The sequence below is a fragment of the Equus quagga genome, chromosome 17, assembly GCF_021613505.1.
Source record: "Equus quagga isolate Etosha38 chromosome 17, UCLA_HA_Equagga_1.0, whole genome shotgun sequence".
Classification (NCBI taxonomy): Eukaryota; Metazoa; Chordata; class Mammalia; order Perissodactyla; family Equidae; genus Equus; species Equus quagga.
In genome coordinates this window covers 24,028,871-24,317,228 of record NC_060283.1, presented here as the reverse complement: position 1 = coordinate 24,317,228, position 288,358 = coordinate 24,028,871, and the positions used below count along the sequence as shown (strand labels likewise).

General features: G+C 42.4%; 2 protein-coding genes across 3 annotated transcripts; both read right to left on the bottom strand.

The window, feature by feature from the left end:
- Nucleotides 1-105,376: 105,376 nt before the first annotated feature.
- On the bottom strand, nt 105,377-213,731 carry TTC17 (tetratricopeptide repeat domain 17). Its single transcript, XM_046643753.1, has 25 exons — nt 213,568-213,731; nt 193,418-193,507; nt 185,221-185,390; nt 184,457-184,568; nt 184,098-184,229; nt 179,778-179,887; nt 179,073-179,217; nt 178,485-178,624; nt 176,300-176,460; nt 174,766-174,878; nt 173,797-173,943; nt 172,829-172,944; nt 172,507-172,672; nt 171,273-171,350; nt 170,912-171,136; nt 168,315-168,501; nt 146,962-147,132; nt 137,487-137,746; nt 136,880-137,033; nt 131,954-132,074; nt 129,558-129,717; nt 128,564-128,647; nt 110,124-110,243; nt 108,316-108,459; nt 105,377-106,514 (listed from the first exon to the last, which is right to left on the bottom strand). Exons 1-25 carry the CDS (start codon nt 213,724-213,726, stop codon nt 106,383-106,385), a joined length of 3,597 nt encoding a protein of 1,198 aa, XP_046499709.1. The 5' UTR covers nt 213,727-213,731; the 3' UTR covers nt 105,377-106,382.
- Nucleotides 213,732-220,817: 7,086 nt separating this feature from the next.
- API5 (apoptosis inhibitor 5) lies at nt 220,818-245,908 on the bottom strand. Of its 2 annotated transcripts, none has more exons than XM_046643577.1 (14): nt 245,710-245,908; nt 239,197-239,358; nt 238,001-238,094; nt 237,438-237,503; nt 236,778-236,929; nt 235,337-235,543; nt 234,515-234,619; nt 233,273-233,362; nt 232,064-232,245; nt 230,511-230,604; nt 229,624-229,680; nt 228,232-228,308; nt 227,331-227,467; nt 220,818-222,942 (listed from the first exon to the last, which is right to left on the bottom strand). In XM_046643577.1, exons 1-14 carry the CDS (start codon nt 245,776-245,778, stop codon nt 222,860-222,862), a joined length of 1,575 nt encoding a protein of 524 aa, XP_046499533.1. In that variant the 5' UTR covers nt 245,779-245,908; the 3' UTR covers nt 220,818-222,859. The 2 variants fall into 2 exon arrangements, with proteins under 2 accessions (XP_046499533.1, XP_046499534.1); XM_046643578.1 differs by having other exon boundaries at nt 220,818-222,937.
- Nucleotides 245,909-288,358: the final 42,450 nt, after the last annotated feature.

Here is a 288,358-nt window from a genome sequence, read left to right as displayed (position 1 = left end):
AATACTAAATTCTTACAGAAGAAGGAAGAAAAAAGAAGCAAAGACTGATGAGACAAATCACAAACAAATAAGATGGTGGACTTAACTCCAAGTCCAGTAAAAATTACGTTAAATGTAAATTGATTAAACACTCAAATTAAAAGACAGTTATTGTCAGGCTGGATAAGAAAGCAAGCCTTAACTATATGCTAAAGAGTTGTACTTTGAACATAACCAAACAGATTAGTCAAAAGAAAAAAGAGTGGGAAAAGATATAATGTATAGACACTAATCATGAAGAAGCTGGAGTGTGATATTTTTTAATACTAATAATATTAACATCAGATTATATTAACAGAGATAAAAAATTTCATAATGATAAGCCACCTCATCAAGAAGAAATAATCCTAAATGAGAATGCACCAAGCAACAGTGCTTCAAAATACAATAAGCACAAACAAACAGAACCAAAGGGAGAAATAGAAAAATCCAAAATTATTGCTTGATTTGAACTCTCCTGTCACAGTAATTGATAGAACAAGTAAACAAAAAATTAGTGAGAATATAAGATTTGAACAATACTATCAAATAACTTTAATCTAATTAACACTTGTGAACGCTATACCCAACTTCTGCAGAATCCAATTTTTTCAAGCGCACAGGGAACGGTCACTAACATAGAACATATATGGGGCCATAAAATAAGTGTCAATAAATTTCAAAGGATTAAATCATATGTGGTATGTTATCTGACAACAAAAATATTAAATTATAAATCATCAGCAAAAAGAGATCTATAATATCCTCAAATTGAATTTGAAATGCATAATAATTTTTAAAATCACATATGAAAAGTTGTGGGACGCAGCCAAGGCCATGCTTAGAGGGAAATTTAGAACTCCATGTACTTATTTTAGAAAAGAGGAAAGATCTAAAATAAACAATGTAAGAAGCTAGACAAAGAAGAGGAAATTAAAGCCAAAATATGTAGGAATAAAAAATAATAATAAAGATAAGAAAAGAAATCAATAAAATAGAAAACATAAAATCAAGAAAATCAAATATTGGTTCTTTGAGAAAGATCAGTAAAGTTAATATATTCCTAGGTAGACTGATCAAGAAAAAAAGAGAGAGAAAGTATGAATTAACAATATAAAGAACGAAAGAGGGGCATCACTGTGGAACTTTCAAACATTTAAAGGATAATAAAAGATTATTATGAAAAACTTTATGCCAATAAATTTGAGAATTCAGTTGAAATAGAATTTGTGTCCTAGACACTGATACAAGAAGAAACAGAAAATCCAAATAACCCTATATTCTTTACTTTAGGAGGAGAAATTAAAAACTTTCCACACAGAAAACTCCAGGCTGGGATGGTTTCACTGATAAATTCTACCCAATATTTAAAACAGAAATAACACCAATCTTATATTAATTCTTTCAGAAAATAGAGGAGGAAGGAATATTTCCCAATTTACTTTTTGAGGCTAGCATAACTCTGATAATAGCCAAGAACATTATATAAAAAAAGAAAATTACAACTAATATCTCTCATGAACAGAGACGAAATTATTTAACAAAATATTAGCAAATCAAATCCAACAATATATAAAAGTGATAATATATCATGACCAAGTGGAGCTTATTGCGGGAGTGCAATATTGGTTTAATATTTGAAAATCAATGTATTCATCACATTTACAAAATCAAGAACTGTCACATGATCATTTCAATATATTCAGAAAAAATACTTAAAGTGTAACAACCATTCATGAAAATAAAAAAGTTTCAGTAAACCAGGGACGAAGAGAACTTCTTTAACCCGATAAAGGACATTTATAAACAACCTGCAACTAACTTCCCCCACCCTACTAAATTCAAGAACAAGGCAAGAATGTGTTTTTTCACCATTTCTCAACACTGTACTGATTGTCCCAGTCAGGGCAATAAAGAAAAAACAAACAAACAAAAAAGGAAACATAGCCATAAAGTTTAGGGAAAAAAAGCAGCAGCAGCAAAACTGTTTTTATTCGTGGATGACATCCGTCCTAGAAACAAGAATCAGGCCCAGTCAGATTATTGACCATGTCACCAGTCACCAAACTGCATAACCATGTAGACAACCTCCAGGAAATCCCCCTAATATTCAGGGCCCACCCTTTCAGGATTTAGGCCAAAACAAGGACAAAAAACTGCTATGGGCGAACTGTGTTCTGCAGTGGAAAGAGCCCTGGGCTAGAAGTGCCTTAATGCTAGATTTGCCAGTAAAAACTAGGTGACTTTGATCTGTTACTTCACCTCATCTTTGCCTCTATATCTTCATCTATAAAATGGAAAAGTTAATCATTTCCAACCTTAAGATTCCAATTTTGGTCCCAAATAGGCAAATATTTGTTCATTAAGCTTCTAGCCCTAGACAAAATTCAAGTAGCAGGAACAATGCTCCATCACTGCCAGGATCCTGAGAGCACAGAGAACCTCGACTCCATGAGCTGTATCTCAAACATACACCAAAGATACATCCACTTCTCACCACCTCCCACTGGCATCTCTCACCTCCGACAGCTTTCAGTGGGTCTCCCTGTTTACATTTTCGCTTTTCTTCAATCCGTCCTCCACCAGCAGCCAAAGAGATATTTTTAAGAACAAGTCAGAGCATATCATTCTCCTGCTTAAAATCCTGCAATGGTTTTCTCATCGATCTTGGAATTAAACCCCAATTCCTGACTGGGGCTAATAAGGCCCATATGACGTGGCTCCTGACTGCTCTTCTGACCTCATCTTTAGCCCTTGTCTCATCTTGCTCTCCACACTCCAGCGACACTGGCCTGACTGCCCCTCAAGTACGCCAGTCCTGTTTCTGCTTCATGGTTTGATGTTTCCTGGGACACTCTCTTCCCAGATCTGGACATGGCTGACTCCTTCTCTTCATCCAGGTCTCAGAGAGGACTCTCTTGGCCATCCTATCTAAAGTAGCCGCAGACTCTGGCCTGCTTCTTAACTTTCCTTCGTTGTGGCCATTATCATTTTCTCCATTCCCCAGTGCAGTTGGTAATTTTCCTACTGACACAGTATCTTCCCTCCTTGCTAGACTTTATTTCTCTTGTTCACAGCTGTTTCCCTTTATCTGGAGCAGTGTCTGGCATATTAGATGCTCAATACACCTCCTTGAATGAATGAATGAGCTCCACTCTATCAGACTATATATCTTGCTGGAGTTGCCACTGAAGCAGCCTTTTGGGTCAGACCGAACTCAGGCTTTTCCCTGTCTCACTGTCAAAGCAAGTCAATGCAATTGTATTATGCACAATATATTTATTAAGCATCACCGAAGTACTCGCTCTGTGGATGCAAAGAATAAGACAAGGTTCCCACCCAGCAGGACTCACATTCTAATGATGAAGATAGGCCAATAATAATAATTCTAATCATAACATAATTCTAATTATTAATAGTACTCTAAATTATTCTAATAATTACTAGAATATAATATTCTAACAATTATTCTAATATTATCAAAAGCTCATAATTATTAGAATAATAATTATAATAGTTAAAATTTCATAAATACTTTCCAGTTTTCAACATACTTTCCTATGAATTATATCATTCACTACAGGGAGTGATGATTTTTCCTGTCATTATTTTCAACCAGAATGGAGGCAGACAAAGGAAAGATGATAGAAGAACTCTGATATAGTGGAAAGAACATAGGATTTGGAATTCTCTAGAAGACCTACTCTCATCACTTTAAAAAATAATATTAATGATAATAATAGTAACCACTATTTACTAAGAACCTATTATGAGCCCAAGGAAGACTAAGTTATGCCATACAATCAGTATATAACGGGTGACCTTGGGAAAGTAACCTAACGTCTTTAAATCTTAGTTTCTCGGCCCTAAAATGGTGAAAATTTACATGATTGTTGTCAGAATTTGAAATAATATGCAATGGGTAGTTGGCACATGGGAGGAACTGAAAATATTAACCACTATTTTTAATATTATCCCAAATCAGAGACTTTAGAGGAGTTTGTTGGCAGCAAAGTGGTAGCCACAGCCCAGCTGTCAGCTGCTCCTGCCCAGAGCTATTCTGACTCCTGGGGAGATTTGTATCCTGGACAGGCCAGAATCGGTGGGCTCCGTACCCAAGCTGGGAGTCTGCAGAACTGAAGGATTAAAATAAAACCACTAACAACTCTGTTAAACATAAATTTTATACAGTGAATTCTTACTTCTAGTACCTATTTACTTATTAAACAAATTAATGTCGCTGAGCTGCCACAAAACTGGCCCGAAGCAAGAACTCATGGATCAGTCTGGAATTGGGGGAGGGGAGGGCCTCATCAAAGAAGTACGATCTGAGCTAGAACTGGAAGGATGGGTAAAATTTGCCTATGGGATGAGTAATTCGAAAGTATAGGATAAAACCAAAATATTTGGATCCCACCTACATAGTTTTAAAATAAGTTTACCTTTCTGGCACTATTTTCTTCTTTGTTGTTTCTCTTTAAAAAAAAAATGATATTAACATAATTTGCGTTCCCTGAGAAATCAATTAAAGATATCGACGGTTTTTTTGCAGTTATTGTAGGTGTCAGGAAGAAGACGAAGACAGGCTCGATTCATTGTCTGGCATACTAGAGATCAAATAGGCAATCAGCAGGCAGGTCACAGAAAATCAGATATACTGGGTTTCAGGAAGGGCCAAATTTCAAACTCTTGGAACACTGGACTTCCCTAATGGGTTTGCAAGAAAATGTGCTCACTGTCTGCCAAGTGGCAATCTCTAAACCGGTAAAAGTATGCCCACAGGAGGAAAAACACCACGTCCCTCTTGAAAACCTTTTCTATTCTCCAGGTATCATTTATCGATGAGAGACTGAAGAGCGGGTGCACATGTCAGCGTATTCATGAAGGTCCATGTACATGTTCCACTGACGGACATAGCAAACTTTTTATCGGCACTAGTTTAAAGATGCCCAAGAACAAAATTTTCCAATGACCTCCCTTACTGCTCATGGTCCCCCAAAAGTATCTAGTGACATCTTTCCTGAAGAGGAGCTCCTCCGTTATAAGACCCTACCATATTCTAGTACTATATATATAACAATGATGATGAGGTAGGCACTATTAGCTCCACTTTACATATGAGGAAACTGAGGTTCTGGCCACTCAGCTAGTGTCAGAGCCATAATTTCAACCCATACCTTCTGTCTCCATTAGGCTTCCTCCTAAGTACCTTGTACCTTCGAAGTACTTCCCAAGACTCTTACTGAGCTAGTTGTCTGAAACCAAGAATTAAGAAGAAATCAGACACCTTCTATTCTGTCTGGACCCCTGTCTGTTTACCACCCTGCCTTTAATAACAACAGTCATTAATCACCAGTTATGTGCCAAACACTGTGTCAGATGCTGGGGATATGTAGATGCATAAGACATCACTGGTCTCAAAGATCTTCTTAAGTAGGAAGGAACTCAGTTTTATGCTGGGTCTCTGTGACACCAAATTTTTTTTTAAATCCCTTTCTATCTAAATCAACCTAGTCAAACAATAATGGAACAATCCAAGTGGCTAAAAGAGAAAAATAAATTGGGAAGGAATTCTTTAGGGAAAAGCAGTAGGAAACCATATTCCAAATTTTTCCTTCTAGTAACAATTAGCAAACATGACGCTCATTTTATCTGTTGTTACCAGCCTTGCAGAGAGGAGCTGATGAAAATATGAACTATGCAACCATAGGTAATGGAAATAAGCTTCCTGGTTCTTGTTTCCTTATGGGACTAGCAATTCCTGTTCTATCCGAGTTGCTAATAAAGATCATATCAAAATCTTGATGAAAGGGGCCAGCCCCGTGGTGTAGTGGTTAAGTTCTCAGGATCCACTTTGGCAGCCCAGGGCTCGCTAGTTTGGATCCTGAGTGCTGACATACACACCACTCACCAAGCCATGCTGTGGCGGCATCCCACGTAGAAGATCTAGAAGGACTTACAACTAGGATATAAAACTATGTACTGGGGCTTTGAGGAGAAAAAAAGAGGAAGATTGGCAATAGATGTTAGCTCAGGGCCAATCTTCCTCACCAAAAAAAGCACAAAAAAAAGTTTCAATATTAAAAAAAAATCTTGATGATGGAAGCCATGTGGGACAACCCCTTGATTTTGCAAATCGGGAAACAGTTCCAGTGGGAGAAAGTGACTTGTTAAACTGTCAGAGCTGGTTGGTAGCAGATCTGGGATTAGAACCCGTGCCTCCTTGCCAGGTTGGGGGTTGTCTTCCTTGACCAGGGGTGCAGGGTCTGCAGGAGATTAACGATATACTGAAATATATTTATCATAGCTTACATGTGTAACAGCTTTCACTGTTCTAAAAAGGATTGCATATATGTTGTCTCTACTTTGAGATTCTAAACCTCAGGGGGCCCCTGTGAGGCAGTAAGAGGGGGTACAATTATTCCCATTTTACTGATGAGGAAAGTGAGACTCAGAGGAGTCATAGAGTTTTCCCAATAGCACACAGCATGCAGCAGAGACGGAACACCAATCCAGGTTTTCAACTCTAATCCACGACTCTCGTAACTCCTACACATCGAGCTTGGGGCAGGCAGAGAAAGGGCACAACACGCACAACCCTGCCCTTTGAGACCTTAGAGGATTGGCAGGCCCTTAGGTATCTGGCTTCATTTGGAAACGAGATGTGCTCAGTAGAGGAGCTTTCCCAGTTAACTGAAGCAGATCTTTGACGCGTTCCCAGCCCCCCACCACCTTGCTTTTCGTTGTAAGGCCTTCCAAAATGCTTCACTATTTGGAACAATTTTTCTAAAAAGCAATTTAGCAACAATTTAGCCTAAGAAACAATCAGGGATGCTCATGAAGATTTAGCTACAAAGATTTTCATTGCTGCATTACCTACAGTAGCCAAAAAAAATTTTTTAGGTTGAAAATCTTCCAACAAAATTAAGTACATCATGACACATGCATGCATTGGAGTTCCACTCAGTTGTTTAAAATTATGTTGTAGTGAATAGATATTACATGAAAAACTGCTCTCAATGTGGTAAGTGAAAGATGCGTATATGGGCCTGTTTTTGTAAAACAAACAAGCAAAACTATACTCAGATGCACACGCTAAGGTCCTACCTCTGAGTGGTAGGATTATGGGTTTTTTTTCTTCTTTTCAATTAAGTGTACTTTCTAATTTTTTTCCAGAGAAAGTGCGTTGCTCTTTAAATTAACAAGACGTTATTTTTACTTTTTAAAGATACATACATTGTGCAATTCAATAGCAAAACCCAAACAATCTGATTAAAAAACGAGCAGAGGATCTGAATAGACATTTTCCAAAGAAGACAGACAGATGGCCAACAGGTATATGAAAAGATGCTCAACATCACTAATCACAGGGAAATGTAAATCAAAACCACTATGAGATATCACCTCACACCTGTTAGAATGGCTATTATCAAAAAGACAAGAGATGGGGCCAGCCCCATGGCCAAGTGGTTGAGTTTGTGCGCTCCGCTTGGGTGGCCCAGGGTTTTGATCCTGGGCACAGACATGGCCCCTCTCATCAAGCCATGCTGAGGTGGCGTCCCACATAGCACAACCAGAGGCACTCGCAACTAGAATATACAACTATGTACTTGGGTGCTTTGGGGAGAAGAAGAAGAAGGAAAGAAAAAAAAAAAAGATTGGCAACAGATGTCAGCTCAGGTGCCAATCTTTAAAAAAAAAAAGAAAGATAAGAGAGAACATGTTGGCGAGGACGTGGAGAAAAGGGAGCCCTTGTGCACCGTTGCTGGGAATGCAAATTGGCGCAGCCACTATGGAAAACAGGATGGAGTTTCCTCAAAAAAATTAAAATAGAGCTACCATATGATCCAGCCATCCTACTTCTGGGTATTTCTCTGAAGGAAATGAAAACACTAACACTACAAAAAGCTACATGCGCCCCGTGTTCACTGCAGCATTATTTACAATAGCCAAGACATGGAAACATCCTAAGTGTCCACTGATGGACGAACGGATAAAGAAAATGTGGAATGTACACACACAATGGAATATTATTCAGGCATGAAAAAGAAGTAAATCTTGCCGTTTGTGACAACATGGATGGACCTTGACGGCATTATGCTAAGTGAAATAAGTCAGACAAAGAAAGGTAAATATTATATGATCTCACTTATTTGTCGAATCTAAAAAAAACCAACCCAACTCATCAATACAGAGGTGAGAGGTGGGTGAAATGGGCAAAATGCTTAATAGGTACAAACTTCCAGTTATAAAATAAGTCCTAGAGATGTAATGTACAGCCTGGTGACTATAGTAAATAATACTGTATTGTATATTCGAAAGTTGCTGAGAGTAGATTTTAAAAGTTCTGATCACAAGAAAAAAAATTGTAGTTACATGTAGTGATGGATATTAGCTAAACTTGTGCTGATCATTTTGCAAAATATACATCTATTGAATCATATTGTACACCTGAAATTAATATAATGTTATATGTCAATTATATCTCAGTTTAAAAAAAGCATTTGACAAGCTAAAAAAAAATGTGTATGTTCCTCTCATCTTCAGAGGAGCATCACTTCATCTTCCCGACAGCCCAGTCATCAGCATGAACCTGTTATTGCTCAGACGGGGGCTATGCACTCAGGATGTACTGAAATGTATAGGGTTTGTTTCCACCGCATTAAACAGTCTTGGATCAGTGGACTTTTGAGTTCTCACGACTGCATTTTATAGTCTTCCTATTATCTCAAAGTCAGTTCTTCCATCCTGTCACCATCGATGTCACCTCCCCCCCCAACTCCAACTTCTAGCCCACAACTTCTCATCCGAAGTGGGCTGGGAAATTAGACCTTCAAAATTTAGAATCATTTATAAAAGAAACGCCTGTGAAAGTCATTGAGAAAGTATGGAGCGCTACGCAAATATCTAAGCGCCAATTATTTTATGCTTCTTACGTGATCTTACATATGCATTTATATTGTACTATTCCACCTCAGTTTCCTCATCTGTGAAGTGTGTATATTAACTTACGTACCTCGTACGGTGATTGTGACAGTCAAATGAGTTATTCTTTGTAAGGCACTTATACCAGTATCTGGCACACATTAAATAGTGAATAAGTGCTCATTAAAGAAAAAAATAAAATATTAGAGTAGAATAAAACCACAGGGGCTCTGAATGAGCACTTCACATGAGTGAAGTGCTTGAGCTTTATGGAACGGTCTCTGACATCTATCTCTTCTTGGAAACTTCTCTGGTTTACTTTGCGGTTCTTGGACTTATTATACCACGGGGTGCTACACACACACACGCACACACAGGGCGTACGTGCCAGCTCACCCATTTCCCCTTCCTCTTTTCTCTCTTCTGTGCTCCCCTATGCTCTCATAACCAAAAGTTCACAAAAGGAAGCAGTGTGATTTAGGATGTGATATTACACCCAGGACATTTCTATACTGAAGGAAAATATCTCAACACCAAAATAACGAAGACAATAATATATCCTATGCATTGAACACACACACTCCTCTCTGAGCTAAGCACTTGACATATACTAAGCCATTTAACGCCACAGCAATCATCTGAAGTAGGGACTACTGTGATTCTCTTTCTACAGATACAGAAAACAAGGCCTGGGGAAGCTAAACAACTTGCCCAAGGTCACACAGCACTATTCACACTGAACCCCAGTGCAATGCTTGGAAGGCATGTCTTTTCAAGTTACTCCTTTGTTAGGTGGCTGCGTGCAATTCCCACAAGGGACTAATCCTTAGAATAGTGAGTATTAACTGCTTGGCCTCAAATTAAAAGTCTCTGGTGCCCCCAGTTGTATTTCCGCTCCCTTTTACATAGAGCACGGGCTATCTTAATTTGTTGAGGAATCTCTGGGAATACGAGAAGCTTCTCAAGGGAACCCTACCTAGAGCTCCACACTTGGGGGCAAAAGTGCTGTGCCTGAGTCCTGTCTTCGGCTCTTTTATTGCTGGGTGAGCACAGTGATTTGATTTAAACTCTTCAAGCATCAGGTTCCTTATATTCAAAGTGGAGCCAGTGATAGTGGAGTTTGTTGTGAGGGCCAAAGGCACTAATGTTTGAGAAAGTGTCTTATAAACCCTAATGAACCATACAGACAGGAGGTAGTCATTGTTTATTGAGAAAGAAGTCTGCCAGATGATCCTCAGCTATAATCGCACAGCGATGGCTGACTCCATTTCCACAAATGGCAGCCTTAGTCATCCATGCCACTCAGAGAACATCTGAGTTGGGTCATTTTGGGGGTGATGTGCCCAGAGTCAGATTCCATGAGGATGCAGATAAATGGTCCTCTATATCTTCAAAGCACCCATTCTGCATAAACGTGCTTGAACTGTAGCAATAATAGGTACAGTCAGACATCAGGAAGAACTTCAGTGAGTAGATGCAGTGAATTAAATAGAGACTCTGCAAACCCCCTTGGTTATTTAAAAATAGAATAGGTCCTTCTACCTTGAATGTTTCAGGAACTGACCTGACCAGAAGCAGAGGCTTGGACGAAATGACCTCCCAGGGTCCTTTCCACCTCTGCCCTGCCATGATGTTCCAGCATTAGAGTCCTTGCTCAGTGTTTGTCAATCAGCCCATTTAGATGCACTGGACTCCTTGTCCATTAGATCAGCTGCATTCACACCAAAGACAACTCGTTAAGACTGTCTAATTTCTTTGGTGTATTTTCAAGCACGCGTAGTCTGCAAAGAACATGTCCACCTTTATATACCTCAGAATGCAATGGGCTGTGGCACTTGAATTGCCCAGAAAAGGCTGTAATTATTACTTATGATGCTAATAAATACCTTATATTTAGATAATGCTTTATACCCTCCTGTATACTCTATTTATTAGATTTCAGAGCCACTCTTGCAATATGGATAGGCAATTATTATGCTCCCTATTTTACAAGAGATAAAATGGAGACAAGGAGGTTTGGCAAGCTGACTGAGACGACACAGCCAGTCGGTAACTGAGCTGACTCCCGGATCCAGAGCATTTTCCACCATCCACAGAAAAAAACCCATCTTCTTTCTGGGGACCACCTAAGACAGAAATGGGAGAAGAAGGGACAAAGAAGTCCAGGCCAGTGTTCACATGGCTATTTATCCTTCTGGTCCCCAGAAATTCCACGTAATTCTCTCTAAGCCAGACCTGATTTCCTGTAACAAGACATTCTGCCCGTTCTGACCACAGAAAACCTGGCAAAGCATTACTTTTGCCCTCCCTTGGAATCTCCCATACACGGCAGCTCCCCACAGAAAATCCTGGAATCTTCTTGCCAAGATCACCCCCAGATGGGGGACCTCACTTTAGGAGGCTCAAGTTTCTATCTGCCTTAACACTCACAGAACTAACAGCCTCCTAAGGTTGCAGAAAGGCGGTTGCAACTTGACTTGTAATAGATAGAAAATACAAAATCACATCACTGTGGAGTGCATCATCACTTCGAAGATGTTATTGAAAAGTTCTCAACTTTAAGCAATTTTCGAATCACATGTAAGAGGCAGAAGGAAGATCGCATAACTACATTCAACATAGGAAGTGGAAATTCTCCCTGCAGTGTGAGCTGGGACAAATCTCAGACCCAGGGGGCTTGTGGAATTCTGAAAAGAAACTAACTCATTAGAAGAATCCTGTAGTTGGTGTGGTTAGTGGGTGATGATGGAAATCTTAGCTTTAACTATTTTTCCCATTTTGTGTGTCAATTTCTTGACACCATCATTTTATTACCAACAGTAGCTGCCTTCAAATGACTTTTGTGGCCCTTAAAAAAGAAAAGCATATTAAAAGTCACAAAAACAAGCTAAAGTCCACAGTTTTCAGATAGGACTACATTGCCAAAACAGCATAATTCCAACAATAGTAACTCCAAATAAAATGGACCTTTATCCATTTAAAGCCATTAATGCTATTTTAACATTACCCTTCTTTACAGAATAAGGGATATCTAGTTTAATTGAAGATGATTTGCCAGAAAATCTTGAGCATCACAAAATTCAAACTGTCTAGGCCAAAATAAATATCTACTTGTATATTATAAATTCTCAATAATTTGAAAGAAGAGGAATAAGAAATTATTCAATTTTGGAATTATGGTTTATTTAAAATAATACATATTTATTTTTTCATGTACAGTGCATATTATATGGTAAGAAAAATCTGGGAATCAATAAGAAGAATAAAACATGTAGTTGCAATATTACAGTTTGAAATAAGCCTATGTTACATAATAATGAGATTTAAACACAAAAGCTCCACGTTATTTCATTTATTTCAAATATTTCTCAAAGAGCATCACAATTTTTAAATGTCGGCCACAAAATTATCAGGTTAGTTCATCAGTCGTACGTCTTACGCTGTATTAACAGATTATGGCTACATTTTCAGAGGCAAATTTGGATTAAATTCTTATATAACTTTACCACTGAGCTAAGAATAAATATGGAAAAATATTGGTCTGATGCTTTGAAAGATTTTTTTAATTAGAAATAACATATTAGAATAAAGTTCTATGCAAACTTACTATGGCATAATCGGGGCATAGATTTTATGTGATTCAAAAACCAAAAACTCAAATCACCAAAAACTGGAAACAAGTTTTTATTTTTTTTAAGATTGAGCCATGGAGTTTCAAAATATAAACAGTAATCATCCCAAATTCATTTCTATAACCACCACTTAGAATATCGTTCTTCAAGGTGGCCAACAAGCATGTGCTTTAGGAACCCCAGCAAATTTATACATCTCCTCCTGTATCCGTTCTTCTATATGGAATGATTTCCCAAGTTAAGATAATTCCTTTATGTTTTTTAAAAGAGAACAAAAGACATGGCATCCTAATAGGAGAAGATGCTTGGAAACAACACACACACAAAAATTAGATTACAAACCTAAGTTTTTTTCAGAGGAAGGTTAATAAAAATAAAATCACATTTTATGGCATTTTTCACTCCAAAAGATTTCAAAGTTCACCAAATTAAGATTTGCTTCACTCATTACTGACGTGTGCTCAGTCCTGCAGAGGAAATATGGAATCTGATTAACCGCAAAAGTATACTTCCAATATTTCTGTCCTTCTGGACCAAGAAAGGAAAAAAAGAATCCTCAACAGAAAATATTAAGTGGAGTCAAAGGCAGCTGCACCTCCTTAAATTGCCCAAAGTAGGATTCTGCCAGGGTTCTTCTTCTTCTTCTTCTTTTTTTTTTTTTTGAAGACTAGCCCTGAGCTAACATCTGCTGCCAATCCTCCTCTTTTTGCTGAGGGAGGCTGGCCCTGAGCTAACATCCGTGCCCATCTTCCTCTACTTTATACGTGGGACGCCTACCACAGCATTGCGTGCCAAGCGATGCCATGTCCGCACCCGGGATCTGGGCCGGCGAACCCCGGGCCGCCGAGAAGAGGAACGTGCGAACTTAACCCCTGCGCCACCGGGCCGGCCCCCGATTCTGCCAGTCTTGATGCATGGAACTTCTCTGCGTCAGTTTTCCAGTAGTGGAGCTGGGTGGGCACAAAGCCTTCCACAGTCTCACACCCAGCCTCTGTCTGTCTGCAAAAAACCCCTTGGAGGCTCTAAGGATGAGAGTCTTGTCTTTGAAAGGAAACAACCTGTGTAGGGTCGTACCTGGAATCCTGATCCTCCCCAAGAGTATCAGAATACAAAGAACCTAAAGGGCAGGCCAGAGAGGAAATAACCCCGTCTGCTTGACGGAGAAAAACCAGACCTAGACTCATCTCTCTTCCTAAATCCACGTCCCAGTGCTTCTTCCCATCCATGTCTCGGTGCACAAACCCACAATGACAACAATCAAGATGCTACAGCTGGATTACATCCATTAACTCAGCCTAGAGCTATCATATTTTCCAGTCCTCACCTACTGCCTTCAAATGGGGTTGTGGGCTGAATATTTGTGTTTTCTCCAAATTCATATGTTGAAGTCTTGACCCTTCATGTGATGGCATTAGGAGGTGGGGCCTTTGGTTGGTGATTAGGTTTACCTAATCATGAGAGTGGAGCCCTATAATGGGGTTAGTGTCCTTATAAGAAGAGGAAGAGAGATGAGAGCTAGCTCTCTCCTCGCACACGCACCAAAGAAAAGCCAGGGGAGCACTCAGGGAGAAAGTGACTGTCTATCAGCCAGACGCTGGCTTTCACCAGGAACTGAATCTGCCAGGACCTTGATTTTGGACTTCTAGCCTCCGGAACTGTGAGAAATAATTGTCTGCTACTTAAGTCACCCAGTCTGTGGCACTTTGTTATAGCAGCCCGAGATAAGGCAAACAGTATAAATGCCTTTCAAAATAAAAACAACTGAAGCCTGTTATTCATTCATTTGCTTATTTATTGAACAAAAGTGTACTGAGTGCCAGGCACCACTAAGGGCACTGTGGGTACAGCAGTGTGTGTTGGAGGAGGGAGGGGGAGCCCAAATCCTCGCTCTCATGGAACTTACATTTTCCCCCAAGTCATTGTCTCCCAAAACCACACTGGAAACATATCACCAAATTAACTAGTTGTACAAAAGGACGAAATTTGTATGTGCACCTTATTAGTACAATGGATTCACACTGTACCTTGATTCTAAAGGGTTCTTGTGTTTTTAAAGACATTACCTCCCACACCCAAGCTGTTATCTCACAGAAATGGAAATGGGGCACTTGCTGGGAGGAAAATATGAACTTTGTATTTATACATCCTTGTATTATTTAACTGGCTACAATGAACACGTATTCATTTTTTTAACTAAATATAATTCCATAAAAGTTGTTTTAATTATACAATCAGCCCCTCATTATTCCTGAGAGAGTGAAAAAAGATAGAGGACTGAAGGAGGTCCAGAGAAAGCCCCTGAGTCAAGAGGAAAGAAGAGAAGTGTCTTGCAGAAATGCCTTCCCCAATACCTAATGAAATAACCACAAAGTTCTCCAGGAGTGACTCTCAGGGAAAAGGGCTCCGCCAATACCAGAAGGATGGCTCGAAAAGTGCCAGCTACAAAAAGAAATCAATTCTGGGGTGGAGATCGCAGCAGAACGGCAAGGCCCCTAACTGCATCCTGACTTCCCAAAAGCGCTGGCGACAGTCAAGCCAATCGTGAAAATTCTCACTTAAAATTCCACACCTGGTGAGAAGCAAACTGAGGACGTCCTAGTGCTTTTCTTCTTCACTGGGAAGTAGTGGAAACAGCTGCAAACAGCTGCTTGAGAGAAACAGAGGATGTGGACAAGGAGGCAGCCTCTGGCAGAAGTGGAGAACCCAGGGCTGCATCTGAATGGGGCCCGGATCTGAAGCCAGAGGTTATCTATCCGTCAAAAGAAGATCCACACCCACCCTAACCAGATGGGGTGAACTCAGGTACAGGACAACTAATCAAACCTCCAAAAGGAGAGCAGAGCCCAAGCTGTCAACAAAGGCCGCCTCAGGTGAACCTCTCTGCTCCCTTGATCTTAGGCTATAGCAAAAACTGGCTAGCTCTCAAAGTGCAGACCTGACGGAAAAAACAAATGATACTGTGAGATGACAGTCAAGACATTGCTAACACTAGACGAGTAAACAGAGAGAAAATATAATATAGATAGAATTGCCAAAGCATGATCAAGATTAAAAGAAACGGAATGGTACCAATGTGATTACATGCAAGGCACAAGCACACACACACACACACACACGCACAAACACAGCATGCAAAAGACACACAAATAACCAGCCTAGAAAATGTAACTTAAGAAAGAGGAGAAAAATTCTTCACATGTGCATTTAACTAAAGGATAACCTAATAAGAACGTGAGTTCATAAGATAATAAAACAACAGAATAAGATGAAAAAAGAAATAGCAGATCTAAGGAAACAAATGGATGCCAAAGCAATACCGTTAAAAAATTAATAGATAAATAAAAATGCCAAAGGACAACATAGACACAGCTGGAAATAAATGACAGCTATAGAATAAAGGACTGAAATAATCATGCTATATGCATATGAAAAAGACAAATTAAAGCAAATCGAGGAGAAGCTAATAGACACAGAGGATGAAGATGATCAATAATAATAATAATAATAATAATTGGTATCTTTAAAGCAGCAAACTCAGCTAATAAAGTAAAAAAAAGTATTAAAAGACCTAACATAAGAAAATTCACCTAAAAATATAGTAGCCTTGGAAATAGTGCATATGATGTGCCAGTCACTGTTCTATGCACTTTACACAAATGGACTTGAATCACCCCAGTAGTTCTACGAGGTAGAAATTAGAATTATTTACACTTTACCGATAAAGAAACTGAGAACATTAAAGAGATTAGGCAACTTGCTAAGGTCTTACAGCAAATAACGTTAAGCCAGGTAGAACTGAATCTGTCTATTGGAAAGTACACGCTGCGTTCTAGAAATACTGAACGTAAAGCTCACAACGCCAAAATACAACATCAAGGACAAAGAAAAAACTTTTCAGACATTCAGTCATAAAATGTAAATTACCTACAATGGGAAATAATCAAGCTGACAGCCTTCTCCACAATATATTCAGTGCCAGAAAGATAACGGAGAAGTAACTACATCGTTCTTTAGAAATAAAGCGTGATGCAAGAATAGTAGGCTTATTCAAATAAAAAAGCAACATATATCAAATAACTCAATGAAACAGTACCAAGGAGTTATTTTAGAAAAAAAAAATGTTTACAATGAAATCCAGCCAACTAAACAATAATTCCAAATAAAGAATTCAAGGATGGAGAAGCTGTGGTAAAAAATAGATATATGTAATAAAAAGAAAACATACTAAGCAATAGCTATGAATTATGGGTATAGAAGTGATACAAAACTTGATAATATATAAATAATAACAATATAACTAAATAACAATACAATAATGTCAGTGACATAATAAAAATCAAAATGAGGGAGAAGAAGGTGGGAGGAAGAGAAAGAGTGCTCTTGCATGGCAAGGAATAAATGAATACTGCCTAAAATGCAATCATTTAGGGTAAAAAACAATGACTGCAATCTGTCAAGGTACTTCATAATCTCTTCTTGACACTAGAAGGGATATTTTAAGAAATGATTTCTCTGCGATAAAGAAATGCTTATTTGAAGTTTAGTAATTCCTTCAATTTCTTTTTCTTCTTTCAATCTAAGTAAAATTAAATGTAATAATTTTGTTTAAAAATAGCAGTATGATCTCATTTTGTACATGAGTAAGAATTTCTTGCATATCTATCTCCATCCATCCATTCACCCATCTGTCCATCCATCCGTCCATCCATCCATCCACTGTTCTATTTATACGTGCTTAGGAAATCTTTAAAATCACAAACTATTTTTTAAAAGCATAAACTACCTTTAAAAGTAAGAACAGTAAAGTGATTTTTATATAAAGAAATAAAGTTATAATCACAGATTTGGGGAGCTGAATGGGATTTTTAAAATCTCCTGTGTTATACGGCAAAAACAACAACAACAACAAACCAGCAAAAGATTAAGTACTAAGGGACACACAGGCTGTTGTGATCTGAGCCAACGTTCATTCCACTCTGCGATCCTGATTTCCTACTAGGAATTTAAGGAGTGCAGAAAAGCATCAAAAAGAAAGTTAAAAAAATCAAAAACAACCAAGTCCTACTATCCAGAAATAACCATCACTGCCATTAAATGAACATTATTGCAGAGAATTTTTATCCAGATACCCAGATATTAGAATTAGTGGATAGACGGGTAGTTGAGCAGACAGAAATAATATTATAAAAACAGAATGAGATTACACGTGCTATTTATTAACAAAAAGATTCCATTTCAGTTCCTAAACCATGATGTTGTCCAAAGTGATGTAAGAAATCAGAACCAAATTTTTAAACATCCAGTTGAGGGTTTACACCCTGAAGGTACTTGTTTCTCTACATCCATCTACTGTCGTGTAGTTCTGTACATGTGACATCCCAGTCCCACGTCGGCACACATACAGACGGCCTTCTCGTCTGGGGATCCTACATCCTCCTGAGGTCTGGCTGAGTCTTGTCTGCACCAGCAGAAGGAATTTCCCTTGCCTGACTCGTCATGGTCCACTCTGACAGGGAAGGCACATCCAGGGACACCAGAGAAGAGATGTGAGATGCATGTATGAGAAAAGTTTCACGAGGAAGGGCAGTTGAAGCCAAGAGGACTGAGAGAGGAAGAGGGCTTTGGGACAGTGATGTCAGTACTAAGGAGCAGAAGGGGAAAACAGGCAGGCACAGACTGCAAGAAAATGGAGGAAGAAGGGAAGAGAGCTGCAGGGTGGCATGAAGTTAAAGAAGGCTCTAGTTTCCACTCTGAGGCCCACAGAAAGACACTCTTCCTACTGGCATGGACCAGCATGAACAGAAATGAGGATGCAGGAGGAGCGAATCTACTTCACTTGAGATAAGCTATGGAGGGAAAAAAGACCCCAGCTCAAGAAACAGATGCACAAGGAAACAGAGGGTCAAAAGCAAGATTAAAAAGCAGCCTTTGTCAGAGAGATGGACATCCAATACACCTGGAACAAGATGGCGCATGGACACCTGACAGGTTCGGGTGGCTGAACGTAGTGAATCCCTCCCCTGGCCGAAGCTGAAGCTTCCTCACCCTGAGGGAGGAGGCTCTATCTCACTTGGGGATGCAGTTCAAAAGGAACGTGAATAACCCAGGAGACCAGACACACAAGACACAGAACATCACTCTGGGTGAAGACATTGGCTATTCGGAGGCCATTCTTTCACCCAAGCCTTGAGCCTCTTCCACCCCAGGAGGGACACTTCATAACACACCCAAAAGCAGGATGCCCAATAACTTGGCTGCTTTTTGGAAGGCACTGGTAGCATGGATACCCCAAGTTTTACAGGGAAGCCTCACTAAAGCCACGTTGCCCCACAGACCACCAGGCTCCGTGATGACGTGAATGGTGTCACCCGACACGAGTTTCTATCAAACACCGTCACTCTATCTTGACTTTTCTTGAAGCGATACCAAAAAAGCAGGAGGTCTTTCCTAATGACCAGAACTAATTTGAGCCACCTGGAGGCTCCCTGTTTCCATTTTCTTCCTCTTCCAAACCACTCTCTACTATTATCACCAGAGATCAACTCCCTAGTCTAAAGCCTTCAGCGGCTCTGTAATTCCTTCAAAAATTAGTACAAAGCCCCTGCTCAACATTCACTTTCCTCTAAAATCTGGCCCCTATCTATCTATTTAATTTCCTTATCCTCCTTCTTATTGCAATCACCTCGTGCTCCGATCACAATATAGAACCCAGTATTTCCAGAATTCACCATGCACCCACCGCTCCAGACCTTTATTGTGGAGTTCCCTGGCCAGGCAGGACTCTATTCATTATCTGTCTATTCACATCCTTCTCATCTTACAAGGCACAGTGCATATGCATCCCCCACCCCATGAACTCCCATCAGAATTAAGCATCCCTTCCTTTCAGTGCCACGGCAATTTCTTTTGACCTGTAGTTAGACTTAATTCATTTTGCTTTGTATTAGTTGCTGTTTAAATCTGTCTTGATTTAAATCTGTCCTTATAGGTAGCAAGCGAATGAACATTAATTGAACAACTACTGTGGGTGCCAGGCACTGTCACAGACATCATCTAATCTATCCTCCTGTCACTGATATGTAGCAGGGTGCGCACACATTTCAGGTGTTCATAAATATTTGTCCTATTACTCTAGAAAGAGAAGGGGAACTGTTGGATTTCTGAGCTTCAGCAAGGAGGTCACTAAAATATGTCTCCTTTGGGGGACTTAATGAAAGAAATGAGAAAAAAAGGTAGACTGATCAACTCGGAGGGCATAGAAAAAGGGTGATAAAAATAGAGTCTTTGCTAAGTCTATCTTCAAAAATGCCCTAGCCAGAAAACAACACCATCTTTTTTCTGCTTGTTTTCCTTTGCCCCACCCAGAAACTCAGCACCCCATCTCTGTTCTGCTCAGAGACAGACCTGGGGGTATAGCCTAGACGGCTATAACCCCAGACCAGTCAATAATTCTGTGTGGGTTTTACGCAAGATGGTGCCCCTCATTCTTCCTCAGTTTTCCCTTGTGTAAAATGGGGAGTTTGGGCTGGATAACCACAAGGGTCCCAACCAGCTCTATAAAATTCTAAGATTCTGTGTTGAATGAGTATGCACAAGATGACTTGAGAATTGGCTCATTCTTCAGGCCAATCTGCAAAACAAAAACATGGAAGATTAGGTAAACGGGGCAATAGATTTCTCTGTCTGTCTCTTTCCGTGTTTGCATGTATGTGTGTGCTCTGTGAATGTTTTCTCTGTGTGTGCACTGGGGGAAGAGGTGGAACGCTGTCAATCCATGAAAGTATATTTTCAAGAATTTTCAAATTTATTCAAATGAATACCTAAATAGTAAAAACATTGCTTGGTTACTCCCCACCTGGGGTTACAATTTTTGTTAATAGGAAACTAAGGAAGGTTTATTTTAAATACATTCATTTTACAGTTGAAGATCACTTTAAAAATCCACACACCTATAGAACTCAATGATTAACATTATCAAGTAAGTTCTCTGTGTTTGCATCTAACATCCGACTAATTATCCAGGAGGATCTTCTGTTGAATAAATGAATGAACAAATCAACAGTGTGGCATCAACTTCTGCAGAGGGAAGAGGGAGCATGTAACAATTGATTTTAGTCAGATAATCAATGAAAGCTTATCATTCTCTGCTTAATAACTGGTTGATATGAATTCAACTATTGTTTTCAAACCCATCAATTCGACAGGACTAAACCTCCTCCTCGGACAGGTTTGGGTGAAAAGACGCAGCTCATACACCAAGCATGTGCATGTACACATAGCAATAGAAACCAGAGAACCTCCAGGCTGATGTGGGTGGAGACCACCACGGATCCCCGAGGACACGCGGAGTCCTTGGCCCCCCTCTGCTGTCACAGAAAACCGGGAATAGACAGGGGTTTCAGCCCTGCTGGGTCAGGGTCAGATTCACACCTCTGTTTATGTCGGATGTTGACTTTGTGCACTTCTGATATTTCACCAAGACTGTTTTACCCAAAACCATGTAATAATGGGTCCCGAATGTAGAAATACCACAGGGGTCCTAATAAAAAGGCTCTGACTATATTAGGACTATTAGTTTGCTATAAGTAAAAGTATTTGCTCTGTAGGAAAAAAAATCGTAAAAAAATAGGAAAAAAAAGGGAGACAAAAACATTTTTTTTGATAGGTACTTTTTTTTGGTGCGGGTAGGGACAGAGTGATGTGAAATTCTGAAGAAAAAGAAAATATGTAAAAAGAAAAGGGGAAAAAACCCACCACTGACTAAGGTACTCCACAGGGTAAAATATATTTTTAATGAAAACATAGGAAGAACAGAAGGCTTTTCTAGAGCAAGGACATTCCAGGTAAACAGTCAGTTTACCAGCTCTGATAACGCCAAACTCAGCCAATTGACAAGGAGGGGCACAGTTTTGAGATCAGTGTTGTTAAATCAACACAATTTTTAAAAAAGAAAAGAAAAAAGAAAAACAAATCAGTTAATAAAATTTTAAGCAAAAAATTCAACAGAATATTTTTAAGATTCAACTTCCTTCTACATTTTAGTATCTTTTAGGAGTATTCTTTTCACTATATTTGAATGCCTTCCTAAAATCAAATATGTATTTTATTTACTGATTGACCCCGAAAGAACATTTCCCTCCAAATCTATATTTTCAATGTATTAGTAAAACAGGTTCAACCTTTTTGTTTATTTTTATAGAAATTACTAGCATTTTTTTTCCTGAAAGAACCTTCTCTAAAGTCGTATTTTTTTATTAAACATATTTAAAAGTGATTACTACTTGTTCAAGGATTGTGTCATTATGGAGTAATTAAGATTTTTACAAGTTAAACATTTTTATGACTCAGAAAGCCCTTAATCCAGAAGCAGAGTGAGGGATGAACTGACCTTTTCCCCTTTCAATCCTGTTTCTAGTTTGGAGAAAAGAAATCTCTTTCAGAAAATACTGATTTCTATATTTACCAAAATATGATGGCAAATTTAACAGCAGTCAAGTTTTAAATAAGCTTGATATATCAATTAAAAAAAACCTTCCCATGTATAAATTTTGGGTTTATGGAAAAAGAGAGGGGCACAGAGAAGCATTTCATCTGATATTTATCCTATGTGTTTAAATCTACCTCCAATACTCCTCCAAGTTTAATTTCCTATGGTCAGATTTTTTCTTTCCTTTTTCTTTTTATAGTTTACCTTTTCTTCCTCTAATTATCCTGCTATATATGTTATTTTCTTTTTTGCTTATTAGCAGTATTTTTAATAATAAAACCATCAGTAAACAGTGATGGTTACAGCAATGTTGAAGGTTATAATTATATTACCTATTGCTTTCCTGCTAAGGATCTCAGACTAGTTTACAGAGAGAAAATAAAATCAGTGCTGTTTCTCTTTTCACAAGATTTAGAAATTTGACAATTGTAATTTTTTTTACATGATCCTGATGCTAAACCATTCTAGATAGTGCCTTTCCTATATCAGTGCTGGGATTTCCCCATATTCAAGGTTGGAGATTAAAATTTTATTTATTTAAAGATGTTCTGATTTCGCCTTGTCAGACACTGACAACTGCACAGTTCCATAATCAGTCTTTTTAAAGAGGCAAAAAGGGTTCTAAGGCTTAATTCAGAGTGGAGGGTAATCTACTTTTAAAGAAAAGGCTATCCTATGTTAAAAATAATGTTAATATTTAGTTCATTTATGTGGTAGACTCCACTTTAATTTTAAATGGAATTTAAAGGAGTTCCTATCTCCTAGTATACTGGTTGGCCTAAGCCAGCATGAGACTCTGTTATAACATCAGAGCACCTTCAGATACAAACGGTTAAGTTCTACCTTCCGGGGGAGAAAGATGGGTTGGCGTTTTTGCCTGTAATAGTAGATATAAATGTGCGCACACGCATGTACAAACAAAAATGCCACAATGAAATTAACAACATGTGGATGGATGTCGAGCATACAGTTTCAGGGTTTTGATGATATCACTGAACTCAGATGTTGGAATAAGTTCCCTATACTTCTTTTCATCCCCTCCAAGTCACTTCCTAGCTGGTGACATAATCTTAGCCTCTAAGAGTGCGTGACATCAAAAATATAATTCTGACCCCCTTGAAGAGAAAGAATTAACAGGTATCAACTTCTCTTCCTGACTACCATAAACCATCCATTTAAAAAAAACCCAGCTCTATCAGCCATATTTTTTCCCATAAGGGTGCATATTAACAGGCAATAGGGAGAATGGAAAAAGACTTGTGTATACGGAAAGATTGTCCCAATGTTGTCCCTGTCTGCCTGGAAAATGGCCGTGGGAAGGAGGTGAGCAATTGCTCGAGGAATTGCATCATTGTAATTATCCCACATCTCATCTTCTCTTTTCTATGGCAGACACAGTACACTTAAATGCAACAGGTTGGTGATCACGATGCAGGGTATGAGAAACAATTAAAGATTTGTGAAATTTTTGAAAAAAATTTAACCTGGAGCAATTCTGTGTCCTGGGTTTTTATACTTTTTTTTTGATATATGATTTTAAAAATTATAATCATTTCTGGAAATATCCATAAACTTTATTTAATTCTATAATTTGACTCCTCAAGCAACTGTCAGAATCTACTACTTTAACTTATTATAAGGCTCTCTTACATTAAAAAAAACACAATAAAAATATTCTTGCCAAAAAGCAAAACAGTAAATAAATAACAGTCCTCACTTAGTGTCACGTATAATCCTTTTATAAGTATAAATATTATAAATAAAACAACCTATTTTGATGTGTTATATTAAGATCTATAAATTTTAGAATCTTTGAGTGTATCCAGAAAGGAATAATAGAGATGAAAGCGACCTCATGCTAAAACATAAACTCTTAAAATTTATGTTGGTAAAAAAAAAGGCTCTCAGTTTAAAATTGTATCTGGAAAAGTATTTTGACTAAAAATTATATTTCTAACTTAAAAAAGATTAACTCAAAAAGAAGTCTTATTTTCAAATTAAGGAATGAATTTATAAGTAGAAGAAAGTGGCACACCTCCCCAAAATAAGCATATTAATGAATTATCACATATCTCTCTGTGGAAAGTTATATTTCTTTTGTGCCACATGAAAAATTAATGTTCTATATTCATAAATAAAATATCTTCTTAGATATTTGAGCTGTGGTTAAATAATGATCTTTACTGGGATAAATTGTCTTTAGTGTTGTATGAGTTGACAATACAGAAAACAAACAAAAGAAACACAAAATTTCACGTTAAATCTCAGATAAGCTGAGAGGTAGCTGACTAAGAAACAAGATTTTCAATCACAAGATGAAAAAAAAATGGATAGTTTATTTTTAAAAGGTTTCCCTTCCTTTTTCTGAGAGAAAAAGATTTTTCTTTTCTCTCAGAATTCTAAAGCAGCATTAAAAAACAAATTCAAAAGCTAACAGCTAATCCCCCAAAAAGCAATAAGCTCATATTTGTATTTTTAAAATATCATTTGTTTGTTATTTGAAGAGATAGCAACTGTTTTTATGACCGCTTCATATTTAAATGCAAATATGTCTTGTGTAAAACTATCTGAAAGAGTTTTTCTCTGGACAAACTTCCTAAAGGGTAACTCCAAGAGGGAAATGTCTATGAATCGGAGGATTTTATAAGCCTGAAAATATATGAAAAGACTAAATTAGTGTTACAGCCTAAAATGTTTTCTTTACATTCTAATTTTAATTCTTTAACATTTTAATGAGCAAATTTTAATTCAGGAAACTGTCTATCAATAAAAACTCTTTTTCCTTTTAAAATTTTATTATAAATGACAGCTTCTGTGCTCCGTTACCTATATATATTTTAAAATTAAAAAAGAAAGTCAGGCATAAGGAGATTCACGAAGGAGGAAATTATATTCCTCTTTTATTTAAATACTATTTCATTAAACGTGAGGTTAAGGTTCAGAGGTGGTGGAGGTCTAAACGATAAAGTTTGGAGGGCTATCTGTAACTCACTCTTTCTTTTCATTAAGTTGAAGGCTGCAGATTTACGTCCTGCCCTTTAGTCAGCTGAGAATCATGGAATTTTCCAGACAGTTTCAGTCTGGCTCATGGAACCCCTCTAGCAAGTAAGTTTTCTGCCCTTTTTCTTATCCCTGACCCCAAGCTCTTGCAACAAACTCAGAGTGAAGGCGACCCCTTAATTAAAAATAATAATAATAATAATAATAATTCACTTCCCCTTGAAATCAATAGTGAAACTATTTCTTTATTTGATTTTTTTTCTACTAACCTAAGATCAGGGGCTTAAAGATGAGTTGACCCTGGGGATCATGACTCCCTTACAGGGTTAATCGAGGTAACGTGCATGTTGAGGTAGGACAGGCCAGCATGGTGTAAGGCGTTGCAGCTTGAACGACCAGCTCTCCATAGAGGCCGGGAGGCCCTGAGACGTTCCCTCATGCTGTCCCCATTTGTTCAGCTCCAGACCCCTTCCCAGCCCATTCACAACGTCTGGAAAATCTTGGTAAGACCCGGACGCTCCCTGACTTCAGCCTCATCTCCCACCTCACGACTCCTGGTGTCTATACCTTCCCGTTTTCTTCTCCTATTTCACCTCTTCCCACTAGTCTAGGACAATATTTAGTCCTGGGTCTGCAGGGACCTGTCTTAACAATAACAGTTAAGATCAGTTGCGTACATACCACCTGCCTGAAGTATGTACTGTGTGTTTCCTGACATTTCATTTCAGCTTCCCAACATCCTTATGAAATAGGTACTTGAGTATCCCCATTTCGCAGAGGAGGAAACTGACTCGAAGAAAGAACTTGCTCAAGTGCATGCAGAACTGGGGAGTAACTCTAGGTGCCACTGGCCTCAAAGCCCACGGCTCTTGACCATTAGGCTTTACTGCTTCCTCCAGCTACGCTGCCTTTATCCTCCCCGTAAAAGGCTTCAAAGAAGAGACAGCAAGGACCACTGTGTTGACGGCGTCTGACGTGTCCCTTGAACTTTTTGTTATAATTTTTTAAAAAAAGAAAGAGGAAAAAATCACGGAGTAGAAGCAATGGGTAGGCTCTGGGTTAAAATGTAGAAAGGTCTGTGGAGAAAGCTCCAGTTTCTATGAAAATTAAATAAAATAACTAAAAACCAAAAACATCCTGTCCTTTCTCTTTGGAATGGCCTCAGAAGTGCTTGACAGGTTCGGGGGTACAAATGGTGGCCCTGGCCCTCTTTTGCTGGTGTTATCGAGAAATTTAGAGACCACACCAGATTGTTCCCAGAGTCACCCCTGCAGTTTTCAGCCAAGACTTAAAAGAAGTGCCTGATAGGTTAAGTTAAGTGGATTAAAGGGAGGAGAGCAAAGATCGTTTTTCAGAGGGGGGGTGGTCAGAAGAGACAAAAAGATTTATAAGACAGTGAAAAGTGAAGCTAGAAGAAAGAATGAACAAAGATAAAATATGGATGAAAAGGAAAGAGAAAACATCACTTATGACAGCAAACAGTATTATCTATTCTTGTCCTCTTTTTCCTTTACTCCTTTCCTTTGTGGGAATCTCTTAAACTGAAAATTTAGGACTAGATATGAGCTGAAAGTAACAGGTGAATGGCAAGTATCCTGGGTGAATTGCTTTTTCTCCCTGATCAAAAAGTTAAAAAAAAAAGTATAAAGAGAGTTATTTGCAAAAACAATTGTGATTAAATTCAATAGATTTTAAAAAGAACTTGAAAGGAAGGAATTAAAGAGAAATTAAACTACAGAGAGATAATCTTCGTGTAGGGACGCATAAAGGAGAGAAAAAGATTTTCCTATCCGCCCTTCTGATTTGCTCCTAACGGAATAATCCTGGGCACTGGCAGGCTATAGGGCAAATGGACAGATGCTTCCAGAAAAGATTATCTTTTATCTGTCACTCGGGAAACAGCTCAGGTCCTATGACTGCTGACTCTATGATCTAAGCCTTGTATGCCATTGCTATATGTGTCAGGCAGGAAAAAAACTATAATATTAATAATAAGAAGAGAAACTAACAATTACTGAGCACTGACCAGGTATGAAGCACTTTACATACATAATCTCACTTAATTCTCTCCAGAACTTTATGGCTGTGATTATCCCCATTTTACAGATGAGGAAATTGAGACAATGAAAAGGACCAGTTGGTAATTAGATGGATTTTTCTGTACTTAACCTCAGCAGCAGCGAGCTTCGGCTTTCTTGCTTAAGTAGAAATTCACACACTTCACCCTCTCTTCCCACAGTCTAACACAAGGTCCTTACAAGTCAAGATCCTAATGCAGACCTTTCACTTCCGGGGTCATCTTCCAGCAGCGACTTCCACTGGCTGATCCCCCTGCTAGTGTTGCATAATACCATCTAGCCCTTCCCGAAAGTCAAGTTTGCATCAGTATCTGAGCAGTACTAAAGTCAGTAAAAGCCCTTTGGCCTAAGTGACAAAGCTCAGCCTTCCTCATTGCAAGGAGTTCTGAGGGCGCTGAGGGAAGGCAGGAAGGAGGCTCTGAGACACTTGGAACAAGGACGAAACCTTCGCACACTGACCTCTCCGTGTCCACTCTGGGCCTTTAAGACTCCCAACTTCTCCCTCACTGAAGACCTCAGCAGAATTGCCAGCCATAAAGCCCCTTGCTGTGCTATGAAGAAGCAGTCTATAAACCCAACAGAGCCCCCCAACCTTGGCCCGTCTACCAACCTATTAATCCAATAAATGGACTGTTTCTTTCATTCTCAAGGAATCCTTGTCCTGTCTAGCTCTGATTTCCCTGGTGGTCAAAAGCACCAGAGGAAATCCATCTTTGCTACTAGTCCTCACACTGGGATCTTAGACTGTCCAGCTCCAGTGCCAACCTCGCCTCCCTCCACCAAATCACCAGACTTTGCCAAGAGCACTTAGCCTAAAAGATGGGTTGTCACTTTGAAATCCTGCAGGACTGGGCTAGGTGTGGTCATTAAAACTTCCCATTGGCTTCTGACCCGCAGCCCCATGCCTGCTTTGTCTTTCAATTACTGATTTTCTGGTCAGCATTTATTTTAGGCATTTGCAGTATGAGCTAAGTTCCAAATATTCTTTCTCCAAAAAAAGGGGACCAAAAATCATGATAAAAATGCAAGCGAGGGCTACTAGGAAAAAAAAAAAATGGGGAGCAGCTAAAAATCAAGATTTAACGATGCAACCTAAACTGCAAACCTTAATATTGTAAAACTGTAATTAGTTAAAGACACTAGATGAAATACATTTTAATTTGGGGTCCATGGAGCCTAGGGGGGGTCAGGAACTCCCTGAAATTGTATGTAAAATATCGGTGTTTTTCTTTTATTTTTCCCTTTTTTTTTTGCTTGTTTTGTTTTTCTGGGAAGAAAGTCCATAGCTTCATTAGGTTATCAAAGAGAGAAAAATTTATTTATATCTCCAATGCCTAGAAGAAGGGCTGATACATAGAAGGACATCAATAAACATTTGCTGAACAAACATCCAACGTTTGTTGAATAAATGAATGAATGAAGGGGGTCTGAGTTCTAAAGCGCTGGATTCTACAGACGGAGAAATGGAGGCCTCGAAAGGTCATAAACCTAAGTGGTCAGGATCTCATAGAATTAGCTCTTTTAATTCTCTCCACAGCTAGTCAGTCTTCTTGTTTTCCTCTTTAACCTAATTGTGTCTTTCACTCCATTTCACTTTTCTCCCTCCCAATCCCTTTCTTTTCAAGCAGAGAATTGCATCTTGTTTCCTAGGTAAAAAGTTGCCTCTAAGAGCATGTCCTGAAGATGAGGTGGGGGAGCAGACAGTGGGGAGAGTCGATGAAAAAGGCCGCCAGGATAATTCATTTGTGATGGCACACACATACCATCCCTGTGTGCTGAGGACGTAATTAATACGGCATCGAAATGGCTGCCGTTGATGGAAATATGTAAAGCTGAAATTGTGGCATTAGATGGAGGGGTAGCAGAAAATCTTAAACTAACCAGGCCAAGCAGCTGTCTGATGAGCAGGTGACCTGCAGCATTCCAAGAGACATCTGGGGCCAGAATCAAATGGACCCCTGCTTGGTTTGAAAGCTCCTCTTGAGGGTCTTCCTTGCTTGTAAAGTAACGAGGAGATCCTGGGAGAATTCAGACTGGGCTTTATTATCCTCCTAACAGTTCACAATCAAGACCAGCAGGCAAGGTGGAAGAGACTCAAACTGCCACCCAGAGGAGAGAAATAAGGGAGAGGGGCCTAGGTCTCATGGAGCCGCTTCAGCTAGGAGATTGGGAGAGAGACCAATACTCGGATTCTATGACACAGCAGATTTCTTGTGCTGACGACTTCCTCAGCAGACAGAGACCAACGTGGAGGCTCTGAGGTCTCGGCCACGTAAGAGGAGAGAAGAGAGCCCTGCCCAAACTAGGGATGCCCCTGGAATGCTAATCACCAGCAGAAGAAACTTTCGGTAAACTCTCCTTTGAACCTTGGCATCCTAAATGCAAGTCATTTTGGAAAGGAATCTGTTACAACGTCCTGGATTGTAGTTATCGATTATCTGTATTATTTGTAGTGCTAGGAAATATTTACTGAAAAAGAAAGATCCCGGAGTAGACAATAAACAACCTGGGTTTGAGTCCCAGCTGTGTGACTTTGGTAAAATCACTTAACCTATCGGAACCTCTGTTTCTTGACATAAAAAATTGGTCTCTATATCATCTACAGCTCTTTCCAGCTTTTGCAGGCTACATATTATATCTAAGTTTGAGGTTTAACCCATCAACAGATTTTTCAAACGTGATTAGAAGAGGTTACCCTACAGGCAAGAAAACCCCACTGCTCATATTATTTTCTTAGATTTCTCTACAACACAACTGAAATATCAATTAAAGGGGAGGGGAGGGGGAGATATTAACCTCTTGGAATGAACAACAATGTTATTGCTCTAAGACAGATGCTGCAAACTTCAGATGCTTATATTCAAAAGGAGAATTTAAAAGAAGTTACGTCCAGTCAATGGTTTGAAGACCTCGCCCTTGCTTTCCATGGTGGGATGATAGAGGATTCCAGTTAATTTATTTATTATCTGAGCTCCACTTTCAAAATGTAAACATTTCACCAAACCTATGTCACAGTCATTTAATTAATATACCAGATGGGTCCGCTTGTAAGGATCTGCAGGTCTTCCACATAACGTGCTTCTGTTCTGCCACGAGCCTCAAGTCTCCCTCTAAGACTTCTGGCAGCTTCCTACGTTTTGCTCACATGCATCCAAGGATTAGCCAGGTAGCTCGGTTGCTCCCTTCGTCACAAAGCTCACAGCCCTGGGCTTTCAAAATTCTCTGCCAAGCTCTGAACTGACTTCCCCAATAAGAATCACAGTATCACTCTGAGGCTCAGAAAGCAGCTAAACAAATCTCTGTAGCCAAGGAGTTTGCTGGTGAATAGGAAAAGTAAATGTATTTAGAGTTTAATGCCTGATCCTTCAAAAGAAAAATCAATAACCTCAAACTCTTCCTACCTAGCCTATGTTGAACTCCAGTTAAGGAGACGTAACTCAACGTTTTGGTTTCCTCAGAGAAACCAAGCACACCAAACGACCTCTCGAGGCTCCACCACCTCTGGGCCCAGAGAGGCCTGAAACAGCCCCGGAAGCAGGGGTGCAGAGGGAACTGTGGGCCCAATGAGTGAGGCCTGTGCCCTCAGTACTAGGGGTTCAGAAGTCCCCAAACTTCCAGGCCAAAGTCCTGCTAGGGGTTAAGACAGGAAGGGAGGGTCTGCCTCGTGGAGCACTGTGCCCTCCCTTATGACCTCTATCACGGGTGCCTTTCTTTGCCAAAAGCTCAGCCATCAAGGACAGTCCCCAAGCACTGGATCCCTGGCTTCCCTGTGTCTCATTACCAAGTGAGGAGAGAGTACGGAGGCCCCTTGCGTCTGCCCAGGCCAAGGGGCCGGGGGCTGAGGCATCTCTGCACTTACCTGGGACTCCAGGGCTCACCGGTAAAGACTCTTCAGCTCCTGTGGTCTCTGAGACCCCCTCCTGCAGTGGCCACCCTCATGCAGAGCTCCAGCTGTTAAGACAGGTTTGACCACCTGAAAGGGCAAAAAGATGGGGAAGGTTACTCTGCTGGCTCGGGAGAAGAATGGGAGAGGTTGGGGGCTGGGACATTTCATAGGTCATTTCAAGGAGTGGGGAGGCTGAAGGGAAGGAAAAGGGCAGAGGAGCCAAAAGCCACAAGGCAGAGGTGCTGATGCAAGAGGAGAGCTTTTCAGAGATGCCAACAGTTTGAGAAGTCTCGGGACAGAGAAGGTCTCGGTCTGAGATTGCAGCAAATGTGCCCAGTACCTTTGACTCAATCCCTTCTTTTGTCTCCAGCCTAAGACAGGTAAGGCAGAGGGACTCAAAGCAACCACAGGTCTTGGAAAGAGGACAGAAGGGGCCAAAGACCCAGACACACGGAGGGAATCTGGCTCTAGCCTCGGGTAGGGGAGTAGAGGCAGAGGGGAGCAGTGCAGATGCAGAGCAGCCAGACGTGGGCCTGAGAGTGAGAGCATGCAGAACCCCCTAGCCGGGTCCAGCCACTAGGGGGCAGGTAGCGGGGAGGGGGCTCCGTGGCGCCTTCGCCCCTTCCTTAGCTCCAGAGCCGACCCCTGGTCTCAATTTTCTAACACAAGCAAAAGTTAAGCTAGTTGACTGGGCTCGAGGGACCAAGTTTCCCCAGCGGCTTCCTGGACACTTCCCCCTCCCCAGGGAGAAGCAGACTGGGTGAGAAAGGGTCTTGAGCTGCTGCCCCCTTCCCGACAGGGGCTCCAGAGGTTGGCATCAGATCCAAGTGCCTGGAAGTTTCCATCAGGCCCCTGGCTTACTAGATGACGTGGCTTTTTTCAAGAGAGGTGTGCATTAGCAGTTTGAGGGTTCAAAGAGATCCACCCCTCCCCCCACCCCCGCCGCCCTCCCTCCTCAGCAAAGGCAAGGTGGGGAGAAAGGGGGAGATCAGCTCGCACTGGCCTCAGGCTGACGCAACCTCCCTAAGGAGGAAAGGAAACACGCACCCAAAGCCACAGATTTTCACTTATTGTGAAGGGAAAGGGGAGGGGGTCCTTTTCTCTGATCCCATCCGGAATGAGACACCCTCTCCGCAAGCCCCCCGGCCCAGATCAAAAGTGAGAGGCCAGCCCCGGGCATGCGGCCGCCCCAGCAGCTGGGCTGCAGCAGGAGTAGCTCCAAGGCAGCAACAGTTGTCTGGCTGAGGCGAGGCGAGGCGAGGACTCGCTCTGGAGCGCACGACGCCGGCTTCGGCCGGGCGCTCCCGGGCTCTGAAGTCTCAGCCCCAAACCTAGCCTCTGTGGGAGAAGTGAGGGGACTAGGGACGCAGGAACCCCGAGCCGCCTGCGCTCCGGTGGCTCAACCCTTTCTGTGCAAATTCACTTCTCTCAGGTCACCTCCCTCCCCAATGTGGTGGAGGCTAAGGCTTTTGGAGAGAGGAGAGCTTTCTGGCTGGGGAGAGGAGGGGGATGTAAGAAGCAAAAGACAAAAGAGGAGCTGAAGGGACACAGGGTGAAGCTATTTTTAATCTAATGTGGCTCGTCTGCGTCTCACTCCGCGAAGCAATCGCTCCACAGACGGCCCCAGGTGAGAGGCAGGGAGGAACCCCCCCAGGGCTTTTGCTTTTGCTCCATTCTCCTTTGCAGATCTTAGGGACCCTTTTACTCTTTCAGCAAAAGCAATCAGGGAGGGGAAATCTCCTTTATCTGGGGAGAAGGACTCTGATTTATCCCCAGAACGTGGAGTCCTCGCCTTCGGTGCCTTCTCGCAGGCTGCGTTAGAACAGATTGACTCTGTCCAGCATTCTCGGACTCCGTAGCCCTTTCCTTATTCCGGAGAGGGTCGAGGCTGGGCGTTCAGCTAACCGAGACTGGAATGATGGTGGGCGTTTAGCTTGCTGGAAGAACGGTGTTTGGGGTGCGGGGGTAATTCAGGCCCTCCCCGAAAATGGGAAGCTTCGTAGCCCTCGGGTCTTGGACTGTCGGATCCCTAGACTCATCCTCTATCCGTGTTCATCCCTCTGGGCACCCGTGTGTGTCTGTGTGTCCTTCTGGTCTAGTCCCTAAGGGCGTCTAGCAGTGTTTCTAGCTAGCGAAGGGCACGGGGCGCAGAGCGTGGTGAAGGCCTGATTTGTGCACTTGTAACTGAAGTGATCACTACTGCAAGGAGTGCAAGGGGAGTACAGGGACCCACAGACAATCCCCAATCCTGCAGCTCTGCCTGCCTGCCCAGGACGGGGCGCCTGGAGAGGCCAGGACCGGGCTGCCTGCTGCTTCTGCCTAGCTGCTGAGTCGGGCGCAATTGCCTTTCTCCAGAGCTCCTTCTCTGCGGGGGTTTCCCCAGTTTTCGCCAGTTTTATCCCCTTCCGAGGTACTTAGTTTTGAAAAAGACGAGATAGGGGAGACCCGAGGCTGCAAAACGCCCCAAATTAGGTTGGAAGCAGGTGCGGGGGGAAGAAGAGACTCCGGGGAGCGGGCGGTGCCTGGGTGTTTTCCCTCTTTTTCGGGGCTACCCAATTCACGGCGGCTCGCCTCCCCTCCGGGTCCCCCGCGCTAGGACAGAGGATGCTGAGGCCTCCTGCCCCTCCCTCAAGGGCTTCCCCACCCCCATATTGCAGACTTGGAGCATTAGGGTCAAGAATGACCAGAAAATGTCCTAAACTGATTTATATTCCAGGTACTGATTTGGCCCTAAGACCAGATCCTTTTTTTTTTTGCAGCGTGTGAATGGGCTTATTGGGGGTGTGGGCGGGGGCTGGGGGGGAAGACACAACTTCTGTAAACTTTTATTGTATTTTAGCTTCTTCCCAGTTCTCCGAAAACACTCGCACACCGCCTGTTCCAATTCCCCCTGTGATACAAAGTCGATTTAAAAGTTGGGGGCGGGGGACTCGAGCAGAGGACAGGCAGGGGACCAAAGCCTCAGGGAGCGCGGGAAGGACGGGAGGGAAAGGACTGATGCTTCCGTGGAAAACGGGGAAAGGGCTGGGAAAGGCTCGGCTCGAGCCTCTTCGGGAAGGCGCGGGCTTCGGCGATCGCTCGTGGCTGCCGTCTTCTCGACGAGCGCGCCCTCCGCGAATGCTTTTTGGGGTAAGGGCTTCCGGCTATTGAGTTATGTACAGCAAGCCCAGACCGCAAAAAGATTCGCGAAGGGCAGAGTCTGTCGGCTTCTTCAGTCCGCTGCAGCCGCCGCCTTCAGCCCAGGATGTCTCCGAACCCCGGAGCCGAGCCGGCTGGGTCTCCCCAGCGCGCTCCAACGCGGCTCAGCCTTCCCACCTCGCGCGCCGCCCGCCCCTCCCCGCGCCCCCCAACCCATGCCTCCATTTCTCTACACCGTCCGCGATCCCCCAACTCAGCCCGCACAGCCGCAAGCGAGGTGTGTGAAGGGCGAGAAGAGGGGCGCAGAGGGGGACTAGGGATCACGGCGCCCAGCCTCCACCCCTCTCCCGTAGCCCCAGCACCCTGAGCCTCCCCGCCTATCTGTCCTGTCACCCCCATTCCCTTCTGGCAGGGTTCCGCCAGCCCTGGCTGCAAGGTCGCAGATCTCCGAACAGGTACAGTTCGGACTCCCCCTGAACCCCCTCTTGTCCCTTCTAGTCCCCCAGCAGAGGTTCCAGCCGTGACTACAGGCGCTGCGTAAAGAGAAAAACTCCCCCAGAGCACTAAATAAATACAGACGAGGCCGCCAGCTCATTGGTGCGGACTAAAATCGTCACCCACCAATCAGGAGAGAGCTCACATTTCCCTTTTTTTTTTTCAGAAGGGGGAGGGAGGAAAAAAAATATTTCCATTTCTAATTATTCACCAAAACCCAGACTGGAACACGTTAAAATATTGTTGTTGCAAAAAAGCTGGCCAGGACGCCTACCCCCATTCCCGCCCAGGTGAGCGGAGGGGCGCGAGATACTGAGAAAAGGGGGTCAAGACAGCGACCTCTCTCAACGAGACTGAAGCCAGGAGATTCAGACAGAAAATGACAGGCAAAGATGAACATGAAATAAACCCGAACTCCACACTAGTCAGCCTATTTCTAGAAAAATGAGAATGTCTCAACCCACCCCCCGTCCCCGCCCCCAAAAGTTCTGAATGCTCAATAGGAAGGGTGCAGCTCCTCCCTCCGCACCCTCCCCCAAACCGGTCTAGATATTGGGTGTCTAATGGCCCACTCGCCTTAGGTGCCCTTTGATTGCTGCAGCCGCCCCCCGACCCCCACCCCGCGCCCGGTCTCTACTACCCATTCTGCAGAATGTTGAGCGGAACAACAAGGGGCGAGCCCCTCATTGATCGCCGCCTCCAAAAACGACGGGAGTTTCCAGCATCTTCAGGAGGAAGGAGACCGGAGGGGAAGGGAGACTAGGGTGGAAGGAGGAGGGAGGAGATCTCTTTCCTTCGTTCTCCCTCCTTCCCTCTTCTCTCTGTCTAGGCTCCCTCCACCATCCCATCCATCCAAACTTTGAGGGGTTGCTCTCCTTTCCAGTGCAGCGCCACCCTTCACGTGTCCTCTCTTGCCACCCCCATCAGTGTCCAAGATGGGTGTGGGCAAAAGAACGTTCCGACCGTCTCCCTCCCCAGTGGTAGTCCCCCAGTGAGGAAAAACTCAGCCAGGGTGGGATGTTGCAAACATTGCAAGAAAGTTGACATATTTGTTCTTTGCCACCTGGAATCGACGTGCGGGCGGCCACGGGCGCGCACACAGACTCTTGCTCAGCATGCTCGGAGAAAACGTATCTAGACGAAGTAGTTACTGTCTCGAAGTCCCTGTCGACCCACCCCCTCCGCCCATCCATCACCCTCCTGCTGCTCTGCGACCCACCCACCCTCCCACAGCATCCGCTCGGCTCGGCGACCAACAGACGCACGCACACACCCTCCGAGCGTCGGCGCGCCCGCCGCGCCAGAGGGGGCTCCACAGTCCGCGCCCTCCGCAGCGGCTGCGCCCGGCAACTGGAAAAAAAGTTCTGCTCAGCAGACCAGTGAGCATACCGACCACCAGCCGACCAGTGCATCAACCCTCTTCTCCTTACCTCGGGCAGGAGGCTTCGGGAGCGCGCTGGTCCGGTCCGCACTGCAGCCAGCTTGAAGGAGTCCGTCTCCAACCGGCCCGCTCCCTCCTGCCCCTCCCTGCCCCCCACGAGTGTTTGCCCAGCTGCACAGGAGGCTCATCCAGGTAAGTATATAAGTTATTGTACTGTGTGGGAGGGTCACGATCTTGGTAATTGAGGCTTTCCGAGCTTAACCCCTGCGTTCCGGCCTTCCTCCAACTTGTTGAGGACTCGTCGGGTAGCGGGGAGAGAGCGAACGAGCGAGCGAGCGAGCGCCCCGGAGAGCGCGCCGGCCCGGAGGGGTGAGAGTGCACCGGGCAGATTGGGGAGAGCGAGACAGCGAGCGGCGGAGTTCAAATGCCCCCCTGGCAGCGGTTTTCATTGGATAAGTCTTTCCCCCCCCCCCCCGTCCCCCCCTGACTTGGTCCCCCCTACCCCCCCGTCTCCCATGTAGGGGACGTCTCCAGGCGAAGTCACGATTCCTTCTCAGTTCGGAATGAACTGTGACTAGAGCCATGACGCAGCCAGCGCGCATTACTCACTTTTTGCAGTCACGACTTGGGAATCCGTGCTGGTTCCAACCAAAATTACACCGCTACCATTGAATTATTTAATAGGATCCAGTTTGGGGGTAAACTTATGCATTGTGCCAAGCGATGAAGGAGGGGGTACGGGGGAAATTGAGGACGTGGGGCGTTCTCCCCTCCCCCTTCATGACTCTAGGATCCCCCTCCCCAACCTCTCCACGTGTTGCAAGTGCTTTATTGCGATACCACCCCTCTCGGCCGCTCCCCCCGCCCCCAGCTATTTCTTTTGTAAATATGGCAGAATTTGTAAACACAGCCACGCAATTTGCGGGGCAGACAGGGGCGAGGCTTGGGAAAGGGAACAAGCAGGTCTGGGTAAGTGACGAGGAGGCCGAGGGGTGGGCCGAGAGGCTGCGAGCAGCTTTGGTTTGAGCTGAATTGTCAAGGCAAAGTGTAGGTTGCAGCGTTACTTGTGTTATTCTCTACAACATCAGTAACAGTCCTTGTTACTATTATGAGTTGACGAATACTCAGTCTCAGCCAGGGAGTCTTCCCAAAGAAGGACTACTTCTGAGCTAAAAATAGCTCGACCCACCCTCTTTTTCTTCCCCCGCCCCCCCAGTGCTGCGCTTCGGATGTCCTGCGTGGGGGTCAGGTTTCTAAAGCCAGAGGCTGTTGCTGAATTAGGATGGGGAAGAGGGAGCAGAGAGTGCCTGGGCTCTCCTTTTCTCTCTCCTGAAGGCTAGCGCCCTCAGATACTTACCTCACTGTCCGGAGTTTATTTATTTTTTAATTATATAGGAAATACCCTTGCATGCACACAAGCTTACTGCAGATCTGCAAGATTGCTTCATTTCCTCCTCCGTCTACAGCCCACCCTCGTGGGCCGGTCTGAGGATGCATTTTTATTATTCCTCTCTGAGGAGTTAATCAGTATGAATGTCTTTGTGTGCGCGTGATATTCATCCCCCCTCTGGCCTCTGATAACCTTCCTCCCTCCTCACCTGTCTGGCTACAGGTTTGGCCAGAGTGTCTGGAGCTGACTGCAGAGAGTCTCACTCTGGGTCAAGCCCATAACCCCAGGGAGGTGATGGTCTCCCCAGTAACACTTGGCAACTTGGAGAAGAACCCCCTCTCCCCAGTTTCCCATGGAGCCGGTTTTCAGAAACCCTTCTGGCTTTTGGCTTTAAGACACCGCGCGATGTTCTCAAGCCTGGATTCTCTGTGCATCACACCAGCAAATCCTGTGCTTTGGCTTCTAAATCATTCATTCCACCAACTCATTTGGGGCTCCTATGACTAGGACGTGAAGGAAGGGGGAATAGTAAGAAACATGCCATAATGCACCGACACATCCTTACACACTTCATGGGAATTGCAGAATGGGGGGACGTGGGGGCATCAAGTAGGAGGGGACGAGGGTCCGAATAAAGCAACCTATAGCCTCTTATTTTGAGAGTCACCATCACCGGAGAGAAGTCTTTCAAACCCACTGGCGGGAAGGTGCGGGCGCCTGGGAATGGAGACCCAGATAGTGCCTGGCCTCTGCGGAGAAAGCCCGTGAGCCACCGGCTTTCGGTTCCTGGAGCGCTGGGCCTTGGCTCATCCTCGAATCTAACACTTTGCTCCCCCTCCTTTAAATTTTTTTTTCTTTTTTTCTTTTCCTTGCCACTCAACCCTCCTTTCCCCCAAAGCTTTCACCGAAGTCACGACTATCCCCTTTGAACATCCTTAACCCCCTCCTCTCCGTATCCCTCTTCTGCATCCAGGGCAGGGCTACCCGCAGCTGGCGCCAATCCTGCCCCCTGGCGCTCAGAGCTGAACTCGCTGAGGACCAAGGAATTTTCAGCACCTGCCTTCTGTGGACAGCTACCGCGCCCTGGGCCAGCCGGCACCAGGGTCGCGGTCTTCGGGCTCCCGGACCGGAGCGAGCAGGGAAGTTCGTCAAAGGAATAAGGATTGTCCCCTCTCTTTACCTCCCAGCCCCATCCATGCAATTTTAATCCATATCGCATCGTCTCCATTAATCTCTCAGAGAGATGGCCCATTAAGTCGTATCTGGGCACCCTTTAAGACAGAGAGAGTGGGGAGGGGAGGGGGCAGTCGAAAGAACCGGGCTCCACAGCGCCGACCCATAAAGAGAGAGCGAGTTGCAGCAGCTATTGATTCAGAGATTCGTCAGGGTGATTCCCGGTTCTGCAAGAATTCCCCCTTTCAGTTCCTTTGCATGCAGCCCAAAATTCATTATGCACACGCGCAGCTATGTCCCTCACCCCCTACTCAGTCCCACCCTCCTCTTTAGAGAGAGTTAAAGAGAGCCAAAAAAGAACCCCAGAGCATGCACAAAGTAAGCCTTAGCTCATAGTCACAGTCTGCGGCATGCACATGACATAATATTACTTACCCAAACGGGAACTCCTTAAGAGAGAGAAAGAGAAACATAGGGGGAGGGAAGAGAAAGTGGAGAGAGAGAGGGAGACAGGAGAGGAAAAATCCAACAATTAATTTCCAGACATAGTTGGGGGGCGGGGGGAATGCGGTGATGTCCAGGTTTTCTTCCACCCGCGCCGGCTTTTTATCCCAGTGCAGCCCTCGGTCTATTTCTGGAACACGATCAAACCCTGATGCTATTTTTAGCAAGTACTGAAAAAACCTCCACACACAAAGGCATTTCGCTAGAACGTTACGTCCAAATCATTAAATGTGCATTAAGCGCCCCCTCCCCACTTTTTCCTGCACCACCAGACTCACTTGCGTTACAGCAGATGATGTTTTTCAAAGCAGAAACATACCCAAATATTTCTTATATTCTCCCTCCCTCCCATTAACTCCCGTCTGCCTCTGCCTGTTGCAAGCTCCTCGCAGTCTCCCCGAGCAGAAGGCTGTGGAGTGGTTGTATTCTTTTAGAGCTGCATGTCTCCATTGACCAGATTCCTTACATGCTGGGGAAAAGCAGAGTGCTTAGGCCCCTTCCCCAGAGGAGCTTCTCAGGAAAGCTCTAGAGTCTAATGCCATCCACGGTGGAGATTCTCAAATGAGGGGAAAAAAAAAGTCTTCTGTACCCTTCCCACGTTTCCCACCCATGCTTTGCAAAATCGCGCTGTGTTTGCAACACATCGCCTTTGGAAATGTATATTTTGAAAGCTGCATATGTGTGTATTTTTCGTTCTAGTAATTCACTACGACGGGGTTGGAGAAAATAGACTCATGAAGGCAGCGCGGAGCAGCCGCCTTGAGTCTCCTTTGCCAGCCTGCGTCAGTCATCAGCTACTGACGTCACGTGCAGATTCTCCTCTTTGGTGGGTCTGGTTCAGCCGAGAAGAGGCTTCTGCTCAGAGACAGCGCTTTGTGTTCGGCGCAGCCACTGAGCAGGCGAGGCGACCAAGGCGGGCGCCACCCCAGGCTTGGGCTGGGCAGCTGCAGAGGAGGCTGCAGCCTCGTCTGCACCGGGCGTGCGGGGCCCCGAGGGCGTGTCCAGCAGGGCAGCCCCCTCCCCAGACGCCTTCTGCCGCCCAGTGCCAACTCGGCTCCGCACAGACTGGGGCGAACGTCCTTTCCCCGCCCTTTCGCGACTGGCCACTGTAGCAGAGACAGCTATGGCTATAACTCGGATTAATTCTGTGTGTTTGTCGGGCAGATAGCCCCGGCTCCTCAAGTGACGCAAATAACAGATTCTACGGCTCCCGCTCTCTCCTCTGCTCTCTTTCTTCTCCCTCCCCCCCGCTTCTTTTCCCTTTTCTGTTTCCTGAGCCCACGCATCCTGCTTGGTCTCCCACGGAATCAGGCAGCTACAGCTTCCCAGAGAGCAATAATCCGAGTTGCAGACAGACAGACTCACAGGGTGAGAAGAAATAAACCTGCAATTAAACAGACACACATATGCACAGCCCTTTGCAAACGGCCAGCAGCGTTTAGGGGCTCCCCTGCGTGGGGGGAGGGGCAGCGATTCACAAATCCTCAGGCCTCCGAGTTAGTGCTGGGAGGAGGGACGGGGACAGAGAGGCTAGGGACGGGGCTTGCTGCCGCAGCTCCCCCAACACCCGAAAAGGAACGCCCCCCTCCCCCCCATAAATACCCAGATGGCAGGGTATTAGCGAATAAGCAACTTTAGTTGACTGGAAGGAGGAGAGATTTCGACAGACTGCACATGCTTCATATCCAGCGACATTATCAGGACTTTTTAAGACTAGGTGACGGTTTACCCTTTCTCCCTCTCAAAGACCAGGGGATCTTATTTTTCTTTTTCTTAAAATAACGTCCCTGAAAAATGAGCTCAATGGATTGGTGCTATTTTTAAACCAATCTGAATAGAGCTTGTTTCGTGAGGGTGACAAAGTGTGTGTGTACATGTGTGCATGTCTGTGTGCGTTGTATTGGAATCTGAGGTTTCCAGCAGAAGACATGCCACACCTCAGCACGGCAAAGGGTTTATGGATTGCTGGAGTGATGGAGGTGGGAGGAATTCTTGCAGGTTGGAAGATCTGAACAAAATCACACACACATATCACTCTCCCCAAATCTACACGGCGTTCCAGATCCACTTCGCATCACCTCTGCCCTGAGTGGGGGGAAAGCCGGAAAGCTGAGAGCTAGTTACAGTTGTGGCTTGATGCATGGTTCGTGTCCTTTATTAACCCTAATGATCAGCTTTCCCTGACAATGGTTTTCCTTGATGCCAATAAACAATTTTTCAGAGGTTACCACTAGGATTTGGGGCACAAGGCCTGGGAGAGAGTGATCACAGGGCTGATCTTTAATCAGCATGATCTTTAATATCCTCTCATCTTCCTCTTCATGTCCTCCTTGCTGTTGTAACTTGCTTTAGAGATTTTGGTTTAAGCTTAAGCCCATCTTGTACCCTCAATTCCTGCCTGTGGCTTAAGCCTTGCCTACTAAAGGGAAACGGGGAGATGGCTGCTCAGCACGGAGGACACCCTCTGGCAGCCGATCAGCAGCTGTTTATTTTTAGCTCCAGGAATGCATGTATGTATGCATGTGAGAATGCTGCTGCAGTGGGGAGGCGTCCAGTCAGGAGAAATATCAATGGGAGGGAGGTGGCCCTGGTTTTGCACCGTAGGTGGCTTATCCCCTGGGATCATCAGAGGTGGCCGAGGGATGGGATAACTTCCCCATCCTGTGTTGGCAACGCTTCAATGAAGTTTTCTTGGATTAATGCAAATGTGTTTTTAAAGGCACAGAGTATGTTTTTAGAGATATGAGACTAGATATATGTAAGCATAAATTCTTGTAGGTGGGGACGTTCACAGAAATCATATAGTTCTTATATAGGCTACATAAAGTATAGAGAGAAGAGGTCATTTAGAATAACATAACCTGCTTTCTGTGGTGGTTGGGTGCTATTATGTCTGATGTTGAGACCAAGGCAGGTTCATTTAAGATCACTTTGAGGGCCCCTTAAGGGTCAGCTTTCAGCAAACCCTGAACCCAGCCCTAACAAATAAGGTAGAGTTGGAAATAGAAGAAATGTGCTCAGACTCTGCATGTCAAAAGTTTGAGAGCAGCAGCCAAAATACTAATCTAACCCTGGCCACCTGGTGGACCCAGCGTCTCTGCTTGGCGTCCAGAGGAGGGCGCCCCTCTGCCTTGTCCCTGTCTGCAACTGTCCTCAAGCTAACTAGTTAGACTCCGGGGAGGCTGCCTGGGAAGCTCATTTGCAGCAAGTTAGTCCTCCGGCGCCAGCATCTCCATTTTCCAATACACCGGTCAGGTCTTTTGGTACATGCCTGGACTGCAGCTGGTGACTTTGGCTTTCCGAGCTGTCCCTCCATTCTTTGCTAAAAGTTGTGGTGCCCAATTCCTGTCTGAGCAGTCAAGCTAAGGACCTGGGGAATTAATAGACTGATGTGGAATCTGTCCAAGATGAAAACCGCCTTCTGCACTGCCAGTCCATCCCTGGGCATCCCAAGCATGAAGAGGACTCGTGTTCCCTAACGCTCCCCAGAGGGCCTGTGAGAGTAGGCTGCTGTCACAAAGCCCTTGAAAAGAACTGAGTCTCCTCTCTTTCAGGGTCAGTGAAGCCCAGAAATGTCCTGCCTCTGTCTCTTGTCTCCTCTCCAAGCACCAAGAAAAATGCCAGGAGGTAAAGACCTGGATTTAGAGGAGGAAAAAAACCCAGCTCCCAGGAAATCAACCAAGGGGAGTCTATCAGGGAAAGTCCGGGAAAGAGATTCCTCTTTGCCTGATGGTGTCTCCATCAGGGAACAGAACTGTTTGGGTAAGTAAGAGACAGGGTAGGGGGAGAAGAAACCAACAGTCTTTGAGGACCTACTATGTGCCAGACACTGTGCTGGGTGCTTTTACATAAATAATCTTATATAATACTTAAGGCCATTCTACGGGGGTTATTATAATAATGTTACCTACCCCGGTGGGTTGTTAAGCACAGAAATCACTCCAAAAATACTAGTTATGATTTTTCCCACTTTCAAGTTAAGGAAACGGAGACCAGATAGTTTCAGTGATTTGTCCCAGAGTCTTAGGGCTTGAAGTTGTATAACTAGGGGTCCGATCACATTCGTGCCTGGGGGGTTCCAGCCCTCATGCCTCTACCACTCCACCATGTTGCCTCTATTGCAGTGTCTCCTCTTTTACCTTCCGGTTCTAGGCCCCATCATTTGGAAGTGGAGATGTCTGGGACTTTCTCAGAAGTGATCTGAATAATAAAATGGACTTATTCCTCCTAAGGAGCATCTTAGCCAGTAGAACCCACGCACTCCCCTGCAAAGCTACCTGCCTGTGAGAAGAGCTCCCTCCATCCTGTACCAAGGAAGCTCCAGCTGGTTCAGCCTCGTCTGAAACTCAAGGGATTTGTCCGAAGCCAGCCTGCGTGGAGTGGAGGTGCAGGGGACTTCACTGCGACACCCAACCATGTTTCCACCTCCACTGAGGAAGCCCCTTGCATGGCACTGGGAAGGAGTTAGGAACTCCCCAGTTCAGTCTTCTAAGAAAGCTGTCTTAAGGTGAGAACAGCAGCAACTCTGCGTTTGGGCTGGCTAGGCATCCGAGTCCTCCTTCACCCCTTTAGAAACCGGCATGGTTGTTTTGCTGATTCTGAAAACTTTAGAGGCTAAGCCATTAGCGCAGTGGGGGAGATGAGCCACCGCATGCGTAATACAAGCTATTCTGGGATCCCCTTCCCCTGTTAAACACACATTTTCATCACTTACCCTGATCAAGAGGTACATTCGGTCTTGGGAAACACTTCTCAGAAGCCAGCATATTTGGAGGTTGAAGGTGATATTTTTAAAGACCACTTGCATGCTGGAGGAAAGTGACTAGAATTCCATCTCCCCCCCTCCCCCCGCCCCTTTTTGTTGCCATTAGCGCTCAAAAGTCTCAACTCTCTATCCACCTGGAAGCAATCACAGTGTTCAACTTCAGAACAGTTAACTTTGCACATCTCCATCATCAAGGCGCAAGCTCTTTCAAATGCCCCCCTCCCCTCCCTACACCACTCTAACTGCTGGACACCTTGGAGAACCAGATGATCGGTTTTCCCATGCCTTGCAGGTGATAGGCACATTTGGGAGAATGGGGACCCAGAGGGTCACCCAGGAATATCTAGAGTGGTTTTCATGGTGAGGATCTAAGCAAAGACAAGGAAGCCAGAGCAAGCATGACAGGGGACTGCGGGGGTAGGGCTCAGGATGCCAGCGTGCTTTAGTTTAGCAGAGGCTAAAAGGAAAAGGACCAGAGCTTGAAAAGCATGGACCACGGGGGGAAAAGGAACAATCTGAGGGGTGTTTCAAGATTCCTGCTTGACTTTGGCCTTAATCTTGTGGTTGGTGGACTTGTCTGTCCCACCTGAACTCAGGGGGCAGGGAACTCAATCACAAATTCATGGGAGGTCTGGGGGTCTGAATTAGCTGAACTTTTTATCCTTTCACTATTAAAGCAGCCTTGAAATTAGCTGCTGGCCTACTGGGCTTGGATTGCTATGTCTGATAGGCCAATAGTAAAAAGTAGGCATTGCATTTCTGTAATTCCTAGTCAAATAAATATAGGGTGTGGAACAGAGGAAGAATGGAGTAACATATCTGCCAGATTGGCCAGTGTTTTGTACTTATTGGCAAGGCTATGAGTTAAATAACGAATTGGGTCTAAACCTCGTCCTAAGAAGAGAGACCTTCAGCTCACATATGAAAACCTGGCATCTTCCAGCAGTTCTAGCTTACCCCTAGAGGTGCAATCAATGGGGGGGTGGGGGAGGTGGAGAAAATGCACTTTCTAGGTATAGTGGGTTTTCTGAGAACCATACTTTCTGTACTGATTGTCTTTGAGAAAAAGAGCACTCGGACCTCAACAAATTTTGATTTGGTTAATCCTGGGGGTCTGTTCTGTCTTGTAGAGGTCTAGAGTAACATCATGAGGTGAGACAAACATCTGTGGCTGGGCAGGGGGTCCCCAGGGGCATTCGGGTCAATAGGAACCAATAGAGGACGAGTCTTACAGCCTAACAGGGTGGATCTGACACATCAGCACTGAGTTTCTGGGATCGCTACAAATCACCCAAGACAGTGCTTGCAAATGTCACTTACCTCACCATCCGGGAATCTGTGGCTCAGACCCCATGAAGAAAAGCCTTGGGTCTCAAATGAAAATGTCTAGAGTGAAGCCATTGCAATGTGGTAGAATGAGATGCAAATTTAATTGGAGAAAAAAAAAATCTAGATGATTCCATCCTGTATTCAGGGACAATGCAATTCTGAGGATCTTTCTCTTTCTCTCCTCCTTACCCCCACACTCTCAATCGGTCCAAATAGTCATGAGTAAGCTCTTTCACTACACCTGACTGGGATTAAGGGAATTCCATCTGGTTTCAGTTACATCACACTCAGATACCTTGGGTACCATCACTGAGTGTGACTGCTCTGGAAGAGAGTCTTGCAACTCCATTTTGGAAGAGGTAGGATTTGCTGTGGTTTTCCTGACCTGGGGGCTGAACGCTGGGCTGAGTCTGGCATGAGGCAGGGGTAGGAGAGAGGGAAACTAATGTTAGCCATCTGGACACCACTCAGAGGGGAACTTGCCAAACAGAGAGCAAAGCCACTGCCCCTAAGAGAGGCCCCTCGGAGAAAGAGCTGAGTGGGTAGTGGATGGAGGAAGGATGGTGATCAGGTAATTATGACAAGGGTTAACAGGAAGATGAAGTGAGCAGCAACATTGCAGAAAGCATGAGGCAAAGGATGAGGTGTGTCCTGGGTGTTTGAGGACTGCTTTGAAAACTCATCTGGTCTCCTCTTGGTCGCTGGCGGTCCTACAACAAGCAAGAATGAAAGGGATATGGTGTCAGCAATCTGCGTTCCATGCCTCACAGTTCCCTGTGAGCATTCAGTTCCAGGCTCTCCCCTCCCCTCCTTCGGTGGTATCATTTTGGCTTCCCTGGCGGGGAGGGGGTAGGGACATGAGGGGCAGATGCTGAAGGCTACAGTTGGGTAAAAGGATGCCCAGCCTTACCAGCAAGTGGCCAAATATGAGTTCACTCCAAATTGGCAGGTCTGGACCAACTATTCATCAAGAAGTCACATTTCTGGTAGAGACTGTAGTAATAACAGGTCAAACGAGAGAGGGCTGCTTCCTCTGGTAGCTGAGGGCCAGGTGATTACATCACAGACAAATATTTTTAACCCAAACACTCTGTTTAGGACAGTGACAGCCCAATTGCTCTGGAGGCACTGCAGAAAGTCTGCTCATGTATCTGCTGTGTTATCAGCAGGTACCATTCTGATCCCAATATGACATCACTCTGCCTATAGGGGAAGGGGGAAGGAGGTGTTGAGTCAGGGACGGGGGGAGCCAGGTAATATCTGGTGTGGCTGCCGTCCCATTGTGTAGATTCAGAGGCACAGCAGTGAAATTGGAGACCAGCACCCAATCCAAAGAGAAATGGGAATCCTGTGACTTACCCATGTCTCAAATCCCTAGGAAGAACCAATGTGGAAATGCTTTGAGGTTCTCCTTCGCGAAGTGAAAAGTTTTATATCTTTGTATGGTACAGGAGAGCTGGAATAATATTTGGAATTCTCCCAGGGACCTAGATACCTTTAAAATATGGCCTGGTGAGAGACAAACCTTAAAAACATAAGTGGCTTGTGTAATTCCTAATTCACAAATGACTCAGTATCAAGACTGCTCAGTTATGAACCAACTCGAAACAGGGAAAGCAGTGACTCAGGACAGAATCCGTAGGTAAGTCAAGGAGGTGGTTTCACAGTCTTACTTCTCTGCAGTTACAAAGCCCAATCTAGACCTCACTTTCAACTGACGCCAACCAGAAAGTCAGAACTTAAGCTGAGAGCGAAGATTCTGGTCTTGACTCTGCCGTTTGCTCTTAATCAAAATCTGGAACACGTCACTCAGTATCTTAAATGCCAAACTTACAAAATGTGTGTACTGCTGCCTGCCCCACCTACCTCACAGGATTTTATTTGTAAAAGCATGAGTGTGAACATGTTCCACAAATTCAAAAAGGCCTCACTTCTGTGACACAAATTCTTCTCAGTCACTGTGCTAGGTACTCCGCTGTCTTCAGTCTGGGCATCATAGGGAGAGCACAGATTGGACGAGGATTGCTGTGTAATTAACTGCCCCGTGGGCCAAATTTTTTACAAAGTAAGGGTGAAATGCTCTAGGATCCAGGAAGCCTATGGGGCAACTCCAGAGCCAGGTACAACTTGTTCATGTGAAATGATGAGAACAAGTTTCACTTCCAGTTTCATGGGGTCCCTTGGTTCTTGCTTCTCTTGAGTTCTCAGGAGAATTCTACGAACAATGAGGGCCACTGCGGGGATCTGCTAGTCTCTGGCAATGCCAGGAACTAACTTAATCACTCCAGGTCTTGGCTGCCTCATTTGTAAAACCCTGACATATGGGTTGCAGTGAGTATTAAGTGAGATCCTGTGAGTAAAATGCTTAGCACCCAATAGATGTTAGATGAAATTACGAAGGAGAGAGGAGAAACCAGTCTCCGGAGTTTCGTCTTCTTTGGTGCCTCGGGTTCAAGGCACCAAGATCCTCAGATGCCTCAAGCTGTTACCCACAGGGCTGGGCAGAACACTGCTGTGGAATTTCCACCAAAGGACCAGTAGAGGGAGCCCCCGAGTAAAACTGCTCTTCTCTGGTCTACATTTCCTTCGTTTCTCTATAAAACAAATCTCTGCTCAGTGGCCACGGACTTTTTCTCTACCAGAAACTTTTCACTTAGAGAAAAGTGGAACCCTCAGCAAAAGACCTGGACCCAGTCTTGCTTTCAGAGAACGCGGGGGTTCCTGAAATTGGGAGACAGCTGGAGTCCCAGGCCAAGGTTCCGCTCTTGAGCTCTAGCTGCAATGGGGCATAGAAAGGGTAGTTCCTATTGGGGCTGGTCCCAGGAGATCTGGGACTGAGATTTTGAAGCTAACACTTCTCCAGCTTTTGGAATTTTGAATATGCTCTAGCTTTCTAGTCCTCCTCTCTCCACAAATATCTAGATTCCTAGTCCCTAAAGGACCTTATTAGAAACTTTTTATAAGGCAGTCCTGGAGCCTGGACACTGTCAAGCAGCAAGTGAACGAAATAGTTCTTACCTGCCCTTAGGAGTCTGCTCTTTAAAGGCAAGCCTCTGAGAAACTACACCACGGCCATGGCATCCCTCTCAGAGAAAAGACCTAAAATGGCTGCCAAAAGGTGTCAAGATGGACTCCACTGAGACTCTGAGCAGAGCTTTTCCACAGTTCCTTCTCTGCTCAGATTCCTCAGGTCAACCAGATGGCTCGTCTGTCAGGGCACAAACCTTTTTTCCTCGCACTTATTTTCTGGCTCACAGTTAATCAGTGCAATAGTAGGAGCCCCAAGAGATGGTGGGAGATCTTTCCAGTCTTTCTTACAGTTAACATTTGCTCACAGTCTGATTTTGATTAGCAGTGACCTCGTTTCTTTTAGGGTACCCGAGGGGCTCTGTGCCTCCTCACCTACTTAGAGGATGAAACATAGCTCAGGAGGAACCCAGATAAAGCAAAGACTTGCCATCTGAGAAGGTTAAAAACACAGGAGAGCTCCTTTCCCTCCTTCTGCTGGCATGCTATCAAGGGTAACAATGGCTGATATTTATTGAGTATTTATTAATCTCAGGTACTGTGTTAAGAGGTATGTATACATTATCCTGTTCGCTGCCTCAACAACTCAATAAAACAGTTCCTATTACAATTTCCATTCTAAAGTTGAAAAGCCAGAGCTTAGAGAGGTTAAATAACCTGCTCTAAGCCAAAGAGCTATTAAGCGTAGTAGCTGGTATTTTGAAATACAGAGCAGCCCCTCTTCAGGCCCTAGCTGGGTTCTCCAAACAGACAATAATTTTGGTTCACTTCAGCATTAGGAGACGTTTTCACAGGTATGGGGAACCTGGGCAGCGAGATACACCTTGTTGTGTCCCAACCAGGACCGATGGAACCATCTGATGTTCCTTCTCGTTCCACTGTCTCATTTCCACAGGGCAAGTGCAACCTGTCTCAGGAGGAAAAAATTACCACCAGGATGAAGCAGTTTACCTCCTTTTCCCTCTCTAAGATAATCCCTCAAACACCTGGCCAAACCACAGAGAAGAAAAGGGACTCATTACATCATCGGAAAATGCCTTGGGCTTTTATAATTGTGGGATAAGCTGGAAGACTGACAGCTGGGGACATAGCTCAAGAGTAGACTTCTTTAGGTCCCATGTCTGAATGGAAATGACTCTTTGGGAAGTGCTGTTGAGAATAATCTGGGGGAGGGTAGGTAATGGATTTTATGAGCAGCTATCAAGCCATTACTCCATCCCCCTGATTTGTAACTTTGCTGGGCTCTATTCCCCCACCTCTGGTTAAGGGTCCGTGTTGGCTCCTTTGACATAGGCTTTGGACCAGGTAGAGAAAGCAGAGGCTGTGCAACTGACATCACAGGAGGCACTTCTCCTTAACTGCAGATGACAGGGCCCCTACGTTCAGTCACCCCATGAGCTTAGCTGTTCCTTTTCAGCCCTTGCTTCCTGAAGTCACCAGAGGGAAGCTGACCAGTGAGAAGGTGGGCTTCTGATGACAAGGAGGAGAAAAAATGAAGGAGCTATTACCTTGAAGAGCCTGAGAGCCACTGGCAACAGGAAGAAGAGCGGACTCAGACCCAGGCCTGCCCTGCCCTGTCTTCTCATTCCCTCATCTCTAGGGCTGACACCAAATGTTTTCACTCATGGAATAACTTGCTGCTCTGGGCAGTATAAGCAAATATATAGGTTTCCATTGGTTTGAAATGATATGTTTGGTTACCAATCAACACACAACTTTGGTCTGGATCGTAACTCAGGAAAACTACTAATGTTTTGATTGGTGCTGGGGTTCATGCATATGAGGGGTCCATTCTGATTAGGGATTTATGTTCCAGTTTACTTCCGGGCCCTGACTGGGAATGCCCCGAGCCCTTAGCAGAGACTGGCCTTCATCATGCTGTAACTTGCTTCATCTGCATCCTGCTTAGAGCCCTCCAGAGCCAAACTAGTTACAGAGTATTTACGTTTTCCTTGAAATCCCCTTTAAATGCATGGCAGTCTCCCAAGAGGGATCCAAAGGGGTGAGGTATTAAGGACAGAGATGCCTTAAGAATGGGGGAAACAGTAAAATAATAGCAAGCCTTCACTGAGCACTGGTTATACGCTGGGCAGTGTCCTAAGCACTTCATATGTATTCATTTACTTCTCATCATAACCCTAGGAGGTGGGTACTGTTATTATTCCCATCTTATAGAGGAGGAAACAGTGAGGTTACAGAACTTGTCTGAGGTCTCAGAGCTATTAAGGAGGCAAGATGTTCATCTAGGCTGTCTGGCTCATACTCTGAGCTCTACACTAGATTCTTACTTCTCAATGGGATGATCTCCAAGGTGCTGTCAGGGGGCTGGGCATATATAGGTCCCAAATGAACAGGGACCCATGCTCAGTCTGGTGTTATATTTGCTATGGATAGTCTGTAGAATGCCAGACATCCTGGGGATGAAAGGGCACAGAGAAACCTGTTGTCTGAGGCCTGAGCAACCACTGACCACTCCACCCAGGGCCATAAAAAAAGACTTATAACAGTACCTTCAACTCATGTGTGTCTACTCTTCCAAACACCTTAGAAGCTCCTTAAGGACAAGAATTGTTCAACTTGCTCTGTGCTGCAGGCATGAGATTACAAAAATTATAGGGCTAGTTGACTCTGATCCCCTTGTTTTAGAGATGAGGTCGAGAGAGGCCAGTAAATCACCTAAGTTCACTAGGTTAAGGCAGCACACTCTGGACTAGAACCCTGGGTCTGACTCCTGGTTCAGTCAACCTATCTGAGCACAGGGTCTCTGAGGACTGGGGGACAGATAAGAGAATATAATGGTTGCTGATGAGGAAGGCTACTGAAGACCCTACGTTCTAGAAGAAGAAAGGGAGGTGTTCCTCTAATCTGTTGAGGGGAACTGAAGCCTGGAGGGAGAGTCAGCGTGCCCCAGGTCACAGATCGAGTTGGGGAATGAGTTTATTGATTTCTGTTCCCAAGTAGCCAGCTCACCAGATTCCCTGAAGACGACATAGGTGGTTAAGCTTTTAAAAATCTGAGTCAGTAGGTCAATGTAGATTAGGAAAAATCCTCTTGCTTTAGTGGATGTGACTAATGAAGGGTTTTCAGGGAGGGACAGTGGCTATTTTGCTCTTCCCTTTTCTCTTTTATCACCTCCTTGAATAATTTCTGTTTTCTAAATCTGTGTGAATTTGATGTGGAAAAGGAAATAGCAGCAAATATCCCTTGTAGTGAATTGGGATCCTAACTCCTGCCCAAGACTGAGGCTAGGTTGAGGCCACTCCCTGCAAAGCAGGTCTTCTCAGGCTCTATAGTTCTTAATACCAAGATGTGGTGGTCAAGGTAGGTTGTATGATCTGGGACCCATGAACCCTAACAAAATTGGCCCATGGGCTTCCAAAAGGATGAACTGCCACAAAAGCCTGGCTCACCAAGAGTCTCTGGATCTTAATTGTTCTTCTTTCCCAATTGGTACATCCACTCCAATTAACATGCTCATATAAACTTATGGATGAAAGGATTCCTGATAGAATGGGACACAGGACAGGTAAGTTTGGAACAGGGAAAGGAAGCCTATGATGGCTTATTGATCAGGCAAGGGCTTTATAAGTTTGTAAGAACCCAGGGTTGGTATGGGTCTTACAAAAAGAGGAATGTGGGCTGCTAAGGCCTCCTTCACCTTCTGGACTATGAGTGCCATGGTGGCAAGCAGGATCTGTGTCTTAGTCATGTCTGAATCTCCAGAGCCTAGTGTATGGCCTGATAGCTAGTGAACTCTTCATGAATCTTTGTTGAGTTCCCAATTTTGATGAGGCAATGGAGACCAGGTAAGGGATTACTTTCTTCTGTTCTTCACTAGGGAATGAGGTCATTGAAAATCAAGACCTTGATGAGGAGTAGATAGTCATACTTGCCTCCAAGGAATCACTGAGGGACCCTCACAATGTCCAAGAGGACTTGGAACATTTGCCCCAGTGGAGAGAAGGAGACTTGAGTCTTGCCTCTAGACTCCAGTGAGTCAAATGCAGATGATCTTCTTACACTCACACTCTTGAGATCCAGAACTGTGCTAAGCGTGGACTGGCACCTTTCTCTTTACCTGGAAGCCTCCTCTTTCAAGACTTGGGGCTGCCAGGGGAAAAGGATTTATGGGCTCTGAGCTGAAGAGAAAGGTCCAGGGAAGTTTCCCAGGCTTGTCCCTTGCTTGGCAGGGTCAATGGAGTACAGTTCCTTTGGCTTTCAGTAGGGTAAGGTGGAGGAAGATAGATTTTACCCAGCATTTCCCAAGAGGAGTCCCTGTGTACATGGAAAGGTCTAAGAATGAGTTTGCTGGCTTCAGAAATGGAAGAATCTCCCCAGAAAAGAAGGGCATATGGTCGGAATGCCACCCCACAACATGCTATGAGAAGATGCTCCCAAGTCACTTTTCTGATGCTTCCTTGGGCTCATCAATGACCAGAGATATAATAATAAAAATAACAATAAAAAGTAATAGTAACATATCAGACATTTGGTATGTATCAGGCTCTGTGCCAAGTCCTTTGCAAATAACTTAATGAGTCATCATCATAACTCTTTGAGATAGATACTATTACTACTCAATTTAAGCATCAGGAAACCAAGGCTTTGAGGGGCCGGCCCGGTGGTGCAGCGGTTAAGTTCTTATGTTCCGCTTTGGTGGCCCGGGGTTCACCAGTTCAGATCCCAGGTGCGGACACAGCACCGCTTGGCATGCCATGCTGTGGTAGGCGTCCCACATATAAAGTAGAGGAAGATGGGTATGGATGTTAGCTGAGGGCCAGTCTTCCTCAGCAAAAAGAGGAGGATTGGCAGCAGTTAGCTCAGGGCTAATCTTCCTCAAAAAAAAAAAAAAAAAAGAAACTGAGGCTTCGAGAGTTTAAATAACTTGTCAAAAGTCACATAACCAACCAAATACAGGAGCCAAGATTTGAACCCAGGTCTGTTTGGCTGCAAAGCCTGAACTGTTTGCCATTATACTTTACTGAGGGCACTGTGAGACTCCAGCCTATCAGAGATCTATGTCTACCTGTATTGCTGAATGAGTTGGGAAAAAGAGGAAAGCGGGACTTAAAAAAATGTTAACATCTGCCTCTGCGCACACACATACGCACAAAAACATGTATCATGTGTAGAGCACTCTAGTGTGCATTTTGGATAAGTCACCTCACTTCTCATTTCATTCTCAATGGGGTAGGTATTATAATGTGAATACTCCCATTGTTCAGGTGAGGCAAGCGGGTCACAAAGAAGCTAAATAATTTGCTCAAGATCATATGTCCCCTTGGTTGCTTGAATCTATGTGGTCTGATGCCAAATCCATGGCTTTCACTATAACATAGGCCGCAATAATGAGACATAGAGACAGCTAGCATTTATTAAACACCCACCATGGATCAAGCACTGTGCTAGGCTCATTCACAAACAGTAAATACTTATTCAGTGATTGGTCTTCCAGTCCACTAACTGGGCTGTCACTGTAGCAGCCTCCAAGACTAGGAAAAGTTATATAAAATAATAAAAGTAATTCCTTTTCCTCTTTTCTCTAGGCATTCTGAGTGGCTTAGTCCAAGCTAAATATCTCAGAAAAGGGTGTTGCTGTCACTTAATGGACCAAGCAAGCAAGAAAAACTAGATTAAGCCTGAAAAACACAACTCGCAAAGTCCTTGAACCAAGGATGGAGAGCCAACAGAACGGAGGGTCTTCTTTCTCTAGGTTGGATGCATTTTAATGCCGTCTTATTTCCACTCCACTCCACCTCACATTTCTAAGGCGCCCTCTAGCTTTCCTCCTTAGAGAGTAAGGAGTAGGGAAGAACTGATGAAGGAAGGAAAAAATCCCCTTTCTACTGGGGTCGATCAGGAATATAGAGCCTCTTGACCCTTTAAGCCTCAAGTCTTTTTCCATATCAACATCGATTGAATTTACTGCCAAATTCATTTCTGAGAGCCTGCCATCCTGGACCAAGAGATCCCTGGGCCGACTTCAGAGCAGTGGTGAGATAAGTAATAGCTAACAATAATAAGTACTAAATAATTAGCACAATTATTCATGAAGCAAGCTAAGTATTCTTTTTTTCATTTGTAGATGGTGAAATCTAAGCACATATCAGGCTTGATGGAGCCAAGCTTGAAAGCGGCGGGTAGGCACTGGATGGATAGTTCAGTTCCAAGGCCTGGGCTCTAACTCAAGGCTTCAGCAGACTCAGCAGAGATCGGCAGATGAATTCTCTCTTCAAAGCTGTGACACCATCACCAGGAAGTGGTGGACTTTTCACAGAGTAGGACTTGGTTAGAGGAGAAAACCCCAATGGATCAAAAATGGAAGCTGCTGAAGTTCTTTTGCTGCAGATGGATTATTCACTTGATGAGGGAAGATGAGCAACAGCCTTCTCAGTCTGGGATCTGGGTTACCTCTCACCTCCTCCTGCCCAGGCTGGCTTCATGGGGGTGCAACTTGTGTAGTCACACATGGCCCTGTGCTCAGAAAGGTCTTGTGCTTGGTTTAATACTCTGCCGTCACTGTCTTGAGATTCTTAATAACTTTACCTTTGAACCGTGTTTCGTAAGTAAAGTCTGTGGGACAATGGAGAATGCGTGAGTAGAGAAGATTCGCACAATTTGCATGTTCACCACTCCTTGCTGCCCCAGAGTGTTGGCAGTACCCCGAGAGCACAGAATTCCAGTGGGAGCTCAGTGAGACTCTAAGTAAGTAAAAGGTAAGTTTACGAGCAAGCGGGGCATTGACAGGAGCACGAGGTCATGCTGTTTGAACCACAACTTGCTTCATAGGCAGAAAGAAGGAATTGGGGTTCTACAAAATACTGTGACCAAGGAACCCCATCATATCATTTCTTACTCGTGTTCCTTCCCTGTATTTGCCAACCACCCCATGCTAAAGATGATGACATAGAAGGAAAGGGAAGGGTAGAGCAATCTATATAGTCCCTTTTCCTTTCAGTCTTTTCTGACTCATCAGCAAGCTGATGTCGGAGAGTACTGGTGGAACGTTCGTGAATAAGGAGTGAAATAGAAGCAGTTCAGTTCACTTTGTTCCACGTTTCCATCGTTCTGATAAGAATGAAATACACATGCTTGTATGACCTATGAAATACGAATTGTGTAATTTCAATAATTCTGCAAATGAATTAAATGCCTTTACAACTAACATTGCACAATATAAACATGGAGGGTAAAATTTATGCTAATAATTAAAAATTTTAATTTTTTTATCACGATATTAAACAGCAAATAAAAAACATCATGACAACTTGAGAGACTGTGGAAGAAATGAAAAAAACTTTATATTTTAGTCTTAATGGCACTTTTTTCTGCTTTTTGAACAAGGGGCCCTACGTTTTCATTTTCTATTGGGCCCCACAAATGATGCAGCTGGCCCTGCTCCTGCCTTTATTTTTGAGAAACAGAGGCGAAGCACCACGGCCCATCCAAGGTGATGAAGGGAAAAGGTGGACATCATTCTTCTCCTAAATGGGTAGACTCTGCTTGCAGGAATGTTCTCCAACGGTGAGTGAAGGGGGAACTGACACTCCTGAATGAATATGAGGAAACCCAAGGCAAATTCAGGTTCACCACATACACTCAGGGACGTCAGATCCACCCCTAAACCGGATGCGGCATTTCTCCACTGGCATCTTCTTGACAGAAGACTTGACAGAAGATGAAGATGGTCCACTCTTTTGTGTGTTGCTTGTGAGCTCACGTGTGGAGAGAAATCTGCACCCACACGCACACGTGTATTTTTGTGGTCTTGGCACACATATGGGCATGAGTACTACGCATATGTGTTTACATGTGAGGTGTGCTTGGGCACCTGGTATAACCTGAGAGAGGTGGTCTTTGCATGGGTCTCAGAGGGCTGGCTGATGGACATGAAACACCGTTAAGGCTAGTGCAAAAAAGGTATCAAGGAGTATATGTATACATCTGCCTGGTGTCCTTCTGGAACTTGGGTCTCAGGAGACCACAGCTAAGAGCAGAAAGCGATACTGATGGGCTTGGGGGACTTTGGAGGACACATGGCTATACAGGCATACCTCATTTTATTGCACTTTGCAGATATTGCATTTTCTGCAAATTGAAGGTTTGTGGCAACCCTGTGTCGAGCAAGTCTATCGGTGTCATTTTTCCAACAGTAGTTGCTCACTTTATCTCTATGTTCACATTTGGTAACTATCACAACATTTTAAACTTTTTCAGCATTATTATATTTGTCATGGTGATCTGTGATCGGTGATCTCTGACGTTACTACTGTAATTACTTTGGAGCATCCTTATTAGATGACGAACTCAGTCAATAAATGTTATGCATGTTCTCACTGCTCCACCCCCTGGCCATTTCTCTCCCTCTCCCTGGGACTCCCAGTTCCCTGAAACACAACAATATTGAAACCAGGCCAATTAATAATCCTAGGATGGTCTCTAAGTGTTCAAGTGAAGTGTTCAAGTGTTCTTGGTTCAGGCCAATTAATAATCCTAGGATGGTCTCTAAGTGTTCAAGTGAAAGGAAGAGTCGCATGTCTCTCACTTTCTAGAAGAAATCATGCTAGAACCGATGAAGTTTAGTGAGAAAGGCGTGTTGACAAGGCATGTCGAAAGCTGAGATAGGCTGAAAGTCAGGCCTCACGTACCAAACAGTCAGTCAAGTTGCAAATGCAAAGGAAAAGTTCTTGAAGGAAGTGAAAAGTGCTACTCCAGTGAACACACAAATGACAAGAAAGTGAAACGCCTTATCGCTGAGACTGAGAAGGTTTTAGTGTTCTGAATGGAAGATCGCACCAGCCACAACATTCCCTTAAGCCAAAGCCTAATCCAGAGAAAGGCCCTCACTCTCTTCAATTCTATGAAGGCTGAGAGAGGCGAGAAGGCTGCAGAAGAAAAGTCTGAGTTCCTGAGGTTTTAAGGAAAGAAGCCATCTCCATAACTTAAAAGAGCAAGGTGAGGCAGCAAGTGCTGAGGGAGAAGCTGCAGCAAGTTAGTCAGAAGATCTAGCTGAGATCATTAATGAGGGTGGCTACACCAGACAACAGATTTTCAGTGTAGACGAAACAGCCTTCTATTTGGAGGAGAGGCCATCAAGGACTTTCATAGCTAGAGAGGAGAAGTCCGTGCCTGGCTTCAAAGCTTCAGAGGACAGGCTGACTCTCTTGTTAGGGGCTGATGCAGCTGGTGACTTTAAGTTGAAGCCGATGCTTATTTACCATCCTGAAAATCCTAAAGCCCTAAGAATTGTCTAAATCTACTCTGCCTGTGCTCTATAAACGGAACAACAAAGCCTGGATGACAGCACATCTCTTGACAACATGCTTTGCTGAATATTTTAAGCCCACCATTGAGATGTACCCCTGAGAAGAAAAGACTCCTTTCAAAATATTGCTGCTCATTGACAATGCACCTGGTCACCCAAGAGCTCTGATGGAGCTGTGCTGAGATGAATGTTGTTTTCATGCCTGCTGACACAACACCCTTTCTGCAGCCCATGGATCAAGGAGTCATTTCGACTTTCAAGTCTTATTATTTAAGAAATACATTTTGTAAGGCTACAGCTGCCATAGGTAGTGATCCTGCTCTTGAGTCTGGGCAAAGAAAATTGAAAACCTTCTGGAAAGGATTCACCATTCTAGATGCCATTAGAAACATTCATGATTCGTGGGAAGAGGTCAAAATATCAATATTAACGGGAGTTTGGAGGAAGTTGATTCCAGCCCTCATGGATGACTCTGAGGGGTTCAAGACTTCAGTGGAGGAAGTAACTGCAGATGTGGCGGAAACAGCAAAGGAACAAGAATTAGAAGAGCAGCCTGAAGATGTGACTGAATTGCTGCAGCCTCATGACAACTTTTAATGGATGAGCAAAGAGAGCGGTTTCTTGAGATGGAACCTACTCCTGGTGAAGATGCTGTGAAGATTACTGAAGTGACAACAAAGGATTTAGAATATGACATACACTTAGTTGATAAAACAGAAACAGGGTTTGAGAAGATTGACTCCAATTTTCGAGGAAGTTCTCCTACTATGGGTAAAATGCTATCAAACAGCATCACATGCTAGAGAAATCGCTCATGAGAGGAAGAGTCCATCAGTGCAGCAAACTTCATTGTTGTCTTATTTGAAGAAATTGCCATGGCTACTCCAACCTTCAGCAACCACCACCCTGATCAGTCAGCAGCCAACTACATCCAGGCAAGACCCTCCACCAGCAAAAAGATGACAGCTCACTGAAGGCTCAGATGACGGTTAGCATATTTTAGCAATAAAATATTTTTAAAGTATATAGTAAAGTATTTTTACGATATAATGCTATTGCACACTCAATAGACTACAGTATAGTGTAAACATAACTTTTATATGCACTGGGAAACCAAAGAATTTGTGTGACTCGCTTTATTGTGATGTTTGCTTCATTCTGGTGGTCTAGAAGCAAACCTGCAATATCTCCAAGGTATGCCTGTATTTCCAGGGTCTTTCTTGTAACCACTCTCCTCTCCCTTTACATCAAAAGGAGACAAACACTTGTTGAATTAGGTAAAGAGCAGAAACAATTTCCTTCTGAGAAGAGGCACATAAGTGACCCTACTGCATCCTAGGCTGTGAAAGACTATCCCCCCTTTCACCACTGGACCAAAAATGAGGGGGCAGCTCTGAACTAGGCACGTAAGTGATGTGGACAGCGGCTCTCAGGCATGCTGGCTTGGTTTTACTCCATAGCAGCAGATCCACAAGGATGGTGCAGATACCCACTGCTTTCTTCAGCCCCACAACGCTTCATCCTAATAGCAGGCTTCGTCCTAGTCTGTGCCCCATCTCACCTCCAATCCCATTTCTAGGTCTGGAATAACCCTTGTTTTTGGGTTATTCTAGCTCTGGGGCTGTGACAAGGGCATACTGATTCGAACTTTCAAGCACCCTCCCCAAATCTCCCACCCCCTGCTGAAAGAGATTCACTTCTCACGTTAATTTGCTAACCCGACAGCGCCCCCAAGAGGAAAAAGCCACTCACTCCTTCAGAATCACATTCCCATCCCCGCGGTCTTCGCTTCCACCAGCCTAGTCCAAGGGACCACTGCCTTTTTCCCTTCCCCATATTTCCAAGCGCATTTAAGCAGATATTCAAATAGTGCCCCCACATCTATATTTAATGACCACGGGAGGGGGTATTCCCTCCTCCAAAGACACTTGTGTTCCACCTCCCAGAAGCGGCTGCTCTTCAGGGTGGAGGTGATTCAGCTTTCCTAGAAGATCATTTGCAGGGGAAAAACACAGTACTAGAGCTGAGAGTGCAGCCTGCTTGCCTAGATTGAAAAAAAAAAAAAATCCTGCTCTCAGACACATGGAATTCCCATTGACGAGGTCTGGCCAACACCAGGCGCTGAATTTTTCTCATTAAACATAAAGCTCAGGATGAAAGATGCGGGGGCGGGAGAAGGGGCTAACATACCTTTTCAGCCTTTTCAACCCTCTGGAGGATTTGAACTCTGGCCCCCAAGGTCAAATGACTGATGTTCAAAAGTCCCCTCTCTCCATCCCGCCGCCTCTCTTCCCCAAGCTCCTTCCCAACAAAGAATGACTCTCTTTGCTACACACAATAAAGCCCTGGTGGATTTACCCAGATTAGAGAACCCCTTGAAGTCTCTGTCAAAACTAATCTTCTCAGGAGAAACACTTGTTGATAACCACCTTGCTTTGTGCGGCAGCAGAGAAACCAGGGCCCGGCTGGAAAAACTGGCCTCTGACCTCCCCTTCGCCACAAGACACCAGGCACCATACAACCCTTGACCTCAGAGAACACCGTCCCGTCCCCCCACCCCCACCCCCCCATACCCTGCAAGCCCCCGCCCCCAGTTAGCTTCTCCACTTCAAGCTGGGCCCATCTTCGCACCAGCCTCTCAAAGCAAGGCCGCCAACCCTGCAGCTCCCCAGACTGCGAGTCCCTGGCCGGGCGCCAGCCTTTCCCTCCTTCGCCGCCGCCCCCGCGATTTAACCCTCCTCCGCCCTGCGGAGTTCAGCCTCTCTTGTCTTCATGCTGCAAAGTTTGCCAGGCTCCTTTTCAGGCGGTTTTCTCTACACAACCGGCCCTAAGAAATCATGCATAAAGATTTCCCTCTACAGGTGGTTGTGAGCTGTAGCAGTTTCTGCTCTTGCAATGGAAACGTGTTTTTTTCTTTTTTTTTAATTTCACTTTACTCACTAATAGGGGTTTAGAAAAATTATTTTGCTTGCACGCTCTAAAGACTTCGCATTTTCTCCAAATAGTGGGAAGAGAGAAGATTAAATGCTCTAGGCAAGAAATGCTATCAGTACCATCACCGCCACCATGCCCTGGCTCTCTTATCTCCTCTCATTCCCCTACTTCGCTCCGACTTCATGAAGCCTTTCTGGAACTGCATTTTCACGTGCAAAATCATGACCAGAATGAAGACACTTAGTGAATGAGAATCAATCCAAAATATGACAAAGTGGAAGAAGCACTTGCCCACTGCAGAATTCCCCTCCCCCCTCCCACCCCCCTACCACAAGACATTAGGATGGGGAGAGACAAGACAGCATCCTCTCCCCAGTTTGCCACCAAAGGATTGTCTCCCAACTGACGTGCCTCCTGCAAAAACCACACACACACACACACAACCCCAGGAAAGCCTGCTCAAGAAGTCTAGGCAATTTGTACAAAGGTAATTGTTCAATGAAAAAGACAGTAATCATGGCCAGTCATATAGATCTACTCCTCCAAACATTCACCAACTGACATCATAAACTTTGCAAAAGCCAAACACAAGACAGTGCATGGTAGCACCTACCTTGGCGAGCTCCTTCACTTTTTGTGCAAATGTTTTCCCCTCGGCACGCTTTACACAGATTTCTAGGGAAATTTGGAAGGACTGGTGAGGGGGTGGGAGAGGTGAGGGAAGGAGGGTAATATAAATAAGGAAGCATTTTAAATGCACCACGCAAAAAGCTCGGGATTTCACGTTATGTGTCTGCACTCTTCCCGGAGCAAAGCAAAACAGTTCGCGATCAGTGCCAGACTTGGAGGGAGAGGGAAGAGAGAGGGAGGGGGGCAGAGGGAGGGGGAGAGAAGAGAGGGAGGGGGAGAGAAAGACAGAGGGGGGAGGAGGCTGAAGGAGAGAGGGAGAAGAGAGAGAAAGAGAGGAAATGAGAGAGGAATAGCGGGAGAAGAGAGGGGAGGTGAGCGGAGAGGGAGACAGAGAAAGAGAAGAAAGGAGGAGAGAGAGGAGGCAGCCCCCCTCCCACGCTCCCACCCCCACACATTCAGGCACCTCCTGAGTAACTGATCAGAGCAAAGAACTCATCACCCACGTTCGAAAACCCCGTTTGGGGACTCAGTCCCGATGCACACACTCCCGGGGTCTATTTATAGACAGACCCTAATGATATGCATTGCATTCTGAACGTAAGTGTGCGTGGATTACATACGGTTGCTTTGACAGGTATGTTTCTTTCTTTCTTTCTTTTTTTTTGCACTGCAGTGCGTCTGATTATATCTGTTTGGATTTTCTTCTTTCTTTTTTTGCATCAGGAAAACATGCATCAATTTTGAAGGTGTTCCAGAAAAATGGTGGGGGTCTCAATGCTTACAAAAACCTGGCTTTTTTCCCCTGCAAAGCTGGGATACTTGCAGAGTTGGGGCTGTTTGAAAAGGCTCCAGCTCTGGCTTGGTGTAGCACGCCCAGTTCCAGCAGTGTGTGCTATTGACCTGCATTGACGTCAGTGCGTCATTAGGTCTCCCTTAGAAACACTGACTTTCAAAAATAGTATCAAATTAATTCAGTTGGAGCCTGGTGAAGAAAGGCTACTAGCTGGAATCAGCCATAAAACTCCAGAATTTTCAGCCCTAGATGTCTTCTTCTTTTTCTAGGAGCCAAATAAAATCAGATTGTATGGAAAATGTCATTGATGGGATTTTTTTTTCCTTAAGAAAAGGGACCAAATTAGATTGCAAAACCCAGAACTGCTGCTTTTTTCTTTCTTTCTCCTCTTTTTTTCTGATCTAAAAATAACCTTGCTGGAGCTGACTGCGGTATCTTTTGTGTTGCGGCTCTGTTTTTAGCAGTGTGGTCCCAGCGAAGGGTGGAACACAAGTACAGATATTGATCTATTGATATTTGCAAAGCCAAGAATTAATTTTAATAAAACAGGTGTGCCTTATTGTGGTGGTGGGTAATAAAAAAGATGGGGCACCATGGGAGAGATTTATGCCATTCACGCTTTTCCGTTTCATTTTATCCAATTCATCTTTTTAAGGTATAATTCCCACCCCATGTGTCTCACGTGGCCTCTGACCAGCACATGCAACCCCCATTCATACAAACACAGCACACGAGCACATTCACACTTAGCAGAGACAGTACATTCATAAGCAAAGGCTCTGGGATGCTCCTTCCTCTCATGGCTGCTTGGCAGAAAAGGCATAGCAGCCCACCAAAATAGGATTACGTTTAATCTGGGGGATTTAAATCTGCAATCTGATAATTAGATTGTATTATTAAAATCTGCATTTATTAAAAATCTGCTTTTTGATGGGGAGGGACCGCTCCCTTCACATAGCTAACAATACAGTTTGAATGGGTCTGTGTTACCACCATACATTCTGATGTATACGTATGAATGATATATGTGAATACAGAGAGAGCCTCCCTGCTGGAAGCCAGGCGGGTGACAGACACCACTCTCAAAGTTTTTTGGCAGGGGGCGGTATTAGATTTTTCTATTTCCAGAAGGGGCAGTGTTCAAGAGTTTTGTACAACCTTCATTTCCCACATTTCTTGCTTCCCACCCCTCTCTCCCTGACCCACTCTCCTCAAATGTGCAGTTCTTGTGCCTCTCGTGATAAAAGGATTCGGTTTCTCTGACCCATTCAGTCTCTGGCCTCTGCTGAGACTGTTAATGAGGGGACTAATTAAGGCTGTTGTGTACAGGGCCCCTCTCAGGAGTCCACTTGGATGACAAAGGAGGTGGGGGGCCTTGGGTGGACGAGCAGGAGAGCCTTAATTTAAGTGGGCCTTAATTTTTTTTCTTTTTGATACACCCATGAGGTCAGGGTTCCAGTTCATTTCTGCTTATCACTATTTCCTACAAGAACGAGGCCCTTCTTTTCCAGCCCTGAAATCTAGTTGAGAGAGAGGAGCGGGTGAGATCCTGCCAACCTCAACACTTTCAGACAAGGGCAGAATATGCATATTTCTACCAGGCCAGGCCAGCCCGGCAGGGGAGTGCAGGGCGGAGAAAATCGTATCCCAGCTACGACTCATCTGCCCCTTGCTCAGCCCCCCAGGAGGAGCACTGAGGGTGAGGCAAGAGGCTGTGGGGCTGGAGTTTATCTAAGGACAGTTTCTGGTGTTTGTAGGAAACTTCAGCTGGTGACAGACCGACCACGTGGTTTCCCTTGTCTTTCCCCCACTTTCTTCTCTGAGGGTTCAGGAAGGACGAGGTAATTGCCAATGGTTCTTGCTGCCACAGCAGTAGCAGGAAAAAAGAGGTGCTATGAGACAGCTGAGCATTCCCCTCTTCCCCTAAACCAGCTCTTACAGACTTTGGTACAGACACGGATCAGCGGATGCTTCCAGCCAGCCAGGCACCTGCAAACCACTACCCCAGCTTGCAAGGGCTCCCATACACCCTTCACCACGAATGCATTCATTCATAGAAACTTGCAGTCATTCACGCACCTGCACACAACCACATTCATTCATATTTTAGCCGCAACTGCAGCCACGCATTCACCTGCAAAGGCTGCGCACAACTGGAATATACCTTTAGAAGGCTGCATTCTAACCACCCCCCACCCCCACCCCATTTGCCCTGCTTCCTTCCCCCAGGGGCTTTCAGCTCTAAAGTGTGCAAAATCCTGGGAGGAATAAATTTCTGCCATGCAGATGGTCGAATCCTCAGCCTGTACAGAGACCCACTGACCTCGTCCGTGATTAGATCATGGACGAGATGCCCAAGTGCTGGCTGAGCTGCAAATGCCAAGGTGGATGAGGGGGGCCAGCTCCTTTCCTGGCCTGGTTTTCCTCACTTGGCAGCCCTGTGAATAAAGAGGGCCAAGGGAGGGGCTTGCAGTGTGGCCCAAGACTGCACAATGCCCGACTTGGCCCGTTCCGATCTTGTCCCTTGGAGAGAGGTGAGAATTGTGGAGAGCTGTCAAGGACTACAGGAGCCAAGACTTGGCATTCCAAGGCCTCGGTAATTCTTGTTGGTCTGCACACCAAGGATGGGGAGCTCAGGGTTCTCCATCTGCCCCCTCCAGATCCACTCGGTACGCTCTTCACTCTGTTCAGTACCCCAAAAGGTTGACCTCTGTGGACTGCATTAACAGACTCTCTTTATCTCTGATTGAGCCAATGGGGACCCTGGCGGGTAAACTGAGGTCAGGAGGAGAGCATCACCTCCCTCCCTGCCAAGCTATGGGTTGTCTGTGGCTGTGTCCTTTTACCAAAAGGCACGGTTGCTGTCAGGTGGCCCTCTGGAACAGCTACAGTTACAGCCCTAAGTTCTGACTGTGTATCAGAGCATCTAGACCAGCAATTCTCAAACCCTTGAGGTGTGTGGAATTCTTCTGCAGGGCAAAAGTCCCTGAATCTACATTCTTCATCGGCTCCTGCAGGCTACCTAAAAATAATCTCCCATCAGAACGCAGCGTAAGTAGTGTTTGTCTTATAGGCTTAAAACGAGGTGAGATTTTTCAGTTAAGTACATAAAATTAAATAGATGCTGCTGGAGATATTGTAGAGTAGTGGTTAAGGAGAGCTCTCAAAGTGGACCATCAGCTTGGCTGTTTCCCAGCTTTGTGATTATGGGCAAGTTAATTTCTCTAAGCCTCAGTTTTCTCTTCTGCAAAATGGGAATAATCATGAGAACAGCACCCTGCTCTTAGAACTGGTATAAGGACTGTATGAGATAATGTATGTGAAAGCGTGTGATAGAGTGCCTGGCACATAGTTAACCCACAATAAATGTTATCGATTTATTAAGAGTATAAACACGCATTCTACCGATGATTATCTAGGGGGCATCTGGAACTTTCAAAGTTTTTGAACCATGGCCAACAGTAAGATATTCATTTTATATCATGACCCGAAGATACACACACACACACACAAAACTGAAATACAGTAATACTTAGCCTTACAACTTACAGTGCACTTTATTTCATTTGTTGTGTTCCATAAAAAAAAAAACTGGGTCACAACCGATTAATGGAGAAACAGTTGGAGAAACAATGATCTGGTGGACCTTCCAGGGATCAATGTGACGAGGACATCCCTGAAGGTGACAGAAAAGGTCAGGGCCATTTCTTGATGTCTTCTAAATAGATGTAGTCACATTAATGGAGGAAAAAAATCAGTTGGGGGTATTCTCTGCAGGATCTGAAATTCCTTCAGTGAGCATTTAGGTGGACTTCCGTGTAAGAAACTAGGAGTGGGGGAGGGGACCCAAACGGAGAAAACATGGCGCTTGTCCTCACAGAGCTTACAGTTGAATAACAGAGTTAAGAGTCATTCACTCATTTATCCATTTAACAAACTGAGCACCTACAGTATGTGTGAGGACGCACCGGTCTACGTCAGTGAACAAGGCAGAAGTTCCTGACCTCACGAAGCTGCCCTTCTCATGGTAGTGACAATCAATCAATTGATCAATCACCCTATAAACAGAATATGGTTCAGACAGTGGTAACGGTTCTTAAGAAAAAGTAAGAAAATGGAGAGTGGCTGGTAGGAAGGCCTATTCTAGATAAGGTCGTCAAGGGAACTCTTCCCTAAGGAGAAGGTATTTGAGCAGAGACATGAAGTGAGGGAGTGAGCCGTGTAGACTAAGAGAAACGTGCTTCATTAAGAGAGGCCAACAAGGGCAAAGGCCCTGTGGCAGAAATGAACTTGGGATATCCCAGAAACAGGAAGAAAGCCAGGGTGGCTAGAGCTTAGTGAGCGTGTGAGAGGCAGCTGGGCCAGATGACCAAGGGTGCTAACATCAGGGCAAATGTTGAATTACATCTGAATGTGATGGGAAACTACTGCAGGGTTTGGAGCAGGAGAGTGACATGATCTGATTGGTGTTTTAAAAGGATCACGCCTGCTTCTGTGTGGAGAACGGACTGAAGAGGGCGATGGGACCGGTCAGGAGGCTATCACAGCAGTCCAGACAAGAGAACAGGGTGGCCTGGACTAGGCTGACCGGGATGGAGGTGGCGAGAAGTGGTGAATTAATGGTACCTACTTTGATAGTTGATGCCTCTCCATACCCATAATACAACGTAAAACGTGAGGTGCCAAGAGAGAGTACCCGATGTTGTGGGAACTCAGATGAAAATTACATCTGGCTGTGGGATGAGCTGGCACTTGAGCTGTGTCTTCAAGGATGAGTGGGCAGAAATGGTGAGGGAGGGAGAGGACATTCCAAAGAAAGAGAAAAGCATACAGTGAAGGCACAAAAGAGGGAAAGCAGAAGGCGTGTCTGGGACCCACGGGTGATCCTGTGGATTATGGTGGGCCTGAAAGGGTGGAAGAGGAGGTAAGGCTGAACAGGTAGGTTTGGGATCCATCATAAAGGGCCTGGAGTGCCAGGACAGAGTTTGGGCAGTGGAGAGCCACAGCACGTTCCTAAGGAAGGTTTTACGTGATAAGAGGTGAGCTCCAGAGAGTATTGGACAGCTAGTGACTGCAGGGGACCCCAGAAGCTCCTGCCATAGCCGGCCTCAATAGATTCGTTCTTAAGGAGATCCTTGACCTTCCTTGAGCCTGAATCTTTTGTTCCAGCCAAACTAGCCTTCTCCCTGACCAGAGGGCTGGTCACAATCACCCCTTTCTCGCTGCCTGTGTTCATGTCATTCTCAGCACCTAGGATGCCTTCCCCAGCTGCTGTTCATTCATTCAAGTCCTGCCCATTCTCTAGGTCCTTGGCCTCCACTGCTCTCTCCCTTCTATCAAAGCATCAAAGCACTTGTCTACACCACTCATGTTGGCTCTTGACCTCATATACCTACTCACATTTCCTTGAGTATGTATTTCAAGAATGTAGACTTCCCCGATGAAATATAAATTCCTTCCCGTCAAGAACCTTCTCTGGCACCTCCTTTGTTTTCTTCAGTCTGGCACGCAATAGCCATTCAGTTATACTGACCATCCCCATACCTAATAAAATGAGTGTTGAGAGTCAAGTGGCCTCCTGAAGAGTCAAGGGTAGAAAGTTTTCCAGATACCCCGACATCTAGACACACAGCCCAAGGGGACCCATCTCCCTGCCTTATCCATGTTCCCGTTCCCTGGCCATCCCAGAAAGGAACACACTAAGATCCAGACACACTCAGGTTTTGCCTTCCATAAAAGAGCTGTCCTGGAGAATCACCTTTCCTCTAGGGAATATAAGACCCTGTCAAGAGAACGCACCAAGCCCATGATTTCCCACAGGGTGGCAAGGAAGTGGGCCCGGGTCAGATTCAGTGTCGTCCCCTCTCCACCTCACACCCCTGCCCCTCCTCCCGTGCTTGGTATTTAGACAGGTGGCGTCCCTCGCTCCTGCTCCCAGGCTCTGTGCCACAGCGTATACCACTTTTCATGGAGACATTTTACTTACGTTAGGGGCTTCCACTCTGAAGAGCTTTCCTCGGGCAGTCCCCTCCTCATCTCACCAGCTATTGGAGAAAGCAACCAGTGAGACACAAGCTTCAAGACAACAACAGGGCTGTGAGGACTCTCTCAGCACCTGACACCTTGCAGGAACATGGGTCACTTAAGGACACATTGCAAAGGCACAATGATGGGTTTGCTTCTCTGTTGCTGTGGACACTCAATTTGGTGCTTGGCCCGTCCTTGCCCTCCAATGCTCACTGGTTCTTTCCAGATGCTCCATCTACCGTTTCCAGGACGGGGGGTTGGGGGGCCGGGGAACTCAGTGAGGTCACCGACCCAGGAAGGATGAAGATGTCAGAGTCTTGCTCATGTGTTGAGCTCGGTGCTGGGCCCAGGTTCCATGTGTTGAGCTCGGTGCTGGGCCCAGGTTCAATAAGACACGGCACCTAACCCAACCGAACTGAGTCTGACGGTGGAGACCAACAAACGCAGGGATGCCACGCACCATCGGCGCAGTAATGGACGCTGAAGGGTGCTGTGGGGACCACCCCTCTCATTTCAAAAGCTCTTCTCCCCACCTCTCTCCCAAGCCAAGCTTAGGTTTAACTCTAGAAGCGTCTCTTCACCTGTGGAAGAGTTCCCTGCCTCTGCTTCCATCCCTGAAATGCAGGGGCGGCTGGGGGGAAGGCAAGGGAGACTTCCTTTCATCAAGTTCTAGCCCCCGCCCCCAAATCCGAGCTAGCATCCAGCTCAGCAACCCCCGCCCCCAACTCCCGGCCAGAGCGGGCGGGGGCTCCCAAGCCCGGGGCAGGGGTCGCGGCTGCAGAAGGCACACTTTCCCGCAGCCTGCACCGGCCGGCCCGCCCCCGCCGCTGCAGCCTCCCTCCCACGCGTGGAAGCCGCTCGGCGGCCGCCGGGCGGGGCCTGCCAGTCACACGGGCGGCACGCGGCCCTGCGCCGCGGGCACGTGAGGGGGCGGAGCCTGCGCCCAGGATCCCCTCTCGTGGCTGCTTGCGTAGGAGCGCGGCGCCCGCTGCCTCCCCTCCCCGCGCCGCCCCCGCCCCCGCGCCGCTGCGCGCGCCGCCTCCGCCCCGAGAGCTCCGCGCGGGGGCGGGCGCCGAGCCGGGGGAGCGGGAGGGGGGCGAGGAGAAAGAACCAGGGAGGAGGGGCGGCCGCCCGGGGCCCGCGACGCCCTCCGCCCCGGGAAACCGCTCCCCAGTCCCTCCAAAGGCTCTCCTGGACATTCCAGTTTTTTCCTGCATTTGGGGCGAGGAGATGAAGCAGGGATGCAGGCCGGAGCTGCGGGCTGTTGGAGGGGTGCAGTCGGATCGAGGACTCCCCTCCCCCCCTCCACCCACGCGCGCGTGCTCTCGGGCGTTGATGATGTCCTGCCCGCTCCGCTGCTCTGGCTCGTGACTCTGCTTCGTGCTGGCAGAATTCCGCAGCGTGCACTTGGGGGTGGGGGCGGGGGTGGGGGCTTGACTCCTAGCGTTGCCCCTTGAGCATGTCTACTCTCTGGCTTGTCAAACTGCCAGGCACCGCACTTACCTGCCTCCACCCCCAATGACCGTGGCCTCCCACCCCAGGTCATTCCCAGGCCCAGCCCCTGTGACCAAGTCCACTATACAGGAACTGTCTTGTGTCCCCATCCTGCACCTGGTTGCTCCCAAAGCATTGAAATCACCCATCTCTTCTTATGGGTCCCCACAACCCCCTCTCCGGAGTCCACTTGGCTGCTGGCAGCAGAAAGCAGAGGGGCAACACACAGATGGTCCACATGGCCCCTTGGGTGTCCACCCTTTTGGAACAGGGCAGTGGAAAAACAAACGAACTCCGTAGGAGGAGATGGAGCTGAAATACCAGCTCGTTTCCACCCTCCCCATGTTGATCACCCACTACGTGTGTCGGCCCCTGGGGTAAATATTATGGTTTGGTTCCGTTCAGCATCCAGAAGACGCACGGGCTGCTCCTGGTAACTGGGCAGCCAAGTCCTGGGCCTGGGGCTCTCTCTTGTGGGATGCAGTGCTTCTGACGCAGGGTCCGAGATAAGGCGGTGTGTGCAGGAGGCACAGAGAGGGGTAGGGTGAGAAAATAAATATTATGAAAAGCAAGAGATACTGAGAAATCAAACCCGGTGCCCTACCGGTTGGTAACACCCTGGACTAGAGAGTGTGGGCTCACTCCTCCGAGGGAGGGGCTGTGTGAGAGCTGTTTTGCTCCTCCTCTAGCCAGAGGTTGATTCAAGATGCCGCCCTGAGAGACAAACTTGGGGTCCTCTCTTCCAAGTGGCCTGCGCTGAATTTCTCCCACAGAGGCAACAGGGCTGGGCTTCTGAGCTGGGGTGTTAAGAATTCTAGGTTCCAGCGATAGCTGCTATCTAAGAGCCTGACCTGGATAGGCTCTTTAAAACTGCCTTGCAAACAAGCCCTGTCAGGCCCAAAAGAGAGGTCTGAGCAGATGGCTCAGTTTCCCCTGGTCTCCCCATGCTGCAGTCTTCCGGATGTGTGGAATCTGGTTGCCTTTAACATTAGGAACTTGAGGACATCCTTCAGAAAGCCTGCTACCCTTCGGGCCATGCTCCTCAGAATTCCTGTAACTCAGGATAGCAATTTCATACAGTTTGGCAGCTGCTCATCCTTTGATCTGAGTTAATTTTGTCACCTGATATCACCTTGAAGACAGGGATTTCTGTCCAGATGTGCAAAGGGTCTCAAGAGAGAGCTGTACTCCTTGGGGAGGAAAGGACAGTGTAGAGTTTTAGGATCCTTTGACCATTTATTTATTCATGGATGTCTTTTGAGGGCTTACTATGTTCCATGTCTTGTGCAAGGCACTGGGGAAACCTAATTAAAATGACATGCTGTTGGGGAGTTTTGGGTCCACTGAGAAGACCATAAATGACTATTTCTCAGTGAGATAATTGGTATAACTGGGCTGCTCATGAGCTGCAATAAGGGAAGAAGCTGCTGAAGTCTGCCCTGAGGAGTGCATCAGTCAGCTCAGGCTACATTATGCTGCATAACAAATGACTCCAACATCTCAAGTAACTAAAAACAATCAAGGTTTTATTTTTCTCACATTTGTGTCATTCATTCAGAGGTCTCCTGTGGTTCTGCTTCATGCTTTCTCTTCATTTTGAAACCAAAGGTAAAGATGCACTCCCAGCATGGGACTGGCTGGTGTCACTGGCAGAGGGAAGATAGAGATGGTGGAGCCATGTAATGGCTTCTCCTCCAAAGTGGTGTATGTCACTCCCATTCATGCTGCATTGGCCAAAGCAAGTCATGTGATTAAGTTGGCCATAAATGGAGCAGGAAGTATAATTTTTCCACAGGGTCAGGCCAGTGAGGAGGGGTGGTGAATATCTTAACCCATAATACAACCTAACAGCTTCCCAGAGGAGATGATGCTTAGGTTGATTGTAAATGCAAGTTAAAACAGGGGCAGGTGGGCAGACAAGGCTGGGGAGGACATTCCTGCAGAGAGAACCTCGTTGGCCGCAGTCATGGAGGCATAAAACTGTCTGGTGCGTTCAAGACAAGCCAGTCACCTCCCATTCGACAACCTTTCTCCCTAAGTCTACGTTGTGTAGGGCAGCGTTCTTCATCCACCCTCTCCTCCCATGTGGGAATCGCTTTTTAGGGGCTGGCTCCAGGCCCTGTTTCAAGGGCTTGTCACTGGGGGAAGGATGCTGAATGGTTGTTGTATGTCTTCCCAGACAAAATGGACCCAAGTTACCCCAAAAGAGTTTTGACCTCCATAAATGCTGGAAAACAGACCAAAAGAAAAAAAATCACCAGATTGCGATGAGATTATTGACCCTTAGAGACTGGGTAGTGGTGGATCTGGATGGCTATGCATGAGTGCTGGAGGCTACCAGTGTGACCACTCCGGACATCAAGACTTCTAAGATTTCAGCCTGTGTTCATGGAGTAGTTTCAGGGGATGTCTCTAGCCAGTTCTGATGGCCACCTGGGTTTCAGCAACCCAGCTGCTCTCGCCTGGTAAGCCTGGTCCCTATATGCCTCATTCCCGCCCTCTTCTTTCACTTTCTATCCTGATTTAAGTGTTAAAAGGGGCACCTGTTGACCAAGATGCCTAGGTGGCAAACACCCTCTCGAATGCTGCTAGGCAAGAACAAAGACGTGTTATTGATTCCATTCCAGAACTATTAGTTAAACGTTTTGTGCTGGTTTGGTTTTTCCTTCATGATGTTGTTAGGACCCAGAGGACAGTGCTCATGGCGTGTTCTCTTCCCCTTTCTGCATCCCTAGAGCAGTGTTTCCGTGGGTACCACAGTCACACCAGGAAGATTGGTGTCTGGGTTGGTTATAGGAAGGCAACCCTTCTGAAGGAGAGTCAGGAGCCTTTCAGTTGCAAGTGACTGGAAATCCAGCCTAACTGGCTTAAGTTAAAGTGGGTTTTTAAATTAGTTCTCACAACTCGAAAGTCCATAGAGCAGAGTCGCCTTCAGGCAGGCTTCATGCAGGGGCTTGAAGTAGACACCTGGTTTCTCTCTGTCTCCCCATCTAGGCTCTGCTTTCTTCTTGGCCAGCTCCACGCTCAGATAGGCTCCTTCTGTCTGGTTGTAAGATGGCTGCAGAACTCCCAATCTTACATCCTCCTGGATTCGAGTCCAACAGGAAGGAACGTCTGTGCCTCTCCCAGCATTCCTGGCAGAGGTCTCTCCTGAACCAATTGTTGTGGTTTTGGGGCTGTGATGCTTGACTGACTCAGGCTGAAGGCTCTGGGCTTGGGGTGGAGCCCTACGCAAAGCACAGGACTGAGAGAGAGAGAGGAGATACTTTCCAAAGGGCGTCCAGGGGTGGTGATGAGAGGAGAGGTGAATGGAAGGTGAGTGAGAAAAACAGCAAATGTCCAATGCATTCACAAAAGTCTGTATTAGCCAGCTATCGATACAATAATGCCATATAAAAAACCACCCCCAAAATCAATGGTTAACAATTTTTGGCATTAATTTTTTTCTCACCCACGGGTTTGTGGTGTGTTTGGGGTATCTCTGCTTCAGGCTGCAGGTTGGCCAAGCTTGGTCCCAGGATGTAGGCTGGGTTCAGGTCTGGTCTAGTTTCTCTTATCCTCCTGGGAACAGGATCCACCTAGGGCATGTTCTCATGGTGAATGGTAGGAGCACATGAGAGGGAGCAGAAACACACCACACCTTTTAAGACCTTGGCTCAAAACCGGTGAGCTATTAGCTCTGCCCACATTCCTTCATTGGCCAAAACAAGTCACATGGCCAAGTCCGACATTATCGGGGCAGAGAAATAACCTGAGAAAGTAATCCAGTTTATCACAGTGTCACAAAAAGTGAGATCAGCAGTAGGATTGGGATGGGCTGCTCCACATTTCCCAAACTCCATCTGTATAGCTTTATTCCCAATTGTCCCATGTTCACGTGGACATGCATGAAAAGGTTATGCCAAGAAAATCATGTATCAAGTGATTTCCTCCTCGATACCGTCTCCTTCCCCTGGCCCCAGCTTTCAGGCTTCCTCTGGATTTTCCTTCACCATCTACCTGTGATTCACGTCACATCTCTTTGAGGCTGTGAGGGCTGATCCAGGAGCTATGGGGGGTGGGTGTTGACAAGCAATGAGTGCCCACCTGTCTGGAATGTCGTAGAAGACATTCCTGCTATTTGTGGGAGACTGCATAAGAAGAGATTACTTCTGGAGCCTTTTCCCACTCTAAGATGCTCTGATCCTGGGTATCCTAGTCAGTTTCTGACCTATGACATTGTATTTTAGGGTACAGATTTTGACCTGTGAATCTTTGAACTCTTCGCTTAGTATCCTCAATCTGGGATCCCTCAGGGCATAAGACCACAGTAAACTCATATACCCAGAAGACCACTGTTCTGTCCCCCCCGGGGGGACCCATGACGAACAGAAATGGGAAGAAGGCAAATTTCTCAGCAGCCAAATTTCTTTATAATGCTTGTCATTGCCTCTGGACAGCTTCAGGTGGAAGAGACATCCCAGAAACATTAGTGTCCTCCATCCTTTCTTTCTTTCTTTTTTTTTTTTTTTAAATGAATGTCCAAGACAGAAAACACAGCTTATATTCTCTATTCCAGTGGCTCAAAGTCCTCAACATCAGGAAGTTCTGCTTAGTGTCTAACTTGATTCTCCCCGGTTAAAGACCATCATTTCTCCATTCTCATCTTTCACATCTTTGCATATGGTAGAATCCATCTCTAATGTTGGTGTTATGGCAACCTGCCCATTCTGTGATTCCAGAAGAAAGAACTGTTATTGTTTTCCTTTATTTCACATCAACAAAAAAATCATTGAATAAATGTGATCGTCCCCTTAAGCATTGTAGTGTGATGAGCATTGCCTTTGCAGCCACTGTTCGTGCTTCAATTCTGTCTCTGCCGCTTACTTCCAAGGTGTGTGACAACTTATCTAGCCTCTCTTGTCCACATTTTCTTTGAAAATATGGTTATAATAGTACCTATCTCACAGGGTTCCCATAAGGGGCCAATGAGTTAATACATATACTGTGCTTAGAATAGTGTCTGACACGGGTGCTTAATAAATGTAGGCTATTATTATCCTTACTTTGAGATGTAAGACTTAGCTGCTGTCCTCTAAGAACTCAAACTCTAGGGTGGAAAATGGCACTGACCACGCTGGGGTGTAGCTGTTCTCTTGTCTAAGATGGCGAGGTGACATGGGTGGTTGGAGGAACACAATGAGAGAAAAATTATAAGGAGGTATAATATATACTTTATATATTATATATAATATATACTATAATATATACTATATTACATATACATAATATATACTTATAATATATACAGGTATATACTTTTATTTAAGACAAGATCTTCCTAACAGTTAGCATTTATCAATAAATTAGTAAGTAATAAACTCCCTTGTCATCAGAAGCATTCAGGCAAATCCTGACTAGCCTTCCGTGGGCTGGACCTTACCTGCAAAGGTCTTTTGTTTGGGCTGCAATGTAGTTTTTCTTTTTGAAGTTTTTTTTTTAAACTTTTTATTAAGATTATGATAGTTTACAACCTCGTGGAATTTCAGTTGTACATTATTGTTAATCATGTTGTAGGTGCACCACTACACCCTTTGTGCCCTTCCCCCACGCCCCCTTTCCCCTGGTAACCACCAATCAATTCTCTTTGTCTCTATGTTTAACTGCCACCTATGAGTGGAGTCTTACAGAGTTCATCTTTCTCTGTCTGGCTTATTTCACTTAACATAATACCTTCAAGGTCCATCCATGTTGTTGTGAATGGGACGATTTTGTCTTTTTTATGGCTGAGTACTATTCCATTGTATATATATACACCACATCTTCTTTATCCAGTCATCAGTTGATGGGCACTTAGGTTGCTTCCGCCTCTTGGCTTTTGTCAATAATGCTGCAATGAACATAGGGGTGCATGGGGCTTTTGGAATTGCTGATTTCAAGTTCTTTGGATAGATACCCAGTGCAATATATTTTTTTAAAATTTCAATAAGTTGACAATAGATTAGGAGATTTCTGCTAAACAATCTAGACTTTTGGCTTTTTTGTTTTTGCAGAGTTGGAAGATCTGGCAACACTGAGTCTACAGTCAGTACTGGAGTTGAGCTGTGGCTTCACCCTTAAGATAGAGCCCATTTTTCCATGGAGGTGTGTCTTCTGCCCTCTTCTATGGCCTCTTCTCCCATTTATGGGACTCACCTGGTTCCTATTTCTTTTTGAATTTACAACACCTGTTGCAGAAGGTTTGCACAGTGGGTGAGAGGCTAGATCAGATGAGATCACCTCTGGGATGACCTGATCCCAGAAGAACTCCCTCCTAATGCTGAGAGCCTGTCCTTGTGTTCTAGATGCAGATCTGACCCCTGGCACAGCATTGTTCATTAAACAGGCCCTGCACACCTACTCCTTGCTAAGGCCTGTGGTTCATACCAGGAACTCTGGAATATGAAGCTGGATGTCAATGGGTCCTATCTTAAATATTGAAAGGAAACACTTGTTTCCTTTACTCATTATTCACTGGATACTTCTTACACCAAATGTATGGGGGTTTTTTTCCCCACCAAGCAATTCTCCAACTCTCCAGACACCAGCTAGGTGTCCTACAATTCAACTCAGTTCTGACAATAACTGCCTGTGGTGAGCACAGACTCCACAGGTTAAGGGGCCAATCTCACAAGACTGCCCCTCTCTTTAGATGCCAATCACCAAGTCCAGGTTGTCATCTGTGCTTCTCACCTTCTGGTTATAAATCAGAGGCTCCCATGAGCCCTGCTCGGGATTGATAATTTGCTAGCATGGCTCACAGGGCTCAGGGAAACAGTTTACTTACTAGATAATTGGTTTATTATGAAAGGCTAGAACTCAGAACAGCCAGTTGGAAGAGATGCACAGGGCAAGGTATGTGGGAAAGGGTATGGAACTTCCAAGCCCAATCCAGGCACACCACCCTCCCAGCACCTCCACATGCTCAGCAAGCTGGAAGCTTCTGGAACCCCATACCATTGTTTTTTTTAATGGAGGCTTCATTACTTAGGCATGATTGATTCAATCATTGGCCATTAGTGATTGACTCAACCTCTAGGCCTCTTCCCTCCCAGGGGCTCAAGTCAGGGGCCGAAAGTTTCCACCCTCTCATCGCATGTTGGTTCCCCTGGCAACTAGCTCCCATCTGGAGGGGCTTTCCAAAAGTCACCTCATTAACAAACTCAGGTGTGGCTGACAGGGGCTTGTTATGAATAACAAAAAATGCTCCTTTCACCTTTATTCTTCTTATCACTTGGGAAATTCCAAGGGTTTTAGGAGCTCTGTTCCAGGGCATAAGATGGAATATGTATTTATTATAAATCACAATATCACATACATATATTTGAAATGTTTTGTTGTAAATACACATAACATAAAATTTATCATTTTAACTATTTTTAAGTGTACAATTTAGTGGCATTAGAACATTCATAATGTTGTACAACCATCACCACTATCCAATTCCAGAACTTTTTCATCCCAAGCAAACTCTGTACCCGTTAAACCTTAACTCCTATTTTCCCCACCCCCTCAGCCCCTGGTAACCTTCATTCTACTTTCTGATTCTGAAACTGGCTGAGAGTTAGCCATTGATGATTAAGTAGCTAGGAACTAAAGTGTTTGTTTTTTCCCCCTTTTTGCAATTACTGATTATAGCTTTTAGCTGTTTAACCCACCCATTGTTAACTGTGCTGTTTAGGCAGTGTGCTGTCTGACTCTCACTAGGGTCCTATAGGTAACGTCTCCCTGGAGCCTGGGTCACCATGGTGATGGGTGTGTGAGCTGTTTTTCAGGAACTAAAACTCCTTGTCCACTTCAGGCCAGTTGAGATCATCAACTCATCAACTGGGCCAGTGGAGATGTCCAATAAGCGACATTTGATGTCAAGAGGCTAAAAAGTACACCCTAGGATCATGCTAATGCCGCCATTGTGTGAACATGGGTCCTATGAAGAGGTGTGAAGTCTGACTACACTTGCGCAGATCATCAATTACCTCACCTCTCCTCACCTCCGATCACCTCTCTCTGCATTTCACACCACCTTGCCCCACTATCCCATAAATGTCCCTGAGTCCCTATTTTCGGGGAAGTGAATTTGAGCCTCATGCTCTTGCTTCCTCACATGGCTGCCTTGTGATTAAACTCTCTTTCTGCTGCAATCTCGTCTTGGTGTCTGGCTTTCTGGGTGGTGGACAAAAACAAACCTGGTTCAGTAACATTTCTATGAATTGGCCTATTCCGGAAACTTCATATGAGAAGAATCATACAAAATTGTCCCTTTGCGTCTGACTTATTTCATTTAGTATAATGTCTTCAAGGTTCATCCGGGTTGTAGCACATATCAGAATTTCATTCTTTTTTGTGGCTGAATAATAGCCCATTGTACGTATCTATGTTTTGTTTATCCATTCATCTGTTGGTGGACACTTGGATCGCTTCCACCATTTGGCTGTTGTGAATAATGCTGCTGTGAACATTGGTGCACAAGCATCTGTTGGAGTTTCTGCTTTCAGTTCTTTTGGGTATATATGGTCCAATTATATTTTAATTCAAATTAAACAACAGGCAAGTTCATATGTTTTAATTCAAATTGAACTTCCAGTTCTTTCTTCCTCTCAGTGCTCCCTAAGGCACAGAAGAGCATCTGGTGCGTCCATTCTACAGATGCAGAAACTGAGCAGGCGATCAGGGCTGGAAACTAGGACTGGAGCTAGGCCCTTGGTGTGCGGTCCTTGGCACTAGACTAATGCCCCTGAGGACAGGGGTTGTGCCAGTTGTTATCTCTGATGTATACCCAGGACAAGTGACTAGCATGCAGTCTATATGTTTTGAAAAAAATCAATGAGTTTTTTTCGGCTTTACTAACAGAGCCTCTCATACATGCTTCCGGTGTCTGTCACGCTTCTTCCTCTCCTTCCCCAAATCTCCCTCTCCATCTATTAGATACTTCCCCTCCTGAGGGACATGGACAAACAAGCTGGTCCCGATGCACGTCTTAAATGCTGACTTCAGCCTCAGTCAGGCCTGAGAGAGGCTGCTTTCCAAAGTGCTTCTGTCCACGGTCCCTGGAGTATGTCTCTCCCCCCTTCTCGTGTGTGTGTGTGTGTGTGTGTGTGTGTGTGTGTGTGTGTGTGTGGCTTCATTTGAGCATCACCGGGGCCGGAGATCGCTGTAATTCCAGGAGCAACTGGCTGATGTGTGACATCCACAGGGGGTGCCTCTGGCCTGGGGGGATTTGAATGCCTTCAAGCCAGATTTTGTCAGAGAATCCCCAGCTTGCTGCATGATTGCAGGTCCTCTTATTTCACAGCCCTGTGTGGGGTTTGAGAACCTCGACTCAAATTCCCTTTAGTTTAAAAATTGAGACAAATGAAATTTTAATGCAGTGGTGAAAAGGCTGCTCTTGGTAAACTGCATTGTCGGCTTGGCATTTGCTTTAGCAAATGGGGCTGTAAGAGGAGTCCCTGCTCTCTCGTCCTTGGAGGAGCCTCGCTTTGGGCTCTCAGAGGAGGTGAGGGGTGTGGCTTAAATCATCTGGGGTCCTTTGTCCACTTGCTTTCTGCCTCCACCACAACAAAAGCTGTCATTAATGACACAAAGGTGGGTTGCAGAAGATGCCGTGACTGTCTCTCGCTAATGGGGAGAGTCTGTGTAAGAAAGAAGGCAAGTGATGGCGAGAAACACACTCAAGGCAGCCGTTTCATGCCCCCAGAGCAGCCTGGCTTATGGTTCAGTTTCACCAGGGAAATTTCTTTGACTGTCTGGTGTAGGAAGGAGGTGCTGAGACAAAAGGTTTGGTTGGGGGTGGGGTGGAGATGAGCTTGTGTAGGTTTGGCAAAAATAGAACTAAATCCATCTATCTACAGCCAACTGAAGGCAAGCAGCCGCCGCTCTCCGCTGAAAGTGGGCGGGGCGAGCTGAGCGCGGGGCTGGAGGCGGTGCCGTCGGGCAGCACAGGGTTAACTCCTCCGGGCATCCAAGGACGTCAGAGCGGGTTCTAATCTGTGGTCAGGATTGAGAGCTTTTATCCCTTGTTATTTTTCTTCTTGTCTTTGCTTTTTATTGTGTTTGGATTTCATGATTTGGCTTTTTCTTTTTAACGTTTAAAATATTTAGAGGGAAGGAAAAAAAAATACATCTCCGTGAAAGGATAGGAAGCCCAGCAGGCCTTGGGGGGGGGGGGGGGGGGGGGGCAGGGGGGGGGGGGGGTGGAGGTGGGTTGTTGGGAGGAGCCACGGGGAGTCCCTGGTTCAGACGAGGACCAGGGAAGCCACCCTTACCTGGCCCTCTCCCAATCCTACATTCTGTTGAACCCCAAAGACCTCACCCTGGGTGAAGGGGCTTCCTACCTTGAAGACCCATTCATCCACTAGTCTGCTAGGAGGACAGGCTGTTATTAATAGCGACCGCCACCCCATGGATGCTCCTCCCAGACACACCATCCTCCTGTCCAGCAGTTTGAGCCTCTGTTGGGTTGGGAGGCAAGGAGATCTCACGGTGCCTGCATCCTGCCTCCTCTGACCCAGTGAGGAAGGGCTTGGAGGGGAAGGACACAATCCCTGACAGCGAGGAAAGAGAAATGGAACTGCCACTGAGGAAAATGGAGGAGATCAGTTTCCAGAAATGAGGGAAGAAGTAGCATGGGTAACTTGGCAGTTTAGAGCTTCTTAGACTGATGTTTATAAGATATTTGTAAAAGGAGATGTTAAAACTCAGGTATGGAGGGCACATGCAGCCTATGGCCATGTAAGTCAGAACTTTCCATAGCTAGCAGGTTTCACGTCAGTGGTTTGTCTGAGGCAGAAGGCACCCACCACTAAGGTCAGGTGAGAGAAAGGTAAGGTGACCTAGGTGTGGCGCTGTGGAGCCAGAAACTGAGATGAGATGCAGAGACAGTGCCATTGAACCCCAGAATTCCAGAAATGGAAGAGACGCATGACGGTATCTAGGGAGACTGTCTTCCTAGAGCCAGAATTGTGTTGGCCCACGTTCCTGAGATGGAAGCATCCAGTCAGCTCGCGGTCTTTGGGCCCTAGGGAGATGACTGGGAAATGGGTAACAGCTACTTCCCAATGGAACCTGGTAACTTGGAAGCCCTGGGAAGCTGCAGGAATTGTAGGGGGTGAGGTGGGAGCCCAAAAGGCAAGAGCGAATAACATTTGCCTTTCTCCTACTCTTGCATGTAGTAACGCTGACAGAGGAAGCCAGCTGTGGGAATTAATTGGTCAGCTAGTGTTCAAGATGAGAATGGGGTCTTCTGTACTAAGACCTACATGGACCTTCTACCAAAGACAGAGTGTATCTGAAGGGGATCTGGACAATGGTGCTTGGCGGGAAAATCTCCCACCTGATCAACGTAACTTAAAACTGAAATTTCAAGAGAAAAAGGGGGGGAATATCCATCTGCAATGAAAGCTGGCTATTGTGGAGAAGGAGCCTGGCATCAGTGAAAAACAGGAGAAGCAAAAGATTTCTGAGTTAGGTAACAATGTTTATGTGATCTCAGATTTGAGCTAGATATCTTTACTTTCTCCTCTTGATCCTCTCTTCACCATCCTACCCTTCATCCTGGAATCTTGTCCTTACGGATGCGTTACTGGGCCCTCAAACCCTCTGGCTTCTGTTGGGTTCAGCCAATAAGAGTCAACCAGAAGGAGACTGGAAGGTGGGAGGAGAGTAAAGTTGGGGTATTTATTTTTGGGCTCCCTCCTACCTGGGTCTTCATGTGCTGGCTACATCCTCTTCTAAAGACCTCAGCTCTTGTCAGGAGGAGTCGGCTACAGCAGTTCCCTTCAGATTCTGGTACCCACCCCTTCCTTTGCTCCTCTGGGGCTTGGAATGGTAACAAATCCCCACTGTTGCTAGCTCCATCCCTTGCTGGTTTCCTTTAATGCTGCCCATACTACTTAACCAGCCCCTTTATTAAACTCTCAGTTGCCCCATCTGAGCATGCCACCCAGTCCCTGCTGGGACCCTAACCAATGCAACAACCTAATAAAGGACATAAAATTGAAACTTTAATAGGTTAAAATAGCTCAAAGTCATCACCAACACTTGGTTGGATGAGGCTTATGACATGAATTCTGTGATGATAAAGATTCCTTTCATCCAAATAAATTAATCTCATTGCCATGGGTCAAGGAGTAGAACTTATTGACTATCTGCTGTATGCTGTGTACTATATTACAGACTGGGGAGTTAGTGGTAGTTGAAACAGTCAAACATCCAACTCTTGTGTTCTCAATCTAGTGTGGGAGAAAGACATTAATCACATAAGCACAAATATAAATATATAGGTGGAAACTATGATAAATCTTTGGCAAGATAGCTACAAGATTCTCTGAGAGCATCTGATAGGAGGCTAATCAGGGCAGAGCATCAGAGAAAGCTCCTTTGAGGAAGTGACTCTAGCTTAGCCAGGCAAAGGGCAAGGGAGGAGGAGAAGAGCGTTATAAGCAGAGGGAGGAGCATGGTCAAAGATTCTGATGCTGGTACGGTCTTAGAGGTGTTCGGTGAATCCAGGAGAGGCGTCTACAGCAGGTTGAGATTTGGCTTTAAGTACAATGGAGGCATTATGGGGTTTTGAGCAGGAGAGTAGCACGACTTGATGTCATAAAAGCTGGTGGTAGTACCGTGAAGAGCACTGGTGGGGACAAAAGGAGAAACAAATGATGGTGCTACAGGAGGTCCTGACCACTGGCCTGGCTAACAGTGCTGTGATGCTTTCAGTGTCCAGGAAAGCCTGGCTCAGAGGCAAGATCCCAACTGGGCCCATGGGCACAACCACTGGGTGCCCTGTTCTGTCATAAACATTGCAGTGGATTACATTCTTGACCTGATACTCTCAGAAAGATGAGAAAGCAGTGAGGGGAGCTGTTACTTGGAACTTAATTCTAACCAGCAAGGCAGGACTTCTTGGTAAGGTGGAAATGTCTGGAAGAAAAGGGGAAGTTCTTGGGAGAAAGAGGCATGTGATCTCATGGGTTGTGTGTGTGCGTATGTGCGTGTTTGAGAGAGAGAGACAGAGATGGAGAGACAGAGACAGATATGCTAGAAAAGCAAACCTCACAGACTTCAGAAAGAAAAAGTTAGGAGATATGAGCTTATGGCTAGAGATTCAGAGAAAGACAGTGGCTTAACGGGCACAGGACATACAACTGTGTTAGTTTGCTAGGGCCGCCATAACAAAGTACCACAGACCAGATGGCTTAAACAACAGAAATGTATTGTCTCACAGTTCTGGAGGCTGGAAGTCCAAGATCAAGGTGTCAGTAGGGTTGGTTCTTTCTGAGGGTTGTGAGGGAAGAATCTGTTGCAGGCCTCTCTCCTTGGTTTGTAGGTGGCCATGTCCTGCCTGTATCTCTTCACATTGTCTTCCCTCTATGCACATCTGTTCTGTGTCCAAATTTCTCCTTTTTATAAGGACACCAGTCCTATTGGATTAGGGCCCACTCTAATGACCTCACTTTAACTTGACTACTTCTATAAAGACCCTATCTCTAAATAAGGTCACATTCTGAGGTACTGGGGGCTAAGACTCCAACATACTCTTTTTAAGGGATGCAGTTTAGCCCATAACAACGACCAATTGAAATTCAAGCAGAATTTACTAATTCATCCATCAAACACGCACAGGGTACCTACTCTGAACCAGGTACACTGCTAAGTGTGGTTTTGAATACTTGGTCTTGTGGTAGAATACTGACATGCGAAACATTTAATACTGGTTAACAGGTGCTACGATAAATATATTTACCTCTATGACACACTGTTTTATGATATAGGTTAGTGTAAAATTAGAGGTCAGCACAAGGTATATAAAGCATAGTCGTGGCACAAAGAAAAGGTGACCAGCTCTACTCGAGGGGATCAGGGAAAGCTTTTCGGAGGAGGTGACATAAGCTGAGTCATGAAAGATGACAGAGGAGACACCCAAGTGGAGAATAAGTGGAAGGGAGTTCCACACAGAAGGAAATCCATGGAGTGAGTGAATGCAGCATGTTCCTGCGAGTGAGAGTAGAGCTTCAGGGTCACTGGAGGGAGATGGGGTTAGAACAGCCAGATCAGAAGGGGCCTTGGGTCGAGGATAAGGAAAGTGGACTTAATCCTGCAGACTTTGTCGAGTGTGTGTAGGGGGACCATCATCTAGGGGATTTAAAGAAGGGACTGATATGATTAGATTTGGCTCTTGTGTGGAAGATGGATTGAGGGGGTTGTAAAGGGAGGCAGGAAGACTAGTGAGTGGGCAGAAGCAGAAATGAGAGAGCGAGTGAGAGAGAGAGAGAGAGCGAGAGAGGAAGAGGGAAAGAGAGAGAACAGAGGGCTGGATCAGGGCAGCAGGGATGGAGAAGAGAGAAACCATTACGCAGAGTACTAGGGGTAGAAGTGAAATCTGTTAGTGACAATTTAGTTGTAAGGAGCAAAGGAATGGAGAATTTAGGATGATTCCCAGATATCTGGTTTGAGTGTCTGAGTGGACAATGGTGCCATTCACAGGCAGGGACTTTAGGAGGAAGAGTGGCTGCTGGGGGAAGATTAGTGCTATTTTGGACATATTGAGGTTGAGATGTCTGCGGGACAGTCAGGTGGAAATGTGGAGTAGAAAGTTATTGCGTGTAGTCTGGAAGTCAGGGGAGAGGTCTGGGTTGAGATTATACCTGGGAGTTGTCATTACTTGAAGTCATGGATGCGAATGAAGGGTGAATCTTTAGAGTGGAAAAAATGTAGGGCTCAGGGACAAAACCTTGAGGAAAAGGACATTCCACATGTGAGTGAGATGAGGAGCCTCCAAAGGAGATGGAGAAAGACCAACCAGATGATCCTGGAGAAAGGTGCGGTGAACATGTTGTGATAGTCATGGAGCAGAGAGTTAACACCGTCAGATGCCCCTGAGAGATCAGGGAAGAAAAGAATGGAAAGAATCCTTTGAATTTGGCTATTTGCTTGTCATTGGTTACTTCAGTGAGGTCAGTTTAGTGGAGCGAGTGCAATAAACACTAAGTTGCACGGACAGAGGAGGGGAAAGGGAAGAAGTGGAGACAAGTAGTGTGGATGATTCTCTTAGAAAGCTTGGCAGTGAAAGGAAGGAGAAAAATAGACTCTAGCTAGAGGGGGATTTGGGGTTGGTTTTATTTTCCCATGAGAAAGACTGAGTGGTGTTTCCATAATGAATGAACAGAGTAACAAGAGGGAGTGGTCAAAGATACAGTGAGGGGAAGGAAGACTTCCGGAGATGAAAAGGATGGGATCCAGAGCAAAGATGGATGGGTTATCCTTGTAGGAAAGATATAGTGGAGGTGGGTCCAGAAACCTTAGATGGATAGGCAGGAATTTGAGAAATTCCTCAAAATGTTTTTTTTTCCCCTGGAATATAAGAGGTGATTCATCTCTAGGGAGTAAGATGGGAGGTGTTTGGATAGTAGAGATGAAAAGTGATGGGAGGAAAACTTGAAAAAGGGGGTCTATTAGTCAGAGATCAGTTGCAGCTAATGACTGTTTCCATATCTTAGCTATTGTGAATAACATGCATTCATCTTCTGTCCATCTGTCTGTCCATCTGTCTGTCTGTCCGTCTGTCCACAGTAGGCATGGGAAGCTGTGTAGATATGCTACGGTAAACAGACCAGATCCAGAACAGCAGCTGCAATTGAAATCACAGTCCGATTGCTCTTACATGATCCGTCATCATTCTCCAATTCCAGGATATATCTGCCCAAGCCAGACAGGTAAGTTAAATGAGGACGTGATGGAGACCATCAGTGGTCTTTTGGTAAACTGGCTTTCAGAAGGGAAAACAATCCCAGATTTGTATGTTTGCCAATTTCCATAGTTTAAGTAGTCCCACCATGGCCAATTTTGAGCTACCAAAGTGACGTCACTGAAGATGAAGCGTTGTGAGGTAATGTTAACAATCTCATAACAATTCTCGTGCATAATTGATAACAATTCTTATGAGCCTGTACAGACTGATTGCAGCACACCGCTAGGTCACCGACCTTGTATTTTTCAAGTTTTCTGCAGTGGCACTATTTGATTCCCTGTGATTCTCCTAGAAATGTGGCAGTGGTTTTGATTTACTATTTCATTGGGGAGAGGCTCACCGGTTTTCATTTGGTCCCTTCCTGTCACGACGGGCCTTAATCCATAGGTTAGGCAGGAGATTCTGCCTATCGCTGATTATATGTATTCCACCTATATATTCAGGACCTGGGGAAATAACCATATGGTGGATACGAATCTCTCTGGCCCACTGTGAAGTGGTTTGAGTGCAAACCCCATTTATTTCCTGACTCCTGTTAATTCCCACTCAACCCATGAGCAGGGATTGGCAGGAGCTCAGAGCCAGAAAGAAGCCTGAAAATTCTGGTATTTCTCTTTTCCCAGCGCACACTTGCTCTTCGAAGTGACCACAATTCCCCTTGGGGGAAAATTGGGAGGATTTGCAATATAAATGTGCAAGGTCATTTGGTACAGAGTACACAGCTTTTCTATTTACCCGACTAAGGTCTGGGAATTTAGTGAAACCCTATGACTCTCTGAGATGCAAAGAGGATGGCAAGTAGTGGAAAGATCAAGTTTTCAGGCCTAACTTCACGTAGGAAGAAGAGGTCAAGAGAAGGAGTGATACTGGTGGATGGTCTGAGGAGTTGAAGGAAAATATCATGAAATTAAAAAGCAAGTTCAAATGGAGTGGATGGGTGATGGAAATGAGAGGCTAGTTCATTATATGGGAGAGGGATGTCTAGAGCCTGGGATCTCAGGGGTAGAGCAGATGTGAAGGATGGCAAGGTCCAGATGTGGCCTTACCTCTGGCTGGCTGAAGGGCAGTGTGGATGAAGCATCAGTTCGAGCTGAGGTGGTCCAGGAACTGCAAGCTGACAAGTCCTCAGCCTGGGTGTGGAAATCTATGAAGGGAGAGCAGGGCAAAGTGTGGGGAAAGACCTCATGAATGAGCCAGGTGTGCACATTCTGGAGGAAGGCTGGGGTTGGAGGGGATCCTGCAGGCTGATAGGTAACGCAGAGAAAGAGGGATGGTGGTGATGATATAAGTGGATGACCTGGTTTGTAAAGAGGACATGCTGGCAGGGGGGCCTGGAAGTAGCTATAGGAAGCCAAGATATACCCTAATCCTTCTAACGTTCTGTCCTGAGGCAGAAGGTGGCCTCTGTTTGTCAGCTTTGTGAGCAAATGACCTCACCAAGAGATTAAACGAAGAATACTTTGCGTGGTGCGAGGCACGTGGTCAGCCCTCAGTAACTGTGAGCTCTGATCGTTGTTACAGTAAGGGAAGAGTGGAAGGATAGAAGACGGGCGGATGGAGTGACAGAGATCTGATAGTGATAAGGGCACAGGAAGGAAGAGCACTGACAGTGGTACTTTCCATCACAGGGTTGATGAAGGCCTCCCCCTCTCCGCCCCCTCTTCCTCCTCTCCCCTTCTCCTCTTCCTCCTCCCTCCCTCCCCCGTCCCCCTCCATCTTCCACCTCCTCCTCGCCTTCTTCTCTTCTCCTTCTTTTCTCTCTCTTTCTCTGTAACAGCTTTATCAAGATATAATCTACGTACCGTACAATTCACCCATTTGAAGTGTACACCTCAGTGATTTTGAGTATAGTCAGATACTTGTACAACCATCACTACAGTCAATTACAGAACATTTTCATCACCTCAAAAAAGATCTCACCATATCCTTTAGCTATCACCCCCAACCCCCCATCACCTCTGGCCCTAGGAAACCACTAATCTGCTTTCTGTCTCTATATTCACCTATTTTGAACATTTCCTATAAACGGAATCAGAATGCACGATAAGCAAATTCCCTTCTTAAATTGCTTTTTATTTTAACCGGAATAATACTTCAGTGCAAAGGAATGAAGCACTAATGGTGGACTTTCAGGCACTAGCAACAGGGATGCGTGTGTATGTGTGTGTGTGTGTGTGTGTGTGCATGGTGAGGAGGGCGTAGGATTGGGAGATTCAGATCCTTCTTCCTCTGCGCCTAATGCCAGCCCGTTTGTTTTTCCTCTTATAATGCGCTTGGAAGGGAAAATGTCAAAAGCCGACCAGGCAGAATCCATGAGAAGGCCAGTGAGTCACCCCAGTGGCTGAGGCCCTGCTGAGCATCGTGCAAAGGAAGGGCTGGGGGCATTTCTGCTCTTGGGGCTCCTCTGCGGACGGGGACGCCAGCTGACTGTGTGCAGGCGCCGGAGGGAATAGACCAAGCAGTGCGGATCTGGAGGTGGCAGGTGGGGTGGAGAAGCGATGCCATAGTGGAGCCCAGGGCATTGCCCCAGAGGACTGTGCAGAGAGGTCATCCGGAAGCCAGGACTGGTCCTTTAGCCCACGCAGCCCCTCCACAGGGACCTAGCAACCTGCGCAGGGAGGGGCAGGACCCATCAGTGTTTGTCAAGGTGGGGGCATAGACCGAGTGGCTCCCGGGGTAACATCTGGCGGTTCACCGCACGCCACCCCCTACATCACATTAAAGCACCCTCTAAGAACGGTTCCTCCCATTTTAATTCTCTTTCAAGCCTTTTAAGTCAAAGAGAAGGAATCAACTTGATCCCACGTTTCTAACACCTCACTGACACTTGCAAATTTCCCTTCTAAAGAAGAGAGTGGGTCTTCGAGTCAGGGTCCACGCAGCAACCTTCTCTCCCTAGAATTTATTACATGGTTTTGTTTACCGTGAATTGATTTTACCTATGACGTTGATCGTCCATGTCTGGCAGTGATATGAATTTTCCATCTTACGTAAGTTTTTTTAGAGCTTAATAAGTGAGTCAGTTTAAAGGAAAATATTAGTGAAATAAGAGCAGGTGGTATATAGAGATGGCAAAGATGGTGATGGTGGTGCAGGAAACGACCAAAGCAGATAGAAACTGCACCAGAAGAGTTTCAGGATCTGTTTCAGCTCAGGTGGTCTGTGACTCAGTGATTCAGAGGACGAGAAATGCCACTGAGGTCGGCCTGGTTGCCTGGTGTAGTTCTCACTCCACTGCATTGCAATGGGCTGTTCACTTGTTTGCCTCTCTTACCAGACATGGAACCAGATGTCTGTCCTGTTTTCCTTATGTCCCCAGGGCCCGCCATGGTGCCTGGGACACAGAAGTTCTCGGTACTTATTTACTGAATGAATAAATGTGTGAATGAATTGTTGTCTTCCAGGTTATTGCTGTTAATACTCTGAGTGGAGTAGTTATCCTGAATGTCCATCCCTCCCTCCCTCCCTCCCTCCACCCATCCATCCTTTCATCCAGCCAATAATCAGTCAACTTATTGTGCACAGAGTAGTCGAGATACTGTCACTGTTGGGGAGAATGAAATCTCTTCTCAACTTTTTTTTTTTTTTTTTGAGGAAGATTAGCCCTGAGCTAACATCTGCTGCCAATCCTCCTCCTTTTTTGCTGGGGAAGACTGGCCCTGAGCTAACATCCGTGCCCATCTTCCTCTACTTTATATGTGGGATGCCTGCCACAGCATGGCTTGACAAGTGATGCCTAGGTCCATACCCGGGATCCAAACCGGTGAACTCCAGGCTGCTGAAGCGGAATGTGCAAACAACCACTGCGCCACCAGGCCGGCTCCTCTTCTCGACTTTAAAGCAGCGATGTTGGAGCCAGGCAGACCTGAGTTTGATCTTGTCTCTGACACTTAATTTTGGGCACCTTGAACCATTTACCCTTTTGAGTAAGGTTTCCCCTTCTGCAAAGTGGTTTTAATAACGTGTGAAACTTGCAGGAGGGTCCTGAGTCTGCCGCCGTGTGGGTTGTTGAATGAATGAGACAGAGTGAGTGAATGAGTGAATGACTGAAGGAATGAGGGACTGTCGCCCCGCTCAGACTGGGTGGCGGGGCACAGGCTGGCTCCTCTCCCATAGCCAGGGTCCTGCCTGCTGACTGGAAATTCAGGAGGGGTGAGAGAAAGCTTAAGTCCCAAGCTTTGCATAACCAAGCAGAAATGGAGCAAATTGGGTGAAAAAGCAGAGGGCTAACGAAATCCTCTCCCTCAGTGGACCCTGAGGCTTGTGGCTGGGCCAGCAGCGGAGGCCCTTGGCAGGTGACCCAAGGGACAGACCAGCTGCTCCCTGGACCGCTGAATGTCCCACTGCCCCAGCCCCTCCTCTCCCTGAGCGATGTGGGCAATGCGATGTTGGCATGGTGACCAGTCAGCCTGTCTCCCCCTCCTCTGCATCCTGACGTGACAAAGAGGCCCAGAGGAGTAGAATGGAGCCCCGCGGGCTCCCCTGGCTCGAGAATGGTAGGGAGAGCCACGTCCAGAACTGAGGGGGCCAGGGAGCTAAACTCCTGCGAAGAGAACAATGGAGCCGTCGCCCTGGCAACCAGGGGAGGCCTCTCCCTGGGCCTCGGGGCTGAGTCTGGGAAGAGGTGCCCTAAGAAAGGGAGGCTGGGAGCGGAGGGGGTGCGCCTATTCTCAGAGCCGTCTGCCCCCCCAAGGAAGGTGGCAGGGGCCCCTGTGCAGAGAAGAAGATCAGAGTCTCCGAGACGCATCCTCCGGAGCCTGGGAGGGAGACCCGGGCGCGAGCAGTTTCCACCAGGCAGAGTGGAGACCCTGCTGAGTGGGCGGCAGACGCCTTGCTGCAGTCTCTGCTGAGGACCTTTCACTAATGCCCACGCCTCCTCCTCTCGGGCCTCCTGAGGGCTGTTTCGGGGCGGAGGGCGCTGTGAAATCAGGACCTGGGGTCTGAGGGCACCGTGGGGCTGTCCTGCAAACTCTGGGATGTGTGCGGGTGCTGTGGGTGCAGGGGGAGAGTGTGGAGCTGGGGTGGCAGGGGTGGGGCCGCATTCTGTGAGCCTGAGGGGCTTTATAAAGCCATCAGTTTCTGGAGCAAGACAGTCCTGGCTTCAGATCTGGGCTCCATCCCTCACAGTTGAGAGGAAATGATTCCCTCTCTGAGTCTCGATTTCCCTAGCTGTCAGGCAGGAATACCGGCCTTAGCATGTTGTGTTGAACGGTGGGGACGGCCCGTGGGACGCACAGGGTGGGCACAGTGCGGCTCAGTGAGGGTTAGCTTCCCCTCCCTTCCCTCCTGGGCCACTTGTTTCTCCCTCCAGGCACCTGTGGCTCAGAACCCCAGAGGTCTCTCCCAGGATCGAGGCTAACTGCTGGGATCCCCCGTTGTCACGGATGCACCCCAATCTCCCTGAAAGTCTCCCTGTTCTTGTCAGCCTCCTGAAGAGCACAGGCCCTGTGCTCAGCCCATAGGGATGCACCTCTATGGTGCTGACCAGGGTTGTCTTTGAGACGAGCTGGTTATAGGTGTTCTTTGCTTGTCTGAATTTTCTCATTTTCCCTTTGAACTTGGGTTACATTTGCCATAAAGAGAAGAAAAAGTTCAGAGGGGATGAAGCACACTCTGTAAAAGGCCTGAGAGCTCAGAGGCGTTGGGAGTGGAAGCAGGAGGCTGGGGGAGAACTTGCCTCAGCTGGTGGCCACCTGAGCTGGGAGCCCCAGAGCGGAGCCCCAGCCCTGCACCGCCATGCTCTGTCGCCCTCCGCAGTAGGCACCCAACACGACCAGGGAGCCTGCGTGGGCGTTGGGGGATGAGGCGGGAGTCACGATTCCAGCCAGACACGGTGTTCTCTCAGAACAAATGGGTCCCTCTTGTGGCCACGAGGCCTCATGGCAGCCGTTTTCAGCTCCTGTACCCTTGGCTGCTGCTCAGAGCAGCCCACAGGTGCCTGAAGGGAGGGCACGGACCTGGTCTAGCCTGGCCCTCGTGCGCCCAAGGTAAAGACCATTCCTGGCCTGGTCCCAGAGTCTAATTGGAGCAGCAAGACTCTCTCCTGCTTCCCGAGCGAGAACCTTGTTGGGGTTGCAATGCAGCCATCTGAGAAAGCTTACCGCACTCAGACTGTGCTGCCGAGCTGAGGGGGGCCGAAGGGACAAGCTGGCCGCAGGGTCTCACCCACAAAGGTAATCTCAGTGAAGAAGATCGTACACCCATTCACATACCGTTTCTGGAGAATCTGCTCTGTCATAGCTCTGGGCTGGGCTCCTTGTGGGGTATGCGGGCAGAAACTAAGAAACTAGGAGAACCACACTTGTAGCCCTCTGGTACCTTCAGTCCAGTTCATGTGCTCATTCCAAACCCAGGGTCTTACCTGAGAGCCTTGGATGGGCCTCAGGGGGTTTGTGGGCCCCCTGGAATTATATGCAAAATATGGGCTCATGAGCATTTGTCTGTTGAGGGGGTCCAGCACTTTCATCAGATTCTCAAAGGATTTGAAAGAATAAGAGCCATAGCGAATGTAAACGAGACCAGAACTTTCTCATCCAGGGGTGTATGGGCCCCTTCAGAATAGTCCCCTTGGGGGCAGGGGGATGTGCTCAGATGCTACCGTGTGACTCCCTCTGGGGTTCCTTTGGGCTGTCCTCTGGGATGGCTGTAAAACCATGGAAGACTCTCAGGCTCCTTTCTCCCTGACCACATCTTGTTTTTGTCCCAAGAATGACCCAGCTTGATCACCCACCTTAGTCACCAGCTTTGGATCCAAATGACTCTTAGCTGTTTCCAAAAATTCCATCCTCCTCAACAAGGCAAAGATTTGTCACCCTTAACAGTATTCAAGTGAACACGACAGCATTACTGCAGGAGTTCCTGAAACTTCCTTCAGAACTCTGAGTGGGAAAGGAGTCTATAAAGGTTTAGTCTTTTGAGGTGACTACTTTGAAGGGTCTGATAGCTCAGGTATAAGTCAGCCGTGTGACTGTACAATGATGAATTTTATGCATAACAGATTGACTAGCAAGACCCAAAAGATGGGATAAAAGGTCAAGACAATGGGTAGAGGAAGTCAGAGAAGGGTGAAGTCATGGCGGCCAGGATGTGCCATCATTCCTACAGCATTCAGAGTTATTTGCTGACGTCCACTCTGGGCCCCAGATGAATAATCAGGAGCTCCCAGTGTAATGGGAGACAGACACACAAAGATCCAACCATAGAACCGTGAGGGGTGTGTTATAACAGAGGGATGACTGGGGAAGTGACACCCCAAAAGTTCACCCAGAGTGACAAACCCTTCTGGGACTGTGGAGTGGATAGCACAAGCAAATAGCTTGTCTATCTGGCCCACTGAAAGCAGAGCTGGGAAGCAGGCTGTGGGCAATTGTGTCAATGGCCCCAAGTCCTCACTTCTCCCTGCACCCGTGTCCCTTTCCTGTGACCACAGTCCTCCCCCGCTGAGGGCCAGTTCTAATTCCCTGTCCCTGGACAATGGGTATCAGCAGACATGACACCACGCTCATGTTTAAAAGTGCTTGTGTGATTGAATTTGTTCTCGTGCCTCTGCCATTGCCATGAGAAGAATATTCTGGGCTAGTTCGCTAGTCCCAGGAAGAGGATGAGAGACATGTAAAGCATACTTACCCCACCTAAGGTGCCTGGCCAAGCCCAGCCTAGAGAGGACCCCTACCCAACCTCCAGATGCAGAAGTGACCCCAGAGAACTCAGCAGAAACCCTGACCCCCATTTGAGCCCAGCCTTGATCAGTCTATGCCTCGTCAACCAAAGACAGGTAAGATGTAATAATAAGTGACTGTCGTTTTAACCACTGAGTTTTGGGGTAGTTTGTTACACAGTGATAGCTGACTGATACGAAGGCCTCGTCATCAGAGATTTCAGTAAATTTTCCCTTGTCTGGATCTCTGAAAGGTCAGGCACTGCTCATAAAGGAAATTCATTTATCAATCAATAAATATTATTGAGCACCTACCGTCTACCATGTTTAAAGTGCTATGGCAAGTGAAATGTCCTTAAGAAGCTTGAAGTCCGGTAGAGGAGATGCCATAAGTACATAAATACAGAGAAGGTAGAATGTAATTAAAGTGTCAGAAAAGAGATCAGAGAATCGGCAAAGATGGGCAGAGCAATTGCTTCCAAATAATCGTGAGGAGGTGATCAGGAAGGAGATGTGCATCTTGAGGAAACACTAGGACTTTAATAGGCAATGGAGAAAAGAGTGGACAGTCCTCGTGAGGGCTTTGAAAGCCAGGCCATGGGCATTATTCCTCAGGCAGTCATTTGCATTTGGCTGGCCAAACAGCTCCTTCCAGAAGCAGTATACTCCCAGGCAGCAAACTCTCCTTCCAAAAGGAAGAGAAGCGCAGATTATGTCATAAACCTTGGAGAAAGCGCTCCTTCAGTCACTCAGTCACTCAACAAACCTTTACTGAAGACTGTGCCAGGAACTAGAGACTCAAATATGACTAGAGACCATCCCTGACCTTGGGATATTGGGGCAAAGGGAGAGGTAGACATACATGCGACCAGTGCTACAGCCAAAGCGAAAACCAAGGGAGAGGATGCTCTTCTCTGCTGTGTTGATGAGGACAAGGAGGGCTTCCTAGAGAAGGTGACGTGAGAGCATAGGCTGTGAGTCCTGGTGAAGGGGAAGACATTTTCCAGGCAGACCCAGGGTGGAGGGATGCGGTGAGAAGACATTGAGGTTTTTGAGGGTTCTGTCCTCAGCCACTGTTTCTTCTCACTTTATTTACTCTCATTCCATTATCTCAGCCCCAAGGCTTCAACCACCCCCCAGATGTGGATGACTTCTGAATCTATCACGCCTCAGAGCTCCAGACCTGTCAGCTCCCTCCCAGACACTGCTGCGTGGGGGCCCCACAGTGCCTCAACCTCAGCCCGTCCAACACAAAACTCCTCACCTCTAACCCCTAAACCTGAATTTTCCTTTGAAATTCTTTTCTCAGTGAATGGCTCCATCTCCTGCCCAGTCAACTCAAACCAAGAATAGGGGGTTCATTCTAGGTTTTTCCCTCTCCTTCACCTCCACAGCCAATGGATGGAAAGTCCTCTTGATTCTCCCTTCCTTCCTTTCTGGCTTCCTTCCTCCCCTCCTTCCCTCTTCTCTCCTTCCTTCTTTCTTTTATTTTATTGTGGTAAAGCATACATAACATAAAATTTGCCATCTTAACCATTCATAAGTATACAGTTCCATGGTACTAAGTATGTTCACATTGTTGTGCAACCATCATCACCATCCATCTCCAGAACATTCTCATCATCCCATGTTGCATCTCTGTGTCCGTTCAACAATGACCCCCTCCACCACTCCCCTCTTCCCCCAGCCACTGGTGATCTCTATTTTACTCTCTCTCTCCATGAACCTGACTCTTCTAGGTACCTCATATAAGTGGAATCATACAATAATTGTCCTTTCGTGTCTGGCTTATTTTGCTTAGCATAATGTCTTCAAGATTCACCCATGTAGCATGTGTCAGAATTTCATTCCTTTTCAAGGTTAAATAATATTCCATTGTATATATACTACATTGTGTTTATACATTCATTTGTTGATGGACACTTGGATTGTTTCCATCTTTTGACTATTGTGAATAATGCTGCTGTGATCATGGATGTACAAGGATGTGTTTGAGCCCCTGCTTTCAATTCTTTTGGCAGCTTAGTTCTAGAAGTAGAATTGCTGGATCAAATAGTAATTCTGTGTTTAAGTTTCTTGGAGTCTCAACCCAACATGACCACAGAAGAACTGCACAACTTTCACGTAGACACTGAAGACACTGAAATTGTTACAGGTTTTGTTTATCTTGGTTCAGTCATTAATTTGAATGGAGACTGCAGCCAAGAAATCAAGAGAAGATTAAGACTCGGGGAAGCAACGAAAGAATTAAGAAAGATCATCAAGTGTGAGGAAGTATCATTAGAGACCGAAGCCAGGATTATCGACAGCCTCACATTCCCAATCACTATGTACACGTGCGAAAGCTGGACGGGGAAGAAGGCTGACGGGAAAAAAAATGGATTCATTTGAAATACGGTGTTGGAGGAGAGCTGTACGGATACCCTGGGCCATCAGGAAGATGAACAAGTGGGTCCTAGAGCAGATTAAGCCTAAACTATTGCTGGAGGCAAAAATGGTACAACGGAGGCCGTCCCACTTTGGGTACATCATGAGAAGGCAGGGTTCTTTGGAAAAGACAGTAAGGCTGGGAAAGCAGAAGGCGGCAGGAAAAGAGGAAGAGCAGATATAAACTGGGTTGACTCCGTAAGGGAAACCGTAGGCATAGGTCTACAGGAGACAAGCAGGGCTGTTGAGAAGAGGGCGCTGTGGACGTCACTCAGTCACAGGGTTGCCAGGAGCCGGAGCCGACTTGACGGCCCGTAACAACCACCACCCACCTCACCAGAGATGAAGCAGCAAAGACTAAAGGCTGACTGTGAGAAGCGTCTCTTCATTTCCTTTCCCCCTGTCCAATCCTACTCCCAACCATCATGGTGTGCAAGCTTTTCCTTTGCACCCAGATGCCCGTTGAAAAGAAAGACAGGAGAAGGGAAACAGGAAGAAACCCTGAGTAGCAGAATATTTTTGTTCAAGCAATCAAACTCAGAACTGGACAGTGAGTGAGGTGATATTAAATTTAGCTGAAAAACACCCACTAAATTGGACCAAACATCCTGAAACTGGGAGAAAATGAGAAGAGGGCCTCGAGAATCCAGTTAGAGTTCGGTTGTGGGAAATCAAGTTGGTTTCTCCTCTGGCACATCTGAGTTGAGATGTATGAATTTTTAACTCCACCACAGAAACAATGAAATGAAATTAGCTGGTGGGTAGTGCTATCTGTGACAGGGAGCTGGATGAGGTGCTGTGATAGAGAGAACCAAGGAGGCCTGTTTTAAATCATGTCATGGCCGGGGAGGGCCCCTCGGAGAGGTGACACTTGGGCTGAACCTTGAACGCTAAGTCAACCCGGAGGAGAGCCCGCGGGAGAGAGTCCCAGGCAGGGGACGTGCAGACACAAAGGCCCGGTGGTGGGAAATAGCCTAACACTTTGAGAAACAGAAAAAATTCTGTTGTCAATAGAGCATAATGATTAAGGAGACTGAATGACCTTTCCATTTTGATCATAACCCTCCACTGCTTCAAATTCTTCAATGATTCCTTATACGTTTCAAAATAAAGTCCAAATTCCTTAGCTCTGAGCCCAAGACCCTCCTTGATCTGGCTTCTCTGGGCTCACCTTCCACCACGATGGTGCGTATACCTCCCTTCGGCCATGCCCAGCCACCTGCGGTCCCTGAACACATTTTGTCCTTTTCTTCCCTCTGCCTTTCCTCCTTCCCGGAAGACTGGCTGCCTGTTCTCTACCCAATTCCCTTCCTGTGTTAAAAAGCCACCTCCTCCAAGAAGCTTCTCTGACCTTCCCAGGTTGACGGGACTGCCCCCTCCTTGGCACCTCTGCTGCTCTCTCTGCTAAGACTGTCTGCATGTCTTTCTCCCCAAGTGACTGCATACTTCTTGCGGGCAGGGACCCAGGACCAAGACTTATTATTCATGTTAGCACTCCCTGTGTTTACATGGTCGGTCCCTGTGTCTACACTGACATCTCCCTCACGTTTTCTGCATCCCAGTTTTCTCTCTTGAGCTTTAGCCCTTTTATCTACCTGGTTACTAGATAAGCTCATGCCATCGGCCTAGAGCAGTGGTTCTGGGGCCACAGGTGTGCCTCAGATTCACCCAGAGCCGTTTCCTACTGCCTGCGAGAGACGGTTGTGTGCATCTCTTCCCAACTCCGTGTTGGCTGATGTCAGATTGGTAGCTCGAAATCGGCCATGGTGGGATTATTACACCACCAGAATTGGCAAATACTAAAATCAGGACTCTCCTCTCCCCACCCAATGGTCAGTTGTTAAACATTTACCAGTATACCACTACCTTGAGGGCTAGAGGATTTGTGAAAACCTAGATTGCTGGGCCCACCCACAGAGTTCCTGATTCAGAAGTTCCGTGGTAGAGCCTGAGAATGTGCATTTCTAACAAGCTCCCAGCGATGCTGAGGCTGCTGGTCTGCGGACCACCGTTTGGGAACCAGAAACCTACAGGCACCTTAAATTGTATCCAAAATTAAAGGCATCATCTTTCCCCCAAACCCACTCCTCCTCCTGCACTTCATGTTGCGGGGAATGGCAGCACCATCCACCGCTTCCTAAGCCAGAAACCTGGGGATCAGCGTGAAGACTTCATCTCCCTCAGCCTCTGTGGCTAAGTGATCGCTGGGTCCTGGCAACTCTGCTTCATCAGCTCTCCTCTGATCCCTCATCTTCTGCTCATCCCCAGGACGTGGGTGTCTAATTTGTGCTCCATCTCTTATCCATTCCCACACCAGCCTCCCAGGTGGGCACCCAGTTTTCATCCTCACCCACTCTGGTCCATTCTCCACATCACTGCCAGCGTGGTCTTTGTGAGACATCAATCCCATCAGATTATTCCCAGTGGGAAAGGTGTCAATGGCTCTGCGTTCATTGTCCTCAGGAGTGCTTCTGTCTGGGGTTCCCATCCCTCCCTTGTCCTTCAGCACTCAGCTTAACTCCACCCTCCCCCCCACCCCAACAGTGTTCCTTACGCTTCCGCCACCCAGGCTGGGCTGGTGTCTCTCCTCGGGGCTCCTCCCACCCTCTCTGGCCCCGTCACAATGCTCCTTGCCCCACAGTGTCCTGATTGCCTCTTTACCTGCCTGCCTCATCCATGTCACTGTAAACTCAGGAGGGAGGAACTGAGTTTGTTCCTTTAAATCTCTTTTCCTCTGTGCTTTCCACTGTGTCTGGCACACAGCATGCCCTTGTCTTGGTTTGGGTTGCCCCCGAAAAAGACCCTAAGAATTCAAGTGCGGGTCATTTATTTGGCAGGTGATCTGAGGACTCAGCGGCAGGGAAGGGAGAGTAGGACAGAGGGTGGAGAAGGCCAGTGAAGGCTGTCCCATCAGGCCAGTTGCCCCTGAGGGCCACCGCTGGAGGCTCTGGGGGAAAATGCACAACAGACCTCAGAGTGATCCTGCTCCAGGGTGTATCTATCCACTGACACCCCATCAGTCAAGCATTAACTCTCCAACATTGCCTGCCTGTACAGGGCCAAGTGTGCTCCCACAGCCGGAACAAAGGCCCTGCAGAGTCCCAGTGAGCAAGGCTAGCAGACTTGGGCATGCAGAAGTGGGTGCTGAGGGAGGACCGGCAGGTGCTGACAGCCCTGGCACAGTACTCACTGTTTGATAAGTGGATGTGAAGGAAGGAGCATTCTGGGCAGAGGTCACAGCATATTCAAAGGCACTGAGGCCTGAAGGAACGTGATGTGGTGGGACCTGCAGCTGGCCCTCAGAACACCTCCAAGTACTCTTTTAGCCAAAAAACCCCAGGGCTTTATACTGTTTCACACTCAATGTCATCTGGAGCCCTAAACCCCAAATGCCATCTGGCCTTGAGGAGAAATCTTTATTTCTCAAGAAGGAGGTGAGGGGTAATTGGATAAAGGTGATCAAAAGGTACAAACTTCCAGTTATAAGATAAATAAGTCCCGGAGATGTAATGTACATGATGACCGTAGTGAACGCTGATCTCTGATATATTTGAAACTTGTCAAGAGAGTAGATCCTAAGAGTTCGCATCACAGAAAAAAACCATTTTTTTCTTTTTTTTGTATCTATATGAGATGATGGATATTAACTAAACTTATCATGGTAATCACTTCACAACATATGTAAGTCAAGTCATTATTCTGTACACTTTAAACCTGTACAGTGCTATGTGTCAATTATATCTCAGTAAAACTGGAAGGAAGAAAAGGAGGTGAGGAGAGGCCCTCTTCAGGGGACCGATGCTTTGGGGCCTTCTGAATGGGCCTTCTCCAGAGGTGAGTTCCATCTCAGACTCTGTCTGGTGTCTGGGTGTTGGTACACTAGGTGGGGCTCATTGTCTGGGGTAACACTCTCCCATGGGACTTTCTGAGGATGGAATGTTTCATCTGTGCTGTCCTACGGTAGCCCCGTGTGGCTGTTGAGCACTTGTGGCTAGTGCAACCGAGGGACTGAATTTTTTATTTTATCCCATTTTAATGAATTTAAATGTAAATGTCAAAAGGCAGATTGGTTAGTGGCTACCATACTAGACGGTGCAGGTCTGGGGCCTCCCTCCGCCTCTCCATCCTCTGCAGCCAGAGACTGTGACCCTTGATTGTGAGCATCCTTGTGCCTGGAATGCCATGCGGTCCTTTGCTTAGTGGCTGAGTTTGGTCCTCAGATGCTCAGCCTTGTGTCCAGCTGCCACCTGCAGGATTTGGAGAGCAATGGGCAGAAGTTGGTCCAGTCTCTTATTCCCGGGCCCCTGATCCTCACTAGCTTCAGCTTGGGGCACCTGGCTGTAGAGAAAACAACTCTGGACACATTCTCAAAACTCTTGGAGAAGCCCCGGGCTCCCATCTGCCATTTTTATGAAGTTACCACGTGCTGAGTCTGGCTGGGCCTTACTTTTATCAGGGATCTTGGCTTGTTTTCAAATCATAAAAGGTACCTCCCCAAGGAGCTAGGCATTTTCAGAGAAGCTGGGCTTTCTGCGATAGGTCTCTGCAGAGATTTTGGGGTTGGAGGGCATGGTCTAACTCTGGAGGAGGTGAACTCTAGACAAAATGGGAGTCTGCTCTGAAGCCAGTGTGTTTGAATGCTGTTTTCTACTTCAGCCCTTATGAAGGATATAATTCATGTCTATCTGTAGCAATCCTTCTCACACAGGGGTTCATGTCCCCCAGGGGAAGGTTCCAGATTTCTTGGGGGAAAGGTCACATGTAGCATAGAATCAGCTTATTAAATATCACTATTAAAATAATGATATTTTAAAATATCACACTAACTCAAAATCAAGAAGAGAAATTACTAGGTGCCAGCAATGGAGTGGACCTGGTGCTGCACAGCCCACAGGGCCTGAGAATTACCGCGGGCCTGAGCAACTGTGGTCTTACACCCACATAGGGACAGGAATTAGGCCTCATGGACAACTGAGAGGTGGAACTGGGCTCTGTGTAAGGCCGGCAGCCAGGGACAAGACCCAGGCCAGAAAGTGCCTGTCCACCAGGTAAATATATTCGGACCCTGAGCCTCCTACCTGTGGGAAGGTAGGCCCCTAATTCACACTCTCCAGACAAAGTGGGAACCCAGCCTCAGGAACTAACATAAAAATGTGTTTGACCTTGTAGGGATTCCAGCAGAGACCACCTCAAAAACTGCCCCACGGAGAGGCATCCTCAACTCCAGGGGCTTGTGGGATTGCCTTGGATCTTAACTCCTGCTGAATAAGAACAAAAAATACAAAATACATGAGGAAGTCCAGCACCACTCACTCATTCATTCATTCATCCATTCATTCATTCAACAGTTTTCTCTGGACACCCGCTGTGTACCTGGGGCTATAGATGCATACAAAACAGATACAAATCTTGCATGGTTAGAACTTAGGTTCTGGCTGGGAGTGACAGAAAATAAAGAACACACATAGTAGATGCAATAATGATGAGTTGTGGAGACAAGTAAAGCAGGAAAGGGGGATAAAATATTGTGATCAGGGAAGCCTCGCAGTGAAGGTGGTGAGGAGGTGAGCCAAGTGCTTATTTGGGGGATGGGTATTTCAGATAATGGGAACAGCAAGTGCAGATGTCCTGAGGCAGAAGCAGGCTGGAAGTTTCCAAACACAGTAGGAGGCCAGTGGGGCTGAAGAGGAGTAAGCAAGAGGGAGAATAAGAGGAGATGAAGCCAGAGAGGTGAGCTGGATTGTGTAGTTTGCTTGTTTTTGTAGGGCTTTATAAAGCCTTGAAAGTCACTGGTTTTAAGCAGGGGAATGACATGATCTGACTTATGTTTTCACAAGTCAAGATTACTCTAGGATTTTTTTTTGACCTGAGTAATTGGAAGGAGGAGGGAGTTGCTATTAACGCAGATGGGAAGACCAAAGTTAAACAAGAATTTTGGGGGTGGATAAGGAATTTAGTCTTGTACAGACCACGTTAAGATCGAGTAGACAGTTGGATAAATGAGTTTAGGATTAACAGAGGATATCTATGCTGGAGATGTCACAAGTATTTGAACCATGTCACTGGATGAGATCACTAAGGACATGAGAGAATATAGACAAGAGATTTAAAGACTGAGAACTGGGGAATTCCAAGGTTATGGGGTCAGACAGTCCACATGCCCAACGAACAGAAGAATTCATTCCTGATGAAGAAGAAATAATAGAGTAATTTGAAAAGTAAGAATGCTGAAAATGTTCAAGTAGTTAAAGAAAGACTAGCATCACAAAACCAGGAGAAGTTATGAAACAAAAGCAGCAGATAGATATAATGAAAAAAACCACATAGAGATCCTACAAGTGAAAAATATCATTATTGAAATAAAACTCTCAGTGACTAGGTTAAACAGTAGACTAGACACAGCTGAAGAGAGAGTTAATGAATTGGAAGATAGATGGGAAGGAATCCACTAATGTGAAAAACAGAAGATAAAAATTCCCGCAGGTATTTTTATTAGATTTTCTCATGGGGCAAGCTCCTCCCCTTCCAGACTAAGAATCACTGTGTCAGGCAGCCAAGCTTTTGAATCAGGGTTCAGAAATGGAACAAAACTCTTAACAGAAAGAAAAAGGTAATTTATTCCTAGAAGTGGCAAAAGACTTGGTGGCAGGATTGAAGACCTCTGGTAATACAGAGAGCTAATATTGTTTGCATGGTGTGTGCCTGTCCCTGTTCAAAGTGTTTTACACAGATCAGGAGCAATGGGTTGCTCAGGGGTGGCGCTGAGAGGCCAGGCTGTACCTCTGTTGGTCAGGTGAGAACGGCTTCTCCACACATCCTCTGGAGTTTTCTCTGATTTAGTCATCCTTCTCCCTTTCAATAGCTGCCTATTTCCAGTCTCTTCTCCCTGATGTTGCTGTGGCTCCTCTAGGGTATTGCTGGATCTGTTTGCCATTAATGCAATAGTTCAGTAACTATTTTTTTAATCAAGCAACCTTTTTTTCCAGGCCCATATGTTGTAAGGGCAGGGGATATAGACATTTATGAGACATGGGGCTAAGCATCTGATTGGAGACAAGATACAGAGTCAGCTCGTTTCCATGCAGTGTGATGAGTGTCACCACAGGGGTCATCACAGGTGCTGGAGGAGCATGGCATCCTGTGACACGTGAACAATGCCTCCGAAAACCAGTGGAGTTTGTGAAAAAAAGGGGAAGAGTGGGAGAAGCTAGCATTCAGGTAGTGGGAACAGCATGATCCCAGGCATGGAAATGTGGAAATTTGATGCATGTGGGAAACACTAAATTGTAGCTTCAAGTGCAAGTGGAGGAGTGGCTCTCCATTTCCCTCAGGACAAGCCCAAACCCCTTAGCTCTGCTTATGATGTCTTCCATGATCTGGCCCCAGCCTCATCTCTCCCCACCTCCTCCAGCCACACTCTGTTCTCCCACCATAAAGAATTACCTGCAGTGGCCAGCACGGTCCCTGGCACACAGGAAGTATTCAATACAAGTTTGTTGAATGAAAAATGAGTGGCAGAAGAAAAACATGGAAAGGCAGGCAAGGCTGAGCCATGGAGGGCTCTGGAGCGTCCAAAACCAGGTATGTGCACCTAGAAAATGCTACACCATCCCAGGGGACTCAGGTAGTGGATGCATCAGAAAACTCCCTTTCTGGGTCTTCAACATTCAGGCTTCTGCTGGAGTGGACTTTGTATCTTCTGATTCTCTCAGCTTTGTCTTGTCTCTTCAACTAGATAGTGACTCTGAGGGCGGAGACCACGTGTAATGTCTCACTCACAGTGCTGGATATCAATAGGTGCTGAATTAAATGTTTGTAGGTAGAGCTGGACTGGCCTGTTTGCATCTCCACAGAAGGGGAAAACATGGAAGTAGTTCTAGGGAGGGCACGTGTGACCAGTGGAATAACCACAAAAGCTGCAGTTAGAAGCCAGTCTCCCGGCTGCGGGCTCAGCCACTGCTTGGGAGACGACAGCAGGCACAGGTATCAGAGTGGAGTCTCTGGAGGCCCAGGAAAGGGGAGTGATCTGCACAAAGCTGGCCCCATCAGACTGGCCCCACCTTCTTCTCAACCAGCACTGCAGGGCCCTTGGGCAGTGAAGGGGAGACTCTTTCCTCTATGAACCTATTAGCCAGATTGAGAGCAGGGAACCTGAGGCAGAAGGATGGGTCTGTGTGTGTGTGTGTGTGTGTGTGTGTTTTTTTGCAAGTCACATTGCAGAGAAGCAAGATATTTTATTTCCCTTTGATTAGTTTCCTAAAAAATTGTGAGCTGTGGGTGGAAAGCCCTCAGAACTCCAAAAGCAGGAAGGAGAGGAAGGTGTCAATTGCATTGTTTGTCAATCATTCAGCATTTACTGAGTGTTTACTATAGACTAGGTACTGCATTCAGTGGTAGGAGACAGACACGTGACCTAGGAACACACGCGGGAGAGACAAGATCAACACACCTGAAAGCAAACAGGGAACAATTAAGAATGAAGCGCTTACTGGAAATAACTCATCCATGGAAGAAGTATCGTGGAGCAGTTAAGAGCACTCATTTGGTGCACTAATTTAGGCGAATCTGAGCTTGGTTTGAATCTGAACACCACATACTGTGTGGTTACGAACCGGTGACTTCACCTGTGAGGCTTGGTTCTCTCATCTGTAAAATAGAGAGAATATCTTCTACTTTATTTTGTCATGAGGATTAAAGGAGATCATGGCTGAATGTAGCACGGTGTTTGGGAGTGCTGGCTCTAGAACAGACTGCTTGAGCTCACACCTCGACCCATCACTTCCCAGCTGTGGTCTTGGGCAAGTTACTTAATCTCGGTCTCAGTTTTCCTGTTCTTAAAATCGGAGTAACTACAGTACTTACACTATTGGGTTGGCGTGAGGCTTAAATGAGTTTTATCTCGTGGAAAACTTGAATCCTGGAACATAGCAAGAACTTGAATCTACAACAAGAAAATGACTGCTGAATTATTTACACAAATGAAAATCTGTGTGCACGCAAAAACCTACATGTTTACTGCAGCATTATTCATAATTGCCAAAAGCTGGAAACATCCCAGTGTCCTCCAACAGGTGAACAAACGATGGAATACTACTCAGCAATGATTCATGCAACAACATGGATGAATCTCAAGTGCATTATGTTAAATGAAAGCAGTCAGGCTCAAAAGACTATATACTGGATAATTCCATTGATGTGACATTACAGAAAACTACAGGGAGCAAAGACCAGTGGTTGCCAATGGTTAAGGCTGGGATTTGACCCCAAAGGGGCAGCCTGAGGGAGTCTTTTGGGGGTGATGGAAGTTTCGTATCTTGATTGTTATGGTGGCTACATGACTCTATGCATTTGTCAAAACCCACAGAACCATACACCAAAGAGTGAATTTCATTGTATGTAAATGAAAGAAACCCAGACCAAAAAACAAGTGTTGAGTGTTTCAGAAAAAACTAGAGGTCAAATCGTGGAGAGGTGGGGAAGCAAGGAATACACTCAGACACACACGTTAACTTATAAGGATCCCTCTGGTGAATAAAGGTTCATTGTTTTCAGCAACAAATGAGCTTGTTCTCAAAATACATCTGATAAAACTGTTGGGAATTAGTTGGACTCTGGCTGCATAAAAGACAGAGTTCTCAAGTGTCTGATGGCTCACCTCTTTCTAAGAAATGCCATGGCCTGTGCTAGAACCAAATGCTCCAGTTCAGTGACCCAGTATGTGACACTGGTGTCTGGTCATGTTCTAGGAAAGTCCACAGAAATCCTGTCTTCAGCGGACTCCTGTCCCAAAGGGAATGCTCAATCTCATACTGGTATGACTGTCGCCAAGGTTCTCCTCGAGGCTTACTTGAGTGACCTTTAGGGTCGGTGCTCGCCTGAGGGGATGTGACGCTGTGGCTTGGATTAGCCTTCCTTTTCTGGGAAGGTCAGTTACACTGAACATCTGTTGATGGGTCGGGCATCTTTCTCGGTCAAGTACATCGTGTTGCTGAGTTCATCAACCATCAAACCTAGTGACGGATGGTTCCCCCCTCACCTTGCTGTGTGGTAAGAAAGATAAAGACAAGCTAGGACTTGAGAGCATCAGGTCCAGAGCGACAGCCAGGTTTCAGAGCTGTCCAAATTAGCCTGGTTCGAAAGAAAAACCACACTACAGACCTATTTTGCTCATAAACAACTTTTATTTTTGTTCTCAGTATGTGCCCTTGAAGATTCCAAAATGCCTGGAGTTGCTGATTCTCTTGGGACCAGAGGTAAAAGCATCGTACAAAAACACTCCACCTTGGCTCCCTCTCTCCTGAGGGGCTGAGGCCTCCGAGAGGGGGAGCTGACACTCACACCCTATTCCAAGATGGGTAACACAGCGAACAAAGATTTAGTAGAACATAGACTCAGTCTGTAGAGGGCTTCAAATATACATATTCTATATATATAAACCTGTTATATAGGACTGCAACTTATTGGTTTCCTTGTGATTTGGAATTAAAGTACAAATGATATAGATGTTGTACATTGCTGACTTCCCCTGCTCAGCCCCCCTCCCTCCCCAACATAAATAACATCACAAAGGAGCGGTGATCCTAAGAGTCGTTGTTGCTGTAAATATTTTGTTTTTAAAATCATGTTGCCCTTCCTCCCCTGCAAACTACCTGTGAGAGTTTGTAACATAGCAGCATGGACCGGACAAGACTGGGCACGGCATGGAGCTCGAATGGGGAGAGCGCAGAACACTGCTTCTCACTGATTGGCACCAGACGGGCTTTGCATTTCCACTGACAACAGAGGCTACGACAGGAAGCAGAGAATGTGCAGTGCGGTTTCGTCCTCCACCGAAGAGGAGGCGGCTGGCTGGACCACTGAGAAGAGCCCTAAAGGCATCGAGGTCTCGGAGACGGAGCTCAGCTCCGGGAACGTCTTGGCTCAGTATTTACACGATATCTTTAAGCTGCATTTTCCTTTTAAGAAATTTGTGTTTCTGAGGTTGGCTGGGGGAAAGAAGGAACTTAAAAACGGAAACAAACCAGTTCCCACAAATGGCAAAGTCCTGGGATGAGTCTACTCAGTTATTTCACACACATCATTAAAAGTAGATACTGACAATGATTGGGTTCTTTTCTTATTCTTTTTTTTAAGAGCATGAGAAAAGAGAGAGGGTGAAAGGAGAGCGCTAAGGAGCACGCCGTCCCTTCTTCAGCATCAGGTGACACTGGATGGTCTGGATTCGGTTCTTGGCCGGGACGAACTCGGGCTGCAGCTTCAGGGTTGATTCATACCACACTAGCGCTTTTTCAAACTCTTCCTGTGAGGGGCAAAGCGACAAATGTGAGAGGGAGCCTGCCAGCAGACTAAATAGATCCTGGGACTTTTTTCTCGAAAAGCACCTCTGTGCTACTGACCAATCTTGCAGTATTTTCTCAATGGATCTAAATCTCTGAGGAAAACTCTGAGGTCTGGAGGGAAACTACTTCCAGCCCCATGGAGCATCATCACAACGAAACTATGGCAGAGCCCAAGAGCCAGAGGGAAAGGGGACGTCACTAGAAAGGTCTGACCCAACAACAGGATGGTGGTAATGATGGTGGTAAGGAACGATCTAAGATTACTGAGGACCTGCTGGGTGCCAGGCCCTGTGCTAGGTGCTTTATGAAACCCTTCCAGTTAATCCTCACAGAAACCTCTAGAATCTTGCCTGGCAAATACTCATGATGCATTTGCCTGAATTTTATACTGTGGCCAGAAAGATGGAAGTCAAGTTAGGTATCTCAATTAGACTTGTGAATTTTGAAAGTTTTTTTTTTTTTTTTTTTGCTGAGGAAGATTAGCCCTGAGCTGCCATCTGTGCCATCTTGCTCTATTTTGTATGTGGGATGCTGCCACAGCATGGCTTGATAAGGGGTGTGTAGGTCTGTGCCCAGGATCTGAACCCATGAACCCCAGGCCACCTAAGCAGAAAGTGTGAACGTATAACCATTATGCCATGGGGCCAGCCGCCTGAAATAGTTTTTTATTCTCTCTAACATTTAAAAATATGAACGTGTTTTGGAAATGACCACTGCCATATTGAAGATGGTAGTCTTTTACTTAGACTAATACTCTCAAAGAAGAGCCCAAACCAACTGGTTAGAGGACTCCTTCCAGCTAAATGACTGGCAGAATTCCCATTCATAGTAGCAAATTTCACATTTACTGTGGATGAAAATAGATTCTCCAATTTTAAGAAGCAGAGAGGGAATGTGCACATTCAGCAATACTGAACCGGCCAAATCACACTTCCTGCCTTTGAAGTCAAGGATGACACATGAAAGTGAAAGCTTGAAGCTGCTCATTCTATTAACCTTTATTGAGAGCACCTGGGGAACAGCCCCCTGGGGACACAGAGCTTTGTGTGAAAGTGGATGGCATGATTCTCATGTTAAATTCGGCTATGACAGCTTCTGGGAGACCCCTGGGATTGTAACTTCCGAAATCAGTCCGTGTTTCTGAATGGAACGAGGGCTCTGGAGGACAGCTTTGCCATTTTCTATGTAAACGGTGTCCCATGACACTATGGCACCCATCATTCATATAACATTTGGTGACTGCCTACTATGTGCCAAACACTGTGAAGTGCTGGAATGGGGAGATGAAGAGGGGTCTTTTCCCTAAGAAGTTCCTAGTGTAGGGGGAAAGACAAAAACTTAAAAATTATAAAACAAGGTGAAAATATGGCAGAGAAGTATGCACAGGGCACCATGAGCGCAATGACAGGCACAGCCCGACCTGGAAGTCCGACAGCACAGGTGCGCATACGCCCACGTGGGGTGCTAACCGAGGTGTTCTGGCACAGGTGAAGTCTCCAGAAAACTGTGGGTAAAACGGACTCCACTATCAGCATTACACTGAGGGTGAGAAACTACATAGCTGCAAATACTTAGATGACTCATGTACTACTTTTAAACACTCACAAACCCCCATCCATAAAATATTGGAGCTAGCAATTTGAGACATGAAATTTACAGGAAGCTGGAGGACATGGACATAGGCAAAGAAGTTCTGAAACCCAAGATGTGCCACTGCGAGAAGTGGCAGTGCCCTTTGCTCCGCCCGCACCACCAGCTCACCATCGCCACATAGACGTTGCCCAGCGTGAAGTGGTTCACGGCAAAGTGTGGTGCGATCTCCACAGCCATGGTGGCGACGATGACGGCGTCGTTCCAGAGCTTGGCGTTGTGCAAGATGTTGGCCAGGCTGATCAGGGGCACGTCCTGGGAGAGGAAGCGGAAGGGTGAGAAGGGAAGGATACGGGTCTGGAAGTTTTCGCTCTTGGTTGGTGTGATCATGAGCAATGCACTTGGTGTTTCCTGGTAAATGACGGAGAGAAACTCAAGTGCTAGGCTGCTGTTTGCCGCAGGTCTGTGCTAGATCGGGAGCTTGCATCAGAATATAAAGCAATGCGTTACTACCTTCAGAAAGTAACTTTCCTTGAGAAAGTCTTGCCTCGAAAACAAAACAGAACAAAAATGTCCATCGAGTGAACAACGGGCTGAGGGCGGTTGTTGGCTTACGCTCTGGGGCCAGTGCCGTCTCACTGTGGATTGGTAATGAATAGTTTGTGGACTGACACCTCCGCAGACCACACCTTGAGTCATCTTGTCATAGAGCCATGGTACTTTCTGCAGGGGCCACTGCACCATCTGAAGCAGAGGCTGGCAGACTCTGGCCCACAGACCACATCCAGCCTGTGGCCTGTGTCTCTAATGTTTCATTGGAACACAACATTCTAATTCCTTTATGTGTTTCTGTGGCTGCTTTCATGCTACCATGGCAGAACTGAGGGGTTGCAACACAGGCTGCCTGGGCTGCCTACATCTCGCACTATCAGGCCCTTTAAGAAAAAGTTCCCTGACTCCTGATCCAGAGTCTTGGCCCTTCCCTGTTGCCTAGGATAGAGCCCAGGATGGGTTGAACAGGCAGCAACATTATCATCATCACAAATATTTATTCCTTTTAAATGTTCCCTGAGCGACTGCTGCCTGTATCACATTGTACTGGGTTCTACAAGAGATAGAGAAGAAACAGAAAAAGGACCCATCTTTGTCCTAACTGGACAGGCATGCCATTATACGAGGTCGCAGAGGTGCACTAACTTGCCTAAGGTCACCAAGCTAGCAAGAGGCAGAGCTGCCTTCAGCACTCAGCCCTGCTTGACGGAGAAGCCTGCGCTCCTCCGCCACCCACACACCATCCTTGCAAACAGAGAAGACACAAGCCCTGTCTGGAGGAAGTGTGAGATCTGGAGATTCACGCAGAACTCAGCACGTGTGGATACAGATGTCTGTTAAAGAGTTGTACATTCTCAGTTGTCACAGAGTAACTGGCTTTTTTGAAAAGATTGATGTCACACAGGGTTAGCTGGGTGTTTTCGTGCTTGTGGAAAAGGTGAAGTCAGACAAAGACCAGGAACTGACTGGTGTACGTGAAGAAATGGAAATCTGCTTCTGTTGCTGTGTTGGGAAGCAAGCTCAAGTCAGGAGTGTAAGCAAACCAGTGGTAGAGGCCTCCGGACCCCTGGGGACAGGCCAGACCCAGAAGGACTTCTGGGGTGGCGCCTGCCTAGGCCGGTGCATCTGCTGTACGCTGGGTGGCTCTGCACACAGCAGGAGGGGTATCAAATGATGTAACGTCTTATGGTGATGCAGAAGCCCTTCCCCACGTTCTGGCTTGCCGAGGGAGGGGAGGCCCGACAGTGGGCATAACTTCCCGGCTTCTGGTGGCAGAAGCAGGTCAGAGGTTCTTCCGCCCGCTCCTAGCCTTTTGCCACTTTCTTACCGGCTGAGCATGAGAAGGGCTACTTGAAACCTCAGAATAAACCATGGGGTAGTGGAAAGCACCAAGGGACAGAAATTTCCACCTGTGGAGTCCCACTCACCTTCATTTGGTGGGGAGCATAGTGGAGGGCCTGGCGCAGGCAGTCAATTGCCTTCTTCCCCTGGCCTTTCACTCTCCAGTAGAGGGCTGCCATGCTGGAAAGGACCCAGGACGTCTGGTTCTACAAAGGAATGGTCAGCAAAGGCTGATGTCTCTTAAATGACATACTGATTTATTACCAAGATTAAGAACAGTAACATGACTTCACGACCATTTAAACGAGTATTTACTAGGTGCCGGTACTCTGTCACACATCTTATGTTCATCCTCTCACTAATCCTAATAATCTTATGAGCTTGATTCTACTCTTACAGCTGGACATCACTTAACAACAGGGATACTTTGTGAGAAATGCGTTAGGCGATTTCATCATCGCGCAAGTATCCTAAGAGTGCACTTACACAAACCGAGATGTTACAGCCTACTGCACATCGAGGCTGTATGGTGCTAATTTTATGGGATTATCATCGTACATGTGGTCCATTGATGATGGAAACGCTATGATGCAGTGCATGACTGTACAGCCTTTTTATAGATGAGAAAACTCTGATTCAGAGAGCGTAAGTATCTGGTCCAAATCCACTCAACTACTAAGCAGAACTATATTTCATGTCCATGTTCTTTCTTTCTTTTTTTTTTAAGATTGGCACCTGAGCTAACAACTGTTAACAATCTTTTTTTTTGTTTCTACTTTTTCTCCCCAAATCCCCCGAGTACATAGTTGTATATTTTAGTTCCCTCTAGTTGTGGCATGTGGGATGCCGCCTCAGCATGGCCTGACGAGTGGTGCCACATCCGCAACCAGGATCTGAACCAGCGAAACCCTGGGCCACCGAAGTGTAGCGAACAAACTTAACCACTCGGCCCCGTGGCCCCTCCGTGTTCTTTCTTCTTTAAATTTACTTAACTGTTTGAACAGGTCACTCTTTCAAAAACCAGAAATTATACAGAGTTATGCAGTGAAAAGTCCCCCTCCCAACCTTGTCTCTACTGTATATATAAGTAAACACTATTTTTAGTTTCTTACTTAACCTTCTAGGATTTCTTTATGCTTTGTACAAGCAAATATGAATACAGACGTACACTCCCACTCTTTTGTTAAATGAAGTGACTCAAGATTCATCTGCACTTTGCATTTTTCACTAAACAACATGCCTTGGAGATCTTTCTACGTCAGTGTATGGAAAGCCTCCTCATTCTTTTGTTATCAGCTGCATAATATTCCATCGTATGGCTGTACCATTATTTATTTAACTAGATCCTTATTAATGAATATTCCTCTCTCCCCCAATATTTTACTATTACAAACAATGCCGCAAAAATAATCTTGTCAAGGTGTAATTTTCCAATTGTGCAAGTGCATTTGTAGGATACACTTCCAGATGTGGACATGCTATGTTAAGGGGAACACACTTGTCATTTTGATAGATATCACCACATTGATCTTCATAGGACTGTCACAATTTACGTCCCACCAGAAATATATGAGCGTCTCCATTTTCTAATAGCCTCACTACAGAGTCTGTTATTAGGCTCTTGGGTCTTTGATAGTGAAAATATGGTTTAAGCTGCATGTCCCTTCTTATGAGTGGAGCTGATCATCCCTTCATGTTTGACAGCCTTTTATATTTCTTTTCTTTGGAGTATCTATTCTTATATTTTGTTAATTTTTCTGTGAGGTCTTTATCTTATCTATTTGAAAAAGCTCTTTATCTGTTAGGGAGATTAGTCCTTGCGTGTGCTATGAGTGACAGACGCCTTCCCTCAGTTTCTGAAGTCTGCCGTCGGACGGACAGTGCTCGTGTGATAGAGAAGGTTCTGAACTCTACATAGCTCAGTCTATCAGTCCATCTCTGATGGCTTCTGGATTTTCAGTTGTAGTTAGGAAAGTCTTGCTTACTTCAAAGTTATCAAAAACATCTTACCACGTTTTTTTCCCAGAACTTTTACAGTTTTCATTTCTCACATTTAAATCTTTGATCCATTTGAAATTTAACTTGGTGTAAGGTAAAAGATATGGCTCAAATTTTATTTTTTCCCAGATGGCCTCTAAGTTGTCCCAAGTAATATTTAATGAATATTCATTTCTCCCTCCAGTGAGATACTAACTTTACCATATAAAAAAATTCCAGTACTTAATTCAGGTCTAATTTTGGATTAATTCAGGTCTAATTTTGGATTTTCCTGTCTAATTCATTTGCCCCTTTTGAGGGATGGTCTCTGAGTCCCAGCCATTACAGATGAGGCAATCAGAAAACTTACCATGCTTCCTAGCTTCTTTCTTTCTTCTAATCTCATTGTTTTGGTAATTTTACCGTCCTTCATTGTCAGGGCATACAGAATTTATATTCTCTTCTGTCACCCTATTTCCCACCTCTGTTTTTGTATTGATTCTACAGTTAAATATATTCATTGATCACTGATGTTAGTTTTGTGTGGTTTCCCCAATCATCTCCCAGTTGGCTGAAGTTCACCTTCTAGTAGTTTCCTCAAGAACAGTTCAAGGGAACAATATTCTTTAAGACTGTTCTTATCGGCTGAACTGTGTTCCCCTAAAATTCATATGTTGAAGTCTCAACCTCTAGTACCTCCGAACGTGACTGTATTTGGAGATCAAGTCTTTAAAGAGGTGATTAAGTTAAAATGAGGCCACTGATGTGGGGCCCTAATCCAACGTGACTGGATTTGTATGAAGATTTACAGAAGAGGAAGAGATACACCAGAGAGACGGCCATGGAAGAGGCAGCAAGAGGACTGCCGTTCACAAGCCAAGGAGAGAGGTCTCAGAGGAAGCCAGCCCTGCCGGCACCTGATCTTGGACTTGCAGCCTCCAGAACTGTGAGAAAGTAAAGGTGTACTGCTTCAGCCACGCAGTCTGTGGTATTTTGTCGCAGCAGCCCCACCAAACGAGTAGTCAAACGCTCAAAACTTTCTGTGCGCAGCCTTCACAGCTGAAGGATAGCTGGCTGGATAGAAAAGCACGGTTCATTCTTTCTTTTCTTGAATAATCTGTTGACACTGCTCCTTCGCCTCTTGCATAGACAGCTGCTGCAGAGAAACCTGAAGCCAGCCTGATCTGTTCCTCCTCCTTAGTGACTTGATCCTTTTGACTGGCTTCCCCAAATGATTTTTTTTGTTTTGTTTTTTTGCTTTTTCTCCCCAAATCCCCCCACTACATAGTTGTATATTTTAGTTGTGGGGCCTTCTATTTGTGGCATGTGGGACGCCGCCTCAACATGGCCTGGTGAGCTGTGCCATGTCCACGCCCCGGATCTGAACCGGCGAAATCCTGGGCAGCCGAAGCGGAGCGCGTGAACTTAACCACTTGGCCACGGGGCCGGACCCCAAACTATTCTTTTTTAAAAAATAAAATTATCTTTCTTTAATGCCAATATTTGACACATACAAAAGAACATATTTATATGATTATATATACATAAAATAAATATGCAATTATATAAAACATAAAAAAACAAATAGCCAACATCCCAGAAACTGCCACCCTACCAAAGAATGACCTTGCACCTATGTGTTCTTACCTTCTTCCATCCTCTGGCCTTGTCTCCAGAGCTACACGCTATCCTAAATGTTAGGTTTATTGTTCCATTGCTCTTTTTAAACATTGTTCCATCACTCTCACACACGTGTATTTGCTTCTATGATAATAATAATTAGTTTACTTCTTGCCATGCATTATAAAAAGGGCAGAATACCATAAGCAGTCTTCTGGGACTTAGAGTTTTTAGTTGACACTCGGAGATTCATCCACGTTGTTGCGTGTAGCTTTAGTTCATTCAATTTCCCTGCTACACAATTAAATGTCCATTAAGTGAATATACTCTAACGTAGTTATCTGTTTTCTGGAGATGGAGGGGCGGTTTGAGTTAGTTCCTGTTTTGAAGCGTCCTGTTGCAAATAAACACGCAAAGAATTTCTCTGGAGTAGATTCCTAGGAGTGGAACTGCTGGGTCACAGGACACACAAATGTCCAAGGTAACGAGAACGCCACACTGTTTCCTAAAGGTGTGACGATTTACAGTCCCACCAGCAATGTTTAAAAGTGCCCCTTGCTCTACATCCTTTCTAATCCTTCGTATTATCAGTGGGGGTAAAACAGCATTTTACCGTGGTCTTAGTTTACATTTCATATTAGTGAGATTGAGAATTGTTTCTTGTGTTTATCGGTCACGCAAATCTCTCTTTTCTGTGAAATGCCTTTTAATGTTATTATGCATTTTTCTATTTATTATTTATCTTTCTCATCAATTTATTTATATGTTCTGCATATTAATCCTTGTAGATTAAATGTGTTATACATATTTTCTCTCACTCTGACTTCTCTCTTTTTAATTTAAAAAAGTCTTGGGGCCGGCCCAGTGGCGTAGCGGTTAAGTTCACGTGCTCTGCTTTGGTGGCCTGGGGTTTGGATCCTGGGCGCAGACCTACACACCGCTCATGAAGCCATGCTGTGGCAGCGTCCCACGTAGAAGAACTCAAAGGACTTTCAATTAGCATGTACAACTATGTACTGGGGCTTTGGGCAGGGGGAAAAAAAAAGAGGAAGATTGGCAACAGATGTTAGCTCAGGGCCAATCTTCCACACACACACAACGTCTTAAAAGATTTACCTACTTCTTAAATGTTCAACCACTTTATGTAGTTGAACTTACCAGCATTTTCTTTTATAGTTAGTTGTTTTTATATCTTCTTTAAGAAACTTTCCTGTACTCGAAGGCCAGAAAGACCACCTCTCACGTTTCACTCTAATTTTTAAAGTTTTGTTTTTGATACCTGAGTCCTTAATTCACATGGAGTTGACTTTTTGCATTAGATGGGAGGTGAGGATTGAAATTCACTAAGCATCTGCAGCAGCACAGCTTCCTAAATGGTGCCTCCTCTCCCCTTTGACCCTCCACCATTCTGTGTACATTCGAGTCTGTTTCTGGGCTTTCTCTTCAGGCTCCCTAGCCATTTTTGTTTATCCTTGAGCAAATGGCATAATGTCTTGTTGTATAATTTTTCGCAAAAGTAAGGCAATTCTCATGACCCTATTCTTCTTTCCAAGAGTGTCATGTCTATTGCCTACCTTTGCATACAAATGTTAAGATCTGCTTTGGAAGTGCCATAAAAAAAACCCTGTTGGTATTTTCATTACAATAGCACTGACTCTATACATCAAACTGGGGAAAACTGACATATTTATGATCTGCATCTTCTTATCCATGAACATTATATATCTCTCTGTTTATTTAGGTCTTTTAAAATGCCTTTCAATAAAGTTTTATCACTTTCTGCACACAGATCTTATGAATTTTTTGTTAGATTTATTATTGAGAACGTTGTACTTTTCTAACAATGTAAATACATTTTACAAATTATGTTTTCTACTATTTTTTGCTGCTGTATAGAAATGCAACTTATTTTTACTTATTGACTTTACAGGCAGCCACCTTGAAAAAAATGCTATTATTTCTAGAAATTTGTCTGTAGATTCTTTTGGGTTTGCTATGTAGATAATCACATCATTTCTGAATAATATTTTGTTTTTTCCTCCCTAATATTTATGCCATCAATTTCTTTTTCTTGATTTATAGTACTTGTTAGGACTTTCAGAATAAGGTTGAAAAGAAGTAGTAATAGTGGGCATTCTTTTTCCTGACTTCAAAGAATTATTTTAAATATTCCCCCCATTAAGAGTCATCTTTGATGTACACGTTTCATTGATTCTTCTCATCAGATTAAGGAAGTTCTTGTCTATTCTTAATTTGCATTGGCTTTACATCATGAGTGGTACAGGATTTTTATCAAATGCAATCTACTGAAATGACTTCATAATTTTTCTCCTTTAATTTGGTGAATGAAATTTAAGGTTTTCTTAAAGTTAGACCATTTTTGTATTTCTGAGATAAACTCAACTTGGTCAAGGTACATCTTTAAAAAAAATGCCATTGGATTCAGTTTGTTAATATTTTGCTTATGGTTTTGATACCTATGTACATGAGTGAGATTAATCTATAATTTTTCTTTCTCATAATGTCTTTGTCTAGTTTTTTTTTTCCTGCTTTATCTCCCCAACCACCCCCGTACACAGTTGTATATCTTAGTTGCAGGTCCTTCTAGTTGTGGGATGTGGGACGCCGCCTCAACGTGGCCTGACGAGTGGTGCCATGTCCGCGCCCAGCATCCGAACCCTGGGCCGCCGCAGCAGAGCGCACGAACTTAACCACTCCGCCACTGAGCCGGCCCCTGTCTTTGTCTAGTTTTATTTTCAAGGTTACAATAGAACAGTCTCAAGGAATTAATTGGGAAGTTGTTCCTTTTTCTATCATCCAGGAGAGTCTGTTCATACTGGGATGGTGTATTTCTCAAAAGTTTGGTAGAATTCACCTGTGAAATCAATAGACCTTGTATTCTTCGTGAGAAGACCTTTTTTTTTAACCAACAGCTTCAATTTATTTGAGAGCTAGCTATAAGACCCGAATCAGTTTGGGTAAATTACATTTTTCTAGAAATTTGTCTTCTTTATCTGTTTTCAAATTTATTGGCATAAAGTTGTTAATCGGATCCTTTTCTTATCTCTTTAGCCTGATATAGCTGTGGTTTTGTTTTCCTTTTTTCCCCCACTATTGGTTATTTGTGCTTTCTTTTTTCTTGGCTAATTTTACCTTTTTTGCCTTTTCTTGGATTGACATTTTTATTCTGTCCTCCCCGTCTTACTTCACTACTTTATCCTCACAAGTTTGGGATTTGTGCATTTGTTTAACGGTTGCCCTCAAGTTCTCACTCAGTATTTAACTTAAAGTCTAAGTAACATATTAACTCCATCCTCCTGAGCCGTAAAGAGCCTTTGAACACCTAAACGCTCATCATCTCGCTCTCAAATGTACATTCTATTTTGTACACATTTCTTTTTTTTTTTTAAAGATTTTATTTTTTTCCTTTTCCTCCTCAAAGCCCCCCGGTACATAGTTGTATATTCTTCGTTGTGGGTCCTTCTAGTTGTGGCATGTGGGACGCTGCCTCAGCGTGGTTTGATGAGCAGTGCCATGTCTGCGCCCAGGATTCGAACCAATGAAACACTGGGCTGCCTGCAGCGGAGCGCGCGAACTTAACCACTCGGCCATGGGGCCCGCCCCGTACACATTTCTTTTAAAATTCCACAAATTACTGTTTTCCACAGACAACGTGTTTGGGTCTGTATACCTGTTTATCATTTTATTTGCTTAGCAAATCTTCTTTTGTCAAAGACAATCCTCCTGTGGCCATATTATAGCAAAGTTCCTTTAAGGAGGAACTCTTGGTAGTAAACTTTTTCCAGCTCTTTCTCTTTAAATGCCTTTATTCTTCCCTCCTTAGGGTACACAGTTCTAGGATTCTCCAGAACCCTTTCAGCTGGCTTTGACAGCTGTGCTGGGGAACAGGCTGTCATTGTAGCCATCATTCCTCTGTAGGTGATCTCTCCTTCCTGTCTCCACGAGGGCAGAGATCTTTGTCTACATTCTTCTCCACTGGTTTATCCCACACACTTAAAACATATTTGCCACATGGTAGGCCTTTACTATATATTTGTTGAATGAATGGCTGCTGTGATATTTATTAAGCTATCGTCTCTCAAGTGCAAATCCAAAATTCTGTATCTGCTCTGTGATACTATGGCCGGAACTCTGCAAACTCTATTTCCCCTTTGCTAGCAGGCTTCCTGTTAGGTTCTGCAAACGTGTGCACCAGGAGATTGGAAGGCAAGAAGGAGAAGGGACTTTGTTCTTCCTGTTTGCATGCTGCTCTTGTCAGTGTCATCCTAGTAGTAACACTTTGCCTCCAGCAGTCCAAAAGCCACTTCACTGCATCCCTTCAGCAGCCAGGCAGTGCTCCCTCTTCATAAGGAGGGGCTCCAGCTCCCCAGAGCTCCTCCTGTGAAGCCCTAGATTTTGAAAACGCCAATTGGTTGCCTTCTTCTCTCATCCGTAGGAGTGGGAGCCACTCGCTGCAGTGGTATCTCTGGTTTCCCTCAGTGTCTCCATGTTTCTTCTTCAGCCCTCCACCACAATGCCATCAACTCCAAATTAAATTTGCTCTTCTGAAATACCTAATGTCCCTTCTGTTTTCCCGACAGTGCCTTGACTGAAACAGATGCTTTTCAGAGATCTTTGTCTTGGCTGTTTGACCATAACATAGGGAGACATGGATTTCTGTTTATTTATCCAGTGTGGGATACATGGTACTTCCTGAACCTCCTGATTCACTCATCTCCTTGTCACTCTAATATTCCAGGTAACTTTTTACACAGAGCTTGCAATTCACTAGTTATTTGTGTCTAACTCATCCACAGAGTATTTGACTTAAACAATTAAATATATTTTTAGTTTAAGGTGTATCAATTTGTTTTTTTAATTTAGCTACTCCTTTCTGATAGGCTATATGTTTGCTCACCTTTGAGATTACATTTTTAAAATGTTTTATAATAAAAAATCTCAAATATATACAAAAATAAAGACAACAGTATAATGAACTCCTACGTGTCCATCACCCAGCTTCAACATTTACCAACTCATGGCCAATCTTGTTTCATACACCCTCATCTATGTTAATTTGAAGCAAATCGCAGACTTTATATAATTTCGCCAGTAACTCTCCAATGTATCTCTCTAAGAGATAAAAACTCACACATAAAACATAAGCTTAATACATTTTGCCTAAAATATTGACAATTATTTTTTAATATCATCAAGTATTCAGCTGGTATTCCTATCCCCCAACTGTCTCATAAAAGTTCCCTTTGCTTTTACAGTTTGAATCATAATCTAAATAAAGACCATATGTTGCAACTGGTTCATGTGTTCCTTAAGACTCTTTTGATCTCCAGAATTCATCTTCATCTAATTTTTTAAATTTTTGTAGAGGTTATTTATCCTGTAGTTTTCCATGCACTGGACTCTGCTGATTGCATCCTCAAGGAATCATTCAACATGCTCCTCAGTCCCCTGCATTTCCCATAAGTTGGTAGTTAGAGGCTTGAGTGGATTCAGGTTTGACTTATTGGGGAGGGGTGGGAGCAACACAATTTCATAGGTGGCATGTGAACTCCCAACAGTACACAGGCACTGTCTGAGTGTCCTTCTGTCTGTGATGTTAGCAGCCAGTGATGATCACGGCAATGAATTAATTAGGGGCTGCAAAACTGTAATATTCTAGGGGCTGGACCAGGGGTGCAGCAGTTAAGCTCGCACGTTCTGCTTCGGTGGCCCAGGGTTTGCCGTTTTGGATCCTGGGTGTGGACCTAAGCACCGCTTGTTAAGCCATGCTATGGCAGGCGTCCCACATGTAAAGTAGAGGAAGATGGGCGCGGGTGTTAGCTCAGGGCCAGTCTTCCTCAGCAAAAAAGAGGAGGATTGGCAGCAGGGCTAATCTTCCTCAAAACAAAACAAAACCAAACCCTGTAATATTCTAATTTTATCATTTCTAGTTTACTAGTTGGAATATTCCTATAAAGAGACTTTCCCTCATCAATTACTTGTTTACCCCAAAGGACAGTACATTTATAAAGGAAGGATACATGCTTGTTAACTTCTTATTTTTTACAGTTTAAAAATCAAGCCACTGGGGCCAGCCCCGTGGCCTAGTGGTTAAGTTCAGCATGTTCTGCTTCCATGGCCCAGGTTCTGTTTCCAGGCATGGACCTACACCACTTGCCAGCGGCCACGTTGTGGCAGCAACCCATGTACAAAATAGAAGAAGACTGGCACAGATGTTAGCTCAGAATGAATCTTCTTCAAGCAAGAGGAGGAGGACTGGCAACAGATGTTCAGCTCAGCTTGAATCTTCCTTAGCAAAAAAAGAAAAAAAAAAACCCCAAGCCATTCCCACGCATCCTCCAAGACAAAATCCTCATAGTGAATTTGGGGTTTAAATACAGTTTAATATGTGATGTGTTTCACCCTTTGCAATTGCTTTGTTGCTTTTTCTTGCTCAAATTGTCCCATCTTGGCCAAAGGAGGTGTATTCCAGTTGGTTCCAAGTTCTTTTCACACAACCCCTGTCGACTCTGGGAGCTTCTGTGCTTTCCGAGACTTGGTAGAAGCCATTTTTCCAAGGAATTCTGGTTCCTTTTAGTGGAAAATGGTATCTAAAGATCACAATCTGGGCACAAAGGGTGCTTACTAGTACTGGGCTAGTCACTGATTCTAGTCTTTTCAGCAAATAAAGCTAGGAAATGTGTAAATGCATGAGAAATTCTTACTAATATTTCCAATTCAGGACTACAGATATTTACTTAACATCATCATCCTCACATCTCTGTCCTTTCACCCATATTCCAAATTCCAGTTCTCAACATCACCAACAAAATTACTCATTTGTTTCACAATACACACACCTACAATCTTGGAAGAACAATGTCAATATTATTAACAACAATATTACTGAAAACAGGATGTGGTTTTCTCTTGTTCTTAAGGTAAAACCCGTTAGGGAAGTACGGTCAAATAATTGTGTTTTAAAGTCACTTGGAATAGTTCCTCTTGACGTGGTTATATCACCAACTGAACATATAGTTAGGCTCATTTAATTTTACTTTTAATTATGTAATTGCCTTATTAAAATTATTTTTTTGTAATTATGCAAAATATTTATTTGGTTCCAAAGTCAAAATGAAAAACCAATATAGATTCAAGGCAATCTAGCTTCATTCTCTGTCTTTTCTATCCCAATTCCTTCTTCCCTCTATGGGAAACCACTTACAAATATTTTTAAAATTTAGTCTTCGATTTTTAAATATGCGTTTCTCTCTACATATATCCCTCCTTTGCCATTTTAAAAAACGATAAATAGCAATCTAAGACAATGTTTTTCTCCATTGGCTAATCCTGGAGACCGCTCCACTGAAGTTTACAGAAATGGTCCTCGTTCTCTTTGACAGCTACAGAAGCCTCCACTGTGTGGACGTTCACACACAATGAACATCCACAGAGAATTTTTTATTCAATCAGTCCCTACTGCTGGGCACTTGGGTTGCTTCCAGTCTGCTATCACAGGTCAGGCTACAATCAATAGCCTTTATTCATTACGTATTTTTTGCCAGTGTATTTTTAGGAAAGATTGCTAAAAGTAGGACTGCTAGCTAAATGGGTAAGTGAATGTACAATTTTGCTAGATATAGTCAATTTCCTCTCCATAGAGGTTATCCCATTTTGCATTTCTACCAGCAATGTATAACAGTGTCAGTTTCCCCCCAGCCTCACTGAGTCTATCAAACTTCTGGATTTTTGTCAACGTGACTGGCATGAAATATCTCAGTGTGGTTTTGATTTGTTCTTTTTCTAGCTTTTTGAGATAGAAGCATAGATCATTGATTTTCAGGTTTTCCTTTTTTTTAACTAATATATCTATTTAGGGCTATAAACTTCCCTCAAGCATTGCTTTAGCTGTATCCCACAAGGTTTGATATGCTATATCTTTATCATTCATTTCAAAATATTTTCTAATTGTGCTTGTGCTTTCTTCACTGACCCTGGGTTGTTTAGAGGTGCACTGCTTAATGTCACCAAAACAGTTGGGGATTTTCTATCTATCCTTTTGTCCCTGATCTTTTTTTTAACTTAATTCCAGAGTAAATTCAGAAAATATACTCTAAATTGTTTCAGCGTTCTAAAATTTAATTGAGGCTTAATTTATGACTCAGCTTATGATAAATTTGGTAAATGGCCCATATTCAATTTTTAAAATGAAAATTTTGTCATAGTTTAATGCAGCATTATATAAATATCAGGTCAAATTTGTTTTTTAGCAAGATGTACTATATTTTTACTTATTTTTTATCTGCTTAATTCTACCATCTATTGAGAGGTATGTTAAAGTCTACTGTGGATTTATTTACTGCTCTTTTTAGATCTGTCAATGTTTAATGCTTGTCCTATAATTTGAAACTATGCTATTGGTATATATATATTTACAATTTTCCATATTCCTGGTAGACTGACCACTTTGTCATTACGAATTATTCGTCTTTATCTGTAGTAATGTTCTTGCCTTAAATTCCACATTGTGTGATATTAGTATAGTTACACTAGCTTTCTTTTGGTTAGTGTTCACATGATATATCTTGTTTCCATCTGTTTAATTTCAACTGTTTTATATCTTACATTAAAGTATGTTACTTGTAAAAAGCACATAATTGGGTTCAATATTTTAACCCAGTCTGATAGTGTTAGTAGTCTAATTGGAGTACTTGGTCCTTTTATATTTATTGTGATTCCCGATAGATTGTGTTTATGTCTATCATCTCATTTTACTATTTGCATTCTTTTTCACCATTTGTTTTACATTCCTTTTGTCCTCCTCTCAAGCTTTTTTTTGAATCAAATGCTTTTTTAATTCCATTTTTCCTTAATTATACATTCTCTAATTGTTCTTTTAGTGATTGGCCTAGAAATTACAACATGTACCTTTCAATTATTACAGACTAAAAACGTAAATTATTACTTTCATTTTATTATTTTCCCAATAATGCTAAAACCTAACACTTTGCCATGTGTATTCATGGGAAATTAATCACCTGTTAACTTTTTAGCTGTGTTCCTCTGAAAGCTGAGTAAAGGCAGAATGTCACCCACGTTACTAGGAAAATGCTCACAGTGAAGATGACCTGGCTGTAAACTGCAAGTGGCCTGGGAGGACTGGGACGACCAGCAGAAAGCCACAGCTCTGAGCTTTCCTGAGTGCGTGTTTCTTGTCCTTGGTTGGAACTCTTGGACTCCAGGCCCATGGGACTGCTATAAGAGATGTTTGTTCCTATGGAACTTGAGACTTCTAAGCCAGGGTTGTTCCCACTCACCCGTCTGGTCTTGATCCCTCATCCCTGGACTGTTACTTTGGGGGAGGGGAGGAGAATAGTTCCCGGGACTGCTGCCAGACAGCAATGGGGACTCTTGGAAAAACATGAAAAGCTGCACTGCTGGCTTGCTGTGTTTCCTGTTCTATAGCCTCCTGAGTGAAAGCAAGACCACAAGTGCCCTACTAGTCGTGAGTATGACATAGGACCTGGCTGGCCCTGAATGACTGGTAGTGGGCATTGCAGAGTGGTGGCAGCAGTGGACGGACTTTCATATCCTTGGTTCAATATGGTCAAGGTGCTACGACATAAAAGGAGTGGAGAGGGAGGTGCTGATGAGACTGAAGCCTCAGTGGGGGCCAACTTTCCCGGAGTCTGATGGCAAAAGCTTGACCGTGTGTGACAGGGGACAGGATCTTCTCCTTGTGGGAATGGATGAAAGCTAGAGGCAAATTATGCCGAAAGAAACTGCCCACTCCTCCCTGCTGTCCATGAAATGGAACTGACCAGAAACCCAGCTGCAAGTGGGCAGGCTGGCAAGAATGATGTTGCTTTGGTGCAGCTGATGCATTTGGGCCAAACTAGACACTGATGCCCGACTGAGGGTGGGAGGAGACAAGCACACGCGCTTGAGACTCCATGTTTGTGACTGGGGCTGGATTGGACAAGGGGGTGGGGCAGCTGATCAGCTGCGACCCAACCTGGGCTGGCCGCATATCCAATCAGCACAGAGTAGTGCCCAGGAGCCCCCAGCTGTGGAAGTGGGAGAACCACTCTGCACCAGCCCACAAGGTCAAACGTGGCAACCTGGCATACACACCGGCTGCAGTGGCAATAGCAGCTGCGTGGTGCACATCTGGGGTCATGGGGGAGACCTTTCAGAGGCTTCTGAGCATCACGTGTGATGAGTGACCTCAGCGGCAGCCTGGGCCGTGTTCTGAGGGTTCTGATAGTGCATGCTTACTAAACCCTAAAATGAAGGCTGACCAATGGCATCTGCTGACACTTAGTGATGATTCATGGCAATGCAAACTAAAAACTCCCTAAGGACACAACTACAGATGGGCTTCTGAAGAAATTAATGAAGGATAACTGAGTATTTTAAAAGTTGAAGCCGAGAGGATATGGAGATCCTCGTTCTCTCTGAATGGTAAAGGGGAAAGGGACGCCTCTGCTCTGTCATCACTGCCATCTTCTAAGGCAGTGGTTTCCAAGTGTGGTCTTCACACTCACAGTATCACCCAGAAACTTATTAGAAATGTAAATTCTCAAGCTTGACCCTAGTCCTACTAAATCAGGATGCTGAATCTTGGAAGCCCAGCAATCTAGGCTTTGACAAGCCCTCCAGGTGATTCTGGTGTTCTCAGAAGTCTGCGAATCATGGCACTAAAATTAGCACACGGTCATGGAGGTCAGTCTGTGAGTCCACAATGGAAAGTGATACTGGATTAACCTTCTAGCTTATTCACCTGAAAACTAATAAAGGAGGAATGTTAGCTGTTAGCAGGCACGACAGCTTATAGCAAAAATGACCTTGGCTGGTAAACGATGTGGACTGGTGGGACTGGAGATATATTATAAACACCTTGTGGAAAGTCACAGTTCTGAGCTTCCAAGTGCCATGGTTCTTGTAGCCATGTCCCTTTCCAGGACGTTAGGCCCATGGAGCTATTACAAATGATAATGGTTCTTATGTGGAACTCGGGGCACCTAAGCCAGGGTACTTCCCACAGTGATCATTTGACTTGTTCCTTTGTACTGAATTGTCACTTGGCAGGAAAGGCAGGTGGGCAGAGAAGGGTCCCTGGACTATGGGAGGGTCACTGGAGGCACACACCTGCTGCTGTTCCCTCGCCCCCATCCTTCCAGTACAGCCCATGCCCGTGGGGCTGATGGCAGAGTGTGAAACGTCTGCCGGGCCGAAGACTGTTGACAGTGCTCAATGCAACTCCCTTCTGCCTTCTGCATTTACTGTCGTCATGAATTTTAACTTCAGAATTTCGACACTATTGTTATTATTTTCTATAGTCATACTCATTTATATTTACTCTCATATTTACCCTTTCTGCTGCTCTTTGTTCTCTCCCGTGTTTCTGAGTTTCCATCTGGGATAGTTTTCCTTCTGTCTGAAAAAAACCCCTTTAGTGATTTCTAGTGCAAATCTCTTGGTAACATACATCTTTGTTTTTGGTGGTCTAAAATCTTTAAACTTCATTTAAAAAAACTGAAGTAAAATTTATATAGAGAGAAATGTTCAGATCTTAAGTGTAATGTTCAGTTTTGACTATTACTTACAGACATAGAAAATTTCCAACACTCCAGAAAGTCCTTTCGAGCTGCTTCCCAGTCAATCCCTTCCCCCACTGCCTGTTCTAGAATTTCATATAGTTGGGATCACACACTACAGACTTTTTTGGTCCAACTTCTTTTGTTAGCATAATATTTTTTGAGATTTCATCAATATGGATGTTGGATCTTTCTTGCTGAATAGTATCCACTGTATAAATATACCATTATTTATCCATTCTTCTCACTGTTACCAGGTGTTTTGACCATGAGAATTAATCTGCTGTGAACACTTTTTTAACAATTACTTTGTGGACTTCGGTTTTCACATCTCTTTGATAAATACCTAACAGTAAAACTAGTGGGTCATATAAGCTGAACTCCTTAATAGACTATCAAGCTGTTTTCCAAACTGCCCGGACCATGTAACACTCCCATTAGCAATGTATGAGCATTCTGGTTGCTCCGTATCATCGCCGATATCTGTCATTCTCAATCTTTTTCATTTTAGTCCTTCAAACTCTAGTCACGCTTCTTGCTTCAAAGTTTATTTCTTCTGATAAGAGTGTAGCTATATCAGCTTTTAAAAAAGAAATTGTTTGCATGGTATATTATTTTCCATCTTTGTACTTTCAACCCTTCTGGTACCCTAATATTTAAAGTGTTTCTCTTATAAGCAGCATATAGTTAGATTAAAAAAAATCCATTCCATTCTAAATGCTTAAATTATATAATCTTTTTGTATTTAACTACTGGTACACTTGGGTCTATATTTACTATTTTACTATTTGTGTTCTATTTTATGCCTTTAACTTTCCTGACTTTGTTGGGATTAATCAAATGTTTTACATTATTCCATTTTCCTTCTATTGAATTATATTTTTAAAACCATTTTTAGTAGTTAGCCTAGAGCTTAAAACATGCATTCTTACTTATTACAGCCCAATGCAAGTTATTACTTTTAGCACTTGGCTGATCCCAATTAAACCTTAGGACTTTTAAGCTCCATTTACTTCCCTTCCATCATTTATGTTATTGTTACCATGATTTTTAGTTTATATATAAAACTGCAGCTCCTCAGGGCACTACAGTTATTACTTTGTACAGTTACTGTCCCCTTACATTCTTCTTTCTGCTGCTCGTCATTCCCTCTTGCAAGGCCATCTTTCTATCTTGGACGAATTTCCTGAAGAACTCCCTTTAATTATCTCAGTGCAGGCCTCCTGATGCCAAATCCTCTGAATTTTTGCTCGTTTGAACACATCCTTATTTCACCTTAACACTGGAAGGATATTTGTGCTGGCGTGGAATTCTAGGCTTGCAGTTTTCTTCTTCCAGCTTTAAAGATGTCATTACATTGGTTTCTGGTTTCCATTATTTCTGTTGAGAAGCTGGCAGTCTCACTGCTCTTTTGAAGGGAACCGTGGTGGGTTAAAGATGGGCCACACATTCTTTGTCCTACCAGCAGAGCGAGGACACTCCCCTGCCCTTGACCTTGAGCAGGCCCTGGCGCGTGCCGGCACAGAAGTGGTGCTGCTCCAGCAACATGCAGAGGCTTGAAGAGGCCTGGACGCTTCTGCTTCCACCCTCATGGAGCCCTGAGCCACCATGTAAAAAGGTCCCGCTACCCTGCTAGAGAGACTACAAGGAGAGAAAAGATTCCTGGCGGTGCCCCAGCCATTCCAGCCACTCCGGCTGAGGCACCAGACATCTGAGTAAAGCCTTCTTTGGTGGCCAGCCCCAGGTGAGTCTCCACGTGTCTGCAGCTGCATGAATGACTCCAGGTGAGACTAGAGGAAATGCCCAGCTGAGTCCAACTGAGACTGCAGAATCTTGAGCAAAGAGTACTTTTGTTTTAAGCCAGTAAATTTTGGGGTGGTTTGTTAGGCAGAAATAGATAACTGAATTAGTATTTGGTATCAAGACTGGAGTGCCGTCATAAGAGAAACTTAAAACATGTGGCATTCACTTTGGGAATGGGTCGTGGACATTTGCTGAAAGAGTAGCAATGAGACTACTAATGGAGGCTCTAAGAACACTGGGAGAATCGCTGTTGCAGGCTGGAGAAGAAGTGTTGTTATCTATAGGCAAAACAAACGGTGAGGCTGTATCTTGGAATATAGAAAAAATACCTAACAAAGTTGTGGGTCTGACTAGGAAGATTTCTGGGAAGAATGCTGAAAGTGACAAATGGTTCTTTAAAAATCAACTATAATAAGGTATTAATAGAAAGAGAACTAAACAAGGAATGGTGCAGTCTTCAAGCAGAACTTAGAGAAAATGCTTTCAAAATTGGGACTTACAGGGTTAGAAAATGAAACTTTCTCAATTGCCAATTAGCTTCTCCAGTCAGTACAAGGTTTTGAAGTTAAAGGGAAAAAAATCAACTCCAGGGTGCTGCCAGTAAAACTGTGGGCTCAGGGTCAAGGTCAAATCAAGAGCATGGCAGTAGGGCCCTTTGTTGCTCCCACTGCAGAGAGCTTTAACTCTAGATTTAAGCCTCCGAGACTCTTTCAGACGAAAGGGATCTAACAATCTTAAGGGTGTTGCCAAGACTCATATTCAAGGTGGACAGGGGCCTTCTCGAAGAGCTATGTAGGTGTGGCTTCTGATAGACTGGCTTATAATTTGACAGGCCGCGAAGTTAAAAGAGCTGTGCAAGTTTGAACTAAAAGGGATAGAGACAGGCAGGAGGCAGGCTAGAAGTTGAGTTGATTCTCTTAATCACTATGTTATCATATTACCTCTTCAATATTAAATAGTAATAGAGAGACATTTAACCATAAAGTAATTAATTTTAATTTCAAGAAACCTCCTCTTACATAACTATCACAAACAGGCAGATGAGTAGTCTTAGAGACTCTCAGTTATATTTTCTGTAGGCTGTATGAAAATGCAGTTTTAGAAATAATTGTGTTTCATGATTTCAAGAGAAAAAGATATTTAAAGATGTGTTTCCATACACAATCTGAAATACCAGATATTCTTCACCACCAGAAGAACGCCTGACTTGTTTCATACACACAGAGTCAACGGTTCACAGCCCCACCACCCCCATATACTCACCATGCTGGAGTAAAGAAGGGAAACCGACGAGGTAAGTTTCACCACAGAAGGTAAGCAAAGCAGCAAAAAAGAATACTCACTAAGTGATGGAAAAAGTAACGGAAAAGTGATCGAAACATTCTGCATGGGGTTATTTCATGCTATCCTTTCAGTTACTACTTGCCAGGGAACTAATAGGAGAGATCAGAGCCACTTAGCGGCAAATACTCTGGAAAAGTTAGAAGGTGGGCAATAGTTTCCAGCTTTCCTACAGGATGACTTACCTTTTCCAAAACTTTGGCAATTCGGGTGCCAATCTGTTCAAGGGACTGTTGTGGATATTGGTCTTTGCCAAGGTTTTGCAATACCTGGTAAAGGAGGAAGACGGTAGGTTAGAGAAATGAAATGAGGCAGGATCTAGATGGCACTGCTGATGCTGAGCTGGGCACCGCACCACAGCAGCAAATGGTTTGTCTGGGGACATGCTGGGGTCCCGTTGGTGAGGCATTTTGTGGAAGACACGTTTAAGGCCATTATACCATCCCTTCAGTCCCCTCCCACTTAGCAGAAATTACAGACAGGTGAAACACATTCATTACAACAACCTTAGAAATTAGAGTGAAGGAAGAAAATGAAAACTGTCAGTAATCCTGTCACCCAGATAGAACCACTGTTAATACCTTTATATTTATCTTTCAGATATTTTTCTATGTACACACATATTATTTCTCTCGCAGAATATGGGATCATACTATATACTGTCACTCACATTTTCACATAATATATTCTGAAAATTTCTTCATGCCAATAAATATCTCTACTACATCTTTCTTAATGACCTCACTGTATACTATCTTATATCTATACCAACAGTTATTGAACAAATCTTCTCTTGTTGGACATTTGTGGCGTGTTTTTCCAATACTTCTTCTTGGTGTCTTCTTTGCTAGCTATATGCTGAGTCTTCTTTCCTTCTTAAGGATGCCAACAGGAGAATTAACTGCCCCAAATATTTCTTACAAGAGCCTCTGTGTGATGGCAAGCAGAATGCTACCCACCTCGAGGAATGAACCAGAATGAAAATTTCCTGGCTATAAAAAACAGCATAAGCTCAGTCCTAGAGCCTGAAAGAAATCAGGCATGGCCTAAAGCCACCTAGATGACAGCCACTCAATAAAAGGCAAAAAAAGATGACCTGGCCACCGTGCTCTCTGCTATCAGTGGATCATAACCGTGGGCTAAACACGACAGACCAGCTGAAGAAAGCTGAGCGCTCACCTCTGTTAGCTGACTCTCGCCCGTGTAGTGTAGGCTGGCTCGGTTGGAAACCCCATGCAAGTGGTCCAGGGTGTGCATGCTTGTGGGGAGATTGCCATTGCAAAGGGGCTCCATGGCTGGCTGCTGTATTGGAGTGGCAAAGTCTATGTGTTCTGTGATGCTGAAAAATGGAGATTACCACATTAACCAAGGAAGATTTGAGTCGGGGGACAGAAAGAGTATTAGTCATCAGCTGATCATGACTTCAATATGTTATTAGGGTTGTCTGGAGCCACAGAGTCTCAGACTGGAAGAGACCTCAGGAGTTACTTAGTCTGGTCTCTCATGATACAGGTGCAAGGACTCCAGCGCCCAGCAGTGACCATTTGTGGAAGGGATGAAGAGAGGTCATCCCCCAGGTCAAAGCAGCAGTGTTGGGACCTGAGTCCCGAACTCAGCGATCTTCCCAATCTACTCAAGCTGCCTCCTTTCTACGCACCACAGCATCTGATTTGCTCACTGCTACTGACCATTTTTCTTACTGGGGAGGTTTTAAATCAGTGGATTTTCTTCTAGGATGTCTTTTTCCAGGGTACAGATAGTGATAAACACCCACAAGTGGCCCTTATCTTTTATTTTCCTTTATGCACAGAAGCACACTTGTCCCCACAGAAGAAGTTACCTAAAGTTTAGACAGTAAACTTTGTACAGAGACAGCTATTCCTTGTATCTTCATATAAGGTGTAAGTACTTTCCTTCATGGTCCCAAAGTGGTCGTTTTCCTGCTATACACAGGCTTAATGTTATATGCTCAAATATATACTGATATGGCAAATTGCCACTGCCAAATTTTATTTCTAGCTATTTAAAAAGTTGAATGTATATTAGGCAAACATTCATTCATGCATTATTTACTGAAAGCCTACTACATATCAGATACCAGGGCTAAAGGATTAACATAACACATCCAGTTCCTGCTGTTATAGTGCTCAGAGTCTTGTGAGTGACTCAAATATTACAGATGAGACAAGTTTTAAGAGAGAAAAACATGGAACAATGTCAGTCCACTACAGGAGGACATACATTTCCTTTACTCTGAAGGAGGAGGAAGGTGGTAAATGAAGGATTTCCTGAGGAAGTAAGATTTAAGGTGAGGCCAGAAGGATGGGTGTGAATTAGCCAGGTAGGAAGAAGGTGGTGGGAACACCGCCACAGGCAAAGGAGACACCACGTGTGAAGGCCCTGATGGGAGAAAGGGCAGAGCTGAAGATGGAAAGACAGGCAGGAGCAGATCGTGAAGGCCTTTGTGGGCCACTGTAAAGAGCAACATGAAGTTACTAGAGCATTTTAAGAATTATCTGGTTTATATTTGAGGAAGGATTCCGAGTACCGTGGAGAGAATGGATTAAATAGAGGCAAGAGTGAACAAAGCAAGAGCACCAGCAAGGAGCCTACTGAATGAATCTAAGTGGAGATGCTGGTGATCTGGCTTAAGGAGGCAGCATGGAGATGGTGAAAAGCAGACGATTTTGAAAAAGACTCGAGGGTGAAAGTGGTAAGAATTGGTAAAGACTGGATTTGAGGTTACGGGAGAGGGACGGTGAAGGATGACTCCCAGGTTTCCGGACTAAGCATTGTTCAACTATTTACTAAGAGTGAGAAATGGAAAGACAAACAAAACAGATGGTCTTTTGGAAGGAAAGTGGGCAAGAAAATTATGAGTTAGTTTTCTTGGGCTTGGGGTGCCTGAGAGCTATCCAGGCAGAGAGGCCAGGTAGATAACTGGACAGAAGGGTTGAAGGATATGAAGAAAGGACGAGTCTGCAGATCCCTTTTTGGGAGCTGTTAATATGTCAGTGGTGACGGGAGTTCTGGGAGTCAGTCTGACCAGGAGTGATTATAAAATAAGAAGGCTTGGTGGTAAATCTTGGGGACTCCGACACTTACAAGGGTAGAAAAGGGGCCAGCAAAAGAGAATGAGTGTCCAGAGAGGAAAAAGATTTACCAGAGAGGCAGGCTTGCTCAGCTTGTCTTGGCAGGTGTTTGTAAATCTGGATTTGCTCTGGCTCCTTTTTCAACGACACAATGTCAGTGAGAGACCACAGGTTTTGTGCTTCTATAAAGAGGGATCCAATCTTCAATGCAAACTAAGTAAGTTACCCATGACTTCTGGATAGCTTACAAAGTGTGGCTCAGTGAAGGCCCTGAGAAGGGGGGCTCGTGGACTGTTCAGCATGATGGGCTGAATACATCTGTGGGCTGTGGTCAGCAATGGACATCCTCTGAACCACCAGCCCTAGAAAGGATGACTCTTCTAATAGCTGCTGACAAAGAAGGGCATCCCTGAAGTTGGCTGAGGCCCACTGGATCACTGGTGCACAAATGCCACGAAGGAGGGAGAGGTGTAAGATACTCACTCAATGTTCTTTGAAGAAACTGCAAGCCAGGTACTCACGATGGCAGTCAGCTCTACCCAGCGGAGTTTGACGCACTCGTCTGGGCTGGGCCAGCCCAGACTCTGGTAGTCACGCTTTTTTCCTGGAAGGAAAGCATGTACATCATCAGTCAACACACTGGCAAAGGAACAGAACCCATAGTATCTTATGCCCTGGTGATTACTTCATCCAGACTGTGTATTTGAAGGCACCAGCCATTCCTCTACTCTTTAGAATTCCTAACATCTAGGATTAATTACAATCTTGTCATTCACAGCAATGGAAACAAGGATCATCTATGAGTAAAGCCTTATTCTCAAAGATGATGAAGTAGGAATAAGTGAGTCCTTCACTGCATTTAAGACTGATCAACACGAGATAAGGGTTAAGATATTCTTCAATGTTAACATTCTTACCAAACTTAATTTTTACCCCTCTACATTTTGATTTTATAAAAACACCTCTAACTTATTCAGGAGAAACACGTATCTCTAAAGCAGGATTTCTCAACCTGGATGCTGTAGGCTGGATAATGCTTTGTTGTGGGGCTGTCCTGTGCAGTGGAGGATATTTAGCAGCATCCCTGGCCTCTACCCACCAGATGTCAGCAGCACCCTCCCTGAGATGCGACAATCAAAAATGTCTCCAGATACTGCCATATGTCCCCCAGGAGGGCAAAATCCCTCCTGGTAGAGAGCCACTGCTGTCAGGAAGAGCAGGGGGGTGGGGAATAAGGATGACAACGAGAGGCTGACTTCCTGTGTGTTCAGGTCCTGTGCTAGGCACTTTACATCCCTGACCCCAAGAGGCAGGTTTTAGTCCTCACTTCTCAGTGAGGAAATGGAGGCTCAGAGAGATCGAGTGACTTGCCCAAGGTTACCTGGCTTGTCGGGCAGAGCTGGGATCCAGATCTGGGTCTGTCTGACTCTAACATGCACGCTGCCAACCACCATGCCACTTAAAGCTCTGAAGGGCTACTAAAGCTGTGTATCAATGCCCTTCGCAGGTCTCCCCTCTTGGGTGCAGGCTCTTTAGTTAGACCAGGTCCCCAAGGAAAGAGCAGAGCCAAGCCTTGCCTGGGAAGAGTTCTTCGGAAGGAATTACAGTCGAATGGACGGGAAGGAGAACTTGGATTCTGTCTAGTGCTTTTTATACTGTAGGAACTGACCAACAATAACGGCTGTTTGAGGTACAGGCAGGGGTTAGATTTAGAGTTTAATATAATAGAAAGCAGCAGTTTGGAAGAGTTTCAAACTAACTCTGTTTAAATTAATACCTTAAAGAATTTAAATCCTAAGTTTCACAATAAAGCTTATTTTTCTTTGATATTCAAGAAATTCACTTGAAAAATACTGATGGGGCATCTATAAAGGGGGGCTGGGAACTGTGTAAGACACTCAGGGTACAGAGAGGAATCATAAGGGACCTGCTCTTGAGCTCCGAGTCTAGTGAGGGAGGTAAGCAAATCATTACAATACAACACAATAAGTGCCAGAGCGTAGGCACAGAAAACTACACAGGAGAGAGCAACTAATTCTGCCTGAATGTACCAAGGGAGAGACGGCACTTGAGTGTGAAGTTTGAGTGATAATTTTGTACCACTGAGGTGGCATAAGGGCATTCCAGCAGAGGGTATAGCATGTGCAAAGGCACAGAGGTAAAAATCAGAGCATGGCTGGTTCAGAGAATGGTGCTGAAGGGTAGAGAGGGCCTGGGCTGTAAAGGGTTTTGTACGCCACACTAGGAAGTTTGGACTTTATCCTGTAGGCAGTGGAGAGTCTTTGAGCCACATGCCTCCATCTTGTTCACAAGGATATCATAAGAGGCTCTGTTAAATGCCTTGCTGAAATCCAGGTACATAATATATTATATCCATGGCACTTCCGTGGTATTCCCGTCTAGTAGCCCTCACCAAAAAAGGAAATGAAATTAGTGAAGCATTATGTTTTATCAGTTCTTAGTAAATCTACAATAGCCCTTAACGATCTCCACTTTCCCGTCATGGTCTCACAAACTGTTTAATAATTTGCTTTAGAACTTTGTCAGGATTTACCATGAAGCTTATCCCTTGATAGTGGATAGAATCCATATTTATCTGAAAATTGGGATATTGAACCTCTTTAGTCTTCTCTCATCTCTTCTACACTTTAGAACTTTTCAGTTTAACGACAGTAAGTAGTGCCATGATTGCATTTGCAAGTATATTCAATGCCATACCTGGGCCTACCTCCTTGAATCCATTTAAAACTGCTGAAGTACTCTCATATCATCTCAACTGTATCAAACTTGAATTTGCACATTTACAAGAAATTGTTAGGGGTTTTTTTTTTTTTGCTGAGGAAGATTTGCCCTGAGTTAACATCTGTTGCTGAACTTCCTCTTATTTTTTTTTTTGGTGAGCTGCCACTACAGCATGGCCTCTGGAGAGTGGAGTAGGTCCACACATAGGAATTGAACCTGGGCTGCCGAAGTGGAGCACACTGAACTTAACCACTAGGCCACAGGGGCAGGCCCAAGAAACTTTTAGTTTTTTGTTTGTAAAAGTAATATAGCCTTATTAAAAAAATTTGTAAAATGTCAAAGCACGTAGAAAAAAATAAAAATCACCTATAGCCCTATACGCACCCAGAGATGATCACTTACAGTATTTTGGTGTATTTCCTTCTATACTTGTTTCTTTGTGCTTGTTTATTATAGCATATTTCATCAAATCCAAGATGTCATAAACTTTGAGGTATACATTATTTTACATGGTTTAAGAAAGAAAAAAATTGCCAATTATTATTTAAGAGACCATCAATTGTAATACGTATCTCAACTTCAGGGATAATGAATGTGACAAAATGTAGCCAAAATAGAGTATATTTACTATTTTACAAAAATTGAAGCATGGCTTATAGATGCTACTTTATAAACTGCTTTTGCTTTTACTCACTTACTAAATTACAAACATCTTGACTGCATAGCACACAGCATGGACATGCTGTCATTTATTTAGACAACAACCAACATTTAGGTTGTTTACAAATTTTTACTATGATAAGCAACCCTGCGATCAATATCTTTGTACTTCTGTCTTTGGCACTTGTAAGATGATTTACTTAGGGTAAATTACTAGAAGTAGAATTGGTGGTATATTTTATATTTTCTGATACATCTAGTTAAACTATCCCAAAGTTTGTTTTATTAACTTTCATTGTGTATTACACATTTAAAGAGAATTCGATAAGCAAAAATGGTATCTCATTGTTTGCTTGCACTTCTTTGATTGCGAGTGAGGCTGACCATTTTCTCATGTGTTTAGTGGTGATCTGTGTGTGTGTGTGCATATTTGTTGAACTGCCTAAGTACTTTGCACATATTTTATTGAAACGTTGTATTTTTCATATTGATTTAGAGGTGTTCTTTAAATGACATTGATATCCTTTGTTTATAATATATTCTGTAAATATATACAAATATTCTGCAAAAAATATGTTGTTTCAGTCGTTTGGTTCTCTTTTTCTTTTTTTTTGTGTGTGAGGAAGATTGGCCCTGAGCTAACATCTGCAGTTAATCTTCTTCTTTATCCTTGAGGAATAGTGATCCTGAGATAACATTTGTGCCCATTTCCTCTATTTAGTATGTGGGATGCCGCCATAGCATGGCTTGATGAGTGGTGTGTAGGTCTATGCCTGGGATCCAAACCTGTGAACCCCGGGCTGCTGAAGCGGAGTGTGCAAACTTCACCACTATGCCACTGGGCTGGCCCCTGGTTTTCTATTTTGTAATGTTTTCTGGTGCCAGAATTATTTTTTTTTACTTTTCTCTGCCTTAGACAGTCCTCCTCCACCTTAAAAGTATATACATATCCATCCACATTCTCTTCTTTTATGATTTTATTACATTTACTATTTAATCCATTGGAATTTTCATTTCCACAATGATGATTTACTGTTTAAACATTTTTTCCTTGCTATAGAAGACAGATCTAATGGAGGAGGTGTTGCTTTCTTTCTGTAGCCTGTTAACACATGCTCTCTTCCTTAAATAGTAAAGCTACTTCATGCTTTTAACTTGAGTCACAACAAAATGTCCTTTTGGTGTCTTTAGTGTTTTTCACAAGTCACAGTTCATTCTGAGATTTAGTGAAGCTGACCCTATTTTTTATATTTTATTACGTGTACTCTGTTTTCAGCTTTGGTAAGTACTCATATTACATTAAATAAGACACATTTTCATGAAGTTACCTTGAATTTTTGAAGTCTAAGAGACTGAAAATATCCTTTTGAAAAAGGAGATATTTTAAAAAAGAAATCTCACTATTTATTTCACTGCTGAAAAAGAGAATCAACTGGACTCATGGCAAAGGTCCTGAACCTGGAGTCCAGAGATGGACCTGGGGATAAGAATGAACCCTGAAAGTACATGCCAAATTTTGATGTATGTGCATTTTCCCTGGGAAGTAGTTCCAAAGCATTTATTTAAAACTTACAGAGATATCTGGCACACAAAAATGTTACTACATAGTTAACATTTATTGAGTCCTATGAGCCCAGTTCATTTAAAGCACTTTACATGTATCAACTCATATGACCCTACAACCACCTTGTAGGATAGATGCGATTATCATCCCATTTTATAGATAAGGAAAATGAGGCACAGGGAGCTCAGTGGCAAACTGGTGTTTGAACTGTTGAGAATCAATAGGATATTTAAGCTCAAGATGATAAGACCATAAGCCAAATAGCCAATGGTAAAAGAATCAAGTAAATGTCAAAACAAACTTTATCCCAATGGCTGGTTTCTTGGTCACTAAGTCCGGTTTCCTTCTCACTGATCTACTTCAAGTCACAAACACGTCCTTTGTGAGAACTGACACAGCGAAGTCTGAAAGCAGAGACCGGCATGGTAAATCTTCAAATTTACCTTGTGGGCCAGGAGATGCCACCTTTGGGCCAGTGATCTCCAGATTTGCTTGGTAACGATGTACATTTTCTGCTTGGCTCGATTCTACCTTTTTCCCAGGAGTTTTCTTGTGATCTCCTTTGGGTTTCTTTACACGTTTGACCTGGAATGTGATCTGGGAAATGGAGACATGTTAGGGACAAATGAGAGTGGTTAGGGACAAATCTGTGAGTGGTTGTGGATATTGGCGGTTTTAAGAATAACCAGTCAGTTCTGTGCTAGGGTTACGTTCTCTCCTTCAGTTTAATTCCTAGAGGTCTAAATGAAAAATGTTTAATGAAATAAAATACCCTAGCCTTGAAGAACGTATAGAGGAAACTGAAAATTAAGATGTCCGGCCTGGGCAGTTCCCAGTCTGGCTTCACATCCATCCTGTTTCCTCGGCCACTCAGAAGAGCTAGCAATACCCAAGTAAGATGAAATGCTGCCTGTGGTACAATTCCAATGTGGAGGCTCACTGGAATGCCACATACCCAACAGAAGCATCATACTAGCAAACTAGCAGCCCCTCCCACCCCCCGAAGACGTGGGCTACAGTTTGCTAAGAACTGAGTGGGCAAATTCTTACCCATTCTGTTGCTTCATCATCTTCACTTCTGCAGTCTCCATAGCAAGAGCTTCTGGCCACTCCGTCCTGGGGACCTTTCTTCAGCACCCGTATCCCCTGCAAGTCCAAACGCCGCCCCTTCATCTCTAGTGCTCCCCCAAAGCCTTCCAGAGGCCACGCCTGTTGAAATTCATCCACCAAAGCCAGTATCTCTTCTGACATTTTTGTTTCATCTGAATTCTCCATCTCACCAGAACCATTGCTTTCCTCAACTACTGTACCTGAAATTCAAGCGCCAGCACGTTATTAAACATTACCCAGCACTTACTCACCCACCGGAGGGACTCCAATCTTACTTTTTGAGAAAAGTTTTGGCTCTGCTTAGAGGCACTTCTATAGCCCACCTTCATAAATATACCATTCAGCATCTTCAAAATTCATCTTTTGTCACCTAGCTTTTGTCAAAAGCCTGGCTGAGGACAATGGCAGCAGCTAGAGGGCAGGCACTCATAGATTACGTCACTAGTGAGCATAAGGACGGCTATTTTATACAGGTATGTTTTGAAAAAAAGACCAACTTGCTCTAGATATAAGACACAGATGACAAAGATGAAGTTTATTATATATTATTTAATACGTGGGATTCTTCAAGCTTTATTTGAAGAGCATATGAAATATCACAGCTGCAGGTCCAGACTATATAGTCTAATTCCCTAACTGAACAATGACTTCTTTAATGGGAAACTATCCTAATTCCACACGGAGGCTACCATTTTCACTAATGGCTGATATAAGAAATAGTAATATACTAGTGTAATTTTATCCTGAAATGGTTATCAAGGTATTATTTGTTATATTGCTCAAGTGTCTTTTGTAAGGACTCCTATGGATGTTTCTCAGCACAATGGCCTAGTAAAAATTCTTTCTCCTGAGATGTCAATATGTTACTATTATTATACATTGACGGTTACATAACCCTACAAGTTCCCTTCAAGCACAGATAACTAGGAAGCTCAGGGAAAAATTGATCTGAGCTTCTCGATAGAAGGCTTTCCTTTTTTTTAATTTTAATTTTTTACTACTTAACTTTTGCTATTTTGAATTAATGGTTGAATCTTATACTGCATGTTCCATGAAAGTCATCTCCAATCCTTTTTGGAAGTAGACAGGGTACAAAAACAGATAACAAAATGGAATGCCTCCTTTTGTAACATGTACCCACCAGACAACCTGAGAGCTCAGGGTTGATTGCTCACAAAATGCCATCTACGTTATCCCAATAATCTTCAATTGGTAATTCTGGCTGGTTCAGTGATTCAGAACATGGCATTAACAAGGCCAAGGTCAGGAATCTCATATCTGTATTGACCAGACCTATGGCCACAGTGAATAACTTATCTTCGAAATGCACAGAATTCTCTGAGGAGGGTGGGGTGAGAAAGATGGCCGACTACCACAGCTAAAATCAACTTAAAGCTCTGAGTCCCACTCACAGAAGGTGTGCAGTGTCACCCTTAGCTCTGGTGGCATCTCTATCTCCCATCCCATCTTCTAGTCCAGAAAGTGGGAAGATGTGCTGTCAGGCTGGGAGTACCACTGGAAATCTCTGTTATTCTTTCTTGAAAAAGCTATAGAGCTCTTCCATTTGTTAACAAGTGACTATAAAATGTACTACTGTCCCTTCAGGTAAGTTTCTTTTAGGTCTTCTGAACCAATCTGCTAGTTCCTATTGTTTATTATTATTATTATTCTGAAACAAGCACTATGTAAAATAGGAGTCTGCAGAAGGCTATTCAAATAAAAATGGTTGGTTACTTGCCTAAACTATGTGGCCAGTAGTACAAATGTAGGGTTGACAAAGAGCTGTAATTTTCAGTTTCTATCTTGTTTGCTACCATATTCTGAATGTCCAACAGTATACCTGGCACACAGCAGGCACAAACCGTTGTAGAATGAATGAATGGGAACTCAGGAATAATTTGGTTTGTGAGGTTCTTGAGGATCTCCTGCTCCTGCCGTTGCCTTGTCCTGCTGGCAAGTCCAGACTTTTTAAGCTCTAACACCTTGTCATCTGTTATAGTATTGTCAACCCAGCTGAAGGGTAACAACAGAGAGGCAGGCATCGTGTCTTTAGCATAATGTCTGGCACACTATGTGATTCACAGATTCCTCAGTGGCTGACCAGGGAACGCAGCTGCATAGGGTTGCTGTAGCGATCCCAAACAGCAGCTTAATTAGAAGAACTATCTGGTACCTGACTTGTAGCGACACAGTTGTCTCTAAGTATCCTCCTGTTACTTTAGCTTCCTCCCCTTCTTTCTCCTATGGCCACCATGGGATTCCTTGCATCTGGTCCTGAGACAGGAAAGGGTTTTTGACAGATCTGGCCACAGCTAAGAAGATGGGCTTAAAGAAAAGTGGCCTCTGGCCAAAGGCAGACTGCAGGTAACTAATTCTCCAGCATCCAGGTGGAGCTGCATAGGGATACTGTGGTATGAAGCCTATTTCCCTTCATTAACTACTACTTTTTAGAAAGCATGCATGTTGTTTAGTTGCAAAGAGTTCTGCAAGCCGAGTTCCCAAAGATGAATACTTCCCTGTGCCCTTACCGTATGGTAAAAAATATTATTATTAGAAAGCTCTTAGAGAAAGGGGCTTTCATGGATGGAAATCGGTATTCAAATCAAGAGAGACTTATGGAACTTGCTGCATGCTCCTGGCTGCTGCTGGCAGCCATCAGGCCTTTTCAAAGGCTGCGGGGTTGGGGTGATAGCTATTCCTAAAGAACAACATTAAATAAAGGTGAGGAATGGGGAGATCAAAAATGTGCTATGAGTTAGAAAAAAAACAGACCAACCTTATTTGCTGAGAGCCTACTATGTGCCCATCTCCGTGCTATAAGCTATACAGGTGGGAACAGAAAGAACACGCGCTGAGGACTCTGACCCTGAGGAGTTAAATCCAATCAAGTTGGAGACACAAAACTATAGGCGTTAAACAATTCGGGACAATCATATTAAAATGGTCTTTTTAGAGGAAAAAAGTATTTGAGTGTAGTCACAGAATGCTTTCTAGATTAAGGCAGACTATGTGAGGCAGGATTTAGACAGAACAGAGGGCCAGAGAGGGCAGTCCCCAGAGGGACGACACTAGAAAAGCACGTATGTATATAATCACACACCCAGACACATGCACACTGATACAGGCGTAAGGGAGGCACCTGGCAGGCACTATTTCACATGACTAGAACAAAGAATGTAGATAGAGGACATCAGCAAATAAGACACTCGGGGAAGGTGGGTGACATTGAGAAGGTCTGGGAAAGTCAGGAAGAAGATTCATTGTAAAGGGAGCATCTTGTTTGTTAAGCAGAAGAATAACAAGATGAGAGCCGTAATACTTATGAAGGCCAGAGCAGTAAATCAGTCAGTGGATTTGGGGGTGGAGGAGAGAAGGAAGACAGAGGACAAAGAGACCAATTAGAGGCATTTTCAACAACCTAAACACGAGTTATATAAGGAGAGGCAGGTTTAGGGTGCGGCTGAAGGGGAATTTAAAGGAGGGGGAAAGCGAAGGATGTGAGGAAATTTTAATGGAGAAAAATAGAATTTGGTAATGAAATGGATATAATGGCAAAGAATAGAGTAGGTTCAAAGATGATTCCAAGATTTTAAAGCCTAATGTGACACAGTGGGCTTTCTGCTACGTGACTGCAGTTTGGGTATCTGTGAGTATGAACACAGAATGCTATTGACAAAGAGAACGGAGTGAGGAAAGGGCAATAAACAGGATGAAGCATTGGGATTTCAGACACTTATTCATTAATTCATGTAAACATCTGTTGCTATGTGTCTCACAATGTGCTGAGGGCTTAGAATATAACAACCATGGAGCTCCCGGCCTAGACTAGAATGGATGGAGGGACATATGTCCAGACACTGTCCAATAAGCTGTTGGAAATACAGAATTCAGGTTTGGTGAAAAGTCTGGACTGCAGAGGAATTTCAGAGGGTTTTTAAATTATGCTTGAAGCAAGAAGAAAAAGAAAATATTAGGCTTGCTGCTTGTGGGACAGATGGTACGATATAACCTAAAAACAGAGAGACCGGGACCCATATCTCTGTTTTTTCCTTTATCCTCTTTAACACGTACCATTTTCACACCGGAAAAAGGAGAATAAACACTGTGAAGTGAAGAGACCATGAGCACCCACAGGGAGGCTTATGAGTTCACGTTTTTGACGGGGATGAATCCTCTCCCAGGGTGCTGGGAGAGTGTACAGCTGAGTTTGCGCCATGTTAGGTAATCAGGCAAGAGTCACAGGGAAAGGAGAAGGGATGAGAGATGGGGAGAAGCATATATAGTCCTGATTACAAAAGGAAAAAGGAAAAGAAAAAGAAAAGAAAAAGAAAAAAAGGAAGAGAGAGAGAGAAAAAAGAAGGAAGAAGAGGTCCAGCTCAACCTTGCAGTGTTCCACACACACCTGGAGAGTCTTGGTGGAGTCTGGGCACCTCAGTTTAAGAGATTTTCAAAGCTCCTGACCCCAGAGGAAGGGTAACTGATATACTGCACACACAAAAAATCAGGCTTGAAAAATATTTTGCTGAAAAGATTTTTAAAAATTCCAGAGATTACTTCAAGGTTGGTGAAAAGACTAGAAGCCATAACAGAAGCGGACCTGTTCAAGGAAATGAGGACACTCAGCTGAAGGAAGAGAAAACACGAGGGGTGGAGTAGGCAGGAACAATAATCACTTTCAAATATCTAAGGAGATGTGATATTAACGAGAGACAAGACCAACTTTTAGCCTTAGAAGGCAGAACTAGAAATGAGAAGTTATATTTTAGCTCACTATTAGGAATGACTTTTGAATGGTCAGAAAATGGAATGAGCTACCCAGGGAGAGACTGGGCACCCAAGGCAGCAGAAGCAGAGGCCACACAATGACTCTTGGGGACATTACCGAGAGGGAGCGGAACATCAGAAGATAATTGAACGAAGGTGACTGTATTTGATAAAAAGCAGTATAATAATCTCGGAAGAGAGGTTTCAAGAAGAGTTTTAGGGAGCAGAGGATGGAAAGATAAGTGCTACATTCAAAACAAAACAGATTGACAATAAAAATCACACTTTCAAAGCAATGACCAGCCAAAGAAAATCCTTCCTTCAACATCTGACTTTCAAAACGTTTCCTCCAGAAAGTCTGATATGATTAACATCAACAGGTGTGAGTACTAGCCTGTGGTTTCTGAAAGCAAGCAAGACACATTCTACCTTTAAGAATAATACCATAAAGGGAATATGTCCCTTTGTTTCACACAAAAAAAGAGTATACTATGCAATTAGACAAACTTGGTTTCAAATTAGAACTCTATCACCATAGGACTTTGGGCAATTCTGTCTTGAGTTCTAGTGTCCTCTTTAAAAGGCAGCCATCTGACTCTGAAGTCAGAGTGTAAAGCTGTGGACTTGTTTAAGATTTAATGCATAAACAATAGCATACAATTTCAAGCCAGAAATCAGAAAGCACAAAAGGCTTAGCTTAAATCACTCGGACTAAGGCAGGGAGGGAAATGATTTACTTCTAAGAAGAAAACAACAACCATGCGTTCTCATTTGCACGAATGGTGTTCCTTTTTCTTCTAGTGGGGTCAGTACAGCAAGAGAAAATAGAGAATTTTGAGAAGATAAGCAAGAAAAGCGAACAGGGAACCTTTCCTGTCACAACTCTTGTGCAAGTATGCAGGGCTCCCTTGAACTGAGCAGAGACTATGTGCATGTACTTGTGAAGACTCTGGCTCACAAGCAGCCCGTAAGTCCAGAAGCAGCAGAGTCATGCCCATGCTTGTAGAAGTCAACACTGGCTGAGTTCCAACTGTGCACCAGGCACTGAAATGTTTCCCTAAGTTATTTCATTTAAATGCTCAAAACCACTGAGGCATTTTATTTATTTTTAAATTAGTGAGATAAAGAAGGCTCAAGATTTAACAAGTAGTACAGGTGGTAGAGCCAGGACCTGATAACATCTCTGACTACAAAACCTACGCTCCTCCTTCCACAGTCAAGTTTACCTGGGAGGAATTCAGTACAAGATGAGGAGGTCTGAAAGCAGTGCTTTTCACATGTTAATCAGTGACACAGTCTTCACTAATCCTCAGCAAAATGAGAAAGAAAAAAGGACATGCATATAAAGTTATTGTGCGCGCGCACACACACACACACACACACACACATTTACGTCCAGATACACACTTGATGGTGTAAGGTTGCCAACTGTCCATTTTGGTGAAAGATTGACCTTTATTCTGAGATTGTCTTTTTTGACATTAAAATGTTCTTTGCTTTATAAAATAATAGTAATAGCAGATAGTAGTTTTCTTTAAAAATGACCTTAGCAATTGAAGAATACAGTTCTAACCCATCAAACCCTTATTTTTCAGAATCACAGGCGAAGGACACAGTGTATGGAATCAGAAGGCCTGAGGATGAGCTCTAGCTACGCCATCCACTGAAGATCTTAGGCACCTAACTTCTCTGAGTCTCAATTTTCTCATCTAAGATGGGCTTAATAATAATATCTATTTCACAGGGTTAACACATAATTCATGCTTTGTAAATTATAAAGTATCACAAAAAGCAGTGATTATCATAATAGTTTATGGTTACTGGAGAGGGCTTAACTATTTGCATTTCTTTAAATTTTCCTACAGAGTTTTCAAAAATTCTTTAATGTCTCTGCTTGGCTTTTAATATAACACAATATTTGTACTAAAAAATGGAGTTTTTCTGACTCTGTTAACCACACCATAGGAGGCATGCTGGTATGAATTTGCTAACTTATACCACGACTGTATACCATGGACATGTTGTCAGCATCCAGGGAAAAGAAGAAGGTACTCTCAGAGTTTAGACCTATGGTAAAGCAAAGTTAGTACCTGAGAGTCCAACTAGTAAGTCATCATCATACTATGGATTAAATCAGCGATCTGAAAAGGAATCCACCTAAGAAACTGTTTGCATGATGTTGAAGGGGCCTGGAAAACACCTAGTCTCAGCCCGCGCAACTGTACTGTGTCCTCAGCATGGAGATGGCATGGAATTAGATGGGGAGCACAGACTAAAGAAACTTAAGCACTAGGTTATACTCTGTCTCAAGGAAGGAGGTATTCAGGAGACACAGAGCAAGAATTTGGTTAGGTTTGATTCTGAATGGTCCTAGGAAAACAGACTCGAGTTTGGTTGTCATGAGTATTCTGGTCACTAGGGAGTAGTACTGCTCTGGAACAGGGACAGTTTCCAGAAACTGAATAAAATATCCCTTGTCGTTACTCAGTTTCATATGTGTGGATTCTGAGTTTATCAAGCCATTTCATGACGTCACATTTTGTTGTGTGGGTACCTTGATGCCAGAAAGAGACACGAGGCTGCCAGGTGCCAGAAAGGAGGAGCCCCATTGGACATGAGCAGACTGGCTGTCTAGCTTAAGAATCGATCTCTTTCGAGTTGGTAAATGGGAGTTAGTTTCCCTAAAGCCCAAACATTTCTGATAGAACTGATTAAACTAATTTCTCAAACTGCAAAGGTGAAGGTCATAACCTCCCCTTGGAGGTCTAGCTGGCTTCTCTTAGACATCATTTTTTACATACAGTATCACTTAGAAGGAAACACAGGATTTTGTAAGTGCTAAATATGTTAACCCAACCTACACAGGAAGGCAAACGTCACATTTCATACTTTAGCAAATAGTTACTGTATACAGGAATATAAAGTTATACAGGACATGATACAAAAGAAGCTCATAGTCTGCTGGGAGACAAGACATACAAGCAATTAATATTGTATGAAATGTGCCTTGACAAAAAGCAGGAACAAGACAGCAAATGGAGCAACTAAATGCTTGGAGACCTTTGCGAATGCTTCCCAGAGGAGGTGACACTTGAGTGCATCTTGGAGATTGTAGGAGTTGTCCACATAAAGCAGAGTGCACAGGGGCCATTCCCAGCCTGCGCAAAGACATGGAGGCTCAAAGCAGCACGGCATGTGAGGGAGATGATGAAAGGTTTGTACTCCCTGCTACGTAGGGTACTAGAAGATGGTACAGTTGGAGGCAGAATCGAGGGCCAAACCACCTTATACCCTGCACTAAGACATTCGGACTCTCCCACGGTTAACAGCCATTGAAAATTTTGAATGCAGGCAACTTACAGGATCAGATCTGATTTTAGAAACAACTCTTTGGACACAGAAGAAATTGGCAACAGAGGTTGCTACTGCTCCTTACAGTTTCTACCAACTACATGTATTCTCTCTCTCTCTCTCCTACACACACTCACACACACCCACACACACACATTCTCTCTCCCTCTCTCTCTCTCCGTACATAGACTGAAGTAAAAGATTAGATACAAGGAATCCACTTATGAAGCTACTGCAATAGCCCAGGCAGAAATAAAGAAAGTCAGAATTCAGGCAGTGGCAGAAGGAACAGATGAAGAGACGACAGACTGAACAGGTCTTAGGGACTGATCTGATACAGTGGTGACTGGATGGGTTGTGTCATTAACAGAGAGCAGGGACACAGGAATTAGAAGCAGTTCCGGAAACAGGGTGAAAATGAGGACAAGCTCAGTTTTGGATATGTTAAATCTGAAATGCCTATGGCACATCCAGAAAAACAGACCACTAAAACAGTGGAAAAAAGATTGGAGTTGTAGAGAATGTCTTAGCTGAAAATATCGATTTGGAATCATTGGTATACTCAAAAGTATCTGAAACATCAGGAGATAACACAGAGAGTGATAAGACAAGAAGACCAAGCTTACGATCCTGGGTAACCCAAAAAATAAGGGGCAAAGTAAAGAATAAGAGAAGGAAATTGAAAAGGATGTTTTGAGGATACGAAGAGAGCCAAGAGCAAGTGATATCCCAGAAGCCAAGAGCAGAAGGACACGTGTGAGTGTTTCAAGAAGTGGGGAGTTGTGCACAGTTCCAAACGCAGTGAAGTGGTTAAGCAGGCTGAGTATTAAAAAGAAGTCATTCATTCTGGCAACTATGAATTGACTGACAATCTTAAGAACTGTTCAGTAAGGCACAGCTCAATAAAACGGAGTTTTAGGAAAAGGCCTGGTAGTTACGCCCATTATTCCAAATCTTTAAATTTTATTGGGATAGTGTATATACAACTTATCTTCCTTCTTTTCAATGACTTACTCAATAGACTAATAACATTAAGAAGAAAGACTGGTACATAAATGAATCAAATTTGTTCTAGCAAAAGAAGCTGTTGAGGTGCAGAAAAAAGAAAGAAGTGTGAAGAGCATTTTCACATTATAGCTTGTCTTCCGGCTCCCCACCTGAGGGTCACCCTCATGATTCCACAATGCAGTGTGTGACTGTAAAAGAAGGAAACAAACTCTTGAGAGGAGAGAAAATTCTAAGTTTAAAGCTTGAGAGTTGATTTTATCCCAGAAGCACAGCTCAGGTCAAATCAACTTACTTTCAAGTCTAAGGGCATCTGAGTCCCCCCCCGAATTCTCAGCAGAGAGCACAGGGTCCTCCTCTGCTCCTGTCTCAGAGGGCTCTTCTTCAGCAGCGTCCAGTGACTGTGACTTGTCAAAATATTTCTGTTTGTCATGGCTGTTGTCCAGGGTTTTCGCATGACAATTACCTCAATGACAAGAGACACAGATAGAGAACATTAGAAACATCTCTCTTGAGTAGTCCCAAGGCTCAAGGTCCCCAAGTATCAAGAAGAGCAAAAAGGTGACAGTGTCAGTTTTTCTCCAGCAGAACACACAACAATCAGTGAGCTGGAGCATCTGAAGCCAGATCATTATTGTGACTCAAGACTTTGCAGTGAAGTTCAAGTTTCACCTGCTAGGCTATTGTAAGAACAAAGTATTTGGGGAAAAAAACTCCATCAACAAAGACCAAGTCCCAAGATCTCATTCCCATTCATAATGAATGATTTTGAAACATTTCTACGAGAGTCAAAAATATCCTAAAACAGAAATTTTCCTTCTATTTGCCTTTCAAAGGTGAGAAATTACAGATTAGCGCCTGAATAAGTCTGGAGAGAGAGGAATTGTAGCAGAGAAATATACCATTCTTGCATCATAGCTTAGAATGAAAGATATACCCAAAGGTAAGAGATTATAAATTAAAAACCAAGGGCTTAAAGGGGGATGGTTGTGGGGGAGAATCCACATTTAAGACTGCAGTATCACAAAGGTATTTATTTTCCTTCTGGAAAACAAATTCTAGTCATGCAGATAAAGATTTTCCTAAGCATAAAATGTCAAATCTTGAATGTAATCAGAGACCTCTTTGATACCTTCTGAAATGTGTAGTGAACCTGACCTCTACTACAATTTTGCCAGTGAGACTTAGAGTTTTAACCTTATCAGGGATTGTGTGTTAATATGGATAAAGAGCCACTATCCAGCTCGACTTGATGGTCAGGGGAATATGTTACTAGGCTGTTGTGTCTGATGTGGCAGGGATCTGGCTAGCTGAAAAGCCGTCCTCTTCCTTGCTTGTTTCATGTGCACTGTCAAGGAAGAGGCATGTTCAGTGGGAGCCCACAACTTCCCTAGTAGAGGACAAGTCTTTGGGTAAGTGTGTATAGGTAACTTCCCTCCTTTACCAGAACATTCAAACATGCTCTAAAAGTTTATCATTTAGAGAATGCTATCTCCAAAAGATGTATGTACGCAATCAAGGTCTCTCTGCAGCAATGGAAACACAAGAAGTCTCTTTCTGGATTTAAGGACTCCCTTCTAGATTCTATAATTTAAGAAAACCCTCCTCAGGCCATTTCCCTTATTGTGGCAGAAAACCATGGACTCAAAATTGTGTCCAATTTACTGAGTTTAGACTTAGATCGCACGCTTAGGGAGTCACTCTCCATTTCCCAGTTCTATACTATCACACCTCTGAGGCTACCATATTCAACAAGGTTGTCAGAATCTGAGGATTCTCGGCTTCAAGAGAGCTTCAGCTCTCAAGAAACTCATAAACAACTTGAGGAGACAGTAAATACAAGACAACAAACAATAATGAGGTAGCATGCTGTGCCAAGCAAGAGCTTCAGAGAACAAGCTTTGAGTAGGTTGAACGTGACTTCTGAAGAATAGGTAGGACTTAAAATGGGGCGACTACAGGAAGAGAGTCAATATTTGCTGAGAGCTTTGATTTTTCTTCCACTTAACTCTCAAAAAAACCTAATGAAGTATTATTAATCTTCCTTTTGCAGATAAGGAAACTGGTTCTCAGTGAAATTAAGTAACTTGCCTAAGGTCAAACAGTAAGTGGTCGATCCGGGATTTGAATCAGGTGTACCTTACTGCAAAGCCTCTTGGCTTTCCATTAGTCAATGCTACCTCTTCAGCAGCAGAAGTAGACAAGGCAGCTTTCTAGGCAGGAAGGAAGAATGTGGAGAGCAAAGCACCAGGAACAGGAGTTCTCGTTTGTGTCTGTGAGCCAATGAGAAGTACAATGTGACAGTGATGGAAAGCGTGGCGGGTGTGCGTGTATATGTGCATGTGATGAGGAATGGTAGTCACTGTTTCACCAGATTCTCCTGTGAGAGGACAAGGGTTGTTGATCTGCCTCCATTTCTGCCTTCACCATCTAGTATGTGCAGGTAAGCACGGGAAAACTAAGCATAAGAGCATTAAAATAAAACAGAGCGATAACAAACAACTCTGCACCCCCAATTTACTATGAAGAACATTGCACTTCCCAGAGACAATTCTTAATTGGGATATAAATAAGCACGACTATTAAAAGCAGAGAGGAAATAACGACAACGATGTTGATAATTTTAAAACACGTTATCCCTAGTGAATATTCTCTGACTTCAGCTTTGGTGAATTTGCCTTCAAACCATTTTTCACCTTGACACAGGCTGAGTAAAACTCAATGTTACAAAAGCCAAGGACAAACTTTTAACATGAAAGCCAGTGAAATGCTAGCTGTGTTTTCTGCATTGACTTTCTCCTCCCCAACCTTTGCATCTCTTATTTTTCTCTTCCACCCTCTTCCAATCATAAAAATTTAATTGGTTTCATCTTTTTAAATGTCTGCAATATTAAAAAGTGCTTTAGAGGTAATTTATAAGATATGATGTGCCTAAGATCCCGAAGCTGAAATGAGTCCTCCTGCGTGACCTTAAACCCAGACACCTTCTTGAAGTAAGCCTTCTGCATTCTAAGAATGTCTTGTCCTCCAACTCAGGAAATTGGGGCCAAGGTCTCTCAGAAAGAGGGCAGAAAAGGGGATTAGAGAGAACTGGGAAAATAAAAGGAAGAATAAGAAGTTTAGGTTTGGATATTTCTTGGAAGTAACCAGAATCAAAATGATCATAAAAACTATATGCTTTTGGATTAAAACTGTCAATAGCAATTTTCTTAGACTAATAGTTAAAAAGACTAGTTTAGAGTTGTGGTATGGTTTACAAAAGTTTCAAGGCTAATAATAGAAAGTCAAATTGCCTAATTTTTAAATTACTCCTTCCAGTTGTCTGAGGGAGAACTGAAGCACTTCAGAAAGAACGAAAGTTTCTATTCTTTGGACTATAGGATGGGTCTATTCCAGCTTACTGGGGAACTACAAAAAGTTGCCTACGTGGAAAGATATCACTTGTCTTCCCAGCAGACGTGGAGATGATGTTCTCATTAAAGAAACACCAGATGTTGGAGAAGGGAAAATGGAAAGACACCTGAAAACTAACACGTCATCTTCCATGCATATGACTATTCTTCTTTGCTGATGCAAAAATGAGAAGCTTCTAAGGCTTAGACTAACCTTGAGAAGTACGAGTTTTTTATTTTTTAAGGAACTACATGATTTAAATGAAATGCTTTAGATAACAACGTCCCAGGTGAAAACGGAAACACTCTTCCGTGCTTAACGCTCTGTACTTGCAAAGCATTCAACATCTACTTCAAATCCTGTCAGTTTGGTTTTTCTTAGAAGTAAAAGACTACAAGGCAATACAGCAACTAAGCATAAAACTCCAAGAAGGGTATTTCTGATTCTAGAACTGCTATGAGATCTTAGACATATCAACATCCTTTTCTGTGCTTAGAGTATTGCCTGCATAAATTGGGTTATTAATATTAACCTATCTTACAAGGGTGTTCTGGAAAATAACTAAATATTTAATACACCTTGTCAAAGCAGAAGTCTCCTAAAGGATAAAAGTCCAATTTATCCTGTGACTGAATGGGTTTTCAGAGTAAACTAAGTTCTCAGGAACTCCTCTCATTATGAAGGTTAGCGAACCTTCTCACTTCTCATATTAATTCTGTTTACAAAAGTCCTAGAATATTTTCCATTTTCTAATCAGAGTTGGGTAACCACTTACTTGTTAAAAAGAATTCTTATCTTTTGAATCCCATAAATTGGTAAGAGATGCCTGGCTGGGAATGTGAGGATCCTTTAGGGTTAGTTACAATAAAGAAATGCCACAAGTAAGTTGAGAGGTATTAGGACCTTGTAGGAGCCAAGCAACTAAAGCTAGTCAAGTAAAATTAATGACCAGCTCATGCAGTTCTTTTAAGATTAGAGCACAGTGGATAAGAGTACACACTGGAGCCAGACTAGGAGTTCAAATCTTGCTTCTACTACTTTCCAGCTGTGTAAAGCAGGGCAAGTTATTTTTAAGCTCTTTGGGAAGCAGTTTCCTCTTCTATAAATTGAGTTTAAGAACAGTATCTACTTCATTGGGTTGTTGTGATTAAATGTAAAGAGATAGACCATGCCCTAATACATGGTAAATGGCTATTATTATTATTACCCCAACATCATCTCTTTTAGCAAGGCCTTTTAGCTATAACCAACTCAGAACCTTTAGTATGAGCAACTGGATCTTAGAAGTTATTGGGGTATTTGCCTAATTTCAACTCCCAGTGTGTGTGTGTGATGCTGGAGGCAGTACAGAGTTCATTTTCACCAGTCTTTAAGAAGAAAAGAGCAATTAATTCAGATTCAACTGCTCAGCCTATCTAAATCCTACAATATTTAGTAAATTTAGAAACTAGCCTCACAGTCTGCTCTGTGCTCTCTAAAGGACGTTTTTAGTAGATAGTGTGAATTCACTGCCTTACAACATGAAAACAGACTACAGATACCATGTTAACTCAACTTACCTCTCTGCAGCCCAATAACTCCTGTTAGGTTGTTTCTTTTGCTTCAGTCTTCCCCACCAAATCTTTCTCCCTCTAATATACTTTTTTTTCATACAACAAATAAGTATAATACTCCTTTACTCCCTGTTGTATAATGAATTTCTAAGAGATAAATAATAACTAAACTGATTTGTAATGGGAGCTAGAATCTGAAATTGTATGTTCTGAAGACAAAGTAACAGATGTTAGAAAAACGTTCTTTGCGAACAGTGGAATCTTCTAAAGAGATTCTTAATATCCCTGTTCTAACAGGATTATGTTATACTCCAACTGCACACAAATTATGGAGCCATAAAACCAATTTTGTTTTTCTTTTTTTTGTAAGTAGGTAACCTAGAAACACGTTGTGAATGTTTATCATAATTTAACCTACTTCATCATTTCATGATATTTATTTCTCTAGTAAAATATCTGTCCCTTAGAAAAGGTAGTAAAATAAATCATGAAGTGAATACAAGTGTATCTTTCAGTTGCTCACCACTGCTGTGCAAAATTATGTTAAAGTATTACCAGGACACTTTAACTGTGGGTGGCACGTGGGGCTTGGTACCACACAGAGTCAAAGGTATACCTGAGGAAGAAAGAAACCTTACTGGGAACAGATACCTTCATGATTTCCACCTCCAGAGGTGGGACAGAGTCCTGCAGACCTTGTTTTGAGGGGAACACTCCATGGTATGAATTCAAATCCTGCCTTAGCTGCAGCCTTGCCATGTGAACTTGGGCAAGTCAATTTACTTCTCTGTGTCTAGGTTCTTTATCTGAAATGGAGAGATGAGCTACAGTCCTACTGTCTGAGGATTCTTGGGAATACCATTAATGAAACCACTGTGAACATAACCACACAGAACTCCTTGATTTGGGGTGAAACCTAGGTTGCTGATGACTGCACCTGAGAGACGAATGAAGCTGTCTCACCCCCTCTGCTCTGTGCTGCCCTCTCCTTAGGAAAGACAAGAGAAAGCATTGCAACAGAAGTCATTCTCCTTAGACATGCTCTCATTCAGCAGCTACTGCTGAATGAAATTCTTTCCAGGAGGTTTGAAGTAATGGTTATGTACTGACTGACCTTAAAAGTGCAGTGCCAGATAGAAAACAGAGCACATTAAAGACTTGAAATCAGCAATCTCAGGATTACACAGGCATTCCCTCCCGGTGAGGCGAATGAATGAGAAGAGTTTAAAAAAATGTGACCTCAAACACAAGTGTGTGTGTGTGTATGTGTGTGTGTATCCCTCTCACTACATGTTTTGGAGTTAAATTCCATCCTGGGGAAGACTCTGTTCACTCATGGTAGGGGACTCTGCTTTGCCCAACAATTCAGAGCCGTACTGGCTGCTGTAGACCTGTACTCCTTGCCTCCTTTTAGAGGGAAAAAAAGGAGAACAGACTGTAAATCCGGTCTCTTTGTCTTGCCGTGGAGCCTTAAGTGACTAAAGCAGAGGGAGCAAAGTCAGTGTCAGCTGAGACACAGACACTGTGACATACGGGCTGTGGAAGAAATGACTCGAGTGACGGAATCCAAGCCCTCAGCAGCTTCCTCTAGAAACGTGAAAGATCAGAGCAGATCTCTAAACAGGGAAGTTTAAACATTCCCTGGAAGTTTACCATGAAAGATTTTCCCACGCAGAAGCTATACTGAAAAAAAGAAAAGAAAATTACCTGCCTTAGCTGTTATTATTATTATTAAATTTAAATCTCTGGCTTACTTCAGCCTAGGGAAAAATTTGTTTCAAGTAAGAATGCTGTGGAAACAAATTTACCAGATTTTCTCAGACTTACTGATTTACCCATAAACGTTAGTTTTTCAGTGAGGGTTAACAAGGACATTTGTTTGTAACTTTCATTAAAAACAGTACAGACGGGAGGTGGGAGAATACAGACTACCTATTAGATGTGTCAGCTTCTAGTGGACAAGCGAGACAACATGACTCGTGTTCTCTTCTCCCTTCTACGGTGTGGGAGCTGCAGACCTTAAAAGAAGATCTATATCTATATATGTATGCTGAGTGGGTTCAGCATAAAGTATTCTGGGTAAACAGTGGGTGGAAACAAGTTAATTACTCTTTATTACTAGGTATTCTCAGCAGCTCAAACTTGAAATATCATCAGCAAAATAATTTGCCATTTAAGGACATTCTATGTGCTAAGAGTCGGGAGGAGGGTGTGGAATACATGGTGGGCCAGGCTATGAAGATGAACAAAGGATTGGTTCCTGCTCTCAAGGAGCTAGAGAAGTTTTGGAGGAGAGTTGTGTCATGTACAAAGTAACTATCATGGCAAGTCACAGAAGCTGAAGGAGAGGCACGGGAACAGTGATTGGTTACACATTACTTATAATTAAGGCGTCAGGTAAGGCATGTGGCAGAAGTGGGCTTTGAAGGATGAGTAAGATTAGGACTTTCGAGAGAGGGGGAGGAGAGCGGGTTATGGGGAAGGGCTGCAGAAAACAATTTGGGCATGAAACCAGGAAAGCAGGGTGTATGCAGTGAAGGAAACAGGCCACCCACAGTGGCATCATCACATATCAAGGTTTGGTACAATTTTCACTGACTTTGCAAAAGGCAGAACGATATTAAAGTTCTTATGTGGTCAGTGAGCTTACATTCAGCACATGTGATTCAACCACACACTCTTGCAGTGAGCCGGCTTCATTCAATTCTTAATACTTAGAATAAGCCTACAAACAGATGGCCTGGGGGAGGGGGGCTCAGACTTCCTAGCTACCCACAATCTTTAGGGTTTATCATTCGCCTCTCCTTTCTCCTGCTGCAAGTGAGTGGTCAGCTGCTGATGTTGAGGAAAGGAATCTAGTAGGAAAATCAATAGACTTTAACTCTGGTCCTCTTTCTCAAACTACAAGTGGAGGCAGAGAGACGAGATATGCATAGTGGGGAAGGGACCTATCGTCACAAGTACTTGTCAGGCATATCAGGTTTGCCTGTTTTCCTAGAGCGAGGATACAATACGAGGCTGAGGTCAATAAAATCTCAATGGCCACTTCATCCTTTTACTCCACAGATTAAGTGAATTATAAGGAGAACTTGAAAGGAGAACCCAAGATCCTAGTTATTCCATAATTGATCAGGTCTTGAGCCTCATAATATCTTGTAGGACTTAGATATGAAGACGAAGAGCATTAGGAATTGTCCCTTTCATTGGTATGGGTGGCGGATATGATATTTAAACCAAGGTTTAAAAAAAGGCCACCACTGTCCCTCCACCACAGAACGTTTTGAGCAGGGCCTCGTGGATTTCAGTAACAAAGATCCCTAATTCTCTGAGTGCAGACTTCACTTCAGGCACGTGGAGCTATGACAGGCACTCTGATCTGAGCATATCTACCTACCCCTAAGTACACAGCGCCAATGCACCAACTCGAGTGAAAAGTGTAGAGAAATAAATGATGCCATCATACGGCTCCCTTTTGCTTTATGTCACCAAATGAAAGTCACCTGGAGGCACTCATTTCAGTGGCCACTTTGCACATAATGACATGGTTCCCAGGATCTTACTCTCTCCCGATTTTCAACATTTATGGTTTTGAACCAGTGTATGTGAGACAGGTGGTGAACTGTTTAACTATTTTGTTCACGTGAGTTTTTCCCTAGCTGTATTTCACATCATCAAGGGAAATACGGCTCTATTATCATAGTTCCCTGAAGCAGGAAGCGGAAGATTTGATGGACATTAGGTACCCTACGAGCTGCTATTGACTGCCAGCTCTTTTCTCTGAAATTTGATATGCTTGTTATTTTTTACAAACATCACCTTGGATATTTGCTATCTGACTGGGTTATTAAGCAATGCCTGACAGCCAAAGAGGTTTAAACTGCTTTGAGGATGGCAAATTCTGAATGGCAAATTTAGGTTTGTTCTTATAAAAAGCAACTAAATGAGATGACAAGACAAATCCCAAGCTGTGCTCCTTTCAACAGCTATGAAATTTGATTTAAATTTCTCCCGCACTGTCAAGGTCATAACTAAACTTTGGTGGTTAAGAAAGAGTAACAGATTACTGAGATTTTCTTGGTGAAAAAGTACAGTAGTTTAGTATGAAGTAAATTTGACTATTAGTAATTACAAATAACAGTGGAAGAAAAAAGGAGGAGAAAAACCCAAACTAGCACACACACGCACAAACATATATGTCAGGTATCCTCAGTTATGTATTTTGAATCTCACTAATGCTCTTTTCTAGTGATTGCCAGGGCCAAGTGATTTATGTCCAGGCCATGGAACTGAGTAGAGAGCATTCAATGATTAAATTTGTAAAAGGGTTTAAATACTTGGTGCTAACTGTTTTAAACAAAAATTCCAAAACTGAGAATTCATTTGAACAAGTTGGCTCACAGTGCACATAAAGAATTTTCTGAGGCACAAATCACTTTAAAAAAATGAGCTCACTCTACCAATGCAGAACAGATTTTTAGTGTGTGTGAGTTCTCCCAATTGGAATAATGTTTTTGAATAGGGAAGAGCATGCAAATACCTGTTATATGAGATGGCAAAGCTTAACATAAGCTGAAATACCTCTAAAAACATCTGCAACAATGAATGGAACTGGAGATTTAAAAAGAAAGACAGCATCTAATGAACTTGCTTTCCTGACTACACACAAAGTGTATACACCCAGAAGTCAGAGCTAGCCCCCTTCAGTTCCTATCAGGAGCCTGACCTACGACTTTAGCAACAAACCATATTAAAAATATCTTGTTCAATAATTAACGGTGGTGAGAAAAAACAGACCCCATCTTGCTCATCCTTCCTATTTTCTTGTTGGTGTGTACAACCACTTTGCCCTTAGTGATCTGAGTGGAGGCAATCACAGTAAGCACCTGATGTAGAATGGAGCCTATACACAAAATAGGTGTCTAAATATAACTTTCCAGTCCTATTTGCAGACAAGCGATCACAAAATATGACTAACGATGTCTTCCAGTGGGTGTCCCCACACAACATGCAGAGCAGAAAGGAAACAGAATTGTGATCTAAACTTAATTTAGCATCTTAAAACTATAACTGACTTCCTTTTGGAGAGTTGAGACAGTAACTCTAACACTGGCAAAGACCATTCAGACAACTCAAGTGTTAAGTCTGTAATTCAGAGAGATTGTAAATTTGCAACTTATTTTTAGGTTAATGAGCAAAAATATTCCAAAACTGAGTGACAAGCTGTAGCGCTACCCGAGCCTGGCTGACTTCAAGAAGTGCTACTGAAATGTCTCAAGTGACAGCTCAGTTGCTGCCCTCGGTCTCGATCCTCTTGGAGCATCACAGCCGAGTCTGCAGTGACTCAGTTCCAGGAGCCCTGGTGAAACACAGCAAACCCACTTGCTTTGTGTATATTACATGCTGGGGCTTAGAATACCCTCCTGAGAAATGTCCTGTCTTTTCATCCACTTGCCAAAATTGTCTCTTACTTTATTTCAAACACAATTAGTTTATCATGTTCCTAACAAGTGAAAAAATTTTTCAAGTCTTTCTTACCTGTGTCCTATTATTATTAATACGTTTGCTAAAGAATGATTCTTGGTATCATTATCTATTTGCTTTAAAGTTATTTTAGTCACTCAGTGACAGGATGAAACACGAGTTATAGTTTAGAACCTATGCCAATGGCTCTAAAAGTAATTCAACTACGTATAGAGAGCTCACTTTAATACTTCTATTACCCTAAAATTGATTCTTGTTGTTTTACTGTTACTATCTCCCCACTGTATAGAAAGTACTTTTGATAAAATGAAGTCAACAATGACTTTCTAAACTGTTACACCTAGAACTTCCCACATTATTCATTTGCCCACTACTGCTGTGATTTTTCCATAGGTACCAGTACCATTACTTATATAACTTTTTTAAAAAAAAAATAGAGTCACTGTTTAATCTTACATTACTTTATGTTAAAAGGGAAAATAAGTACCACTTTTCATAAATCACAGATTTGATGTGTTAGTTATATATTTTTTTCTAATGCCCATTAGAATAAACCAATAATATTAAAATTAAAAAATGTTTACCACCTAAAAGCTTATGTACCTCCAGCGATATCTATACCATACTTCGGGAACCTGTACAGGACACATCACTATTGATTTCTTCTTCCTTCTTAAATGCTTTGTTCTTCAGACCTTAAGAACCCAGCTCCCTCTTGGTTCTCTCAATACCTCTCTTTACTCACTCTTTCACTGATTCTGCTCCTTAAATGCTAGTATTTTATAAGATTCCATTCTTGGCCTTTTTTTCTCACCCTGCCTATTCTCTCCGAGAGAACCAGAGGCATCTCCAAACGAACATGTCTATCGGTGAAATTATTTTTCAGCCCCACGTCAATGCATAGATGATTTCTTTTCCATATTCCCACTCTTAATTAATGACACTGACATCTATCCAGTTACCAAAGTTAGAAACCTCTCTAGTCAATTCACATTCCGAGTCAACTGTTTCCAGCCCTTCCTCTCTCATCATATTTCCAGCACTCTCTGCCCCATTCACTCTCATCTGACAATTCACCTCTTATTTCACTGAGAAGCGATCAGAAGTCCCACTATCATACCTACATCTGTACCTATATATTGTCCCTGCTCCTAAGGACAACTCCCATCCTACATTTGTGCCCTGGATCCCATCCCCTCCTGTCTATTCAAAAACTTTGTTTCTACAATTAGCTTCTCTCTTCTCTGCACCTTCAATTTCTCCCTCTTCACTGGATCATTCCTATGCAAACATATTGCAATACTTTCTACTTTTAGAATGACAACAAAACTAAAAACAATTATCTTTGAGCCCACATCCCCCTCCAACTATCATCCCATTTTTCTGCTCCTCACTAGCAAAACTTCTTCAAAGAGTTGCTGGCCATCTCCACTTCTTCACCTCCTTCACAATCCATGTCATACCAGCTTTTACAAGATTGCCAACAACCTCCATGTCCCTCAATCCATGGTTTATTCTCTGTCATCATCCAACTCAACCTCTCAGGACATATCCACGTGGTGCAACAATGATACAACTGCTGACTCCTTGAAACAATTTCTTCACTTGGCTTCTGGGACAAAATACTTGCCTGGTTTTCCTACTATCTTACTGGCCACTCTTTTACTGTTCTTTCTCTTCCCAACCACTAAGTGTTGGCTGGAATACCCTCGTAATTAATCATAGAACTACTTTCCTTTTTATATTAATCACTGAGGTAACTTCATTCAAGCTTGTGATTTTAAAAAACCATTCACATGCCCATGGCTCACAAATTATCATCTCCAGCCTGGGCCTCTTCCCTGACCATCAGGACATTCATATATCCAACCAACTACCCAACACCTCCATTAGACGTTTAATAGGCAACTCAAACGTAACATGTCCAAAACCAAACTTGTTTTTATCCCTAAACATGCTCTTTCCTCCGATTTTGTTATCTGATTAAATAGCACCACTGGTTATTAAAAATCTCATTAAATAGCATCTAGTTGCTCCGATCTCAAATTTAGGAGTCACCCTCTTTCATTTTCCACATTCCCTCTAGTAGTGGCTTGCTGGTTCTACCTTAAAAAATATAACCCAAATATGATGATCACTTCTCACTTTCTCTCCTCTCACCCCACTGCTCTACGCTAATATTATCTTTCACTTACATTTTTGCTACAGCATCCTAACTGGTCTTCCTGCCTCTGCCCTTACCACACTACAATCTATTTCCAACAGAGCAGCCAGAAGAATCTTGCTAAAATGTAAATTAGATCATTTTTCTCCTCTGCTCAAAATCTTCCAAATCACAGATCTTTCTCTTAGAATGAAGGCCCAAATTATTAGAATGGTCTGCAAGGCAGTAAAGAGACAGTTCTGTCCTCCTTCCATTTGTCTCTCCTTTCATCTTCTACAACTCCACTGACACCACACAGGCCCTCTTGCTATTCATCGCATAAGCCCTTGCAACAGTTATTCTCTTTGCCTGAAGTGCTCTCATGCTTTATGTCCACATGGCCCAACTCCTCACCTCCTTCAAGTCTTTGCTCAAATGCCACTTTCTCAGTGGGGCCTCCCTTAGCCAATGTAAATCTCACCCCATCCCTCCTGCTCTATTTCTCCCCATAGCACTTACCTTCTAACAAACTAAATAATTTATTATGCTTATCACCTGCTCTCTGTTTCCCTCTACTAGAATGTAGCTCCATGCAGACCTGGAGTCTCTTTTCTGTCTGCTCTCCAGGTCCTAGAATAGTGCTTGGCACACAATAGGTATTAGCAGAATGGATGAATGATTGAATAAACAAGCCATACTCAGTTTCCTTCGGTTGAAAGAAAACATATTCTGTTGCTTTAGAAGGTTATATCCACTACCAAATTTCATTTTTCTTAAATATTATTTGGCCAGGTTAACAATCTATGATGACTGGGGGACAGCTGTGGAAAGAACTTAGGCAGGGGCCAACAGCCTCATTCCTCAAAAGAAAAAAAACCTTTGGCACGCAGGACAAAAAGTTCACATTAAAAACCAAGAAGTATTTTTATATGTTCAGCGTCTTTCAGAGGCTGAAGTGTAAAACCATTGGTTATCAGACTCTGACTTACTGTCCTAAGCTCTTATGAAAACCAAAGGTAACCATTTTGTTCATGAAATCAAAATGCTGGCAATCCCAAAGATAAACATTACCTGCTGAGCTAATACCACAAGTATGGCCACCAGAGCTTGTGTGTAAAATCCAGGCCTACGTGGCTGTGGAATGATGAAGATTCAGAAGAGATGACGGTGACATGCTAAATTGAGGCCATTCCAGGTTTGCTTTTATGGTTCATTATGATGGGCCCCCATGATCAGGTTCAGATCCGTGTTTTATGGAGGGATGTATGTAATTCTTTTGAGGGATGACAAAAAAATTTCAGTGATTATGCCACTTTCATAAAATGTCTCAAGAATCTACAAATATGAATTCTTTCAATCACGGCAGTGGGATAGTCTGTGACTTGCTGGGAGTGAAAGAATCCTGCGTGGAAACTGCACCAGCCTTGGGAGGCAGAGGACTCAGCGATCAGTCCAGGCTCTACCAGTGACTAACTCCGTGACTGGAGAAAATCATAACTTTTGCTTCTAGATTCACGCTTATACCCTCGCACCATCGCATAGATAACTGTCAAAGGGTTATTTGTTAACCAAATAATTAAAGCCCTTTAGTAAAGGAATATAAAAATTTAGACACATTACATAGAGCTACATTTGCTTCGTGGCACGATGCACCTGCATTTCAGGATTTTGAAATTGGTAAATAAATTAACCAGTTTTAATTGTTCTTACAGAAATAGGTGGAGGTAAGCTAACTACTAACATATTAAATATACTATAAAAACTGAATCTTTTTTAAAGCAGGTATCTTCACTAATCTCATGAAGAACGTGACAACGCAAAGGTTCTTTAACTGCAGGTAGCACATACTGGATACTCCACAAGAGGGCAGAAAAAGGCAGGATTTCTTTTTCTTCAAAATCTGAACTCCATGTAAAATTGCTTTTAAGCTGCAAGTCATATATCTACAGGAATTTAGGTTGAAGAATACAGACTGAAACTGCAGGCAATGAAACAAGTTATAAAAGGAGATAAGACAGGTAAACAGGCACTATAAACACAGAAACACTGTGAAGACAACACAGGATAATTCTTCCACACACTGGAACAGACATTAAAGCTCATGTACATGATCTGGAAATTTTTCTATTTTTTCTATAATGGTAAAAGCTTTCAAATACATATCATAGAGAAATGTATAAAATTCTAAGCATACCTACACATTAGAATCTGAGTTCTGTATAACATATATTCATAATTTCTATAGATCCGGGCATAATTTTAAGTGGGCATGCATCTTAATGAATTAAGAAAAGACCAGGGTTCAGAAATCCTGGATTTGATGTTTAATTATATTTGTTAAATATCAATGCTATTATGAGTGGCATAGCTGTAAGCATCTCACGTAAATGAAATCTAATAAATATAATCTACCATTGGTCTTATGTTTTCCAATATAAGAAAAACAATACTGAATGGAGCCTACTAAACATAAAATTATCCATATCAGAGACACAACAATAGAACAATCTGGATTACTTATGTAGTAGAAAATATCTTTGCTAGATGTAACTTTTTAATTTGCAAATTAGTGAAGTTGAGGGATGAAGTGTTTAGAAAATATTTTCGAGTAACAAATGCTTGGAAAATCCATCATCATGGATATTATGGATTCAATATCTACATTTTGCTCCTATTGTTATTACAAATTATTTTACATTTTTGGTCATTAGAGAAGATAATCATTATTGCTTCATGAAGTTTCATTCTCTGTGACACTTCATTTTTCCTAATTAAAAAAAAGTCCTTTCTTTAGTGCTCAGCACTTAAGAGAGCTTACCTATACTTAGAAGTATTATAAATTTATTTAACAGATTCCATTTTACTTCAAAAAAGGGGCTAAGTATGTTGTTATTGAAGAAGGAGTTTGTTAAAATAACCCGTTCAGTTCTATTTAAGTTAAATCCAACTGTAAAATAACAAACCAATAAATGTGGAAAAACAGTATGTATTTCAAAATTGCCGAAATAGAATATTTAATCAAAACTGGAAGCATGAGCTTCTTTTTTATAGTCAACTTGAGAGCAGGCTATTAAAAAATCAATCTATTAAGTTTTCCTTTCCAGCATCCTTGAAGTTGTAGTGGCAATATAAAACTACCTATAAAAAAAGAAGGATTTATTAAATGCTATTCAAAGGGGAGAGAGAGAGAGAGAGATGATGATAAGCAGTTGCTATAAGGACATATGCACCTAGCAAATGGCAGTCAATAAAACGATTTATAGATTAATAAAAGTTTGGAAAACTGTCAGATAAATAATTCTGCACTAACTGACACATTTTTTAAGCTATAACGTCTTTCTAAGCAGAAAAATTTTGTGAACATAGTGATTATTTTTATTTCTTTTGCTTGAGGAAGACTAGCCCTGAGCTAACATCTGTGCCAGTCTTCCTCTGCTTTTTATGTGGGTTGCTGCCACAGCATGGCTGATAAGTGGCATAGGTCTGCTCTTGGGATCCGAACCAGTGAACCCAGGCCACTGAAGTGGAGTGTGCCGAAATTAACCACTATACCATGGGGCTGGCCCCGTGATTATGTATTCTTAGACTGAAAAAATCAGTATTCAAAGGTAAGAGAATACATGACCCGTGCAGATATTCCAAGAAACATAAACTGAAAATCTGTATGAAGAATTCCGTGATTATATATGAAAAGCAATAAAATACTTGCTAATGTTAACATACGATTTTACCATTAAGTTCATACTACCCGAGACACTATACTATATTATTACAGTTGCTGTAAAAATAGTTACTAATATGGATCTTTAAAGAAAATAATTTGTGGAAGATTAACAGTAGAGGTCAGAAAAATTATTTTAAAAAGGTTTTTCCAAGAGTACTTACCTATTTTTGATCTTGAAAAGCTTATCTGAAAAGCTTTTAAATTGGTAGCTTTTCAAATTGACTTTCATAGGATAATTTTATGGTTGGGAAAGGGGTGGATAAGGGCAGCTTAAATTCTTGTCTAATAAAAACCAATTATAATATGAATTTCTTGATTATTATATGGAAAAAAACATGAACCTTGCCAACCTCTTGAAAGCTTTGTACTGTCTTAACAAAAACTTTAGACAGATAATGTGTCAGACAAGTAAGATAACTTACGAATCTTATTCAATATGCAAAAATGAAAAAGCAAAAGGTAGAGAAAATCATCTGAAGGTACAGAAATTGCTAATCATTATTGATAGGCTTTTGTCTTTCTTTTCATCAACTATTTAGTAAAGCCCAGAGATAACTGAAGGAGACGCAACCATTAAGGGTGTCAAATACAAGAAGTTCGTGGTTTCTGCAGTCTGTGTTTGCTTCTTTCAAGTTTCAGCTTTTCAAAGCTGGAACTGAGCAAACAACTATGAATGAACAGGATTACTCTGGAAACAAGTAATGCAAAAACACTGTCAAAGAAAAATTCAATACTGAAATTAGTTCAGTACCATCAATGAGTTTTTAAACCTAGAAAACGCTATAGCATACATTTCCATTAGGGGTACCAGTATTTATTTAGGAGTTAGCAGATGTTGGATTATTGTAACTAGTTAGTTACAATATAAAGAGGTCTAAATGTTTTTAAAACATTTTTTATAAATGAGCTCTCTTTGAAAAAACTAAAAAATGTATTCCCTCTTCTCAAGTCAAATTACTTTCTTTTATTGTTAGTGTATCGGATCCAATAATATCCTTGAGATAATCTAAACTATCAGATACTATGACTTTGAGAAAGATCTGTTTCAAGTTATTAGCTTCCTGGGCTAGTTGAAGTGATGCTCTGGGGAAAAAGCTCAAGATAACCGAATCTCCTCTTGACATGGGTGACATAAAATAAGAATAAATTTCAGAAAACTGAAATACTAAGCAAAAGCATGTAAAACTAATGCTAAGGAAAAGGCTTTTTACAAAAGGGTCACTATATACACACAAAATCCTTCCTTCTAATAACAGAAAGAAATCAAGAGAGGTGAGGGCAGTGACAGTAAAGAAAGAAAATAAGAGATTCTATTAATATAGACAACTCACTGAAAAAAGTGAAATCCTGTTTACAAGGCTGTCCTTAGGTCGCCCACAAAATTTAAAAGCCCACAAGATATTTTCTAGGATAAGTAAGAAGATAAAGATCTATACTTTACACCTTTAAAGTTCTAAGTATTTTGTATTCATTATGAATTTGTAATGGCTTACTTTTACCCAACACCTATTCTGTGATAAGGTTCTCATTTAGCTTTCCCCAATAGTACATGGGATCGATTTTATTATCTTTCATTTCATAGACGAGGACACAAGTTGCTTTAGTGGGATCAGAAAGACAACAATGGCAGAGCTGGGGCTCACACCCGAATCTGCCTGGCTCTCGCAGTAGCCACTCTGTTTTATTGCCTTGCTAAAACGCTGTCTTGGGTCTTGAGCATTCACGTCAGAACTCTAGTCCAGACTATGTTCAACACGGATCCACAACTGAGTTACAGTTACGCTGCTGAGAAGTGTTTGGTTTCTTCACCAAAAAAGTGGGCTCTGATATTTAAAAAATATAAACACTACTTACTGCCTGTCATTTCATTAAAATCCTAAGGCAGTCTAGCACAGGCATACCTCGGAGAAACTGAGGGTTTGGTTCCAGACCACCACGAAAAAGCAAGTATTGCAACAAAGTGCAATCACAATAAAGCAAGTCACATAAATTTTTTGGTTTCTCAGTGCATATAAAAGTTATGTTTACAATATATTGTAGTCTATTAAGTGTGCAATAGCATTATGTCTAAAAAAATAATGTGCATACCTTAACTAAAAAGTATTTTATTGCTCAAAAATGCTAACCATCATCTGAGTCTTCAGAGGGTGGTGGTTGCTGAAGGTTGGGGTGGCTGTGGCACTTTATTTTTTATTTTTAAAGATTTTATTTTTTTTCCTTTTTCTCCCCAAAGCCCCCTGGTACCTAGTTGTATATTCTTTGTTGTGGGTCCTTCTAGTTGTGGCATGTGGGACGCTGCCTCAGCGTGGTTTGATGAGCAGTGCCATGTCCGTGCCCAGGATTTGAACCAGCGAAACACTGGGCCGCCTGCAGCGGAGTGCACGAACTTAACCACTCGGCCACGGAGCCAGTCCCTGTGGCACTTTCTGAAAATAAGACAACAGCAAAGTTTGCCACGTCAATTGACTCTTCTTTTCATGAACAACTTCTCTCTAGAATGCGATGCTGTTCGATAGCATTTTACCCATAGTAGAGCTTCTTTCAAAATTGGAGCCAATCTTCTCAAGCCCTGCCACTGCTTCATCAACTAAGTTTATATAATATTCTAAATCCTTTATTGTCATTTCAACAGTCTTCACAGCATCTTTACCAGGATTCCACCTCAAGAAACCACTCTCTTTGCTCATCCATTAAAAGTTTTCATGAGGCTGCAGCAATTCAGTCACATCTTCAGGCTGCTCTTCTAATTCTTGTTCCTTTGCTGTTTCCGCCACATCTGCAGTTACTTCCTCCACTGAAGTCTTGAACCCCTCAGAGTCATCCATGAGGGCTGGAATCAACTTCCTCCAAACTCCCGTTAATATTGATATTTTGACCTCTTCCCACGAATCATGAATGTTTCTAATGGCATCTAGAATGGTGAATCCTTTCCAGAAGGTTTTCAATTTTCTTTGCCCAGACTCAACAGCAGGATCACTACCTATGGCAGCTGTAGCCTTACAAAATGTATTTCTTAAATAATAAGACTTGAAAGTCGAAATGACTCCTTGATCCATGGGCTGCAGAAAGGGTGTTGTGTCAGCAGGCATGAAAACAACATTCATCTCAGCACAGCTCCATCAGAGCTCTTGGGTGACCAGGTGCATTGTCAATGAGCAGCAATATTTTGAAAGGAATCTTCTTTTCTCAGTAGGTCTCAACAGCGGGCTTGAAGATTCAGTAAACCAGGTTGTAACGAGATGTGCTGTCATCCAGGCTTTGTTGTTCCATTTATAGAGCACAGGCAAAGTAAATTTAGCATAATTCTTAGGGCCTTAGGATTTTTGGAACGGTAAATGAGCACTGGCTTCAACTTAAGGTCATCAGCTGCATCAGCCCCTAGCAAGAGAGCCAGCCTGTCCTCTGAAGCTTTGAAGCCAGGCACGGACTTCTCCTCTCTAGCTATGAAAGTACTAGGTGGCATCTTCTTCCAATAGAAGGCTGTTCCATCTACACTCAAAATCTGTTGCTTAGTGTAGTCACTCTCATCAATGATCTCAGCTACATCTTCTGGAGAACTTGCTGCAGCTTCTGCCCCAGCACCTGCTGCTTCACCATGCACTTTTCTGTTATGGAGATGGCTTCTTTCCTTAAACCTCATGAGCCAACCTCTGCTAGCTTCAAGCTTTTCCTCTGCAGCTTCCTCCCCTCTCTCTGCCTTTGTGGAATTGAAGAGAGTTAGGGCCTTGCTCTGGATTAGGCTTTGCTTTAAGGGAATGTTGTGGCTGGTTTGATCTTCCATCCAGACCACTAAAACTTTCTCCATATCAGCAATAAGGCTGTTTCACTTTCCTGTCATTCGTGTGTTCAGTGGAGTAGCACTTTTAATTTCCTTCAAGAACTTTTCCTGTGCATTCACAACTTGGCTAACCGTTTGGCACAAGAGGTCTAGCTTTCAGCCTGTCCCAGTTTTCGACATGCACATGCTTTAGACATTTCTAGCTTTTGATTTAAAGCGAGAGATGTGCGACTCTTCCTTTCACTTGAACACTTAGAGGCCATTGTAGGGTTATTAATCAGCCTAGCTTCAACATTGCTGTGTCTCAGGGGATACGGATGTGTGAGGAGAGGGAGAGAAACTGAGGAATGGACAGTCGGTGGAGTCAGAACACAAACAGCATTTATCAATTAAGTTCACAGTCTTACTTTGGTGCAGTTTGTGGCATCCCAAAACAATTATAATAGTAACATCAAAGATCACTGATCATAGATCACCATAAAAAACATAATAATAATGAAAAGGTTTGCAATATTGTGAGAATTATCAAAATGTGCCACAGAGACACAAAGTAAGCAAGTGTTCAAAAAGGGTGCTGATAGACTTGCTTGACACAGGGTTGTTACAAACCTTCAATCTGTAAAAACATAGTATTTGCAAAGAGCAATACAATGAAGTATGCCTGTATGGTAAATCCGGAAAATCAATTCTGGGTACCAAATCTACTAGTAATTATTGATGTCTATTACACAAGTCACTTAACCAAGTGCGTGTCTGTTTTTGTTTTTTTTTTTAAACACCTGAAGTGAAGGAGCTGGACTGATGGCCCTCTGCTTGAATATTACAATCTCACTTGAACATTAACAGAGCAGCTACTGTTTGCTCTACCGGAACTGAGGATCCACACATATGTAAACCACACCTTTCATAATTCAAGTCAAATCCGTTTTCCTTTCTTTGTAGTGAAGGTTAAACAAGTCAATGACCAAACACCGTGGAACTCTTACAAAGAGAGTTCTAACCGATGAATTTAGAACAGTTTAGATATTAACGCAAATATTTTTTGACTCAAGTGGACACACTTATGCACAGGTGTCTATACTGGTGGCTGTGGCAGAAAGTGGAAGAATGCAGACAGATACCACTTAATGTCGGACAAGTATTTTAAAGGTGGAAAGGTCTGGATCACCTTCACTGAAAGGCCACGGGGTGTATTTCAGTACACGAGGACAGAAAAACGGCTTCGAACCTCATCACAGTTTGAGTTCACAGACAGAAAAAATATCCTTCACTGTTAATATCAGTCATCATAAAACATCAGAGATTTTGGGGAGAGAAAAAAAAATCTCACAGCCTATCAAGCCCAGTCGATTATACTTTAGTCAGCCTTTTTCAACTCGGGTTCTGGCAGAGAACTAAGCCTACTACCCTGAGGCATCTAATTAATAAGTGATGAATTAACTGCTTTCTTATGTAGCTAGAAATAGCTATGCAAAATCCTGGCGAGAAACTGAGAAAATCATTTTCCGTGTTCTGTTGATCACAACAGGAACCCTGGTTGAGCCCATTATGTCGCCAGCATGTAACTGCTGCTTACCACTGCAAACGGAAGAGGTGACGTTGTACAGAAAAGGGTAAAACTGCATGCAGCGGATCAACTTCAGGCTGTTTTCACACTCTGGGCATTTGGTGGTTAATTTCAAAGCCTGTCTGAAGGCTTCGAGCGCCCCACTGAGATTCTTCAGAGCAAGGTAAGCATTTCCCAGGCTCAGAAAGGTCAGGGGCTGAAAAGAAAAAAAAAATCAGGAAAATGTTAATGAGTTAATATTTTCTGAGAGTTACAAAACCTTTACAGTATGTTTTTTTGGTTTTTTTCAGATTACCCCATAAAAGTTAATGGCTAACTGTCCATTTTATTTACATCAGGCAATTCTAAACTGTATAACATAAATATAAATTTATTTTTCACTTTTTTACTAAGATAAAAAGTACATAAAGTGTGTAATGTACACTAGTTTTAAGCGTACAGCTCAGTGAATTTTTATATATGTATATATCCTTGTAACCATCACTCGGTTGAAATATAAAACATCTAGAATGTTTCCAGTACCTCAAGAGGTTCCCCTAAGCAACCCAACCCCCGTCTTAGAGGTAACCACTGTTGTCATGTTGTGACTTCTATCACCATAGATTAGCTTTGCCTGTTCTTGAATCTCATATAAATGGAATCAAACAGCATGTTCTCTTCTGTGTATAAATAATGTGTACCCTCTTGTAGCTTCTTTCACTCAACATAATACCCAAAATTCAAGAAACTGAATGTTTTTTTTTTTTTAAAGATTTTATTTTTTCCTTTTTCTCCCCAAAGCCCCCCGGTACATAGTTGTGTATTCTTCGTTGTGGGTTCTTCTAGTTGTGGCATGTGGGACGCTGCCTCAGCGTGGTCTAATGAGCACTGCCATGTCCGCGCCCAGGATTCGAACTAACGAAACACTGGGCTGCCTGCAGCGGAGCGCGCGAACTTAACCACTCGGCCACGGGGTTTTTTTGTGTATCAGTAGTTCATTTTTACTTTTTATTTTTTTGAGGAAGATTAGCCCTGAGCTAACATCTGCTGCCAATCCTCCTCTTTTTGCTGAGGAAGACTGGCCCTGAGCTAACATCCGTGCCCATCTTCCTCTATTTTATGTGTGGGATCCTGCCACAGCATGGCTTGACAAGCAGTGCCATGTCTGCACCCAGGATCCGAACTGGCGAACCCCCAGCTGCCGAAGTGGAACGTGCGAACTTAACTGCTGTGCCACTGGGCTGGCCTCCAGCACTTCATTTTTTAAAAAAAATCGATGTGGAATGTTCCATCATGTGCATATACTAGAGTTTGTTCATGCATTCTCCTACGGATAGGCATTTGGACTGTTTCCACTTTTTGGCTATTACCAATAAAGCTACAATGAACATTCTTGTAAATGTCTTTTGATAGACAGACGTACTCACTTTCCTTGGGTATATACTTAGCAGGTCTTAAGGTAGGCATACACTTAGTTTTAGGAGATACAACAAATAGTTTTCCAAAGTGGATGTACAAATTTACACTCCTACCAGCAAGTATGAGAATTCACTGACTTGGTATTGTCAGTCATATATCTGTTTTAGTGAGATGCTGAAGTGGCATGTCACTGTGGTTTTAATTTGCATTTCCTTGATTAGTAATGATGTTGAATATTTCCTCATGGGCTTACCAGCTATTTGGATGTCCTCATTTCTGAAGTGCCTGCTGTTTTCCCCATTAAAAAAAAGGGTTGTCTTTTTCTTATTGATTTGAAGGAGTTCTTTATATCAATATACTAGATAGGAGTCCATTGTTGGAAATATTTATTGTAAATACCTTTTCCCAGTCTGTGGTTTGCCTTTTACTCTCTTAATGGTATCTTTTGATAAACAGAAATTCTTAATTTTAATGAAGTTCAGTTCCGGGATACCTCAAATAAGCCTAAACCATTCATGCACACTGCTTCTAAAATTTTCTTTGGATGTAAAACATAAACATTTACACACTAGGTATAAATGCAATTTAATTGTGTATTTATTATAACTGTATTTCACCAAACCTATGATGTCATCAATTATAACATGCATCCTTATTTCAGAAATGCTAAAATATGAAAAAAAGAAGTGGTATCTTTGAAACTATGAAACAGAGTAAAGAACTACCCAGAGTGATATAATTCTATGGCCCGCATGCGGGCGGTTCAGCAGGAATATCAATCCACCTACCCATCCTTACCAAAACAACCTCTCAACTGTGCTCTGGCTTGGTTGGTATAAAGGCAGCTATAAATTAAAGCTGTAAATCAGTATAATCCTAAGCAGCATGCACGCTGTGATGAGTAGGATAAAGAACCAGATGTTTCAGACTGACATAAAAACATGGCAGTACATTTTTAGCATTCTTATTTAAATGTAAGTTTCTAAAAAAAAATTAATGGTATAATTATAAATTGCACTCCTTTAAAATAAAGAAATAAACACATCAAAAAATAAAATCTGTTTTATGCCCTCTCAAAATATGCAAATTTGCTCTGAAAAACAAAACACGAGATTTTTTTATGCCCTCCTAGAGAAATACAAATTGGACTCTGAATTTGAGTTACCCCCACACAGTACATGTAGCTACAAAGAAATATAAAGCCTCACCTCAGAGCTATTGATGGCCAAAGCTTGAAGGAGCAGCTTAGTGGCATCAAGATGAAGGCCATAGTGAATCAAAAGGTTGGCCAAGTTCACGAGAGGAACGTCCTGGTACTGGAGGGGAGCCAGGTTCAAGGCCCTCTGAAGACACGCGATAGCAAACGTGCTGTTTCCCACTGCTCTCCAGTAGAGTCCAGCTTCATTGAGGATCAGCCAGACGGGAGCATTTGGCTGAAAAACCCCCAAACACTTCAGTTAATACAAGAACACAGTACTCGTTCTAAAAAGGGTTTTAATACATGCATTGTAACTTTTAATTACAATTACCAAGCCTCTAAATTTTAGATGTCTGAAGTAGGTGACTCACCTTATTAATGGCATGAAATAAGAAAGACCCAATTTCTTCTTCTGGGATAGTATAGTTATTAATACGGGAAAGCAAAATCTGAAAACATCAAAAGGAAGATTGACTCAATTGAAAACAACAGGGAAGACATTTGAAAAGAATTTCTACAGATAGCAGTTTTTACTTGAGCTCCTTGGGAACAGCTAATTTGAATAGATATTTATAATCATACAAATAACATGAGGTCATCGACATACAGCAGGTGTTGACCTGTTCACATGTGTGCCCTACGTTCTTTTAACAACAACAAGAAAGTTAAAAAGACATATATCCCATACGTGTATTAAAGTGATCTACCATACCCCATTAAAGTCAACCTAAGTGTCCAGAACCCAATAAGAAATTATTCAGAAGACAACAGCATGCAATACATGATGCAATAAAAATCTATCTTTCCTAGTTGGAAGAGCACCAGACTTTCAATCTGCTTCATGTTCTTGCGGCATCTGTGTAACTGTGAGCGACTCTAAGGTAGGGCTCACGGTCTATTATCTTTATATTCTTAGCACTCCAAACTGCCTGGAACATGTATTTTGCCTCAGTAAATGTTGAATGTAAGTAGTAACTGTTCGTAGTTTTAAAATTATTTTTAAAAAGGTCATTGTGATGGTCTGTTTCCTCTGTGAAAAGGTAAGGTTTTCATTAGTATCTATGGAAAGGTATCTAACATACCATTTATACTCAATAATAAAACATTCCTAGTTGTACACAACTAACAGGAATTAAAACAGCGTAACAGAACTTATTTATAATGTTTGCAAAGTGGTTATCAAATTCATATAAATTCCTGAGGACCTCATATAAGGCCAAGTCAGGGTTGATAAAGCCAGGGAAAGAGAATCTTCCAAGTTTTCAAACTTCTAGAGGCTTGGAGGATACAAAGCTAAATTGAAGTGGTCAGAAGGGCCTCGGTTAGGTAAACAGAGTTCTGCTTACTCATCTCTGTAGCCCTCTTAGTTAGAGGAACAGGGCTTAGGTGGTCCATGTAAACAGCAGCCCTGAGGAACACTGTCCTGGCACTCCTTCACTGGCATGACTGACTTCTTAGTGCTCTCACCAATTCTTTAACTCTATCCTTCAGTCTTATAAACTTAAAGTGCAACAACTGCCTTCTATCAAATTTTTATTCCTCCTAAGAGGCTTGTGAAGTCACCCAGAACGGACGGCAATACACACCAGCCTACGTGAGCCTTACTTTGCGTGCATGGTCATCTGGCATTTTGGCTTTCAGATCCATGCGGACCTCTAATTCTTTGACTAAGTAGGACAGAGTCTGGCTTTTTCTGAAGTCAGTTATGGAACAGTCAGGGGTTTGGACCTCTTCTTCTGAAGAATAATCGTCACTGTCGAGTTCGTGGATCCTGGCACAAGAAAAAGGAACAAGATTCACATTTTCAAAGTTTGGGCGACTTCAAAATAAAGACTTAACCTTTCAAGTCCAAGGCTGGTGCTCTCAAAGAACCGCCAGACGACAACCATGCAGAATCATGTGCTTTGCCAAATCCATCAGCACTTGCCTGAGTCCTTTGTTCTCCGGAGGCAGGAAATACGTTGGTAATTCCCCACCAACAGGGACTCTGGGATAGCTTTCGGCACAGTCTGCTCTCTTAGGCCACAGAATATGCTGTTTGTCCTAACAAAGAAAGAAAGTTTCTCACAAATTTCTTTGGATTTAAGATTTCAACATGCTAAATGAACCTATCTTTCTCCGAACTAAGGCCTTTGCTTTGTCAATGCCAGCATTTAAAAATTGTTTTTCGATCTGTAAAATGTTCACTTTTCTAAGGATAAATAATATGTACAGAGGCTTACTAAACTTATATACTGAAGCTATCAAATTTTGAGGAATATAATTAAATCTAAGTGGCTGTATTAATTCTGTTAGAATAAAACTCAGTTAAATTCTGAAAATTTAACGGTGAATAAAAAATACAAGGTCTCGATCCTTATACCTTGATATTCCCATGGCCAACATACAATTATTTCTTAGCTAGCTTAGAAATACATACTCATTAGCTTGTTTATTATCTGCACCCTCCTTTAGAATGCAAGCTCCAGCAGAGCAAGAGCTTGCATATTATATTCATAGTACCAGCCTGGTACACACTGGAAGCTCAGTAAAAGAATGCTGATTAAATGAGTGAAGTGCATACAAGCATACACTTACGCCAAGGTTAGAAACTTGTCGCGGTTGGTAATTATACTTAGAGTTCAAAGCTTTGAATTAAAATTAGAGCTCAAATTTGAATTTGATAGGGTGTCTAGGTGCCCCACTTGATTGGGAAGAAGAACTCAAGGCAGATCCTGCGTCGTACTTATCTACCACCTAGCAGAATCCCTTCCATCTAACAGAAGTTTAGTAAGTCTTTGCTGAACTAAGCTGAACAGTGACAGGGACCACGTTAATCAGTGAGGTTGAGGGCCATTCACTGCTTTAAGAGATCTTGTCTGTTTGAGAAAGCTCCTTCATCCTCTGTGAACTTACCCTATACGCATCAGAGTCCCGGCCCCAGATCCAGAGGATAGAATGGGCTACAGGAGAAGACTTGACCAAATCACTGATATCGCTCTGATTTGCCTGAACATCAAAGTTCACAGACATCATACTGGACGTTGATGAATCCTCACCAAACTAGAAAGTGAAAAGAAAAGTTCAATCAAACTGGATGTGGAAAAGGAGTTGTGTCTAAGACTTAACGCCAAAACATTAGTGGCTACTCAGAATTAGTAGGAAATCAGGAGGTAGGTCAGTATTAAAACAATCAGACCTTAATTTTCAGAACTATGCCCAACAGTATTCTCTCACAGACAATAATGTATAGTTAGCAACTTCAATCAACTATGCCATTGGAGTAAGAGAGACGGCATGGATTGTTTTCCTGTCCCTTTGATTCCTTTCTATGACTTAGTCTCCTAGGTTTAATGTTCAGCTGATTCAGAGGTTTGGCTCATTATTCCCCTCCCCTACTTAGACTAAAATGATCACTACTCTACGAGTTTGCAGTGGGTAGAAACAGGGGAACTCAAGAAGCATTCTTCAGAGTTTATCTAGCTATCATTTAGGCATTATACGCTATTGTACAATCAATTTCAAATATCTACAGCCTTCCTCCAAACCAAGGTAAAACATTGTGAGATATTTTCACAAGATACCACGGTTCTTGTGTATTTCTGAAACCCTGTTAAACAAGAGAATGGAACTGGGATGGGGTAGGAAAGACATGAGAAAAAGGAATGAATATGATGAATATTCTTTGGCAAATAGAAATGTTATTTATGGAGTAACTGAGTACTCTCTGTAAAAGCTGACTTCATAAACATAACAGATACTTGAAACCTTCAATTATAGTCACAAATTTTAGGGATCAAATATACAAAGAATCAAGGGGGGAAAAGCGATATTACTCTTAGATATGCAAAACTTTATAAAAACTAAAAGAATCAAGAAAAAGACCTGAACATAGTCCACATTTTCAAAGATATCTCCACGATGGTAGCGCACAGGTTGGTCCCACTGGCAATGTAAACTATGCTGCTGGTTGACCAGACGGCATATCTGATGATTTCCTGGAGCAGGAAAGGAAATTCTGATAAGAAAGATCAGCAATGCCAAAATGATTTTCTTAGTTTCATTTAGTTTCAACCCTGTATTCCTCAGAGCTTGGCAGCGTACTTACACAGAGAACACTCATTAATGGCTAATTAAATTAAATCATTCAAAAGAAGCCTTGGTTTCTCCATCTATAAAACAAAGAAGCTCCACCAGATAATCACTGAGGTATCTTCTGGGAATTGCATTCTATGATTATAAAATCTACTGATTACATTGTTTTAAGAGACTTCGGCCATCTCCCTGGAGAAAATTTATTTTATAGACTTGGTAAGTCTGTTTCAGATTTATATACAAGAGCTCTGGGTGCATTTCAGTAAAGACTGAGCAGTAAATAATCGCAAGGACTGAACATAACTCTTTACATTCAAAATAGCAAAGAAAACTTGCGAGGTGGATTATAAAATGCACTGTAAATGGTTCAGATTCAGAGGTTAAGAGGCCTTCCAGACCAGTATATTTCTCAAGGGAAAAGGCTGTAAATAAGGGATTCTATTAATTTATTCTTTGATGTCAAGCTGTCAGATCTGTTCCCTTAGGGTTTAATCAGAAACGAAACATTCTGGATACACTCAATGACGGATCTTCTGTCAGCCCAAGTTCCCTCAGATCAGTGGTTCTATTTTTGGGTCATATACTCTATGAGATTTTAATAGAGCCATATATTTTAATTTTAATATATATATCTTCTTCCCAGAAAAAAACTGTATACATACAAAATTCTCCATATAATTGTGGGGATGATTTCAGAACCCCCCGAAACTAATCTGTTGATCCAGGTTAAGAGTTTCTGCTTGAGATAAATTTTAGTCTAAAATCTCAGTTCTAAAATAAAACACTGGTTCTTAAGGGAGCTAGACAAAAAGGAATTTTAGCCTTGTTGCCAGTGTTGGCTGAAGAGTGTGGATGCTTTGGCTCTAGGGTGTGTCTGACGGCTTGTGTTTACTTGGTGTAGGGCCGTGTCACTCACAGTGTGTTTTCACACCAGCAGCAACAGGCATCAAATGGGAACTTGCTAGAAATACAGAATCTCAGGCACCCCTGAGAAGTACTGAATCTGAATCTGGACGGTAACAAGATCTGCAGGAGACAGACACGCCTATCGAAGCAATAGAGGGCAAACAATGATTGCTAGACTCTTAGGATCTAAAAGACTTGTTTTTTCCTTTAAAATGTCAACTAAAAAAAGCTAGAGGGACCAAACCAGCTCCCCAGGCCTGCTGGTATATCTGCTGTGATGGCTCTTGATTTTAAGATTGAGGAAAGCCACACGCACAACTTTCTACTGCTTTATGGCTACGCGAAGGCTGTGAAAGAGGAAAGCATGCTAGAAGTGAATTTCCTAACCTGTCTTCAGTCATCTGGAGCCAATACTTACCTAATTGTGCCTCTTTTGCCATCTGTGTCTCATGGATGATATTTCTCAAGATCTGCTCCTCCTGAATGAGCTTGTGTTTTTCCAGGATCTCCTGCTGCCTCAGGTAGTGGTCATGCTGCTTTTGATAGTCCTTCAACTCATTCAGCGTTCGCTGGAGGGATCTGAGAATTTTTTACACCAGAGAAAAGTTACAAAGCTTTAAAACTGTGAATTTTTAAACCCAAGTAAACACACAAGTTTCTGGTTCTCGGCAATAATTGCCAGCTTCTTTTCTTTTAAAATACAAGCACTATACCACAAGATCCAGAACGATGGGGCTAAATAAATGCTATCATTTTATTAAAACTTCGGGGCAAAGGGGCCAGCCCCATGGCCGAATGGTTAAGTTCACGCGTTCCGCTGCAGGCAGCCCAGTGTTTTGCTGGTTCGAATCCTGGGCGCAGACATGGCGCTGCTCATCAAACCACGCTGAGGCGGCGTCCCACATGCCACAACTAGAAGGACCCACAACGAAGAATATACAACTAGGTACCGGGGGGCTTTGGGGAGAAAAAGGAAAAAAATAAAATCTTTAAAAAAAAAAACCAAAAAAAACTTGGGGGCAAAAAGATGGATGTGAAATTCTTCCCTTAAATACAACTACCTTGACGTTAAATGGTGTGTTGGACTTCACAGGTGCCAAAAAAGACACATAACAATATACTCTAAATCTTTAAGTATTTAACAACTCTATTTCCCTTCACAAAGTGTGTGTTAGTTCCACTGATATTCAAAGCCTTTCTAGAATCCTCCTTTTTACCTTTTCCTTTGATTCTGCCTGTGACAAGGTTAAGAGTGAGGGCCATAGTACGTTGCTCTCACACTTTAACTCCTTGGTGCATACATTTGGGGAAAAACCACAGAAACTTTGCTTAGAAAGAAATAATTCTCTACCATCTAATATCAATAAATCAACTGCCTGATTATATTTAATCACAAAAATCTTATTACCGATTACACTGTGACATGGAGATTTAGGAGCTGCATAGTTTTTATAGGAAAGAACCAATTTGATTCTTCAGAACATGATGCTGGAAGAAGCTCAGGCAGGGCAAGTTCTGATCAGGTGTGACAGAAGCCAGGTACAAACGATGAGCTGTCATTCTTGCCTTTTTACTACACTATGCTTTAAACAGATTGGAAAAACAGCAAATACAATAGTATAACAAATTCCCAATCTCCATTTCATTATCTAATAATCAAAGTAGACTCCCAACATCAAGGCTAATTCTATACGAGATAAACAATTCACTTCTGAGTTATGTGAAGTTTCTTAACTGGCCCTATTATTTATGGAATCAAATCTATTATTTATATTTTTCAACCAAATCTGATTAAAAGGTGGGCCAAATAATGTCTCTTAACTAACGTAAAGAATGTCACTTAACTAACACAACAATAGCCCAATTCTAGGAGCCAAAGTGGAGAAAGATCAAATATAGCACCTGCAAGTGATTTTACTGACAGTGTGTTCTATGGCAATAAAAACATAATCAATAGAATTACTGAGTATCTGGCAGCACCCCCTCCATCTGACTTCATAAAACTAATCGATGGTCAAAACTGTAAAGATCTACACGACAGCATTTACTGCAAACATTCTCCAGTTCCTGGATGTTATTAAAAAGATTCCTCCAGACAACCACTGAATTGAGCTAAACCTCCTGGATTTGGAGAAAAGGGACAGGACTAGCAGTAGTGAAGAGGTGTTTTTCTTTCTTCCCTTTTTTTTTCAGGTGCCTCAATTTTATTTTATTTTTCTTTTGAGGAAGATTAGCCCTGAGCTAACATCCACTGCCAATTCTCCTCTTTTTGCTGAGGAAGACTGGCCCTGAGCTAACATCTGTGCCCATCTTCCTCTACTTTATATGTGGGACGCCTGCCACAGCATGGCTTGATGAGTGGTGATAGGTCTGCACCCGGGATCTGAACTGGTGAACCCTGGGCTGCTGAAGCAGAACACACAAACTTAACAGCTATGCCAGTGGGCCGGCCTCCCTCAATTTTATCTTTCTTATCGAGGTAACAATGTTTTAGAATAGGTGTTTTCTTAATTCTAAGGAACTGATGGACCGATATCACCCTACACAGGTCTAACCCAGGTTCTATGGTGCTAGTGCTCCTGTGAAATTTTTCTCTCAATTACCTATGTTGAGCTTCCAATTTCTGCTCGAGTTTTTGCTGACAGAGGACAGCATGCTTCCTCTTTATAGCTTGCTCAAACCCAGGCTTGGCCTGCAAAGCATGGTCATAACAGAGCACTGAGTGGTTGTACTCCCCAAGCATCTGAAGAGAGAAAAATAAACACACACACATACACACACACAGGGGGAGAAACGTTAGCCACGAGCCGGTCGCATCTGTCCAAACCCCCAATGATTGATGAGATCACACCCATCTCCCACTCGAGAGTGGACATTATTTTGATTAGTGGCCAAATCTCCACAACATGAACGCATGCTGTAAGATGGCTTAATTGGAATGTCTTGCTGTCTTAAGACGGGTACTCTGCAGAGATTTAATATTCCTATCAACTTTATTTTTCTTTTATGTCAAGAGGCTAGGACAATTACAATACATTATTGTGTTGAGGACTTTTTTCCCCTTCATTTCTTCATTTCCAGCCCCTTTCCCTTGTTCAGACCAAAGGAGGAAGGAAAAAAGGTATTTTTTATTGGAAAATAAAAAGAAAATTGGAACTGGTTTGGCTCAGGGAAACAAAAGTTGTACTTACTGCATATATATTTCCCAAAGTGTAATAGCTGGTGAAGAAGTCACTGTCGTCCAGAGCTGCATGGACCACGACCGCAGCATCAGCAGAGAAGTGGGCTCTGTGCAGCACGTTTGCCAGGTTGACCAGGGCAATGTCTTTATTGTGCCTGGAAGAGATGGAGAGACGTAACTAGATGTTAGGAAAGACGCATGTACTCCACAACTATGTGTTACTATCTGACGAGGGAAAATTACATTCAAAGTTACTGCTCGTAGGAAAATAACTCTGAGTACACTTATGATGGAGAAAATAATTTCAGAAAATTGTAATGTTTCTTACTCAATCTGATGGCTACAAATTTTGCCACAAAAATAAGGTCTGGCAGACATTTTATGATTTTAAAATGTATTTAGGACTTAGATTTGCTTTAAGAAAAATTGAATTCATGATAATTTCTCCACTCAAGGTCCTTGCATTCAAGTGAATCAGAGAGCATCTACATTACGTATTTTTTCTTTACTAGAAATCAGAAGAATATTATGCTATGATCACTTTGAACTCTTTGACATCTGTCATTTTTTGTGATGGGACTAGTTTCTCTAACAGGGATGGAGGACAGAGTAAGTACAATACAACGCTGCTGCTTCTTGTTTTTGTAAGTATTGCTTCTTGAAGGGTCCTGAGTTTTGTGGAAGACTGGGAGGTCCAGCAGGGGAGGGCTCTTACCTGGAAGAGAAGTGAAGTGCTCGCATGGCACATTCCACTACCTGATACGGCTCATTCTTTATTCTCCAGTAAAATGAAGCCATGTTATACAGTACCCACGAGGAAGAGTTCTAGAAAGTCAACAAATAAGACGACAATCAAATACAACTCAGGACAGTTTCTTCAACTTAGAATGTTCAAGATGAGCATCTTTCCTACTCTGTCTCTTCCGAAATTGAAGATGCAGAAGAGTAAGGCTTCCTAGCAGTGATAAAGCAGAGAACACAGTGTAAATAAACTACTCCTGTCAAAGAGCCTCCTGATCACTAGTTGAGCAAGTGCACTGAGGTGTGAGCTCCCTAGAGAGACCGTCCAACTCCAGGCTATCATTCCAAGGCAGAAAGGGACCATAACTTGTCGGATCCTATTTCAGGACTTTAGAAGTTAAGACCTAACCTGTTTAGAAACTCCAGTTGCTCTAATGTGAAATTCCTGAAATTAACACATTGCAAAGTTTCCAGTTGATTTAATATCTGAATGAAGGTATATATATAGGCAAATAACAGGTTTATGCTTTTGTGAAACATGAATTTTTACTTGTCATTTCCTCATGTGTGTTCAGAATCTTTTTTTTTTTTTTTGTGAGGAAGATTGGCCCTGAGCTAACATCTGTTGCCCATCTTCCTCTTTTTGCTTGAGGAAGGTTGTCGCTGAGCTAACATCTGTGCCAATCTTCCTCTATTTTGTATGTGGGATGCTGCCACTGCATGGTTTGACGAGTGATGTTAGGTCTGTGCCTGAGATCTGAACCTGTGAACCCCGGGGCTGCTGAAGTGGGATGCACAAACTTAACTACTGCGCCACTGGGCTGGACCCTGTGCTCAGAATCTGATTCAAACCTTCACACTGCTAAAAACTACATCCTTAGTATACGGCAATCAGTGTATTATTTAGTCAAGTTAAACAGATTTTCAGATAGGTTTGCTCCTTTTGTGGCTAGAAGTTTTCATTTCTTAACATATGCTGAATTTCAACCACATGGAGGTCAAAACACTAAACTGGACCATGTCAAAAACCCAACGTCAGTAATTTTAAACCCAAGTACAGAAATTTCAAATTCAGCATAGGAAAAAAAGTCATAAAGTTTAAGATAAACTGGGAAAGATGTGTATGACAGCCAACGTTTAATATCTTTGATATAGAAAGAGCTCATAAAAAATCTAAACAGAAAGACAATCAACCAACAGAACACGGGCTAAGAATATGAACAGACATTTAAAGTTATGAAACAATGGCTAAGTAGCAGATGAAATGATATAAAACAACAAAGAGATAGAAATTTAAAAGATATACGTTTTTCTTTTACAAATCGGCAAAGGTTAAAAAGTTGCCAATACTCACTGTTGGTTACACTGTATATTAACCTCAGATATTAAGTGTAGAAATGTCAGGTTAGTCCAGCATTTCTGGGGGACTATTTGACAAAAAGTATGTAAAAAGCCCTAAAAATGTGATTGACCTTTGACCCCCACAATTCCACTATTAAAAATTTATTCTATGGGAATAATTGTTTTAACTATAAAAATGTGTCAAAATAAAGATTCATAAGATTATAAAACAGCAATTATCTCTGAGTTTTTAAATTATAGTTTTTACTTTCTCTTTTATAGATTTTTTTAATATAGTCTGAATTTTTTACAAGGACTAATTATTTCAAAAATGGTTATTTTTAAGATTCAAACTAAGCATAACTCTGTGTTACTCATCTTTAAGTACTCTATCTTGCAGGACAGGATATGATTTTTGAGGGCTGCAATTAAAGATTTTTAGCACTATATGTAGTTGGTTAAGGGATATGACGTTCTCTCACTACTGACTTATTACTTAGGCTTCCGTCTCCTTTTTGATAGCCTTTTGAGAAGTTTTCTTTCAAATCAACAAACGCTTTAATTTTTACCTCTCATTTTCAAACTTTACACCATGAATTGGGACAAAAAGATCCATTAAAAATTCTACATGAACTACTGAAAACATCATGATAAACAGAATACTCTACACATCACAATCTACTGGAAGTAAGAGAAAAATAAATCTTTAAAGAAAAATCTTCCCACAAAATCTCCCCCCAAATCTAGAAATGTTTGATGTCACTGTTTAATTACTCTCTCCTTCTTTTGAACACCTTTTCCCCCCTGATTCTTAGGACATCACATTCTTCTGGTTTCTTCGGCTGGCCCTTCTCCCTCTGCTTGAGAGAGAAATGTGAGAGGACCCAGTGGCCTCTTCTCAAACTTCACTCTCCTTCAGATGACCATATCCAGTCCCACGGCTAAAAATACTCCCTATTTAACAATTATTCTCTATCTACACACTCAGCTCTGACCTCTTCTGTATTCCAGACTCATACAGGTATTTCAAATTTAACACGGCCAAAATAGAACTCTATCGTCTCTTCTCTCACCCCGACCCTGCTCCTGCTTCAAACTGCTCAAGCCAAAATTGAGGAATTATCCTTGATTTCTCTTTTGTCCTCATACCACAATTCATCAGCTCCCAACCTTCTAAACATTTCTGGAAAGAGTTTAAGTCCGTGCATTTCCACAGGTAACCATTCTACTCAAACCACCTTCATTTCTCTCTTGAACAACTGCAATAGTCTTTTAACTGGTCTATTTCCAGTTGTGGCCTCCTTCATTCATTTTTCCATATAAGTTTAAGAGGGTACTTTTAAAAATATTAATCGAATTATGTCATTCCTCTGCTCCAGCTTCTCAACACACTTGGAATAAAATTCAAAGTCCCAGCCCTGGCTGTCAGAGCCCTACAGTCTGGCTCTGGCCTACTTCTTCGGCTTCATTCCCTATCATCCTCCCCTTGGCTCACCAGGCTCCAGCCATATTGACCTGAATTTGATTACATGCCATCTGTTATAGACTGAATGTGTGTCCCCTCCCCCCTAAATTCGTATGTGGAAGCCCTAATCCACAATGTGCCTGTATTTGGAGAAGGGCCTGTGAAGAGGTGATAAAGGTGAAATGAGGTCGTAAGGGTGGGGCCCTCATCCAATAGGGCCAGTGCCCTCATAAGAAGGGGAAGAAACACCAGATCTCTCTCTCTCTCCCTGTACACAGAGAAGAGGCCATGTGAGGACACAGTGAGAAGGCAGCCGTCTACAAGCCAGGAAGAGAGCCCTCATCAGGAACCGAATCAGCCAGCACCTTGATCTTGGACCTCCCAGCCTCCGGAGCTGTGAGAAATCAATGTCTGTTGTTTAGGGCCCCGTCTGTGGCATTTTGTTATGGCAGCCTGAGCTGAATAACATACCACCGACCTCATTAAGGCTTCAAGGCCTTTGCCTCAGCCTAGAATGCTCTTCGTTGATCTTTGAATCTTCTTCCTTGATTTGGTTCCTTCTTGTCATTCAGATACCAGCTTAAATGTCACCTTTCCAGAAAGGATAACCCCAACTGCCCAGTCTAAAGTAGCCGCCCAATTACCCTCTATTTTAATTTTCTATAGAGCACTTACCACTATGATCTACTTTCAACTAACCATCCTCTCAAGGATATTTTAAATCCTAGGTCAGTTTCCCCTTAATACTCATGAAGTTCTGGGGGTGCAATATTTTACATTACCTTCAGAAAAACAAGACAAAGATGGTAACTTAGCTACAAAAATAATCATACATAAAATACATAATGTATTTGAATAAACATATAAATATGTATTTGGATAAACTGTATATAAATGTTACAATTATACATTTTACTTAATACCACTATCATACTGCTTAGACACCAGCCTGCATTTTATGAAATTCCCTAGGCATAGAGAAGAGCAAAAATCGTTTTCTAAATTCCCAGGTTATCCTGAATGATATATTTAAATTCTTGGGTCCTGTTGCCTAATTCCCTTTTTCATTTTTGCAGGTAGATGTTCCCTTAAAAGAAAATTACAAGATTTTATTGTTGGTGGTGATTCTTTTTTTGGTTCAGAGAACAGCGATCATCTATGTATTTTGCGTGTAGATATATCAAACACACTAATGTTAAATTTTCTTTCACACTCAAAATATATAATCTAGCCTATAAGCCCTGCTGCTTCTATAGGCTACAATTTGTTTTTTCATGAATTAGTTTAAATAAAGCTTTTCAGCATCCCTTCCTGGTGAAGAAGACTGGGCTATCAACATTTCTCCCTACTTGAAGCATACAGTTCATATGAATGTACTCACAAGTTAAAATCACTCTCTTGACAAAAGCAAGCTAGGCAGGTATTTTCTGAGAGGAGAACATTTGTTCACACAGAGTTTCCTGCCTCCTTAAGTCACTGATGACTTACCTTCTGTAGCCCTTCATGGATGAGGTGGCCTATGTCATCTAGACTCCTTCCTAATCGTTTAGATAAATATGTGAAGATTGGGTCTTCTTTGGGTAATAGAGGTGCAGAAAGATTAACTCTCTCTTGTACACCCTGAAGAGAAGAAAAAATTGATAAAAAACAGGAAAAGGAGATTGTAAGACCCAAAAGAGCACAAGTATTATGGCATCTTGTAGCATTTATTTTGAAGGAATTTTAAGAAATAGGAGATGTTTATAAAATTATAAAGCTCTTTGGAAGGAGAAAGAGTTTTTATAAGCAAGAGTCTAAATTAAAGAAATAATGCAAAAAAAAAAAAAATCCCAAATCTCTTTACTTACTCGCAAGTGCTGAAAAGCATGTATACTATAGGGAAGTTCTAGAATTTTAGTACAATCAGGTTGCTCTGGGTCTGGAGGAACAGGAGATTCCGTGTCTATATAATCTTCAGGGCTAAAATCACGAAGCAAGAAGCAATGAATGAATGCAAGGGAAAGAAATGTTAAATTCTTTCCCTAACTGAACCGTACTCTCAAAGCATCAAAACTTTACAACCAATATTAGTCAACATTCATACCTTTTCACATAGCTACTGTCAGAGTCAAATATTTTAGGAGTTCAACTTAAAGGAGATAAATCAAGAGTTAGAATATAGTAGGTAGGTCACAGGATGTGAAGATTGTGGACTTTTTAAAAGCTAATATAACACTGCTCAATTCTTTCTATAAATATTAAACTTCTGTTGACATTCTCTCCACATTTTTACCAGTTACTGATTTTTAAATGTTTTTTCCAATTTGATAGATGAAAACAATCTAAATGTTTTAATTTGTACTTATTTGATCATTCCTGAGAAATACTTTTTCCACATTTATTGGCCATTTGTATTTCTTTTACTATAAGTTGTCCAATTTTCTACTGTGGTATTAAATATTTTCAATAGCTTTCCAAGAATTCTACTTGTGGTATGTATTTTGAACTTTCAAGTTTCAATAAACCCATCTGTGATTAAAGCTTATTCTCATTAGAAAAATAATTTCTTCTTGATTTGAGAAAGGTCTGTTCAGGAAACCGCCATTTTCCTTTGGGAAGAGGCTCTCCTTACCTGATGTCCTTGCTCTCCAGAGTTATGTACGTGCCGTCATACAGATCCAGGTCCCCCAAGGGCACCTTGGCTTTGATGCAGTCTGGGTCCTCTTTGTTATGTCTTTGTTCCAGTCCTGTATCTCTGTCCTCATTTTCTTCTATGTGAATTTTTTGAGCAACTAATTGTTTCTGGTGAGAAGAAAATATAAACACAGAGGATTTTTCTAATATTTCAGTCTAGATACTACGTATGAGAAAGAATTTAATGTGTTAAAGAAGTCAGCGAATCCCCTCGAAGGAAGACAAGGATTCTGAATACAGCCTCAGTTAACTTAGTTGACACAAATTAGCTTCTCTAAACAGGTGTCCATATACAGAAACAAACAGAACATGACATTTATAATACTGGCATGAGTGCCTTCATAATATGATCTCTGACTGCCTATAAAGCTGCATCTATCAACTTAATTCCCCGGCATAGAATGGCTCAGCAATTGACACTGCCTTCAATTGTCCAAACACATTGTATTTTGGTCCTTGGAGACATCCAGCACATTGTCTGCTACCTGGAATAACTTCTCCTAACGCCCTGTGTTCCAGGTGAATTCCTGCTACTCATAATTTTTTGTTCAAACACACAGAGGAATTACAGAAGCACCCATATTTCCACCACCCGTATCTCACCCGTACCTATCATATCACAACATTTTGCCATATTCACTTCAGATATTTTTAAAAGGAAAAAAAAATGTAGTTGAAGCCCTTCTTTACAGTCTTGGAAATCCTTCTCTCCCTTCCCAAAGTTACCACGATCCTGAATTTGTTTTATGCATCATTTCCATGTATACTTTTTATAAAATATTACTGTATTACTCCTACTCTCTTAAAATATTACTTTATGTATATCCAAAATCAACATGGAGCATTAGTTCGCAAGTTTTAAAATTTTATACAAATATCATACTGCATGTATCATTCTACAATTTTGTTTTTTTTAACTTAATATTATGTTTTTGAGATTTATCTGCATTGGTTGGTATAGCTCTAAAGTTTTCATTTTAATGGATGTATAAAAATTTATTCATTTTCCTATAAACCTTTAGATTGTTAAAATTTTGTTTTGCTATTAAAAATGCTACAATATTCTTATAAGTCTCCTTGTGCACAAGTGTCACAGTTCCAGCAGGGGTGAAAATATGAGGTCATATGGGATGCACATTTTCAGTTTTATTTAGACACTGTCAATCTGCTCTTCAAAGTAGTTATAACAACTAGAATTCTACCAACAGATTATAATAATATCCATATCCCCACAAACTTACCAATATTTGGTTTTGTCATGCTTTCTAATTCACGTCACTCTGATGGATATGAAATGTTCTCTTGCTGTAATTATTAGGGTAGACTGCTTTACTATTAAGGAATTTGCTACCCTCCTTACAAGAGGAGTCTACACCACTGTTCTGCTGGACTCAGACAGGGCCAATATGAGTTGCTTTGGCCAGTGTAACACGAGAAGTGCCATTTGACTCTTCTGGAGGGGAGCATTTTTAGGGCCAATGTATACTTCATCATGTTCTTTCTTTTCCCTCTTGTATTGAGAATGGCAATTTTCCGGACAGTGGCTGCCCTGTCAGCTTGGGTCCTAGCATAAGGATTAGAGTGACATTTAGTATGACCTTATTGTTTTAAGCCATTAAGACTATGGGATGTTACTAAATGATCTGTTTCCAATTATTGGTTTCCTCTGCACTCTTTTCCTGTGGGTAGATTATACTACACTGCCTACTGACTTCAGGCTTGGCCATGGGACTTGCTCTGGCCACTGGAATGTGAGTAGAGATGACGTATGTTAGTTCTGAGTGGAAACTAGACTGGCTTACTGGTTGTTCTTCCGTGAGCCTCCATCGTCCTTCGTGACAACAGCACTGAGTCTCTGGGACTGTTTGTTGCCCATGTAAAAGTTGATATACACGGCAACAAAATGTAGACTATCTCAAACACTGCAATCGTTGATGAGATGGAACACATTTTCACATTTATGAAATATTTTGCGAATTGACTTTCCAAGTCTGCCCATTTTTTCCCAGTATTTTAATTGATTTATAGAAATTTATGAAAACAGTAATTCTGTAAACTTATTCTTTATCAGTTACACACATTGCTAATGTCTTCTCCCAGCTTGTAGCTTATCTTTTAATTTTGCTCATGGTATCACTTGCTAAAGAGAAACTTTTACATTTAAGATGGGCAACTTTATCAATTGTTTTCTTAATTGTTTGAGATTTCCGTGTTATTTAAGAATTCCTTCTCTATCCTGATGTCATAAATATATCAATATATTTTCCTTTTTTTTTTTTAAGTTTTAAAGTTTTACTTTTCATATTTAGTGCTATGGTCTGAATGTTTGTATCCCCCCAAATTTACATGTTGAAATCCTAACCCCCAAAGGTGATGGCATTAGGAGTTGGGGCTTTTGAGAGGTGCTCAGGCCATGAGGACAGTGACCTCACGAATGGGATTAGCGCTCTTACAAAAAAGGCTCTAGAAAGCTCCCTTCCCTTCCCCTGTGTAGGACGTTGAGAGAAGGCGTCAGCTATGAACCAGGAAGAGAGCCCCCACCAGAAGGCAACCACGCTGGTGCTCTGATCTGAGACTTTCCAGCCTCCAGAACGATGAGAAATAAATTTCTATTGTTCATAAGTTACCCAGGATGTGGTGTTTTGTTATAACAGATAAAGACATTTAGATTTATAAAGTGTATAGGAAATGGTTTTTGTGTATTGAAAGGTAAGAATCTAATTAATGTTTTTCCACATGGACAATCAATTTTCTAATATCATTTATAAAGAGTTTATCCTTTCCCCCGTTTATTCAATTTTGACACTTCATATTTTTCTAGAACTCTGCACATTACACTTAAGTTTTCAAATTCACTGGCACAAAGTTTTTATAGTATTAATAACAATCTCTTTAGTTTATAAAAATCTATATCTGCTTTATCATCACTAATAAATCTTTATTCTGTCTTTTCTCTTTTTTTCTTTATGTTCCTTTTTTATGTTCATTCTTTTCCTTCATGTTCACTAAGTTTATTTTAATCATTAGGTTTATTTTATCGTTTTCTAACCTGAGATGAATATTTAGCTCCTTTCTTTTCTCTTCTTTTATTGTAATAAATGCCTTTGTCTATAAATTTGCCTCTACGTATATCTAAGCTTCATTCTACAAACTCTGGAATGAGGTACTCTCACCATAGTTCAGTTTGAAAAGTTTGGGACTTCCTCTTTAAACCATGGGTAATTTGAGAATGTAAAATTTTCAAATACTTGAGTTTTTCCTCCTTCCCCCCACTGGGCATGTATATCTTATTTATATTTTAGCTTTAATTGTACTGTGATCAGAGAATATGTTATGCATGACAACAAAACTTTGTAATTTATTTTCTTTTTATCCCGGTAGTGACTATTTATGATAAATGTTTCACTTTTGAAAACACTTTAAACTCTATTTGTTCAATGTGGAGCACACGCTTGCTCTCTTTCCCTCCTCTCTCACTGTCAGATTAAGTATGTTAATTTTTTCCTATATCTTATAATATTTTTGTTGGATTTATCAGTTTCTGATAAAGATCTGTTAAAGTCTCCTACTCTGATTATGGATTTTTCATGTAATTCTGTCAGCTTTTGCTGTTTTGATATCAACATACACATACCTTTGAGACAAGCATGTAATATTATATCCCTTTGGTAGATTGTTAATGTGGAGTAGCTCCCTTTATCTCTACTAATGATCTTACATTCTTATTTTGTCTGAGGCAGGCTTATCATCCTTTAGGATTATAAAATCTAAAATTCTGAAAACCTAGAGTTTTTTCCTTAAATTTTGCACTAAAATTCATGTGATGGCAAAATTTGATGAAAAGCCATTTTACAGTCTTTATCCTCTTAGTCTGAACATTTATACATCTCACTCAAGAAATATTAGTGTATCTGATTATGGAGTTTGAGACCCGATCCTGTTGGCAGTCGAATGTAATACAAGATATCTGCACCTATAACATTTCTAAAACAATAAGAACAGAAGAAAGTAAAAGGCTATATTCTAATTACATATAGCCTCAACGATTTCAGGTGAGAGACTGTAGACTTGTATAAATACTGCCATATCAATTTTCTTTTGCTTAGTATTTCCATAGTAAAGACTTTTTCTATCCATTTGTCACCACACTGATTTTGTGTTAGACTTATTTCTTGCATGCACCATATAGCTGGACTAAATAAGAAATCCGATCTGAGTTTTTTAATCAGCAAGTTTAATCTGTTTATATTTATTGTGGTTCCTGACCTATTTGGATTTACTTGAACCATGTTACTTTGGGTTTTCTATTTATCATTCTTTTTCTTTGCTGCTTTTGTCTCTTTTCTTGCCTGCCATGTGCTTGGTAACACTTTGTACATTCCCTCCCTTCTTCTTGTATCTTCTCTTTATTTGTAGGTTTGGAAACTAGATTGCATTTCTATTATTTTAGTGCTTGTGCTTCCTTTATTTTTGGTTATGTTTTTCATCAGTAAATATTTCAGTGTTTCTGAAAGAAACTCTTTCAAAAAATAAAACCACAACACCATTATCACATGTAAAAAATAATAATTCCCTAATACCAAATATCCAGTCTGTGTTCTAATTCCCAATCATTTCCTTCTACTTTTTAAAACACAGTTTGTTGGTATCAAGATCCAGTGAGGTCCACACACACCGTAGTTGGTTAATTTGTCTCTTAAGTCTCTTCTAATCTACTGGTTATCCCTTTAGTTCCTTTTTTTTTTTTAATCTTTGTAATTTACTTGTTAAAGAAATTGGTTTTTTTGTCCTGTAGAGTTTGTCACTCTACAGGATTTTGCTGAGGGCATCTCCTAAGTTCATTCAATGTGGTCCTCTGTCCTCTGTATTTCCTGCATTCTGACAGCAGGATCCAGGGGTTCGAACCTCTTTTGTCATGGACTTCTTTAGCAGTCTGATGAAGCCTACAAACGCCCTTCTCGAACAATCTTTTAAGTATATAAGATAAAACATACAGAATGACAAGGGAAACCAATTACATTGAAAACAAATTATATTGTGGTTTGATTAGATTCATATTTCCTTCGGTAAGACTACTTGGAAGGTGGCATTATTCTTAAATTTTTAATGTTTGCCCATAAATTTTCCCACACAATTTTAATTTATTCAGCTACTTTTACCTTTTTCTGAACATGACAAAAGTCTAATGTGCTTTAACTAATCACTGAACGTGCCCCAACCCAACTACATATTATTAATTTTATCTAGTTTTACCTCTTAAAACACAAAAAATAAACAAATAGACTTACCAACTTTTTCATTGGTATTTTTACTCCCCATTATACATCCTATGCTCTTCTACTGGGTTTACTTTTCTTCCTGCAGAAGTACATCTTAAATTTTTTTTTAAGTGAGAGCCTGTGGTTAGTAAACTGTCTTTGTATGTGAGAAAACACCTTTGCTTTGCCCTCACTCTTGAATGATGGTTTAAAAGAATATAAAATCCTAGTTTGATTGATTTTCCCTTAGCACTCCGAGGCTATTCCTCCATTGTCTTCCGGTATCTAAGTCCATCTAGTTGTCACTACCTTGTAGATAAATTGTATTATCTGCTCTCAGGGCTTTAAGTCTATACGTCAGTGAATAACAAATTTGCATCTCCAGCTCAAAGCCTTTATACCAGAGTCTGCACTTGAAGAAGCAACCCCCGACTTGATGTCTCCACTTGGATGTCCGATAGGACTCTCAAACTTAACCTACCAAAGCTGAACTCCTCCTCAATCCATTACCTCCTTCAGTCTTCTCTATCTCAGTAGATGTCATCTCCATCCTTTCAATTGCTTGGGTCAAAAACCCTGGTGTCATCCTTCACCCATCTCCATCTCTGTCCGTCTATCTGTCTCTTCCCAACCACTCCATCATCATCTCCTGTGTCTAGTAGTTTTGTGGTTGCTTCCAGGTTCTATCTAGTTCCCAAGTCCACAATCAGATCTTATCATTTTGGTTTGGAGTTTCTACTCCAAAGTGATATTCTGCCCTGAAATGATATTCAGGAAATTGAAGATGTAATTATTGATCCATTGGATGGTTCAGGTCCTTTCTTGGTCACCAGGTTGTTCTGTCTCCCTGACTTCTTTCCCCTCGCAGACGCTTTTCATGAAGAGAATGCTCCATCCCAGTCTTCAGGCAGTAAGCCTGGTTCTCTCCCTTTATCTTGCGTGGAAAATTGTCAGTTCCCTTTACTCCACCGAGCTGAACTACCAGACACCACGGCCTGCTCCTGGCTCAGAGAGCAGCAGGTTTGTAGCTTCAGCTACATTCCTGACTTAGTGTTTCTGTTCCATTTATGGTCCATGGAGATGTTTAAGTTGCTTTAGGCCTGGCTACATTTAATTTTGGTGTTTATTTTGTATTTAATCTGTCATTGGTGTGTATATGAAGCAGAAGGGGTGTACTAAATATGAACTCACTACACTATCTTAACCAAAAATTGATGGAGTCATCCTTTTTCATTTGGATTTTCACCGACTTGATGCATGGCATTTCCCCTACATGTCCTAGAATTTAAGTCTCCTTCTGTTTATATCATATTATACTGCCTCCTAAAAAAAGAGACACCAATAAACAGATACCATGTCTCTATGCATCTGAAAATAAAAACTATTTTCTGCACCACTGCGTCTTTCTGAACACTGTTTTTAAATAAAAACAGATCAAGCTTCCAAACATGAAGCCCTATAAACATACCCATTGTCTTATTCCTAGTATTCACAAAAATCAACATTTCAAAATTTCTAAGGCATAAAACTGGTATGAATAAGGTGAGGCACTACTGAAAAAAATGGTGAGGTGTTCAAGTTTTACAAATATTCTAAAAATACTACTATCTATGCACAGCTGGTTAATATGTGCGAAAAGCTCTTCCTTCTTAACTCCCAGAAATTAAAAATATATATAATCATAACTATTTCTGTTGATAGACGGACCAGTTTGAATTTACATAAGTGAAATTTGGGATTTTTACATAACTAGAAAATGAATGGCTACTTGCGTTAAGAGGTATGCCAGCTCCTAAACCAAGAGACAGGGCGTTTGCCTCTGGTTCCGCCATAACTTCCTGTGTGAAGTCAGGCAATTTGCTGTCTTTGGATCTAATTGTTTCCTTGGCTCTAAAATGAAGATAATCTTTATGATTCCTTCTATCTCCCACAGACTCTCATTCCACTCTTATTATTCTCATTATTCCCCCAAATTTTCTAAATCTCATTTTGCAAATTGACTTACTTTTTCTACAACTTATCATTCCCTTAAAATTTGGATTCAGTTTACACTGTAACATTTAAGCAGAGATTTGAGGGGGGAAAAAGCCCTAGTTTTTTAAATAATCAATATTGTTTGCTATGAAGCAAAATCAGTTTATGGAAATCAAAGATAGAAAAAAAGGTCAGATTTTATTAGCACTAACAAATGTCAAGTTTCCAAGGTGCAAAGTGGTTAATACCTTTCACTTCAATAACAGGAGCACACAGTAGCAAGACCCTAGTTTTTACTACTTGGGAATTAACAAAATTTCTTTCTTTCTTCTTTTTTTTTTGGTGAGGAAGATTGTCCCTGAGCCAACATCCATGCCAATCTTCCTCTGCTTTGTGTGTGGGACACTGCCAAAGCATGCCTTGACAAATGCTGTGTAGGTCTGTGCTTGGGATCCGAACCTGTGAACCCTGGGCTACCGAAGCAGAGCATGTGAGCTTAACCACTATGCCACCGGGCCAGCCCCTCATATTACACTTTTACAGGGTAGTAAAACCATTCTTCCTTTTCATGTTTTACCCAAACTCTCCTTCCAAGAATCCTCAGAGAGTATTCCTCTTCATACTTGATGGAAAAACTTAGAGATGGAAACTCTGTTCAAGGATATAGTGAGTCAAGAATCAGGCATAAAATTCAGGCTTGGATAGTCTGTTTCTCTTACAGTTGCTCAAATGTCACTCTAATTACACGTTTTTTTAAAAAAAAATATGATCTAAAAGTAGTACATTCCTCTAAAAGTCAGAAGAATCAGGCTTAAGAAATAATATGCTTTAATTTTTCTTTGAACACAACGACTCCTGTGAAATGTGACAAGTTTCAGCTGCGTCCATGCCCAGTTGCCTCACCTCCAATTCTTTGAGGTAGTTAACTGTTGTTTCTTGTCTCATTAATATGACTAAGTCATGGGGATGCTTCAAGTTCATCGGTGAATCCACCTGCAAGCAAGCAAGCAATAAATAAAGCTCGGATTTCATTTATTTATTTGGATTAATAAAGTTTCTTTTAATATGCTTCAAATTACTGTTCAGTCACCCTTATAATCAGTGTTAGGTGCTGAGTAAACTCAAGGGGTATTTGAAATTGATCAAGCGTAAATTTCAGCAAAGAGAATGACAGGTGCAATAGCTGTCCTGTGAACTCCAACTTGAAAGAGCAAGCTCTTGAAGTGAATATTCTGACTTGAGCAGTCATATAAGAAATATTCAAGAAGAGAAGTATTTGGCAATGAATGATAAAAGTAAACTCCTTAAAAGATATTTCATCTATAATAATTAAAAAGGATTGTCTTGTCTTGATAGCGCATTCCATATCTGAACAGGTTTGAGGCAATAAAAGGAAAATACTAAAAGCACCTATTTTTGAAGGCTATTTGTAGAAGCCGTAAATCAAAGATCACATAAAATAATTTTGAGATTACTTACAACTCATATCCTCTGGATCATAAACAGCCACTATGCTGTTGAAGACGTAGGAAAAATGAACCCCCATATGCTGGTAGCAGGCTTATAAATCTGTTCTTATTGTTTGGAGGGTCATTTGACAACATATATCAAAACGTTAAAAGTGCATACCCTTTGAACTAACAATATAAATTCTAGAAAACTACTCTATAGACCTTCCTAAACATGTAGGCAATGATATATACAAGGATGCTCACTATAACACTTCCAGCTGCACAAAAAAAGATTAGAAACAACTTAAGTCCGTCAATAAGGAAATAGGGAAATCCATCATCCAATGAAATGGGATACAGAAAAACTAGACGTCCTGTCATGGAAAGGTGTTCACAATGCATAGTTAACTAAAAACAATGAAGAATAATAAGTATACTATGATGTTTTTGTTTAAGAAATTACATGTATATATTTTTACAGACATAGATGTACACATGTCTGTATATTCACAAAAGTAAATCAGTTTACAGTGGTTTCTTTTGGGAAGTGGGATGAAGAGGACAGGTACGTTCGCATCTTTTCCTTATATACCTATACATATTTTTAATTGCTTATAATGTATGCAGAATACATTTATAATAAGGAAAAAACCACACACACACACACACACACACACACAGGGTTTTTGAATTTCAGAAAAATCTAAGACAGTAGCCTTGGTACCTAAGGGATGAGATGAAGTTCCTGCCATCCCATAGTGTCAGATTGTCAAATTATATACCAGTCCTTCGGGAAGTTCCACTTCGAGAAGAAACTACCTTTTAGTAACCTCTAAGAAATTTACATCAGCTCAACTAACTGATTTTAGAGCTAGCTTGTTAAGTGCAGACAACAGCCTTGCTTAGATACTGGTGAATATGAGGCTATTAAAAAAAAAAAAAACTGTAAAAAGAGGGAATAAGAACAACACGAAATAAAGTTGGATAATTGCTTTAATAATATACATTATAACATCTGAACAATGTGGGGTGACTGCAGATAAAGCTCGTCTGCCGTTGCTCATTCCACCATCTCCAGAGTAGTGCAGAGTAACTTCCACTCACACTTTCATTTCAGTCATCTGAACCGCATAATTATCGTCTCCCGTGGTCTTGCTTTTAAGACGAGATCCCTTCACTGCTGCCCCTGGCCTTCCGACTATATTGGAATTTACTTTAAAACTGGACTCTGAATTTAAAAGACACTAAAAATATAATAGCAAGGCCTGTATTTGACCACCTGAACTGTCCATCTCTATCAATCAATCAAACCTAGCAAAGGTCTACAAGCAAAATGCTAGGTTTATCATGATAAAAGGTAGACAATTTTGCTTCTCTTTTCATAGTACTTGGACACATTCCCAACAGTTATAATTGGGTAGGGCAGGGAAGGCTACTATAATGGGTTGAATATGGACTGATTTAACTCCAAAGCCCAATCAATCTTTTTTACGACAATATGATATAGCAGACCAACATTTTTACAGGAGAAAATGTAAAAGCTACAGCCAGTGGCCAGAGTACAAAAGAGCTTTATATATAAGGAGCCAAAGAAAGTCAGCTTGCTTTGCAACTTTGTCCAGACCTCAAGAGGTAGCTGTTTAGTACATGACTCTGTAAGTATTTTCAAATGAGGGTTTTAGAAAAATACTGGGGGGTGGGGGGGAGGAATGTGGGAGTACGACATTCCCATTACGAAATACCCAATCAGTCTGATTACCTGAGATTTGGGGAACTGCAAGAGGAATGAAAGAAGGAGACAAGTGAAGATTTATATTAGAGAAATATTTAAAGAATAATCTTAGTTTTAGATTAAAAAGATACTAGATAGGCAGGGCTTTATCATATTTGAATAGCATGGGTTTGGCCAACTTCAGTTGTGAGGGAGTACTTTTTGTTTCCTTGAAGCCTTTAGTTCAACAAAGATACAGCAGCTTGAGGAGGTATAAAGACAAAATTATTAGCAGAAGGAAGGAAGGGAGTCCACCGACAGCTGTGTTTCTCTTTTTGATGGGGCAGCAAATGGCATGGACCTTTGCCAGAGAAGGGTTGGTTTTAGAAGATTTAGAGCCTGACATGTATTTTTATTGAGGTACCTTCAAGTTCTTAAATTTTAAGACTTTATAATTATCTTTGGCAAATGCCATTCAGCTTGAATTTCTCTCTTTTCGAATATCTCTTCCTCAGAAGATTATGGAAGAGGGTATGTTTGACAACTTTGTAAATACTACAACATCCATTCAACCAATTAGAGTTCATTATGCCTCTATGAACCAGGACCACTATGAGTCAATGTATTTGGAGCCTATGTACTCCCATTGTTATACACAACGTGAAAAGGAATGGTAATATGCTTTCAAAATCTTCGGCATTTAGAAGACGCTGCTATAAACCCAGGAACAAAAAGCGACAGGAACTAGAGAGAGGTAGGTTATGTAACACGTACACAAGATCTCAAAGCACTTTATGACTTTTTCATAGGGACAAACAACCTTACTGCACAGTACAGTAAACGATGATTGTAAAGATCTGAATCATCAAGAAAAAGTGGACTTATTTTCAATTTGCTCTACTTAAGAAGGTGAAGAAATACGAACTATATTTTAGAGCAATATTTACACCGCCGGAAAAAAGTGATCGAGTATTTGGAAATTAGCTATAGGGAATTCTCCTATCCAGAAGGATTCATTCTCTAAGAGTTCCAGGTCAACAAAGTTCCACTGTTACTGGAGGAATTTATTTTAATTGAAAAAATGACAAACCATGTAAGGCAATTTAATTTTATTTTCCTTTGAATACATCATCTAAGTACATGTATCCAATTATATTTAACAGCAGTAAATATCTTACTCGTATCAAGCACATTTTCATATATTTGATTTGCTGCTGTCTTAACCAAGACATCATTAATATCTACATCTCTAATCCTGAGCCCTCTCTCTGTGAATTCAGTAGTAAATTTACATGGTAACAGATGGAAATGTCACTATGTAAGAGTAATTACTTCACTGCCAAATGAGAGAAAGTGCGAACATTTCAAACTTAAAATAACCAATGTAAGGGTATAAACACTTTTGAGTTCTACACAAGCAAGTTTGTGTCAATCATTTTCCAATGGTCCTTTATGATGGAAATTGAATATTTCTATTTTAACATTAATTCCAGCCCTCATATGCAACTAACTCTTCACAAATGCCGAACATTTTTACCTATTTTTTTAAAAAAATGGTATTCAAATGAGTACATGAAAGCAATATTAATGCGCAACTCACTTTTCTCCCTACGGCAGTTTGAAACTGATGAGTGAAGTCTTATATTAAGCCATATTCATTTTTAAAAATTTCCCCTTAAGTTAGAAACTAGGGATGGAATATTTCAAATCTTTTATTCAGAATTTTAGATTATTTAAATATTGAGGCAATATGGTGGAAAACATAAATCTTCAAAGCAACCAAGATTTCACCTCTGCCTTAAATGCTCCCACTCAGCAGATGTTTACAGGTTTTGCCATCCGGGATCTGCAATCCCCTTCTTGTGGCAAAAGCACCGCTTGTTTGTCTGGAAGCATCCTTCCCCACATGGGAAGCCCCGAGCAGTGGATTCCTTTCCCTTGGTCATGGTGATTATTTCCAAGATGGGACATTAACTTAGAGGTCAGTTGGTACTAAAAAGACTCTAATCCAGAATTTTCATTTAAGCTAGTGGGGACCAGCCATCCTATACCCACAGGGGGCCTGAGAATGGGGTTAAAGAAGCAGAGAAACGAAGACAGAGAAAAAGTCATCCTGGTTACACCGTTTGATCAAACTGTATCTGTTGTACTTAGAATTCATCCCAACATTCCAATGAAAGTTTTCAATACAGAAAGTCTTGAGGCTACTTCTTAAGGCCCTCTGCCTAATTTTCTTTAGGCCCTCCGCCTAGAGTATCTTCTTATCCTTGCTGATCTTTTAAGAGCCACTGTGCCTTTGCACATGCTCATTCCTCGACTTGGAATGCATTTCTAGCTCTATGCTTTTGGCAAAGGCCAAATAACCTGGTTCCAACGACATTTCTGTTGCGAGGCCGTCCTTCTCTCAAGCTCCCATAGTACCTCATACACACTTCTTTAATAGCATTTATTATATTGTTTAATTATTGTATGTCTAGTTCTCCTCCACTTTTTTTTTGGTATTCCTCTTTCTACCTTCAGTACTTAATATGCTTTCAGGTACATGTTAGGCACTCAATACATTGTCGATTGTTTGATGAAGGTGTCTGATGTCACATTTGTTAGATACTCCATCTCCATCTTCTAAGGTACTACCATTCACTGATGACTATCTGGAAAGGAGCTAAGGTGGCTAAGCCACCAGGAATCAGGAAAAAATAAGTCCTTGACAGATCTATGATTAGTTGTATGACCTTAAGCAAATTACCTTCCCTGCCTGGGCTTCCATTTCCTCATCTATAAACTGAGGGAACCCAACCTAATGACTTCTAAAGTTCCTTATCATTTCAAATCCTACCTCTATAAAAGATTTAACACTATCATGAAAGTATTACATTTTAACCAGCCCAACCTACACCACTGAAGTAACCTGATGTTCAAACAAATGAAATTATCATTCTTCCAACTTGTCCATATGAATTTGTACTCGCCCTAGGCAGGGAATATTTCCAAAGCTGCAGTTAAAAGTTTCTTTTAAACTGTCAATTTGTCAAATTAAACCAAGGCTCCAATTAGCAGTGGCTAGCTATTTCTGAGCAATTAAGCTGCTCTTGTCTTATAGGCAAGCTCAGCTCTCTCTGTCCTTATGCAACTTAATTCGAACAAATTTCGACTTAAATCTTTTTTCTGATTATAAGCTAAACGTTACTGTAAAAATGAAGAGAATATAGGCAATATAAAGAAAATTAAAATTACTTGAAATCGCATCTTCAGAGAGATCTGCTACTAGATATAAATATCATGTCAGGATAACTTCTGTGCACATATATACATACAGATATGTAGATAAATATTTTTATAGAAATGGGACCATAATATAGCTACTATATTGCATCCTTCCCTTTTCCACTCTTCCCTGAATTTTATCAGACTTCTTTCCCAGTAAATACAGGTCTACATCATCATATTTAGCAGTTATTATTAAAGTCATTTACCTAGGTTCTTACTAGTTTGGGTTTTTAGTTATTCTCTCTTTTAAACAATATTGTGATGAATCTCCCTACACTTAAATTTATTGGGTAGCTATCTAATTATTTCCTTCCTAGAAAGAGAATGGCTAGGTTGAAGGGATTGTACTTTTAAATTTATATTCTTTTGCTAGCTTTTCTCCAGAATAGCTGAATCATTTTAAATTCCTAACAACAGTCATTGGGTGAGTACATTTTCATCTCTTTCTTGGCCATATGTATTTCTTCTTTTGTGTACTTATAAAAAAATCTTTCTCACTGCCTTTCTTTGAATCCATCTGCAAGTTTATACATCATATTTTATGAATGGTGGTTTCTAGTTGGCAGAATCCTAAGTGATTAGTCTCTTCTGGTTTGAGTTGCCTGACTTTTTCTACAGTGAACACATATGACTTAAATTTATAAAGTATTTTTTTTTTAAAGTGTTATCTGGGGCCGGCCTGGTGGTGCAGCGGTTAAGTTTGCACGTTCCGCTTCGGTGGCCCGGGGTTCGCCAGTTTGGATCCCTGGTGCAGACATGGCACTGCTCGGCAAGCCATGCTGTGGTAGGCATCCCATATATAAAGTAGAGGAAGATGGGCACGGATTTTTGCTCAGGGCTAATCTTCCTCGAAAAAAAAAAAAGTGTTATCTACAGGTCATCTTTTTAAAATGAAACTTCAGTGCGCTATGCAACATGCTTTATTGTATTTTTGTGTGTGAGGAAGATTGGACCTGAGCTGACGTCTGTTGCCAATCTTTCTCTTTTTGCTTGAGGAAGGTTGTCCCTGAGCTAACATCCATGCCAATCTTCCTCTGTTTTGTATGTGGGATGCTGCCACAGCATGGCTTGATGAACAGTGTGTAGGTCTGCACCTGGGATCTGAACCCATGAACTCTAGGCCACTGAAGCAGAGCATGTGAACTTAACCAGTATGCCACTGGGCCGGCCCCATATTGTATTTGAAAATAACACCACCAATAAATTGTAATGTTAAATATAAGCTTGGGTCTGAGGAACAATCTTGTAAAATTGCTCTCACAGATGTGGGGCCAGGCAAAACACTAAAAAAGACACATCTTTTGTATTTTCTTGTTCCTTACCTTTCTCCCCTCAGACTTTTGGCCTTATCTCAAACTAATTCACTGCCATTTTCAAATGATTGTCCAAGGAAACCTCACCTTTGTGACCCCTGTCAAGCTAATACAGTGGCATGCAGGATGAGTTTTTGAGGGACAGAATAAGGAAGGGAGAAAAGTCTGTCACCTCACTTTGCAGGCAACTTTCTTTTCAAGATTCAAGTCTGACCATCATGGATTTACAGCTTCTTCCAGATCTAGAGAAGCCCAAATTCATAAAATATCACTCTAGCCTCAGCTCTCAAGAGGGACTTACTTACACTGGCTTCCAACAATTATTGTAACTGTCGAAACTTTAATATGTAGTGTAAACAGATCGCTTACTAGAAGCATTTAATCGTATGAGATCAATAAAACACTATTATTATGAACTGTCAGGATTTGGAAATATTTTGGTTAAAGATGACTTCTTTCTGCTGTTAGAGTACACGCATGGTATTTCAATGAGAAATTAAAAACGAATTTTGTAGGATATCAAGTTATCAAAACTGAAAATGAACTTTAAATAAACAAAAACCTTGAATCCTGACCATCACATGAATTTTTACGGCCTTATATTTCTATTTTCTAAAGTTTTACCCTAAATTTGATTTTACCTTCTCATTTTCACAGTTCTTGGAAGACACAATAGTAAATGTTCAAACTCACATAAAATAATCTAGGTATCTGAAGTATATTATATAGTTATAATCTAGATTTGAACATGTTTGGTGTTGCAGCCAATTGTATTAGAACACTCACGTCAAACAATCCCCATTTATCTAGTAAGTTAGTAACCATTTTCAACATGAACAACAAATGAACAATTTCTTATAAAAGTGCTACCAGTCTACATTTTCTGATTTATATCACCAGGAAATACACAAACAACATAATGAATAAAGTAGACAATATACAACTTTACCAGGAAAGAAAAGGAAATGCCACATCAGGACACAAAAGTCATGGATATTTCTCACTCGTATACTTAGGATATTCTTGTAAACATATACAGAAACAATGTAACTGTACACTTAGAGCCGTTTTATATGTAACTCAGAAGGAACTCTCATTCCAGCAGCAAATCTTTACTGAACACTGAATAAGGGACCAAGAAAGATGTCCACGAACCTGCTCAATGTAATCACACGGGGCCTTAAAAGTGGAATAGGGAGGTCAAAGTGAGAGGGAGGTGGCTAAAGAAGAATGGTCAGAGAGATGCAATCTTGCTGGCTTTGAAGATGCAATGAAAGGGGGTCAAAAGCCAAGGAATGTGGGTGGCTTCTAGAAACTGGAAAAGGCAAAAAAATGAACTCTTTCTCTAGAACCTCCAGAAAGATAGGCAGCCCAAGTCCCTTTGATTTTTTTGCCCAGTGCAATATGGGTTGGACTTCTAATCGACAGAGCTGTCAAATAATAAATTTGTGTTGCTTTAAGCCACTAAGTTTGCAGTAACTTTTTACAGCAGCAATGGAAAACTAAAACAAGCACTCACTAAGTACCAGACATAATGCCAGGCATTACGGTGATGAAGAAAATAGGTGTGAGCTTGAAAATTTCGTCAGAGGGGTGCTAAGAACTCAATTGTGTCTCTCTCCAAAATTTGTATGTGGAAGCCCTAATCCGCAATGTGATGATAATTGGAGATGGGGCCTATGTGAGGTCATCAGGTTTAAATGAGATCGTGAAGTTGGGCCCTCATGATGAGGTCAGTGCCCTTATAAAAGGAGTCACCAGAGAGCTTGCTTTCTCTTTTTCTCTGCCATGCGAGGACACAGCAAGATGCAGCCATCTGTAAGGCAATAAGAGGGCCCTCACCAGAACCTGACCGTCCTGGTACTCTCATCCTGGACTTCTAGCCTCCAGAACTGGGAGAAAATAAACTTTGGTTGTTCAAGTAACCCAGTTTATGGCATTTTGTTTTGGCAGCGCAAGTTATGCCAGATTTTTCAGTCAAATATTGGAAAAGGGACACTAAAATTGGTGCCAGAAATTGAACTCATCGCACAGGTCATGGCAAACTCAACAGCCAGGAAATTACTCTGCTATCTCATGCTGGAAATTGCTACTCTAAAAGACAGGACTGAAGAAAGTTCAACCTGATTACTCATCAAAACACTGGGGCATCAACTGTGGGGGAAAACAGATCAGCACGACTCATTTCTTGGACTGCAGTCCCAGCAAGGATGAAATAAGCGTTAGTGACAAAGGTGTAATTTTTCTATGAAGATAACAAAACCAAAGTGAAGACTCTCTTTTGTTCATACTTCTACTGATGGCCACAACACTATTTAGCTAAGGGCACTGGATGGAATAAGTGGTCTTTCACTAAAACTGGATTATGAACAAAGGTTTTACATAGCCTCAACACTGTTGGTCATTTTCAAACACTCCTGATGCAGCCCTTTAGGACAATTTGGCAATATCTAAGAGAACTAAATATAATGCAGTTTTAGAACCGGGAAATTCCATTACAAAGAATTCATCTTACAGATATACGCAACATACTCATGGAAGCATGTAAGCAAGTTCACTCAATGCAACATTGTTTATGGTAGTAAAGACCCGGAAACAATGTTCACTCAATGCAACATTGTTTACGGTAGTAAAAACCTGGAAACAATTCAAATGTCCATCACCAGGGAACTGGTTAAATAAATTACAAAATATTACGCAGTCTTAAGGGAGAAGAGGGTAGCTTTCAATTTCTGACATAGGCAGATGCCTAAGTCTTATTAAGTGAATAAAGGCTAGCGGTGAGACAAAATGTTTCCAGTTGTGTGTTTTAAAAGAAAACTATATATGTGTTTGCAAATTCATAGAAACGTTTTGGAAGAATACACAAATAATCCTCTATGACTGCTTCCAGGAAGAATGACTGTGGGTAGTTATGAAACTTTCACTTTTCATTTTATTACATGCTAAGTAGCTTGAAAATTTTTTTCAACAATGATCATGTATTCTATAGTCTTTAATTCAATTACAGAATTGAAAAGATTTTAAAAAGGAAAATTTTAACTTGATGACTGTTTTACAAATAAAACTACAGAAATATTTTTCTTTATGTTAGTAGCAGTGTTTAGCAGTGCAGAAAGAAAACAGAGTTTCGAGAGTCAGATCTTTATTAGAGTCCACACCCTGCCACTCCCTTCCTGCATGTCCTTGGTCAAGGAGTTTAACCACACTCAGCCTGCATTTCTTTCTTTAATAGAGATCAATCAATACCCACATCCTACTGGGTCTGTACGAGATAAAATGAGAGAACAAATAAAAAACACTTGATAAAAGTGTTCAGTGAAACACTAAACTGTTTTTATTACAAAAAATGTTACTGGTTGACATCCTTAACTAGAGTCACTTCCACCTATGACCGTAGGAAAAGAAACTCTATGGAGGCAGGGCCTGTAGCCCCCTCACAGCTGTGTTCTGAGTACCTAACACAGAAAGCATTCAGACATGTATTGAACGAGTGAGCCAAGAGTGCCAAGTGTAGGAACAGGCACCCAGTAAAGCACGCAGCAAATGCTGGCTCAAATAACAATGTTCCTGACTTTGACCACTTTTGGCATGTACGACTCTCGAGTGTTACCAAAGATTAATTACCCATCTCAATTCCCCACCAAGGAATTAGGGTAAAGGTAGAAAGGACCAACCGTGGGGGGAGGGGAGTGGAGTCCCTCTTGCCAGTGACCTGATTTTAACTGAAATAACTAAGTGTCTCAGAGGAAAAGTGGACTGAAGAAAGATGTTAGCAAAAAATACACAAATGAGTTCTTTTCAAAAGTTAGACTCATGAAGTAGTTACTACTGAGTAAACATATATGGGAGGCACAATATGATCTGACCAGTGTGAATTCCTAACAGTATGTCTTGGAAGCAAATATATACTTTGGCCTATATAAAACTGTCACAATCTTATAGATTTTTAATAGATGCTTTTGGGGGTACATGTTTAAAGAAATTTCTTAATAGCGACTTACTTAAGCTTCTATAATATTTAATTAATTTAAATAATGCCACAATTTCAAATATAAGTTCTTTGAGCATATCATAAATGGTATGTTGGAGAAGTAATATATCCCAGTAGTCAGCAGGAAAGTAGATTATCCGAGGCACCGTTTTACAACTCTGGTTCAGAGATACCATGTTCTTAGAGAAGCCTTAGGTTGTCTAGACCTTTCATTGGTAACAGAGAGAATGAATGAATTGGCCTGTCCCGTTTAAAGTAAACGCACCTCCTTCCTTCAGACTACTAAAACGGTGGCCCTTCAATCTGCTGATATCTTGCGGATGTAAGAGCTATTTCCGGAGTAAATACTGCCTGCACACAGACATGCTCGCACTCTCTCTCTCTCACTTATTCAACATTTCCTGAGTGTGCATCGTGTCAAGCACTGCTTTAGGCACTAGGGTTACTTCACTGAACAAAACAAGGCTGCTGCCTTCATAGAGCTTATGTTCTTGCAGCAAGATAGCCAATAAAGTATACATTACAATAGAGTGCCAGTAATAAGTGTCACGAAGAAAAATCGAGTAGAGTAAGAAGACAGAGTGATGGAAGGAGATGTTGTTTTAGACAGTGTGGTCAGAAAATGGGTGACACAAGAACAGAGACCTTAACGAGGAGAGGGGATGAGCCATGATGATGCCTGCAGAAGGGCGTTTCAAGCAGAGGAAGGAGCAAGAACAAAGGTCTTGTTGAAGCAAGAAGCAACGACCTCGGCGCTTGGAAGAACATCTGAAGGCTGTTGTGGCTGGAGCACAACACACAAGAAGGAAAGTGGCATCCGGGGCAGAGAGGTGGCCGGGGGCCAGGTCCCAGATCTTGCAGGGCCTTACAGGCCATGGTGAAAACTCCAGGTTTGATTCTTGAAGTGTGATGGGAAACCACCGAAGGTTTTCTGATGCTCTTTGCTTCCCTTCCTGCATGACCCCTAAGAGAGTGACATGACCAGACTACGGTTTTTAAAAGATCAATTTGGCTGCTCTGGGGAGAACAGACTCTATGCGGCAAATGTGGAAGCTAGGAGAGAGAGCGAAACAGAGGCTGTACGAGGGAGGCAGAAGCAGAGGTGGAAAGACAAGCTTGATCCAGGATACGATTCGGAAGTCAAGTTCACAGGTTATTGATAGATTGGGTATGAGATGTGAGAGAAAAAAGAGTCAAGGAATAGACCAAGATTTTGGACCTGCGCAATTTAGTAACAGGTGGGAAATCAAGAGTTCAGTTCAGAACACGATGTATTTTTGATGTCGAAGTGGACATGTTGAGTAAGCAGTTGGATATATGAGTCTGGAGTTCAGGGAGAAACTGCAGATAGGATTTGGCAGTTCTCAGAATACATATGGTATTTTATGCCATGAGTCTGCATAAGATCATCTGGTGAGCACAAGTCAGAGGGAAGAAAAGGGGCACCCCAGTACTTCAGACTCATGGAGAAAAGAGGAATTCAGCAGAGGAGAAGGAGAAGTCATGGTCGGGGATTTAGAAGCAAAACCAAGAGTGTATGTCCTGGACGCCGTGTAAGAAAATAGTTCAATATGGGATGAGGACAAACGCTGGGCTGCTAAAAGATTAAGTAAGATGACTGAGAACTGAGCACTGATTTTGGCAATATGGAAGACCTCGGGTATCCTGACAAGAGCTATGGGGACAAGGACTGATTGGAGTGGGTTTACAAGAGACCTAAATGAAGAGAGGGAGAGAGTCTGCGAGCACAGCAGTTCTCTGGAGCTGTCTGGCTATGGAGGAGCCCTCAGCAGGGGAACTCCCCTTGCTATTACCATTGCAGAGGAGAGCAGAGACGGAGGGGATGGAGCTCGGCCGGCTCCCTACACTTTGGCGTGCAAAGCCGCTCTAATTTTCGACCTGACCAGCTGGTAAGCCCGCCTCCTCCTCACTGTCAGATTGCCTTCTGTTCGTTTCAACAGTGCTGCTTCTGAACTGCACAACTGCTGAACCTCACGGCAGACCCGAATCCCTCAACATGAGGCTGCCATTCATTTCCCACCTACCTCACCTCTGCCCTTTCCGATTCTTGGTTCTGTTTTTCTCGTTTACTATTTTTTCTTGTCTCTTCTCGCTTCTCCATTTTTTCTGATGTCTGAGCAATAGAGTTGACCTTTTAGATATAACATCAGCGACCAAGAGGATGACTTCCCTTGCACACACAACCTGACCATAGTAGACAGGCAAGAGTAATCTCTGAAATTATGGCTCTTCTCACCTGTGTTCAGCACTCGTTTTGAAGGCCTAAGGCCAGAGTCACTGATGGGTTATTTAGAACTTTAAAGATCTTCTGGAATTCTGAGGCTTCCATTAGGCTAGTCTCCAGAAGACTATCACATTAGTGAGTATTGTACGGCTTCATTCAGACAAATAGTAAATTCCTAAAATGCAGGAAGCACTTCTCACATTTCCTCATATCATCCATTCAACAGATATCATTGTAGGCTATATGATCAAGCAGTGTGAGAGATGCTGGAGTTGCTGAGAAGATGGATACAGCCACTCCTTTCACGGAGCATGTAATAGTCTAGGAGGGCATTTACTAAGAAAATAGACATAACGTGGTATGGTAAGTGCTTTCATAAGGGAATAAAGGATGCTCTGAAAGCACATGGAAGGAAAAGCTTATTCAAATTTGGGCATCATAGAAGCTTCTCCGAGAAAGTGATGTTAAAGTTGTAAAGGGCATGAGTTAGCCAGATTGGGACATTCTGGAGGAAGAATGTGTGCAGAGGCACAGAAGCAAGTGAGAGCAGAGCTTATCTGGGGACACTGACAAAAGTTAAGTATGGCTAGGGGCTAGCCCTGTGGCTGAGTGGTTAAGTTTGCGCCTTCTGTTTTAGTGACCCAGGGGTTTGCTGGTTTGGATCCTGGGTGCGGACATGGCACCGCTCATCACATCATTCTGAGGTGACGTACCACATAGCACAACCAGAAGGACCTGCAACTAGAATATACAACTATGTACTGGGGGCCTTTGGGGAGAAGAAGAAGAAGAAAAAGATTGGTAACAGATGTTAGCTCAGTTGCCAATCTTTAAAAAAAAAAGTTAAGTATGGCTAAGTGTATATGTGTGTATACTCTGGGGTGGGGGGGGGCACACAAGGATGAGCAGAGATAAGGCTGGAGAGAAGGAAGGGCAGGTCATAAGACATGTTAAAGAATTTTGCCCATATCCTAGGATCTGTACCAAACTGTTACAGGTAGTTTTCCTTGGGGAGTAAGAATGGGTAGAGGTGGGAAGACTTCACTTCGTGACTTTAAATACTCCCACAATGTAAGACATTTACGTTTACAATGACATGCATTACGTCTGTAACTCAAATTTTTATTAAGCAAAAACAAGAAGGTTTCAAAAGATTACTCGAATTGCACTGTGGAGAAAAGGGACTGGAAGCGGGACAAGCCTAGAGGCAGGGAAAGCAGTTAGGCAGCTGCAGCAATAATTGGATGGCCTTAAGTAGGGTAATGGTAGTGGCTATTGGAAGAAGTAAGATATAGGGGCCAGGCCTGTGGCCGAGTGGTTAAGTTCACGTGCTCCGCTTCAGCGGCCCAGGGTTTCATCAGTTCAGATCCTGTGCGCGGACCTAGCACCACTCATCAAGCCACGCTGAGGTGGCGTCCACATAGCACAACCAGAGGGACCTACAAGTAGAATATACAAATATGTACTGGGGGGCTTTGGGGAGAAGAAGAAGGAAAAAAGAAGATTGGCAACAGATGTTATAGTTCAGGTGCCAATCTTTAAAAAAAACAGTAAGATATAATTAGAAAGTGAAATTGAAAGATGTGGGTGAGGGGTAAGGAAGAAGGAGGAGTTAAAGATGACAACTAGATTTCTGACATGGGCAAATGGGTGGATGGTAAATGGTGGCGTCTTTCATTAAATTTGGGAAAACAGGGCAGAATACAGGTATAGGGTGAGATGCATTTGGATTTGGTGTTATTAAGCTTGAAGTACCTAGAGAATTAAAAAATAATGGAATGAAAAGTTAATGCAGAGAATAGAATGGAATTAAAAGTTAATAGAGAAGTCTTGAATCTTTAACTCTGAAGAAAAAGATCTGAGTTAGACAAAGAAATATGGATATTCTCAGCATCTATATGGTAGCTTAAGTGCAGAGAAAGGATGAGATTGCCCAGGTACACGTAGAGAGTAAAAAGAAAAGGCTGGAACAGAAGCTGGAGGAAGGGCGATATCTAAAGCTGAATCTCTCAGAATGATCTGTGACGCACGTGCATCATAGTCTCCTGAGGAGTCTGATAAAAATGTACAATCCTTGGCTTCACCACCAACCTAATGAATCTGACACGCTGAGTGGCCTGGGAATCTGTATTTTGAGCAAGCACCCCAGATTATTTTTGTGCAAAGTCTTAGAACCGCTAATCTAGCAGATAAGTGTATGAAGAAGAGCACCCCCTGGAAAAAAAGTTTAAGAAGGAGCTGTGTTCTGCTCACCCTAAAGAAAAATGAGAATTTTGAGTCGCAGTAGCCAAGGAAAAGAGCATATCATCAAAGCACAGTGGGTTAGCGCAAAGTAAGCAGTCGATAAACATTTGTTCAATAAATATTTGGGAAGAGGATTTCAAGTTGTAATTTATGTCCCTATATTTCCAAGATCCTACAACTACTCTACAGTGTAAAGAAAGTTAATATATGGATAATTTATGAGAAGAAAACAAATACTGGGATATATCTAAAAAAATGGATTGAATGAGAATTACTTTGATGCCAATGTCTAGGACACACTGCAAAGGTTTAGCAGGTGCCTGGCAAGTTAGTAAATAATATCACAACCTCTCGGGTCCAGGTACATCCCTGAAGTGTGCTAACATAGAAACAGTGCTCTGTGACAAAAAGATGGGTGCAGTTTTGAAAAGCACTGAAATAAAGCTGTCAGCACAGTACCATATGGATGCCCTCTCCCAGATTAACCATATTACTTAACATCAGACCAAAATTAAACCACTCCTTCATGCAGAAGCTATTAAAGACCAATAGATAAAGATTTAGCCTGTTTTCCAACTAAATCTAAGAGCACTTCCTCAGGTTGTAGTGCTGAAATAGTCACTTAGGAAACAGTTCTTTGCCAAGGTTGCTAGGCTTCAGAGCATCAGTTTTGTCAGAAACCTCACTTGATCTGAGCATTTAAAAGGATCTGGGATCTCAAGACATTTGCACAATAGGAGGCAAAATGATTAAGTGACTCTCAAATTAATTCACACCTATTTGGGACCCTCCCTCCCCCAGCCACCCCCAATCTGAAGTTACCACAAAACAACCCGCAGAGGACAAGCAAATCGGAAAAGAGAAGACGTTCATTTCATTATTCCCAGTTTTGCTTTTATTTTTCTTTCTCTACCTTCACTTGCAGGTGTTAGGGGAGAGGGCAAGCAAGCGCTTCAAACTTACTGAGTACAAAGTGCTCCCTTGCACGCTACTGCACATAAATACATCTTCACTTCGTCACCACTAAGTGCCATTCACTAGTTGTGTGACTCTGGGTGACTTTCTCATCTATGAGTTGTACCATAGATTCTTTAACAATTTTTTCCAAATCTAAAATTCTATGGTACTAAGGCTGGAGTAGAGGGGAAACAGTAACCAAGAAAACAGATGTTATAATGTTATAAGGAGTTGATAAAGATAATACTCTATTTACTTAAATATTTAGACCTCCACTTAGGAAGAAAGAGAATCTGCAGAGGCAATGAACCCAGCGCTAGAAGTACAACTTCTTGATTCAATAAGTCTACAACAAATAAACTGGTAACATTTCAAGAGTTCATCTGTCAGCTGGTAATTTAGAACATGGAGCACAAATTTTTCCACAGAAATGATGCGATATATAGTAGTTAGGCTCTAAGGCTAATTCACAAAAATTTATTTAACTTTCAATGCAAGTCAATTGCTAGATACTTGATAAAAATAGAAAATAGATGCTGCCACACTAGTAATTAAGCAAAAAGAACAAATTAAATCAAAATGAAACAAAAAGCATTTATCTTGAAGACTATTCTTCATAATGAAGTCAACCCAAAGATCCATTGGCCAGAGGACACTGTCCACCCTCCTAGTAACTGGATTCTAATAGCCCCTCCTCAAGTCCATGGACTCCAAGTTAAGGACCCTTGCTTAAATGATGCAAGAGGGTCTTACTAGTTTTCAGGTACAGGGACACCAGGGGTTCAGAAGTATGCCAAAGCCCAAAGCTGGGAGAAAAGTGCAGAGCTGGAGAGAAGCTGAAGAGGGGCCTCTTCTTACATGTGTCCTGACCCCAGTGGGAAATGAACTTAGTGACTGGAGCATTCTCTCCACATTCCAGCTCCAGGATTCCCTGGACAACACTCCTGGGAGTTCAGTGGCAGCTCAGCAAACACAGAGCCTTAAAGACATGGAAAGCATGCTTCCTAGCTGGAGCAGGGATTCCGGGAAGGAACAACTCCTTGAGCTGCCATGCTGAGTCCTCGACACCTGCTCCTGCCAGGAGCAGCCCCAGCTTTGATTCTGAGGAGGCTGCCTGGAGGAAGGGCCACTTGCTCTGACGAAGCCCCAGTTTAACTGCCCTACAGATCTAGGGCTTCCAATATATATGCACGTTCACAGGTCTGCAGTGTGTAACTTGTGGGTGCCGATCTTTATCATCTGCTAAGGCTTGAAATAGAAAATGAACGTTCTCTTCTGGGAGAGACGGCTTACTGTACTTAAAACTTTATAATGATTGAAAATGTCCCAATTTAAGTCTGTACTTTGGGCAATTCAGATTTTTAATTCATAAGTACTTCGCCACGTTCACTATGAAGAAACAATGACCTATTTTATCTAATTTGGACAGGTTTAAATATCAGGCGAAGAGTTGCAGAAGGTATTTGCCACTCCAGTTTTCTAAGATCTGCTATTTCAGTTTGCCCTCAGCCGTTCCCTTGATATTAGGCAAATTTAAAACTGAAATCATACTTCCACTCTCACTCAGATATTATAACCAAAAATAAGTAGCAAGGAATTTGGTATGTTAGATAGGACACGGCATATATACTGAGCTTTTAATTAATTATGTTTCTGAACGTATGAATAGATCTGCAGTATAGCCAAATCCAGGTACCAAAGGAATCTTTCAATTCTTTAATAAGTATAGCCAAATGTGATACTTAATTACAATCTAAATTGAGGTTTGGATTCTACTTGCATTCAAATTATTGCCAGGAAGGGCAGTATGGGTAATGGATGCACAGCTATCAGAGTGGAACTCAGAAGCTGACCATGGCATCTAGCTCTCTTACTTTATCTATACGTGCTGCTTTTTCCTCAGATTAAACCCACTTTTCTTTCCTTGCCTCTTATTGTTACACTGTAGTCACCAACTTTATTTCTTCTGGTACAACACTTTGTGGTTGCCTGAATTTAACACTGTAAATATTATGTAGCAAAGTACTGGAAAATTCACTAAAAAGGATAATTTAAAAAGGCATGCAGTAAAAAAATCTTGCTTTCCTAACTTTAAGCTTAACTACCTACTGCAGGGGTGACTTGGCAGAGATCCAGAAGATTCTTCCAATTTCTCCCTTTCTGAGGCAAGTTACCAGCAACCTCTACCTTTCGTCACTAACACATATATACCCAATGTGCCAAAAGTAGGAATTTGTTATAAAACAAAACCCAAATCAGATTCTACTTGCCCATTGCAGTGTTCAGCATATAACACATTTCTACCAGCATTCAGTTTTCAGATGGGTTACTTTCTCAGCTGAGTGGCAGGACACCAAAAAGGGAAGGAGAAGTCAATGTCATAGGGTATAAATAGCCGTGACCAAAAACAATATTGCAGAACAGCCGATAGGAGAAGGGCTCCCCAAATTGCAGCAGAAGGGACTTAAATCCACGTATCCCTTCATGAGGACCTCAGGGAAAATCACCATTAGGACCCAAAGGGTGGAAGCAACCAGAACTCACATAAGACTTGCAACCTTTTGTTAAAGAGATGAACTTGCAGTGTTTTCTAGGGTTTCTGAAACACACACAGTATCTTAAATCTCAGCTGGTAGGGCCACGGAAAGGAAATTTTTTCTAATGAAAGTTAGGTTTAGAGAAAACGCCACCCAATAGGAAGTCAGTATTTCCTCAGATGTACTGAAAACCACACACCAATACCAACGCTGACTTTTAAATTGTTGAACTCACTCATTACACTTGAGAGAAAATTTGCCACCACATGGCTAAACTAAACGCGAACCTCACTTTACACAAAAGTAAACCCTGCATTGTGTTCCTATCACCATTCATTACACACAGCCCCCAAATCCAGTAATTTCACACGACAATGTTAATACATTTGAGATCGGTGGGTGAAACGGGATGCGACACACCCTGCACTTTGTCAGGGTTTGCTGGACTTTGCAGGATTGCTCTCACGAGTTGGAAGTCCTTAAGTTTACCAAGATTCTGTAGCAGAACACACACACGCGGACTCTTCAGGCATCAGCAGCATTCACAAAATGCGATCATAAAGTTATGTAAGAAAAGCAGTCTCTCCTCGAAGGAATGAGAGCAGGCATACAAGAAGCCAGGAAATCGCACATCCTCCTTGCGGGGCTGGGTCACAGGAACTAGGTAATGAAACAGGGCGAAGTACACTGGGAAACGAACCAGGGCAGTTACAGCTGAAAAGATGCAGGCACCGCCGCCTGAGCAGCTTCAGCATCCCTCCGCAAGGAGAGTGTGTGTTGTCTCATGAGCCCCTTTGGACTGGGTCACGGTCCAAGCTGGGACCACTACAGCCTCACGCGAATTCCAGCACGTGCGAGAGGAGACGGGGGAAGTGGCATTAAATGACCCACTGCCCAGGGGCGCCGAAGCTGTCACCGCCCTGGGACTCGCGCACGCCCCGGCGCTGCCACCTGCTTTCCACTTCCTGCGGAGGGCAGGTGACACGTGGGCCCCGGAGGCACCAGGGGCAGGGATAATGAATCTGTGGTGTCACAGCCCGAGCACGAGCACATGTCCCCAGGGCCCGACCCCCCGCAGCCGGCGACCCTCCCCACGCGGCGCGCGGCCCCGGGGTGGAAGCCTGAGAACTTGCAGGCGGCCGAGGCCAGGGCCCGGACGCCAGTGGGGAGGGGGCGGTGCCGGGTCTGAGCGCCGGGGTCGCCCGGGCGCGGCGCGGGGACCGTGGGAACCGAGGCTGGGGGCGGGGCCGCCGGAGCCAAACAGCCGGGGGCCGTGCCGGGGATCCCCGGGGGCGAGGGCGGGCGCGGGCGGAGAGGGACGCCCTGGCCGCTACCTGCTGCTGGATCTTCCCGTCCTCCGTGACGACCCAGTGCGTGGTGGCGAAGGCCCCGCGAGCCGCCACGCTCAGCAACGCGGAAAGGCTGAGGAGCCAGCCTGGGCCGGAGCAGGGCGGCAGCTCGCACCGGCCGCGGACCCCTACTGCCGCCGCCATCTTGCCCCCCCGGCCGGGCCGCTCACACCGGAAGCGGAAGCGGGCCCCCGCCGCCCGCCATCTTGGGGAGGTCGGTGCTGCAGGAGGAGGAGCCGAAGGGCGCTGCCCGCTGACGCCCGGCTTCTCAGCCTCGGTGTGGGCGGCTCGGCCAGCCCGGCCTCGGGTCGAGGACCGCGGTTTTGGTATTGTTTCCGTGAGCGCGACGCGATCTCGGAGCGTGGGGACCGGAGGGAGAGGAAAGGAGCGTTCTAGGTGGAGCCCGAGCCGCCGTGAGAAGGGCTCGGAGGGCCTGTCTAGTTTGGTTGAACGTCGGTTTTTGTTTTATTTTCTGGTTGTGTAAAATAGTTGGGAAGTAAAAGGCATGCCTTCGAAACACCTAAGGGAAGAGACGCGTTCTCTTTTATTCTTGAGGTCTCACTGGTGGAAGCTTCCCAATTGGGAGGGTGGTTAGCGTGGGGCAGCGCTGTCCAGGCGAAATCCGCCAGCCGCGAGCCACGTGTGTAGTTGTCAGTGGTAAACAGAAGGAAATCAGTGACACACTTGGTTTAACCCTTTGTATACGATATAGTAGTAGTTCAGTTTGAGATCTGTGCACGTCTTTGAGATGTTTTATTTTTGTCCTGAGCCTTCGAAGGCGGGATGTCTTCCACATTTACAGCTCATCCGAAGCGGGCCCGGCCTGGTGTCAGGGCTTCCCGGTGGCTGCCCTGCTGGAGGCCTGGGCTGGACACCGGCCGCGTCGGACCTGCGCGCCCTCGCCCTTCCCCTCCCCGCCCGAGGCTGCCTTTTAACAGGAGGCGCCGCCGACCGGTCTGTGCGTTCAAGTTTGAGAAGCTCTTCGCCCCAGTGAACCCACGCGCAGGCGGAGCGCCTGGCTGGCCTCTGGCTTTTAGTTAGATGTGTCGTTTTAGGTCTTTCCGGGCTGCCTTGTAGCTTTGTGTGTCAGTTTTTATTTAAGCTCATTATGCTTTTGGTTTTCTCTTTGGGAAAAGGAGGATGAGAATTTTGACCACTTCCCTACGCTGGTGTATTGCTGGAAAACAAAAATAATTGGCAAGTGTTAAACACTACTTCCTGATGTGGTAGCAGTGACCCCAGCATTGGTTGGTTTTTCTTGCCGCTTTTCTTAGAGGACTGAAGTAATGCACATTCATTTCGTTAAAGAATGTATAGCAGGGCCGGTCTGGTGGTGTAGTGGTTAAGTTCATCCACTAGGCTTCCGTGGCCAGGGCTTCATTGTTTGGATCCAGGTCAAGAACCTACACACCACTCGTCAGCCATGCTGTGGTGGTGTCCCACATACAAAATAGAGGAAGATTGGCACAGATGTTAGCTCAGGGCCAATCTTCCTCACCAAGAAAAAAAAAAGTATGGCTTATTTGCGTTTTTCCTAGTATTCTGCTAGGATCTGGGTATGGAAATTTGACCACTGAGCAATCTGCAATATAGTGGGATGCTGGCAGGTTAACAACTGAAATATAGGATAATTGGGGTGTATAAGGGCGCATGTGTAGGAGAGCAACCAACCAGGTGAAAGGCTTGGAGCAAGGTGCCGATTCAGGCAGAATAAGCAATAAATGTGTAAAGGTGAAATTGGTGGCAGTTCATAAGGGTTTCATGTATGTCATACCAAGGAGTTCAAACAAAGACAAACAGGAAGTGTTCCAAAGTTTTGAAATAGAGAAGTGGCAAGTGATGGAGTCCCCTTGTTCTCAGCATCTTATTTTAAGGCATAGAAGTCCGCTCTCTTACCTGGGGATAAAGCTGCTGAATAATGGCAGTCATCATCATCTAACGTTTGTTGAAAGTTTAATACGTACTGGGCACTGTGCACTCATAGTTCCTGTTAAGCTTTGTGTACTCCTCAGGCGTAGCCTAGTTAAGTAATTTGGCCAACATATGGCTGGTAAGTGGCAGAGCTCGGCTTTGGACTCAGATCTACCTGACTCTAGAGCCTGAGCATGGATGAACGATGGTGAGGAGTTTGAGAGAAGCCCCAATATCACATATTTTGGCCTTCAGCGATTTCTTTGACACAAGTTAACCTGTAACGGGGCAGAATTATAGCTTTGACAGCTTTAATGTGCCATCCACCTCTGTTTTTCCTAGAAGGTAACCCTTCTCCTTTGGGATCCTGTATTCGTTTTCTATTCCTATGTAACAAATTACCACAAATTTAGCAGTTGAACACACGCTTATTATCCCACAGTTTCCATGGGTCAAGAATTGGGTGTGGTGTGGCTGCCTTCTCTGCTCAGTGTCTCCCATGCCTGATGAGAGGCTGCAGTCTCATCTGAGGCTTGGGGGCCTCTTCCAAGCTCCTTCAAGTTCTTGGCAGAATTCAGTTCTTTGCCATTGTAGGACTGAGGTCCCAGTTTTCTTGCTGGCTGCTGATTATGGCCATTCCCTCTCAACGTGGCAGTTGTTCCTTCAAGGCAAGCGGGAAAATCTCCGCTGCCTGAATCTCTCACTTCTTCCACCTCTGATCTTTAGGCCCAGATTTAAAGGGCTCATGTGACTAGATGAGGTCCACCTGGATAATCTTGCCTTTGATTAACCCCGGATCAACTAAGGAGTAACCTTAAGGACATCTGCAAAAATTTCTTTTGCCACACGCCATGGTAAATCACAGGAACGATATCATATTCACATGTTCTGCCCACGCTCAAGGGAGGAGGTTTTATGAGGGCAAGGTTCCTTGGGGGTCATCTTAGAATTCTGCCTTCCACAGGTCCTGACTGCTGAGTTCCGCTCTCGTCTTTTAGTGAACTGCTTTAAGCATCACACGCTAACACTTGCAAGTTCTTTTGCTTCTCCTGTTCACTGCCTGAAATCCTTTCCTTGCTCTCCTTTTTCAAATCTTTAAGGTACAACTCAAATCCCAGTCTGTCAAGTTCTGAGTTGCCTCCTCTGAATTCTGTAACACTAATATGACCTTTAGTAACATGTTACTTTGTGATATTACTTTGTAAAGTTTGAACAGCTAAACTCTTGAGTAATTCTTTGTTCAATTAGTTAGACTGTTAGCATCTCATGGCAGGAAGCATTTCCATACAAATCTATTTTTATCTTCCATAAAGCTTCCATACTTAACGTGGTTAGTGTGTTGACTTAGTTTTCTTGCCCCTAGAAAGGTAGCTTTCCCATTTTACGTGAATAAAACAGTTAAAAATCCTAACCTAAATAAAATTGCTACTAATTTTCTAAATCCAGATAGCTGTTACTTGTTACCCTTCTTTTTTGTTGTTCTAAGACCTGATGCTTCTTTTTCCATTTTAATTACATGTTTTCTCTTTTAGATGCTTAGATAAAACCTTTAGAAATATAAGATGGTAGTTGACAAAACTGCTTATATCTCTAAATTATGATTGAATTCTTAGTTGAACAAATGATAGGAAAACCTGTAACATCTAATTTTGTCTTTCAACCATTAAGTATTTTAGCACATAGGTCCTTTAACTTATTTACTATCATTATAAATTATAGGAGTTTTTTATTGAGGTCACATTGGTTTATACCATTCTGTAAATTTCAGGTGTACATCATTACGTTTCGAGTTCTCTATAGACTGCATCGTGTTCACCACCAAACAGTTCCATCCGTCACCCTACATGTGTGCCCCTTTACCCCCTGCCCTTCTGTATCTGTGTGTATCTTCCACATATGAGTGAAATCATACGGTATTTGATAAATTATAGAATTTTTGAATCCAGGAATTGAACAATGATAAAATGATGTCTGGATTATTAATTTCCTTCCTTGGAAATTATTAATTTTAATTAATAACTTGCTATTTTATCTGAAAGTTGCAACAGATCTCTATACTGTTTATTCCTTTAGAGAAAATACTTAAGATATAAATAACCCTGAGAGAGTTAGCACTCTGGTTTAAATTCTGTTAATTGATTATCTTTTACTTCCTAGTAAACAAAGCTAAATCTTAGTAGGCTTAAATTTTAAGCTATAAAACATGATTTATTGTATTTCAGTTTGTTGGCTGGACCCAGCTGGTGGTGGTTCTGCTCCTCCTGCTGTTGGCTGGGGTCACTCATAATAAGGCTGCATTCAGCTGGGACCTCAGCTGGGGCCAGAATGTCCCTAAATGGCTCCACTCACATGTCTAGTGATTTAGTTGGAGTGGCTGAAATGGCTGGAGGTGGCTGGGCCTGTCAGTCAGGGTAGGTACAGGGGCCTCTTACATGGTGGCTCGGGGCTCCAAAAGAGTGAGAGTAGAAGCTTGAGGGCCAGGCCCAGACCTGGCAAAGTGTCACTTCTGCATTCTATTGGTCAAAGAAAAGTAATAAGTCTAGCCCAGATTCAAGGAGAGACGGAAATACTTATCTTGATAAGTGAAGCAGCGTTTTCGAGCAGGAATGGAGGGAATTACTGACAGCATACTACGTGTATTAATTCCTTTAGAGCAGTTTTGCATTGATGCAGGTTGAGGCTGGATAGGGAGGGAGGCTGGTTTTTGCAGGAAGGCTGGCTGTACAGCTCTATCTCCCCAGCTGCTATATGCAAAGTGAGGAGCATTTTCAAAGGGGGAGCAGAGGATAAACATAGTAATCTTATTTGGAAATAGTTTGCCAAATAGATCAGGCAGTCTGAAGCCTGAGGACTACTATGGATGAGACCAAGTGTCCATTCAGCCCAGGATTCTCACAATGACACCAGGGCTGCTCTGAGGACAGCGTGATGGTCAGCCTCAAAAGAATTTTCCTGATACAGACTGACTGGCCATTAATTTATCCAGATGCTTGCAGCTGTTGATACATCTGGGGAGGACATTCTATGGAGTAATTGTATTGTGACTGTTCATTCTGTAAGTAGCTAAAGGTCATAACACCCACCCCCAGCTTTTTTTACTCCCTCATGTACACCCAAGTTTCAATATCCTGATTTTATGATTAAATCCAAGTTCATTCTATTCAAACCTTTTGTGAGTTTGTATTCTTTTTTTTTTATTTTACTCATCACTTTATAGCATGCAAAATTTTATGGGAATACCATTCTCTCCTCTCTTATTTGCTCTTTTCTGTTCCTTTTCTACTTAGGTATTTCTTGAGGAATACAAACTGGAACTATATGTAGTATTCTATCTAGGCTTTGTCTCAGATCTTGTTTCTAATACCAACTCTTTATGATGACCAGAATTTTACTGGATTTTCTTGTTTGTGGTTGTACTTGTTTTAGGAAATAAATGTACAACTTCTAGGAATAAATATACAATTTCTTAGGTTTTTGATAAATTAGATTTCATTAGTCTTAGTTTCCATCCCACTTGCTAGAATTAAATCTCACTTGCTGTATTCTACCTATCCAGAACTGATTTGAGTCCCTCTCATAGTTTCTAAAATTGGGGGATGGATAGTGAGCTGAGGGAGCACACCGGTGGATGGTCCTGTCCCCAACTTGGGAGGAAAGGCTTCCCAGGGAGAGTGGACTAGTCTGACCTGGAGGACCAATCAGCCAGAGGTGAATTGGGTGTGTGTGGGTGTGAACAATGATCTTCCAGACAGAGGAAACATGTGGCAGTATCAGAAAGAGCGTGGTGCTCTTTGAGTTACTGAAAGTAATTCACTGTCATAAAAGATGAGGAATATAGGAATTCTGGGTTTGAAATTAGGAAGCTATGAGCTTTTAGACAGCCCATTCTTTAGCACAGCCTTGCATTCCTAAAGCCAAGTGTTCTGCAGGTTTTTTTGCCTCCAATCTCAGATGCTTTTTCTTGAGATCTTCACTAGGCTGGCACCAAATCATCATCCAGGTCTTAGCTCTAGTTAATTCCTCAGAGACTTTTTCCAACAATTCTTTTTATGCCAGCTCTCTTAGACATCATTACATTAGAATGCATCAGTGTCCTCGTAACACTCACTACTCTCTGAAAGTAGATTTATCGGGCTCTGCGTAGAATGTACACTCCATGAGTTTGCATATCTTGTTCACCACTATATATCCCCAGAGCCTAACACACCCCTTTGACTTACTCTTTATTGAAAGCTTACTATGTACAAGCACTATTTCAGATGCTTGTGGTTATCAGTGAGCAAAATGCATAAATCCTTACCTTTGTGGCATTTTAACATTGCATTTTACCAAGGGGAGACAGAGAGTAAACAACATACAAGTAAATTATATACGTTAGAAATTGACGAATGCTGCAGAGAACGTACAGTAGGCTAAGTGGGACCTGGAATCGTGGCAGGGTAGAAAGGGGCACTGCAGTATTAAATAGGATTCCTCGAGAGGTGATCTGTGAGGATTTGAAGGAGATGGAGTTAGACAAGCAGATATAAGGGAAAGAGTGGCTAAAGGGAACCGCTAGTGCAAGGATTCTCTGGCCTGAGTGTGTCTTTGCCTAGCCTGCATGAAGCCAGCGGACTGGGGCAGAATGATGGAGGAAAAGAGTGGCAGCTGAGGGGAGAAAGTAAAAGCCATGGCAATGTTTTTTATTTATTTTTTTTAAATGAGGAGCCATCGAACAGCTTCAAGTGGAGGTGTGGATGTCTGCTGCTGTTTCGAACAGGCTGTAGAGAGTCAAGTGTAACAGGGAGATCAATTAGAAGACTATTATGGAACTCCAGGCAAGAAGCGATGGACAGAGGAACTGTCGGTCCTCAGCATACAGATGGTATTAAAGCCACAGGACTGGATGTGATCACCAAGGGAACTTAGTTATCTTGTCTGATACATTTAAACTCTGGCTTTAGAACACTTCTAACCATCCTTGGTGCTACTTCAGGAAAACTTTTTATAATCAAGGCTGGTGGCCAAATTAAGAAGTTCCACTTTACATATTAACTTGAGGATGGAAATTATTCATTTCATAATGACTTGGCAAGTATCAGATGTTTTTCTTTGATAAAAAGAACCAAATCCTTTTTTCAGAAGAGTGTATTAGCTTCTAAAAATAAATCCAAAAGATTAAAGATAACTTACAAGACCGAACTCCTTGAAGGCAGAAAAATATCTTGTCTTTGTATTTTTATGGTCTGCCACACTGCTTGGCACATGAGAAGCAATCAGTAAATGTTTAATGAATATCCAAGAATTTTAAGTTATCATAATAACAACACATCAAGACACAAAACAAAATTACAAAAGGAAATTTATTTCAAAAGCATAAGGGAACATTTACAATTGAACAAGGTGATAAACAGGTGTCTTGCAAAAGAAAAAAAAATCCATGGCATGAAGTTTTTCATTCAAATTTTTGAAGCAAAAATAACCTAAGGTGTGCACTATTGCCTTAGGAAAGGAAAAGGGAACAATGAGGTGGTAAAGGATGGAACACAGTCAACTCAGTATCAAACTTGAGAAAGTCAAGTCACTCCTGCTCAGCTTTGAGTTTACAAATATGCTTAAAAAAGAAAAGGAGGAAAAGTTACACTTAACGTTCAAAATGATATAACTGTAGTCCCAATACAGTTTCTGTACTTGAAATGGCTTTAGGCCACTGGCTGATCTGCCTCTGAGGTCCAGACTACCTGGTCACAGTTTTCAAATGGCAAATTCCATATTCCTATGTCTGTTCAGATTCCAAGGGAGCTTAGGTTCAGCTCATAATCTTCTGGAATGTTTAGAGATTATTGCCACCACTCCATAGTCAAGCTGACCAACTTCTTTTGCTCACTTGTATCATTCTAGTCTTTAAAAAATAGTTCTTCCATAAACATGTGCAGTAATTCTAACAAAGGGGTTTTGCTTTCTCCCAATGTAGAGGTAACAGTAATGACGACACCTGCATTGGAATCACAAACTATTCCTCAAAGAATATGTCAAACTACTAGAAAATGTCATTCAGGCATTAAATTGAATACCAAACTTGGGGAGGGAAGATTAACTGTGGAACAAAAATATATGAAACATTCAAATGGCAGAGCAAAGGGCCTATGCTACTAAAAATGCCCATGACAATAACACTCCACAAACCCCCCATCTGTTGTTTTAACCTAAAGATTCTATTGACTAACTTATACAATAATTGATTAATAACCTGAGAAGTTAAAATCTTGAAAGTGGCAAAAGCAAACAGAGAGCATCCCTTACTTACTGGTACACCATGTTATCAAGTCACTTTTCCTGGGTTGCTCTGGATATTAAATCCCCAAATTCTAATTACTCTATCTCATCCTGTAGAAACCTATATGTACATCAGATTCAATATTTTGGCTGTATTTCTCCAACAGGGATCCAAATTTATATTTGAAAATGCAGCCTTTGTTTATTTTTAGTTTTAAATAACAATAATCATGTAAGTGCAACTGACTCAAAATCCTCACTACTGGGAAGAAAACCTAGAGAACAATAATGGATTCAGCCTCAAGAGGATCATCACCGTGTCAGACTACCCGTTCCTGGAATTTAAAAAAATGATTTGTGTAGTCAAGTTTCACAGCATGCATATATATATATACACACACACACACACACATATGCGCTTATGTATGTATGTATATTATACATACACATTTCTATTCAAATAGTAAGATCCCATATTCAAAAGTTCCTATCACAACATACGGAGAAGAGTTAAGTAAGCAGTGCAAAGCAAATTACTTCCTCCTAAAAATGTAATGTCATTTCTACATTTTAAGAAAGCTGATAAGTATTTTGCTTTTATAACACTAGGTAGGAATGCTGCACCATTGCCTAGCAGCTTTATTAAAAAACAATGAAAATAAAATGTTAAGATTGACCATTACTCTTCCCCATATATTGGGCAAAAAAAAATAAGACGGGGAGAGGAAAATCAGTAACTTTTCAAAACTGATGATCTTTACCAGTTATCAGAAATGGACTGAGTTTCACTACATTTTAGACTTTAACAGCTCTCAATAACAAATTATCAAGATGTTTAAAAATAAAAGATTCACAATATGAAGTCTGAATTATGAGACTGCAAAAACAAGTCAAGATTGCGGACAAAGCATCCAAAAATATCGCTGTGGTTTTACCTTGGACACAACCATGGTCTGTTAGAAAAGTAGATCATACATACAAAGGTATAAAGAACATTAAGTTTTTAGCTGAAGGCAGCAGTCCTTTTAAAGGGACATCCCCGGCAATCCAATGAGTAGGAGAATTTAAGTATATTAAGCTCATGACAATGCTGAAGAGTGTGATGTCTTATTCAGTAGAGTCTTCCCCGACTACGATTTCCTCGTGCTCCCCAACCTCGGCCACCTCTACTTCCCCTGAAGGCTCCTCTCTGCTCTACGAAAAAGCGAACAAGGGTTTAGGTCTTGCTCAGGACTTCAGGGTACAGCAAACACAGAACTGTAGCTCGTAGCTCTGAACGTAGCAGTGGGCTCTATAAAACCGCACCAGTATTCTGCTAGTCCCTCTACAAAGTCCATCTGTGCATTAAACCAGGGCAACATACACACCAAAGCACGTATGGCAAGCTGCCAAATACACTCATAGGACGTACTCAATTAAATGTATCCCATTAACAAAGATGTTTCAAGGTGACAATTTTGTGATAACTGCATTTCTTAGCTCTTTATTTTGGTGCCTATCACTACCAAAGATAAATAATGCACCTATAAAAATTTCTCTTTTAACATGGAATTAACAGAAGAGCCACTGGGCTTCAGAAGTTAGTGCCATAAATGCAAAATATCTTAAACTATAATGCTCAATTTTGAAAAATGAGGCTAGACTGAAAAACACTTTTCAAATGCAACCAACAGGCAATTTGTTTTGGTCACAATATTTCAAGCACCTGGGCACATAAAAATGTAGATATAAATGCGGACAGCTTTTCTTAGTGCTTTATCAGCTGTGTGAGCTGCTCAGAACGCTGTCACAGAGCTGATACAGTGTTTGGATTACTCATGTAAATCAGACATCTTTTACTGAAAAGTCAAGTCACTTGTGTCACACGGTAGAATGAGTCTTTGATTCATTGGTTAGTCTCTTATAGCTCCAGAGAAATATTCCTCACAGGAGTCTTTCCAGTGAAGAAAATTGAGGTTATCAGCAAGGCTGGACTTTTTGTCATACATAAATGAATTCAGAGGCTCAAACTTCTAACTCCAGAGACCAGATCTCGGCACTGAACCTTCAGCTTCCTCACTGCAGGAATCTTGTTAGGAGCAATAAAAAGAACCTGATGTGGCCATTTTTGATCCATAATGTTGGAGGCTTGAAAAATTCCTATTGATTCCAGTATTGCAATCCATTTTTTGGCATTATGGCTACAAATATAGTTACCTTATTTGGGTGATATTTTGATGTCTCTTTTTTTCCCTCCAGAAACTCTGAGTTAGAAAACTAACTGGACCTTTCCCCTGCCTGGCCAGTATTGATCTGGGTAATAGAACTGGGATCTGATTTGAAGTCACCTCATGTCATGACACATTTTTCTAAGTTCATCAGTATACAGACCATTTAAATGAAATGATCACCCTTCATTACTCTAGTGAACACATTCAGAAAACCAGAGGTAGTCTGCGGGCAAGATGCTCCAGTGATAGATGCAGTAACCGCGGGTGCATCCAGGGAGTGCAGCAACCTTTACGTAGGCTCTAACTCCTGCATTTTTGACTGTTCAAGACCTGGGCCTCATCTATGCAGATGTCTGCACATTTGCCCCCTCCCTTACTCATTATAAAACCTTCATTTCTCAGTTAATTTAACATCAACACACTTAGCATCCTCTTAGATATCATTATTAGCAATAACCTAACAAACTACTAAACTCTACCCTTTCAATTGTTTCTCAATTTTAATATGAAGAACTAGGTTACCTTCAATTGTTCAGCTATATCTAATGAGTTTAGTAAATACACTGTATGAAGGTATTAGCCTATATTGGCTATTTCTTTTTGATCTGCAACTCATGCAGCCATTTCTACAGTACAGGGAATCTCCAAATTTTCTTCTTTTTGAAGGGCTCCAATCCTGATGGACCACTCTGCACTTTCATGATCTTTTCAGTGGTTTCAAGCTTATATCACTAACTTAAAAAACCACTGCTCCCAGTTAAAATTATACTTTAAAAATTGTTGTTAGGGGCTGGCCTGGTGGTTTAGCAGTTATGTTCACGTGCTCTGCTTTGGCATTCAGATCCTGGGTGCAGACTATGCACCGCTTGGCAAGCCATGCTGTGGCAGGTGTCCCACATATAAAGTAGAGGAAGATGGGCACAGATGTTAGCTCAGGGCTAGTCTTCCTCAAAAAAAGAAAAAAATTGTTTTTATATTCTAAAAGGCAAAGGGTGAAAGACACAAATAGACCTTTTCACTTGCAACAGACCCATTCACTGTAATATTACTACTACCTGTTTCTCTAATAAAGCAATAAATTTCCCAACCCTCAGTGTCTGTGACTTTTTTTTAAAAACCATCCAACCTGTCGTCCCTGGAAAAATAAAACATCAGCTTGGCTGACACAGAAAAGTGGAATTATGATGATTTTGCCAAACGCGGGTAATAAAATCTATGTCTTAAAGACTTTAAGAGCACAAAACATTTTTTCCCCACCAATTCTGAGGTCAGCACTGACATCCCAGAAAAAAACAACATGCTTCTTTCTGCCCGACACAGTGCCAGTTCTCTAAGAAATGGACATAAAGATGGTGGGAAAAATCTGGAGGAGAACAGGTCCACCCACTCTTATCTGGAGTACCAAGAAGTGTTCTCAACTGAATGGGTGAAAGGCAAGAAAACTCTTCAAACTGTTACTGTGAGAATACCTATAACCTGATAACACTCAACTCCCAAATGTAAAAAAGTATTAGGAATTTTGCTCCTACTTCCCAAGAAGAATAATCAGAGTTTACTTTCCTTTGTAATTCAATTGATGATAAGCACCCCAATTACAAGGTTGACCTTCTAGGAATATTGCAGTACTCTTAACACCAGACACAAAAGACAATTAACAGCCATGCGTGTTTTGCCCTTCTGATACTTTGATGACTATGGAACAAGTGAAGTTGGGACTCCTTGATTTTCATCTTGACTAAAACAAATCACATACAATCCCAAGACTCTGCATTTTCCCCTCTCCTTCCCACACATTATATCATCTGATTCTCACTACCAGGCAGGCACCGAATTTCACAGGGCAGAATCCTCATGGAAACTCAAGAGTAACTGACTTGCCAAAGGGAAAAGGAATATGGTTCTTTATGTATTGCCGTAGCTCTCGATTATTTTCATTTAAGTTGAATGAAGACAGTATCTGAGATAATAGTTAACGTTAAGAATGGTTCTGACAGACACCACATTAAATGATATAGTGGCAGATGACAGTGTGACTGATATTTGGTAAAATGAGGTAACAGAATCCTTTCCATTTTCACACATATTCTTGCTGAGGAAGATTCGCCCTGAGCTAACATCTGTGCCAGTCTTCCTCTATTTTGTACGTGGGTCACTGCCATAGTGTGGGTGCTGATGAGTGGTGTCGGTCTGCACCTGGGAACCGAACCTGGGCTGCTGAAGTCAAGTGTGCTGAACTTAACCACTAGGCATGGGGCCAGCCCCCACAGATATTCTCATTTCAAGTATTTTTCCCCCTTACTTGAAGTTTTTAAGAGCTCTGTGTTATTCCTATTTTTAAGGTAAAAAAAGAGAGGCACATTTACATATTATTATATAAGTGAAATAATTCAGTGATCTTTCCTACACTAAAGTTGCCTCAGGGTCTGACTGGGGTAGAAGGGTTCATCTCACAATCTAAAATTGTTTTTCTATACTCTGTTTGCTCAGAGATTAGAGGAATTTAGTTATTGTAGGAGGAATTTACTTAATGTCACAATTATCTCACCTTGGAAACAATTACAGAGACTATATGCTTCAGAATGTACTATTTTTGTAACAATTACTGCAGAATTAATTCTGACTGGTAAGACCAATTAACAGCATATTTAGTTGCTATTGTTATTACACTTTGTCTTCTTAAGCAAGATTAAATGATATTTTCATCCATTCTTCTTTGAAAAGATCTGTGAGGATGGAAGTCAATGAGAAACGAACTTCACTTCTTATTCAACTGCCCTCGGCGGGAATGGACTAGGGAAGGCTCTCCTGGCACCAACGACTACAGGTGATGGGACCACTGCACCCCGGGCAGTGGGGGAGACTGCAGTGGGACATGTCTTCCTTGCCAGATGAGGCTTTAACATCTGACTCCACTGCTATGACTTCTTTTGAACTAACACAGAAGAGGGGAGGACAAGCAGTAGACTGACAAGGTTGAAGAAGGATCATTAATAAATACCACATCTGCCAGACGCTATATCCATCCCTGAGGGAGAATGCACAGACTGTCTTGCCTTGAAGCTAGAGCAGGAAAACCAGGAATGGATGGGTTCACGCCAACTTCCTTTTTTTTCTGTTGGCTCCTCTGAATACAAAAGGCATATTTTTCTTTTTTAAGTTCTTAGTGTTGCATGCTCAATTCAGTGTGTCCACACGGGTGGATGAGAAAGGAGTGGGATAAGTTGTTTTCCCAACAGTCCTAGGTGCTCATGCTAACTCAGAAAAATCACCCAAAAGAGGTACGATACTATAGATGATCAGCAATTAAAATCAAGTACAACACAATTCCTGCTTAATCTCTCATATTGCTTGTACCCAAACGGAAACGCTCACCATAATTAAAGTTGCCCAAATTGCTGCTATATTTCCCACTAGGAGGATTATAAATCTGCCTGGCATCCCTTTTTGGTCCTGCTGGAGACTTCTTGGGTGGTGAACCGGAAGTTGTGTCTTCACTGGCTCTCTTTTGCCTATAGAGTAGAAAGAAAAGCAATAAAAAAAACATTCTATTATACCAGAGGCCATTAATAGACTTGTGATTTAGCATACTGGCTATAAAAGACATCCTAAATATGACAGTCACATCAGAAAAAAGGAAATAACGTTCTAACGTCATCAAATTAACTGAGCCTTAGTTATGCAGACCCTGTCAGAGGGCATTTACAAGGCTTTAAAATAATCTGGAATACATGGCTTCAAAGACTATATGCAAGTGACTCATTCTGTAAAACTTGTCAGAAAATCTAGTTATGCCACAGGAGTACAAACAAGCCTGAAAATTCCAGGGTTGTGTTCCCCCAGTTTATTTCATAAATACTGGAATTAGATTTTATATTTTAAGTCATGCTTCTAATACTCATATTTTAACATCTTAAGAATCATTTAACTAATAATGGCCCATTTTGTATAGTAAATGTAATATCTGAATTCGGATTTTCATATTTATAAATCATAAATATTAGAACACTTAAATACCTTATTTATTTTTTTTAAAGATTTTATTTTCCTTTTTCTCCCCAAAGCCCCTCGGTACATAGCTGTGCATTTTTAGCTGTGGGTCCTAGTTGTGGCATGTCAGACGCCGCCTCAGCATAGCCTGATGAGCGGTGCCATGTCCGTGCCCAGAATTTGAACTGGTGAAACCCCAGGCCGCTGAAGCGGAGCGCGTGAACTTAACCACTTGGCCACGGGGCTGGCCCTCCATAAATCCCTTTTATATATATATATTTCTTACCCAATCTCGACCTTTTGTACAGGTTTCCAGGATAATGTTACTGTGCTCTTATAAGAAGGAGGAATGTGGAAGAGATCCTGAAGAGACAAAATCAGACAAGATTTCTAATATATTTGGTGGTATGGGAAGTCTAACCAGGGTAGAAAACAGGGAGACACATCTTAAAGATTAATTTTAGGAGAAGCTGCTTTAATTTATCCTTCTTGCTCTGGTGGTGACAAAAATAAGGAGCTAAAAAAAGCTGCAAGAGAAAAGTAAACAGGGACAATTTTGTTTACAAATTGCATCTCTTACCTCATTAATGTCATTCTGAACCCTTCACTTAGGAAACGGCAGCTAAGTTTTTTCTAAATGTCATTTCAAGTTCCAGGATAAAATGTCAATATTTATCAACTTTAATAAACAAAGTCAACAAATAAATCTTTCTCTTGCATAGATGCCGTCACCACACTTTAAGCACACTTACAGGTGCTTTCAGGAAAATACAGTGTGTCATCTGCATTTGCTTTCGCAGATTTTTGAGTGGTTCAAAATAAGAACAAAACTAAAGGCCTGGCTAATCATGTTTTTCTTCCCCTTAAATATCTAACCTCATCCCTCAATGTCTCACCGTTCCTTTCTCTGAAAAGCTTCCCTCTCTGTTCTGATAAAAAAGAATTATTCCATGGGATTCTACCAGATTAGTGTTAAGGTATAACCACTAGTCCCAATTTTGTTACTGACAGGCTTTGTGTTCTAGGTGTTACAAATATCATTTCTTTCTCCTATCTGGCTGCAGTACTGTTAACCTGTAGTAACAAATGATGGCTACTTCGTTGTGATTCTTTTGTTCTCTCAAGTTATTAGTTTTTTATTTAGGCTAGTAGATACTTGGGGAAGGAAAACAGAACTTAAGGGTATTTATGGCCTAATGGTAAGGCACACCACAGCCTAGAGTAACAGAAAGCTCTCAATTTATTACACAGACAAGTTAACAGAAAAGACCACAGGAAAACATTTCATGTGCCACATAGGACTGTCCATTCTAAGTGTAAGCAAAGCAGGATTTTATTGACGGTTCAAAAGGACCCAATAGCATTAAGTCTGAAATTTGAGTCTAAATATATCTGCTCCAATGCTTTGGGCCAGAGAATATTTGCATGCCTCCCTTTGTTTGCAGTATCTTCCATAATAACTTCTAAATAAATAAAACAACGTAACGTAAGATTTTATAATAGCTGCAGAGACTTCACTCAGTATCATAAAAAGCAGAAAGCTTTAAAAGGCCAAACTTTTAGAGTGCAATGGCATGTCCCCTTAAACAGTACCATCAGAGACCTAAAGACACATGGAAAATCTCTTGCACTAATTTTCTAGCTAGCTGGGAGGACTGGGTAAGAAACAAAGACTTACCTTGATTAAAACATTGATATTATTTGTTATTTTTAATGCAACAACTTTAATCTTGTTCTGCAAAAGAAAAACAAAATTAAATTAAAAGGCCAATACTTTTATGATGCATATTCCATTCCCATATAGAACTAGAGTAATTGTTTTTCTCTTTCAGAATCATTTCTACAGTTAGAGAATTCCTTGGTTTACATCTGTAGATAACGCTTACTTCTATTTCTTGACTCTAAACCACTGTAGAGATGGCAAAGAAAGCAAACAATCTTTATGTTCCCTTGACAAGTTAGAACATTTAAAGTGTTATCTACAATTTACCTGAAAAATGTGTAAGGGACAGATCATGTGCACATAGGAGTTGTTTTAAAAGAAATCAGTTTAAGTTATAGGAAGACACAACGAAAACTTAAAATATTTCATTAGGACCAAGATGAAGACTGATCAAAATAGGTGAGATCAGGAAAAACCAAAAAACCCCCAAACACACACACATATAGTTTGGTATAGAACTGGCAGGTTAATCTTTTTTTCTAATGTAAATTAATATTTGGGCTTCAAAACAGTGAAATTAAAAGCATCACAACCATCAATCAAATATTTAAACAAAATGTGCTGCTCATGAGACCCTAGTGAAAGGTTGGTATGTATCCAAGTTTGGTAACAAACTGTTCACAAACATCGAAAACATTTAAGACATTTCCACAATGATAAAAATATAACAGCAAATAACTAAATATGCAATCTTCTAACATATTATATCTTCAATATAGACTTGTATCACCAGTTCAAATAAAGTTGAATGTTACTTTTCAATGTATGAATTCAGTCTGAATATGTACTAAATGGTGGCTATTATAAAAATTTCCTTACAAGATGTGACCCAGCATTCTTACCTCTTCTGTTTTTAAGGCCTCGCCCGTTTTACCCTGGAGAGCCAAGCGAAGTTGTCTGATATAAACCTGCAGGCCCCGTGCAAAGTACTGCAGCCTAAATGAAGAAGTATTTGTTAATTAGCAAATCATCACTTCAACTTTGTTTTTAAACTCAAAGAATCTTGTGCTATAGCTAAATGATCTTTACCAATAAAGAGTCATTTTTTGACGTCATTTTTTTAAATTATCAATGCATGATCACAGGAGATACACAATAAGTAAAAGCAGTTTTCCTTTCGGAAAAATAGGATAAAGGAAATACTCAACCTGGCAAGAGAAAGACCTATAGCGCTGTGCTAAGCAGCTTGTGGAGTTAACCTGCAAGGCACGTTCTACCTCAGGGTGAAATGTGCAGGGGCCGTGGACTAGAATCAGGTGCCTGGTAACCAGTCTCCGCTGGTCAACTGAAGGTCAAGTGACCTTAGACAAGTCACTTACTTTCCATTTGTTTATCTGCTAACAAGCCAGTGTTTGACCTGTTTGTACCCCCGGATCCAGTTAAAAATAAAAAATTGCAGCTTTGAGAATTTATTATAAATTCTAGAAGTAATCTCTTCCAGTTTGTTCCCAGGTAATATGTGAAGAAAGGAGGTACCATAACTCCATCCTGCTGACTTCATGGAATTCTGCTTGACAACTTGGCTTTTTTTTTCATCTTTAATTTTTTTTTTTTAAGATTTTATTTTTTTCCTTTTTCTCCCAAAGCCTCCAGTACATAGTTGTGTATTTTTTAGTTGTGGGTCCTTCTAGTTGTGGCATGTGGGATGCCGCCTCAGCATGGCTTGATGAGCTGTGCCATGTCCATGCCCAGGATTCGAACCAGTGAAACCCTGGGCTGCCGAAGCAGAGCGTGAGAACTTAACCACTCGGCCACGGGGCCGGCCCCCTGTAATTTCTTAAGTTGCCTTCTTCTGAGCAAATGCATCACCAAGTATTAAACCTCTGTCTTACCAAAGAGTAGAGGACAGTAACAGATGATACAGTGGCCAAGCATTTCAGAATTTAAGATGTGAATTTGTTAATGGAATGTTTCAGTACAAAGTGTCTTCATGAAAACTACTTATAGGCTTCTCCAGTGCTGCTCCTCTGGTAACACTATAATAGCAGCTGCAGTTTACTGAGTACCCACTATGTGCCAGGCACTGTGCTCCAAGCTTTCCACTCATTGTCTCATTTAATTCTCACAACTCTGTGAGGCAGGTACTATGATCATTTCAGAAGTGAGGAAAATCTGGAGCGGGGTGGTTAGAGGGGTTAGGGAAGCTGCCCAAGATCATAAAGCAAGTGGGGAGAGCCTGGGTCCATTTTTTAAAAAGTTCCTTCTCCTCCATGGATTTGTTATGCCACAGCTATCATATGTTTATATACATTCCTGGTCTGTGGATCTTCCATTCTGTTCCACCGGGGTGAGGCAGGGTGGAGAGAAAGAGCTTGTAAAAGGAAAACAAAACCCAGGGAGCTTCAAGACAGCCATCACCTTTGCCAAGGATTAGGCCACTTCGATCATACATCACCTGATTTTGAAATCTTTGAGCTTTTCTGCATTCAGTTTGGCTGTTAAGAAATCCGGAAGTTTTCGGCCCAGCTGGTGAAAGCTGTACAGCAAACATTCCACGTAACTGAACTGTAGCTTGGGTTCTTCATTACCAGCATTCTCCCCATTTTCTGCTTCTTCTGGAGGGAGAGGCATGTACTCCTAAGAGAAAATATAGAGATGTTTGCAATCTGTTCTAAATAATTAGAAACATACACTCAAGTAATTATAGCGCATGCTTCTAAGACCTGAAGCATTAAAAACTATCAAGGTGAGAAATTTAGAAAACTTAAAATACTTCATTCATAAGATATCTCTTTTACCTGTTGGATTAATGAGGTAGCCTGTCAACTCTCCAGATTAAGCTATGTTACAGCTGCTGCTACTACTAATGACAATGAAAGTAGCTAACATTTATTAGGCACTTACACAGATGAAGGAACTGAAGTTCTGTGAGCTTAGGTAACTCTCCTATGGTGAAAGGGTAAGCTGAAGAGTCAGGATTCAATCTATGTTTGACATCAACAGTTGATGCTCTTAACCACTACCACATTATGCTAACTCCAAAAATCTTTTCTGAATATTAGTCCATAGTTTAAGTATTTAGTCTCTTTACATTCAAAGTAATGCCACGGGCATTCAATATGTGTTACAACAGCCCAGTAGGTACGACAGGTCTGGAAGAGCACCAGATGTTGGATGACTCAATTCATGCTGCAGGCCTAACGTTGATCACTGTGTCACTCACACAACTGCTCACATCCAAAAGGAAATCACTTGGTAATGCTGAAAATGATTTTATTAGATGGCCTATTTTCTCTACAATTATGACTTAAATGACTTTATTTCCTGGTTGCTAAAGCTACTTGGTCTTGGGCAGCACCTAGATGGTGACCTGGAGCAAATGTAAAAAATATTTTGATGAAGGGAAAGCAGAAAGACCTACAATATAAATCCTGTATTATATTTTATGCCAAGCATCAACAACAGAAGAAATGCCAAAGATTAAAACAGATATTTTTTTGAAAAGCAGACAACATGTGGCCTGAGCAGCTAACAATACTTGCTAGAATTACTGTCTAATCTAAATTTCAAAAGCAAGTTCTCCATAACCCAGAAATTAATACTACGCTATTAGACTTTGGGGCTATATACTGACTATGCCATAAGGAAAGAAAAGAGCTCTTACCAATAACTTATCAAACAGTTTCCTTAAATTTGTTTCTAGCTTTTCCATGTCACCACAAAATGAACTCATCTCTGCCAACAGTTTCAATACCTAAAAAACACAATTCACTGTTGTCGTTTTTTTGAATGAGCAAGGGCTATAAAACAAGAATGATTCTAGTTAAGTATTTAAGACTGCTTATTTTTCAATTATGCTTTTATGGAATCATAATGTTTGAACTGGAAAAAGAATTTAGAGATGCAGCCCTATATTTGAGGAAACGGAAGGTCAGGGCGATTGTGTGACCTGGCAAAGTCACAATGTATGTGAGTGGCAGGGCAGACCCTAAAACCCAGATCTCACAACTCACTATGTCTGTGAGAAGTAAGGAGAAGAATGCACACGACACTTTCTGCTAGAGGTTAATAATGTACTATGAAGACACACTGAGGAAGAACTCTTAATGGCAAAGAATTATTTACTAACACTTAGTGTGGGCCTCACTTGCTATTAACTTTAGTCTCTGGGTACTAACCCCAAGAACTGGTAATTGCCACTATTCTTGAGGCTCATCTCTGCTTTACTCAACCCCAGTCTGATAAGACAACCCCAGGACATTTGAAGCAAACTTCAAACCATAGTGTCAGTGCACATGAGACTCTTCTCTATCCCAAAGACCTATGAGGGAAATGGCACATTTTTCCATATTCCAGTTCAATTCAACAATCATTAAGTGCCATTCAGAATCGGCTCTGCTCTAGATTCTGGGGATACAGAGATGAATCAGGTTAAATGTGGAGTGAGAAACAAATGTAAAGTATCACATGTGCTGTGAAAAACATATATAGTGTACATTGAGATACATATATATATGTACATATATATGTACAGTTGAGATACAAAGGGGAGAGAGAACAGTCAGTTCTTTTGGAGAGGGGATAAAGGATATTTTGTGTTAATCCAGCTTAAATCTGACTCTGTAAGACAGAGAGATGAGAATTGTCATGAATTAAACACCTTATTTAAAAATATTAAGGCTACAGAGGTAGAGAGTGATAATAATGAAAACTACAGGCAGTGCTTTCCCACTGCAGCAAACTTTCATTGACTCCATAAAGCACTCCTATGTGACTGATCCTGGGGTAGAGTGCTAGCTACACCAGACCTTTACTCTCTTAGAGATCAGATCCAAGTTAGTGGTTTACATTTATGTTAAAATATGGGAATGCCTTTTCAGTGCTAAAAGCAGCAATTTTTTCTTACCTCCAACTGTATATCGAGACCTTCCACTGGGGTAGTCAAGGAACTCAGGTTAGGGAGAACCTGCTCACAGAAATAAGTCACAAATCTCGTGGAATGCACATTTTTCTGTAAAAATCCAAAGAACACTGAGTTGTCAAAAAAAGAAATATTCTCTCAAATATAATAGTAAAATGTCACTCAACAAATACTAACTGAGCACCTCAGCATCAAGTACTGTGGCGACAAATACAACATGGTGCATACCCCAGAGGACCCCAGAACCAACCCCAACAGACAGTAAGAAGTTGCTGCAAAGTAATCTGGAGCACTGAGGCATCTGTACAGCTTCGAACTCTTCCTTGATTCTCAGGTCATATTTGGGGGGAAATTTCAGTGCTGAATTTCAGGCTGTACATTTCTCAAAAAGGAGGGCTCCTTTAAACTGTGTTTTTCAAACTATGCTATTCACATCCCAGAAACCTCAAGGCCAGAGGAAGCACAAAGCCAGAGATAAAGAGCATATTTACCTAGAAATTTTCTGTTAGAAAATTTAAGAAAAAAAAGTTAAATTACTAAAGCAACTGTTTTAGAAACTTCAGCCAAACTAAAAAGCATGATACAAAGTTCTCAAGACTTTCTCAAAGTCCCTAAGCAAGACTTTAAAAAAACTTCTTGCCTGCTTTGGGCTCTAAGCAACCCCACGCAGGCCTCCATAAAGTAAATATTCACTCCATTGTGTTAATACTTTTATGCAAAGGTTTGAGGAGAATGCTCAACTGAATATCTACAGAAATAGAAACTCAGAGTAATCAAAGTCCCAGCTACGTAAAACAAAGGGCTCACAGAGAAGAGGGGTACCGCCTGCCGAGTGCACTGTAAGAGCCTGTCCACACAGTCGGGGTCCGAGGGGTTGAAGGTCTGTTCCAGGTCTGCCTGTTCAGCCACCAACTCTACGAGCTGCTGTCTTCCACTCACTGTCTGTAAGCTTTTTAACCCAGACAGTATCTTCATGAACAGGACAAATTCTTCACCAGTCACATCTTCTAGGACCTGGAAAGAGACAGTTCAGCACAATAGTGTCTTTATGATTTGAACGGGAAAGATCAATACTGAAACACTAGCAAATTTCAGTTACTAAAGTCAGTTTGCTATTAATGTTTCTGAAATACTGATGAGAAGACAACTTTTAGCTTCAGAGTAAAGCATGCATTCTTAAGGGGGAGCTATTCTGTCTCCATGGGGGCAAAATTTGGTTCTTGAAAAATTTTACCCTTTTTTATGTATAAAGCACAGACATACATACAGTACATAAACAAAGATAGAGGATACCTGTGGCATTAAAATTTCATGAGAGAGCAGCTAAGGAAATAAGTGTCTACAAAAGCTGTTCAGGGGCTAATAGCAAAAAAAGACTGAGACATTCTGTAGTAAACTGTTAAATCAGCTTCAGTTCCCTATATTTAAAAGCAGCCTATTCACATTAATATGGGAATTGCATATAAAATAGGAGACCATGCAAGTCTTATTTTAAGCGCTCTGCATCAGCCTTTCTGTTCACTGACCAAAGCAGCAAGCAACCATGGCGTGCACCACCAGAGTGCTGGCTGGGGCTCAGGTGAAACACGCCGATACTCCCAGCTGGAGAGCTGCTCCTTTTTCTCGCACTGAAAAAATCTTATCAGTAAGGAAGTGAGTGGTGTATTAGAGACAATTGTGAATTTTCTTGAACATATTAAAAAAAGTACATTATTCCCAAACTTTGGCACTTTATGAGTAAAAAGCTAATTGTGACACACCCTGTGAATCTTGGCATCTGTAACTATGCTAGATGCTGGGAGCACAGACAAGTAAGCATGGTCTCTTGAGCTTACAGTGTCATGGGGTAGGACGAAAGAACAGTGCATTTCAATGTGATTTCATTTTCATTTTGAAGTGATCCAGAATACTATGGGAGAATATTCTAAAACTGAGGGAAGGGGTTGGAATTAGGCAAAATTTCCTGAAGGAAATGATTTGTACAGAGTCCTGAAGAACGCATAAATTTTGAGGATAACACCAGAAAGGATTTAAATGTGATCACATCCCTTTAAATTAACACCTTGATTCATCATAACCAGTGACTAAAGAGCAGAATACAATATAAAAAAAGCTTGAAGTTCTATGGTACTTCTGTTGAGAGACATCATTTTATACACAAGCTAGACACAGCGCTGATGAATACTGCTAATTTCGAATATGTTCTTTTGCTTTAGAGAAGCTCTAGGAAATGATGACTGAAGCTTACCTTTTTAGACTCAGTTAGTATAAGTTCCTCTACTTCCTTTGTTAAGACTTCATCTGGTAAAGTCTTAAGTTTTGTAGAAAGGAATTTGATTGCTCGTTCTCTAACAATGTCCTCTCCTTGAAGTATCTGGCTGAACAAGCCACCTAAAGTCCCTAGAAAACAAGAGTTGTGTGTAGCAAGTCAATCCTATATTGTAACGAAGTTTTCAAATTTAACTCAATTTATAATATTTCTTCTAAAGTGAGTTAATAAACATCCTGAGTATTTTTGATACTGGCTAAATTAGTTTGAAATTTCTATAGCCCTAACCACAAGAGTGATCACATGCTTTGTTCATGGATTCAGAATCAGCTTGAGCATGAATTTCCTTTTCTTACGTTAATAATAAATAAACCCAGGTATTTTGGAAGAATTTCTCTAATGTGGCAAAGGGAGTTTCCCACCAGATTTCTAATGGAAAAGTTTGGTCTGTTTTTGCAATTATTTCTGCTGGTTTTTTGAGTCACAAATATCTTGAGCTAAGCAGTTTTTTTAAGAACACTTAGAATTTTTATGAAATAGACCTCTGGGTGAATCCCAGACTTTATCCTTAATGAGTAATGCCGAGCTCCCGAATTTTTTAAGACATCAAACACAACTCAGAACAAGAAGTGGCCTTACCTTTTGCATCCATCTTAAATATACTTAACAGGGCATTGTTCACTAAGTTAAATTCTGCAGAGTCGTCTGGATAGAGAAAAAGTGGTAGAATGTATAAAATAAATGAAACATATCATCGGCTTCATTTTCAAACCTAAGATTCAATGGTTTCTCAAAGATTACATTGAGAGGAGACATATAACTAAGAACTTCTCTCAAGTACCAAGAAAATACATCTTCCTTTTAAGGGTAGAGAACTTGATCTGGAATACCTGGAAAGCTTGTATGTTAAGATGGTACAATTAAGAAAATACAAGAAACTGGGGGTGGGGGGTGGGGGAATCATGATGCATCAAAATTCCCCAAAGAATCCAGTAATTATACCTTCATAGACAATTAAAAACATAACAAACAACACAAAGAATGAGATAATCACAAGTCATTAAGCTTCAAACTATTGAATGAGAAAAAGAATTTTAATTTCTATCAGAGGTAGTACCTTCAGCCAAAAAAATAGCCAAAAACAGTCACTATTTCAGAGAGAACTTATATTTAGATAAAATGGTGATAATAAAATTCCTTACCTGTCTGCAAAAGCTGGGTTAGTATATCTGCCACTCGGGGGAGATTTTCTCCAGTGGCAAATTGAGGCAGCTCTTTAATTGCTTGCCGTCGAATCTGAATACGATTTCAAACAAAAATTAACCAACACTATCATCAACAAAAACAACCACCCCAACCTTTAAAGAAAACCAAAACCACAAAAAAACCATAATTAGGGGCAGAAGTCACAAAAATATAAAATGAGATTTCTAGCAGTTTTAGAAATAATTTGTTCCAATTTAATATTCAAGCTTCACAGAATAACTAAAACAAAATGTGGTGGAAAAGGACTTTAAACACAATTATCTGACTGGAGCAGACAGATTTGAGACTATAAACAATGGTTTATATACCAACTGTATACAACTGTTGGGTTTGACTACCTCTGGGCACATAATACGGTACAGTACGTTCTGAAGGGTAAGAAGGGCGACAGCGCAATGCTGTATCTAAGTATTTACTTTAGAACTTTCAGTACTGACTAGTTAATACAATGTTTATGAATATATTCTGCATACTTAATTCCAAATTTGTGGCTTAGTTTAACAAAAATATACAGGAGTTATATCTAGCAAATTCTGCATAAAATGTTGGTGATCCACCAATTTCATTTGAAAAACCAGAAGCTAATAGTTGGAAATTCTTAGGAACCTGTATCAGTAGCGAGAAATGCCAACAGTTAATTCTGTTCCAAGGAAAAACGATTTCTTCTTATTCTAGTAATCACATACAATTATTACATAGATCAGTTATTATTCTGCTACGCAAAATATTCAGGGGCGTTAAAACTATATTTTATGATGTGATACTATTAGTATTTTAAATGTCTAAGCAAGCATAAACTGATTGAAAACAGTCTAATTTCATATGCACAATGTATAACAATTTAAGAAAAAGATGAGCCCCAACCTGTTTTTAACTGGGTAACAGATAAGTAAAACAAAGTAATTTGTGATTCTGTGCATTTTTCACAGTTGAAAGGTGGTAAAAGAACTAAGAGATTTTCTCAACTGTAGATTTAAGCCCTAGCATGCCATCAAGCCAGACCATATTGCAGAATTCTATTGTGCACTGATATCACTGGTACATCAATTACATTAGCTACACACAGAAAGTGTCTGAAAATGGCAAGAAAAGCATCTGAAAGCTTAGGGAAAAGTGTCAATTATAAACTTACTGATACGTCTTCGTCCTCACAGAGGTCCAACTGTGCATTGATAGCAGAATCAGCCAATTCTGGAAAATGCTTAAAAAATTTCGGAATAAACTGAGCTGCTAATCTTTTTTCCTTGGTACCACCTTTCACACCATCCAATATCACTTGATAGGCATCTTTATGCTGAAAGAAAGAATAAAGCAGAAAAGAAACACAATTTTGAAGGATGGGAAGCAAAAACCAACTTGTTCAAGTCTGCTTTAAATTAGTAAAATTTTACATCGGCTAAGAAATAGGGCTTATTCTTGGAGCTTTACTGCTTAAATTGGACACCTACCTTGCTACCATCTGCTCCCCCACTCCCCAGGCCTTATTTGTAAGTTGGAGAAGAGAGAAGGACAGCAATAATTTTAAGTGGAAAAAGCAAGTAAGTTTGTCGGTTTACCAACACTTCTTCATCCTATTGATTACTGACCCTAGCCTCGTGATTGTATCATGCTTAAAAATATTGTAATGAATATCATCCAGTTCTCAAAGAATTGTGTTACACGTACATAAATATATTTGTCTGTTGTCAGTTAGCACCTTGAAGGAGGAGGAGAGAATACATTCCTGAAACTAAGCAATACCAGGAAGGTTAGGAAGCTTTATTTTGCCTCATATTTTAGGATATGAAAACAGTAATCCACTCTATATAGCCAGCCAATTTTGGATTAAGACAGATTCTAATGTCATATATTTAACTTTTTATCAGAATAATACATTCAAAGCTCATTTGTTTCCTTTTATTTATTTATTTATTTTTGTGAGGAAGATTGGCCCTGAGCTAACAGCTGTGTCAATCTTCCTCTATTTTGTATATGGGATGCTGCCACAGCATGGCCTGATGAGCCACGTGTAGGTCCATGCCCGAGATCTGATCCTGCAAAACCCAGGCTGCTGAAGTGGAGTGCGTGAACTTAACCACAATGCCACCACACCAGCCCCTAGATCTTTTAATGGTACAGATTTTAATATAATCTGCATAATTACTGGATTACTTTAAAAGTTCATATACTGCCAACCTATCTATCTAAAAAACATAAATTCTAAAAATTAGTTCTAAGAAATAAATTGCATCAACTGATTAATGACCACTCCTTTTACTATCTTAAACATAACACCAACTCCTAAATAACAGAAACTTCTGTGAATAAGGTCAGCTTCCTCCTGAAATGCAGACACAAAATCAGTCTTCAGGAATTATAACTTCAAAAGCATATTATATACTTTTTAGCACAAAGGTTTGAAAAATCATAGCTGACTTCTCTACCACTTTACATTCCTGCGGTCTGCCTCGTGGATTTTAGGAAGTCTGTCTGGAAGCTAAGTCTCGAACAATTCTGACATCCTTTTTGTAGAGTATTACAATTCAATTTCCTTGAACTCGAACTTAAAGCTTTACTTATAAACCCTTTTGAAGGCAGTCGTTACGGTGTCTAAAATTCAATGAGGAGTCCCTGCTTCAAACAACCCATCCCCCTGCCAAGAAAGAAAGCCTGGAATAGAATAAAAGGAATCATTTGCAACACTCACTGAAAGCCTACTACGGACTGAGCAATGCCTTGAGTATGCACCACACAAGAATCCTGAGCTGGGTGGGACCACTATGCCTACTTTTCGGATGAGAAAACCGAGGCTCAGAGTTCAGGAGCAGATCCAGGACCTGAAAATCGTTCTGACGGGCTCTAAAGTCAAGATGTGAGCCCAATACGAAGCTTCTTTAACCGGAGTCTTTCAAACTATGTTCTGAGATCTGAATTAACAAAGGAGGAGAGAAAGAAAAGCCTGCCAGACCTAGGACTGCCTAAAGTAAAATGAGCCCTAAATACAGGCTCCACACGGCATATAGGCTGTGATGCTGCATCCCAAACACGGCAAGCCCTTTGGAAAGTGATAACATTTTAATAGATTCAAGCTAGAAATAAAAGATTCTACCACTGGTAGGCATCAGTTTTATCAAGTAATTTCACAGACAGTTTTAGTAGACTTCAATTAATTACCCTTTATCTAATGCAAAATAAAATGACATTCTTCCTTGCCAGCTCTTTGAATGATGTCTTCTAACTATAGCATAGGGACAAGACATTTTACACAATCTCCTTAAAGTAGTAATTACTTCTGCTTTTCAAAGTAGGAAACAAGATATAAGTGATATCTTCAGTGATCACAGTGATTTAGTGACAGATAGGACTGTAACCACAATAAAATATTCTAAATATTACACAGCACTGCTTATTTTTCCTTTTTCAACACAGTTGTATATTTCAACTAAACAGATCTGTGATCCTAACAAGAAGCTTTAATTGTAAATACTTTTAATGCATTTCTAAGACTGTGTATTTGTGTATGCTTTTAATATCTAAATTAAGAAGCAAACTCTAAAGAAATCTCTTAAGATATTTTCAAGTAAAAAGTCAGCTACAATTTGATCCACATTCAGCAGATACATTCTAAAAGATTTGTGATTTGATTGTCAAAACACAACCAATATGCCTAAGTTGTCAGTGACGTGCCACGTAAAGCCATGTTTGGGTCCAAGATGCAGCCTTCAAGAAATAAAGCATTATTTTAGAAAAGAAAGGATATGGTTTCAACGAACATATTTCTCAAGAATGACATAAAAAGAAATGCATAAGGTAAGCTATATTATTACTTTCTTCCTCATACTCAATTAATAAATCTAGTTTACATTTGACTCTAAAGTAAGTTGTTACTATATATTTTTGAGGGATTATGAACTTGGTTGGTCTGTGAGTTTAGCTTAACCCTACAAAGAAAAGGTAGCAAATGAAGGGTGTTTCATGAACTATGAACACTCTTCCACCCTAAAGAGCCAAAATGTACTCCAGTGTAAGAGAACAGGAGAAATCAGAGTGTAGGCATCATCCTGATCTAATCTTACACCACCTAACTGCCACAGTCCCTTAACAGGTGTTTGGTATTTTTTTTTTTCCAAACCTTAAAAAACCTTTGACTACATAATGTAAAATTCAGTATCTACATTTTAAAATTAGGGGCCAGCCAGGTGGCATAGTGGTTAAGTTTGGCACACTCTGCTACGGCAGCCCAGGTTCGTGGGTTTGGATCCTGGGCACAGACCTACACCACTCATCAAGCCACACTGTGGCGGCAACCCACATACAAAATAGAGGAAGACAGGCACAGATGTTAGCTCAGGGACAATGTTCCTCAAGCAAAAAGAGGAAGACTGGCAACAGATGTTAGCTTAGGGCCAATCTTCCTCACATAAATAAATAAAATTAAGCAAGTTCACAAAAATTTGAAACAAAATTTAAAATAATGGTGGGCCATGGTTTGCTCTATTATGGCCAGTTGGGAGCCCTGGGCAGAGTGCAGTGGAAAAGGAGGTTGAAGGGGGTAAAGGCACATACTGCAGAGGAAGGAAATGTGGAGGAGGAACAGAGGCACACTGGGGGCTGGGGAGGTAGGCTGAGTATGTAGGGGCAACACAGGAGCCACAAGACGAAAGACAACAGAGGACTAGAAGGTTCTGAGGTAGTACAAAGTGCTTCACTTAGAATTTATCACCTGCAGTTTGCCTATTAGGAAATACATGCTCATGGTTCATATCCGTGTGTGTGAATCTGAGTGTGTGTATAAAGTAAAGTTCCCTTCTTCATTCTGAAGAGAGAATACTTGTAAACAGGTTTTGGTTATCTATCTATCTATATCTGCTCCTTCTTTGAATATATTTCTTCAACTCTGAGGAAGGAATGTCTACTTAAGGGCAAGGTACAGTTCAAGAAAAACTAAAAAATAAAGGGATTTAGCTTTTAACCTGAAGACTTTAAAATTTAGTTAAGGGAATAAAAAAGGTCCTCACATGAAATAAAGCGCAAACCTGAAGGACTATTAATAAATACATAGATGGTGCCAAGGAGTTCAAAAAGAGAAAGATCTGATCTGCTTAAGGGAAATGACCTGATGAAACCACAGCTGACCTGGGCTTCTCCTGATATATTTAGAGAGCACTACTCTGAAAGGAGTATTAACAACAGTGGAGAGGGCACTCCCCTCGTGGCAGCAAGGCGAGCAACCGCGGGACTCACTTCTTTGACAAAGGGTGAAAACCAAAACAAAAGGAGGAAGTTCGACATGAAGAAACTTACATACCCTCTCAGAAGTGGCCAGACAGGTATCTGGCAGGTAACTTACGTCTCAACTGTGAATCTCCTAGTTGACATGAAAATCAGACTTTACTATATACTAAAAATGTAAACACTTTTTTCTCTCCTCAAAAAAATGTGAATGGCATCCCTTCCATTGCTTTTACTAGTTAAAATTCACAAGCAGTAGGCTGAAACCCACATCTTTTTTGGTGAGCAGTTTTAGTCATTTTCTCTGAAAAGGACGAAGTAGTCTACCATACAGCAGAAGTAGTAGGCATCTTGGTTTAGTCCAGCTTCAGTTCTCCCAGAATTCAGTTTGAGGCTGAACAAATCACTACACTTCCTTATGCAGGTCTTTTTGTCTTAAATAGTTGCTTGACAGCTGTCACTACAGTGTCATGAAAGTACTGATCTGCTGTCACCTACAGAGAATTATGCTAAAATTGTAGCACTCACCACCATGTTTGGTACACAGTAGGCACTCAGAAAAACACTGAATCACAGAAATCGTGAGCCCTCATTAAAGGTTGCACAAAAGGCCCCTTGTTGGTTTTTCACAAACTTCTGTCTCCTTAACACTCTTCCTAAGTTCATAGCAGATTTTTGCCTTGAGAAAGACATTTTTGACTTCTTGAGGGAGAGCTCTCCATATAATCTGGTATTTATCATTAAAGAGGACACAGAAATGAGAGCAACTCTCAATTATTCATACTATATACATATCCCAGTTTGGCTTCTATTTGCCCTAACACACTCTAAGCAGGTGGCTGCCTACCTTTTTTGCACTGCGGCTGGGGGTATGGGACTGCACTATGTATATGGTTTCAAAGTGTCCCCAGAAGATTCCTGAAACACCTCGGGAGAGCACCATCTACAAACTGACTGAAATCACTGTTCTAGCTTCTTTCCCATCCAGGTTGCTGACATGCAAGAAAGTCAATTTTGGGCAGAGCTGTTTGCTACAATCTTCAGCTCAGTTACAACGAATGAAAATATCTTCACTGCTAGTTCCTTCGAGGAATAATAGCAACAAACTCAGACTATGACTGACCATAGTTTTTCCCACTTCGTCTTAATAGGCAGAAAATTTCTCCTTCACAACCGACCTCACACACACACTATATACAACTACGACGGACTGTCGGTATGTCTTTCTCACTGATAATGTCAAAATTCCCTACTGACACGGAAATCTGTAGGGAAGGAAAATCATCTGATCCTTGAAACTACTATATTCACAAGTATGCATTAAGCGAAAATAAGGCTCCAACATCAAAGCGTTTTTCATTCGGCTGAGAAAGATTCTACCCGAATGACACATGTCAAGAAAAGCGGGCGGGAGGGGTACCGCCACAGCTTTGCTAATGTTGTTAGACTCTGCGATCGTCCAGGGGGTAGGTTAGCAGAAGCATCACATGAAGTTGTATAAACTAAAAAAATATGGCATAGGATTTCTAGCAACAGTGATCAAGATTACCTCTGGGAGAGCCTGGTTCATTTCCTAAGAAAACAGAGGCGCGCGCGCCCCTTCCCCCCCCCCCCCCCCTTATCAACTCAAGTTCAAAGTACTCCAGGACTTGAAAAGTCACAAAGAATCAACGGTTTGGTACGGATAATTCAACAGTGCTGAAAGTGTGTCTGGGACAAATCCTGCAGGGAGCGCTTGCCAGACAACTCTACGGAAAGCTGCAATCTCCCCCTTCCCGTCCCCAACGCCACTGCACCGCCCTGTTTTATTTTCTTCACAACGCTTTTCACGGGGGAGGAAAAAAAGAACCCATCTTTCTCATGTATTTGCTTATCCCTAGTCTCTCTCTCTCGCTGTGCCTTCCGGGAGAGCACGAGTCTATCCTGAAACTCTAGCGCCCCGCACAGCGCCTGGTGCGCGGCAGGCGCTCAAAAAACGGACTCGATAATGAAATGGTGCGCCCCCGCTGCAGTCTGGCCGAGAGGGGCCCTCTTCTGGTTTATTACAAACTTCTGTCTCCGGAACACTCTGCCTAAACGAGTAGCAGATTTTTGCCCCGAGACAGACATTTCTGACCTCTTGGGAACTCGCAATCTAATCTTCCGAGGGACTCAGCTCCCCCGAAAAGGAGGAGAGAGACTTCAGAGGAATCGGGAGGGCAAGGCTGGCGGAGCCGGGAAACGCCACGGCGAGAACAGGCAGAGCAGCCCGGCACCGGGACCGCGCTCCCCGCGGGGAGGCCGGAGTCTACGCTCGCAGAGAAGGGCCCACCCGACGACCCAGCCGGGGCGGCCGGGAGCCCGCGGAGGGCGAGGCAGCAGCGCCCGCCCGGCCCCGGGAGCGCCTTCGAGAGGCCGCGGAGCGCCGGGCCCTGCAGGCCGCTCGGGGACTTACCTGGCCCACTTGCTCCGTGGCATCGGCCAGGATGCCATAGTTGCGGTAAAGCTCCTCCACGGTCGGCATGGTGAGCGACAAGCCCGTGGCCCGCTCCTGCTGTCGTCGTCGTCGCCGGCGCCACCGCCGCCTCTGAAGTTCTCCAAGCCTGCGACCCGCACTATTACGCCGCCAGCTGCCGCCAGCGCCGCCGCCAGTCACCGCGCACAGGGCGGCCCCGCCCCCCACGTCGACGTCGACGTGCGCGTCGGGAGCGGCCTCCGTTGACCGCCAAGGAGCCACCTGGGGCTTTGTCGCCCCCTAACGCCTGGAGGTGCAAAAAGCAGCCAGGAAGATTAAATTAGCTCACACTTTTTTTGAAGGCTTATGCCCGGGTAGGAGCTTTTGGTGGGGGGTGGAAAAATACAAAGATGACTGCGTTTCTGCTCTGAAGAGATCTCATGTTGGCCAGAAAAGTGAGTTTGCAGGGAGAGAAATAGAATGAGAGGTGGGAGTGCAAGCCATATGAGAAGTTGTAAACTCTATTTCCTCCTGACTCAAAGAAGGTAACGTAAATCTGTGGCAACAGAGGGCAGTGGATCCAGTTTTTGTAGCAGAAAACATTCAAATCTCATTAAAAAAAAAAGACCAAACCTCTATGTCCACCAAGCTAAACAAGTCTAGGGGCAAAATTTGGTCCCCTTGAAAAGTTTATCTTTGCTTGCTGCCAGAGTAGAGTTAGGCCACTAGATTGTGTCTAATATCCAAGAGGGTAATAAATAAATGAAACCATATGAACTTACTGCTAAAAGTCTCTAAGATAAAAGTTTAGATGAAAAATATGGAAGTTGCAGAACAGCTATAAAAAAGATCACATTTATGTTGTGAAAATTAGTAAAGGGAAACCTCGCTTAAAATGGAGGCAGGAGGCTGGAAGGGTGAGCTCCGATGCATCGCCACTCCAGGTCAATTGCAGGAAAGACAGTCAATTAGACCCCAACAGAAGTCCTTAACAGGAAAGGATCTTAATTACAGGAAGAAAGGTACATTGCATCCCAAACAGAAATTGACTGCCCCAGCAAATCAGCCAATGAGAAACCATCACCACTCTGAACTCTTGCTTTTCTCCAATGGAATTTCGTTCAAAACAACCCCTTCCAACTTCCTCCTTTTTCTCCATAAAATAACGTTCCTTTCCATTGTTTGTTGGACTTGCCTATGGTCTGCCATAAGGTGCACATCCCAAATTGCAATTCTTTGGCTGTTCTCAAATAAACTCCTTTTACCGGTAAAATAGCTGTTGTTTTTATTTTTAAGGTTGATGATGCAATAAAACACAAAAGCATACAAAACAAAGTTATGCATGTTGTAAAGGATGTTAAAATTGAGATTTCAAGATTGAAACATCAATCCGTAATAGATGGTAAATTTCAAAACCAGATCCACTTGTGCAGAATATATGCAGGCAATGGTTACAAAACAGTTCCCTGGCTCTTGTACTCCTAGGTTAGATGAGGGATATTAAAAAGGATTAGGGAGTAGAAGGAGAAGAATTGGTGAAATTCTTTGGAGACAGATGCTGTGGTTGTGAGTAATTTGGGGCAATTGCTACCTCCTTCTCTCAAGCCTGGGACCGTTCTGAGGAGTCCGAAATGTAGTCAGAGCCTGTAGCTGGGAGACACAGGACTGGTGCCTGACACATGCCTTAAAATCTCGAGTTACCTTGTGGCAGCAGAGTGGAGCTGGCTATGTTGGGATCTACCTGCATTCCCAGATTTTGCTCGAGTGAAGAGGTCAGAGTGATTCCCTTGTACCAGAGGTGACCACATAAAAGAGAGAGAGATTCTGGATCCTTTCTGAGTCCTGCTCCAGGGCGCTTCTGCCTGAGAGTGAGAAAGCCCCCATGGCAAGAGTCAGTGGCAGTAGAAACTGGGTGGAGATGAGAGCAGTACATTAGCACCTCATGGGAGTCACAGTTGGGGGTGACCTCTCAAGTTCCCACAGAATGGCCCATGTGAAAGACCTGGTCCCTACCAGACCAGAAAATGCCAATAGTGCTACTGCACAAGATTTTTCCAATGTACTAATTTCTCCTTTCTTCTCACATTCCCCCTCTCACAGCATATGCCCGGGAGGGGTCAGAAACTGCCTACCTAACTGTGGGGGATAAGGAGCAGGAAAGCAAGATGGGAAGCAGCTGGAGCAGAGAAGAAGATCTAATTGTAAATCAAGTTTGGGGTTCGGGTTCACTTGGACATTTTAATTTCTGAATTGAGGGCTATCTTTTAACTAACAGAGAGCAGAAAAGTCAGGGGTTGGCTGGAATTCTTCTCTAGGGCCTGAATGAGAGGACTCTACCTGAATAAATTCTAGAGATAGTGGAAGACAATAATAAAGGTATATTTTGATCACATCCCCCCAGTTAGATATTCAATGTAGTGTTGGGTATAAATGTAAAGAAGAGAAAGAGATCAAGGGCAGGAAGTGAGGCTGTTGGTTCAAAGGATCTTTGCTTTGGCTTAATGTTTTAAATCATAGCAATAAGAGTATGCTGATATGTACACATGATATATATTTATGTCTCTATATAATTTTATATACCTAAATTTTTAAACATAAATTTACAAAGAGGAAAAAGACTCAACCAGTGTTTTTCTGTTCTAAAAGATAGCGTGGAAATCAAAGAAACCTTAATTAAATTGGAGCTGGGAAGGCCTGTAGGGGGAGCTCTCATGCCCTACCACACAACTTCAATGACACCACACAGCAAGAGACTGACCTTCCAACTTGGACAGGGAGTAAAACTACTTTACTACCAAGGAAGACTTCTCTCTCCACCCAGCAACAGCCCAGCGAATGAGAAATGCCGCAGCTCAGCCAATCAGAAGCTGTTGCCACCCTGAAATATTACTTTCCCCCAATGGAGTTTCATTTAGAACAGCCCCTCCCTACTCCCCCTTTCTCTCTGTAAAGGCAGCTTCCCTCCTTTGTTTATTGGATGTGCCTATGGTTTGCCATAGCATGCATATCCTGAATTGCAATTTTTTGGGCTATTCCCAAATAAACTGGAGGTTTTCCAAGTCAACAATAGCTATTCATACAAGTTCTTTCAAACTTAATTCTTAACTAACTTGCCACGCATTTTCATCCAGCACTATTTCCTTCCTTCTCCATGCAGTCTGTTAGTTACCCACAATAATTAGGCTTGTGAACTCTTCTGGATTTCCTTATTCTTCTCTGACTCTCAGTCCTGGAGAACGCTTCAAGTCATTTTATCTTTTTCTCTGTTTCCAGCTGGTCGTCTATGTTAAGGGCCTACGATTGGTCCAAATAAATTGATTACGGTGTTGATGTTGATGATGGTGGTGGTAATTGTAGGAGTCATTCTAATAATAACCAATGTGTATTGAGCAATGACAAAGTTCTGAGCACTTTATGTGAATTGATTCACAAAAGTTCTATGAGCTAGGAAATAATATCATCTCCATTGACAAATGAACAAACTGAGACACAGAGATGTGAACTAACCTGTCCAGTGTCCCTTAGCAGCCAAATAGCTGAATTGGGCTTTGAATCTCGGCAGCTGAATTCCAAAGCCAAGCTCTTTACTAGGAAAGCATATGGCTTCTCATTCCCAACCATTCCCTCCTCCTCCTCACTATATTCAGTCAACCACAAGTCTCAGTTCTATACTCTAAATCTATGACAAGTTACCTCTTTCTCACCATTCCTTCTGCCCCATCTCAAGCTCCATCCCTTCACATTTAAGCAATGGCCACAGCTTCATGAATGGTTTTCTTGTCTCTGGTCTTGGTCAACTCTACTTCTTATTGAGCATATTTTCATAATTTTGTCTTTTTCCTTTAATTAAGCAAGTTAACATAAGAATACAGTATCATTGTAACGCATTCAAATACTACCAAAAAATTTCACGTAAAAAGCAAAAGTTCCTCTTCACATCTCTCTTCCCCAGAAGTAGCTATGGCTACCAGTATGGTTTATATTCTTTTAGACCTTTATATATAATATATAGGTTTAAAAAAACATAAATAGTAGCAATATTGCACATTTTGTTCTGTAACTTGCTTTTATTACTTAACGATAGGTGTTGCAGATCTTTCCATGACAGTACATTAATGTACCATAGTTTATTTGTCCATTTCTTTTTGGAAATACAGGTAGTTTCCTATTTTTTATTGTTATAAACTCTGATAAGTGGGTGATTTTTTATTTCCTTCTTTGTTCTTTTCTATTTCGTCCAGCTTTTCTACAATGACTTCTGTAATTGTATATGTATTCTCTGTCCTTGCCATTGGATCTGTGAATGAATTCAGAGGCCATTTTGTCAAACTCTCCCTATTCCTACAAAGGTAAAATGAAGTCCCAGGAAAGAGAATTGGATTGGCTCAACTTAGGTCACATGTGTGCCTTGGTCCAATCAGTTAAGACCAAGAAAGCAAGGTAATACAAAGCAAACATGGCTGCTGGGGCCCTTGTGTACAGATGGAGGAAGTTGAGACTGTTCCCAGAGAAGGTAGAGGTGAGGAGGGTGTTTATCTCCTTTGGGCAAAGTTTCTATGGCATCCTCTATCAATGGGAATGTTTAATGGGTATCTGGATTCCATTCTATCAAGCTGCATGCCTGAGTCGAGGTTGTGTTTCAGCTCATCATTCAGCAAGTATTCGTTGAACCCCTCCTATGAGTCAGGCACTGTTTTACAGTTCAATCAAGCCAAGAAGGCATGAAACTTACATTCTGGGGTGGGGGGGGCGGGTCTGAGGGACACAATAAAATACACAAACAAAATATATTTGGCTTACAAAGCTGAAGCAATCACATCCATACGCTGTACAATCAGCCAATAGAAAGGTTTCATACACTGACACTGTGGACATGATTCATGACACGGTCTGGAATTAGCCTTAGAGAGGCTAGAGAAATTTGGGAAGTCATCTGGTCTGGCACTTTCCCGGAAATCTGCAGTGAATATCTTTCCCCTTTATTGTTCCTCTAGACGCTCAATTCTTTCTAACTTGTATTAAAGTTGTTTGCATACACCACCGCTCGATAATAAAACTTGGTGATCAGGAACTACTCATTAACATTCAATAAATGTTAAATTTACGAAGAAATGAACTAGGAAATAAACTAATTCAAATTTTTGGGCCAGAATTTTATTCTAGTATGGCAAAAGCTCCTTTCGATTTCTCGGCAGTAGGAATTTTTTACTTTGTTTTTGTTTTTACCATTTTATTTCATTTTTAGGAATACTATTCTCTCTTTCTCCTTACCTCAACTCCCCGCATCTACCTAATAATCAGTGGCTTTTGCCCCTAGTATAACTGAGACATTTTGAGTGGTGTGACTATCTTTGAATCTATTTATTTTGTAATTTTGAAATTAAGTTTAATTCTCTATTAAATGTATGTTGAAAGGCTGAAAGGACCGCCCCCTCTCCTGCGTTACTTTATATGCTTTGTATTTTGGATCAGTCCGAGAGCCCACATTCTGAGAGCTTTTATTTTAATCCAATTTCCATCTTCCAAGGAGGCCTTTTTAAGTCTAGCAGAAAAAAGATCATGACGCTCTAGAAAAAACAGAGAAAGATTAAGGTCTAGCCGGGTCTTAATTGAACTAATGATGATAATCATAGCAAATATCCATTAAGTGTTTGCTGTGAGCTTCATGGCACGTGTGTTACAGTAATAGCTAAGCCTTGTGGAGTGGCTGCTATCTGCTAGCCTTCGTCCTAAATGCTTGACATGCTTTAACTCACAACAACCTTATGTAAGGCAGGTACCACATTATCCTCTTGTAAGAGATGGAGAAACCAAGGCACAGATAGGTTAAGTAGCTGCTCAGGCTCACACAGCTGGTGAGTAGAAGTTTAGGGGTTCGTATCCAGGCAATATGCCTCTGATGGTTACACCTAACTGCCTCTTGGTTAAGTGTATTTATTTCCTAGATGTGTTAAGTCATGTCTTGCAGGTCTTTATCAAGGCACTTTCAACCTCCTAATCCAATTTGAACCTTGTACCTACTTTACAAGGTTGTTGTGGTAAGTGCTTAGGATGCTGCCTGGACCACAGTAAGTGCTCAGTCAATGTTGGTTCCCTTCCCTTGTACCATTTTAAGATCTTATTCATTTATAGTTCAAGAATGAATGATCCTGGGTCATTGCAAGGTGCTCTCTGGAGGTCAATTTGCTCTCTCTGATTGTATCTCAAATATTGAAAACAGGGATGTATTAGTCTCCTGGGGCTGTCATAACGAGTTATCACAAGCTTGATTGCTTAACACAACAGAGATTTATGCTCTTACAGTTTTGAGGTACAGACGTCTGAAATCAAGGTGCCAGCAGGACTGCAGCCCCTCCGCAGACTCTGGGAGAGATTGTGTTCCTTGCCCCTTCCAACTTCTGGTTGGCATTCTTCGGCTTGGATTGCAACACTCCAATCTCTGCCCCTGTCTTTACTTGGCTTTCTGTTGTCTATCAAATCTCTCTTGTGTGTATCTTATAAGGACACTTGTCATTGGATTCAGGGCCCACCCAGATAATCCAAGGTGATCTCATCTCAAGATCCTTAACTTAATTACATCTATAGAGGTTTTCCAAAAAGGGTTTTCTAAATAAGGTAACATTCACAGGCTCTGGGGAATAGTTAGTTGACATATCTTTTTGGGGACCACCATTCAACTCGCTATAAGGAGTTCAGAACAGACGCTTGGGAGTCAGACAGCTGTGGTTCTGGCTGTGGTGCTTACCGGATGAGTAAGAGATTCTCAAGTGAGGGTTTGTAAAGGCGTTCTTTTCTTCCTGCAAATCAAGGGACAGTGCTTCCTCTTCTCTCTGTCCTAATGCTTGGAAGATGACAAACAAAGCTGACCCCCTTTCCCTAAGACTGCAGTGGATTTGTGTTAGTCAGGGTTCTCCAGAGGAACAAAACCAACAGAATATGTATAAGCACGCCTCGTTTATTGCGCTTTGCTTTACTGCATCTTGCAGATAGAGTGTTTTCTATAAATTGAAGGATCGTTGCAACTGTGTTGAGCAAGTCTATTGATCCTGAAGGCTCAGATTATGGTTAGCATTTTTTAATGATAAAATATTTTAAAATTAAGATATGTAAATTGATTTTTTAGACATAATGCTATTGCACACTTAATAGGCTGTAGTATAGTATAAACGCAGCTTTTTTGTATTGAGGTCATGATAGTTTATAATATTGTGAAATTTCAGTTGTACGTTATTATTTGTCAGTCACCATATAAATGTACCTCTTTACCCCTTATACCCACCCCCTAACCCCCTTCCCCTCTGGTAATCACTAATCTGTTCTCTTTATCCATGTGTTTTGTTTATCTTCCATATATGAGTGAAAACATATGGTGTTTGTCTTTCTCTGTCTGGCTTATTTCACTTAACATAATACCCTCAAGGTCTACTCATGTTGTTACAAATGGGACAATTTTGCCTTTTTATGGCTGAGTAGTATTCCATTGTGTGTATGTATGTGTCTATATATCTTTTTTATCCATTCATCAGTTGTTGGGCACTTGGGTTGCTTCCACAGCTTGGCTATTGTGAATAAAGCTTCAGTGAACATCGGGGTGCATAAGTCTCTTTGAATTGTTGATTTCAAGTTCTTTGGATAAATACCCAATAGTGGGATAGCTGGATCATATGGTATTTCTATTTTTAATTTTTTGAGAAATCTCCATTCTGTTTTCCACAGTGTCTGCACCAGTTTGCATTCCCCCCAGCAGTGTGTGAGAGTTCACTTTTCTCCACATCCTCTCCAACATTTGTTGTTTTTTGTCTTGGTGGTTATAGCCATTCTAATGGGTGTAAGGTGATATCTTAGTGTAGTTTTGATTTGCCTTTCCCTGAAGATTAGTGATGTTGAACATCTTTCATGTGCCTTCTGGCCATCAGTATATCTTCTTTGGAAAAATGTCTGCTCATATCCTCTGTCCGTTTTGTGATCGGGTTGTTTGCTTTTTTGTTGTTGAGTTATGTAAGTTCTTTATATATTTTGGAAATTAACCCCTTGTCAGATATATGATTTACAAATATTTTCTCCCAGTTGGTGAATTGTCTTTTAATTTTGTTCCTGGTTTCCTTTGCCTTGCAGAAGCTCTTTAGTCTGATGAAGTTCCATTTGGTTATTTTTTCTTTTGTTTTCCTTGTCCGGGTAGACATGGTATTCAAAAAGATCCTTCTAAGACTTATGTCAAAGAATGTACCGCCTATATTTTCTTCTAAGAGTTTTATGGTTTCATGTCTTACCTTCAAGTGTTTAATCCATTTTGAGTAATTTTTGTGTATGGCTAAAGATAATGGTCTACTTTCATTCTTTTTGCATGTGGTTGTCCAGTTTCCCAACACCACTTATTGAAGAGGCTTTCTTTTCTCCATTGTATGTTCTTAGCTCCTTTGTTGAAGATGAGCTGTCCTCAGATCTGTAGTTTCATTTCTGGCTTTCAATTTGGTTCCCTTGATCTGTGTGTCTGTTTTTGTACCAGTATCATGCTGTTTTAATTACTATAGCTTTGTAGTATATTTTGAAGTCAGGGATTGTGATGCCTCCAGCTTTGTTATTTTTTCTCAGGATTGCTTTTGCTATGTGGGGTTTTTTGTTGCCCCATACAAATTTTAGGATTCTTTGTTCTATTTCTGAAAAGAATGTTATTGGGATTCTGATTGGGATGGCATTGAACCTGTAGACTGCTTTAGATGGTATAGACATTTTAACTGTTTATTCTTCCAATCCATGTGCATGGAATATCTTTCCATTTCTTTATGTTATCATCGACTTCTTTCAATAATGTCTTATAGTTTTCACTGTATGGGTCTTTCACCTACTTGGTTAAATTTATTCCTAGATATTTTATTCTTTTTGTTGCAATTATAAATAGGATTTATTCTTGAGTTCTCTTTCTGTTAGTTCATTATTAGAGTATAGAAATACAACTGATTTTTGTAAGTTGATTTTGTACCCTGCCACTTTGTGGTAGTTGTTGATTATTTCTAATGGTTTTCTGATGGATTCTTTAGGGTTTTCTATATATAGAATCATGTCTTTTTACAGTGATATAATTAGGAATTATATTGTCTTGTTTCACTTGTGTTTCCAGCTCCTTCCCCAGGTTTGGGAAGTTCTCAGCTATTATTTCTTTGAACAAGCTTTCTGCTTCATTTTCCTTCTCTTCTCCCCCTGAAATATCTGTAATCCTTATGTTGCATTTTCTAATTGAGTTGGCTATTTCTTGGAGAATTTCTTCATTTCTTTTTTATCTTAGTTCTCTCTCCTCCTCCATCTGAAGCATTTCTGTATTTCTGTCCTCCAGATTGCTAATTGTCTCCTCCATAAATCAGCTCTGTTATTCAGGGAATCTGGATTTTCCTTTATCTCATCCATTCTGCTTTTCATTTTCAACATTTCTGATTTTTTTTTTAGTTTCAATCTCTTTTGTGAAGAATTCCCTCTATTCATTAATTTTGTTCCTGATTTCGTTGAACTGTCTTTTCTGAGTTTTCTTGTAAATCATTGAGTTTCTTTATGATAGCTATTTTGAATTGTCTGTCATTTAGATTGTAAATTTCTGTGACTTCAGGATTAATTTCTGGGCACTTGCCATTTTCCTTCTGGTCTGGTGTGTTAGTATACTTCTTCATGCCATTTGATGGAGTTGACTTGTGCCCTTGCATTGTGGTAGTCTCTGGTCACAGATACCACCTGCTGCCACTGGGGGGCAGGCAGAGCTCTGTATTCTTAGCCTGCCGCTATCCCTGGCAGGTGTTCCTGTCCTTTGGAAGCTGTGCTGACAGGGCTTATCTGCCTTTGCCCACTGGACTGCTTTACACATGTAGGCATGCAGGCACTCTGGCGCGGGTCCCCTGTTCTGGCTGACTGGCCAAACTGGCGTGCCAGGAGGGGCACATTCTTTCATGTGCATGGCCTCCAGCATTCCTGCTCTGCATTCACTTCCTGCCCTCCTGGGCTGGTCATCTTGGTGTGACCCTCCCCCCACCACCATTCCTCAGCCTCGCTAGTGGGGATTGTTCCCACAGGCTGGGAGGCAACTCTGAGAGTGAAGGTGTTTCCATGGAGGGCTGCCCTTCCCCGCTCTCCTCTCAGAGTGGCACACCAGCTGCTGTGCATGGTCTTGCGCCCTAGACCACTGCTGTTCAAGGAGGGAGAGGCGATAACCTTACATCCCTCCATTGCTTCCCAGGGGATCCAGCACCTCCACGTATGGTTGTGTGGATCTCTTACATGTCTATTGTGTTGTGTGAATGTCCTCTGTTGGTTTGTGAATGTCCTTTTCATTGTATCTTAAGGGGAGAGACTAAGGGAAGAGCTCACTCCTCCATGATGCTGACGTCACTTCTAAACATAACTTTTATATGCACTGGGAAACCAAAAAATTCATGTGACTTGCATTATTGTGATATTTGCTTCATTGTAGTGGTCTGGAACTGAACCAGCAATATCTCTGAGGTATGCCTGTATACATATAGGAAGAGGTTTATTATAAGGAATTGGCTCATGAGATTATGGAGGCTGGGGCCCAGCAGGTGGAGACCCAGGAAAGCTGATGGTACAGTTCCAGCTTGAAGGCAGTCTGCTGCAGGATTTTTCTTACTCATGGGTGGGAAGATTGATCTTTTTGTTCTATTCAGGCCTTCAATTGATTGGATGAGGCCCACTCACATTCCAGAGGGCAATCTGCCTTATTCTACCTGTTAAAATGCTAACCTCATTCAGAAAAACCCTTGCAGAAACATCCAGAATAAATTTGACCAGATGTCTGGGCACTGCTTAACCTAGTCAAATTGACACATAAAATTAACCATCATGGGGCTTAACTATCTGATTCTGCAAACATCGTATGAGGACCCACTGTATCACAAAGCCCAAGAACCCAGGCTGGGTTCCTAAGCACTAACCAGGAGTGAGATAACACCCACAGGAAAAGTTGAATTGTTTGTCTGAAAAGAAACTCCAGATGGATGATCTGCTGAGGAACAGCCCACTCCCTCCTACTGTCTACTGCCCTTTGGAACACAGTAGGCCCAGATGTCGCCCAATATGGTCCCAGCTACAGCAGAGCGTTTGGGAGAGAGAGACACCAGTAGTGGTTCATAGCGTTAGTTAACCACTAGCTAACTAGTGGGGCCATCAAATTTTTACCCTTGTGACTTTGAGCAAGTTGCTAAACTGCTCCAAACCTCAGAGTTCCCATCTTAAAATGGGAATAATAATAATGCCATATCGTAGGGCTATTGTGAGGTTAAAATGGGAGCACGTTGCCCAGAGCCTGTCACAGAGTGGCTTCCTAATAATAACAATAATAGTAATAATTGCTACCATGTTTTGAGTGCTTCTCTGTGGCATGCCTGTGTGCACCCCCACTTCAAAGATGATACAACTGAGGGTTAGGTTAAGACCAAGAGAGATTATGGCAGCAATCATTATTATTAAAGCTTCTTTGTCATTCACTCAGTTAATTTTACTCCTTCAACCTCCTTTTCTATCTGCAGAAAAGAGCAATTTCTACATTAATGTATTGTGAAGATTTAAAAGATACAAATTAAAAGTACATTGAGCATGACCAACTTGTTTTATTTTAAGGAATTTTGGCCCATGTTGAAGTTATTAACAGCTGGCATCACTTATTTCATGCTTTTGAAAAAGCCTTCAGTTGTAGAGCCACTTTGTTTTGCAATGTGCTTAAAGCTCTGGAAATTTGCTCTAGATTTCTTAACTAACTAGGGAGTTTGTAGAACTCAAGGGAATAACTGAGAATTCCTCTCTAAGCTAAAGAAAAATGTCTGAACTATGGCACAATGTGAAAAAGATTTTGTATGCACTTTATATGGTGCAAAATATTGTGTAAATATAGTCCACTCTTCATCATCAGGACATTTAACAACTTGTGAATTAACAGTGACAAAGGCACAGTGGAGGCTGGGGCTGGTCCCACCTCCCTAGCATGGATTGATGGCCACCCTTGGGGTCTTTGGAGTAGAGAGCACGTGAGGAAGGGAGAGAAGTTGAGATGATGCAGCAGTTGCTGCTGATAATAATGGTAATGGCAACCACGAAAATGATAGCTAAGCTATTAAGCACCTTCTGTATGCATGGTAGCACTGTGCTAAGTGCTTTCCTTGTGGGATCTCCCTCTCTCCCTTCTGGTTTGTGAAGTGAAGGTTTAATTCTGTGCCATATCAGAGAAGCCAGGAGGTTACATAAATTTCCCAGGGTTGCTCAGCTTGATGGGTGATGGAAGTGGGATTTGAAGCTAGATCCATCTGACTTCAGAGCCCAAGCTCTTGGCTTCCACGGCTTTACGTCTTTTCTACTATCCTCCACTGCAGCAACCAACAGAAGCTGGTGAGAATGTTCTTCTCTCTGTTTGCTTTCCCTTCAAGGAGAATGAGCAGATTCTGTGCATCTCCATTCTCTCCATGTTCCCCATTCATTCATCAAAACAGCTAGCAAGCGCCTACCATGAGCAAAGTGATGTAGTTGGTATTGGCTTAATTTTATCCAGAGAAAGACAAGTGCCAGGGAGAATGACCCCAGAATTCATTCATGAACTCAACAGAAAAGAGACACTAAAAAAAGCTGTCAATGATTTTTATGTTTATTTCTTATTATCAATGTAATGGATCACTGAAGAAAATTTGAACAGCACAAAGAAGGAAATAAGTCTCTTACCATCCTACTGTCAGAGACAGCCTCTGTTAACCCTTTGGTATGTTTGCTGAAAATTTCTTTTCCCTATTTATATGTAAAAATACAAATTCTAATTTATATAAAACACTTTTAAATTTGTATTATGAGTACACAATTTTTAAACTTGTTTTTCACTTAAAAGAAATCAGGGACATTTCCTATATAATTAAATATTTATTTGAATACGATTTTTGAATGGCTGCATTGTATCCCATCATACTATAATTTATTTAATCATTCAACTATTATTAGGCATTTAGTTTGCTCCTATCTTTCACTATTCTGAAAATGCTTGATAAGCATCTTTGCACATAGATCTTGGATTACATCTCTGTTTATTTCCTTATGAGAGATTACTACAAGTGGAATTCCTTAGGAGAACAGATATTCCCATTTTTCAGGCTTTTCGGTCATCCTGCCAAATTGCTCTTTAGAAAGTTTTTACCACTTTATAGTCCTGTCAATAGATTGTCCCAGGAAGACATTCTTAGCTGAAGGAAAAGATTCCTTTCTCTCCAGAGTTTTGATTTACATACTTAATCAACATCTGTTGGGCAGTTACTCTGTGCATATGTCTTTACTGTCGGTAGAGAAGAAACAAAGGTGGCGGCCGAAGTACTGTTGTCTCTCTCTGGGTCGCCTCCTGGGGTGAGTGCTGTTGGCTGAATCCTGTGGTCACCCTCCTGTGTGGCGAAGCTTGCCTCTTACTGAATATGCCAGTTCTGCATTGTCCCAGCCTCTCTTGCAGCTAATCCATGGGCATTTGATCCATCCTGGCCAACGAGACTAGAGGGTAATTCGGAGGGTATTCAGAGAAAGATTTTCAACCCTGATAAAAGGGAGACGTCCTGTTTCTCCGGACTTTTGGTTGTGGTTGTGTGGGGACACGATTTGTGGAGCTGTGGAAGCCATATTGTGACCTTGGAGGGAAGGCCAAGGGTATCACTGAGAAGCTAACTGACTGTTGGTGAACAAGTCTTGAAATTGTCCACACTGGATTTTTTATATGAAAAGAAAAAATAATCATCCTATTTTTTAACCTCATTTTAATTAGGTAGTTTGTGACTTGCAGCTGGAAGCATTCTGATTTCTCTCCTAATTGATCCAACCACTGTCCTCTAGTTCATTTTCCTCATCAGGTTCATTCATTCATGGCTGCACTAGGCACTGGGAAAGGGGACAAAACAGTAAAAGAAGGCAAGCATTGCTCCTGTGGTCATGGGACTTACAACTGAATGAAGGGAGGAAAACAATAAGTAAATAAAAAATATTAAAAAGCTGCCTTAGATTGTGATAGGTGCTATGATAGAGAATGACAAGTGTCTGGGGCAAGTCTCTGCAAGGACAAAACATTTGCTTTAAGACCTAAAGGATGAGAAGGAGCAAGTCATTTGGAGCATGTGTGGCCAACTTATTCGACTTCTCAGAGCCTCAGTTTCTTCATCTGTAAAATGAGGATAACTGAATTTACTACTGTTGTTTTTGTGGTGGTGGTGGTGGTGAGTTCTAGAAATTTCCATGGGCTTGCATTTTTACTTATGGCCCTCTCTGCTTCCAGTCCTTGTGTGAGGTGGCATGAGCTATCTCTATTCCTCCCTGTGTCAACCTGTGTCTTGAAACTCTGCCCTTTCACTGGCTTCCACCAAAACAAAAAAACAAACAAAAAAACACCCAACAGACCATAAGCACACAAACAAATGAACAACAAACAAAATCAGTTAATACATAATAAAAATAATTCCATTCTCACTAAGCATTCATAAATCTTAAGTCCACTTTACTGAAGACTTGGACAGACCACAAGGAGGGGTTACATTCACAGGCATCTGTGGGTTTCCCCTCTCCTTTCTTTCCTCTATCTCCTTCTCTGGAGCAAAATAGTTTCCTTCCCCATCACACATGGATGTTTAACTTCTCTTTTGTTTCTTGAGCATTGTCATAAATGCTCCTTCTTTGCACCAAGAGTGTATTGGAATATTTTTCCCAAACAGATGTGGTGCTGTTCTTAAGAAATCTGGTTTTGTTAGCCTAGGTTTTGTTATGCTGCAGTAACAAACATCCCCAAAATCTCAGTAGCTGAAAACAAGCAAGGGTGATCTCTTGTCCATTCAACATCTTTTGTGGGTTTGGGTGACTTTTCAGAGCAGCCACCCTGTAAATGAGGCTCAGCGTTCCACTCTTCAGCCATGTGTCCTGTCAAAATCACTGAAATAGAGTAAGCCTGAGGAGGAGAGTTGAGCACTGGCAATTTAATACTTTCACCTGGAAGTGACAGGTCATTTCTTCTTACAATTTATTGGCCAGAGCAAGTTATACAGCTATATATAACATCAGGGGGCAGGGAAGTACAAACTTTGCTTGCACCCAAAAGGAGGGGGAAACTAGATATTGGCAAACTGTGTTAACGTCTGGTGAAAAAATCATCTTGACCTCATTACATTGACACAAAGTGAGCTACTGTTGGAGCCAGGATAAGACTCTGGAACTCTGGCACTCCAATCCAGGACCCTTCCCACTGGAGGTGGCACCCCTATAAGGGAAACCAGATACCTACCAAGAGCTTGAGGTCTGAAGCCAGACTGGAACCAACACCACCCAGATGACACCTCATGGTAGCAACTGGAGAAACTCTGACTTCATTCACATAATGGTGGTCCCATTTCATAAACCAGACACAATAAAGGTACAATTATTTTGGGTTCCTTTTTGAGAGGCATTTCATCTGCATTAAACCGAATATTCTTAGAATACATTAAAATGCCTACATACTGTGTAAAACACAAAAGCTCAATATGTCTTCACTGCAAAAGAATCAACACAAATTTAGCTTTTGTGAAAAATATATCACCAGCTGACTTTCAGACAAATTTTTGGACAAATGTAATCACTCAAATCAGGCCTGGCATATGGTAGGGGCTCGTTAAATATTTGTTAAATGAGTGAATGAATAAATTCTACTTTCCAGACAGGCCTACTGCATTTATTTATTCAACAAGAAAATACTGAATACCAATGTGATCCATGGCTACTTTGGTGGCTCCCAGGGAGTCGCCCCTCCCAGTATTCATACCTGTGTAATGACCATCCACGTTAACCCTGGGCTTGCTCATGTGACTGGCTTTGGTTGAGGGAACATCAAGCAACATGATGCTAGCAGTGGCTTGACAAGCACTTGTCTATTGGGGGTTGTGCCGTTACCATGTGGGGAAACCTGGTCTAGCCTCCTTGAGGATGAAAGACGCAGAGAGAGACATTCAGTCATCCCAGCCGTCTCAGCTGAACCCATCTCCCAGCTCACCCTAAGGCTGAATGAGGTTGCCCAAGTGAGCCCTGGAGAAACCACAGAATTGTGAGATATAAAAACTCATTGGTGGCAGCTGGCCTGGTGCTGTAGTGGTTGAGTTCACATGCTCTGCTTCAGTGGCCCGGGGTTTGTGGGTTTGGATCCCAGCGTGGACTTACACAGCCCTCATTAAGCCATGCTGTGGTGGCGTGCCACGTACAAAATAGAGGAAGACTGGCACAGATGTTAGCTCAGGGCCAATTTTCCTCAAGCGAAAAAGAGGAAGATTGGCAACAGATGTTAGCTCAGAGACCATCTTCCTCACCAAAAAACACCCCAAAACCCAGAAAATTAAAAGTAAAAATCACTGTCATAGGCCAGTGGTCAGCAAGCTTTTTCCAGAAAGGGCCAGATAGTAAATATTTTAGGCTTTGTGGGTCATACAATTTCTGTCACAATTATTCAACTCTGCCATTATCACATGAAAGCAGCCACAGATGATATACAAACAACTAGATGTGGCTGTCTTTCAAGAAAACTTTATTTTCAAAAACAGGTCAAAAATAGGCCAATAAGTTTGGGGACAGTATTTTTTGCTGCAGTAAATAACGGAAACAACCCGCAGTCCTCTTCTCATTATTCCAGGTGTCCTCATTCTGGAGAATAACCCGGTGCTATGACTCCATTCCTGATGACTCCCTGGGGTGGGGTGCCCTCATTTCTCAGGCCTGGCCCTGGGAAAATTAGAAAGTCAGCAGGGTGTGTTTTTAGATGCTCTGTGCAAATGTTCTGGGAGGGCCAAACAGAAATGGTTGTGGAAGCGCTCCTTCCACTGGGAGTGGAAGGGGCTGGCTCCTAAGTTCCGAATGAGTGGTGAGGACACTCTCCTCCTACCCCGGACCCCAAGGCTCCATGAAGTCTGAGCGGGATGACTTCACGCTGCATAAAAGGCAGTTGAAGGTAGTGTAATGGAAGTGTCCTAGCCTGATAGTCTCGTTGTGTCATCAGAAAGACTCAGCTGTCCTCGTGAAATAGTGGCTTCTGACCCACCACTCCACATATTGCCCAGAAGCCTCAGATTTCCTGGAATTTCTACTAGCATTCCTAGAACTCTAAGTAATGGTCTTCAAAAATCAGAATTATTGCACAATGAAAGGTTAATCATCAAGGAAATGGAGAGCCCTGCCTTGTTACTATTTCAGTTCTAGTTGGCGGTGTACCTGCTGGATAAGAGCGCTGATTCTGGAATCAACCTGCCTGCAAGCGAATCCTGCCTCCCGTCCACTTAATAACTACACAGCCTTGGGCAAATCACTTAATACTCTAAGCCCAAGATTCCCCAGTCATAAAATGGTGATAATAATAGCATTTACCTTTATAATTTTTGTAAGGAGTGAAGGACATAATCCATGTAAAGTTTTATCACAGCGCCTGGCACCTACTAAATATTCAGTGATTTGTAGGTGTTTTAGTCATTAACTCACTGTCAGTCAATTCAGTAGAGTTTCCTAATTCTTTAGATTTTTAGAGAATGTTTATATTATATCTCGAAGTGTTCTCACCTCCATATCTCATTGATTTGCCTGAAAAATTTTGGGAATATGTAACATGGTAGTCATAAATCTCAATTTCGAGGGGAGGAAAGATTGGGGGTTTATATATTTTTAAAAAAATTGTCCCAGTTATCTTTATTCTTGCCCAATGAAGCTGGTAGGAGACAAGTGTATTTGTTCCATATCCTCAGTTTACAGGTGGGGAAGAAAGAGGCAGGGACTTGAGGGGGTGCCAGAAAGAACTAACATTTAAGCGTTACAGGACAATTCCCCAGGAAGCAGGTCCCGAGAAGATTTGTGTGAAGCAAGTTCATTGGAAAATGCTCTCCGGATAGACTACTATAGGGAAGAGAAGGAAGCAGGAGCGGGCAGAGGGGGACGTTTGGATGTGATTCTGACACAACCAAGCCCTCATTTGTCCCATGGGGAGCTCTGAAGCTAGAATAACCCTGCAGAGCTGACCCAAATGAGCAATAGAGTTGGGCCTTTAAACCCACAAACTGACCAGTCATTGGGTGTGAGCCGCCGCTGGTAAGGGGTGTGACCTTGGGCAAGGCTGCCATCTTCAGTCGAGAACAATTCTGGGGGTGTGTGTGTGAGGGAGATGATATAGCTGTGAGCTCGAAGCTATTATCACCCTGTGCTGAAGGTTTTGGGGGGATCTGTGTGGTCTCTCACGGTGTCCACAACATATAGCTTCTACTGTGTGCCCGGCATTGTGCTGTGAACTGTCAGTACACCATTTTATCAAATCTCACAACAAACCTGCAGAATAACTAGTGAAGAAAGCTATGATATGTTTAGTACCTTCTGTATGTCTGGTGGGTTACAAACTCTAGTTCATGTAATTTTCTTAACAACTCATCGAGGTTGGAATTATTTGTTGCATTTGGTGGAAGAGAATCAGAAGTTCAGAAATGCCAAGTTGGTGCTCAGGACTTGAACCTGGCTCCGGCTCACATTGGAGCCGGTGCTACTCCCAGTGGGCAGTTTGGACCCATTTTACAGATGGGAAGCTTGAGGTTTAGTGAGGTTAAATGGCTTTCCTGGAGTTGAGAGCTGGTGGAGGGCAGAGTTGGGGCTTGAACTCGCGTCTGCTGGATGCTCTTTCCAAGGCATCATGCTGCTTTGCAGGAATGAGAAAGTTGTAGGCTGGGAAAGAGGAGAAAGACCACGATGTGGTGGGGAAAAGGGCAGCTAAGCGAAGCTTACCTTCTCTGAACTCTGTTGACTTCGTCCCTAACGCTTCAACGGCTCTCAAGACTTTCCTGACAGCCTCAGTTTGTGGGCTTCCAGCATTTCACTAGGTCTGGCTGAGAAAGCTTTAGAAAGCTACCTCTGTGTTTTGCTTTTGTCCCCTTTCTCTACTCCCGTATCAGCCTCTAGAGCCTGGACACGACTTTGAGGAGGCGGGAGGGGCGAGGCTGGAAGGTCTGATTTGGGAATAAGTTGCAAGCGAAGTCTGGCGCTGTTTGCTGCGCTCGGCTTTCATTTAGCGGCCACTAGATGGCGCTCACCCTCCATTCCCGAGGCTCCCGTTTGCCAGGGGGCTTGGTGGCCTCCCTCCCTTCCCTCTGCCCGGTACTGACAGTATTAATAGCTAATAGTTATTGAGAAGTTACTATGTGCCTACTAAGTTACTATGCTAAGGGCTTTGCATAAATTATCGCATTTAATCCTTACCACAACCCTTTACAATAGGCCTTGTTATCCTTAATTCACAAATGAAGATGTGTAATTTGCGGGAAGAACAAAGCCAGGGCTGGATTTAAGCCAAGGATTTAAAGCAGGTCCTCCGACTTAGAGCTTGACCTCTACATACTACTGCCTCCTCAATCATTACGCAATGATGAGACTTGAGCTCTTACCATGCGGCAGACGTTGTGGTCGGTGGTTCGTAAAGTTTCCTTCATTTAAAACATACTGTTCTTACCAAAAAAAAAAAAAAAAAAAAAAGGGTAAATACGTGAAATGACGGATGTGTTAATTAACTAAAGGTGGGGAATCCTTTCACAATGTACACAGATATCAAATCATCACGTTGTACACTTGAAATATCTTACACTTTTGTTTGCCAATTAAATCTCACTTAAAAAAACCCCACCTCATAAGACTGTGAAATTAGTAGTACCATTCTCGGGCATGTTAAAAGTGAGAAGATCGAGGGATGGAAAGGCTAAATAATTGCCAAGTTACAGTGAATAAAGAGTGGGACGCAGACTAGAATCCAGGTTTCCTGGGCTGTGAATCCCAACAAGGTTTACCTCCTGAGAGATGACGAGAGATGAGCATATTGGTCCTCTCCATTCAGTGGGGTCCTAGGATTTGGGAGTAGCCCACCCTTCTGTAAGCACCTCTGCCTTGTGGAAGAGAGCTCTTCTCAGGGGGCTTGTCCTGCTGCGAGGCTGCCCAGGCTTTGCATCAAATCTAGGTTCAAATTCTGGCTCCACTGTTTGCCAGCTCTGGAGATGCTGAAAGAAGCTTTTCTTTAATCCTCTTTGTGGATTTGCTCATTGCCTCTCTCCCCTCCTAGACTAGCATCCTTCAGTAGAACTTTTTGTAGTAATTAAATGTTCTATATCTGCACTGTCCAGTGTGGTAGCCAAGAATCACATGTGGCTTTTAAGTACTTGAAATGCGGCTAGCGAAACTGAGGAACTAAATTTTAAATTGTATTTGGTTTTAATTACTTTAAATTGCAATAGCCACAAGCAGCTAGCGGCTACCTTATTGGATGGCAAATTTCTAGATGGCCTAGTAGTCACTGCTGCGTCTCCAGAGCTTGGCATAGTGTATGCCCTTGGAAAGTGCTGGATAAACATGTTTCAAATGAATGAGTGCAAATTATTTAGTGTGAATTTTCCTAAACTACACCAGAGGCCTATGCATGGAGGAAGGCTCGGGTCTGAGATAGCCAGAGGTTTGGTGGGTACCATCTTCAGGAAAGAAGAAGGAGAAGAGGAGACCATCAGATCTGCAGGCATCACCTAAGAGAGGAAGTCTGAAACAGCAGACTGAGGACTACGTCTGGGATATGTACTAAGTTAAGGAACACTAGTCACCTCCCCAGTTTGTGGTATTTTATTTTTCCTTCAGCGATTATGAATCAAATCCTTGAAGGAGGAAGGAAACTGTGGGTTTGATGACAAGATCCCGAGGAAGAGAGGAGCTGGAGAGACTGTGTCACTCACCACACAGTAGACCCTGAGGGAGAGAGACCCCAGGAGGTGGACCAGGGGTCAGGAAGATGGCAGGCCCTTGAGGTTGTGTGGGAGGAAAGGAAAAGAGATGTTGCCCTGGGAAGCTAACAGTCTGAGGATTAGGCCACTAGTTATAAACTTAGTTACCTTCATGATCTCTACTTTGAAGTTAAAATCAGAGAACTGAGAATACTGGCTCTTTCCATTTTCCTCCTGTGGGGTCTCTCTGGCCCAAGGCTCCAGCTATTTCTCTCTCTTCCTCACTTTCCCTCTCTATTCTCCCTATGAGCCTAGTATAAATTCATCATCCTCATCCTCCTCATCCTCACCAACATTATTGAGGATACTTGTACCCAGAGTTCAAGTGGATTACATCATTTAGTCCTCCAACAGAGCTCCTAGGGGGATGATCACTCCAGTAACATTTATTGATCATTTATCATGTTGCAAACACTGCTATAACTCTTTAAGTACCCACACTCACCCCACTCCCCATGAGTGGATGTAATTACCATCATCATCATCCCTCAATTTACAAATGAGGACCCGTGACCTAGACGGGTGGAGTAACTTGCCCAAGACTATGCAGTGAGTAAGCTGCAAAGTCAAATTCAAAAACTAGGCAACTGGGCTCTAGAAATTACATCAGTTTCTGAGAGTTATCTTATATGTATCTACTCTTTTAACATTCACAATAACTCTATGAGATGAAGATAATTATTGTCATACCCATTTCATAGCTGAGGAAACTGAGGTTTAACAAGGTTAGGTAGCTTGTCCCAAATCATACAACTGCTTAAGGCTGGAGCCAGGATTTGAACCCAGGCATCTGGGTTTCAGTGGTCACTCTTGAAACCACTAGAGTGTATGTACTGAGTTGAGTAGCATCCCTCCAATTCATGTCCTTCCCAGAACCTCAGAATGTGAACTTGTTTGGAAATAGAGTTGTTGCACATGTAATTGGTTAAGATGTGGTTATACCGGAGTAGAGGGGGCCCTTAACCCAGTGTGATTGCTCTTTTCATAAGAAGAAGGGAAGAGATACAGAGGCACAGACAGAGGACAGACATGTGTAGATGGATGCAGACATTGAAGTGATGTATCTATGAGACAAGGAACGCCAAGGATTGCTGGCAAGCACCAGAGGCTGCGACAAGGCGAGGAAGAACCCTTTCCCGGAGCCTTCAGAGAGAGCGTGGCCCTGCTGATGCCTTGATTTCATACTTCTAGCCTCTAGAACTGGGAGGGAATAAAATTTCTGTAGTTTTAAGCTGACCAATTTGTGGAGCTTTATTATGGCAGCCTTAGGAAATTAATACAGTGGAACACACAGTCTAGGTTGGAGAAAGAACCAATGATTCTGTAGTTTGCTGAGTAGCACAGAGCCTAACCTTTAGAGTCTTTCCAAAAACCAAGGTTGAGGATATGTTTTGGCGATGATGGGAGAACAGACTCGAGAGCAGAAGCGGGGAGACTGACTCCCACTTTAGTGACGGTGTCTCTCTCACACAACCAGGAAGGCAGAGAGCTGGTTCAGGCTCAGGCTTTGGAGACAAGTAGACACAGGTTTACATCCAGGCTCCTACCTACTACCTGGTGACTTTAAACAAATTCCTAACTTCTTCTCTAAGCCTCAGTTTCCTCCTCTGCAAAAGTGGTGATAACAATACTCTTTAACTTAAGAGTTGTTGTGAGGATTAAGTGAGATAATACAAATAACACCTCTGAATATCCATATTAAGCCCTCACTGAATTGTAGCTGTTACTGTTCTGGGAACTGGCAAAGAGACTAAGAGAAGAGTTTGCATTGAGCCTAGAGGGTTTATGTTCCAGGGCTGACCTCGATGAGCAGAGTCCCCAAGGTCTGTTGCGTTTCTGCAATTCCCCTCTCTCTGGCCCTTCTCAGATTTAAGAGGTGGACTCATGAATTCTTTTACTATACTCTTACTTTTCTTACCTGATCCAGTAGGTGGCGATAAGTCTCCATCATTTTCCTTCACCCAGCATTTACTCCAGCTCTAGTCTGGGCTTTGCGGTGGGAGCGGACCATCAGGAGTGGTGGAAACATTCAGATGGAGGGGCCTCCTTTGGGAAGCATTAAGCACCCTTCAGGGCACAAATAGGTGTTCATCTCCACCCCAGAGGGACTTCTCCAGAGCTCTTCTGATGGTTTTTATCCACAACACATCAAGCACAGACATAAAATTTATAAAGAAGACTTTCTCTTTTGTTCCCAGAACAAGGATACATTATCTCACTAAATTCCGGAGGGGACACAGTCCTCATGGTTAAGAGTTGAGCTCCATCTGACTGGTAAATCCGTGGTATTTTGCAAGGCGTCCACGTGTCTCAGTGAATTTTGGACACACTGCACGGGCATCACCTGCCTGCGAGCTTCTGAGAAATGCAGGACGTCAGGCCTCATCCCAGACCTGCTGAATCAGAACCGGCATTTTTAACAAGCAACCCAGGTAACAGGCGTACTCATTAAAGTTTGAGAAGTCCTGGCCTACAGGATCTCAGAAGGACATGATTTGTCCCACCAGCCCCATCATTAGCTCTCTTTAACTAAGTGGAGAATACTAGGCTAGCATTGTGTGTCATATCATGTGTCATATTTACAAATAACGTTGTTACTCCTAAAGGACGTTTATATAGACTGCCTTATTTCATTGCTTTACTTTTCCAACAATCCTTCAGTTCAGCCCCATCTATAGCTGAAGAAAGGGAGCTTGGAGGTGCATGAAGATCCAAGTAGAAGTGGGATGTGAGTTCAGGTTTTCTAAGCCCATAGTGATTGGATTTCAAAGTAGTACAGTCACCCATTGCTTAAGGATGGGAATATGTTCTGAGAAATGCATCGTTAGATGACTTCATCATTGTGCAAACATCATAGAGTGCACTTACACAAACCTAGATGGTATAGCCTACTACACACGTAGGCTATATGGTACCAATCTTATGGGACCACCGTCATATATGTGGTCCGTCATTGACTGAAACGTCATTGTGAGGGGCATGGCTATAATAGAAATAATAGCTAACATCCAGTGCTCACTGTGTACTGTACCAGGCTGTATGCTAAATGCTACTCATATGATTTCACATAATCCTTCTTACAGTTCTAAGGAGAGGGCACTATTATTGTCACCATTCACAAATGAGGAAACTGAAGAGTGGAGAGGTCAATACACTGGCCCAAGGCCACACAGCTACTAAATAAATGACTGATTTAGAATTGTAACCCAAGCCATTATGACTCCAGGCCCAAGAGCTTAAACGCTACAGCTTAAGGGCTCCCTGGGGGTTGTACGAGTTCCTTGCACGTTGTCATTTTGACACACTTGCCTATGATTCTAACGTACTTTTGAGTAAATCATTATTTGGATGAGCTTGAAATCGCTAATGATACCAGGACAGCTTCTTCCCCATTGTTTAATAGGAAATCAAGGCATTAGCAGGCCCACTCTCCCTCTGGAATCTGTAGGGGAGTATCCTTCCCTGATTCTGCCCAGCTTCTGGCAGTTTGATGGTGATCCTTGGCATTTCTTGGCCTGTAGCATAACTAACCTCTGCCTCCATCTCCATATGGCTGTCTCCCCTCTTGGGTTTATGTTTTCTCTTCTTTTAAGGACACCAGTCCTGTTGGATTAAGGGCCACCCCAATGCAAGATGACCTCAACTTAACAATTATGTCTGAAAGGACCCTATGTCCAAATAAGGCCCCATTCTGAGATACTAGAGATTAGAACTTCAACATCTTTTGTAGGGGGTTTCGATGCAAACAATCCAGAACCAATCTATAAATCAAAATTGGGATGAGTTTAATATGAGCCAGATCTGAGGACTAGCCTGGGGCCTTCCTTCCTCAAGGAAGTGGGGTGTACAGAGTGTTTATATACTGTCTTAGAACAAAGAGCATACATCACATATGATAGGAATGTCCCCTTTACAACAGTTGTGAGATTGCCCGGCCAGCACAGCACAGCGATTCACACAGCAGGTAGCAGGTCTGTTGTCTGGAGCTGGGTGAGCACAGCAATCAATTCCTAGCTTAGGGAGAGATGCTTATCCTTAATGAAATGCCACTGTGGGGGGAGTTGCATCTTTATCTTAAGGGCTTTTGTTCTTGTCTTTGGGACATAGTAAATGCTTAAAGCAGATATACAATGCATGCTCAATGGCCGTGTCAGGTCCTTTTGGAAAAACAAGGTCAGGCTGAATTCTTTTTACACCAGTGGCTTCCTCATATACTCTAATATATCCTATTGCTTGCCATTTATTTATCAGGGGACACAATTCAATCTATAACAGTATGTTGTAAGGTAGAATAGTGGTCAAGTGTGCGAGTTCCAGAACCAGAGGGCAAGGGTTCAAATCCTGGCTCTGTCACATAGCTGGATGATGTAGAGCAAGTTACTTAGACTATTTGAGCTTCACTTTTCTCCTCTGTAAATCAGGAGAATCTCATAGGAGTGTTATGAATTAATATACCTAAAGCACCTACCTAGAACAGTAGAAACTGTTGGTGTCCCTGCCAGGTCCCTTTAGCAGCTAGTGCACCCATTCTGATCCTGGGCTAACATCTGGCACCAGTGACCTTCTATGGAGAATTGTCCTTGGCCAACAGAAGCCACCTTGTTAGAGATGTCTGGAAGGTTGACCTCCCCTCCCTGGTTTACTGACTGATGCCAGACTTTACCTGAGACCACATCCTTGCTCAGCTCTTTCCTATTGCTTCATTCCCTTTTGGGTCCTTACTGAGAGCATGGCCTCAATAAGTCACATGCATCTGAATCCCTGCCTCAGGCTCTGCGTCTAGTGAATCCAACTTGGCACAAGTGCCTGGTATGAAAGCATTAGACTGCTGTGGTTATTATCATTTTCAAGGAGTCAGGCATTAACCTCCCAATCTTCCTGCCTTTCTCATGATTTAGTAGTGCAATTATGTTTTATTTTTCCTGCCATTAATCTTGTAATTCCAAGAGTGGAAAATTTCCCCATACACATGACTGATTCCTGAGCTGAGATGGCCCAGGCCACACCCAGGGGAAGCTGCTTCTTCATCACTACTGGCCACTTCTGAGAGTGTATGCAGGCCTGGAGCAATTCTCTCCACTTTATCTCAACCCCGGACTGCTACAGGCCCTTCCTTGCTCCACTTTGACAGCCCATCTCTTAGTGCTTGCTCCTCAGTCATTTATATAGAGAACAATGTCTGCTTTGTAACAGGATAGGGATTAGTAACCATTGTTGGCTCAGCCTAACAGAGTTCCACCTGTCTGTCTCCAGGTTGGCTGGGTGCACCTTAGCCCTGTCTACATCATTATCATCATAGCAGCTACCGCTTAGCAAATGACTAATGTGTGCCAGACAGTATATAGTATATATCATAACCACATGGGTACTAGATCTAACCCTCAAAAAACTCTTTGAAACGGAAGGTGAGATCCTCATTTTACTAACGAGATGAAGAAGGTCAGAGAAGGGAAGTCTCTTACTTGTGCATGCAACGGTTGAGTTGGACTTGGAACCACACTTGTCTGGTGGGGAACCAAGTGCGACTCTCAAGTTCCTTGTTGAAATTATGTTCTCTAGAAGCACTAAGACCACGAACCACTGATTTTCTGCCTGTGAATAGCACTTTAGTAGCTGATGTCCTAGTCCCTTCCCAGCAAGACCTGTTGATATCTCAACTCCTCGGATCTTTCTTTTCCTTTCTTCCCAGCCAGGGCTTAACATTTTCTCAAATCTTTTTACTTCCACCTGCCATCTGAAGCTTCTTTAAGCTTCTGTCCCCCCACCCCCGCTGCACCCCCACTTCTCCATTTCTCAAGCCCAAGGCAGATTAACACATATTCATTCATTTCCTTCTGTTTTCAAGATTTCAATTTCTCTAGCATTCCATTTATGTCACTCAAGTTCCAATTCATCATAAAATTTGCATTCTCAGAACTACGTTTAAATCAAGGCATATGAGATTCTTGCTTGTCATAGACATTGAGGAGGAGTGTAGTGGTCATGTCATTTATCATAGTTTATTTACAAGGATGCCTTGGGAATACTTCATTAATTAAGCTCCCAAACAAAGCCTCCTTCCTAGTAGCACAGTCCTTCATTGGAATTAGATTATTTTGAAATCACTGCTTGGTGGCAACCTGTGGCGTATATCTGAGTTACTTAACAAATCACGGGGGTCTTATAAAATTGCCTGGGAAAGGCCTTACAAATGAAAATATCCACTAATGAACTTATCGCTTGCAACAGTTCCCAGTCGGACATCCTTCCCTGATCACTCTAGCCTCTATCCCTTTGTATCACCCAGTGCCTTTGTCAGGCTCTTAATGATTTATGAAGGTGAACATCGATAACTGCAAAGAAAATTCACTGTAAATCAATTGCAAAGTGAAACTGGAAATACCGCCAAAGATGCAGGATTTCACGAAGTCAATGGAATTGATGTCGGAAGGCTGTCTGAATCGCATGGCAAAACAGAACTGGGAAGAACCATTAAAAATTGAAGCAGAAGACAAGGACGATGATGCCTGAGCTTCTTCAAGAGAGAATGATTAAAATATCAAATGCTTAAGAGAGTCCCTCAGGAAAACTGAGGAAGACTTTAAATATTTTTCAAAAATGACTCTCTTATTTGCTCTTGCTGTGAAAATTAAGTACGAAATCAAGAATGCCCTATTGTGCAATCATACAATTGTGTGGAAAAATTACTGCTGAGAAATCAATACATGATTTATTCTTTGTTCTGGAATAATAATGACCTAAATTTGATTAAATATAAGCAAAAAGAAATAAATTTTTATAACTTTTCATTTCAATTTCAATAGAGGGCCCCCAATAGACCTGTTTTTCACTATTTATTGTGACAGTTTGCCCTCCTTTAAAGTAGGTTCATTTCCTGGACATCAAGGTCAATTACCCTCGGAGATCAGGGAACCTGCCCACAGGCAGCTTATGGTCTCGTTGGCTGGGCTTTCCTAACACACTGGGGATGGGATGTGATGAATGAGGGAATTCCCTTTGCCAGGTTGTAACTACAGTGTAATTGGGGAAGGAGGGGATGGGAAAGGAATGAAGAAGTGTCTTCCACTTGCAGTCAAGGTCTGCAGAATCTTTAGCCTGGTCCTGGCTTTGTTTTCTTTGGTTTCAAAGATGCCTCTTTCCTACAAAAACCTTTCCGCCTGCTGCTGTCAGTGACTGTTGACAAGGCTCTTTTGTCGGCTTTCTGAGGGAGCTCGTGAATAGCACGCAGGGAATTCAGCAAAACACCGGGGCTCTAACTGCTCCTGAATGAGACAGAATTAGAAAATGACTTCAAATTGAAAACTTAATTTTCAATTAGTGTACATTCAGGCAGGAGTGGGAGGGACTCGGGGATGACAGCCTGTTTGCTTAACACGCTTTTTAGAAGACATGCTTGCAAGCTATTAGTTAGCTTCCTTCTTCCCTCCCCGTCCCCACCACCCTAACCGCTCCTCACACTGTAATTTGGCAGCGGCTGCTTGCAGGCCTGCTGCGCGCTTGGTCCCTGACTGACTCAGATGCAGATGGCAGCAGAGGCAGCCACAGGAAGTGGGATGCAGCCTGTCACCTCTGAGACTGGCTTGTGCTTGTCAACCTCGCTGTGGACCCTGTGAGGCTACAGGTGAGCTTGTCACCTCTAAAGGTGCATGCCCTTCTGATGGCTTTAAAAAACACATTAAAAAAAAATGTTTTCTTTCTCTCCAATGTATTTGATCCTAGCATGAGGCTCGCCATTGGTCAGACATAGTCAGTGTGGCTTTGAAACGTGGGATTTGTGATGAGAGGGTGGGGCTGGAATGGGGGCAGGGTGACTACCACAGGAGCGGTATGAAGTAGAGTGTAGGAGGTGGCAGAGGGATTAGGGACAAGAATGACTTTATCTGTCCTCTGTGCCGTCCTTCCAGTCTTGACATAGTTCTGATCCTCTTCTCCTTTTCCCCTTTTCCTGAACAGAACTACTTTACCAGGCTCAGATTGTTCTGGCAACCGCAGTCGGCTCCCCTTAGTTAGTCCTGTTTTCTCCCAACCCTTTGCTACCTGTGCTGTGTTAACTGTGGGGTCAGGCTCCAGAGTGTTTCCTCAGTTACCACATTAGCGCTTAACATGGTGTGTTTACAAGCACCGTAACTGGAAATCATTAATTCAATCAGCAGAGCAATAACTTCATTAGGAACTTCCTCCTGTCATTAGCAGGCTAGAGAAAGTGTGCCACAGTGATTAAACATACCATCTCAGACGTGGCAGGCAAGGCTGCTATCTGCTTGGCAGGCATTTTTCATCCCTTTCATCTTCCTTCCAACTCTTCTCAGATGCAGCAAAGCTGGCTGTAAATGTTGGAAGCGAGTGTTTCGTTTTTATAACAGACATGGCCGCGGGCTCTGCAGATCTGTCACTAGGGTTTTCCTGACTTCTTCCTCGACCTTGGCTCATGTCCCAGCCCCCAGCTCCTGGTGACATCTGCTCCCACCAGGTTGGCCTGAACAACTTCCAAGTATATTTATTTAGGTTGTCTCTCTTGGTGAGTCCGACCCTAGGCTAATTTCTGCAGCCCTTTCTCAAAGGAACCAGCATCTTCAGCTGCCACTGGTGCAATCCTTCCCAAGGTTAAACTCCTCTCCAGAGAAGTGATCACCACACACTGTTTCTTTATTAGTCTTGTGGTGCCAACTAGCCACTCTTGTTAATCCTTTTTCTCTGCCATCCAAGCTGTAGCCTTCCAGGCAGTTTCCAAGAAGTGTTGGATTTAATTGAAAAAAGGAAGAGAGTGAGAAACTGAGTGGCTGACACTAGATTCCAGACTACAAAAGGAGAATGGGAAGGAGGAGTTTTGAAAAACAACGTCTGCTAGACAAATACCAGTGAATCCTGATAGCCCAGAAGCAGTTGACTTACAGAAATGAAACTGAAAACTAGGATTTGCAGGTTTGGAGGGGTCTTAGAAGTCTTGTAATCTAATTCTTTTATTTTATAAATGAGAAAACTGACTTAAAGAGGCTAAACGGTCTGCCCAAGTAACTAACTAGGGAATGGTAGAGAAAGGCCTCCAGCCCAAGCCCTGACATTTCCTGTTTCTTGCTTTAGTCACTACACCACACAGCCGGGAAAAAGCCTTTTTCTTTTGTGAAAGCAATTTAGAAGGTTTTTGGGGAAGGTGTCAAAGGCTCTCCTACTTAGAATTTTTATTTTAAAGATTTTACTTTTCCTTTTTCTTCCCAAAGCCCCTGGGTACACAGTTGTATATTCTTAGTTGTGGCATGTGAGATGCCACCTCAGTGTGCCTTGATGAGCGGTGCCATGTCTGTGCCCAGGATCCAAACCAATGAAACCCTGGGCCGCCAAAGTGGAGCACGCAAACTTAACCACTTGGCCACGGGGCTGGCCCCGACCTACTTACAATTTTTAAAGATGCCAATATGCTTCTTCCTAGGATTTAAGGGCATACCATCAGAGCTCTTTTGATTGCAAGAGACAGAAATACAACTTGTAAGAAAGGAGAATTTATTAGCCCATGGAATTTATTAGCCCAAGGGAGGTTGGCTAACCAAATCATAGAAATCTGGGATGCAGGAAAAACTAGAATAAGGACTGGAACATCACTCACCATTTCTTTGTGTTCTACTGTCACCTGCATTCTTTCTCACTGGGCACTGCTTCTTTTTCTTTTTCTTCACATGGAGGAGAACTGTTGTTTTCCATAGCTCCTACCAGTCGAGACGACTTAATTATGAAATCTATGGCCTCAATCCTTGGAAAATGCCTCATTGGTTGGGGGTGATGGGAGGAGTCAGGTGGGCTGCCCTGAGCCAATCAATTGTAGCCAAGTGGATGGGATATTGTCATTGGCCCTGCTTTGAGTCTGGGGCCTAATCCAGGGCCCATCATTAGTGGTCACGGGGTTAGGATTTGTAAGAATGTGGCTACGCCTATATAAACCTCATGGTTAGACTTTACATGTGGGGAGGGTACTCAGGGAATGTATTTCCTCCAGAAAGCAGGTGCTGGGTAGACAAAATGCTAGCAATCCCTCTGTAAGGGGCATCCCTGTCTCCTCTCACATAATGAATTCTAGTTCACCTTGTTGCTTACCTCTATGGAGATTCTGAGATGACCCTTAATTTAAGAGGGAAATTTCCGGTTTTTCAGTATTTCCAACCACCTTTCCAAATATAAAGCAATAGAATTTGGCAAAAATATAAGGCCAAAAAAAAAAAAAGCTAGTTGAAAGCATCTCATTGGACTTGCCAAATTAGAAAATGAGAAACATAAATTTATATGCTGCTACAGTTTAACAAACCTGACCCTTGAATTTAAAAATAACAGTATATTCTTTACTGATGGGTTTCTTCATCATTTGTGGCCATATCCCCCAGCTCTGGTCACGAGCCCTTCCATTAGTCTATCCTAGAGTAGCCGGAGGTTGCAAAGTGATGTCAACACCTTTATATCAATGGTGGGATTTTGGAAACTCTTGCTCATTCTTTTTTCTTTTCATAATGACTCCTAGAGTATAGCATTTATCATAAAGTGAATATGAGTTATTATTGCTATGAGACTATAAACCTTCCATTTCATCCGAATTTGCATTTGTAGCTTTCTTGATGCAAGGGGATGTTCTTCTGGCTCTAGTGGTTATTTTATCCCTTTCATGGGTGGAAGGCACAGTTAGAACAGCAGTCAGTAGAACAGTAATCACAGTAACGTCAACACTTATTGACTGCTTGCAATATACCGGTCATTCTTAGCTTTATATGGTTTAACTTACTTGATCCTCGTAACCACCCCCAGAAGTTTAGTACAGTTATTATTCCTCCTTTGTAGATGGAGATAGTAACATAGATAGGTTAAGGTACTTGCCCAAGGTCACGTAGCTAGAAAGTGGCAGAGTTGGAATTTGAACCTGGGCCATCAGGATTTTTGTGGTGTGCATTAAACCGTCATGCTATTCCACCTCTTAAGGGCCAGACACTATTATGGGTCTTAAGGAGTTTTGGAAAAACCCATTCTACTTCCTCAAATACTTTAACTGTTGAATAATGATCTTTATTGATTTAATTCACAGTGTCTGTTTTACCGTTAAAAATGGAAATAATACTGGGAAGAACATCCTGTTAATTTTGATTAGTTAGTTATCCTCACGTTCAACTAGCCTTTCTTAAGCTCCTTCTATGTGCTCTGACTCATTTAATGAGTTGGGTTTTATGTGAGGTGGGTGTATAATCTCCGTCTTACAGCCGAAGAAACAAAGACTTAGCCAGGTTACGTGACTCGCCAAATTCCCACGAAAATAGAGGAGACAGGTCAGGATTTGAGCTTGGTCTGCCTCACTATGAGCCTAGTTCTCTCTGTAATACTTATAAATGAAATGAATATATCAGATTTTTGCTGGTTGGCAGAGCAGAGCAGTTTTTAACAGGGCAGAAGGTGGAAAGCATGTGACATTGTGTCCTTGTAGGGCTAAAAGTGGGATCTTGGAAGGGTCTGAGGGGATTGGCGTATGAAGATAAAGAAGAGCAGATGTGAGAGGCTCCACAAGAAAGTTCCAGTTATTTCATTTTTCTTCCCAGAGAGAAGGGAAACATTTACTTAGCTAACGTTTTCAGAAGGCCCTGGCAATTAGAGTGTTAATATTCCATGCAGTCACAGTTATGCTGTAACTACCAATTATGGGAAAACTCATCATTTTGCTGTAATGTAATTACGTTAAATAGCACCAGTCATGTCAGTGCAAAGACTGGGGCAGCCTCTAATTATCCACTGCACCCAGACACCTCAGCTCGGATCAGGAATAATTGGTGTAATGCAGTTTTGCGTTTCAGAGTTGGCCCCAGTTTTCCTCAGGAAAGCTTCTTGCTTTCCCATCCTCCCTTGTGTGTGTGATTCAGCTGTGTTTGTGATCTGGAAGCAGATGAGACATTAACATCCCCAATCTTGGTGTGATTTAGTATTTCTCTTCTAGGCGGTGAGCCCTTTGAGGGCCAGAAGCATCTTTATGCACCTCTTCTCTCACCAACACATGGGACAGAGAATGTGACTAGTTAACATCTACCGAGTGTCTCCTGTCCCACAGGCCAGGGACTCTGCCAGGTACTTGACATATGTTTTAGTATTAATCTTCATAACAACTCTATAAAGGAGATAGTAAGCTTCCTACCTAATAGAAGAGAAAGCTAAGGATCGGAGAGCTGAAGCAACTTGTCCAAAGCCATAGAACTAACAAGTAGTAGAGTCAGATTCATCCTTTTTCCAAAGCCTCTGCTCTTTCTACTTCTTCCCACTGCTTCCCAGTAGGTGACTAGTAAGTGTTTATTGAATGAAGACGGAGGAGGCTACGTATATTTACATGTGAGGATGATCTTTACTTTCTAGTCTGTTTCATCAACTTTAGAATTAGATCTTTAGCTTGGTTCATTTCTAAAAACTCTTCTTTCCTTCCCACAAGACAATCCAAATCCCATTCTTTTTAGCATTTGGAGAGTGCCTCCCAGTGATTAGTGTGTGTGTGTGTGTGTGTGTGGGCATGTGTATTTGTGTGTGTGTGTGTGATGTACACATAAAAAAAAGTCAATCAATTGTGGGAACCCTTGTGCGCTGTTGGTGGGAATCTAAATTGGTACATCCACTATGGGAAAAAGTATGGAGATTCCTCAAGAAATTAAAAATAGAACTACCATATGATCCAGCAATTCTGCTTCTGAGTATTTACCTGAAGAAAATGAAAACAAAAATTTGAAAAGATATATCCAACCCCAGGTTCATTGTAGCATTATTTACAATAGCCAAGATATGGAAACAACCTAAATGTCCATCCACAGATGAGTGGATAAAGAAATTGTGAGATATACATATATATATATATATATATATATATGTATGTACAATGGAATATCATTCAGCCATAAAAAAGAATGAAATCTTACCCTTTGTGATATGGCAAGATGGACCTCGAGGACATTATACTAAGTGAAATAAGTCAGATGGAGAAATATGATAAGCACCATATGATCTTTCTCATGTGTGGAATCTAAAAAAAAAAAAGCTCATAGATACAGAGAACAGATTGGTGGTTGCAAGAGGCAGGGGGTGGAGAGTGGGAGAAATGGCTGAACAGTTTTCTTTTAGTTTGAATAAGTTGAATAAGATCTTTTTCAAAAAGTCAATCAATTGTGAAGTTGGTGTGAAGGCACATCCTTGGGGAAGACCCAAAGCTTGCTTTTCTTTGTCTTTGGTGTTTGGATTTGGCAGTGATTCGATTTGAAGACTGGGGGAGCACGGCAGATGGCGTGATTTATTTTCACATATAAAATGCTTTTCCTGAGTGATGTGGAGGCCCTGGTGGGTTTTTAAGTTACAATAGCTGTGATTATTTGCTGTATTTTATAGACACACGGTGTTTTGGTCATCCCTGAATGATTTCGTCTCACCCTAAAAGCAGCAGGGGCAGGAATAGGCACCCCATTTAAGAGATGGGGAAAAGGGAATGGGGAGATGATTAACAAAGGGATTTTCCTCTGGAGGGCTCAGCACAGGTCGCTGCATTGTGCACTGGGGCCCTGAGAGTCCAGCATGGTGGGATTTACTTCATCCTCAACAGAAACAGATGTTATTACAGTGGAGGTCAGCCGCTGACGTGTACCAGCTGCGGGATTCAGAGCTCCCTGCTGACGGATGGGCTTCACCTTTCCAGGTGAATTTTCTTTGTTTTATTAAATCTCCTTGGAGAGGCTTTTATTGGTCTCCGTGGAGTCAGAGAAATTAGACTTTCCCTTTTGGAACTTACGACAGTAAGTCAACCTGCAACTGGGCTTCTTAGTTAATATCTAGAAGACAGAGCTGTTACTTTGGAAAAACCCCCAAGCTGTTTGACGGAGAGGGCAAATCAGGATGCTGTGAGGAGCCGACTCTCCCAGGAGAAGCTGAGGAGGACGGGGCTGAGCTGGAACCCAGAGGAGAGAACATTCCAGGAAAACCTAAAGTGTTAAAACAACCCCAATGGGAATGCTCCCCGGAACTGCTGTGGACCCTAGAATAAGCAAATATCTAGGTAAATGGTGTGAGATTTTCAGAGTTAACAAAATTTCCTCTATATTTTGATCTTAATTCGAATATTTTAATCTCCTTTTTATCCTAAAAGTAATCAATGCTTATGATAAAATTCAGTCACAGGGTATGTAAAGTAAAAGTAAAAGACGCCCTCCCTACCAGTTTCCCCTCATCACACCCTTTAGGAACAACAGCTGTAAATAGCTTCCTCTGTTATCCATCCAAGATCATTTTAAATAAAAACAAGCGTATATTTATGTGTGTATAAATCATACTTTTCATATAGTTCCACAGCCTTTTTTTTTTACTTCACACTATATCCTGGGCATTGTTCTGTATCATTACCTATAGATTTACGTTGTTCATTTTAAAATTATTTCAAGTCATTACAGTGCATAAATGTACCATGATTTACTTTCATTCCTTAGTGATGGACTTTTAGGTGGTGGTGAGCGTTATGTTTTTTTGTTATCATTTTTTTACATTGTTGTTGTCATTGCAATCAAGGTGACCCTGCAGCCTTTATGTACCAGTCCATTTCAGAAATCTGAAGACCAGAGCTGGAAGGATCTTTGGAGGTCAGCAAGGTCAAGTTCCTTTATTTGCAGGTGAGAAAACAGATCAAACATAGAAGAAAAGTGACTTTCTCAAGATTATACATTCTATTATGGTTTAGCCTGACACTTGACTCCAGAACCTTCTATGTCCTGGCATTTAAATATAAGTGACAGAGAAAGGTAAATACTGTATGGAGTCTAAAAAACAAAAAGCAAAAAACCAAGCCCATAGATGCAGAGAACAGATTGGTGGGTGCCAGAGGTGGGAGAGAGGGGATGGGAGAAAGGGCTGAATGGGGTTAAAAGGTAAAAAATAAAAATAAATTAAATATAAGTGACTATTGAATACTCCTTGAAATAAGTAGTCTATGGGCTGGGTTTGTTCTTCCATTAGACTGTTTTCTGTTGGGGCTGCTGCATATGGATGTGCATTTTGTGCACTGTACAAAATCACCCAGACTAAGAGGTGGGCAAGGGCTGAAATCTAGAGTGGACTCTACTTGCTAAACCATGAGCTAAGCCTTGGGGCTGCAACTAAGCAATTTTCCCAGAGTCACACCTTTCTCAATATTTCCCAAAGGCACCATACGGGCCAGCGGAAGTCCTCATTTCTGGGATAAATCTATTTGACTCTAGAACGACAATGCAGTTTATTGCACCTTATTCAATGATGCAATATCATTCATTTTAGTGGAAATAGAGTTCCAGTGTTGTTCACACACTCTCATCTGGTCTTTCTTATGATTGACAGTTTCATTTGATAGACACTATGTGGAATTAGGGCTTCAGCATATGGTCATGGGTAGGTTAAATCTAACAGTCGAGTGTGGCTGAGAGAGGTCTCTCATGGGCAGAAGGTGTTCTTTATTTCTTTGTGGTTTGGTACTTAGCTCTCTGGATCTTATGATGTTCCTGTCTTGGGGAGCAACTCGTCTTGGTTAGGATGAGCCTCATTTTCAGGAAGGTTTCAGCTTGGAGCTGCACACTCCCCACCACCTGTTTCCCCTCAGGTCCCCACTCTGCCCCTGAGCCACTACCCTACAAGGTCCTGTCACATGACAACTGTTCAGCTGAAGACTCAAGAGCTCTTGAAAAGTTATTCTACTTTTTGGAGGCTGACTCCTATTTTTGGTATAAGGATTTTTTTTTTAAACCTCAAAACACATTGAAGAATGCTATAAGGAGTGATAGTCCAGCGTTACATTTGCAGGCAAAGATATGCTACTTTATTAGACTAACAGCTTCTGGTCAGAGAACATATGGGGCCATTGACTTGCGTGCCATGTCTGGATGACCCAAAATATTTAGCTTTGCACAATAGGCCAGTTAGAGGGAGAAGGAGTCACAGCGAAAGGACTTTTCAGTGTGTTAGGTAAGAGCATTATTTCCTATGTTTAGAAGTCTTTTTGTGCTTGGATTTCATTTTACCCTGAATGTATTCTCCTGTGCTATAACTTTATTTTGAGTGCACCTTGATGAAGCAAATGGTGCGGAAAGCTGAATGTACCTTTCCCAGAATGGGCTCTGCTCACCTCCCTCTGCCCATCACCACCTGCTCTTCATCCCATATGGCGTGTAATAAACCTCAATTGTACCATATTTCATGGGATGACTGTAATTAAGTTCAAATTATTGTTTATTACCTATAAAAACTTGATTTTACTGTTCATTTGATATTTATTCCGTCTGTGTAAATTGTTTAGATATCATTGGTCAGGGTGAAATACACTCTAATATTTTCCATTAAAGTGACCAAAAATATTGTTTCATTTAGTGGCTTTTCAAGTAGTGGCAGGATTTTCAGGAGTGAGTTAGAATCATTAAGCCAAGGATCATGGCCTGTTGATGTCAGGGACCATGGCTTTTCATTTTTATGTTGATGGCACTGCATGCTAGCACGTAGTAGGCCTTCCGTAAAAGTTTGTAGAATGAATAAATAAATCCTCTTTACAAAACTGTAGGGAAGATAGTTTCAAATAGACATTGCAGGGGTTGCGTAGCAAAGTCTCTCATTTTCAAAATGGATTTGACTTTGGGCATTTCCTTATTTGAATTGATTAGAAGCAATGCAATGATCTTCTTAAAAAATGGAGGTTAAAATTCTCATATTTGCCTTGCACTAGAATGATTTAATGTTGCTCTATGGCTTGCTCAGGATTCTTGGGAAAGGATAAACATTGGGTGCCAAGATGGGTTACTCCATGAGGCAGGGAAAAGAGGAAAATATTGGAGTGACTGTAGAGAAAGAGGAGGGGTGGGGCAGGAGACACTGAGAATGGCCATCAGGAGCTGCTGATCAAGGTTGCAGGGAGAAACCATCATAGAAAATCAGAAAGCTGTGGAGCACGTGAAGAGGAGCAAAGGCACGGAGCAGGGTTGGTGTGGGCCCAGTGGTTCTGTGAGATTTCCAGGGAGAAGGGGGTGGAGGAGGCCAGAAAGCATTAACTCGTGGAAATGTTAGGGGGCCAGTGAAACGTGGCTGGGCCTGGGCTTTGCTTTTCCAGTGAGAAAGAGCAGTGGAGAGAGAGGAAAATGAGACACAGAGAGAGGAGACACAAAGAGGACAGAGAGAAAGACAGATAGGAGATACACAGACCAAGAGAGAGAAAAAGAGAGGTAGAGACAGAAGGGGTGGCGGGGGAGGGAGAGAGCAAGAAGGAGAGGAGGAGGGGGGGAAGGAGAAGAAGGTGGGTGAGGGAGACGGAGATGGAGAATAAAAGAATGACAGGAAAATAAACAGATAACAAAGACTGAGACAGAGAGAGAGAGTCAGAGTACTTCACTGTTCTGATGAGAGAAGGATGCGACGGAACCAGGAAGTGAAGCCTATCAAGAACTTGACTGGAGAGTGGGAGCCCCGCCCAAATGTGGTCTCCTAAAGAGGAGTGTGCCATTGTCCCCTGGCTGCCTGTTGGCTCTCAGACCTCCACAGACTGCGGTTACATGCTCTCATTCTCCAACTGACTGACTGCATAGACCTCAGGTGAAAGAGACACAAGCCAAAGAGAGGCGCTCGAAAGAGGTAAAGATGAGAGAAGCCAGGCAACTGGGGCCTTGGTCATAAGAGGGAAACATGTGAGCCAGCAAACCTTTGTTCTTTCGATGGAGGTGGCAGGATGGCCACTGCTTTGAAAATACCCCCAGAGCCCTGTGCGACTTTGCCTTGGGTCTTCTTTTTCTTTCTTTCTTTCTTTTTTAAAAATCAAAACCTATTATTAAGGCAGACAGAGAAGTTCCTTCTTTCTGGGGTAGGTCAGGATGGCGATCTTCCTGTTAGATTTTGGGAGTTCAGGTTCTTTCTTCTGCTTCAGCTACGACACTGGCTGCCCTCTTTGTCACTCAATAAAATGACAAATCAGAAACAAACAGGGAAAACCCAGGGGAAATCCAGTGTTTTACTTCACTAAAATGTGGCAAGACCCAATGGGATGGGAGACCCTGATACTCCCAGGTTCGGTGAGGGGGCAAAATATCCTGGCTCAACTGTGCTGCTGGTGACTCCACGAGACCAGCCTGCAGCTTCTTCTATCCTAGCAGAAGACAGAGCTGCCCCGGGTCTGGGGACAGCAGCACCAACCCACCCTCCACATGGCTATGAAGAAATGTATTTTCTATCTCCCCACTTCTCATATCAGAGGAAGAACAGTGGATGTTTGTAGGAATAAGCCATTTGTAGTTTTGTGAAAGTGAGCACCTCAGGTTTGAAAGCTTATGTCATTTAGGTGTATTCCTGAAAGTGGGTACAAACTGTTATGTCTAATCTTTTGAGGCTAATATACCCCAAAGACAACCAAGCATGGGTAAACAGAAAATAAATATTTATATTTTTGGTCTGAAAGTGGTGAAGGCTAATTTGTTTTCCATGGGCCAGAAATCAGCTGAAGAAAGAGACCTTGTGGCCATTCACATTTTTTTTTTAAGGTGAGGAAGATTGGCTCTGAGCTAACATCTGTGCTAATCTTCCTCTGTTTCGTATGTGGGACTCTGTCACAACATGGCTTGACGAGTGCTGTGTAGGTCTGTGCCCAGGATTCGAGCCCACGAACCTTGGGCCGCCGAAGCGGAGTGCGTGAACTTAACCACTATGCCACCAAGCGAGCCCTCCCATTCACATTTTTGTATCTTCAATTTCTATTATCAATTAAAAGACAGTCAACTCGTATCCTGAATAGAAGTGCAATTAGATCCAATAATGAAATCATCAAGTACTACTGAGGTGGAACTTGGCAGTAATTAGTTTTTTGATACATAAATACAATTTCCAAATGCAATTTGTCCCTAAGCTCAGGCTGCTGATTCAATTCATCCTGTTTGCTATTACAAGGAAGTGTGCAGTGAGGTGTACTCCAATTTCTCAGGGCTGTGTCTCTCCATGGAGAATGAAGCGACTTGGCTAACATCCGAAATTACTAGTCAGACATGGAGAGGAGGTGTTGTGTGGCTGTCCTGGGGATTGGGAGTAGGGCGTTTTCCCCCAGGATCTCAGTGACATGTGAACTACTCTATTAGGAGGCCAGCTGATCCTCTCTGCCTCTCCTTTTTCTGTGTCGGTCTATCTGTCTTCTCTTTCTTTCTCTCCCTGACACTGCCCCTTCATACATTTACTGATGTGTTCATTCATTCAATATTTATTGAGGGTCTACTCTATGTGTTAGGTGCTAGGATATAGCAGTAAAGAAAGCAGACGTGGTTCCTGTCCTTAAGGGACTGCTCATCTGGTATTCAATGTTAAAGAAATACTTGTTCAGTTATAATTGTTGTAGTGTTATAAAGGGTCCTCTGAGAATGTAAAACGAGGTCTCCATTCTCTTCTGAGGGATCAAGGACGATTTCCACGAGGAACTGATATTGCGGCTTTGATCTGAAATATGAACAGGACTCAGAGAATTTAGAGAAAACCGTCCAGATGGAGGAAGCCCAGAAGGAAATTTAGTGCAATAGAGAGAAAGGGAAGATGCCCATGAGGCAGGAGCAAAGAAAGGAAAGAAGCGAGGGGGCAGGTGGATGAGAGGAGAGTGTATGATAGCAAAGGGCAGATCATTCAGGTCCTTGTAGCCCTTGTTCAAGGTTTTAGATTAGGAGTTCTTTGAAGATTTTAAAAATAGAGGAGTAATATGATCCTACTCTTCAGTTGTCAGACTTCTCTAAAGTTCAATAATGATGTACCTCTTAATTTGGAAGCTCTGTTTGATGGCTCTTCAAGTCAGTTTCCACCACCCCTCAACATTTTCAGAGATTCCAGCTGGAAGGGAAGCATAGTGAGTGGCAGACTCTCCATCAGTGACTTGTGATGTCAGAATTTCGATGCTTCCATGTTATGCAGCCCTAGCAATCATAATCAAAAGTACTTCAGGCAGAGGTTAGAGATTCACAATGTGGATTCATCAGATGAGAAAAATACCAGGTTTTATATCAATGAATGTATTTACAAGGTGTTGCCAGAAAGTTATATTTCCCCCCCCTCGTTGCCTTCCTAAGCCAAATCCACCTATAAAGTGCTCAGATCATTGCTTTATTTTCTCCTCTGAAGCCTTGGGCCATGGGGCGGGGGGGGGGGGGGCCTTAGGACTGACTTTGTGTTCTTTCTACAAAATACTGGAGTGGAGTGTCTGTTGACCCAGTTTTCTAAATGAATGGAGACTACCTTCAGTTGCCCCACTGTGTTAGCTGATTAGGAGATGGCAAGCTGCTGTAACAAAGAGAGCCAACAACAGAGAAGTTCAAAGAACGAAAAAGTCTATTTCTCTTTTACATAACATTCCCAGTGTGAACAATTCAGGTCAAGAAGAAAGCTCTGTTTGTCTTTATTGCCTGAGATCCCAAGTTCCTTGCAAGTCACTACTCCTAAATTCCCTGGGACATTGTCATCAGCTGCATAAATGATGCTAGATTGTTGCATCATCCAGATTCTAGCTTGTGAGAAGGGGAAATAGAGCCTCCCAGAAGACATTCCTAGATACCTTAAGGGTACACATCACTTCTGCTCACATTCCATTGGTGAAAACTGAGTCCACGATGAAAACTTACTCACCTGTGATCACATCTAATTGAAAAAGAGACTGTGAAATATAATCTACGTGACTGGCTTCAATGCTATTACCATGGAAGAAGGGAGAGTAGATTTTGATGGGCAGCTAAGATTATCCTCCACGCCCAGTATGGTAGATTGATCACAAAATGGCCCCAATTCTTCACATCTCCCTGTGTCCATTCTCTTTGCAACATGAAATCGAAGCTTCTCCCATCAAGAGATGGAGCTTGTTTTCCCATTCCCTGAATTTGGGCTGGGCTTGTGCTTTGCTTTCGTCGATAGAATATGGTAGAAGTGGCAGTGTGCCAGTCCAACTGTGGGTCTCCACAGAGCTATGTGCTCTCCCAGACCCCTATGTCCCACCAAGGCTGTCCTAGACAAGCTGGTTGACTCCCAAATATGTGTGAAAGCCAAGCCGAGATCCGCAGAGCTGCCTAGGCGGCCCATAGCTGACTATGGATGCATCTGTTCGCCCAGTTGAGACCAAAGGAGCTACTCTGCTGTCCCTCAGACCCACGGGCAATAATAAATGCTCATTGTTTTAAGCCACTGGGTTTGGGTGGTTTGGCTTTAGCTGTTTCCTTACTGTCTTTACGTAGCCTCTGGGCTTGGTTAGAAAGGAAAGATAAAGGACATGATACCAATATAAAAGGATGCTAACCTGGGAGTTATCTTTGCTGAGGAAGATTCACCCTGAGCTAACATCTGTTGCCAATCCTCCTCTATTTTGTATGTGGGCTGCTGCCACAGCGTGGCCACTGACAGATGAGTGGTGTAGGTCTGTGCCTGGGAACCGAACATGGGCTGCTAAAGCAGAGTCTGCCAGACTTAGCACTAGACCACTGGGCCTGGCCCTAACGTGGGAGTTTTGATTGAAGAAATTAGATAAGATAGCCCTTAGTTACCAAAATAGGTTGTGATCTAGACCCACCAATAAAAAGCTCAAAGTAGAGGTCCTAGAAATTATTTAGATGTTACCTAACTGAGGGCATAATCTTGAAGACATAATGTAAATACCTGCTTCTTCGTCAGGTCTGGTGCCAGAAACTTCAACTGGACCATTTGGAGAGCTTGGTGCGTGTTCTCTGCAGCTGGAGGGACAGTGGGTTAGTGTCTGCTTCCGTCTTACCCAGGAAATCCAGGGTGCAAGAGGGAAATTTGGTGAGAGCTTTGATATTGCAGTTTGGAAGCCTGCTGAATTTTCTGATTGGCATTTAATC

Bases quoted from the DNA above. Each gene is read 5' to 3' on its own strand.
- TTC17 (XM_046643753.1), bottom strand. From the start codon at position 213,726: ATGGCGGCGGCAGTAGGGGTCCGCGGCCGGTGCGAGCTGCCGCCCTGC. The intron at 132,075-136,879 runs GTAAATTTGAAG...CTTTCCTTCCAG, and splicing joins GGCATCTCCTGGCCCACAAG to GAAAAAAGCGTGACTACCAG. The intron at 106,515-108,315 runs GTGAGCTGGTGG...TGCCCCTCACAG, and splicing joins GCAACGTCTATGTGGCGATG to GAAGAGTTTGAAAAAGCGCT.
- API5 (XM_046643577.1), bottom strand. From the start codon at position 245,778: ATGCCGACCGTGGAGGAGCTTTACCGCAACTATGGCATCCTGGCCGAT. The intron at 237,504-238,000 runs GTAAGGAATTTT...TTCTCTATCCAG, and splicing joins AACCCAGCTTTTGCAGACAG to ACGACTCTGCAGAATTTAAC. The intron at 230,605-232,063 runs GTGATGTATGAT...TTCTTCATTTAG, and splicing joins CTCAAAGATTTCAAAATCAG to GCTGCAGTACTTTGCACGGG.